General features: G+C 33.3%; 5 protein-coding genes across 7 annotated transcripts; 2 read left to right on the top strand and 3 right to left on the bottom strand.

The window, feature by feature from the left end:
- Positions 1-13,175: 13,175 nt before the first annotated feature.
- LOC126750212 (protein phosphatase inhibitor 2-like) lies at positions 13,176-19,945 on the bottom strand. Its single transcript, XM_050459756.1, has 4 exons — positions 19,799-19,945; positions 18,991-19,158; positions 13,557-13,676; positions 13,176-13,386 (listed from the first exon to the last, which is right to left on the bottom strand). Exons 1-4 carry the CDS (start codon positions 19,885-19,887, stop codon positions 13,263-13,265), a joined length of 501 nt encoding a protein of 166 aa, XP_050315713.1. The 5' UTR covers positions 19,888-19,945; the 3' UTR covers positions 13,176-13,262.
- Positions 19,946-23,000: 3,055 nt separating this feature from the next.
- On the top strand, positions 23,001-156,667 carry LOC126750068 (uncharacterized). Of its 3 annotated transcripts, XM_050459565.1 has the most exons (24): positions 23,001-23,135; positions 107,468-107,575; positions 108,045-109,508; positions 111,491-111,601; positions 111,767-111,826; positions 115,289-115,357; positions 115,422-115,511; positions 122,899-122,964; positions 123,162-123,254; positions 133,340-133,473; positions 133,527-133,621; positions 133,691-133,762; positions 133,919-134,081; positions 140,317-140,445; positions 140,507-140,654; positions 140,706-140,904; positions 140,958-141,070; positions 141,120-141,299; positions 141,500-141,662; positions 150,037-150,188; positions 150,245-150,384; positions 150,679-150,760; positions 154,657-154,790; positions 156,430-156,667. In XM_050459565.1, exons 2-24 carry the CDS (start codon positions 107,468-107,470, stop codon positions 156,572-156,574), a joined length of 4,110 nt encoding a protein of 1,369 aa, XP_050315522.1. In that variant the 5' UTR covers positions 23,001-23,135; the 3' UTR covers positions 156,575-156,667. The 3 variants fall into 3 exon arrangements, with proteins under 3 accessions (XP_050315522.1, XP_050315523.1, XP_050315524.1); XM_050459566.1 differs by lacking the exon at positions 133,691-133,762; XM_050459567.1 differs by lacking the exon at positions 141,120-141,299.
- A 14,184-nt stretch (positions 156,668-170,851) lies between these two features.
- LOC126750700 (arrestin domain-containing protein 3-like) lies at positions 170,852-207,775 on the bottom strand. Its single transcript, XM_050460391.1, has 11 exons — positions 207,570-207,775; positions 207,047-207,226; positions 193,944-194,014; positions 193,770-193,879; positions 187,626-187,794; positions 187,400-187,569; positions 187,258-187,341; positions 187,082-187,205; positions 186,869-186,983; positions 171,368-171,458; positions 170,852-171,225 (listed from the first exon to the last, which is right to left on the bottom strand). The coding sequence occupies exons 2-11, from the start codon at positions 207,156-207,158 to the stop codon at positions 171,156-171,158; spliced, it is 1,116 nt and encodes a 371-aa protein (XP_050316348.1). The 5' UTR covers positions 207,159-207,226; positions 207,570-207,775; the 3' UTR covers positions 170,852-171,155.
- A 9,817-nt stretch (positions 207,776-217,592) lies between these two features.
- LOC126750458 (2-methoxy-6-polyprenyl-1,4-benzoquinol methylase, mitochondrial-like) lies at positions 217,593-218,961 on the top strand. Its single transcript, XM_050460083.1, has 6 exons — positions 217,593-217,845; positions 217,895-218,044; positions 218,098-218,253; positions 218,367-218,544; positions 218,601-218,712; positions 218,767-218,961. The coding sequence occupies exons 1-6, from the start codon at positions 217,662-217,664 to the stop codon at positions 218,866-218,868; spliced, it is 882 nt and encodes a 293-aa protein (XP_050316040.1). The 5' UTR covers positions 217,593-217,661; the 3' UTR covers positions 218,869-218,961.
- Positions 218,962-219,630: 669 nt separating this feature from the next.
- LOC126750459 (vacuolar protein sorting-associated protein 29) lies at positions 219,631-226,485 on the bottom strand. The gene is made up of 5 exons (XM_050460084.1): positions 226,374-226,485; positions 226,130-226,321; positions 225,972-226,074; positions 225,785-225,917; positions 219,631-225,729 (listed from the first exon to the last, which is right to left on the bottom strand). Exons 1-5 carry the CDS (start codon positions 226,374-226,376, stop codon positions 225,612-225,614), a joined length of 549 nt encoding a protein of 182 aa, XP_050316041.1. The 5' UTR covers positions 226,377-226,485; the 3' UTR covers positions 219,631-225,611.
- Positions 226,486-231,740: the final 5,255 nt, after the last annotated feature.

The raw sequence follows: 231,740 nt of genomic DNA, 5'->3' as shown, positions 1-231,740 counted from the left end.
GCTCGGTTTTGGATGTCCTAAAAGAAATTCGTATGGGTAGTTGTGAGCAGCGTAAAGCACCGCGTCGCAATAAGCTTACTGTAGAAGCAGGAAAAAGTGTTTCTACATCTGATTTGTACCCGTTTACTAGTAGAACTGTTTCTGAAATAAGTTCGTGCGAATCATCAGATGATGAAGAAGACCAGCTACAAAATATTGACGATGAAGACCTTCCCTGTTTTAATTTGAAAAAACCTGATACAGAAATCCAACCAGAAGAACATGATGATGAAAATCAGCAAGAAATAAGTGACGATGATGACCATCCTCTTATAAACTTTAGTAATCTTAAGGTCAATGATTGGGTAGTTGTTCGATACACGGCAACAATTTCAAGCCAATGTTATATAGGACAAATAAAATCCGTTACCCTGCTAAACGGGGAACGGGTTTTCAAAACATCGTTTTTAAAAAAATCCTCCAAAACGGAAAGATTTTTATCTCCTCCTAAGTTAGATGAAGACGAGGTAACAACCGAAATGATTATCATGATACTTAGCCCTCCTAAGATTGAAGGTTCAGGGACCAGGCAATTTTTTACCTTTTCGGATAATCTTTCAGAACTAAACATAAAATAAACATATAGTTACCACTATTTGTAACCTTCAAGAAACCTTTGTTACCTTCAAACCAGAGTTATTTTTAAGTTGTTTTTTTTTTTGTTTGATCATTTTTTAGAGTTATCTACTTTATGTTTTTTTGTGTACATATTTTAATTGTAATTTGCAATGTTGCAAGAAATGTATTTTTTAAAAATGTTTTTTTGGTTTTCCAAATATCCCCTTCAGTGGATAAATGATGATTTATGCAATTTTAAGCCATATTCTCAAAAAGCCCCACCCTATGGGGCAATTTGAGAAGGCCCTAAAAAAATTTTTTTACGGCTCCCAGAAGAGGAAGCCGTTAGTCAAATATAAGAAATAGATACCTCTATCATAGGTCTTTCCAACGCCATTACAAAATTGATCAAGCTTACTTTTGTCTTATAGATATCGCTCAAAAACCTCAAAAAAATTCTCAAATAGCCCCATTTTACGGTATATTTGATTGTTCTTTTAAAGAATGTTTTTTGGCCCTATTGGTTACACAAGTTTTTTAACTTAAATTTTATTTGAAAATTTTTAAACTTTTTTAAAATTAAATTTTAGATTTATACGATTATTATATTATGTTTGGTTAAAACTGGCTTTAGAACTTAAGAGAAATAAATTACGACAGTCATCGTCGTCACATCGGTACTAATATCGGTATATATCGGAATATTATAATAAAATCGGTGTATTTAATCAAACAAAATTAAATGTACTTATATTAAATATTTAGACATTCCTTGTCACCTATCTCTTTTCCTACCAACAATTGTAATAATTTGCTTTAATCTGAAAAAAACAACAAAAAAACAAATTTTTTTTTAATCACACCATATAAAATAATGCCAAAAGGGCCCAAATTCCTGTTCCGCTGAATTCCGATCATAAAGCTTACTCTCTTCAGTTAACTTGCTAAAAATACGAAACATCCGTAAATAGTGGAAAATTGGAGCATCTCGCCGTTCAGTCCATAGAGAAATGAATATTAAACATACATTTAATTACTCTATGGTTCAGTCACAGTCGCAGGTCGCGCATCGCTGTTTTGTTAATCTAACCAAAATCGGCTAGTCCCCATGATTATTTTCCTATTACAGCTGCTACAAAAATAGCAGCTTTTTTTTGGACTCATAGCAGTTACAATTATTTCAAACAAGATAGCAGTTATAAAATAGCAGGTCGCTATTTAGCAACTCACCTCTAATTCATGCGACATATCGTCGTTGTCACGGCAATATCCACATAACACATAAGATGTGACATCTTATGTGTTATGTGGCAATATCTGCTATGTGAAAAAACTTGTTTTTGTAGTAGAAAGGGAAAACTAGACCGTTGTGACAATTATAAGTTTAAAATTTTATAAAGGTAATGGAATTTTGGCAGAACAATTTCAGAATATATTGTGATAGTAAAAAACAGAAAATATAGTAGGGTTTTTTGATAGTTAGTAAAAATTGAACTTTGAATTACACATAGCAGGTATTGATTGTCATTACTATATACATAGCAGATGTTGGCAGTTGACTTTTTAAACATGTCATATTTTGCGTTTTTACCAAGATGCACATCTGGCACATCTCAGCTGGTATTTCTCAATAAAAATTAAAAGAAAGCAATAAAAAGAGTTTAGAAACCAGTTTATTATTTCAAAATTACGTTGTAATTATTAGAGGTATGATGTAATACATACATAGATAGTATTTAAAGATGCGGCAGAGAATCATAAAAGGCATGATAATCATGTTCGATTACTTTTTTTAGTTCTTGTAAGTGTTCAAATTTTTGCTTTGTTATTTTTATTGGAGCTAAATGTAGTTGCTGCGGTTCAGACGGAAGCTCTGTAAATTATAGTTTATTGCGACTTTGACGAGGTTTTTCGAATTCAATCCAATCATTGCTGTGCTTCAATTTGAGGAGCAATCAGACAAAAACCGATAAATCAATTTAAAACAATTTTGAGATATTCGCGAAAAACCGATGGTGCTAAATCCGAACTGTTTTTTTGGTAATTTAAATTTGCTTTGGGTAGGTGCTATAATAAACATTTTATAATAGAAAATTTTAAGTTTTTCAGTTTATTTATAAAAAAGTTATTGCAATTAAAAAAAATGGATTTATCGGTTTTTGCTTGAATGAAACAGATTTGTCTACTTTTGCTTGCCCAGTACTAACCAAAATAACTCTAATCAAACGTAGATTTTTTATATTATCTTCTAAAAATTATTAAAAAAAAAAGAAACACATTGCGCAGTCAAACAAATTTAATGAAAATGTTTTTTACCTAAAAGTTTTTCCGTAATTTTAGAAAATTTTAAATAAACAAAAATAAATGCTACTACCCTGATAATGTTTAACAAAGAAAAGGCTCGCTAATAAGTTTAGGTACCAGGTCAGGTCTGCTTCTTCTTTCCATACAGCACCAAACTTAAACGAATTAAACTTTTTTTCTTCTTGTCAGGAAATGGACGACCCAGCGAAAGTTCATTTAAATTAAATGGATCTGTCTTTCGCGCTTTTAATAAAAGTTGAGGAGTTTCATTTAAAAGCACTACTTTGTAATTTTGATGGCATTGAACTTTTACAATATTCTCTGCCTTTTTTTAGTTTTCTGTAAGTGTATCCTTTTAAAGTCGGTGATGCCTGTAACTTTTTTCAAACTTCCCTGCAGCTCTTTAATATTATACAACTTCCAATCAATTCCTAGTTGTTTTACACTACCAAACTGGAAATATATCTCACAATATTCTCCTTTTTTCACCACTGTCCTATTTTTTCGCACTCTTTTCCACGCGGCCAAAGACCCTATCGGCTGGAAGGAAACTGTGACCTCTGACAGGAAACGTCATCCATATTTCTTTAAGTCCCGGGGGGGATTTAACTTTCAGCCAATAGTAAAGGGCATGAACGATGTGGGATCTTATTCTGTCCCCCACATCCGTCGCAGAATAATCTTAATACTTCAATATTCTCAAGGTTTAGAGTATCTAGGTGTTTCAAAAGTGCAGAACCAATTTCAACTAAACCTCGTCCAGCCTGATCTTCTGTCCAGATATAGAACGTAGGATCCTTAGAAGCCATTCCAACGCAGCAGAATACGTAATAGCTAACTTGATGTGAGTAGAAGGCGTACGAAATGGGGGTCCGGGGTAAAGGTTGCACCTGCTGCATATCGAAGCAAAGGCTAAGAGAATTTTCTGGTTTTTTTTTATGAATACGGCGTTCAATCATAAGGTCGGACTTTTTCTTAGAGTCCTTTTCTTTTCTGATATTATGTTTAAGGCGTACACAAAGGGAACAGACATCTGCAGCAGGCGAAGATAATCCGATGTTAAATTCTCTAGAGAAGATTCTAGCAAACATGGATAAACTTGATTGGTACACTTCGTCATGTTTTGAGTTGTATGTCTTATGTAGTTTTGCAATACTTAAATTGGATGATAAATAAATCCTTTGGGATTTCTTTCTGTTGTAATGACTTTCGGTCCCCTTTAGATTACCGATAAATTCCCTTATTTTGGTTTTCTTCTCTTCTGATTTTTGCGACACTTTATCACCACCGCGTTTTTCTTTGGGTACTTCTCCCTGGTGCATAACTTTTGCGTCAGTGTTAATTCGGTCTTTTGTAACACTTAGGCTCGATGTAAACATTTTTTGGCACACTCTGACTGCTTTTTGTTCTCTAGTTTTTAAATAATACGCAATATTAAGCAGACGATTTTTAGGTACATCTTTCTTAGGACGCTTTCTTGTTGCACAAGAAACAGCAAGCATATGACAAAATTTAACGTCTTGCACCGATTTGTCCGGAATATCATAAACATTTTTGCGAATTAATTTAATATCAATTAACTTAACACTGTTGCACTTAAAACTTGGCGTATTATGATTGCATGGCCTTTTAAACCTTAGTCATTCCGGATCTTTATCTATGTACTTCTGGCATTTCTGTAATCTTCTTTTTATCGGCGTTTTTGCAACCTTGATGCGGCTACCTATATTGCCTAACAGAAAACAAAACATGTACATGCATGTGTTAAATAATATTTAACAGATTTTTACCTTCCTTGACAGGTATATCCATCTCCCTTTCTTCATCTTCCATATTTTTTTCAAGAAGCTGCTAAATTTTAAATTTAACTAGTAAACTACTAAAACTAACTACCGAACCTAACAACCACCCAAGTAAATACTTTATTAAACGCCCGCCCTATTAAACAAGCAACGAAGACTAAACTTATGCGACAATACTGATACCAAAATCAGTAATGTTGCTACCACAACGTTCCTTGAAATACTGACGATGTGACGAACAAACTGATCTTAGGTAAAAAAAAGTTCTCCCCGCTAAACTAGTCTTGACAAGAAACCTAATGTAACCCGTGAATAATATTTATTATTCGAGCCAAGAATAGAAAACTACCTTTTAAAAATAAAAATATGCTGGACATGGATTTATCGTATTTTGCATGAAACAGAGTAAAAATATCTTTTTTCATGGATTTAACCTGTTTTGCTTGATTTGGTTGCCATTGGCGCCGATTTTAAATAGGATATATCGGGTTTTCGTTGAATCTGATATGGCCAGTCGATGTATCGGACCGAATGTAATAAGATTCAATGGTAAACTCGTTTTAGCCAAAAAATGGATTTATCGGTTTTTGTCTGATTGCTCCTCATTTGTACTTCATGATGCCGGACGGCAAATATAATAGTCCATGTATATCTGTTACTTTTGCGTCTCTTCTAGGTTTTATTGAACCAAAACTGCCTTTAACATTATCGTATTTTTCAAAAAAAGTAAAGTTTAAGTTATGTACCCTGTATGGATGATGGTCTCTTGCCTGCCTCATTCGACTGATATAGTCACATGGCGCATAAATTGGGGGCTTAAAGTATGCCTCAAGCGAGGAATGAACTGAGTCAGCCTCCATCATTGTATGCCCACGTTCTAAGATGAGCTGCTCTATGGTAATATTTAAATTTTTGCTAAATTATTAAGGGCACTAGAAAGAATCTTATTGCGGTTCTGATACCCGCAACCATCGGATATCAGAACAACATGCTTGTAAGTTTTCTGTTGAATAGCATTTTCGATGTAATGAACAAGGCACGTTGTAAATTCGTTTGAAGTCACACCGCCATTGCTTTCGTGCCAAACGTAAAGATCCACACTTTTGTCGTTAAGTGCGTAAACTGTAAAATTATGGATTTGCAATTTCTGTTTGTAATATACTGCAGACGCTTCCAACTTTGGCGCCAAAAGGACACTTTGCAAGTCCATTGTTACAATTAGCTTTTCATTCGAGGCAGATTCTTTTGCGCTTTTTTTAGCTTGCTCAGCCTCGTTTTTCTTCCTTAAGTGGTCATTGTATACATTTTGGGACATTACCTGTATTCCACGAGCAACATAGATCACATTGATCCTTCCTAGGTTTGTGAATAGCAATTTTCTCAGATTTTAAGATATTTGTATATAGTGTACGTGATACTGGTTTTGTGTTCTTTTCTGTGCAAAAATTAACGTACACTTTATAAATATGGAGGGTTGATCTAAATACAGATTCAAGGTACATTTTTGTAGAAGAGCTCCGACAATAATGGCTCGGGACCTTTGGTAAGTCTTTCAACCACTGACGGGCTTGCATTTTCATACATGTGATTTAGCCTGATTTGCAACATAATTTTCATCCGAGTTTTCTTCACTGTCTATATCTTCTCGGTTATTGCTTGAGTCTTCGGTTTGATGAAAATTGCTGGTCCATCGTTCAAACATATTTCGTCCCAAATTGAAAGCATGAAGTAGCATTGTTCTGCATACTAACACTTTTTCACCTGAAACAACAGAACGAATAAGAAATGGTCATTTTACTAAAATAAACAAGATGTTACCAGTTTCTAGTGGGAGATAACAAGAATGAGACTGTTTTTTGCGATTGTCTGTTTTATTGCTATTTTCCTTTCTCCTTCTTTTTATATCTGTGGTCGAAACTAAACCTCTAAGGTAAGATTTTCTTGAAACCCAGCTTGGCAAACTCCAAAAATAATCGAATGCTTTTTTTCTTAGTTCTTCCGTTATTTGATGACACAGAAAACTCTTGCTTGTCTTTTTTCTAGATGTTTCACTATGACAGCATCTACATTTCATAAAATCTCTCATTTCATGTAGTACATCAGGAGACAACATAAAATTTTCATTAACTGGGACCTCAAATAATACAGTCGGTTGAGCATCTGCATTGACTACCTCAGAAGTTGTTTCATGTACATCTATAACATAAAAACATAATGACAATGTACTAATGTAAAGTTAATAATTATCTTTAATTTGACAATAACGTAGGAAAATAGCAGATACATAATTTTTAAATTTGTTGCCTTTTATATTGCAATTTATATCCACAAAAACACCAACAAAATACTACTTACGGATAGTTAATTCTTCAGGGTTAGATTTATTAAGGTTCTTTGATAATAGTTGCGTAATGGTTCATTGTCATCCGATAAATTTTTATGAGCAGCTGCTTGAGACTTGCAACTACTCTCATTGTTAGGGCCCTTGATTCTTAATAATTTGCTTAGAGGTTCACTATCATCTTCTGAATCCGATAAAACGTCATAAGCAGTTCGAAAAGCCTTACTAGTTGATGCTTTAAAGAGAAGACCCAAAAACCAAATTATTTAAAAGTAACAAAATAACTAAACATCCAACTTAACAGAATTGCGGTAATTATCTTTTAAAGCCATTTTTACCATCAATTTTTCACGAGAACACATTTTTTATTTGTTTAATCGCGAAACACAACAACACAAATTAAACCCCAACTTAAATATTGTTATTAAACTAAATAAAATAATGAACTTGCCTTTTTGAGGTTATGTAATATCTGCTGTGACAATTTTTTTCCAGTCATGTGGTAAATTCTTGGCAGAAATTTATGTCATGTGTTAGTCTTAGCACATAGCATTAATTACATATTTATATAAAATTACTAAACTCCTGGACAAAATTATCGCCACTTGATTTTTAGAGATTTTTTTTAATAAAGATAAAAAAATAAGCAAACTTATAAGCATTGTTAACTATGTATTATTAATTAACAAAAACAATTATATTCTATTTAACAAAACGAGATTTAAGTAACTAAATTCAATACAAGGAAAAGCATCGATTTTGACTAACTTCAATTTTGATACAAAAATAAAACAACTTAATAACGTGTATTGCCACCTCTAGCTGCAATGACCGCTTGAAGTCTTCGCAGCATTCCTCGTATCAAATTATGAAAACTTTCCTGCGGATGTATTCTCACTTCTCACGAGCAGCATGTTCCATGATAAAGCATAAACATAGTTTTTGTCCAGTTCTGCTTTTTATACGAGAAAAGATATTATAACTGTTTTAACTGATATTTATTTTTATTTAAATTTTCTTGACAAAATAATTAGTGGTGCGATAATTTTGTCCAGGAGTTTATATTTGCCGGTCTTCTGTAGAGAAATATGCACATGGCATAGTTTCGTTCTATAGAAAACATAGCGTATATTTCTGTGTGGCAAATAGGTCAAATTGGCCAAAAATTCACATAGCAGATATTGCAGTGGCAACGACGATATGTTAAACCGATTTCCACTAAACCACTTTAAGGTGCTCGTAGCAACTTGCTAATAGTTTAAGGTTTATGGAAGTATAAATTGTAAAAAAAGGGGTATACTACATAAGAACTTTTAAAAAACAACGGAATTAGTGAAAATTATCCATTTCGTATAAGATCATTGCAATTTTTTTTTTTTTTTTCAAGTACTTTATTGTCGAAAGTTTGGTACATGTACACGAATTTTATTGACAAAGCTTCAGAAAATAAATACAATCAAATCAGATTTTACAAAACAAATATAAAAAATTTATACAACATATAAAATGCCTAAAAAAAAAATGCAAGAGAAAATGTTACAAACAAAATCTTTATAAAATAAAATACATGCATGTAGACAAAGGTAGCAGAGATAAAGGGACACATAAAGGTATGTTCAAAATTAAAATTAACAGATTAAAAGCTTAGCATCTACTACACAACATCCTCAGCCTTAAAAAAGTCTTCAATCGAATAAAAGGCTTTTAGAAGCAAATATGACTTCAGTTTACAACGAAACTGGCGCAAAGACTGAACACTTCTTAATTCCACGCTAATGTGATTATAAATCATTAAACCGCGATATATAAATGAATCTTTGATAGATGTAAAATGAGGAATAGGAAGGGGAATATTATTAATCTGTCTGGTATGATAACTGTGATGTCGGATTGGAAAACTGTTCTTATTTTTGAATATTAAACATGCAGTTTCCAAAATAAATAATGATGGTAGGGTCAAAATACGGCTCTCTTTGAAAAGATTACCACAATGCATTCTAGAATGGGCCCTAAATAAACTTCTGACAGCCCTCTTTTGCAGCACAAAAACAGACTGAAACAGATAATTTGAACATGCACCCCAAAATGGAAGAGCATACCTTAAATGCGACTCGAACAAAGCAAAGTACACATCACGAGCAACATCTCTCCCCAGTTCATGAACGGTTGCCCTAACAGAGAAGCAGCCAGAAGCAAGTTTTTTATTTAACTTTATTATATGGTCAGAAAACTTTAAATCTTGATCAATGACTAAACCAAGAAATGCAGAATTGTCTACCATGTCCAATGCGTTCTCACCAAAATCAAGACTCTCAGCTTGAAAATTGAAACCAATAATGTGGGACTTTGACATATTTAAGCAAAGTTGATTGGAATCACACCATTGCTTTAATTTCAGGAGATCGGCTGCAACATCTCTGACAAGCTGCTTGGGATCTTTATTCGACCATAAAACCGTTGTGTCGTCAGCAAACAATGTAAAATGTCCACATATGCTAAGAGTAATAAGATCATTAATGTATACAAGAAATAGAAGGGGACCAAGAACTGACCCCTGTGGAACACCACAATCCACAGACTCCCTACCAGAAAAGTCACCATTAAGGTACACAGACTGCTCGCGACCAGACAAATAGCACTCAAACCACTTCAGTGCAACACCCCTAACTCCATAAGCAGAAAGCTTCTGAAGCAGTATCCTATGACTCACACAATCAAAAGCTTTGGACAAGTCACAGAACACCGCCGCAGTCGCCTCTCTTCCATTAACACCCTGGAGAAGTTTGGACAAGAAATCAAACATAGCGTCAGAGGTGCTTTTCCCTGATAGAAAACCAAATTGTTCATCTCGAAGAACCCCTTCCCCCAGAAAAAACCTTAAAAGACGATCCTTCATAAGTCTTTCAATTAACTTAGATAAAGTAGACAAAATTGAAATCGGCCTATAGTTGGATGGACTAGAACGATCACCACCCTTATAAAGAGGCAAAATTTTTGCTAATTTTAGGCAAAGAGGAAATGTGCCCAACTGAAATGAAATATTAATAGCATCAGAAAGAGCCTGAATAGCACTCAAAGGAAGTTTTCCCAATAAATTCACTGAAATACCATCGTCACTAGATGCCCTTTTCTTTTTCATCGATCCTATAGTGCAAAAAATCTCCCTGGGAATAGTGGGGCTGAGGTAAAATGAGTTTCCACTAGTGGTAGGTAAAAATTTGAGAGGGTCATAAGTGGAAGAGAGACCCTTTGTGAGGATATCAGCAACCGAACAAAAGTACTTATTTAATATGTCAGAATCAATCCGCACTTCTTGAGAGCCATTACTCTTGGACACAACCTCATTAACAATTGACCACGCTTCGCGTTGCTCATTGGAGGAATATTTCAAACGTTTGGAATAATAGAGTCTTTTCGCTTCACACACAACTTTTCGGTAAACTTTTCGATATCTCGAGAATAGCGACAATACAAAATTATTTATCGGGTAGAACTTTTTTAAAATACCAAAAAATCTAAGATTACGACCGGAAATGCGAATACCAGGAGTTAACCATCTTTTCCGGTCCCTAAATCGATTTTTTAATGGGTGAACGGGAAAGTATCTATCAACTAACTTTGAAAGAGATGCGTGAAATGAAGCAAGAGCATCCTGCTCACAAAATATTGAGTCCCAAATAAAAGATCGACATCCTGCGTCAAAAGACCGGAAGTTCCTTGTGCTGTAAATTCTACCCAAACCTCTGGATTTGTATCTTTTTCTGAATGGCACCTGAGCCAGGATGGCATTATGATCAGACAAAGCTGGATCAAATACATTACAAATTACATTCTCCTGTATATTGGAGGCAACATAGTCAATGGTTGTTGATGTGGTACCTGTTACACGCGTAGGGCTGTTAACATGCATAGAAATATTAAAAGAAGAAAGCAAATTAATTAAATCCAATGTAGCCCTATTCTCCCCATCTTCAAAATCTATATTAAGATCGCCAGTAAGAATTATAGTATTTTTAGGAGAAAATTTTAAAAGGAATTGTTCAAGCCTATCTAAAAAAGTACTTATACTACTATTTGGGGAACGATGCATACACACAATATAATAATTGGCTTTACCAGAATAAACAATTGAGAATTCAAACTCCTTTTGTACACTAAGATCATCAAAATCGCCAAAACCAACAAAGCCGTCGCAAAAACATTGATGCACAAGAGCCACAGTGCCACCATATCCAAGGCCAGCCCTACAGAATTTGGAAGCTACAGAGTAGCCAGGAAGGGAAATTGGTTCCTCATTTCTCAACCAGTGCTCAGTAAGTAAGACAATGTTTGGAAAATTTAAACTGTCTAAAAGTATATACAAATCATCAGATTTACCGCGCAGTGATTGAATATTCAAAAGCATAATAGAAATGCATGCGTCAAAGTTGCCTACCCTAAAAAAGAAGAATTAACCAACGTATCAGCTGAAGTAGAGTTAAGACTAAGAGGAGAACTATCAGAGTTAGAGCCACTGGAATGCTTATCAAAATTAATATTAGATAATGGAACGGGGGAGAGTACAAAATTTCTTTTTAACGCATAACTTACAGTAACAAACAAAACCAGACGAACACAAAGAGCACTCTTACTGATTCTAAATTTATTATTTTGAGAATTATTGCTGAAAATTCTTACTGAAGCCCTTTGGGACTTAAGAAATCTCTTACAAATAGATACCACATGAAAATAATTAAATTTATTTGTATCATCGTAAGTTAAGCTTAAAGTTAAATTAGTGAATTTACCCAAACAAAGTAAACCATAAAAGGAGTGACAGTCAAAATAAGTTGATCCTACATCTAAGCAAACAATAATATTATCCGTACTAACATAGTCAGTGGTTAATTCAAATATACGGTTTGCCATCTGGGATAAAGTATAGTTGGAGTGAACTTCACCGTTAATAGAATAGATCTTAGAGTCCAAAGAATGTGTCATCCCAGAGGCTACACCTCTTGCAGTCTGATCACCAAACACCAGGACCTGCTTTCTGCATACATTGACATCAGGATTACTTGTCACAAAAAACTCTTTAACATCAGGTACTGTTAAATTCTTGGTACTAGAAGGATTGTCAAGTTCTGATTGAATTTGACCCTTAATGTCCAGTATCAAATTGTTTGAAAGTGAGCCTGAACAAAAATTCTAAATGAAAGTTATACAATTTTTAATTAATTCATTATTATTTGTTTATTTTGATATATTGGGAGACTAATAATAATATTAAGACAAAGGTTGAGTAAAAAAAACAAATATTTCTTTTAAATTAACTATATATTCATTCTGTTACAATAAACTGTTTATTAAAATTATTGTACTTTTTATTAAAAATTGCCTATTAAACTTATTATAAAAAAAAAGAAAATTATATAATAAATAAAATATAATAAGCTAAATATACAGATGGTGGGATTTCAACTGGCTGTTATAAAAAGAAAATATTTTATTTTTGCCAATTACTTTTTAAAAAAAGGATCAGCCAAACCGGAAAATCTTATCAACAGAAACGAATAAATGTTGAATTAAAATTACCACAATCTACGTCCATAAATAATACATTTCAATGCTCTTAAATTAATAAATAATTCTCACGTAAAAATGTATAATAATAGCTAAATGTATGCACAGCCAAATATGTTATTACAAATATTTGTTAAGACTGCATGAAAATGATTTAGCAAATTTATTACACTTAATAATAATCTAATTTTACATCTAAAAGCCAAAAATCTCTGAATGACTAATAATTTATAAATTTTAGGCTGTTATAGACTTAATAAAAAGGCACCCATTAGCAGCCCTTTACTGTTGTTGACAACTTAACAATAGCCACCAACATAAAACTTTATTACTGGGATGCTAAGACTTCCTAATAAATTATCATCCAATAAAATTGACTCATTATTCATTTTAATTTAGTATAAGACACTACAAACTTCGACTTTGTAATTCATAGTTCTACCAACACGCCGCTCATTTAACCCTAACTACCATTCAAAATAATTAAAAAGTTGACATATTTTTTTTTATTTTCGGATTCCTTAATAATTTAAATGCATGCCTTCTCATAAGAAATAAAAACCAAGATATTAGTCTGAAACCCAAGCATTTAATGCTTGTATAACCGTCCATACAACATATTTTGGTGAATGTCTAATTTACGTACTTAACTTTAATTAGACTTTATCACTTTTGTTACTTTTGTCTGAACTGCCTCCCTCCACCTCGTCGTCCTCTTCCTCCTCTTCAAGGAGTTTTTTGGCCAACTGCAGTGCATGGAATTCATTGTAGTGTTTTTTTCTAAAATTTATTATTTTATTAGTCCCTATATAATAAAAAAAACTTTTGCTTGGGGGTCTAAACCTCTATAAAAAGATTTAGTTATTCATCTTCCATAGCAACTTCCATTAAAATGCTTTGAGAGCCACTTGAATATCTAACTTTAAGATTTTATTTAAATAACTAGGTACCTTTTTAGTTCAAACTCTCGCCGTTTCGTTTTTTCCTCCTCCGTTAGTTGTTCTTCTTCATCTGAACTATCTGATTCAGGTTCTAGGACCTTTGGTGGCTTTTCTGCTGCTATTTGCATCCTGGAGAGCCAATTCAATTAATGTGGATTTATTAAAAGTTTTCAGCAACAAATTGCTCACATTGAAATTTAAAATATTATATATATATTTATTTATTTACCGAATTCATTTACAAAAGTGTTACATAGCATACCCATACAAACATAATATATATTCAGATACAAAACTATCTATAAATCAATGAAAGGTGTAGATGAGTTAATTAATCAAAGCCCCTATAAAATAATATTCTTTAACTGCCCCTTAAAAGATGTAATCCCAGAGTCAAAAAAGCCTATCTGTCCTAACAGACCATTAGCACTTCGAGCCATTCGTGTAATTGGCTCATTAATACCATAATTGGTATGGTGGAATGGAACTGAAAATATTTCTGATTGTCTATTCAATCTGGAAGGCACCCTAAGTTTAAAAAGAGACAATAACTCGGGACAATCTATAGTAGCATTTAAAACATGTAATGTTCTTCATGACTCTAAACTCTCACTGATAGTAATACTCCTGTCTCCTGTAATACTGCAGCCACCCTTAAAAATTTATTTTGAAATTTTTCAATCTGCTCAATGTAGCAGTTATATGACGGGGACCTAACAATGTGCCATTGCCAGCAATTTAGATTGAGGGCAATATTAGAAGCAATATTGCCTTAAAGTGCAACTTAGGGCAATTTAATATGTGAGGCTCAAATTCGCTTACTTAAATACTATGTTAAAAACAAGACCAAAAAAATTAATGATTTATTCAAAAATTATTTATTATACGTAAAACAAATGAACAAAAACTTATAAAAAAAATATTAAACAAACTGCATATTCTATTCCTATAAATGTTATGTAACTTAAAACATTTATTCTCTCCCAAAAATAGTCCTAACTGTATAAAATCACGGTGTTGAGGTATTTGCTGCATCGAAACCATAAAAGTCAATATCCGATTCTGCTTCAAACTCAGACTCTGATATGTAGGAGCATGATGATGGAGAGGTAGTAGAATAACTATTTGTAATTGTATCACTGTCACTGTGATCGTCAACTTCTTCACTTACATGAATAGTGCCTATGGTTCTAGAAGAAGATGGAGTTGCTATATTTTTCACCAAATCTGATTAAGTGTTACCAGTTGTATTTTTGAGTAACTCGGTCTTCTTGGTTGTGGGCGCCTTCAATCTGTGCATAAGTTTCCAATTATGGGCTATATAACATAATTTTCCCGCTCTGTTGGTATTTAATTTATGCCTTTTTTTATCATGAATAAACGAAAACGTAGAAAATGACCTTTCCATAGAGGCAGATGTAGAAGTTACACTCAAAATTCCTATTGCAAGTTTTCCCAACTCAGTATTTTGATAAAAGGTTTTCCACCATACCAAAGCACTGAGCTTTTTTTTTTCAACAGTTTTCCAAACAAACTCTTTTCCCCAAAGTCTGTACATACCAAATTCTACATTTTGATCATCGATGGTGTTCATATTTTGACCTATTCATAAACCCTCAATTTGTTCTTTTGTGCTGACATTATTAATCCTTGGCTCCTGGGATCCAACAGGCAAGCTGCTAAATGAATAGGTTTTAAAGCGGGTAGTCTTCTATCTTTGAATTTTTGCGTAATTAAACCAGCTTCAGTGGTACGGAATGTCAAAGGTAAAAACTGTTCCAGGTTTTTTCTATTTCTAAAAATGCCGAATGGACTACGTGAATGGTGTTGTAGTCACCTTCTAAATACGTAATCCAATGTACAATTGGTTTCAAAAGACTGCGAAAGTTTTCTAAATCTGACCAAAACTGATCATCGAGTAAAGTTTGTTTATGATTTGTGAAAGTCTTTATGGCATCTTCGTTTATTGCCATTGTTTGTAATATACATTTTGTAATGACTAAACTATTTAGACACTCCAAGTAACTTCCCCAGCGCGTTTTCACTGGCAAATGTAAAGAGGATTGTATACTTTTTTCAATGTTTAGTTGTTTAAATTCCGCTGTAAACAACTGTAAATTTCTTATGGTTTTTATGATTTCCACACAACAATTAAACAATTTTTTAGCCGTTTCACATTGTAAAATGTCGTTAATTATCAAGTGGAGAGTGTGAGCCATACAACCTATCCATATTATGTGAGAGTACTTTTTATTGAGAAGTCTTCCACATTTTAACATATTGGAAGCATTGTCTGAAATAAGCACTAGAAATTTTTCAGGCCCTAGTTTTTCTATAATCTCAACTATTTCGGACAGTAAATATTTAGAAGTATGTCTGTTCCTCTTAGTTTCAACAAAAGAATAAAAATATGGATTGGGTGTATACACAATAAAATTTAAGATCCCTTCATTCCTAATGTTAGACCATTCATCCAATGCTAAATTCAGATTAACGGGTGATTCTATGTTTTTCTCGACTTGTTCTTTAACTAACAAAAATTCTTTCTCCAAAAGAGTTGTCGACAAAACTTTTCTGGTTGGTAGCTTATATGCAGGTCGTAATTTATGAAATAGTGCTTCCCATAATGGGTGTTCAAAAAGTGAGAAAGATAAGCCTGTTGCATAGAGGGCCCTTGCCAATAGTGTGTCAGTTTGTGCCTGAAACAATTAGAGACAAAAATATTAAACATCAGATATTTTAAATCTATAAATCATATCAGACATAAAACCGTTTCGGGACAACCTGTATATATATATATATTTATAAAAATACCTGTTCTTTAGTATTCATGGTGTCAAAGAATTTTGAAACAGACATGGACAATGGACATCTTCGCAGACTTAGACTCAAGCATTGCTATTGAAGCGGAACCTGCGGAACTGGCGCAACTTAAACTGTTACTTTCCTCATTTACTTCAATCATAGGCATATCAAGGTCGATGCTTTCTGGTTCTTGTTCTGAACATCCAACATTAACACTTGCGCCAGCTGAAGAATAATTCAATTTGGCCAATCCCACCATTCCCACCGAGTTTGAGTTAGATTTCTCAGACAGTTTATTCTTCAGCATAATAGGGCCCTTAATGCATTTCTTAATATGCCTTGTAAATTTGGTGGCATTTTTATATGTATAAATCTTGCCACAATATTTACATTCGTACACAGGCTTATTATTGCATGTTTTTTCTAAAAAAAACTTCCAAAAATCACTTTTTGGCTTCATAATTAACCCTTATTATATTTTTCTACACAAATTTAGCACACCTTAGCGTACAAAACAAATAAATAACTTATAAACTAGCAGTCAGTGGCACTAGAGCCAATCCCGATCCGAAACCAATCTATTTCATGGGGATGACGACGCCGACGACGCACGTCCGCGACACGATTCCTTTCGATTGGTCCGACATAATCACGATTCACGTTCCCGCCACGCGAATGCACAAATAAAATGTGGGCAATATTGCCAATAATATTCCCAGAATTGTGGTAACATTCCCATCATTTTGGCAATATTGTCGCTATGGAAATTCCCGGTTTTGGAAAGTTAAATAGATCCTGGGCAGTTTTCTGGGAATATTCCCATAATGGAAATATTGCCATCAGGCAATATTGCCGACGGCATATTGTTACGAGGACCACACAATTGAGCCATACTCCTAGATGGGCCTAACAAGAGAGCAATAAAATAATCTAAAAGTAAACAAAGACAAATCAGTTGTAGACCGTTGGATAAAACCCAGCATTTTCATTGCCCTACCAGTCACCTGATTGATGTGACTTTTAAAAGACAACCTGGAGTCAATAAATATTCCTAAGTCAGAAACCTCTGTTTTGACACCAATTGCTAGATTATTTATTTTATAAAGAACAGCAATAAGGTTTCTTTGCTTAGAAAAAGTAATCTTATGGCACTTATTGATATTAAAGGACATTCTATTCAAGTGGCACCAATCAAAGGTCTTTTTTCAGGAGCACAGCATCGGAAAGGGATGTGATAGCTTCACATCATCAGCAAACATTAGCACACGACAATTTTCGAGTTTTCAACTAAATCAATCAAAAAGAGGCAAAACAAAACAGGGCCTGAGTGAGAGCCCTGTGGCACCCCATAAGGCACCAACATTTCAGAGGAATATATACCTCCAAGATTAACAATCTGGCTTCCACCTCTGATGAATCCCGAGGTCCACTGAAGAAGAGGTCCCACACTACCTAAAGCCCTAAGCTTCTGCAAGAGCACCCCATGGTTAACCCTATCAAAAGCCTTGAAAAAATCTGTATATATTGAGTCAACCTGAAGTCCCTTCTCCAAGCTGCGGTAGAGGTAGTTGACATACAGCACCAAATAAGCATCAGTAGATCTGCCTTTTATAAATCCAAATTGCTCAGGATTAAATAAAGATTTAAAACTCACAAGTTAAATAACATGTTCCAAAAGTAAGTGTAAGTAAAGCTTATCCTGTATGGTTCAATAAAACTACAATTATCAATATTAATATTTTTCTTACTTAAATCTTGGGCAAGTAAATAGGATTCCTAATAGACACAATATATTTTGTTCTCCAGTTTCCTTGACTTGTGTTCTCCAATGTCATCATATTTCATATAACCTTAATGTAAATGTTAATTTGGATTAGGTATCCTTTAAAATTTGATATTCAATATTATAACTTTAGAAATGCTAACTATGTAGAGTTAAGTTAAATGACTTTTTTGCATATCAGAATTGGAATGGAATTCTTAACATAGATAGCATAAACATCACTTGTGAACGGTTTTATAAATTTAGTTTATACTGGGTATGATACTTTTCTTCCAATTAAATCATATAAACATAACAATTTTCTTACCTGGTATAATCATAAACTTGTAGTCCTTATAAATGTAAATTACAATTAAAAAGAATTTAGGGGCAACTTAGTAGTCACAAGCTAAATTTCCAACCTTTCATAAGTGTCCCACACCACCTCTCAATAATCATATATTCCTCATAAAAGTAGATGGTGGTATCATCACAGAGGATTAATTCTACATAATCTACTTCATCACTAGTTGCATTGTTACAGCTAAATTGCATTGTTACAGAGATAAATTATGTAAGTAGATGCCAAAGAAAGTGCAAACTTGGAGTGGAATTTTTGTATATAAATGTTTTCTAAAATAAACTGATTGATCTCAGTAATTTGTTTTAGAAATTTAGAAGAAAAAATGCATAAAAAAGTTTGATAATATGCTTCACATTATAAAGAAGTCTTTTAATGTCCGTCCTAGAAAAAATGTTTAAGGGTTTACAGTCTATGGCTATACACAAGTCATGTTTTTAGAAACCTGTACTAGAAAACATGATGAGAAAATATACAAAAAAATAGTGTCTGTTCAGATTGAAATATTCATTTACCTTTTAGCCAAATCTTCTGGATTTAGTCCGTCAACATTATCTAGCATATCTACATCATAATTGTAAGGGGTTTTCGGTTCATCAATTTTCATGTGTCCATAGTCTTTTCCCGGAGGATGGTATGTGGCGATAATGTTCATTTCATCCCATTTTGTTTCTTTTGTTCTTCTACAAATATTCAGATAGTTAAGTCCAATCAAGTTTCTCAATATTTGTGCAATTTAGATAATTAAAAATGGATAATGAGCATTTAAGTTTACTGCAACTGATTATGGTATCTCTTAAGTTTTTTAATGATTTTTCAATGGAAACTTAATTAATGAGTTATTGTTGTTGATAAAATAATTATATTTTCAAACAAAACATGTTTTTTTCTAAAATGTACATAAAAGATACAAGGGTGTGAGTGACCTATTGCATTCAAGGAATCATTTATTGTATTTAATCCTAATAAAATGGAGCTATAAACATTAGATTAAGCAATATAACACATATGTAATGAATATGAGATCCAGCATAGGAATGCTGGGTTCTATAATTGAAATAGGTCACACACTGTAGGTGTCACCTTAAAAACAAACTTAAAAAAAAAGAATGTCTCAGAAGTTACTCACTGACTTAAATAGCGGCTTATTAAAGCGTTTCAATCACATAAAAAGAGTGATCTAACCAATCTGACTCATTATTTTGGTGGTGTTTCCCAAATAAAATTTTAGATCAAAATATTTATTATTGGAAGTCCAGTCAAGTAAAGGGGAGTGGAAACCCTTGTTTTATAAATGGACGCGGGCGTTTTAACGGGACTTACTTGGCCGACGGCGCTTGTTCCTGCTTATCGAAACTACTGGAATTTTTTAAAATGCCCTTTGCGGGCCTTTTTTGTAAATTTTCTGACATACTCTCTTGTGAAAAAAAAAATTCTATAGTCAATTAACGAACTGTCAATAACTGTCAATCGGAGGTCATAACCCGTTTAACGTCAATGTCAATTATTAGTTGGGAGTGGTTAAAGTAACGTTTCTTTTGTAGAGAATTACAGTGCTTCTAACGTAAAAATTGTTATAACGTTATTTTTAACGGATACCGTTGATTGATTATTATTTGAGTAATAGATACTATATTTACGTGAGGTTGCTTTCGTATTGAACAATTTTCGATTTTTCGAACCAATAGGTAAAATGTTTTATTAGTTTATTTTAATATATATATATATTAATATTTATTTTAAGTCGATGATACTTTAAGTAAACAAGACGTTTAAAAGCATGGATAACGTATTCTCGGCCCGTCATCATTAATGTTTGATTGTTATAGTTAGAGTGCCTTTTCGTTCGCAAAACCTCTAATAAAACGTTATGCCGTTATTACCATTATATTTAACTTTTTATTATTAAAAAGCCTATTGTCATTGCTTTTTAACTCTGTAGATTTAATTATAATAATGATGTTAACTTAACGGAGCTAACAATCAACAGTATTTTAAAGTTCTCTAATCTATGTCCTGAACGAAGCCTTGGGCACAGCTTAAAAAAAATAACGTTAACGATTAAAATCTGTCTAATGTACCTCCAGTTGGAACCCTTAATAACCACAGAACCCCTTAGCACTCCTGTAATAACCTAAAAACTTCTTTAATTATCAAAATATTCTAAAAATTGTAAATCAAAAGTAATGATTAAGCTAAAACTGTACAAGAATAACGAAACGCTTGTGCAAGGTATACCAGGTTATACAAAATTATACCAGGTCAACGTTAAGGTTAAATATCAGTCTCTTTTGGGAGTGCCTAGAGTCACTTTTTAAGAGTAGGGAGTCACAGTGTGTATAAAGTATAGACTGTCAGTAACGTCATTTTTAACGCTTACTACATTTATAGGATGTTGATTTCCCATTACTAATTTTTTTATTTTTCGAAGCAATGGTTAAACAGTTACACTTTTATTTCGAATTTTAGCTGTTTGGGGCTCAAAATTAAATAACATTTTAAAATACCCTTAGCGGTTAAAAAGAAAGTCAGCGTGAGTTTTAAGAACCTTGCGAAAACTCTGCGCGCTGCTTTTAAACTCTCTCTTACTAATAATAACGTTAACGGTGTCAATGATCTATGGTGTTTTAAAGCTCTCTAACCTATCACCTGATTGGAGCCTTTCGCACAGACCCCAAAACCAATAGAGAGTTTAAGTGCAGCGTCGACGTAGCCAAGATTTACGTACGTTAAACGAGGTTAACGCACGCACGAGTATAACGTTAGGTGTCCTGCGAAATGAGTTTAAGCGAAATATTTTCTGCGTGTTGACGTGACGTGACAGAATTGCAATATAAGAAATAACATAGCCATATCTTACATTGGATGGGATAAATAAACTAGATTTCTTCATCAACTTCTAGGCAACAAAGATGAAAGCATAAACAGCTTAACTGAAAACCTGAAAAGTCATGAGACATAAAAACTAAACTTACCCTTACTGGAAACTATTGAGGGTTACGTTATCAGAGGATCTAATTCATTAGCAGCAAAAACAAATAATCAAACTATAACTAATCAAACAAAATTAACCCAACTAAGCAACCAAAACCCAAAACTAATACAATCAAACTACAAAACTTTTGCACCTTTGTTTTTGTTTGGGATGATCCCCATCATAACATAACCTAAAACCTAATCCGCACTGGAATCGTGGATACTCGGGACGTTCCGCGTATACGTATGTGCAGTAAATTAGTCCCGTAGAGCAACGCAGAATAACGTAGTAACGTACACCCGTAGCCCGAATTTCAAGCGAAACGTGAAAATGAATGAAATGCGCAGGCGCGGGATCCTTACGCAGGTAGAATTTGCTGCACTTAAACTCTCTAATAAATAGACAGCTACGTGTACCGATTATTTTAAAGCCTTGTAAGACGCAATATCTAATAAAATTCTGGTAACGGTAAAAAAATACTTTTTATTTATTTGGCCGCCAGAAACTAAATTAACTACAAAAACTAATGATTACGCTAAAACTCAAGTTAAAATTCAACGCAAGTTATCCTAAGTCTGTCAACGTCATTGTCAAATGTTATATCGTTGCTCGATCATACATACATTAGTAACATTATTTTTAAATGTAAATTAGAACAGAGTAACAATCAAATTTGTAATGGTGAAGTAGCATAAGTAAATTTGTTTTGGACAAGAAATACGCCAAAGAATTGGCAAGATTGCATCAGTATTGCTGACCGTCGATTGCTCTCAATAAAATGTCAAATAACGTTAACGGTTAAAATCAGCAACGTTACCATAATGATCTTTAACCTATTCCGGTAGCACCGTGGGCATGGTTGTTTGTGTTTGTCTTATAAAAACAAAACACACGTGGTTCGGAACCCACGTTAAGCTGTAGATCCCTAATAAACAATAAGATGGGGCGGCCGTCGCAATATGAGGCAAGTCTATTGTAATTACTAATTAAGAAAAGAAACATTATTGCTCTCGTAGTCGGAACCTTAGGCACGCCTTTAATAACCTTTATTAACCCTTAAAATATTTAAAATAATTTGGACAATAGTTATTTATTTGTTTACCGGTAAACTAATCAATTCCAAAATGATTATGAAACGTTAAAAATGTATACGAATAAAGAGCATTTGCGCTTGTTAGTTAGACTTGAACTGTCAATGTCAATGTCATTCAATTATTCGGTGGTGACTAGAGTCACTTTATAGAAAGCTCAATAAGGTTGTTTTTAGCGCCATAAATTAAAAAATTTGATGAACGAACAACATAACCCCAAAAACTGTTTAGGTCGGAACCTTAAGCACGTCCTTAATAACCTAAAAATGCTCAGAAACTATCAAAAAATAATTTGAAAAATGCAATTTGTAATTTATTTACCAACCGTGGGTAACTGAATCGACCCCCAAAAATAATGCTTACGCCCGATGCCCCCGTCCGGCAACCACGCGAAAACTCACGTAAAACAACACGGTAAACCCAGCAATAATCAGAGGGGCGCATGCGCCAGTTATTCTTAGTCCGATCCGGCGATCAAATTTCTTCAAAATATTTCAGCCAGTCCGGTTTCGTTTACGGTGGGGTGTTGAAGTGCGTTTAACGATCGCGCGGTGCCCTTAACTATCGAATAACCGAAAAAACCAGCCTGAAGGTAAGCGAAACCGTTCATTTCTTAAAATAAACTTACCGTCTTGTGGGGAATCACAAAAATTAACGGGGGGAGTTTTGCCCTTAGGGCGACCAGGTGGGGTGCAGTTATACATATATTTTAAGTGGAATCAAAGACGTTGCCTGTGTGTGTGTGTATGTGTAAGCAGGGCCGTCCCACTGGAAAATTACTTATAAGGGATTTGTTACTATTAAAGGGCCTTGGACTATGTAATAATAATTTTTAAATATTATTGTCTGTATGGGCGCGAAATTCTTGTTTCGTTTTATGTTTTATGAGGGAGGTTTTGGAGGTGTCTGTTGTGAGGGCCTTTTATGTCCCTAATTTAAGGTTCAAAAAATGATTTTTGCATTAAGTTTCACGCCGCAAATGCGTCAATTTGGAATGATTCCAAGACAAAAGTCCTCACCTAAATATAATTAATAGTGGTGTCCTCTACATTTTTTATTTTAAAGCCTGATATGCAAAATTAAAAAAAAAGAACTTAACGTAACTTTAATGAAAGCGTTAACGGTAACTCGGCCTTGCAGTTTACCCGATACGCTTTTAGTTACTTACATAAAAATGCAATTTATTTATGGGCATACAGTGCGGTTTTCTTAATGGTGGATGCACTTTGCTGTAGATTTATTTGTATTGTAAATTAACCAGCACAAAAAAATCCATATCTTATTACCATTAAAATGTCCTTCATATATATTTATACACCCTGTGCATTTAACCATATTATCCTTTATATGAAGTCACTTACCATTTTTAAACGCAACCGCTAATGCGCTTTAGCAAAATGCGAATTACGATAAAACGCATGTGTAGACACCCCTAAGCCCTTTTAGCGTTCCTAATTCGCTTTAATTTAAATATGTGGATGATCTTCCTATAATGCGCATTAAGGTTCCGTGTATACGGGAGAAGATTCAAATTCGCATTACCGTAAAACGGGGCTACTTTGTGCAGGTTTTGAGGCATTTTTGATTCTAGACGCTGCATTTATAATCGAATCAACTTGAAAAAAATCAAGAGTAACAATACGGGTCATACTTATAACCTGCCTTAAAATAGGGTTTTTACAAGAAACCATTTGGGTGCCAAAGTAGCCCCGTGTTTGGGGTTACATTGGCACCCAAACGGAAATGTGAATAAACATAATGTAGGCCCATCCTGGGGTTACTTTGGCACCAAATTAGGCTTTTTTTTTTGAGTTTTTAAATAAAACATTCAATATTTTTAATGAGATTTCTATATTCTTAAAAAAAAATAAACAAAACACTTAAAAACTAACAAAAATTATTTTTCTAATATTTGGCACAGTAAAAGAAAGGTAAATCTAAAAAAATTAATAGGTAAATCTAAATCTAAAAAAACTAAATCAAAATAACATAATAATCTTCACATGCCTCACAGGTATAATATTTTTCTTTGGATCCCTCGTTACAAATACCACAGATCCATTTAAAACAACCATTGCATAGAATCCAGTCTGGTCCAGTATAACCAGACCAATAAGCAGTACAAATTCCGCATTCGTCTTCATTGTGGGTACTTGAGGATGATGGTAGATTGACATCTTTTAATGTCGACTTTTTAAAAATTTTTGCTTTTCACTTTTCCCGCAATCATCTTTTTGTCATTATTTTCATTTTTAACTAGTTTTTCCTTGTCTTGCTCCTCTTTAGTTTCTTCACAATCGACTTCTTTGCCGGGAATAATTTTTCGTCCCCGCTTTCGTTTAGGGTTAGTGCTTGATTGTCCACGTGTCTCCTAAGGAAACTCTAATAAACTACCTATCATTCAAAATATCACTCGTAGATGCATAAATTGGAGTTTTTGGCAATTTGGATAAAGGCTGCTGCGGATCATATGGACAAATTCCGGAGTCTTCTACTCTTTCGTGTAGAGATCTCCACAAGCGATCCAGAAGATTCGGAAAGTGTTCTTTAGGCAGAGTGCCTTTTACGCGACTGGTCTTTCTCCAATCGTCTAAAATAGCCCTCCATTTCTTTTTCATGGGAGCAAAGAAAGCCACGTCCAAAGGCTGCATAAAGTTGAATTGGGGGGTAAAGGAGCCATATAAATATTAGTTTCTTTAGCAGCCTGTACCACTGTTGGAGAAAAATGTGAGGCTAAAAGAACAACTGATTCACCATTACAATTTTCTTTGACGTGGGGCAGCAACAGTTTAAAAAACCATACCTCAAAGAGATTCATATCGAACCATCCACTGCTGCTCTTATCGTAAACTGCCCCTAGAGGGCCACCAACAGTCCAATTTTCGTAAATGTTGTTGGCTTTATAGACTACCATATTGGTGGTAGTAGGATTCCATTTGCGGTTCCGCAGACCATTACACTTATTGTTGAACGCGAATATTCTTGAACCCTTTCAACCCTTTTAGCGTATATTGATTTCAACAAGTAGAATCATTTCTTTGATCGCCTCAAAATGCCGCCTTTTTTTATAAGCGGTCGTAAATCACTTGTAAACTACGCCGACCCTCATATGACAAGATACAAGTCCGTTCACAAAGTTCACATTAGAAATGCGTTTACGGGGGGCAATAAGGAAAGTATTAAGTTTAATAATATTATTGGGTAAAATCAAGGTTTTTTTTATTTTAAAATATTTTGATGAGTTTTGACGCTTATTCATTGTGACACATTAAATAAACAACAACTAGGTAATAGGTAATATATTTATGTATGCATCCAGTCGCCATTTTTTCTTTGCTTTTATTTCTTTTTATAATACTAATAAAACGCTTAAATTTGAGTCAAAACCTTAGGAATGTTGTTAAGAAAACTAGAATCCCCTAAAAACCCTTTAATCTTAATAAAGGTGTACCTAATCTAAAGGGTGTAAACCTAAATGTATACCTTAATTGCCGACTAGTTAAGCTGAATTTATACAGACAAATAGAATAAAATAAGGCCTTATTTGACATTTATGCATTTAAACAGCAAAATAAAATAAAAAAAGAAATAAGGAATTACCAATCACATGCCAGGTATATTTCAAGAAATTGACCAATTACCTACATACCAGATAAATTTTATCTCTTTGTCTTTCAATGGGTTTTCTGGCCAAAACACCGTGCGTACTTTCGTTTTCAAATAAAAATAAAATATTAGTTGCATTTTGGTCAACTTCTTATTTTATTTTGCTGTATAAATGCCTTATGGGGGTTTGTGTAAATTGAACTCTTATTTTAGTCTTATTTTATTTCTTATTTTATTCAATCCAGAATTATTATTCTCAATAATAAAAACGTAGGGTTAAACCGGTTATCTTTATTTTTTGATTGACTTGGTTTCTTAAGAGGAATCATTTGGTTCAGACACTTAATTTAGACACCCTTTATTTAATCCTTTACTTATTAGGGGATTTTCCCAAAATCCACGTCCGTAAAACTAGCACTAAATGACAGAATATTAAATTCACAAAAACAAAAAATATTGGCACACTCGGTAAACGTCGAAAATAAACTGAACCGAGTCAACCCTATAACCACATTTCGTCAACGAACCGGTATAAATTCCCCGCATGCGGGGGATCGATAAACTCCGATAGGCGAGAGGGGCGGCGTCGGCAGGTGCGGATTGTTAGTCGATAAGGGTCGAGTGACTTGACTGTGTTACACTGTGCTTTTAGTACCCCTACGAACTAAAACTTTTTTGGCCCCGGGATCGTCTGTGAAATTAGTCTCATCATAGTTAAACACTTGTTTCGGAGAAATCGACTCCAGAACAAGTTTAATGTTATCGAAAAACTCCATTATATCGGCGCGCCAGTTAAAGGACAACAACCAGCATTTGCTTTTTTAAAAAACAAATTTATTGCGAACAGGGACTAACTAACTTACAACTAACTTGATTGATAGATAATGACTACATCGATTACTATATTAATTATTATTGCTCTTGTCTATTACATTATATTTATAGGTTCTAAAAATAATGACAATACAAACTAAGCTATTTCTAAATAAAGTATGCAGGGTCGGCATAAGGTGGCGGGTTGGTACCCGTAACTCCTCCCTCCTAAGAAATGAGCTCAGGGGTGAATTATATGACAATATGGCTCGGATTCTGTAGGGTTTCTTCGTCGTCACTGGTTGTGGTGGTGGTTTGGTTGGGATGTTTTCTTTTGGTCTGGATTAATTTTCTTGTCTTTCTTAGCACCAGGAAGGCGGCTACAGTGGTCATCAGGATTTACAGGATGATGGTCCATACGCTAACATTTGTTATATGGACAGGTCCTTGGCTGGTTTCTTCCATTTTCTTGGCTTGGATGTCCATCATGGTTTGAATGTTCTTAAGTTCATCGAAGTTTAAGCTATTGAGTTCAAAGGGCTGTAAATCAATAGCATTAGGGCGAACATTCAAGTCTAAGCTCAGCTTGGGTAATTCAATGTTGTGAAAATGGGTGTTTGTATCGTGGAAACTTCTAATCTGGAAGTCCTGAATTTTTATGGTGCAGCTAGGGTTTAACTCAAGGACAAGGGTGCCTTGGATTGGGATATTTTCTTTATTATGGCCACATTGTTGGACAGCTACGGTTTTTTGGGGTGAAACAATTATCCATTTTTCTTGTTCCAGCTTCTGGATTTTCAAAGACTTGACCTCGGTTTGAATGGCTCGACAATTTGAGGGATGTTTTGAATACAACATCATTTGTACTTCATATGGCGGATCCTCGGATACGCTCAGAGGACTGTTTTCTTTGCAGAGGTAGATTTCTGTAGCTACCTCTTGACATTTGGCATTGAACAGTACATATGAGTGTTCATTTACGATAAGGTATTGACTTTGAGGGATAATTATTTGGTAAATGAAATTTAAGGGTACGGGCAAAGGGTAGAGGTGATATAGTACATAATTTTCAAGTTCAACTATAGGCACCTCTATTATAAAGAATATTTTGTTCTCCTTTGTATAACCCTTAATTTCGACAATTTTTTCAAATAGTAAAATGTTCTCTAAAGTTGCCGCAAATGGTAACTTAGTTTTACTTAAGTTAGGGCCAATTAATTTTATTTCATTTAGAAGTTCTTTTGGGTCGATTATAGAGCTGTGAAATATATTTAATTTCGAGAATGTAATCGCTATTTCGATGTTATCCAAGATATCGTATATATTTTGATACGCATTTATCACTTGAGAGACAAGTATTTCACTTAAAAAGAAAGAGTATGTATTTGTATTATTCAAATTCATTTGTTTAACCACCAATTCTAGTTTTTTTACACGATTTTCTAAAATACGTTGATTATGTGACAAATTTTTGCTTATGCTTTCGAAATGTTCGACAGATTTTTTAGATACGGTTATTTGCTCTTTTATAAACGTTTTTTGCGAATTTTGGTTATTAGAGATTTCCAAAATAGCTTTGTCATATTTTTCAGCATCTTCTTGTGCGAGATTACCAGTTATGGATTTTATAATGGAACCTAAACCGTTAATAAGTCCACGTTTGTTTCGGTTGTTAAATAAGGGATTTAGTTGTTCAATTTGTAAGTTTACTTTAGCACTTAACGAATTGACTATAGATTATAGGAGTTTAAAAAGGAGTTATTGTCAAAGAATTTATGAATTGATTCTTTTAGTTTTATAAAAGTCTGTTCTAGGTATTTAGTTTCTTGGATTATGTCACTTACGTCAAAAATTTGTACAAAAGACCAATAATCTGCTGTGTTTTGGGCATTGCCGAGTTTAAGTGGTAGTAGTCCAGGGTTCTGGTTGAGGTTATGAAATTGGGGAAGGGCTAGTTCTCTTCCAACGAGGGTGAAGATTAGTAAGGTTCTTGCCAAAATTTCCATTTGTCTCTTAGCCTAATTTCCTAAAGGAATCGATTTTTGTATTCCCAGGACCTAAACTATAGCTGTTCTCAATCCGGTGCTGAATGGGTTGCTTCAATTAGATCGCTGCAGGTACTTCCGACGATTCTTGTTCTTTGAAGGTTTCTGCAGGTCTTCTTTCAGCTTCCAGGGATTGTAGCGGTCTTCAAACCGTAGAAACGGACCCAAATATGGCGATTTTTGTCCAATATTGGAAAGACTGAACTACCGACTGCGCCAGTTAAAGGACAACAACCAGCATTTGCTTTTTTAAAAAACAAATTTATTGAGAACAGGGACTAACTAACTTACAACTAACTTGATTGATAGATAACGACTACATCGATTACTATATTAATTATTATTGCTTTTATCTATTACATTATATTTATAGGTTCTAAAAATGATGACAATACAAACTAAGCTATTTCTAAATAAAGTATGCAGGGTCGGCATAAGGTGGGTTGGTACCGTAACTCGCCCAACCGAAGCACGTGCACGCTTAATATTAGATGCCAATCGAATGCTGATATTATTTCTGGTAATAAATTTTTCAATAAAGTCGGGTCCTGGTCTATTGTTGGGCCATCCAGAAATATTTCTGCCTTGTTTTGTAACATATTTAACAGATTTCTCTGGCGTCACTAACAGTAACGGGAAAACTCCAATCTGCTACCTGGTTGATGGTCTCTGAAATTAGCCTCTCCTCCTGTTGGGTAAGGATGGTGGGGTGACCTACACGACCCTCATGTTTCGCAAACAGCTTATTCTGAAGAGTGCCTCTAGGCATTTTCCATGTTTTGGAAGCTCGTACTTGTGACATCCTCCCTTCCCTAACAGCTTGCAATGCATTCGCTAAATCTTGTTCCGTGTAGTTTGTAATAGGGCCTCGATCCAGGCAACCTACTATAATTTCGCACCATATTTCGCGCCGCGGAACATACCGTCCTGTCTGAACAACTCTCGGACACTGAATATTAAAACTAAAACTAGACAAACAAGCCTGATATAGGAATTACCATTGATGGTCGCCTTCGGTTTGAAGATCATATTTTACATTTAGCTAGGAAATTATCTTCTGGATGTTTTGCAGTAAGAATGGCAAAACAAGAGCTGGGAGGGGTGGTTCCACGTTCAGTGTACTTTTCACTTATTGAATCTCATATTCGGTATTTATGGCTTGCCTTTTTGGAGTTTAACCAATAAGGGGCTACTTAACATTGTCTTTGTTATTCAACAAGAAGCAGTTAGATACCTGATGTGTTCTGCTAAGTTAGAGATTCTTGCAAACTCCTCTTCATTTCTGAAAAAATCTCTGTTTTTCACTCTTTATCTTAGAAACAGCTGCTCTTATTTACAAAATTCCCAAACTACCCTCTGACACTGGTCATTTGGCTCGTCGTGTAAATGATGTTCCCCTACCTATTCCTACGTCTTCCCTTACCAAAAACTCATTAATTTACATAAGTAAAAAAATTTACAATCATGTTCCTCTATGTGTTAGACATAATTATATCGGATGTTAAGAAATTTAAAAGAGAATTAAAGACGCTTTTATTGGGTAAGGCATATTATAACCTGGATGACTTTTTTAATGATAGGTTTTAACCTTGGACATGTTGGAAAGTTTTTTTTTCCTTTTTTCTTCTCTAGTTTTGTCAACAAGTTTACCTTTATTTAGTTATTGATTGTTATATTTAGTTATCTTTAATTCAAGTATGTTCAAAAAGTTTTGTCTTCTTGTGTTTAATTTTGTTTATTGTTTTGTCAATTTTTGAAATTGTATTTTTGTTTGCTTGTACACAAGATTATTCTTACATAATATAGCACATTTTCTTCCTTTCTTTCTTTCTATAAACAAAGGCGCGTACGCTCTGCCAAAGTTACCCCGTGTGCCAAAGTAGCCCCGTTTTACGGTAACTTTCAGTACAGCCAACTAACAAAAATTTGAAAACGGACATAGGGAGAAAAAATGTTCACTTTAATTTTGTTGTGGTGTGCCTTATCGTGTTTTCACAAAATTTAGAGAATTATATCCTTTTATTAGATATATTTTTACTCAATCTTCTAAGTAAATAAATGATTTAGGTTGGCAATAAAAACAGCTGGTTAACATCAACGTTAAAACCCCTTCTTAAAACCGTTGTGTAAACACATGCCAAAGCGTTTTTGCTCTAATTCGCATTAGCCGCTAATACGCATTAATGTTACGTCTAAACTTAGTAATTGATTTTCAATTCATAGAGAGCTATGAGTGCAAGGGAGAGGGCTGTTTGCTCCCATTCGCCATGATTGTTCCACTTACAATTAAATAACCTTAAAAGTTTAACTAAAGAACGTTAAAAGTAATTAGAAGTGCTTAGTGGTATACAAATTTGAAGTGAAATAAAACTATTAAAAAAAAAATATTGACATGGTATTGGTTTTATTTAAAAGATATTGTTATGCCATTAGTGCTTAAAAATTATTTCAGGCATATGCATGAGTGCCACGGCTGGTTCGAATGTAGTGTAATCGGGAAGTCCAATTTTCGACCACTTTTTCAAGTATCTGGGGCCGTATCTCGGCAATAACGCGGCGAATGTTTGCTTCCAAGTGATCCAACGTCTGTGGTTTATCTTTGAAGACATGTTACTTCACATATCGCCAAAGAAAGTAATCCAGGGGTTTGAGATCACACGATCGTGGAGGCCAGTTCACAGGTCCATTGCGTGAAATTATGCGATCACGGAATGTTTCCCGCAATAAATTGATAGTGTCACGCGCTGTGTGGCATGTTGCACGATCTTCTTGAAACCAAAGCTCTGCCACATCAAGTCGGTTCAACTGAGGAACAAAAAAGTCGGCAATCATGGCTCTATAACGTTCTCCATTGACTGTAACATTCTGGTCGTTATCATCTTTAAAAAAATATGGGCCAATTGATTCCTCCTGACCATAAAGCGCACCAAACTTGACTTTTAATTGATGTAAGGGCGTCTCAACAAAAGCTTCTGGATTTTCTCTACTCCAATTCGGCAATTTTGCTTATTGACGAAGCCGTTCAACCAAAAATGAGCCTCATCGCTGAACAAAATTTTGGATTGAAAAAATGGGTCAAGCTGAATACTGTGGTTCACCGAACGTACGGCGCGCATAATGGTCACGCGGTTTCAGTTCTTGCACAAGTTGGATCTTGTAAGCTCGCAAGCCAAGATTTTGCGGCAAAATCTTCCACAAAGTGGATGGGCACAGCCCCAATTGTTGTGCACGATGGCGAATCGACTCATTCGGGTCCTCTTCAACACTGTGCTCCACAGCAGCAATAACTTCTTCTGTGCGCACTGTATGGCGTCTTTGTGGATGCGTATTATCAACTAGAGTATGCGTGGTACGAAAACGATCCATGGTTTTTCGAATAACTTGCTCGGATGGCCGATTATGTCGATCGCGTAAAATGGACGCAGCGCACGTTAAGTTTCGCGAATTGAACTACGATTTTCAAAATATATTTGCACAATTTGAAAGCGTTGTTCTGGAGTAAGTCTATTCATTGCGAAATGGCAAACTGTACTGACCACGAATACACCACCAACTGTCAAATTGACAATCACCAGAAACAGTTTTGGCAACTTAAAATCCAAACCTCTAAAAAAAACACCCTTTATAAGAGCAATCGTCCTAGGAACGAAACTTTAATCACGGCTGTTTTTAAGCTGTCACTTGTCATCTGTAATAAAAGTTAGGTTAGGATTTCCTCGGATAGGGAAATTTATTTGGCAACGCTGTGACCAGATAACTACACTCTGTTCCTCCGTAGTGTCGTAATTGGTCAATGCAATTGGAAAACATGAAATCAGTACTGCCAGGGCTTGTGTATCTTTGAATTTACACATTATAGAATAATTTTTCCTTGGTAATAATTATTTCTGTAACCTAGTCATAAAAATAAATATAAACCAGTGGTGTAGCTAGATATTTTGGCGCCGATTGGCAAAAGTAACTGAGGCGCTTTTGCTGAGCTCGCAGAGGCTGCAAGGAGGCGAAAAATTATCGGGATGCCACGCCCAATTTTTGCCCAAAAGTCATTAAAATCGTTAAAAAAACAAAAAGGGCCTATCAAGCGTATCCACCACATTCCCAAAAATACCGGCAAGAATTATGCGTTGTCCGTATGGTCCGGTTCAGATGTAGTCTACAGGCTGTGCTACGACTTTCGTAATAGGTATGTGATTTTAGTAATTTAGTATTAATATTATTAGTAAAGTTCAGTAACGTAAGTTAGTACAGTGGGTGTTGGGTGCGGTGTGTGCTGCTACTAGTAATTATTGCAGAGCAATGAACAAATTCTCATATTTACAATGTAGGCTTTTTTCATGAGATTTTTGCCATCATGAGGGCTAGTAAGTTTTTACAATTAATTTCTTTGTGTGGTATGTAAAAATTTACCAATTACTAAAACATCATATATTAAAAACAACATTTATTCTTTAATTTCTATCCTATTATAACAAAATATATTTTAGAGTTGCTTTTTACGGTTCTTAATGCTTGCAAAAACGTCAATAACTTTATCAAAGTTGATTTCTTTTGCGCATTTATTTTCTATGCTTAGAATAGCCAAACTACTTAAACGTTCCTGACTACAACTATTTCTTAAAAAATTTCAGTTTAGAAAACGACCGCTCAGCAGAAGCAGCAAGTTACAGGAAGAGTCAAAAATATTAATAGTGCGGTACACACATTGGGAAAGTTTGATAAGCTGGTGTGAGTTTTACAAAAGATAAAATCAACCATCTCATCAATTATTGAAAATTCTTTTAAATTATCACAAAAAGCTGAGCGAAAACTGAGGATTTCGGTGGCAAAGTTATCAGATAAGTCATCGTCGTATTTATTTTGTAAAATTTCAGCTTGCTTGTGTAACTCCGTGTCAGTAGCTGAGGTCAGAAATGGAGGCTCAAGGAATTGAGATCTATCAACAACATTTTGAAAACCAGAGAGCCTATTTTTTAGTTGAAAGGACGCAATATCCAATATACTATTAAATGTTATTTTTTTAAATTTTTCTTCTGCTGTAAACTTTGTATCGGATGCAAGTTGATCAAAAAATTTTGTCGATATTTTTTGTCGCTTCTGAACGAAAATAGGATCAATACCCCAGTTTGCAGCTAAATCCGAAGATTCTCGGCGAATTTCATCATATTTTTGACGCAGTTTACAAAGTTCTTCATAAGCATTTTTAAATAAATTAGATGCCTGTCCAATATTAGAGTTTTTGCTTTGAAGAAGTTTCGAAACTATATTTATTGAATGAAGCATTTTGGAGAATAATGTTATAAGAAATAAAAACTCAAAATTTTCAATTTTTTTTTAAGTCCGATTGCTTCCGATTTTTCTTCGCTGTTCTTGCTTTTTAAGATTATGTCTATCAGATCCTTTAAAATATCTTTAAAATTAAATCGTATTGCGTCCAATGAATCATTCCTAGAAGACTATCTAGTAGGATTCAATCTTTTTAAAGTAATTTTATTAACTGGAGATTCATTAAGTAACTCCCACCGTTTAACACTGTTCGAAAAAAAAATTGTATATACGTCCAACAACATCGAAAAAAGATTTTACCTCTAAGACTCCATTGACAGCATCATTTAGAACTAAATTTAGGTTATGGGCAGCGCAGTGAATGTATTGAGCATTTTTTTCTTACCCGACAATTTTGGATTGCAATCCTTTGTAAGCGCCGCTCATAACAGCAGCACCGTCACATCCCTGCCCTCTACACTTTTTAATAGAGATGTTTTTTCTTTTAAAAGATTGGTAATAAAATTTTGTAGACCTTCAGTACTTCTGTCATTTGTTATTGGGTAAAATCCAACAAAAGATTCTTTACATTCATTCTGTATGACTTCGTTGTTTTCATTTTTATTAAAAACAACGTAGCGGAAAACAACACTCAACTGTTCAATTTTGCATATATCTTGTGTAGTATCCAAAATTATTGTATAAAATGGAGCTGCGCGAATATCTTCAAAGATTTTATTTTCTGCTTCGGTTGCCAACATTTGAATAAACTCGTTTTGTATGGTTGGACTTAAATATTTTGTTGAACCTTTTGGAAGTTCCAGTATCTTTTTTAAAACATCATCATAACGCGATAATAGGTGTATTATAGCCAAAAAATTGCCCAGTTTTGAGTCATCATTATTGTATTCGGAATGGCCTCTAAATGGTAGATTACATAAAGACAAGGTCAATGTAACATCTAAAACCCTGTGTAAAACTTGTCGCCAAAAATTATAGCCTTCTTTGTAATTTTTTTCAAAATTTTTATCAAGTAGATTTTTATTATATTTCCAGGCATCGTAAGTTACACAAGCAGCAATGTGTGTACCGCTAGTTTCATGTTTTAAAATTTTTTGGCTTAAAGTTTTCCACTGACATATTCCACTGACCCAACTCACCTTAAAATAGTGACTATTTCTATGAGCAAATAGCCAATAAGGTTCACAATAACAACAGTCTAATTTAATAGAATAACACAACCATATACGATCAACAATTAACCTGCATTTGGATTTAGAACAATAATAAACAGCAGAAAATTACCTACCATTGGTTTTTGGAAAATCAATATCTGTTGGTCCGCAAGACCCATAACTTAAAATAAACTTTTTTATTGCGTCACTTTTAGTAATGTTTTCATCATAAAAACCTCTGTCTGTGGAGTATTTTTGTTTTATTAATGTCTTTAGAATTTTCTCTTCAGCAGCAGTAATAAAACTTACCAGTTGTGAAGAAATTTCAAAAGCTTTTAAATTTACCTCATCGTCATCCTTAACTTCGACTAAATTATCTGGAACTGACACTTCTTCTGTTGGTGGCATTGATATTGAAATTTTCGAACAGGACGCCTCCGATTCCGTTGCTCCCAAATCTGATTGCGAGGACGTGAAAAAATAGGCACTAACTTTGGCTTTTTTAGTTCTTGCTCTTGTTTTCTTCTTAAGTTAGCTCAATTGCTTAATTTCTTTTTCTTTCCAATATTTTTTTCCATTTTAGGCTGATTTGATGATTTGAATGATCTAAAACATCAAACATCTCACAAAAAACCACACACTTTCCTAAAAAAAGTAAATGTTGTACATAATAAATATCATACATTATAGGTATATAGGTACTTATCTAGGCTCTTGTATTAAAAAAATCATTAAACTAATCATTAAACTATTCTTAATATTATAGGTATTTAAAAAAAAATTATATATTTTACCTTTACCTTTTAAATCTTCCACAGATGATTTTTCGTTAAATGTATTCAGTTTTAAAAGATTATCACGTTTCAACACGCTTTATTTCAACTCCACGAAATGATTTAAAGAGGAAACTAAATTAAAATACTAATATATTAATTATTATATAAGACTGCCGAATTGTTAAAACATTGTTCTAGGCGGACTAGGCGCAAATAAGTCGATTACTAGAGCAAATCGGGCCAGTCAGCAAATATTCATAAAAACAATATTATTTTCATCCCCGCCTGCTTAGCGGCATATCTCAATGAAAATAGGCGCTAACCGCAAAGTCGTTTTTACTGTTTTATATTTTTATTATTTTTTATATTATTAAAGAGTTTTAAATTGGGCGCCTATTGTATGCTGGCGCCGAGTGGCATTGCCACCCCAGTAGCTACGCCACTGATATAAACATAGATGGAAAAACATGTAGGTATAACGGACAATACATGGATATTTCTTTACACAAGACAAGACTGGAAAATTACTGTTATTGGTTAATGTTTTTTTTCCATCTATGTTTATATTTATTTTTATGACTAGGTTCAAAATTTTAAAATCGCCCTGAGAAAACAAATTTAATTTACAAAGTTTTATTTTGCGAAACGTCGGCTATTTTAAGTTAAACTGGACTTTTATTTCTCCGATCTTGAAACCCGTAATCTTAGCAGACAACTGCCAAAATTTGGATAATTAAACGATAAACTAATAAAAAATAAATCCCTAAAAAAACATTTTTAAAATAATATTATATTTACTTTGAATATTTTGTACAGGTACGGTACACTGTAAAAACGAGTTACGTGAATTTACAACAAATTGGTTATATGATGCCAGTAAAAATTATGATGATTTTACTTTTACTTGTAATTTTAGGTCATTCATGTAAAAATGGATTTACTGGTTATATTTAATTTTACGATAGTTGTTGTGTAGAATTCTTGAATTAATGTTGTAAAAATTCGACAAAAAACCAGGAAATTTACAGCAGATATTGTAAGAATATCGTAAATTTATTGTAAAATTACAATTTTATAAGTTGTAATGTTTTACTAATTAAATGCTTTTTTACTATAAATTTGCTGTAATTTATTTGTGAAAACAATGTAAAATGTTTATAAAAAAAGAAGAAAATTTACTTTAGATGTCGTAAATTCGTTTTAAAAATACAACCCCGTACTTGTAAAGTTTTACTGATTAAATATTTTTTTACTACAACTCTACTGTAAATTTTTCGTTAGATTATTATTAATTAACGTTTAAACATTATATTTAATTTTGTTAATTGTACTCTCATGCCTAACTTTTCAATAAATATACGGGTATGTGGGTACACTTATCCTAAACAAGGTTTATAAATATAAATACTAAAAAACCTTACCTTACAAAACAAAAAAAACAGCAAACAAATAAGATAACCTAAACTTATCTACTGATAGTTATATCTATCATAGCTAGAAAAAATACCTGAGTTTATCACAAAATAAAAATTATCTTAATAAAAGATACTTATAATAATATATAACAGTCCTACAAGAAAATTTAAACATTTATAAAAAGACTCTATGGTATATTCACCTAAGTAATTGAAGTGCGATCAAAATTCTGAGAGAATTAAATTTATCTTGAATTAAATAAAAACTGAAAAAAAACTCTATGACATACATTTTAATTTAAATGTATACAAGTACAGTATGCATAATATGTGCCTATATCGTGATGAATATAGTCAAAGAACTAAAGTTTTTAGTACAATTTTAGGGTTTTCAGGTCAATTAAAGATTTGCTTTTTTGGAAGATTCCGAAATTGCAGCCAAATGTTTTATTAACGCAATTACTTATTTTTTTGACGAAGTAGCCTTTCGCGATTTGGTTCCCATGTCCGGATGATCATTGAGGATGTATCGTTGAATTAGTTCAAAGCTAGTGCTAATTGGTGTGGGGAATTTTACACCAAAAATATAGTAGAGAGAAAAACACAACTCGAAAGTTGAATATCCTACATTGTTATAAAACTCTTTCTCCATAGCGACATAATAAACTTTTTCTTCATTTAGATCTAAAAAATAAAAAATTGGTCTAAGAAATAGATCTTAATATGCCTTTTTCAAAACTGTGAGCTTTAAGAAATAAATTCTGCTAGCAGTTCCTCCTGGATATTAAAACCGCTTTCTTTCAGTTTATTTTTTATAAACCTTAGATTAATACTACTTAAATCTGCTAAAGAAGAAACAAGTTCTTGCAAAGCTGCTTTACTAACAAAATATTTTGTCTTGAATCTTAAACCAAGTTCTTCTGAATCGTCTTGACAGTTTAGTGACATAGTTTGTACTAAACCTTCATCACAAATAACTAAATCAATATTTCCATCGTAATTTTGATCATCATGCATGATTTAAAATCTCATCTTTTTTATTAGACATAACCCCTGAATGTTTTCTTAGAAAATGATTTTGAATATTTGGGATTTTTTTAAAAACAGGATCAGTTTTGCAAATATTTGAAAATGGACATGTCACGTATTCTTTTTTCTTTACATGCTCATAAATATGCTTTTTAAAATCATCATAGGAGTTGTTTTGAAAGGAGCAAAAATCAAAATATAAACATTTAAAGCTTTGAGTGCTATTGAACATCGAGGTTTTTTTATTTTTATGATTTCTTAATAAATGACTTTTAAAGGAATCATAGCTCCTGAATTTCACATAACATTGATTATCTATACACCGAAAAGCATTTTTACCATTATTTCTATGCAGATAAAAATGCGAATTATATTTGTTTACACAATTTAAAGAGTGACCACAAAAATTACATTTGTACATAATTAAATATCAATATTTACTTACCCAGCAAAACAAAAATACAATATATTACATTCACGTAATCACCACCATCAACAGCCACCGAATTTCACCTTTTGATGGTATTAAACAGTAAACACCTACTAAATCCCCTGCGAAAAAACTTCTGTACCTCTTATTGTTGCAATCTGTCGATTGGCTCGAATTCCGCCTTTGTATGGGACCGCATCACGGCACCACATCTTTTTTCGCGTCTTTTGATTACTATTCGTTGGTATATTTACAACAAATCTGTCGTAAAATTACAAATTTTCGTAGTTTGGCTGTATTTTTACGATATTATCGTAGTTTTTGGGTAATTTTATTATTATAGTAGGTAAAGTTTACCTAAAATTACATATCTCGTGGTATTTAGATCCGAATTTTACATAATTCAGAAAAATTAAAAGCCATTTACGTAAATAAGGAAATTTACGTAGCATGGCCAGCAATAAAGAAGTAAATTTACAGAAACTTTGTCCTATTTTTCCAGGAAGTTTTTACAGTGTAGTACTGTATGCATTAGAGCTTAGAGCTGACATCTATTCCTTGACAAGTTACCAACACAGATCAGGATAATTATGAAATGAAATTGTGCTGTTCATGCATTTTTATGGACACATTTCAGGTTTTTGATTTTCCTGATTTGGCAACACCGCATGACATCAAAATGGCGGACGATTACTTTAATAAACGTCAAAGTTAGTCATTTTCCAATGATTTCTTTTTGGTTTCCGGAACACTTAAAACGCACTTTATTTTATGGTCATTTTCAAAACGGGAGGCTCAAGATTAAGGCGACAGCCTTTAACTTTGTAGTCATTAGTGTACTCTTACATGGAAATAGATGCAATTAATAGCTGATATAATTACTATATTACTCGTTTATTGATTGTGAAAATAATATTTAATATTTGCGTCCAGTGCCTAGAATAAAAATGACTCCAAAAAAAATCTTTTGTTCCGGACTTAAAATACCTAAAAGTAAAATAAAATATAACCTAAAAGACTTGAAAACCTTGACGTCTGGATCAACAACTATACTCTATTTCAGAAGTGTATAGAGCAATAAACTGGGGAATTCCGTTCTGTTTGGCTACATTTCGTGGTAGTTCATAGGCGCAGGTACTTATAATATTTATGAATTTAATTTTCACGGATTAAATGCCTTTATTTTGAAAGAGATTAAATACTAAATAAATACTTTTAATCCTTTTGTATAGGTACCTATCTTTTAACGCTTTGTAACATGCAAAAATGGGGTCAGGTAATATATACAGACTATAAATACTTTTAAATCATATTTTAAACGTTAGTAGTCACTGCTACGCTGTAGTGTAATCACAATATTATTATCCCAATATTTAAAAAATGGAGGTATTCAGTCCAACGAAAAGATGTACTAAAAATTCTCCACTATCGCTGAGTGAAAAAGTTATTATTTTAAATGTACATGATTGCATAAAACACGATTACCCTAGTTTTACTGTGCAAGAAATTGTTGAAAAATGTTCTCGAATGAGTGGAATTGGAAAGTCCACCATTTTCAAATTGTTGCGGGAAAGAAAAGTAGCAGGTCAAGTGGAATCTCCCAAGCAAAAGCCAGGACGACCTACAAAAGTCCTTGATGAAAATGCTAAATGTATAATTCTAAGAAAAGTTCACTCTTTTTATTTTAAAAAGGAAATACCCACCCTAGACAAAATTTTAATGGAGCTTGGCCGAGATGACAGTATTCCGTTGATAAGTAGAAAACTTTTATGGAAAACTTTAAAAAATATGGATTTTGCCTGGGAAAAGCATAACCGCAAAGCACTTTTACTGGAGAGCGACGAAATTGTTGGAGACGACAATACTTGAGAAGTATCAAGCAGTACCGCAGGGAGCAAAAGAAAGTTTTTTATCTTGATGAGACGTGGATTAACGAAGGTTATATAGTCCAAAAAATGTGGCAAGACAAAAATATAACCAGTGCTCGCCAAGCTTTCATAGAAAGCCTGTCTACGGGTATTAAAGTACCTTCGGGAAAAGGAAAAAGACTTATAATCACACATATTGGAAGCGAAGAGGGATTTTTAAAAGAAGGTCTGCTAACCTTTGAGTCGACTCGCACAGGAGATTACCATGAAGACATGAACTCAGACGTTTTCGAGGACTATTTTGGTGAAATGATAAAATTTCTTCCGGCTAATTCGGTGGTGGTTATGGATAACGCAAGCTATCATTCACGGCGAATAGAGAAGACGCCAACTTCAAGTTGGAGAAAGCAAGAAATTATCGATTGGCTGACTGCAAAAGGTATTGCGTTTGAAGCAAATTTGATAAAAAAAGAACTGCTGGCAATAGCAAACTTACACAAAACTCGTTTCATGAAATACGCCGTGGAAGATATAGCCGAAAAATATAATATAACTGTACTGCGCTTACCGCCATATCATTGCGAACTAAATCCTATAGAACTGATATGGGCGCAGGTAAAAGGATTTGTAGCAAGACAAAACACGACTTTTAAAATGAAAGATGTTAAGCTACTGTTTGATCAAGCCATTACGGAAGCGACACCAGAGAATTGGCGAAAAGCAGTCCAGCATGTAATTAAGCAAGAGAACAAAATGTGGGATCTTGACAACCTCATCGATCAGACAGTCGATCCTTTAATTATAATGTCAAGAGGTGATGACAGTTCGTCAGATGACGAAGAAGACTACAATCTATTATAATTTAAAATTGTTATACACTGTTCAAAAAGTGCCAGATCCAAAAGTGACATTTTCAACTGTTTTACTCTACATATTATGTTCAATAAATTTGTGAAAAAAATATATTATTCCATTTAAACAAAAGTAACTTTCTAAAATAAAATAGCATTTAAGTACATTCATTATAAGGTAAAAAACAAGTCCCAGTTGCACGCCTTTGGCGAACCGTTTTCAATGTTTATCAGTGAGTAACAATGGGCAAAACTCATAAATTGACCCAAAACCAGGTGGCACTACCTGCAATCAACGAAAAGAAAGAATTTTACATTGAAACTAATACCCAACTAAGGTAGTGGCATAAAATATTGGTGGATCACCAGGTACCACTTTTGCATACCTAATGAGGTTTTATTGCTCTACACACTTCTGAAATAGAGTATAGGTTAGGTACCTAGAAAAACTGAATATTTATCAGAATTTTGGTCTCTTGTTTTGCCTATTATAATAATTTTAAAGTATGTTTTATCGTACAAGAAAGAACGTGCGGAATCACCGCGGTGGTTCTATTCAAAATGGTTCCACCGATGACGATGATGGTGCTGCCTCTGCCCTGCTGATGCTAAAATGAAACCGACCCGAGGAGAGCCTTGAACCCGGTCGGCCGCGTGCGACTCCCAAGTTTCGCAGTACTTTCTTCACTTTTTCGCCATTGTCTGTGTATACGAGAGCGAATAATAAAAAGATGGTACCTTTATACATACTTACGATATATACGCTCTTCGTATATGCACCAAATATTTTTGGAATTTCATTAGTTTAATGGACGTTAAATGTTAATAACCTCGGATTTTTTTAATAAATTAAATTCTTATGGTAGTAGAGCATAATAAAACTTCGTTGACTATAAGAGGTATATCTCCTCTCTGGAGAATTATATTAATCATATATTCCCTTGAGGCTTATTTACCACCTCAAACATGTCCATTTGAACGGATTTCTTTGAGCTGCTCATCTGGTCCACTGTAGTTCACACATTAACCACTTGTGTGAATTGCATTGCATTGTAAACATTCAGCTACTGGGGACATACGGCTTAAGGTTTCCTTTGATCAAAAAGGGTATAAATTACACCATTTTTGGTTTTTTATAACCTTAAAAACCCGTTCAAAAATGCAAGGGCGTCGCCAGAGAGGGGCAGGGGGAGGGGCAGCTGCCCCCCCCCCCTGTAGCTAACGCTAGAGGTCTAGCGTTAACCTCTAGACCTCTAGCGTTAACCTCTAGAGGCCTAGAGGTTAACGCTAAACCAGTCATCCGGCTAATTGAAACTTTACTTTTGAAAACGTATATTTCGTAACTTATCACTTATTAATTTCTAATTTCACTTAATAATTAGGCTATTAGGTAACTTCAATCTAAGATAAGGCTTTACTATACCTATACATATTTACATTTCGAGGGCTCGAAGCGCTCGCAAGTGAAAAGCGAATTGAAATGATTATGCTCACTTTAAGCCAAGAACTTTCGGATACTACAGAAAACGTACGACTTTGCCAAAGACGCCCAGTATCTGAAAAGAAAATTCAATCATTCCTGGTTGGAAATGTACTTCTGTAAATTCTGTACACTATTTCCACCCAATCTGAGCTCCGTTAGAGGTGTTTTAGGTTCGTTCATTATAAGGCCGTTTTGTTCAAAGATGTTCATGAATACTGCAGAAAACACGCAGATACTCACTTTCATAAGACGGCATTGGAAGCAGCTAAATCTTTTCTTGATAATGTGCCAGTAGATGTGCAAATTAACAAATACTCTCAGGAAAGTGTTGAAAAAAACAGGAAAATTATAAGATCGATTATTTCCTGCATTGCGTTTTGCGGATCCCACGACCTAGCATTAAGGGCGGCAAGCTATGGTGATGCAATTCTGGAAGGGCTGTATAAGATGCGAATTGACGCAGGAGACACTATTTTAAAAAACCATCTTGAGCATGGAAAGAAAAACGCAAGTTATCGATCGGTTGACATGCAGAATGAGATTATCAGTATTTGTGGAGATGTTATTAAGGCCGATCGCATCAAAAATGTGAAGATATCGCAAGCATATAGCATTTTAGCAGACGAAACAGCGGATATCTCTGGAAAGGAACAGCTCTCAGTTGGCATAAGGTATTTTGATGAGCAAACCAGCAACATTGAAGAAGTATTCCTCGGATTTGCTGAGCTTACAGCCTTGGACGCTAAATCGATTGCCACGGCAATAAACGAATTCCTGACAAAAAAGGATCTCGATCCAGATAAATGCGTTGGTTTGGGATTCGATGGTTGTTCCACGATGTCTGGAAAAGAAGGTGGCGTTCAGGCTATTTTGCGTAAAAAATACAAGAAAGCACTATTATCAATCAACCTGGTAATCAATGATCTGAATGCTCTGCCGGAGATCCGAAATACTGTTGGGGCGATCAAAGATATAATTACATTTTTTCGTGAATCGGTTCTAAGAAGAAAATTAATACCCAATATTCCCAAGCTGTGCGAAACAAGGTGGAGCGAGAAATACAAGAGCATCAGAGTTTTTAAAGAGAACTTTTGTGATATAATGGAGGCACTAGTCCCTGTCTCGAGATGGCAATATTGCGACAAGGAAACATGCATATCAGCTCCATGCTGCAGCTTCCAAAGTTTCGTTTATTTTTAGCCTTGGATTGATAGCCAAATATTCCGCTCATTTAGAACCAACAGTAAACGTGCTCCAATCAGTCTCCTTGGATGCAGTTCAGGCATCACAGCATATTTTAAAACTGATCAAAAACCACCGTGAGAATCCCGAAAAAATAACAGAAGAAATTTTCAAAGATGCTTCTGTTATTGCGGAAAAAATTGGATTGGATATGAAATCAATACCGCGTACTGCTGAAAGACAACAACACCGTAGCAACCACCCATCAAAAAGCCCCTCAGAATTTTGGCGCATCAGGTCCATAACAATTCCTTATTTGGACTCAATTATAAATTCCCTAGAAATAAGGTTTTCTGAAGAAAATAGACCATCATTTACTTTGTCAAAACTACATCCTGCGCAAATGAAAAACATTTCTTTGGAAGAACTTGAAGAGGCTTGCGAGGAATTTAAAAATTTCTATGGTGTTGAGTGTTGAAGAGTTCAGAATGAGTGTTGTGGACATCCTCAAGGAAACTGATGATTTCTTTCCTGAAATTAAGAAGGCTTTACAGATCCTTGTTGCATTACCTTGTACGACTTGTACAGTTGAAAGGTCATTTAGTAGCCTTAGGAGAATCAAAACCTAGTTGAGGAGCACTATGTCTGAAACTCGACTCAATGGCCTCGCTATGATGAGTGTACACAGGCAACATATTTTTAAAAACTTGGACGATTTTGTTAACAAAGTGACTAACGAATTCGCAAAGAACCCTAGAAGATTATGTTTCAATTGATTTTCATGTAAATATTTTGTTCGGTTTTTATTTTTTTTTTAATTAAAATTTTTGTTTTTTGTCTTTAGTTCTTTCATGCTGCCCCTCCCTAGCTTACCGGCTGGCGACGCCCTTGCAAAAATGCCTAATTTTTGACGCCTATCAATGCAACTGTCCGCCGTTCTTTTTTCTCATTGTAAATATTGAATTTCTGACGAATATTGGCACACCAAATCCGGTAAAAAGTCACTAAATTTCCATTTACTTGTGAAAATACGGCTGTTATCATATTCTTAGAGCTTGCCTTTATGGAAATTTATATAAATTACAGCATTCTGGTCTTTTATAACACCAAAAAGACCCTTTGAAAATGCATAATTTTGACGTTTATCAATGGAAGTGTCGGCCATTTTGTTTTCTCCATTGACAAGTGCGTATACAAGGGAGCCACCATATGAATGAATTTTTAGAACATGGCTTTGGAAATGACATTTCAGGCATTTGATTTCTAACGGATATTGAGACACATCGTGTGTCTTATCACGTAAGGGCTTATCTCAGAAAAATTGAAAATTGAGTTAAGCCCGCCAAAAAATTACTGAAGCCTCATATTTTTATCTCACGAACGGGCATATCAATATTTTATATTTTGGCTGTTCCATTATTTATTTCTTTGGTCGTATCTCAAAAAAGTTCAAATTTTAATCTCACGTATAGGCCTAACTTAAGATAGGCCCATACGTGTGACTTAAAAAGCATGCGAAATTAAAATTTTCAAGGCGTATATTGAGTTACGGCGTTATCTGGGCGATTCACAGATGCTGGCAATCAGTCATAATCGATTTGCTTCGGGAAATCGTACCTACCGCTTATGTATCCTGTTGTTTTTTTGTGAATTTGTGCCTTCTGAGAGTTATTTAAGGTGAGTACGAAACTCTATATAGGTTATACTTATAGCTTTTAGATTTTATCATTGGTATTTTGGTCGAGAAAGAATCAATAAACATTAATAAACTAGAAATTACAGAAAATATTTGAGGTTAGAGTATATACTGTTTTATTAAAGGTACTGACTGACTCTACGTCCATCCGACGGACAGCGCGGCGTATTTTTATTTCCCGTCCGTCCCAATCAATTTTTTCATTTTTTTATTTTTCTTTTCATTTTTTTTTATCAGGCTGGGTTGGAAATATCGTCGATGAATCTATATTTAGTAGAAAAAAGAATTAGACAATAATTATACAAGTTCGTTTAAAAATCATGATTTTTTTTTCTTTGTTTTAGAATAGACAAAGCAGAATCCTTAATATGGATGTTCTTGTGGTTTGGAAAGACAACAGTAAAAATGTTGTGAGTACAAATGATCTCGTTAGCTTGGACAAACAAAAACAATTGGGAGTAGGTGCGAAAATTAACATTTAGTTTTTTCTTAATTAACATAAGATTTTGAAGATGCATACAAATTATGCATCTTCAAAATCTGAGAACGATGTGCCCCAAGAAAAAAAAAGAAAAGAGTCCAGAATGGAATTTATCTGATGATGAACCGCTAATCAATATGAAAAATGTCTCGTTGCAAGGGTCTTCCGCTGAAGAGGACAACTCAGGGATCTGTCAAGTTGCAAATTGTCATAAAGAAGTGTGGGGCGCGTGTCATAGATGTCTTTTTTTAATTTGTTGGGACCACTTTGAATATAATGACAGCTGTAATGAACACAATTTTAACCGAAAATACCCGCAAAATAAAAATAGCGATCACGAAAATAGAATTGAAAATATCAACAGTGTTGTCCAGATAGATAAAAACCCAAGTTTACCAGAGACTTTGCAAAACAACTTTAATACTGAACCAGAAGATTTCATTGTAGAGGGAACTCCAAGAGAGCAAGAAAGAAACAGTCATACAAGAATTAATAAACAAAATGAGGCTAAGAGACTTAGAAACTGTGGAAACACATCAGCTCTGCAACTAAAAAAACTGTTCCAGCTAGAAAACTAAAAGATGGTTGCAATAGAAATACTTGCAATAAGTTTGGAAAGAAATGTATTAAATTTAGCAATGCGGATCGGCTCAAATTGTTCGAAATGTTCAATAATTTAGGCGACTTACATAGCCAAAGGGAGTTTATTGTGCGCCTTGTTAGTATGATGAATACGAAACAAAAGACTACCCAACGAGAACACTCGAGAAGACAAAAGACAATTCAGTATTATGTAACATCAGAAGAAAGTCGTTTGTTGGTCTGCAAGCGTTTTTTCTCAGAAACATTCGGAATCACTGGTAAAATGGTGCGAAGTGCCATTTTAAAAACCAGCGATTCCGGCATTATTGAAGAGGAAATGAGAGGAGGTAGGCAACGTTCTGAAGCCATTAAAGAAAAAGAACGCATGATTCGTGATGCTATAAGCATTCATATTGACCGACTCCCAAAAATTGAGTCTCATTATTGCCGTAAGAATACGTCAAGGCAATATCTGCACCCAGACCTTACCCTACGTAAGATGTATTTGATGTTTTTAGAGATTGGACAACGAAGAATAAAGGAAAGCCTTCCTTCTCGTCTTATCAGAGAGCCTTCAAAACGAGAAACTTATCCTTTTTTCCCTTAAAAAAGATCTTTGTTCGTTGTGCACAATTGCCAAAACTGGAACAGAACAATGGAGCAGTTGAAAGAGAAGTATCAAAAACATGTTTCAGAAAAAAATAAAGTAAGGGAAATTAAGGAAAACAAAAAACAAGAAGCAAAAGTAAACAGCTCTTTGCTATGTGGGTGTTTTGATCTTCAACGGGTGATATATTTACCCACCTGCAACAAAAATGCGTTATTTTATAAAAACAGGCTGGCCAATTTCAATTTAACGTTTTATGATATTGCCAGCAAAGACTGTTTCTGCTGGACGTGGCATGAAGGCATAAGCAAAATAGGGGCATCAGAAATATCGACGGCAATTTATAAATCCCTGCAGTATTAAAATGACAATGGGGTGACCCAAGAATTGGCCCTTTTTTCTGATGGATGTCGAGGCCAAAAAAAAATTCTGTCATGGCTGCAATGCTTCTCTATGCTGTAGCTCACTTAGGGAATTTGAAAGAAGTATCTTTAAAATTCTTCGAATCCTTTCACGGACAGAATGAAGGCGATTCTGCGCACAGTGCTATAGGTTATGCAATCAAACATGCAGCAAATATCTACGTTCCATCTCAGTTACACCCAGTTTTTGCACTGGCAAGACAGAAACACCCATACAAAGTGAGATCTCTGAATACTGAAGACTTTCTCGATTTTAAACAGCTTTCAAAAGATGTAAGGATCTTGACCGTGAGGAAGAGCGATTTAGGAAACCAGATTAAGTGGACAGATATTATGGAAGTGAAAGTTAAGAAAGATTCTCCAGACCAGATCTTTTTTAAAATCAGCCACAATCAACAAAATTATGATAGTTTGTCACTAAAACGAAACCAACAGCATAATATTAGAACGTATGCGCTCAGACGACTGAATGCTGGCCCAAACAATATTAGTAAGGACAAGTACCAGGATTTGGTTTCTCTATGTTTAGGTGTTACTCCTGTGATTGAACAAAAAGAGCATCAGGATTTCTTTAAATCTCTGGCTCATCTTAATGACTAATAATTAGTTTTTTATTAGTAGGTTGTTGTAACTTAATTTTCACGTCTTTTCAACCAAAAATTTTCCAGTTTTATGAGAATTACATTGTTATATTTCAGTTGTTTTTTCAGAATTTCCATTTTTAATTTTATTTCCTAAGAATAATGTGAGTTTTTCATTTCCAGTGGGCTTAATAAATAACGTTATTATGAATCTTTTTGTGTTACTCCAAGGGCGTATCTCAGTTTCGTCTCGCCAAATCGGTCTCACGTAGGGGCGTAACTCTTAAAATGTTTTTTTTCCGCTATTTGTAAATCACTTAACATTGTTTTATTACAACATTCTTCAAGCTATAAAGCGTTAGTTGCTACATACAAAAAATCAACAAGGTATAAAAATTATTACTGGAGTTATTCACAATGAAAGAGCGTAAAATTATTTAAAACCGCATTTCTGAAAAATGAGCAAAACTGAGATACGCCCTTACGTGATAAGACCGACGACATTAAATAAAAAGTCACTACAAATCCATTTATTTGTGAAAATACGGCTGCTACCATAATCTTAAGACTTGTTTTTATGGAAAACAAGTGTGTATACAAAGAAGCCATCCGATGAACGAATTGCAAAGTAGGCTTTGGAACTTACGTTTCAGGAATTGCATTTCTGACGGATATTAAGACACTAAATTAAATAAAAAGTCACTAAAATCCATTTATTTGTGAAAATACTCGTGCTATCATAATCTTAAGACTTCCCTTGATTGAAATATGTATGAATTATAGCATTTATGATCTTTTGTAACTTTAAAAAAGCGGTTTAAAAATGCCCGATTTTGACATCTATCAATGGAATTCTCGGCCATTTTGTTAGCTCCTTTGACAAACGCGTATATTAAGAAGCCGTGCGATGAATAAATTGCAAAGTTGGCTTTGGAAATAATGTTTCAGGCATTGAATTCCTGACGTATTTTGGGACACTCAATTCAATAAAAGTTAACTGAAAATCCGTAGATTTGTGAAAACATAATCTTAGGACTTCCTTTGTTGAAATATGTATGAATTACAGCATTTATGGCCTTTTATAACTTTAAAAAAGCGGTTTAAAAATGCATGCCGGCCATTTTGTTTTTATTTCGTTGACAATTATATATGCAAGGGAGTCATGCGATAAAAGAATTACAAAATTGGCTTTGGGTATGACGTTTTAGACATTCGGGTTCTGACAGATATAGGGACGGACACCAAATTAAAAAAAAACACTAAAATTTATGTATTCATATCATAATCTTGAATGACTTGTCTTAATTGAAATACGTATATTGTAAATACAGTTTTTTTCATCTTTTTTAAGTATGTACATACCATCCTATGACTGAATTGCAAGGTTTGCTTGGGGAAATAATGTTTCAATGTCGACCATTTTGTTTTTTCTGAAGTGAAGTGTTTATGCAAGGGAGCAATCCTATGAAGGAATTGCATTAAAAATTAATCTTAACGTTTGCCTTGGATGAAATATATATGAATTACACCATTTACGGTCTTTTATATCCTCAAAAAACCGTTTACAAACGCTTAATTTTTGACTTTTATCAGTGCAGTTGTCGACCATTTTGTTTTCTCCGTTGACAAGTGCGTATACAAGGGAATCACCCTATTAATGAATTCTAAAGTTGGCTTCGGAAATTAGGTTTCAGCATTGAATTTTTGACAGATATCCGGAGAGTAAATTCAATAAAAATCTATTTATTTGTAAAAATGCAGCTGCTTTCATAATCTTTTAAGTCTTGCCTTAATTAAAATTCAAATAAATTACAGTATTTTTCATCTTATTTTTAACCTAGAAAACCTCTTGAAAATGCCTAATTTTTGACGTCTATCAAACTTATTGTCGGCCATATTGATTTCATTGTTTTTCAAGCGCGTTGACAAATGACAGGCACCGCGATAAGGGAGCTAATTGTACCTGATGAATCAATAGCAAAGTTGTTTTTGGACTATTACTAGTGAAACATGTTATGAGTAAGTTTGAAGTTGGCAACGCTGCAGAGCAATATGCACACAAAACAAATATTGGCAAAGTTCAAACAAATAATGATTTTTCAATAGCAAAGGTATTGGTAACGCCGATATTACGAAACTTATTGGGTGCGCGTGTTGTTAAGCTAACGTAGTCACATTATTTATTTAAAGCATGCCTATAGAAAGAAATTCGAGCAGCGTTTCTGTTTGTTTACAATGGGTGAATGCCTACCGGGTATAAATTGCGAAATAGGCGTCAGAGTGTTTCCCTCCCCCCCTTCGAGCAACAACGAAATTTCGATAAAACGTTAAGAAACCCATCATAATGATGAGAGAAAAGTAAAGAAACATATATAACTTGTGTGTAAAAAATTATCGTTTATAACGTAACCGGAACTATAGCTCGGCAACCCGCTTAACACGAAATACCCAAGGAATCAGCTTTCAATATTTTTTTGTTAAAGGTGTAAAATTTGGGTATTTTTAAAATTAAACTTACGTGGAGTATTGACAATGCAATTCATTCAGCGAACTCCACCATGTATACAGCAAGAGATTGAGAGTACCATGAAACAAAAATTTTACGATTTACTGTACTGACCCATCTAATAAAGATTAAGTTTACTCACCGGCGAACCTCGGTCCTCTTGATTCAGTCATGCCAACAACCATCAATATAGTTACTTTATGTTTGCTTATAATTTACATATACACTTTCTTCGACGACTAGCTAGTGTCCCCTAAAATAGTTAAGGCTACCCCAGACGCTCCACTCCACTGCCGCTTAGCAGTAAGCATCTCAACACTCGGAAACTAAGATAACATATACCGAGATCTTAGAATCCAAATGTGTCAATCAAGAAGACAAGTGAGGGCACTCTATAACTCACAAGACCAACTCGAAGGAACTGCGCGCTCAGAGGGCATCCCTGTCGGTTGCTACACAATCGACCACAACCTGGTAATACCTCGCTAAACAGCGACAAACTCTGGTATACCATAAAACTCTAGCCATGGACTTATACAACAACAATATAAAATATTACTCACATGTCGACATGATTAACCTGTGCACAAAACAATCACAACCATTCTAATATCCACCTAGTGGACAAACACCACCACACCTGGTCAACTATGACCACTCTATATACATGGCTCTTTATAAGCCGAAGTGCTAGCACTCACTGCCTCTTTTACTTTTCTGGGTCTCTCTCAATCTCTGCTTATTTTATTATTTATGTTTAGGGTATAGATTTTCAAGGATGTTAGATAATTCTCGGGCGATTGAGACACTTTTAAACGAGAATACAGGGTGTTTATAAAAATGACGTTTATTAAATATAATTAATTACTTTAGGATATTTTACAAAGGTTTTATCGCCTTTACATTTGTAGCCAATTTGCAACTGCTCATATCTTGATATCTGTTTAAGTAAAGTATGGCTTATGACCATTCAAATCTTTTGGAATTTTATGTAGATTTCACAAATGTACTAATATACACGTGTCGCGTTTGAAATAACGAGATTCAGGGGGTGCTTCAACCGAAATTATAAGAACCGAAAATTTGCTAATTTTGCAATTACATTTAATTGAACAATTCAAGATTCGCTTATTCAAATTTTTTGAATTTTTGCACAAGGGTTTGCCAGATTGATCTCTTCTTCAAAAGTTATCTTACATTTTTTCTATAAAATATACAGGGAAGCCAATAATTGACCCCTTTAAAATTTACATGGTTTTTCCTATGTTCCGCTCGGCGACGCACCACCCGGTATGGGTTCCCTTTGAAATATCGGAATTCAGGTGGTGCTCAAATTAGTGATTTTTACTGACAAAAAAGAAAAAGAAGAGAAAGAAGAAGAACAACAGGAAGAGTAAGATGACTAAAATCGTATATCAACGAAATCAACGTATCAATTAAATAGAAATATCAACGTTTCAAGCATATCAACGTATCAAGAAATATCAACGTAATCAACGTATATCAACGAAATGTATTATTAGGAAAAGAATCATACAAAATCTACAGCATTAGAGTTTGGTTTTCTGCTGACTTATGGTTCTGTTCTAAATATACAGTCGCCATTTACATTTCGCAGACCACATCAACAAAACAAATACAAACATTAGATTTTATACTTGTATACATATATAAAAGTACGATACGTGATTAAAATAAGAGCAGGAGGTGACATCTATGGCTAGTATTGAAGCGTCTTTACCGTTCGTTATTTGGCATTGAATTGACGCACAAAAATAGTCATCTCATTTATTTACACACTTACACTACTAAACTCGATCATTTACGACTACTAGAAATAATTATTTCTACCGTTTTTACTATTTATGTCCGATTTAAGTGTCGTGCCAATATTCCAAAGTTCACTGTACTGAACTGTCAACTGACTCTTAACGACGATGCGGTTCCTTACACAGTATTAAACAAAAATTAAGCGACGCTATAATATCCATAAAAAACTTTGTGACTGCACCTCGTATAATTAGGAACAATTTTGTAGTATCAGTACATACCTTTGTTAATCGTATTTAAACATTCTTTGCCTCTTGCGATAAATAGCAAGAGATTAGTAAATTGTTGTATGTTTTTATGCATTTTTTCATGGACAAAAATAAAGCGACTTGATCGATATTGATCATACCATTAGTAGATAAACATCGGTTTTGGTCGGTATCAAATCTATATTTTGTTTAAAAATGCTTCGTGGTAAAAGTTTTTCTTTTGATCTTAAAGAAAGAATTATTGCATCGTATAAGATGGGAACACCACAATACGTAATAAAACAAGAACTAAGGGTTTAAAAATCTGTTGTGTCGAGGACCATTCAGAACTATCGAATTAGAGGAAAAGTAGTTAACCGAAAACAGACGGGTAGACCGAGAAAAACTTCAAAGAAACTGGATTGAAAAATTAAAAGGATCTCCCAGGCAAATCCTTTTCTGTCAGCAAAGCAAATTCTGGTTGAAGCTGGGGGATCTAATGTTTCCTCTCGAACGATACAGCGCAGACTAGTTGAAGCAGGCTTAAAAGCATGCAAACCTTCCAAAAAACCGCTTCTTAGTAAGAAGAATATTAAAGCACGTCTTCTGTTTGCAGAACAACATGCTCACTGGACACCAGATCAATGGAACAAAGTACTTTTTAGTGATAAGTCAAAGTTTAATTTGTATAAAAGTGATGGTGTTCAATATGTTCGTCGTAATGCAGGTAAAAGACTTGACCCAAAGTATGTCCAAGGTACTGTAAAACATGGAGGTGGCAACGTGTTAGTGTGGGGTTGTTTCTCTGGCTATGAAATGGGACCAATTTACCAAATTGAGGACATTATGGATAGGTTTAAGTGTAAATATATCCTTGAAAATGTCATGCTATACCTTATGTGGAATGGAATATGCCACTACGTTTTATTTTCCAACACGACAATGATCCAAGACATACAGCAAAATGTATAAGAGAATGGTTTAATGAAAATAAAATAACCATTCTTAAATGGCCAGCCCAATCGACCGATCTTAACCCGATCGAAAACCTGTGGGAAATTGTGGATAGGCAACTTAGAAGTAAAACCTATAAAAACAAAGAGAACATTTTTGAAGAATTTGAAAATATATGGAAAAATATTGATCAAGATATAATTGATAATTTAATATCTTCCATGCCTCAAAGGTACCGCCAGGTAATCGCAAATAAAGGCTTGTAGACTAAATATTAAAGACGCAATCTGAGAATGTTTTCTTTTATTTTTATTGTAAGCGACGCTTAATTTTTGTCATATAGAAATATTTAACTTTTCTTTTTATGATCTTGTTTATACGGTAGAATTTTGGTATGTTATGTAATAAATATATGTTTATTAATGAGTGTATTTGTTTTATTGAATTTTAGGTAATTCTTCTTGCGTTTTTGCTTTTTTAATAAAAGAAAAAAACTGTATCGTCGCTCTATTTTTGTCCGATACTGTATATTCGGCTGACCATGATTCCGGCAGATTCGCTAGCCCGCCAATGCCTCTATATTATTATATATTTGGATTTTACGTGCAATTTCATGAAATTTGATGCATCACATGTCATACTTCGGGCCAATAGTTTTTGAGGTATATAAATCTAAAAATTGGTTGAAAACTCTTATTTTTTTTTAAATTACAGTAAATAGGTTTTGAAAATGTACGACAATAAAATAATAGCCATATCTCTCTATATAACTTGCTCAATGTAATTCTTTGCTCAATCACATCTAAACGGAAAAAAACACTTCATTTGCGTATATCTTAATAACCGTTCGACGATGACGTCATATCTCTTTTTTGTTCCACCCTGTATACAAAAATTTATGTGAAATAATGCGCAACTTAAAATAAAAATCGACGGGTCCGAGCGTTTTCTTAAAAAATCATGTCTCTAATTTTTATCGAATTTATGCGGAACTTTAGGCGGTCACTGTATATTCTAACATATTTGGATTCTACGTGAAATTTTACGAAATTCGAGGGGTCACATGCCATACTTTGAATCGATAGTTATTATTATAATAATTATTATAATAAATAGATTCTGAAAAGTTACCATAAAAAAGTAAACACGATTTCTCTCCATTTAATTAATAAACGTAAAAAAAAATATTATTTTACGCCAACGGTTAAAATGACAAACTGTGAAATATCAATTTTTTTTTATTCAAAAAAACATTTTAATAAAGATTTATTAAACACTAAAGTGAAAATCTGCATTTCAGTTATTATTTCTGAATTCATTTAACGTTGTAAATGGTCACACTCTCACTGTATTAAGCATAATCTCTATTATTATTATAGCGAACTAGTTTAACTGTATACAATTACGATAATATACAGGATGTCGAGATACGGCAGCTAAAAAGAGAACGAAGATCTTTTTTTTTAAGGGGAAAAACGAGAAAGTGATATTGATAATATGTGAGAAGAAAATCATATTTTTATGGTCGCTCAGATTAATCTTGTTGGCAACATTTACAATTGTTGACCAATTTTAGTGTAAAAAATTGATCCACCCTTAATAACTTTCTTAAAAAAAAAAAAAAAACGTCAAATTAGATGTACAGGGGGACGTTTAATTATGCATTTACTGTCCTCTCAATCACCTCCAGCTTACCTCACTTTAATATGTCAAATGGGAACCCCCATCGTGTGATACATCATAGTAAGCAGCGTAAAATTCTCTATTCAACGGTACCAAAAAAAATGAAATCGGTAAATGTGTAAGCAAATAGTTAGCGAAAATGTCTAGAAATAATGAATATTTTATTTACGCCAAACTTTGGTATGTCAAATGGCTACCCATGGTGTGATACATTATTTTAAAGGGCATTCATTATGCTATCAATGGTTGTAAAAAAAATAATATTGATTGACCAAGAAGCAATTAAAGTGTAAATCGGTAGGGTAGAAAAACAAATTTAATTAGTTTAACAAATTTATTTTATTAAATGTTCAAAATGCGCGCCGTTATTAGCAAGACAATAAAAAAGCCTATTTTCAAACTCCTTACGAATATTGGCAAGGGTCTGTCCGCTAATTTCTCTGCATTCTTGAAATATTCTATTTTTTAAATTCTCAATACTCTCAGGTGGGATTTTATAAACTTTGCTTTTTAAGTAGTCCCAAAGAAAAAAGTCTAGTGGGGTTAAGTCCGGAGACCGCGCAGGCCATTTGATTGCACCACGTCTGCCAATCCACTTTTCTCGAAAATTTTTATCAAGCCACTCTCGAACTACCAAAGTGTAGTGCGCGGGAACTCCATCCTAACTCCATTTTAACTTCTAAATTGTTTGTATTTTTTTTTTGATGATCTATTATAAAAAATGTAAGAATTTTAAAATGATGTAGGTACCACACTAAAAGTATTCATTTAAAATACCAAAGTTTGGCGTAAATAAAATATTCATTATTTCTAGACATTTTCGCTAACTATTTGCTTACACATTTACCGATTTCATTTTTTTTAGTACCGTTGAATAGAGAATTTTACGCTGCTTACTATGATGTATCACATGATGGGGGTTCCCATTTGACATATTAAAGTGAGGTTAGCTGGAGGTGAGGAGGTGATTGACAGAACTTCAGTTAATGCATAATTAAACGTCCCCCTGTATACCTAATTTGACGTGTTTTTTTTTTTTTTTAAAGAAAGTTATTAAGGGTGGATCGTTTTGAAATGAAAGCACTGTATAAGATATCGACAATCACATGAACCGGAGAGAAATTTATAACGGACAAGTGACAAATCCGATAAAATATAGCGCATATTGTATATAGTGGCCATTTCAACAGGATATTAGTACGAGGATGTGTAGCATTAAGCCTATGCACCATGAAACGTACACCAGATAGAAGTACAGAATTATCAATGAATCCATTCAGTAACCCATGCAGGAATTTTACAGAGAAGATTATTCTTCTGAGATGTAATGGATGTAGATTGAAGCGTTCCAATAGTTGCCGATGATCAAACCCTCTAACTGGATATCCATCCTGCCTGAAGGCCAAAAACTTAGCAAATCTACGCTGAACAGATTCAAGAAGATCAACATGATTCTAAAAGAGTTTCTCTCCAGTTTTGATATCACAAAGATACAGAAAAGCAGTCTTAATGTAGATCCCAAAGTAAAACTCTGAGAATTTCTAATTATGAACCCAAGCCCTCTCAGGGCTGACTTGACTATGTTGTTGAAGTGTGGAACGAATGTAAATTCAGAGTCAAAGGTGATACCACCAAGATCAGTATTTTGCTTTAATCTACTCAAAATAGTGTCATTAATAAAGTAATCAAAATTTAAGGGTGTTTTTGATCTAGAGTAACTGACCACACTACATTTAGCCGCATTCAAGCCTAACCTGTTAACAGCGCACCATACAATATGTAGAAGAGATGGACGATTGCCAAAGCTAATACCGCGAAAAAAATTCCAAAATGTTGTAATGGAGGCTGTCGCGGCCAATTTAACGTTCCCGAAGTTTATTAACTCATATTGTGGCCTACCTTAAGTAAATAGCGAAAATAACTCGCGTCCTCTCCAGAGCTTTACGACAATGTTAACATCAAAGAGACCGCTTCCGCATTATGCCAGAAATAATCGCGTGAACGAGGTATTTGCCGAATGCGATTTTGTTTTTACGGCAAAATGGGGCAAAAGTGAGAAATTTACGTAAATCCGAATTTAACGGCGTATTAAACGGTAATGCGACATTTAAGCGTGCCATCACGTATGAATTGCATCCACGTCATTTTTATCAATTATACATTTTATTCTTTTTTTTGTGTACCGTTCGATGATGGTTAATCGTATTACAGGAGAAGATCGTAGGCAGATCACGTATAAATATCGTTTGTTTTTTTTTCACTTTTAGCATGTATTGAGGAACGGGGTCAGGTAGAAAAATCCGAGGATTTCTACGGATTCGATCGAGAAATTAGCCTCGCCGTCGGTTTACATGGGTATTAGTTACATTTACAGATTTAATTGATTATACATGTCATAACACAAAACACAAAAATATAGATGCATACAAATTGATAGAAATTCTTCTGACAAATCCGCTAGCGTCCCCTCATTTGGCAACGAAAACTGCTGTAACTAACTTGACAGTTTGGTGTACTTAATTGGGACCAATTAAAATGGTAGATAACCAAATTAAGGCGGGAAAATTAAAATTTAATTTAGTAAGAAATGTTATTATTTAACTTAATCAAAAAGATTACTGATAGAAAATAGGACCTTTTTAATAAATGCTAGATCAGGATAAGCTATTGATCAGGATAAAATAAACATTTTTTTCTGCTTTATTTTACATATCTTAATGATGAAGAAATAGTCCATACTTAAAGTGGAGTCGTAGATTAAGGTAAAACGAAAATTCCTTGAAATGAACTTTAAAAAACTGAACCATGTTTAATAAATAAGTGGAGGGAGACTACAGGATTCTCATTTTCTAAATGAGTTAATATACGCCAATAATTAGTTAACAATATTATCATACATACATATGTTTTTAAAACATGCATAATGTTTTTCTTTAATAGAATTATTATTTAATTTTATATACATGATATAAAATAATCTATGTATTATAACAGAGAATATATCAATTAGAATACCCTTACCTAAATAGATTAGAAAAGGTTGTGTTTCTGTGCTATTTTATTATGGTATATCTAAGGATCCTAAATATCCTTATTTCACTAACATAAAAATAGAATCAGTAGGGTTCTTATTTTCAAAAATACAATACATAAAATATTTTTAAGTGAAATATAAAACTATATATGCAAATAAAAGGCGAACAAATTCAGATTCTGGGCTTCAACATTGTGACTCGAAAAAAAAGAACATTTTATAAAGTATATGTTTCAACTAGCAAACAATTAAGGTAATGTTTTCGGATCATATTTAAAACTAACGACATAAATACTAAACATACACCCAGCAAAATGGTCTAGGGAACACATACAAATATGTTAATATTTCTGAGAAGATTGGAAAAAAGTTAATTATTGCAATTTTTTTACATTATTCGAATAAAATAACAATATAATTATTAACTTTTTTTTGTAGATTATAATTTACTCATAATTTAGGGCCCAAATAAAAATAAAGAACAAAATCCCATTTATTACCATTTATTAAAGAAAATTATTAAAATAAAAATTTACCAAATACAAATTAAACTAGTAGTCAGATGGTCCACCTCTATTATTAATAACACTTTGGCATCGCCTAGGCATACTTAAAATTAAATTCTTAATTAATTCTTGGGGCAACTCCTCACAAACATGTGTCACAGCAAGACGAAGCTCCAGAGCGCTTTGAAAAAAGTCAAATCGTTGAAGAACTTGGCTTTTTAACCAATCCCAAACATGCTCAATTGGATTAAGGTCCGGTGAGGTAGAGGGCCAGGGTAGAAGATTGATTTGATTTTCCTCAATAGCGATTCGTACAAGCCGTGCTCGATGTGGTGGGGCATTATTTTTATTTTATTTTATTTACGCCATTCAACAGAAATACATCCAATTACTGAATGGGAAAAAAAAATACATTTACAATCAATAACAATAAGGAAATGCTTAAAAAGAAAAACAATGAGAAAAGTAAAGAAAAAAAAACAAAGTTTTACTAAGAATAGTGTACTTTTTTGATATCTGCTGTGCTACAGTTAAATAAGTCACATTGACCCTGAACAGAATTGTATGTGTTACAGGCTCTGCGTAGTGGAGAAAATTTGTTAATGTTAGTCCTTGGTCTAGGTAGGTAAAATGTTTGTGAGTTTCTGGCTGATATGCGAGGTATGTGAAAGTTCAGTCCTTGTAATAATTCTGGCAAGTCGATTAAGTTGTTCACTAATTTATATAGAAACTGCAAATCAGCAGATTTTCTTCTATCTTCTAAAGAATGAAAGAAAAATCTTTCCAGTAACCGTGCATGTGGAAAACCGATTTCTGGGTACACTCCATCGCATTTATAGCAAAGAAATTTTAGAAATTTTCTCTGTATACCCTCAATCTCATTTTTATGGTTTTGGTAATAGGGGGACCAAACTTGAGACATACTCAAGTATGGATCTGACATATGAGAAGAATAAGATTTTTAGGCTGAGGATATTATTAAAATTATGAGAGTTACGTATTACAAAACCTAGAATTCTGTAGCTACGTTTGACAATATCTGTAATATGTCGCTGAAAAGAGAGAGAGCTATCAAATGTTACACCTAAGTCATTCAAAACTGTTGATCTAGGGACTGTGACATTGTCTAGGGTATAGTCATAAATAATTATTTTTTTCTTTAAACTGAAAGAAACAACATTACATTTAGCAGCATTTAGAGGCAGGTTATTATTTTTATACCATGCATTAAGTTTGTTTAAGTCACTTTGAAGTAAAATACAGTCCAAAATGCTGTTAATTCTATAAAAAACTTTATTATCGTCCGCGTATAATAGACTATTTACAGAAAGTTCATCAGATGTTTTATTAATAAATGAGTTGAAAAAATAATTATCTTGTTGCAACAACGAATTTGGGCCCATTTCGCGTAAATATGGAACAATTACAGGCAGTAGTATATTATCCCTATAACTTATTCCAGTCATTTTATTTTCCACAAAAATGAGGTTCGTTTTTCCGTCAAGTCTAATGCCACCCCAAAACATTAGTGATCCACCAGGTTGCCTTACTACTTCCCGGGCATGACGCAAACGACTTTCATTTCCTTCCTCTCTCCAGACACGAATTCTAGCAGAATCGGGATAAAATGGAAATCGAGACTCATCCGTAAAAAGAACTGTGGCCCATCTTTCTTGATTCCAATTAACATGTTCTTGGCACCACGTTAATCTTGCATCTCGATTTCCTAAAGTTAACCGAGGAACCCTTAGGGGTCTTCTGGCATGAAGTCCTCTCTCATGCAAACGGTTTCTAATAGTTTGACCTGAAACCTCGACGTTATGCACTCGTGAGAGCTGCTGAACCAAAACAGAGGCTGTTACCGTGGGATTTCTTTGAGCTTGCCAAGTTATAAAACTCGCGACGGGCCTTGATGCCGTTCTCTAACATCATTTGTCTCTCTATATCTTGTCCACAAACGGTTAATTACACTGGGAGATGTATCCAAAGCTCTTGCAACCTCTCTTTGACTTGTTCCTGCCTCAAGCGTTCCGACTGCTCTTAGCATTTCCTCTCGAGTTAAATGTCGTCCATCCATTTTTATTGAATAAAAACTAAATCACAATTGTTCGGTTGGAACCACAGAAAATGCGATATTGCGTTAGAATTTAAAAATTATAATCTGCGTTATTTCGACAAAATGTGCAAGTAGCAAAAAACGCTGTTCTGGCATGATTTTTTGTACCCAAATATTTATTTTACTTCGTTGGTATCTTAATATTAAAGGTAGTATCTATTCCGTATGAAAATATAAATATATAAAAATTTATAAGTCGAAAAAAACTATTTTTCTAAGTGTTCCTTAGACCATTTTAATGTGTATATATGTACTAAACCTACACAAGTTAAAAGAATACATAATCTATGTTACTAAAAATTATTTAAAAACAAAACATGCCAGATCCAGATACAAAGAGCAAAAGAAGTAAAAGTAGCATATTAAAATCTAACCACTCCTAAATTAAATATTCTATAAAAACCTAATAATAATATTTTGATGTGAATAAAATCTAAATGTCACTGTTGAATGATATATCTTATTAAAAATTCGATAATATAATATTGTCTAAAAAACAATATATCTAAATGAACTCTTTGACAATGTAGTGCAGTCAATCTGGCATCGATAAATGCCTGTTTTTGTAAAAAATGTCTTAGTCGCTGAATTTTTGAGAGTCGACAGTAGTGGCTCATAAAAAAAGCTTAAATTAAAAAAGTTGAGAACCTACTCCCTTTTTTTGGGAAACTGAAAAAAGGTTTTTGAATCAATTTTCTGGCTAAACCGTAATTCTGGCAGAAAACAATTATTATATAACATAAAAAGTAAAGAATTTAATTTTCTACATTTTTTTCTCGCGGGCACAAAACTGTAAAACGAAAATCAAAAAAGTTAGAGGGCGCCAAAGTCACCAAAAATTACTTTTTTACATTTTTCGTTGTGAAATGTTTGTTTTTTACGATCGCAAGGATTGCAAAATTGTAAATGACGTAAAAACCTACGAAATTATTCACTTAAATTTTTACGTTATGCCATTTTCAAGATATAACAAAAACATTCACTTTGATCCATTTTGGGTGCTTAGCTCTCTTAGACTCTAAACCTCTGTCTCGTCTCAGTAAACACAGGAAGTGTAAGATCGGAGCATGAAATACAGCTTAAATGTTTAATAATGACAAAATAAATGTTTAAAAAAAATATGTATTATAGTGTAGAGCCAACAGTATCAGCGTTTTCAAAATTTGTTGAAGAGAAGTGATCAGAAAAAATGTTATCGCTCCAAGTTTTAATACAATTTACATTGCATATCTCACTTCACGTTTTTCTTGTAATGGGGTCTGAAGCATATCGAAAAAATATTTTATTACTGTTTATCAGAACCATTTAGGATGTACATACATCTTACAGGTCAGACATTTCGGAAATCTATTTATAATGATCAAGTTAAAAATTAGATATTCGAAAGGTGAAACGTCTTGATTGAAACTAACTGAATTTCATTTTATTAAAGATTAAAAATTGACAGTACAAGACGACAACAGGAACAAATAAAATCACATTTGTTTACCGGAAACCTGGAATTGCTGCAAATAAATTAAACCATTACGAAAAAGTCATTAATTTAAAATAGTATCCTTAAAACAAACCCAACCCGTGTTTACGGCATACATTGAAAAACAAACTCAAAGTTTCAAATGATATGACAAAATGATGTTCTATCAGTCAATGTCAACAATGTCATTTCTGTCAATTTTGCCAAGCAAGATGGCCGACATAAACTTTATACATGTGGTCATTATCATAAAATACGTGACAACTAAAATTACGTCTCTCAATTACGTGTGCTGTCTACAAGCACTTTGGCACCTGTCAACGTCAGAACCGTCGACACCACAACGGGTCTGGATCGTCGCGGCCAACATAAATAAAATTAAGCAGTAAAAACATGCAACGATGTGCCCATAGAACAAACAAACTGAATAATGAACCTTCTATTCACTCGTTATTTAGTCAATTAACAAAAAAAAAACACTTATTTACAGCACATGTGTCGTTAAATGGAAAATCAAAGCGGCCCTTGACCGTTTTCTGGTCAAGTACGACCAGATAAATATACGCGAGCAAATGTGAACAATTGACCGTAACCGATTTGACGTTTCAATGCGGTCGGTCGCGGGTACCTTGTTTCGAACAAATAAAATAGAAGCTAAGGGGTGGTCTGGTTTTTAATGACATTTGACGTTGACACGTGTCATCTGTCAGACTGTATTGTCAGTCATATACGTTTTAAGGACTGAATAGCGAAGAAAATCGTTATGATCGAGTTAGGTTAGTGAATATAACAGTTTTTTGGCGTTGACAAGATGGTAATACTAAGGCGCTAAAACTGCTCTTAGTTTGTCTGGTTGGTATGCAAACACAAATAGCTGCTAGCACGTTGTTTAATGAGCCCCACGTATTTCAGTACAAATTATGGCGAAACACGTAATGACAGTGTAAAATTTTATTATCACGGCAAAACTTAAACCCTCGACGAGTGCACCACACGATCATAAAAACCATCTTTCACTTGTAGGTGAAATAACATTATGCTCCTTGTCTATTTTTAGACCAGAAGGTTTTTTTTCCCATTCTAACAGTATCAGTTTATTTTTACATCTGCTATGTGCATATTTTCTTCATTTTTCACTTGGTAACAACGTGGAGAGATCCAGATATCCAATTTCGTTGTTAAAGAGCGGGACAGGTTTGTTTATACAGGTTGTCCCATTAATAATGGTAAATAATTTAACAGCAGATTCCGTTTAAAAAAAGAATGAGGTTGAGTCACATTTTTCTAGTATAAAAGTCAAAGACAAGCAAGATACAGGGTGATAAATTTAATGAATTTTGGTCATAAATTTAGCATTTATTATTCGTTTTTAACGAAGTTTGGACAATGCGACAGACAAATTTTGACAAACAATTCACGAATAATAAATTAAAAGTAGAAATTGCTTATTTTGTTTAAGTTGCTCCTAAGTGATTTATAATTTTAGTATTAAAATAGGCAAGTGCGAGATCGGTAATTAATTAACGCGTTACTGTATTTGGTTTTTGTGTTTTATCGTGATAAAAATGTTCATCAAATGAAAATTCTGTGACACCCAATAAAACTGCGTGCGATTTTCAAGTTATTTTGTGTGCGTAACTAAATGGAATCGATTCAGAGTAGGCAGGTATTTTTCCACAAATAACGTTTCTATTTTTTTAGATAAAAATATGCAATTTGAATAAAATGAAATGACATATCGTCGTTATCTTTCAAACTGACGTATCTCATAAAAATGCGAATTTGTGATTTTTACAGCAACTTGCTTCTAAATAAGTAAACTTTTATCTCACAAAGTAGCGTAACTCAATTCGCATTGGTTCGTTGGTAAAATGAAAGACATTTTGTCGTATATCAAAATATTTTACATTTTAATTCTCTCAAACAGACGTAGGTCGAGATACGTCAGTTTGTGAGGTATTTATTTTTTTAAACATATCCAACCACTTCAGGCGTAACTTAGTTTACGAGTTCTGACAGGAATAATAATCCAAGTGCGTAATTATTGCAGCCAATAAGTGGTATAGTGGAAAAATAATAGATACTGATGCCGACTTTCCTGTAAAAATTAAAAAATGTTCAGGTAAGACAGTGTGTAATATTTTGGTATTGTGGAACTTCACTTTAAATTTTATTTACAGTAATGCCTGACAGATATAGAATTATTTTTTTCAGAAACACTACAAGGCAAGTCAGTAGACACACCTCGGTAGACACCGAGTGTACAATGTCTAATTCATCTGATGACGATATTCCTTAAAGTGCAATATTTAAAAAACGTTCAGGTAAGAATATGAATGATATTTTCGGAATTATTTAAACTTTAGTTTTGGAATTTTATTTTAAACTAATGACTGATATAAAATTACCTCTGGGGATCGAGCTCTGGTGATAAAATAATAGATACAGAGTGTGTAATGTCACATTCATTTTATGACGATACTTCTTTGGGTGTAATTCAAAAAAGTTCAGGTAAGGAAACAAAATTTTTGGAATTTCGAACTCATCATTTTGGCTGCTGATTTCTGATATAGAAATATTTTTTTAAGAAAAACAACGGTCCGAAGAAGACTTGGTCCTGGGACAGGTTAATAGAAACTCTGTTGTAGAAACTATAAACGAATTATCTTCAAGAGACGAAGAACAATTAAACGCTGATGATTACGAGGATTTTGAGGAAGATTGCTATGATTCTGACGCTGATCCTCCATACAAAGCTACGTGTGAAGTAAGAAGATGTAAAGTTGAAGTATTTAGTTCATGCGAGCGTTGCTTAATTTTGCTATGCTGGGACCATTTTATCGACAATCCAGATTGCGGTAGACACGATAAAAGTTATAGAGAAAAGAAAGCTAAAAGAATATTTATAGTTCGAATACAAACCTTCAACCAGAACATCACACTGTAGAAGGGACAGAAAAAGAAGAGGTACAAAATAAAAAAAATCGTATTAATAAACAAAAACTGGCCAAACATCTACGAAATTCAGGTAAAGAATACTTAACAGTCAAAGGGTTAAAAGTGATTTCAGCTAGGGTTATTAAGCCGAGATGCGGAGGTGAAAGTTGCCAAAAATTAGGTCGGCGTTGCTCTACAATCGATGAATCTCAGCGTTTGCAAATTTTTGCTGCATACGTCAACGTGAATTTATAGTGCGTCATACGGAAAAAATCGATACCAAACAAAAAACAATAAAAACGGAACAATCACGCAGACAAAACAGTGTAAGATATTTTATTTTCTGTAAAAAACGGCCCTGTTCGTGTCTGCAAAAAATTTTTCTTGAACACCTTGAGTATCTCAGAAAGAGTGGTAAGAACTGCTTTAGAAAAATTAGATTCACTGGGCGTGGGAGTTTAGATAAAAGAGGTGGCCGAAAATCTGAACAAATTATTGCTAGAGACTACGCAGTAAGACTTAACATTGAGGAACACATAGCGAGATTTCCTCGCATGGAATCCCACTACTGTAGATCCAGTATAAGCCGAGAATACTTGCATCCAGATCTCTCAGTTTCCAAAATGTATTACTTATATACCCAGTCACTTTCAGAAGATGAGCGTAAACCAAGTTTTGCAACTAAGAGTCTTCAAGTCGAAAAAATTATCATTCCACTCTCCTAAAAAAGACCAGTGCTCACTGTGCATGACGTACAAAACAGCAGATCCGGAGACAAAATCTGCATTAGAAGACAAGTACAAGAAACACGAACAAGAAAAAATTGCTGTAAGACAGCAAAAAAATGATGCAAGTTAAAGGCTACCAACGATCCAATATTTCTATGTGCATCTTTTGATTTGCAGCAGGTGATTTATTTACCAAAAACTAAGGAGACACAGCACGTGTATTACAAAAGACGCTTAGCAGTTTTTAATTGCACCTTCTATAATATCTCGAGCAAAGTCTGCTTTTGCTATTGTTGGGACGAATGTGCTAGCAAAAGGGGCTCATCCGAAATAGCAACTTGCGTAAATAAAGCATTGCAAAGTTACGATGATCAAGGAGTGAAACTAGTATCTATGTATTGCGATGGCTGTAGCGGCCAGAATAAAAATAGCATAATGGCTACAATGTTACTCTATACAGTTTTGCATAGTAAAAATCTAGAAGAAATAACCCTAAGATATTTTGAGTCGTGTCATGGCCAGAACGAGGGAGACTCTGCGCATAGTACTATTTCACATGCTATGTCCCATGCTGGTAACATTTTCGTGCCCTCTCAGCTATATCCAGTCTTCAGACAACATCCTTACCAAGTTAACCCCCTTGAATTTACTGATTTTTTGGACTTTAAAGGCCTTGCAAGAGATTTAAGACTTCTATCGGTAAAAACAGCAACTGCTGAAGAGCAGATAAAATGGACGGAGTTTATGGTAATTAAGGTGAGTAAAAATTCTCTTCAGGAGATATTTTTCAAAACAAGCCATCTTGAAGAAAAAATTACAAATCATTGTCACTTAAACGCCTTAAAGTCAACCTTAACAACGTACATCCTGGAAAGGTGAATTCAGAACCTATTAAAGTATCCAAGGAGAAGTTCTCCGATTTTCAAACATTCTGTATTGGTCAAACTCCCATAAGAAGACTGGAAGAGCACAATAACTTCTATCGTTCACTTCCACATTAAATAGGTTGCAACTGTGTTATTTGTTTGTTTTTCGTTCTTGACAGTAGGCAGTGGTTTTAAGAGTGACCTTTTTGTTTTTTGTTACCTACAGTATTATTCTTAGGATGACGTTTATCTATTTTAAAAAAAAATCTTTGTTCAGTTTGTTTTTTACTACTTTTTTATGAAGAATTTTTTATGCGCGTTTCTTTGTTTGATTTTGAATTGCAATAAAAAACTTTTTAATACAAAAAAATGTTTTTTAATTTCGTTTTATTTGCCTGAAGCGACGTATTATCTAAAGAAAAAATGGGCGTAAATGATTTTAATTTAGATATTTTGGTCTCACAAATAGTCGTATCTGAAATTTTTCAAAAAATTTAAGAAACCGAAAGTTTTTAATCTTAACGCTCTTAGACAGTTTAAAGTAAACATATTTTTCCTTTATATAAATTAAAAATATGTTCATTTAACTAAATTATTAGTTCCCAATTTTACAGCCTAATAATCAATAAAACTTAAATTCGCTCTCCTGAACAATTAGGAAAAATGAGATAAGTCAGTTTGGAAGAATAACGACGATATGTCAATTAAATTTTTAATGTTAGTCTAGGTCGATATGACTATGTTGAAAGGCTGAATATTTAGTCAAGGAGACCTGGCAAGTAGACTTTAATTTTTAGGGAATATTATTTACAATTATTGACTGGTGATAAAAATTCAAACTCACATTTTAGTACCGTTATTTATTACCTTTTATTGCGCTCTTCTTTCTGTTCGTTATTGTTATTTATCGTTACTCACTGCGTATGACGTGGTAGTCGAAGACTTTGGCCCGCATGAAGTCCAGACTTTAACCCATTAGATTTTTACATATGGGGATACATGAAACCAATATTAACTGCTGTTGAATCATTTCGAACAGAGGAATAATTTTTGTAGGAAATGGAGGTCATGTCGATAATTTACTGGCAAATATTCATAAGTTTTATGTATGGAATGTCATTTTTTGAGTGCATAAGTGAAAACTTTAAATGTCAATATCTCGAAAAATGGAGTGAGATTTTTGAACTGTACGTTTTTAGCAAAACTGCTTGAACAATGCATATTTGAAATAAAAAATTAAATTATGCTAACCTAAAAAAGTCATGAAATTTAAAAAAAAAAAAGAAAATGTTGCTGGGTGGCGCGCTATATGTCATTGTCCAAATTTTGTTTCAAACGAAGAATAAATGCCAAATTTATGGCCAAAAGTAAAAAAAAAAACATTAAATTTATCACCCTATATCTTGGTTGTCTATGACTTTTGGACTAGAAATCTTAAATTCATTCTTGTTTTAAAAACAATGTGCTGTTAAATTATTTACCAATATTTATAAGACACCCGGTATATAGACGTTGCGACGTAATTCAAAATGGCGGAGGGCAGCCATTTTGAAAAAGAAATTCATTCGGACGTGGCTAGAAGGTATTTCTATTGATATTTATTGAAAAATTTCAATAAAAAATCAAATTCAATTTAAAAAGTTTTTTTGTTTATAATAAGAAAATAGAGTGGTGGAATGGGAAGTTATCTTCATTTACAAAAAAAATTAATATCTTAAACAACGCCTATATTCTGTGGCGTAATTCAAAATGGCCGATGGGAACCATGTGGGCGTGGCTGTGTTTGACACAATGAAAAATTGCGGATGGAAACCGTCTTGGACATCAAATGATGTTGAATTATTTGGGCGTGGCTTAGAGGTACCTCAAAATGGCGGCAGAAATTTTTTTTTTTCATTTTGGCGGGGCTACGACTGCTGGTGTTACAAAAAATTTAATGAAAACAATTTTTTTTAATTATAATTGGACGTCGCTTGTATCATGCGACGTACTACAAAAGAGGGCAAGGAAGACATCTTGAAAAACGATTTTTTTTATTTGGATGTGACCTTGAGACGCAATGGGAGCGATCTTAGAAAACATTTCAAATAGAAACATATCATCCATCCTCTTTCCAAGAGACCAAATGTACCAAGAAATAAAACAAAAGTTAAAACTCCAAGTCAGGGTCTTATTGAACATATATATAATTTTTTAAAAGCTACACGTGTTCCATTATCAGGCCTAGACCTATAACAAAAATTATATATTGCTTAGTGGGCGTGGGCGTGGCTTATAAATGTTGACGCAATTCAAAATGGCGGCTGGGAATGGGATAGGCGTGGCTTCCTATTGACACAATGAAACAATCAAAAATCGCTTATGAGAATTGGATAGCCAATGTTAAAATGTTTACTTCAAAATGGCAGAAGGAAACCATTTTGAAAAGCAACATTGGGCGTGTCTTCGTTCCCCTTTTAATATAATTGAAAATAAACGTAGCCGTATTTGAGATTTTCTTTTAAAAATTTTGGCGTATCCTATAGCTCTATGGAAGCCATCTTGGAAAAAATATCAATTAAGAATTAAATATTGTTTATCTATGGGCGTGGCTTAGATACTTTAACATACATTTTCAAGATAGCGGAAGAAACCCTTATGAAAAAAACATTGGGCATAGCCTTATAATGTAATTGTAATAAGTGTATATAAAAGCTACCTTGGAAACCTGCTTTTAGATTTTTGCATGGCTCTGGAATCATGTTATGGCCGATGAAAGATACCTTAAGAAAAATGTCAATGAAAATTTCATTTGGCTTATATAAGTGTTAATTGAATTCAAAGTCAAGAGCCGTAAAGGCGTAGCCTCTTTTAAAAACATCCTTTTTTAGGCCAATGAAACTCCATTGGATAAAAATAATTTAAAATCCATTGAATGGTCAATTAATTCATGGACATTTTGACCTTTAGTTTGGACAAATACGAGGCATCCATTGGAGGATGTGTGTTATTGGGTATTATAGCGAATAGGACAAAATTTCAATAAAAATTAAGTTCATTGGTGGTTTATATCATTTGACTTAACTGAAAAGTTATGTTTTTCTTTAAATCGCATGTTATCCTCAATCAAAGCTCAATCCAATGAAAGTTAATAATTTTCTTGAGCATTAAAGGGGATTAGGATGGATACGGTGGGAACCATTGGGTTCCTTTAATGATTCCCATAATTAGTACTCAACGGAGTATGAAAGTTTGCACACTCGGCTACTCGATGTAACTATTATTGGGTGGAAGTGGCGTGCTATGGGATATTAAAACAAACATGTAATTTTTTTCCTTAGTTAAGTCGCTTGTGCGGATATTAAACCTCTATCTTATAAAAGGCAATAGAGACCCTTTTGTGAGAGAAACTTCAAAACCACTATCTGAAAACAAAAATAAAACATCCAGAGTCACGGACCAAACGAGTCTATTTTTACCGTACGGTAACATAAATACAGACATTTCGTTTTTAATGGGACTCAAAAGCAATTAATGTTGTGTGACAAATTTCGAATATTTCCTTATTTATCGTATATTTTTCTTTTTACAACCAGATGTCACACGGAGGCCATATGTATAGGGTTGGATGCACCCTGTCATTATTAACCGTAAGTGGGTTAAAACGCACTTGTTTAGCCACCACGTATATTTAGAAGATGCTGTAATTCGCTTCTCGTCTTCCGCGTGTAAAAAGGTGACTTTAGAACACGCGAAACTGCATAAAATTAGAATTTGGTTTATATTTTCTTGACTTTTACGAGTCGCTTTTCCGTTCTCGTTTATCTATTACCGAGGTCGAGAGAAGTTAATAATAAGTCGGCTTGCGAGCAGAAATGTGAGGTTATTTAGTGAGGTTAAACTGGAGGTACATTTAGCAATGAGTTATTATAATAATTTCTCTCAGTTTCTCAGACGGAAAACTTCATCACTCACTTAGGTATCTCATTTAGTGATTTTGATTTAAAGGCTCTCTGTTTTAGTCCTTAGTGTATATATGCTTCATTTAAATTGGGAGGTTCCCCATATTACGAGATTCTACGTAAAATTTCAAGGAATTCAAAGTTTTACATGACTTACTTTGGTCGGCTAGTTTCAAAGATATAAGATTTGAAAATCACATTTCACCACCTTAAAATCCCGATACGACTGATGATGGATTTTCTTCTACATAAAAAAAAGTTTATCACAAGAGCTTGGACTACTATAAAGCCACGCCTCATAATATGAACGCTGTGTCAACTGAACAATAACACAATGTAGTTAAATGTCCGAAAATTGTAAATATCTTGGCAACGCCGCCATATCGTAGAAGCACTTCTGTTTTTTGTACCGATAAATTAATTATTAAATTAAATATTCAAACACAATATTATTACCATGAAAAATTCATTAAAACACCTGGACTAAAATCCTCCTATCACATCGATGTGTTAGAGCGAGAGGGCAAGTATTGTTCGATGGTGTCAAACGTAATAGTAGGCGCGGCTTAATAGTCCTAGAGCCTATGGCGAAATCATCATAAGATACTTGGACATTACTAGTATATTGGCAACGTTGCAATTTATGAGAGAAAATATTATTCAATCTAACTATTTCTGACTAATGTTCGAAAAAATCAAAATATTGAACTAATTATCCCGTTAAAGGATTAAAAAGCAAAAAAATCTATATACAAAAAAATAATACTAAGTGCGTTAGAATGAGAAGGCAAATAATATTAAAAAATATCATGGTAGGCGGGGCTTTATAGTTCAAGCGCCTGTGGCAAATTCTGCTGCAATAGATGCATTACCAATGTCGCAATATCGTAGAAAAAATTGGGTTTTAGTCGTATGTTTTGCGAAAAATTAGTAATTAAAGTAAAAATTTAAATATTTTTGACTGTTTTCTCAATAAACCAAAAATATTCGATCCCACTAAAGCGTTAACAGCCAAAATATCCATACACCAAAATTATATCCTAAAAAATCCATTAAAACCCCCGGACTAAAATCCTCTAATATAGTCATGGCAGTGCGCTAGTGCGAGAGGGCGAGTATTGTTCTACATCACGGAAGCGTTGTAGTAGGCGTAGCTTAATCATTAATTTTTTCAAGATGTTTGGAAATTTTGCGTATATTGGCAACGTTGTTAAGTTATATGATCAGTAATTCATTCAAAAAAATCTAATTATTTAAAAAAAACCAAATTGTGGGAAAAATCACCTGGACTATTGTGTTAGAATGAGAGGCAAATAAAATTTCAAAATGTCACGGTTCGTAGGTTCGTTTTGTATCAAATTCATTAATATTTTCGAAAATTGTAGATACCCTGGCAACGTCGTAATCTCGTCGTGAAATTTGCATTGTTTCTAAATATTTTTTTTTAAATATTTATTAAAACGCTCGATCTGAAAACTTTAAAAACGCCCGGACTAAAGTACTCGTATAGAGTCACACCAATACGATAGAGCGAGCGGGCAATTGTTCCCTGGTGCGAAATGTCACAGTAGGCGTGGCTTTATAATAGTCCGCGCCTATAAGATGCGTAAAAAGTATATCCTGAAAAATTTATTAATACATCTAAAAAAAAGTCATCTTATAGTCCAAACGCCTAGTTTAAAATTCACTAACGTTTTCGATGCATTTAAGTTATTCTTTGCCCATTTTTTTGAATATTTCACAAAAAATTTGTCATTGCACCCGGACTAAAAAGCGCCTATAGAGTAAGAGGATGAGTGTTTCATTTCATGATGTGAAATTCATTTACGGCGCCATACGTCAGGATCGACGGGGTTTTAGAGTACAAGCGCTTATGATAAAAAATCAATATAAAAATATCAGTATCAGTTTTTTGATCACACTTTATAATTGTATCATTAATTATTTCACTTAATTCTATTGTAGTATATAATTATGATTCTAAAATTCTGCTGTTATATGAAAAAAACAAAAAAATATATCTTAATATGCGCCTGGACTATTAAACCACGCCTTCTGTAATATACGACGCAGGTAATAGAGGCGTGACTTTATAGTCCAAGTCCCTGTGATAAAAGTTACCATTTATAAATGGTTAATTGGATTCATCTATAAATGACTAATGCTATAAAACACTGTTTTGGTCAATTGTCATTATATGATGCTAAAATTGTACATAAAAACACAAAAAAAAATTTTTTTGTTCATTTACGTATGAACTATAAAACTCTGCGTTCTATAACATTTGTAAGAAGAGTTTCTTTATTAGACTATAAGGATAATTTTTATTTGTATCATTGAATATTGTATTGTTTTCTATTTTACTATTTCAAATGCTAAAGTTGTACCATCATAATTTTTCAAATAAGTACTTCAGAAAAATTAGATTTTTTATTAAAGAAGCCTGGACTATCAAGCTAAGAGACGCATGTTTATAGACCAAGCGCCTATGATTAAAATTGACATTTTTAACGCTTAATTGGTTTTTAACTCAATTTGGTATTATATTATTAAATATTGTATTCTCTATTGTACTAATATACAGGGTGATTCAAAATTGAGTGCAAAGACTTCAAGGGCGTATTTACCAGCCAAAAATAAGAACTTTTTTTCGTATAAACGTATGTCCTAACTTGCTTCGTTTCCTAGATACAGAGTGTAAACGTTTTTTAATAAAATCGGTTTTTTATCAATTATTCAAAATCCTTTCAGCCGATTTAAATGAAATTTGGAAGGGCTTATTTCTCGTCATAAAGGCCCTCCCTTGGTGGAAATAAAATAAATTTATTAATTCCAGAGGTGTTTCAGAAGGCTACCTATTTGATGCTTATAGGTAAAATTATGGTACGCCACCGCTTTTTTGACAATTTGATTTTTTTTTAGATTAAGCGGTCAATTATGTAACTTTCTTGCCTCTTGAGCCTTACTGGTAAAGTCCAGTGCAACGCTATATTAAAATGGTCACCCCTCAAAACACCAGCATTCCACCTGCCAAACAATGTCATCCACCTTCTATTCACATTGTTTGAGAAGTAAAATGCTGGTGTTTTGACGGGTGACCATTCTAATATATCGTTGCACTGGACTTTATCTAGCTTTGTTTTCAGGAAAAAAATTAAAATCTGTGCCTAATTAAACAAATAATAAATTCGCATCGATTATTGAGATGAAATTTTTGCATTGAAAATTTAAACTTAGCCTAAGTATAACATTTACATACAAAAACAGATTTGGATAACCAAAAAAAAAAATTTAATCATTTTATCAAAAAAACTTCTTATTTTTGGCTGGTAAATACGCCCTTGAAATCTTTGCACTCAATTTTGAATCACCCTGTATACAATTATTTATGGAAAATATGATTTTTTTTATTAGAGGTTCCTGGACTATTAAGCCGCGGTTTGTGTAAACTTGGGTTTTTAAAAGGTGTCTTTTTATAGTCCTCATTATAGAAATAAAAGACTGTTTCCGCCAATTTCTAATCATTAAATTTTTTTATCATACTATACATGATGTACTATCATTGAACTATAATAATTATTCCAATACTTAATTCTTCTGTAACCTATGTACAAAGCGTGGTTGTATAGTCCAAGCGTCTATGATAAAAATTGACATTTATTAACGCTTAATTGGGTTAGATTAACGAAATAAAAGACTGTTTTGACAAAAATCACTTATGCCTTATCTGGCCATCGCCATATAGGATTTAATTGGTATAATTACTGATTCCTTGTATCATCATTTAAATGATAAACACATGTTTGACCCCGGTCAATTAAAAAGTACCCGAAATAATTAACCGTATTGAGATTTATAATGTCGCCGAGCCCATATGTATCTGTCTGATTAGCCTGGAGTTTATTTTTATTAATTTGTATTTTTTTCTTTTCAGGTACGTATCATCTTGAACTCCTATCAGGTAACTCAACTTTACCATCACATGTAACTTATGGGGTCACCACCACAATCACCCTGTATAAAAATTCTTACGAAACGGGGTCTGCTGTGCATTCCAGACGGACTATTTATAATATCGAATCCGATTTAGAATAAGGTGTCTCAAAAGTTCAGCGTACCTGACGCAGGGGAGGGGGGCTTCCAAGCACATACTTTATATACAGTGGACTTTGGGTGTGGGTGGAGGATTACATGGATTTGCATAAGAACATTGTTCATTTATTAGAATTATGATAAGATATGACCGCCTTCAATAGTGACAGATCACTGGTGTGATCAGTGAGAGTGAGAAAAGTTCATTATTTTAAACCTCCTGATTACTGTCTCGACCAATTTATTTATCAACGACACACGGTGTCCCAACAAAGACCCCCCTGTGAGCAGCCTCTCTATGGCAAAAACTAAATAAGAGGTCGTTACACCGACCGATGATCGCTTTTAAGCGGAAATTCTCGACATGTGTTCGAAAACAGGAATTTATTTTACTATTTAGATTCACTTTCGTAATTTAAGATGAACGTTTTTAATTGCTACGCGCTTTGCCCCTCCCTCTTTCCCTTAACTCCCCAATGACGGGGTGCAATCCAGAAAATTAAATGAAACTCCAGTTATATCGACCAGATTTTCAAAGCCAACCGGATTTACGCGACGGCATAAACCTGAAAATATCCGGTTAGGAAGAACTTTTACGGTCCCAGTCCAGATATCGGATTTATAGTGGATTTTTCGTTGTTTGACATCAAGTTTACATTGGGTTTGTACGTCAGTACGAAATTATATTTTTATGAATTATTATTACATACAGTGTAATAATATTTTCGGACGAATCTACTTTGAACATATGGTGTAATTTCATCTCAAAATTTTCCAAAAAAGACGCCAAATTTTCTAATCCATATTTTCAAAAAGTCAACGTATGGTCCGCCATATCTTTTAGGTATTCTTGTTCTACATTTCTTCTATTCTTTTTTCTATATAGGTCTTTATTAAAAGATCCCTTAATAAAGAAACGTATTTTCAAATTTTTGAAGAATACTTATCAGCTACCAACAACATTTACCAGTTGATAAATAAATCATTATTTCAACACGACGGTTGTCCAGCGCACTCCACTATTATTCGAGTCTAGCAGAATGCTTGAATAGAACTTTTCCGAATCAATGGATTGGAAGACACGCCCTAATTGAGTCGCCGCCAAGCTCACCTGATTTAACCATATCTGATTCCTGTTTATGGAGCCGGCTCAAGCAAATTGGTTATTCCGAGCCATTACCAAATGACAGGGAATTACTAAAACAAAGAATTAGGGATGCTTGTAAATTCAGTGGCGGCTCGTGAGTTTTTGGAAAGGAGAGGCTAAAGGATAAGTGTAGACAGAAAGCCCGTATATATTATTTTTGAAATATTTTTTAAAAAAACAAGAAATATAATAAACTCTTCTCAGTCAACAATTCATACTTTTTTAGGGTCATACAAAATTAGCAGATTTCAAAAAAATAGTTATATGTAATATTGGACCTAAAAGTATATTTTATTGTCCAGCAAGAACTAGCGCGGAGGTGAGAGTTAGTCTTGCCAGGAATAGGAAGGGATAAGGAAATAGGGATATGGTTTAGAAAAATAAGGTATACATTATATGGGACTAGAAAAATAGGATAATAAATAAAAAGAAGAATTCTATCATCAACTGAAACCATATAATGGTTTTATATACAAAATATAACAAAAACGTAAAAATATTTTCCTTGTTAAAAACTTTGGTTAAGTAGCTTATAATGTAAATAGTATAAATAGGCTTTAAAATAATATATTATATACATACATATTTATGTACAAAAAATATTTTATAAATAAAAAACTCTGTTCTAGCCAAAACCATGTTATGGTTTTATATGCTGAATAGAACAAAAGAAAAACATATTTTCTTTGGAAAAAACTTTGGTTATTGCTTTATATCACAAACAAATACTTAGTAGGAATAGGTTTTAAAACTCTAAAATAAAAATATAATATACATGTTTATGTCCAAGCGAATAAGATAATACTTTATTATGTACAATGTACATACATATATGTATCTTTTTCTGTGGACTCTACTCTGATTTGAAAATTAAGGGAATTCTTCGGTTTTTCATATTAGCAAAGAAGTCTATAACTTCGTCATAAAATTTGTCATTTTTTGTCTTTTCTTTTAAATACTCTTTTTCGATTGAAAAAAGAGATATATTACTTAGTCGCATTTGGGTCATGGAAATACGGCTATAACTTTTAATTCTTTTGAGTGCTGAAAAATTTCTTTCTACAGATGCCGATGTTATAGGTATAGTCACAGCAGTGTTAATACATTTATACAGCTCTGGCATGCACTCATTTAAATTATTTTCAAACATAAAACTTAATAATTCAGATGGAGACTTACAACTGTGAAACATCTGAGGGTCACTGTAGGTTACAATTAATTCATTTTTTAATTGAATGGGATCAAAAAACGGATACTGGTTTACTAAATTATCCAGTAATTTTTGGGGAAAATCTTTGGAGTAGGATGGACATTTTTCGAACATTAATAGATCAAAGTAATTTAATTTACTAAGATCGCTAAATCTAACCTTAATTTGTTCAGTTATTGTGTCCATTATTTCAATATAGATTTGTCTATAATTTTGTCGCAAATCGGGTAAGTCAAAATTAGATTTTCGTTTTTTTACTGGCGGCTCAACATTAACATCAAGTTTTTCAAAAATGCTATTAAAATACTGCTCATCATTTCTAAATTTTTGCAAAATTTCAGTCAAATTATTTAATCGATTTTTTGAAAAATTAATGTCTGAAGATTTATTTTGAAGAATTGAGAAAACCACATCAGTTTGCTCAAAAACTAGTTTAAATGTTTCAAGCAAAAAATAAAATTTATGGTCTGTTAAAATATACTTGAAACCCTTTGCCTCCCTGATACTTTCGTCGTCATTTTTAAAATCCTCACTGTTTAGAATAAAATTAAAAACATCTATTAATTTTTCCTTATGTGTATGCACTGAAAACACAGATCTTGATGTAGAATTCCACCGTGTAGCAGCAAAAGTAGGCATTCGGCTACAGCAAATTTCATTTAGGATGTGACTTCTCTTGGTGAACTTGGAGAAAAAGGCAGAAAATCCTGACAAGTTGGAGAAAAAAATACGACAGTCTTTAATATTATTGCATGCCTTGCTTAAAACTAAGTTTAGTGCATGGGCATGGCAATGCGTAAAAAGTGCATAGGGCGCTATCGATTTAATTTTAGCTCGCAAGCCATTTAAATGTCCCGCCATGACTGCCGCCCCATCATATGTTTGCGCAATTAGCTTACGCCTGAAATTAAATTTGTCGCATTTATTAACCAGGAGATTAAATAAATCGTCTGCAGTCCGCCCAGATGAAACATCATGAAACCCCATAAAGGTTGGGGCACACATATCCGTACCGAGACCGCACCGTGCCCGCAGCGTAGCTCGGCCGTGTCTCGGTGCGTTATCTCCCAAAACACACATCTCCGACACACGGCCACATCCCGCATCGCATTGGACGGTCACGACGCACTTCAAAGTATTCAGTTTGGATCGAAAGTTAATTGGGTTGGTACATTAAATTTATTTCAAAGAAAAATGTTCTCGAAATTTGGTAATAGTGAATTAGCAATGCTAGCTATTGCATTGGATGAAGAGGAAGAAAACAAAGTCAGAAATAAAAAGAAAAATTCGAGAAGAAAATTGATACACGGTGCTTGGAAAGCAAGAACTACAGAAGGAGAATTCAGCACACTATTTCCTCATCTGATGAATGACGAGACAAAAATCTATCAGTACTTTAGAATGACACAATCCACGTTTCATAAGCTACTAAAAAAATTGGAAAAAAAATCTTTTATGTTCAATTCCAAAGAAATTTTATTCCACACCCTGTCCTTATAATCATCTGTATTCCTATATTTTTCATTTTTTTGATCATACAGTGATGGAAACTTCAATTTCCATTTTGAATAGCTATATTTTATTGCTCGTTCGAGATCGTACAATGCACCGTCACCGTTGAAAATTAAACAAAACTATTCCCACTCGTCACGGATGCGGTGCGTGCTACATGCTCGGGCACGGTGCGGTCTCGGTACGGATATGTGTGCCCCAACCTTTATGGGGTTTCATGATGTTTCATCTGGGCGGACTGCAGACGATTTATTTAATCTCCTGGTTAATAAACGCGACAAATTTGATTTCAGGCGTAAGCTAATTGCGCAAACATATGATGGGGCGGCAGTCATGGCGGGACATTTAAATGGCTTGCAAGCTAAAATTAAATCGATAGCGCCCTATGCACTTTTTACGCATTGCCATGCCCATGCACTAAACTTAGTTTTAAGCAAGGCATGCAATAATATTAAAGACTGTCGTATTTTTTTCTGTATTATTTCGTATGTTAAGACTTCGCCATATGATTACTATAGTGTTGTTGACAACCGAGGCACGGCCGAGCTGCGCTGCGGGCACGGTGCGTCCTCGGTACGGATTTGTGTGCCCCGACCTTTAACCGTTCTACTACCTTGCCGTCTTTGACATACCTAAAAACAATCGAAAGTTAGGAATTACAAGTAATATCCGTACTCTCGTCTATTTCCCATGCAAAAAAAGGGACTGCTTGAATTTCTTGGAAAATATGCTCATCGTGACAAGTGACAAACTTTCAATGATTTCATTTTGAATCGTTTTTGATGTGCCCGAAAAAACATTACCTTTTAAAAATTCGTCAAATTTTGAATCGTATTTACCCCACAACGTCAAAAGTTCTTTATAGTTGTCACGATTAATCGACTCTTCGGTCTCATCATGTCCGCGAAAAGCTAGTTCTTGTGAAGCTAAATAAAGAGTAATGTCAACAAGCCGCTTTAAATTTGATCGGTTTTCACGTACTTGATTGTTAAAAGAAATAATGGCTTCTTTTTGAGCATTATCTAAAGCAGAAGCAATATTTTGTTTTCCAAAAAGCCTTAATTTACAAGACTAAGAAATGTACTCCTTTGATTTTAAATGTCTTTCAATGGAACCAGGCAAATTTTTTAAATCAGAATATCCAGTTTTCGACCACGTAGAATATTCAGTTTGGACAGAAAATAACAGATAAGCCCAGCAAAAAAGCTTTTCTCTTTTAATCGATCCGGTCAACCAATCAATTATTTGCTGTACCAAGTCAAATTAAACCCGCGATTTCGTCGATTGTCTGCAGATCGCAATGAAATTAAATGGGGCTGAGGCCTGCCCAAAGTCTTAATAACATAATATTTAGCATCAAAACTTAATGAACTAAAATTGTTTAATAGCAGTCAGTCTATTAAATCTTCAGCTTGTTTGATTTCATTTCATTTGTCCATCTTTCAGCAAACAAACATTAGAAATGATATGATGATTAATAAAAGAAGCCATTAAATAAAAATATCTTACCTTGCGTCACACAAATACACATAATAATAAATTATTAAACACGATAAATACCTTAAATTAAGTACCAAACACTAACATAGAGGGAAATCCGGTCGCACAATTAAATCGATGAATCGACAAAATCAAAACTAATCAATAAAACCGTTAGCCAAAACCACCTACCTTGTCAAAATTCGCGGGCAAAAGACACGACAATCACCTAAATCAAAACGACTGAAAACTGCTGAAAATTCAAAACAAAACAAAAATCAGGTTAATCAGATGATCGGAGGCTAGCCTCCCTTGGCGCCTTATTTCGCGCGATGAAAACGGCGTTTGTCGGCGCCAAAACGAGTGCACAGCCCGTTGGATTTTGGCCGCTGGAGGAGGCTTGCCTCCCTTGCTACGTATGGCTTTTCTTATTTCGTAATGTATCGCGTTCTCGCACGCGTTCTGTGTCGATGTGGATGAAGCCGGTTAGCTTTCTCTCTTTTATTACAACTGTTTAAAAAAGGATGCGAGTCGCGGCGAATTAACAGTATGACGTATGGCAGGTTCGCGCTATATTGGTGTATTAGAAGTTATAGCGATCTTAGAAGTTAGAGTCGGTACTTATTATTTGGAAAAACAAATTTTCTTTTTTTATTTTTGTTAAACGTTTTTATTATTTCATTACAATGGGGAGGCTAAGCCTCCCTTGCCTCCCCTGACGAGCCGCCACTGCTTGTAATTCAGTTTCCATTAAAGCAATTAGAAATTCTTTTAAAATGGTTAGGAGAGATATTGAAAAATGTTTCGATAATGGAGGTAGCTACATTGAATAAATTTAAGATAAGTAAATAAAATACATTTTCTTGCTAAATTAGACGTACTATATACATTTTATTACAAACATATTTTTGAGGATAAGTACACAAATCGTAAAAATCAAAGTAGGCCTATGGTTATAAAATTCGGTATCCCTGCATAATTTTGCATTCCAAAACACGTTTTCTTATAAACTTCTTTTATATCTTGCCTAGAAATACTACTTTACTATTATATTATATATTACTTTACTTTTCATAAAATTTAAAAATTACTCGTATCAAGGCATGCTTGATTTTTAAAAAATAAAAATATGCTAAATTTTATTTTTTAACCAAACAGGGCTGGATGCCAAACGGTCAAATTTCAACTACAATTTTTTTGTCATTTTTACGTATAAATTCGCTCATTCTGGACACACTGTATAAAGAATATGAGGTACCATGAAACAAAGATTTAATGAATTTGCGTTTTTTTTTAATTGTAAAAAATTGAAATTCATTTTAGGGAATGAAACGGAAACCACTGAATAACAAGTAGGCGAAAAATTGGATTTTTATTTTTATATCCTCAACTCAGTGTAACATATAGAACATTATAGGAATAAAGTGATGTTTTTCTCTTATAATTTAACAAACCACAAAAAACACTATTTCCAGGCGATCCAAACCGTATTAAGGAGACAAAATGAAGTTCAATTTTCATTGTGATATCTCAGTCGGAAGTATCATGAACAATGGTAATAAATCGTAATTAAATAAACCACGCTAGAAAGACACAATTTGAAAACGGCTATGAGCGAAAAAACTCTGATTTTCAAACTCTCATTTAACTGATGAAATCCACTCTTGAATTACCCGCGCTTGACTATTCAAACAACAATTTAACCTCAATTTTATTGCGTTAATTGACCTAATCTACATATAAATGTTATTATTAACGTTAATGCCAACAAAACGATAATCGACTGTTTCGTACTTTCGATCTTTCTTCCGTGTCGCAATTCTTTCTTTACACCTCGTCCGATTTCAAATTAAACAATAACAATAAATTGCAAAAAAAAAGCCAACGCTCGGCGAAACGAATTAGCGGTTAATTTTGTTGTATTGTTTGCAATTTAAAATTAACGTTTTTAAATGCAATGGGAATATGCTGCTAAGCCTATAAAGGCGCCATCTCGCGGAAATCGTAAAAGTTCAATTATATATTTGACACGAAAGTTTTTGGGCATACAATGTTAAATGCCTCCTCTTACCTTACCGAAGAAAACCATGCTATTTAATAAATCTCACTTACATGGTGCACATGCTTTCGCGCTTATCATCCAACGTTTCGACTCTCAACGATCATCACCATCATCAAGTTTTATTTTCATAAACGCCATTCATCCTCCGTTCGTCCGAACAACATTTCACAGCAATGATTCACGTTCTTGTAAAATGATGAACTCCTTAATGAATTTATGTTAATTGACTCGGGTCCATCGCTTCCTCTTTACAATCTCCCTCTCTGTTCGTTGCCCCGACCGTGTTATTTTTTCTCCTTTCGAGATTTCTATCTTGCTTCCGCTCTTTTAAAATTTATACGGTTCGCCGTCTAATTTTGTGGAAATTCATGGTCTGTAATGGGCAACGACCAGCGTGGATTTATGAATTTTTATAGATAAACCTAACGGCAACCATTTCAACCTTTTAAACCTCTTTGCGCATGCGTGAATAATTGTCAACAGAAAAAAGGAATTCTGTTTTAACAACCGATACAGCGCTATAGCCTTACGCCACTTATGAATCCGGCTTAATATGTGCGTTCGGATCAATTGACATTGACGTTTGAGATCTGACATAAATGGTCTCTTGACAGTTGACGGCTTATGTGTCGAGGGTAATTTAGCAACACTGAGACTTAGCAACAGTGTAATTAAATGTGAATGTCAAAATTGTAATGAAAGTGCCTTTTCGGTAATAGTTTTTCGAGATATTAAAAATCTTATTACCTACTATGTTGTTAAAAATGTCTAAGATAATCAGTACAAATCGGATTAAGTATTTTTTTGACAATAATTAATCACATTTCAGGAAAATTCAATATCACTAGATATAGTGAAAATGTATGACGCAATGTTGCCAACTGCAATCAAACATCGATGTCACTTGTCAAAAACTATAACAAGTAGTGCGCTTTTCAGATAATGGTCACAACACGTCCATTAACAATAATTAATTATTGATTACCACCGAAAATTCAATATCAATGGCTGTAATTAAACGCCAATGTCATTGGTTAAAGTTGAACTAAAAGTGCCGTTTTGATGAGATTTGTACAAGATCTCAAAAATCTTATTAAGAATCTTATCTCTTACTCTTATTGAACACTTGTTACAAATTGTAATAAAAAGCGCTTCTCGTATAATCGTTTAAGATTTAAAAAATCATATTGACCAAGGCTCACTAGGTTCCTTAAAGCATGTTTTGCCAAAATAACCAATTTTCATTAGATCTAGTAAAGTTTTGTAACATTTGGCAACACTATAATCCAATGTCATTAGTCAAAATTGTACTAAAAGTGCCCTTTTAGTACAATCTTAAAGAGTTTTACAAGATTTAAAAAAAATGAAAATTGAACCAAGTGTGTTTTGACAAATCAAAGTGCCCTTTTGGTAATAGCTTTACGAGATTTTAAAAATCTTAGTAGGAGATGCGTACTATGTTCTTAAAAATATCTGAGACCGTCAGTACAATTAAGTGTTTTTTCTTGACAATAAATCTTATTGTCAAAAAAGAATTAATCACATACTAGGAAAATTCAATATCACTAGGTATAGTGAAAATGTCTGACTCAGTGTTGCCAACTGCAATTAAACATCGATGTCAATTCTCAAAAACTATACTAAGAAGTGCGGTTTGATGGAGTGGTATAAGAAAATAAAAATATCATTGGCCATTAAATATCGAAGATAGCGAATACAAATTCGATTAACAATAATTAACTGATTACCAAAAAAAATTCAATATCACTGGTAACTTTATCTGGTAACACCACTGACAACACTAATCAAACGCTTTATTGCTAATTGATTTACCAGATTTACTGAGAACTGATAACACTGTAATGAAACGTCAATGTCATTAATCAGAATTGTACGACAAGTGCCCTTTTGATAATAGGTGTACGAGATTTTGAAAATGTTATTAGGGAGGCCTATTATGTTCCTTAAAATGTTCGATACATTCAATATAAATTGGATTAGTTGTCTTTTGATAATAATGAATTATAAATACTATAGGAAAAATTTAACATCACTAGATCTAGTAAAAATTCTTCTTAACCCCTGGGAAAGCTATAATCGAACATCAATGTCACTTGGCAAAATTGTACTGAGAAGTGCGTTTTTTTATATAGTGGTACAAGATTTCAGAAATTTTAATGAGCAACTACGTTCCTTAAAATGTCTGATACAGTCTGTAAAAATTCATTACAAGTAAGACTTTAATATCACAAATTCTAGTGAAGTTTTATTGGTTATTAACCCTCTAATGGAACGTCACTGCCGCTTGTCAAAATTAAACTAAAAAGTGCGCTTTTAATAACAGCTGTATAATATCCTAAAAGTCTCGGTAAAATTTTTTACACAAAAAAATAATTTAATTAGGGTTTTTAGGTTCGCTTAAATCCCATTCCTGAAATCGATTTGTAGAACTAAAGCGTTATAATTTCCAGTCGGACCGCATTAATGGCGCGTTAATCAATTGGGCATGCGGTCGTCGCCTCTCAACTATTTCTAATAAATAATAACAAGGATCAATGAGATTTCTTTTAATTAATTTATATAGAGCACCCTTAAAAGTGCAGTTTTCCATACAAAAATCGTAGAATTCGTTGCCAAAGCAACACCGTAATTAAATGCCAATGTGACTTGTTAAAACATATAAGTAAGAGTTGAACGAGGATTTAAAAACTTTTTAAATCAGATCAATTAAGCTTTTTAATACCACCAATTGAGAAAAAAATCTACTTTATCTGGTAATATTGTACTTACACGTCACTTGTCATACTTGTCCTAAAAATGCGCTTTTAATAATACATGAATTAAAAAATCTTATTGCGCCCAGCCTACTCTTTTAAAGACCAAGGATTTTTTTAACCAAGGTTTTTGTGACATCACGTTGGGCCTAGGGAGGGGGGTCATTCAACTTTGGAAAATTATAATGATAAGCTTTGACAAAAATTATTCCAAAAGTGCGCTTTTAACGGTAACTTTATGAGATTCAACAAATCTTACAATTTTTCTTTGTTGGTTCGCCTTAAACCCTATATCAGTATGATTTAATTGATCTACTCACTTCTCAAAAATATGGAATAATCTTTCACAATTACGTCTGTATGCATGCATGTCTTAGTCATCAGCAAACATTTTACAAACCGGTTGAGTCACCGATTCGCCTGAAACGTGTGCGCCAAATAATAAAAAAAAAAATTCATTTAAGTTTGTTTATATTCTTTAAGCAGCAGTGCGTGCTTATGTGAGTAAGACGTACGTCCATATGTAATTCCAATTTAAAAAAGGAATTTATGTTTTGTGAGAAAAACATGCAGAATTACAAAAAGAATAGTTTATTCAAATAAAATATGCTTTGTATCAGAACCATCTTATTGGTCATATGATTCCCTATATTTAGCTGAATTTCTTATTTTATTCGAGGCATTCAAAGTGTCGACTATTACATGTTCAAGATTTTTTCTTAATAAAGCTGAAGTTCTTTTAGACATCTCAGGTCATTGTCCGGAATTATTACTCAATATCATGAATGGAAATAGTGAGTTTTCTTCTTTTTCGTTTTCTTCCAGACAGTTGCACAAGAAATTAAAAAGACTACTTGAAATGAATTTAAGGCCTGAAAAAGTGTGAAAAGCTGTATTTTGTATCATCGTAATTATTTGTGACAAGCGAGAAATAGAGAAGTATCCTTAAATGCCTGGAAGACGTAAAAAAATATGTTGATGTATTGTGAATTTCTTTCACGCAGCTCAAGAAGTTATCAAATTAAAGTCTTGACTATCTGGAGTGAATCTAAGGCCGTCGACTGCTTGTAGTAGTGTGAAAAATTTGATTTTTATTATATATTTCATACAGTTAGTTGAACGTGAAATAGAGAAATGTCCTCAAATCCTAAAAACAAAACGATGTTGATTAATTTTGAATTTCGTCAAGGTAGTTAAAGAAGAAATTTAATGAAAGTTCTCTAATGTCTGAATTTAAGATCAATTACCTGGAATAGTGTAAAAACTGCATCTTTTGTCATCGTAATATTATTTCTTAACAGACAGTTGAAAGAGAAATAAACGACCACCGTCCTCAATTGCCTGGAAGCGATAAAAACGATGTTGATTTATTGTGAATTTATCGTCAACTGCTTAAGAAAAGTGTAATAACTGCATTTGTTTAAATAATTTATTGTAAGAAATAAATTATTGAGCAGTTGAATGAAAGAAATAAAACACGAAGTTGATTAATTTTCAATAACATCAAATGTCTTCAAAACTAAAAACTGCAGTTTTGTCATTGAGATATACAATGACAAAAATGCAGTTTAAAAACAACTTACAAGCAGTTGAAAAATACAATACACTTATACGTAAGTAATGAAGGCATAAATGTTATATATACCACTTTTGACCAGGCTTTCAATATTCTGCCAATTTATACCATTAATGAATATAAAACTTTGAGAATTTGATTTTAGACTTTAAAATATCTAAAATGCCATTGTCACGACAACGTGTAACTCAAGAAAAACAAATCGCTATTTTACAGAAAATGTGATGCTCTTCCTTAAAAATATTAGATTATAGTTTAATTAGAGTGATCTTGAGCGGCACAAGTACATTAATTGGTTACAAAAGATAATACGGCTTCTGTAGAGGGCATAGAACTGGTACTAAAATATGTTGCATTGCTAGGTTATCGTGAATTGCTCTGGAATATAACCGAGTTCAGCCATAAAAATTATCACCAAAAAAGGGCAACATTGAGCCCGTATTCGTATCTTATGGTACCAAAATTTTAAGTCATATTCGAAGCTTTTCTGTATTTTTTTTTATTTTAATACAAAATTTTTAAGCACCAAAATGCGTACTTTGCTACCATTTAATCTTGTTGGTATCTTTTATGTTTACCGAGATCTTAATGGTATGCACCGAAGTTGTTATACCCTCTATACGAGGCGAAATGACTATTCATACCCACCCACAGTTCTCTATTCTCAAAATGTGATGTATTGAATAATTATCTTCTTACAGCGCGTGTGCCAATAAAACATTGTTGATGTCGTGAAAAATAATATAATAAATAATGATTATCATAACTGACAAAATTTATTTATTAAATGCGAATTTCCAAGCTTATCTGCCATTCGTATATTGAACCAAGGAAGTGATTTTTTAGGTTTTACATAACATAGAACTTGAATAATCTTTATGTATACAGGGTGATTTTCAACCTATGCGCATAAACTTGGGAAATGGTAGATGAAGATCAGTAATGAGTAATAATGAGAAAAAAATGTAGTAAAATATTTTTGGTTTCCGAAGTAAAGTTAAACAAATGTCAACAGAACGTGTATCAGACGAACTTATTTTGTTTATTAATAATTGATAGTAAACAAGTCATAATGTTTGGAATCTTTTGCAGTACTTAGTTTGTTAATGGCTGTAATCGTTTTCGATCTTTCGTTCTCACACGAACAAAATAAAAGCGCCAAATGTAATGGCGCACATTTTTACAAACGAAGAACTTGTCGACATGGTTTTGGTTTACGGAGAAACGCATCAGAATGCAGTGGCAGCAGCTGATCTGTATGCCCAAAGATTTCCCCGAAGTTATCACCCGAGACGTGGGGCTTTCTTACGTGTTATTCAGCGGGGTAGAGAAGCGGGGAATTTGCGGCCGCGGCCTGGACAAGATGGAGGAGCTATTAGACCTAGGCACATTCTAAATCTGGAGGAGGATATTTTAGAAGTTATCGAAGAACAACCTGGAATTAGCACTAGGACAATTGCAGCGCGATTTGGAATATCGCAATCTACAAGTTGGCAAATTTTAAGGCACGAGTTGCTGTACCCGTTTCATGTGCAGAGGGTACAAGCCCTACTTCAAAGAGATTTGCCGCTTCGAGTACACTTTTGTGAGTGGTTGTTACATCACCAGCAGTTAAGCCCAAACTTTACCCAAACTTTGGAAAATCCGCATATTACACGGAGAACATACTTTCAACAACGTTTTTCTGTAAATGTATGGGCTGGAATTCTGAACAAGATGCTGATCGGACCTTTTATTCAGGAAAATCGTTTGACTGGTGCTCGGTATTTAGAATTTTTGCGCAACAATTTACCAGTGCTCCTTGAAAATGTGAATCTCAACGTTAGGCAGAACATGTGGTTTCTTCATGATGGTGCTCCACCACATTTTTCACGACCAGTGCGACAACATTTAGATCGTGTGTTTCCCGGATGATGGTCCAGTTGGGTGGCCCCCTCGCTCGCCTGACCTTAATCCATTAGACTTTTATTTGTGGGGTCATATGTAAACAATGGTGTATGTAAACGAAGTTGATACTGAGTAAGAGCTACGACATCGCATAAGCGCTACCAGTGACGCAATTCGCCTACAGCCTGTTTTGGCCCGTGCATATATGTCTTCATGGATTCGACGAGCTCAAGTCTGTATCGAAAATAATGAAAACAACTTCGAACAGTTGCTTTAAATTAGTTTAAATTAAACACGTTAAAAAATATACGTTTTTTATTTAAAAAAATATGGATATCTCCAAGACTAAAAATATTTTACTACAGTTTTTTTTCATTACTACTCATTATTACTCATCAGCTATCATTTCCCAAGTTTATGCGCATAGGTTGAAAATCACCCTGTATACTAGTAGAGACGATAAAAGGATATAGATTGATTTACTTCCAATGAAATTACTGCAGTAATCATCAATGAAATATAGTTTCATACAACCCGTAGATGGTATGAACATTTATGTACTTACAACATGTTCCTCCCCGCAAAAAGTTTCGAATTCTTCTTTCCATCTACTTTTGATGACACAAGCCTTTTGGTAGCACTCTCTGTGATATCCATCATTTTCCCTTGATTTCTCGGAAAATTGTAGACCACCGTATTTAATTTTTTTTTTCTCACGAAATGCTATTGCGTTACGACACCTTTCAAATGAAATATCCGTGAATGCTATGACATTTGTGGATTTTCCGCAAATAAAACACTACATGGCTCGAAGAAAATATTTTATTTCCGACTGCCAACGATAAACAATTTCTTCTCCTGTACATTTGGCACACATAATTATTCTTGATGTGCACATTCTAAGCTTCAATTAAAAAAAAAATGTCAAAATTCTTGATGATCTATCTAAGCACAATAATAGTTGCAAGCAACCCCTTTGCGCTCGGTCAACAGGGGTTCGGCACACATATATTTCCTTAAAGTGCCACCTGTCCCCTTCAATGTCACGCACTTATTTATTTCATTCCTAAATACGTTACGAATAAAGATTTTCGCATTTTTCATTAATTAATTACACTAATTGGCACAGGATTTGCCCGGTCGACAAGGGTGTTCCATACTCGCCCGTGTCCAATCTGTGCACTGTTATTATTCATATCACAATTCCCGATGACGTAGGGTCGAGTGTCGCTGGCTCTCCTACTATACAGTATTGGCCATAATAGTTGGAACTTTTGAAAATGTATTATATTTTGTGTGCCTTTTAATTAGCATTTTATTTTCTTTTATAAAATTGTTGTACACGAAAAACTAGTGTTAATTAATTTAAATGTTGACAAAAATTCAGCACTAGTAGCAGTTCGGAATAAAAATTTAAAAAAAGCTGGACAAAATACTTGGAACTAAATGATTTTTATTCAAAAACGACATAAAACATAACTTACTGAAACCATAATATTATAATTAATATTTGCTATGGTAGTAGGTCTTAGCATTAATTATTGCCTGCATTCTTCTGGGCATTGATTCAGTCAAATTTTTAATTATTTGTCTGTCAATGTGAGTCCAGGCTTCAACAAGCTTATGAAATAGTTCGTCAGCATTTTTGACTGTTCCAGATGCCCGAATTTTGCGATCCAGATGTTCCCATAAATTTTCAATCGGGTTTAAGTCTGGACTCTGGGCCGGCCACTTTAAAACTGTGATCTTTTCTTGGTCCAACCATTCTTTTACCAATTTTGACGAATGTTTTGGTTCGTTATCATGCTGGAATACAAAATTTACTGACATAGACTCAAATGTGTAAGGCTCCATTATATTTCGCAAAATATCTCGATACATAAATAGATCCATTTTCCCCACAATTTTATGTATTGGTCCAGTACCATACCAAGAAAAGCATCCCCATACTATCACATTACCACCTCCATGTTTAACCGTAGGTCGGATAGTCGTCACTGAATAGCACTTTTTTCCAATCTTGTACAGTCCAGTTAAGATGATCCATTGCAAATTGTAGGCGTAACTTGAAATTTTTCTTCCGCAGCAAAGGGGCAGCAGGTCTGTAGCTGTTAAGTCCACCAGAACACAATCGCCTTCTTACCGTTCTTGCAGAGATATTGGAAGGCTCACCTTCAACCATTATTAATTTTTGTAAAATTTTGGAGGATGACAAAAATGGGTCATTCTGGGAAATATTTAAAATTCGCCTATCTACACGGGCAGTCGTGGCTTTAGGGCTTCCAGTGCTTTTACCTGGTACCACATTTCCAAATATACGATATTTCTTAATTAGCCGTGACACGGTGTTCTTAGGAACGTTTAGTGTTTGAGCAATATTACGCTGCCTAACACCCTGATTGTAAAAATCTAAAATTCTTTGGCGAATGTCGCTGGAATAGGTCTTGCCTTTTCTCATGGTAACACAAAATAAAATAAATAAAAAGAACCCACTTGCACACTAGCAAAGCAAAAATCATTTTATATTAAAACAAATATTTACTATGCCCTCTTAAAGTGGAACAAAAATCGTTTTCAACTATCTAATTTAAAAACTGCTTGATTAGATTGTAAAATGCATACATCAAATCTTAGAATTTTTTGAAAAAAACTAAAAATAATGTAAACAGTGCTCTGTGAACTTATGCGTAAAACAGCCTGTATAATATAAAACCTACTATATATAATTGTATCTAAAAAATAAGCCTCTAATAATTTCATTCGTTTTTTTAAAGATTTTTTTTACGTTTAATTTTTATTGGATTATTACCGAACAGGACTAAGAGTTCAAAAATGTGGCTACAATTTTTTGGCCTTTGGGCCCTTAAAAACCGCGTATAATCGTGAGTGATTATTTTTTAAAGGCTCGAAATTATTAAAAAATTGATGAGACAGATATTGCTGAATTATTTAAAAAAAGCATACAATAAAACAGCTACAATAGAAAAAACAATAGAAATTAATCAAAACCACTTCCCTCTTCCACAATAGAAAAAGGTGTAAAAGGACTTGAGACCACAGGAATATTCCCAATGAATCGAGAGGTAATAAATGAAGAAGAATTTGTTGTCATTGAAGAAGAGGGAGGAAACGAAACAAGACAAGAAAAAGTAAAAACAAAACATTAGGCAAGAAACATATTGATATAACACATATAACAATATTGACAAAGAAAAAAAAACATATGCCCATCAACTACTGATATGAACGAACCTCAACCAGGGCCATCTGGATTATGTCAGTTCAAGAAGCCACAGCAAAATAAAAGTGATAGTGATTCCAGCGATTCGGAAGCAAGTCTAATCTCTTTTACCGATGAGGACACCGATAATGAACCAGACAGGACCATTGGTACAACTATCTCATTTGAAGATATTCAACCAATGCCACGCTCTTTAAGATCGGTAGAAAATAACCGAAAGAAAGCGCACTCTTAATTCTTTACTTCAGCTCCCAACAAAGAAGAATTGGAAATGAAAGCTAGAAAGAAAGAAGTAGAAGCTAAAGGAACAAAAAAAAATAAGCAGTGGTAATCAGAACGAAGAAAAAACGAATACAAAGAAAGTACAAAAATTGGAAGAAGCGACTGAACCATGCATCATATGTACGGAATTTGGAAAAGATAATGGATGGTGGGTGACCTGTCCTTGTGGAAAATCTTCGCACGCTGAATGTGCCGGGGTGGAAATCACACAGGTGTATATATACATGTCATTTTTGCCAACCCTAAAGTGGTAATTTTTCAGTGTTTATTTGAGTATATTATATTTAAGTTTATTTAGTTTATAAGGTAATTTGTTTTCCAGAATTATGTTTATTTTATACCTATTAAACGTTATAAGCCAACAAAGGCGTTTTTACTGTTTTTCTCGTTTTATATTGCACGGTCAATATTACCCAACGCATATGGTTAATATTGGCCAGATATGGTAACACTATTTTTTTCAATAAAACTTAAACTTTTTTAAAACATGTTTTGCTACTTACGCATTATTTTCCTATTCCTAAAACTAATATTTTTTTGAAAAAATTAGGACCCAATACCTAATATATTATGAATAGAAATTATTTTTTCTTAAGTGGTCGATATTCCCCGTACTCCCCCTAGGAATATTGACTTCTTCAGCCACTGTTTCAGTTTCCACAAAATTTATTAAATTGCCAATTATGTCACGACTTTGATCGATTAATTTTTTTTTTCTATTTTAATTACTTAAAAGACATTTTGAATTTAATAAGTTATGAAAATGCAAAAAAAAAACATTACTTAATTGATCTCGATTATAATACTGCGATGTAAACTAACATGCCTCTACGACCGGAGCTCTTTAAATGAGCCTACTAGTAGGTCATCCATCGTCAAAGGGTTTTTCGGTCACTTGGATATGGTTCATTAGTAAATAAATAATAAATTATTTCTCTGAATAAAAAAAAAATTGAAAAGGCCAATATCAGGCGTTTCCTATTCATAACATTCACTTATCTTCAATAACATCATCAAAGATAAAATAAATAAGAAATTAATTGACGCGCCTTAACGTTATTTGAAGACGGTCATTACGATCAACAACTATTTGACCGAGCTAACGGTCAAGCGAAACGAGATAAATCCCCATAAACGCTATTATTTGTTACGAACGGCCGATCACCAAATTTGATAATGATAATTTTAAATGGGCATGAAGTACTTTTTTTTTTTTAAATTCTGTGGGGATCTCGGGGCGTCGTTCCAGTTCGTTTATGTTGCGAGAATGAGAATGCGAATTCGATTTGATTGATTTATCAAGTTTTTTTTTTGATTGGAAGAGATTAAAAAGGATTATTATTGGTGATAATTTTAGTGAGTAATGATTTTTTTACAGGCAGCCTGGAAGAAAATCAAAATTATTAAACATACAAACAACAATTTCTCCCAAATTAACTGCCTTTCAGAAATAAACGATAATAAGAATGCCGTTTTTCACGTTGTTTCCAGACATTTTTTTGTTCCGGCACCATCGAAGGGAGCGGTACTGCCTCAAAGTCACAAAATTAGTAAAAAAATGGGTCAAATTCTTTTCGTTCACGAAAACTCAAATTTAAAGCCTTTAAACGACTTAAAAAAAAAAAGAAAGTTAGTACAAAAAAATCAATAGTCAAATTGCTCCAGAGGGTATAGTGGTTCGGCGAAAATTCTTAGTTTTACAGGAAAAAGGACACATTTAAAGTTTTTTTTTGGAATTTTTTGCCAACCCGTACCTATTTCGGAAAAAAAAGTTTTTTTATGAAAATAACATTGCTCTTTCAAATGCCAAATACACGAAATTTTGGTGAACCATACATTGCGAGCAATAATTAACATTTCTCATGAAGGTCCGACCCATAAATCATAGTATATTTAATAACTTTCTAGTGGCACCACCTGGACCATTGATATTTTCAGATATTAAATACTACAATAAGCCGTTTTTTTACGTGTAATTAGAATTCTTATGACGTTAGTAGTTTTTGATATATTTGAATTTTCAGTATTGGAAAATGAAAATCCCTATACGTTATTAAAAAATGAAAGATCTATAAGATCGTAAATTTTGTTTTACAACACATTCTAAAATTTTATTGACCGCTTAAAACCTGATTTTTTTTAATAGAGCAAAAAAAATTTTTGATAGAAATTAATGCTTAAAGGGAGCTCAAAAGTGATAATATATACAATATATTTTTTTTTAATCATTTAAACAAAAAAAAGTGTGTGCATAATTGTGCACAGGGGGCTTGTACCACAATGTAATAATACCTTTGCAAAGTAAATAAATAGATATTCATATACTTGCATAACATATTTATTGATGAAATTATACATTTTTATTAAAAAAAAATGTGTTAAGAAAAATCTGACATTAGAATGGAATACATGTGGTATAAGCATAGTATAACAAAACAAAATTACTTTCTATGATACAATAAAAAACAGTTTCTTTCTTTTTTTATACAAATGTGCACATTACATTTTTCACAAAAAAAAATGAGTCTTCTTATTGCAATTTGAGTACTTGCATCGTTTTCCTTTTTTGGCTCCATCAAGTTGAGGCAACACTATCATACCGAATTGCAGGAATAGTTTGGTTCTGGTTTCTTCATGTCCTAATCTTTGTTTTTTTCGCGGTATTGGTGGTGTCTCGCTGCCACTATTTTATTACCTTGAACTGTCTTATTTGCCTTGATTAAACTTTCACCAAGCCGCATTTTGAATTCCAAAAGTGATAATTGATCTTTTCTTGGAATATTGAGGATCTTACAATCTTGTCGATATTCAAACCAACTATTTACTGCAGGAAAATCCACTGCATGAAAAATCATTCTTAGGGTCCATTTTCTTGAACGAATATAAATTCTATACAAACTTATCATCTGATCCAGAAGATCAACACCGCCCATCGAATGATTATAAAGTTTTACGATTTTTGGTCTTGGTACATCTATATAGATTTTTTTATTCTTATCCCATCTAACAACAGTATCTTCATTCCCAACACCGACAAAATTTAAAGCCAAAACTACACTACGATTGTCCATCCATTTTACCAAAACATCATCATTATCCTTACTCTTTAGTTGTTCGTAAGTGCCTCTTCCTTGCCTTTTCATATCTTTGTCGCTGTTCAATGGTGGGTTGCTAAATCGATTGACTCTAACGGTTCCCGCCGCTGATATTTTTTTTGACTTGAGAACTTGAAGGGTAGCATAGGAAGAAAAATAGTTGTCAAAGTATAGTTTGTAGTAAACTTTGTGTAGTAATCTTGGGAATGTCTGAGTTGTTTACACCATGCAAGTTAGAACGAAGTTGAAAAAAACGATCTCTTGACATAGTTTCCCCAAAAATGTTGATACGCAAAGTTTTATTCCAATATAAACGTACTTGCGGAAACTTTAAGCATCCTGCTATAATGTGTAGACCAAACAAGCTTTTTATTTCATCTGAAGTAGTTTTGAATCTAGTTTTATCATTTTGAAAAGCGTACATGTTGGTACATTCAGCCATTTCTTGAAATTGAACATCGTCTATATATTTACCGAAGTATTGTAATGGATCTTGAACCTCAGACTCAACAGACGTATTGATATCCGTTTCTTCTTTCCATACAAAGTCGGGGGGCAAAAAATCATCTTTAGTCCATTTTATAGATTCTTTCGACGTGACAATTTTGCTGAATTCGTACTGTTGTGATGTAGGGGGACCAGCAAAAATTGACAGGGGCAAGTCATCCTCGTCATCCCAGTGCAACTCCGGTATTTCCACTGTAGTGGGCCCTTCTTTGTCAGCACCCAGGCGGACGATATTTTGCGCACTGGGTTGAGATTCTTCAAATTTATATAAATTATTACACTCCCATTTTCCCTATAAATAAATACGTCTTAAAAAAATACATCTTGTATCTACTAACGTCAAAATAAAATAAACACTAATAAGATATAAAAAAAATGATTTTATTATTCTTATGCCAAACATGTATATAAATCGAATAATAAGTATAAAAAATATAACGTAGAGATCGGGTGTGCATATATATACAAACAAAAACAGATTATGTTTTTTATGCTTATAAAGACATATTTTTATCAAAATACTCTAGAAACTAAATTTGTCTATCCCTGTGCTAAATATCTGTGCAAAAAAAATGCAAAAAACATTTTAGATTTCATTGATTATTATGGATTTATTTATTTTTCAACATAATCTCCTTTCAGCTCTATACACTTTTAACACCGATGTTTTATAAGTTCGATACCCTTTTTATAATAAGCACTGTCTTGCGCCTCGAAATAGCCATTAACTGCAGATATCACTTTTTCATCGTTGAAAAATCTTTGACCACTGAGCCAGTTTTTTATGTTTGGAAACAGAAAATAATCTGAGGGGGCTAAATCTGACGAATAAGGTGCATGAGGTAGCAATTCAAACTTTAATTCGTTAATTTTGGCCATTGCAATAACGGATTTGTGAGCTGGTGCATTGTCTTGATGAAACAACACTTTCTCTTTAACCAAATGCGGCTGTTTTAGCTGATTGATTTCTTCGCTCAAACGTTGCAATAAGTTCGCATAATACTCGCCGTTGATAGTTTTACCTTTTTCAAGATAGTCAATGAAAATTATCCCTCGCGCATCCCAAAAAAAGCGACGCCATGACCTTGGCTGCAGATGAAACGGTTTTCGCCTTCTTTGGAGCCGGTTCTCCCTTTTGAGTCCATTGTTTTGATTGTTCTTTTGTCTCAGGTGTGAAGATGGACCCATGTTTCATCCATGGCTATGAAACGACGCAAAAATTCTGCTTTGTTGCTATTAAATTTCGCTAAACAAACAATCAATTATGAAACATCTTCACGACACTGTTTTTGCTCGAGTGTGAGCAAACGCAGCACCCATCCTGCGCACACAGCTTTCTCATGTCAAAATTTTCAGTTAATATGCGATGTACCGCACTTTTTGAAATGCCTACTATGTCCGCTAGCTCGCGCACTTTCAGTCGACGATCATCCAGTGCCACTTTGTGAATTTTTTTTTAAATTTCTGGAGTCGTCTGCTCATTTGGTCGACCACTGCGATGCTCGTCTTGGCAGCTCGTACGGCCTCGTTTAAACTCTGCTACCCAATATTTTACTGTTGTTAACGAAGGAGCAGACTCACCCAGAATAAAATCCAGTTCAGCTTTTATATTGATATATCACATAACGATGACCAATTTTCTCCATTTTTACAAATTCACTGAAAACGTTCACTATTGATGGCTGCAAAACAAATACTAATCAACGTGGCGTCTTCAAACTTCAAACATGTGCTTTATAGATTGTATACTTTCTAATACACTGATATTTTTCAAACTACTACCGACAACTCTAGGTCAGGCCGGGTACTTCTGGGACCACCCTCGTACAAGTACTGAAAAAATGCGTTTTTCTCAAACAAGTAAATTTGCCTTGTCATCACAAGGGTGAAATAATCCAATATGGCCGCCAACAGCAGATACCTTGGCATGTTTTTTTTTTGTTGGAAGGGTGTCACAGATTTCTTAAATTTTTAATAAAATTTATCCGGAAGCTGTCGATTAGAGGTACCGTCTAATTAGAAAAACTCTGGATTTTCCGAATATGTGCATATCAATTGGGGAAATTGTGTATTGCGGCCAGGAAAATTCGGCAAAGTTTTGACGTTTTGAAAAAATGTGTTTTTTTCAACGAAATCAAGGTTAATCCGGTTGGTTCAAATATAAATTACCACTTTTTAAGCATTTAAAAATAAACGGATTTATACACCGTGGATCGTACCGATCTATTTAAATTAAAATATGAATTTTGGTATTAAGTTAGTCTTAGGATATGGAACAAAATTATATAAGATTGAAAGGCTAGAATTAGTAAACAACAACTTTGTTTGAGTTCACCTTGTGCACAGGGGCAAGAGGAGTGTTTTGTTTACAAACATGTTCATCGATTCCCTGTTGTCAAGTTTGCACGCATTTTCAAAAGAGGAAATTTTCATCTATATATCAACACCTAAGCGCACAAAAAAACATTTTCAACGCAAAAAAATATTATTAATCTTCTTCTATTAGGAATCTTCTGTTTTAACAATTGAAATAAGTATTAAATAACACAATAGTTTAGTTTAATTTATTTTAATATTGTTTTTAACCATTTTATACCATGTCTTTGAATTTCTTTAGCTTTGTTTATAATTGCTTTTTTTACTATATATTTTTTTAATTTGACTTTGTCTTTCACTTACCTCTGCCTCTGATGTATTTTGCTCATCCATGTCCAAATTTCCTTCTTTCTCATTTTGGGATGTTATTGTAGAACGTCCCTCCACAGGGATTTCTTGGTATTGTAAAAAATTTAATTCCTTGAAGTACCATAAAGAAGGTACATAAATATCATCAGTGCTAGTTCCAGATCTGTAGGATGCTTTTACCTTTTTAAGCTCTTTTTTGTAATTAGTTCTTAAACTGTTTATCTTCTTTTTTACAATTTCTTTGTCCGCTTCTGGGTCAACTTCTTTATATTTTTCAACTAATACTTTATAAGCATTATTTTTTAGGTTTCTGTCACTGTATTCTGTACTTTTAATTTTCCAGAAAGCTGGATATTCACGATATAGTTGTGAAAACTTAATGATAAATTCACGGTTTTCATTACGCTTCGCCATGGTGCCGTTAACTCAAATGAACTGACCAAAATAAATAATTGTACAATCTCCCTAGACGCACAAATGACGCAACATCGCGCAATTAATTTCAAACACGTTTAATCTTTTTTCAATACTTGAGACGCTTCAACTCTTCAGACGCACAATAATATTGGGCAAACCCCAATATTGTGCAATATAATTGAGCGTCTAGAGGGGCCTTAAAACCTACTACGTTAAAACCGAGAAACAACGAGACGCTCGCATAATAACCCGAGGAAACAACAAAGCATTAAGAGACCATCGTCGTAAATAATAGCAAAAGAGAGACAGTAAATTGTTGCTAAGGTAAATGGGAGCGAGACAGAAGAGGAATCAAGGGTGTCGTCCACCACGTAAGAGGCATAAAAAATACAAAAATAATGAAGTGAACTCGGAAAGAGAGAAGAAACCTGTTTTCACTTCTTTCTGGTGCGTTGCGTTCGATTAATATACTTGATGCTTTGTTTATAGACTCGCCCTCGCTTGCGTATACCAGTTTTACTTTTACGTATTATTGCGTCGAATAATGAATTATGATTCCAATTATTGACTTTTAGTAAAAAGAGTAGGATATTAAAATAGGTTCCAAAAGTAAGAAACATTTAATCTTCTAAATGCGTCTACCCAATTATGGACATAATCGACCAATTAAGGTGTGCCATCTCCTTCCCTTCTCAGGGTCTACACGAGACACACCTAAAGACATGCGATGATGTCTGACGTCTAGCCAGAACATCAGGTGGAAAAAGCGGGGAAAACGCTCTTCCCGAATTTGTGTGAAAATCCCGAGAAAACGCATTTCCCATCACAAGCGTTCACGTTGCGCCGGCCAGGGTGCGCCCTTTTATCGCCTCTACTTTACGTCTATTGAGTGCATATTAATGAGCACTTTGTCGTCAAGGGTTCGTTCTCTAATTCATTTAATTTGTAACTCTATAGTAGCGAAGCAAAAGGGGGGGTCAAAGGGCCATAATAGAATATTAATTATCTTTTTTGATAAAGTTGTTCTAGGAATTGCTTTGAGTTCTTTAATGGACGTTCAAAAAAAAACGAAAACTGTTAAAGATTTTTGAGCAAATTTTTTATAATTAAATATTCAAACTTTGTCAAAATACAGAATTTTCCTATCAATGTGGTACCCGTTTTCAGCTACTTTGATCTGGAGAATCTTATGCTGGAATCCTATTTTTGGTACCATCTACCGAATGACACAGGAAAAAGGGAACACTTAATAACTATTTTACTCTTCAATCTAAACAAATGGAATTTGGTACACTGGTGGAATTGTTACAAAAGCATCTTTTGACCTATTTAGTTATCCGTCATTTCCTGTTTAACCAGAAGTGATACTTTCTTAATAGATAAAACACACTACTTGTACGTATAATAAATTGAAAATTGCTGCCTAGCGCTTTCGGCCGTAGGTCATCATCAGGACTTAAGACATTGTCAAAGCAACAACACTATTCAAAAAACCGGTACACAACATATTTGCCTATGGTTCCTTAAGTACTAAACAAGACGAAGTCAATAATTATCAGGTATGTGCCACTGTGTAGCGTACGATATACTAATACACGTATATATTTTATAGTGTAATAATAGAACATCATACACAGGGAAATCTAGAAAATTGGAGGAAATATATTAACTTGTATGAAACTAAACTTGAAAAAAATCAAAACTAAACAAGGATTTAAAAAATAAAATTTATTTTATAAAAATGTAGTGGTTTACTTTTCTTTTATTAAAAAATATTTACGGTAAGGTCCCTAGTAAAAATATTGTTTTCTCTTGTACTTCGAAAAATGCTTCCTGATGAAACAAACACATCTGCAAATTTAAAAAAAAAACACAAATATCTACATTTTGAAGTTATTTAAAAAAAAATAATTTTTACCCTCTGTAGATCGGAAAGTAAGGCGTTTAGAACATACCCAAGCAACATAGGGTAGTTGCATTTTTGGTTTACACCAGGTAAACATTTTTGGGTGACCTTTAACTATAAATATCGGATAAAATGTCCGCGTGATATATATTAATGAATTTAACTTCACTTTTAACAACAAGGTTTATTACATGTTAATTAAGTTTAAACGTTTAAGTCTGGTATATTGTATACTATTTAAAGACGTTTGCAAAATGGATTAAGCGTCTACGCAACTATACTTACCATCAACAAAACGTTGAATTTTCAGTTATAGCAGACAAGTTTCCAACTTTTGTTTTAATCCTTAAATAATTGTTCATATGGCATTTATAATAAAGGTATATTTAAATTTAAGCTTTAATTGTGGTATATTTTATTGGTTATCCAGGAAGTCTACTAAAAAACTTTAAATTTAAAAAAAAATAAAAAAAAGACAACAATGCATTTATTAAAAATATTTTATTTTTTAATTCTTGTTTAGTTTTAAGCTAATTTGTATTCTTAAATTTCAATTTGTATATCTTATTTGGTATAATTAATGTGTTTCATACGCCTTTCAAACACGAAATTAGTAATGCATTTTCTACTATGTTCTAGATTTCTCTGTGTATGATATTCTTCTATTATTACACTATAAGATATAGACATATATGAAAAGTATATCCTATGCTACAACGTAGCATATACAGTATTGTGCATAAATATAGCAACAAGCGATGTTTTCAAAAATATTATTTGCTCCTTTATTTATTTCATATTATTTCTTTACTTTTAAGTACACGCCTCTGTATTATTTATAAATATACCGAGATATCATAAGAATGGCAATGCAGAGTAAGGAACTTCATGTTTGTTTATTTAGACAATATGCATAAATATAGCAACATTCTTGTTTCGCATTTATTTTACAGTTAAATATCGATTAACCTGCTGTAAAGTTGTTATTTTTGAATCTCAGAATTAACTTAAAATGGGTCGCTCAAAAACCGTCTCTGGTAATGTAAGAAAAATTATTGTGGAGCATTACGAAAATGGTGTTAGGCAGAATGACATTGCAAGAAGCTTCAATCGTATCCAGAGTTTGCAAAAAATTTCGCCTTACTGGAACAGCTGCAACGGCGCCCATTCCTGGTAGACCCAGAAAAACAAACTTGAGGATGGATAGGCAGCTGCTACGAGTTTCCAAAGAAAATCCTTTTTTGTCTACTTCCCAAATTTTGGTAAAATTAAAAGAGGGTGGAGGAGTAAACCTCAGTTCCAGTACCGTAAGGAGAAGATTACTTGATGTCAACTTACCTGCTCGTCGCCCCGCCAAAAAACCGTTACTCTCAAAGAAGAACGTCAAGGCTCGTTTTCACTTTGCCCAATCTCATGTCCACTGGTCTGTATCTGATTGGAAGAAAGTCGTATTTAGTAATGAATCTAAATATAATTTATTCAGGACTGATGGAGTGATGTACGTCAGACGCCCCAGTGAACAAAAATTAAACAAAAAGTACATTTGCCCCACAGTTAAACAGGGAGGGGGAAATATTCTTGTATGGGGATGTTTCTCGGCTCGTGGCATGGAACCCATAGTAAGAATAGTGGGCAAAATGGATCGTTTCATGCACAAAGACATTCTGCAAATACATTTAGTGCCATATATGGATGAAGTCATGCCAGTAACAGCCATATTTCAGCATGAAAACGATCCAAAACAAGCTTCTCAATTTGTTAAGAGGTGGCTATCCGATGAAAAAATAAATGTAATGGTCTGGCCATCTCAATCGCCAGACCTAAACCCTATAGAAAATTTATGGCATTACATTGACACCAAAATCAGGCACCTAACATGCTCTAATACAAATAGTCTCTTTGAAATAGTGGAAAAGGCTTGGAAAGAAGTGAACAATGACTATATTATGAAATTAATTGAGTCCATGCCAAGACGATGTGCAGATGTTATAAAGGAGAAGGGGTACTACACGAAATATTGAATTGATTTTAATTTAGTTGGGTTATATTTTTTTTAGAATCAAAACTATTTTTTGTTGTTATATTTTTGAATAATAAATTTGCATAAAACAATTTGGTGTTTTATTTATTATGATACAAGACATATGAAAATATAAACAGGCTCTAACTATTCTTGTAAATAATATATAAACCTTACTTATAAAATAGATACTAAAAGATATATAACAAGAAAGTTCAATGTTGCTATCTTTTTGCATAATACTGTATGTATAATAATTTTTAAAAGTTACCTTTCTTTTGTTTTTAAGCAACGGGCATATTGACAATATTAATTATTTGGAAAATAAAAGTTTTTCAAAAAAATATTTTTTTCCCAAGTTCCTGTACATTTTTCAAAAAAACCTGAATTAGGTGGAAAATCAATTTTAATCAGCAATAATTGTACAAACTTTAAAAAGTCTAACTGGTTTTGTTTTAAAGTTATGAGCAATATTTATTTGGGAAGAAAAGTTTTTCAAAAAACTCTGGAACAGGTGTCTAATCAATTTAAATGAGCACTTTGTTTAATTTCTTGTACATTTTTCAAAAAAAAAACATTATTTAAGATTTTTTTTTATAGAAATATTTTTTATTTTTATATTTTTATACAGGGTGTTTTATAAAGTTGATATTCCAAAAAAATTTTTTTTTATGGAACACATTATTTTTTTATAAATTCTTAAAGCCCTTGAAATCCTCTTTTCAAAAATATATAACACCATACATCTCATTTTAGCTGTTTCCGATATTTCCGATATTACATTGTATTTTTCCATTTTCCAAGTCTTTTAATTTTTATAGAAGTAGGCTATGGAAAAATTTACTTCACTTAGATTATAAACTTAATATTTTTCGACATATTATAAAAAAATAAAGCAATTAACAATAATTTCTAGGCATATTTACAGAGTTTAATAATAATAATTATAAATTAATATTACAAACTAGAACCATTTTTTTTTTAAGTAGGTGTTCAAACTGAACAGCTACAAGTTTATAAGCTCAAGAGGTCTAAAAGCACGAAAAGCTTGCCTAGTCGCTACTTGCAACTCTTCCCGTGTTTTGATAGTTCTTCCTTTAAAAACTAAATCCTTCAATCTCCCCCATAAAAAAAAATGGTCTAACGCCGTTAGGTCGCAAGACCTAGCAGGCCACAATATAGGTCCCCTAGTACCAATCCAATGATCCCGAAATTCCTGATTTAAAAAATCAGTCGTAATTCGTGCGTTGTGCGAAGGACAACCGTCTTGCTGATAATACGTGTTTCGAACTCTCGCTAATGGTAAATTTTCCAAAAATGGTGCAACATATGTTTGTAAAATATTTACATAATCTTGGGCAGTCAAAATTTCACTTAAAAAATGAGGACCCAAAAATCTACCTCGAAAAATTCCAACCCAAATATTGAAGCCCAGCCGTCCCTGTCTGTTGGCGCGTACTACAACATGTGGGTTTTCTGTAGTCCAGTAATAGGAATTATACCTATTATATATTCCTGAAGTGTCTATTCGGCTTTCATCTGTCCAAATAATGTTATTATGGAAGTTCTCGTCCAATCTGCACTTATTGACATACCAATCACAAAATGCAATTCTTCTCTGAAAGTCGCCATCCTGAAGGTGATGAACTTTCCTAACCCTGTAGGGTTTAAATTTGTCCTTTTTAAGCGTTTTTAAAACTCTGGTTTTCTCAACACCTATTTCCTCTGCTACTGTTCGATGAAACTTGTTAGGATAATCCAAAACCTCACCTATTATATAAGTTCCTGAATTTCAGCTTCAACATCAACAGCATAAGTTTTGGGCCTTGGCTTTTTAAAACTTCCGTGCTTCACAAGATTTAATTTTAACACTGGAAATATTCTTTTATCTGGTTGACAACGTTCAGGAAAGATATTTAAATATAATTCACTGGCTGCTTCAGAATTTTCATTAGACAGAAAATAACACTTTAACATGTAAACTTTTTCGTAATTTTCTTACATTTTTTTTTAAATTCCCTAAATATTTGAGCACTATATAGCTCTAAATACAGCAAATTCAAATATGTTACTGACAGGAGAAATAAACAGTTTTCTATCTGGCTGTCACATATGACATGTGCTGTTTTTTACCAAAGCCTACTTCTATAAAAATTAAAAGACTTGGAAAATGGAAAAATAACAATGTAATATCGGAAACAGCTAAAATGAGATATATGGTGTTATATATTTTTGAAAAGAGGATTTCAAGGGCTTTAAGAATTTATAAAAAAATAATGTGTTCCATAAGAAAAAATTATTTTTTTTGGAATATCAACTTTATGAAACACCCTGTATGAAAAGATATAACATTAAAATATTTATCATTAAAAAGTACTTTAAGAAAGTGTTTTCAAGAGTCAATTATCTTTAATAGCAAAAAAGTTATGGCTAATTACCGAAATCGACCAAATTCAAGAAACGCCCCCTAGTATAGCGGCCAAACAGTTTGACATAGTAAAATTTTGATAACTTAAAATTTTTGTTTACATAATTTGAGCTGATGACATATAAGTCAATTTTTTTCTATCTGTTCGGAAAATACGAGTTCTCTGTTAAAACAGTCGAAATCGCACCACCCTGTACAATTATTTGCAAAATAAAATAAAATTACCTTAGGACCTACACATACACTGTAAAACTAACAACAATAATAAACATTTGCATAAGCATTTGCTTAACCTTAGTGAAAAAAGAGTTTGTAGGATCTTTATTAATTTTAACAAACTCACCCGAATCCAGAAAATCCAACACCATATTTATATAGTTTTTCCTTTTAAGAATTACTAAACAGTTGCCCTTGTCCGCTTTAGTTAAAATTAAGTCAATACTTTTTATTTAATTTTTAAGAGAAATGAAAACTTTACTATTAAAGGAAGATTTATTTAAATCAGAGTTATTGGAATTCCCGTTTAACAAGAAGTTTATTACATGTTAATAATATACAATTATAATTTCATAAATAGTTGAACGTTTAATTATGGTGTATTTTTATTATTTAAACACGTTTACAAAATGCATTTAATAAACAAATAATATACTTACCTTCAACAAAACGTTGAATATTTAATTATAGCAAATCAGTATAAAATCTCAAACCTAAACTCGAAAACTTTGAGGTTACATAAGAAAAGTATAGATACAAAAGTTAATCAAAATTTTTTATTGGCTATAAGTAGAAAAACGATTTTTTATTAAAACTACCCTTCTTCTTTTGCAAAATCATTGTTTTTCAGAGCCTTTACAAAAAATAAATATAAATTCCATTAATAAAATTTGTGTAGACAGTTGTTAAAATGTCCAAATACTACTTCAACTGCTTAAAGTGTCTTAGAATGCATCAAAAACTACTGCACTAAATAATTGAAAATTTCTTATACACTTCCAGAAAATTGAAGGAGGTGCAACGTTCAGTCTTACCTTCGACTCAATTAAATTATTATAAGAAAATTACCATTTTTAGTCTTATTTTCGGAAATTGTGTCGTATGTATATCAACCCGAAAATAGTATAATCTATACAGGAAAGCTTTAAAACCAATTAAATGCCCATTAAAAATACCATATACATAATACTGTTTTTAACACTTATGTGGTGCAACTTCCAAGAAATTTTATCTCGTAAACTTTTTATCGTCAACTAGGAATGAGTTAAATACGGTCACAATCGTCTCGGTTTGACTCATCAAACATTGATAATCGAAAGAGACCAATGCTTTATCGTTTACTGAACTTCCCGGAATTTTTGAATTGTTGTTTGATTCCATTCATTGCATTAAACAATATATCAATGACCAATTATTCAAACAGTATGTGGCAAAATGTCGGCTCACTATTGCGTTTGTTTCTGTCAATTTTGTAAGGTATATACAATGTTTTTGTCGCTTGTAATATTGTCGTTAATTTGTATTGTTTCATTTGTTTCAGATGACCGACACAGTGAAAAAATCAAGAATAGTAAGTGAGGAGGAGAAGGACCTCGAGGAATCACTACTCGAAGAGTTTAACCTCAGACTAAAAAACTGCATGAGCCAAGTGTGTGGTATTTTTTTTTGCTTTTTTTTTTTGTTTTCTTTGAAGCTTCAAGGTAAATTGTTAAGAAGTTCAATTGTTTACTCGGAAAAACTTACTTTCTGAAAGTCAAAATAAGTTTGTCGAGTTACCCCTCATTTTTTCGCTGGTTTCCCAAAAAATCCAACTATCAAAAAACTCAAAATAAATGAATCAAGTGACCTCTCATTTCTTACTACTTTTTTCCAAAAAATCGATTGATGTCATCAAAATTTTAATATCTGCAACAGATTTTCCAAAAATCCAACTTTCTTAAAACTCAGCATAAATGAATTGAGTGACCTCTCATTTCTTGCTATTTTTTTCCAAATTTTCTAGTTTTTCAAGTCTTCTTTCCAAAATCACTTTCCGACCTCAAAACAACCTCGAAGCTTCAACGTTCATTTCTAACCATCGCTTCGACGTTTTGTGTGCTCACTAACCTCGATTACAGGACGACCTTCAGAAAGAAGCGGAACCACCCGAACCAGATGCCATCTACCAAAATATAACGTCACCAACAAAAACCTCACCGAAGAAACACATCGTCGACACCGACAACTTTATCCTTAACGAAATACGAGCAGAAAACCACTACGATGTGCCAAAACCATTAAACGGTACGAACCAAAACGGACACCACGATGAAGTAGAAGAAGAAGAAGAAGAAATTTACGAATGTATTCCAGAAAAGACTGATTACTCGGACCAAAATTACACGCGAATGATAGATAATAGTAAGGAAGACGTAGATTTAAGTGCGATGACAACCGTTGAGGAGTATATTAACATGTCAGTACAGGAAACGTCAAACATTTATGAAACTGTTGAAATTACTACGACGAAGAAGTTGACTCCCACCCTAAACCTCCCCACCACCCTTTTCACCGACTGCTCGGAAGAGAAATCGCCTGACAAGGATCAGAAATGTTCCGCGAAAGACCGCATGCTTCTGAGCTGCGACGAGACCTCGACGCTCTTGTTTACTCAAACGGTCACTTCGCCCATGCTCACTCCCAGTGAGGAAAACATCGATTTCCTCAAAGGGTTCCAAAGGGAGAACACCATTTCCGAGAGTACCACCTCCAACGTGAGTCCTCCCAAGGAGGAAGCGACTGAGACCAGCCCGGAGGTCTCGGAACCCTTGGAGGAAGAGAAGAACACTTCTTCGGAGAACTTTTATGAAAACGTGCAATTCTTCAAGAACACCACGCCTCCCAATCAGTATGAGAACGTGGTGATTGTCAATAGGGATGTCGAAATTGTTGAGGAGGATAATTGTGATAGTACCAATGAGGATGTTTATCAAAATATTGAGGAGGTTTTGGGTGAGGAGATACTTCGTAAAGATGATACGGACGAGGGAAGCTTAGAAGAGTTTATACAGCACGAGAGAGCTGTCTCTGAAAGCTTTATAGTCCGAAAGGAGTCACCTAAAGTTGATGATCAAGTTGATCATATTAATATAGAAGAAGAACCTATAGTGGAGGAATCATGTCTAATGGAAACTCAAACTTTTGCAGCATTAGAAGATGATCCTGTTATAACCAATGGGCATAAAACCATCACAGAATCCTCTAGCAAAGAGAAACTAACCACAGAATGCTATAAAGAACTGATTTACCATCATAAGTCGGAGACAACGTCGAACTATTATGAGAAATACACGGAGGGGTTGTCCAAGAGTTCCAAAAGTGACTCGGGAATCAACAGGGAAAAAGATACGGAAACCGTTCCGGCGGAGATCGTGAAGAATTTAAAAAGTCAATTTTTGACTAAAGCGGCGGTCGAAGTGGTGGGGGTGGTGCACAAGGAGGGCGGTAAAAAGGAGGCGGAGACGAAAAGCGGGGCGAACATGATCGATCAGATCAAGACGAGGTTCGAGAGCTCGACCGACGGAGGGAAAATTGCTGATGAAGTGAGTGGATCTTTTTTTTTAATATTTTCAATAAATACATAAATAAATATTTTTATGACAGAAATGGTCTAAATAAATACTGCCAAATCGGTAACGTATTTCGTGCGTTTTTCTGAATAGTATTGCATGCGCTGTGTAGCTTTTTTTTTATAGTTTTTTTCGCTTTTAATATTCACTCATAACTTACTCGTATCAGATGCCTTTCTGAGCCTTCGAGTTTTTTAATTCACAACCTTTATATCCAATGGTAGCTCAGTGAAATATAGATCATTGATATAGAGAAACACAAAGTGATTTCTGGTTGGATCAGAAGAGCAGGACCGAAGTTTTGGAAAAGCAGAACTGATATTATGGCTTTTAACGGGCATTTACTCAGAAATAACTTTATAATGATCAGACCTTATTTACTCATTTGTGATGAATTAACTAAAAAGAAAATCATTAATAAATTTGCTTAGATATAAATTATGGGAAATCACATAATTTATATCTGTAGCCATTTTCCTAAAAAATGCAATTTTCTCAAAAATCAAGTGTTAATTGACTGCTTTTTCCTAAAAAATCGATAGCATAATCAAAAGCTTGATATATTTAATCGTTTTCACAAAAAAAAAAATCTTATAGGTGAAAGTAAACTAGCCGAGTGACAATTCATTTCTTGCTATTTTTTTCCAAAAAAGTCATTGGGGAAGTCAAAATGTTGATATTGTCAATCATTTTGCCAAAAAAAACAACTTTCTTAAAAATCAAAATAGGTGACTCCTCCTCATTTCTTGTTAGTTTTTTCCGAAAATTCGATTGGTGAAATCAAAATTTTAATATCTTTAACCGGTTTCCAAAAAATCAAATTTTCTTAAAAGCCAAAATAAATTAGTCGAATGATCTCTCAATTCTTGCAATTTTTTCCAAAAAATCGAATAATGAAATCAAAATGTTGTTATCTGTAGCCGTTTTCCCAAAAATCCCAACTTTCTTCAAAATCCCCTCATTTCTTGCTACTTTTTTCCACAAAATCCGTTGTTGAAATCAAAATTTTGATACCTTCAATCATTTTCCAAAAAAATCCAAATTAAAATAAATTAGTCGTCTAACCCATCATTCTTTGCTACTTTTTTTTCAAAAAATCGATTTATGAAATCAAAAGCTTTTTATCTGCAAGCGTTTTCCCAAAAAATCCAATTTCTTAAAAATTAAAATACATTAGTCGAGTGACATCTCATTATTTTGATAGTTTTTTCCAAAAAATCGTTTAATAAAATAGAAATTTTAATATCTGCAACCTTTTTCCCAAAAAATCCAATTTTCTTCAGAAAATGTCAAAATAAATTCAGAAATCGATATTAAAATTGAACTGGAAATTTTCATCATAAGTGTCTGTAAATAAATCAGAATTTACTACCCAGTCACAATTTTTTAAACATTACTCAGAAACTGCTCAGAGTAGATGGATGAATCAAAAGTGATATTGCAGATCCAGAAAATGTCTAAAACTTTTCCAAATGGTTCTGAAAAATTTTAGTTACATTTTCCGAAGCATAGGTGATCCAGAGAGTATATTGTTAAAAAAAACCCTACTGCCTGGACTAAATTAAACATTAAATTACTCAGAAACCACTCTTAGTACATGGATCAAACCAGATATTTTGTGAAGCAAGAAAATGCTTTTAACTTTTTCAAATGGCTCATAAAGCTTTTAACGGAAATTTCTGAGCTACAGGTGATTCAGAACCTCACGTTAGTTTCGACTGCCCGGACTACTTATGAAAAGATTAGAAGCTCAGAATTTTACCCACTTTTTGCAATCTCCTTTAAATAAAATTAAGTCTCTGAAACAGATCATTGAAATATAGAATTATTCGTGTGTGTGCGTTTGCGGATAGATCACAGAAGGCCAGAATTTTAAAAAAAAAACCTTTTGAGCTTCATCCGCCTTTTTTTCGTTCTTTTATTTATGTTTTTTTTTTGTTTTTTCTTTACCCTAGAGTACAGAATACTCAGAAACTATCGTAGAAACCAACGCCCCCGGCGAGAAATGCATCAAAAAGAAAAAAGTGAAAAAAACCAGGAAGGAGGAAAAAGAGAATATTTCTGTTGTAAGTTTTATTTTTGTTTTTTTTTTTCGTTTGTTTGATTTTGCTAGTTAGTGATGGCTTTAGTAAGGATTTGACGTTTTCTCCGTCAGTTTTGGCATTTTGTTACGTCCACGTCGTGTGTCGCTTTTGTTGTGTGTTTTATGTTGTGCATTTTGCTTATTTTAGACCCAAAATGGGGGCAGCCTGGATGGGGAAAAGTTTTACAACGTTAATGTGAAAAACTTGGTAAGAAATCCTGATTTATCATTTATCACCTTTAACCCAAAAAACCACACATTTTGCCTAATAATAATAAATAATTTTTTTTAACGAGAATTTACGTAGTGGGCGAACAGATCGACGCCATCTTGAACAGTAAGCAACATTTCTTTTCAAGATAGCGCTATATTGAAAACTTTGCAACTGTCACATCAAAAGTTTTAGGCTAGCCACGCCCAATTTCCAAAAAACCCTTAAACGTAATCATTAATTCGCTAAAACTCTCTAATTAATAACGCAAAAATTACCTGTTAATGTGATTAATTATAGAAATTTAATTGGAGGTGTTTATGTTTATTATTAGGGAGTTGACGTAGAAGGTACTTTTTTATTACTAATGAATTGAATGTCTGTGGACGGTTAACGTAGAAAAGATGTATGCAATTTTTACGTTTAAAGTTAGCGTAGCATAAATATTATCAGAGGCTTTTAGCAAGTTCTTTATGACTTTATCCCAGTTTACGTTTTACGTACGGAATGACTCTAATAAATTAACGTAGCATAAGATTTACGTAAATGAAGAGATTAACGGAGATTTTTAAATTCTGAGATAAGGGTGGGTGGGAATCAAGTTAGATCCCTAACTCTTCTGGCACGATCTGTCTGTCTCCTAAGATCCTCCACTGGATCTACTCGCGCATTGTGAGACCCGTTCTCACATATGGGGCTATCGTTTGGTGGCCATGTACGGAGAAAGCGAAAATTCGGGCTCAAGTGGACAGAGTCCAACGTCTTGCATGTCTTAGCATAACGGGTTCCATGCGGACGGTGCCAACTAGAGCGCTTGAGACTCTGCTGAGCCTTCCGCCTCTGGACCTCGTTGACCTCGTCTGATGGGCAGTGACATGGCTCCAGTGACTGTGGACTGCGAGGGATTCGTGACGCACATTGCAGGCAAAGAGGAGTGGCAGCATTCCAACAGACCTGCATTGCTAAATAGGAGGACCATCTGGTACACAGATGGCTCCAAAACGAATAACAGAGCTGGATCGATCAGGGCTTTGTGGTGGGATCCCACATACCAGTAGGGCATACTCGCTGGGGGAGCACGCCACTGTCTTCCAGGCCGAAGTATTCGTTGTATTAAAATGCGGACAGAAAATCCTAAGCTGCGGACACCGCAATACAGTCGTATCAATATGCTCGGACAGCAGAGCTGCCATTAAGGCTATCACGGCCGCAAATGTAAGCTCCAAGCTTGTACTAGAGTGCATAAAACTCCTGAAAAAACTGTACAGGTTGGCTGCAGGGTCCAGCTCGTCTGGATACCTGGCCACGCAGGTCATGTAGGTAATGAGGAAGCGGACTCTCTTGCCAGATTGGGATCCGCGAATGTGCCGATGGGGCCGGAACTCATAGTTGAGTTCTGGGACTGAGTCCCTTGGTATGAGACAGGCCAAAGCGCACATAGGTGGGCCCTCTGCCTGTCTCACCAAAAATCTACTACGCCTAAAAAGACGCTAAATTCGGCTAGTGACAGGTCTTTTAACCGGTCACTGGCACTTAAGAAGCCATCTCCATACTATCGGTATTGCGGACAACCCGGAATGCCGATGGTGCTGTGAGGAGGATGAAACCGTTGACCATGTAGCCGGGGAGTGCCCAGCACTCCCGCGCGCCAGGTTCAAATACTTGGCTAACACTTTCTGTGTACCGAGAGACTTTAAGTCCTTCAGACCAGAGAGGTTTCTCTAAGGCCGTTGGGCTCTGGTAAACCCCGGTGGGGCATGACGGGTCCATTAGGAGACCTATATGCACAACTGCCTTGGCAGCCTACTGTTTCGACAATTCAATTCAAGGGTGGGTGGTTAGAAAATACAATCTCGATGGGTTTAATTTGATTTTTAACTGTTTTGAATTTGAGGGAAAGGTTAATGGTATCAAAAAACTGATTTTACCATTCAATTAGTTGGAAAAAACTAGTTAAAAACGAGTACCATGTCCATAGGAACATTTTAATTTTGGAAAAAAGATTGGTGGCAAAAATCTGAATAAACCATTGAATTTGTTAAACAAAATTAGCTGAAAATGAGTACCATGTCCATGGATTTATTTTGATTTTTAGAAAGGTTTGTTCGCTTTTGGAAGAATTACTTGTGGTACCAAAAATCTAATTAAACCATTGAATTTGTTAGATAAAATTGGCTCAAAACGAATACCATGTCGATAGGTTTATTTTGATTTTTAAAAAAGTTTTTTGATTTTGCGACCAGGGTTGGCGGTACCAAAAAACTGAATAAACCACTGAATTTGTTGGACAAAGTTTGCTAAAAATAAGTAACATGTCAATAAGAAAATATTGATTTTGGGAAAACGGTCGGTACCACCGAATATCCGAATAAATCATTGAATCTGTTGGACAAGATTAGCTGAAAATGAATACCATGACGACGGCTTTATTATGATTTTGAGACAAAAGTTAGTGGCATCAAAAACTGACTTTACCATTAACTTAATTGGAAAAAAAAATTAGGTGCAAACGAGTGCCATGGAAAAATTTCGATATTTAAGAAAGTTTTTTGATTATGAGAAAACTGTTGGTGAAAAAAAAATGGTTCCAAAAATCTGATTAATACCATTTAATTTATTGGACAAAGTTTGGTAAAAATGTAAAATGTATGTAAAAGTACCATGTCAATGAAAAAATAGTGATTTTGGGAAAACGGTTGGTGGTACCGAAATTATGAATAAACCATTGAATCTATTGGACAAAATTAACTCAAAACCAGTACATGTCGATAACCTTATTTTGATTTTTTTTTTACGCTGTTTCGATTTTGAGACAAGGGTTGGTGCTATTAAATAACTGATTTTACCATAAAATTAGTTGAGGAAATTAGTTGAAAACGACCGGCATGTCGATAGATTCATTTTGTTTTATTGCAATGTTGCCATATCGACCTTGAAAGAGACAATAAACATGCCAACGTTTTCGTTTAATTGTCACTTGTAGGTCAACATATTTTTCTGCCTTTAATTTAAAAAATGCCCAGATTAAAAAAAAAATCCCTCTAAAACTCCCTAATACATGGAGTATTATCAGGAGGGTATTTAATATTAGAGATTTTCAGCAAATATTTCCGTCAATGACTTAATAATAAATATCGTTAATACTAATTTAATCATCAAATCAGACGTTTACTTAGCGTTAACGTAGTATTTGCCTATTATTAGAGAGTATTTGCTGAACATTTGATTGTTTCAAAATTAACCATTAAGCGCTTATCATAAGCAAATACTCTTAAAAGTCCATTTGTTTATTTATTTGAACTTTAATTCTATTTAGGGCTATAAACGTGACATTATCGCCGTTATCTTTTATCGATTTTTGTCGTGAATAAATCGGCGAAACTCCCGGTTTTTGTTGTTTTTACCTTCGCATGTCGAGTGCATTTTACTAATTCCAGCTTTTTTTTTCTGTTTCATTAGTGTAGATCGTTTGGCGATTTAACAAAATTAGAGAGGCATAGAAATAACAGAAAGAATAGTGACAGAATGGTAAGAATTTACGTTTAAAAAACGATCAAGTCATTTCACTTTTATTTCGCGCTTGTTTTTGTAGCGTACTAAATCACTGACCGACATGGTACCCCATCCTAACCAAAAAAATATTATCGATAACGTTTTTACTGGAGTGTCGGTGCGTACTTTGGTAAGGAATATTAATAATTAACCTTTTTTTTATTGTGTAATTTTGGTGATTTTAAGGTATTTTTTCCCCATATGTGGCCATAAGTTCATTTAGCGCTGACTATCACTCTTTCGCCAAATACATTTTGTTGAGATGAATCATCGCAAAAATCTAATTATAGCATTGAATTAATTGGAAATAATTAGCCAAAAGTTCTTTTCCACTATTGAGAGGATCAGCACATATGTACATACATCAAGAAAAAATTGAAGTTGATGCAACGAGCATTAACTTCAATTTTTTAAATGCTGGAAACACCTATTTTTTATTCCATTATTGGATTCTGCATAGAATTCTAAGTATGTTTTGTATACCATGTCTTATATCTATTACTAACGTTATTAATAAATTTGCAACTGTTTGAGTCATTTGAGCATATTCAAACATGTTTTTTCAGAGTTTTTGAACAAGTATATTTGATTGTTGGCACCTTGCCACCATTTAATCGCATGAAAACAGTATGTATTACTTTACGCAAATGTCAGGAAGTGTCATAAGTGCAGTTGCAAAGTTTGCAAAAGTATGGCGCGTTTAACTGATGCTCGGATAGTAGATAACTGTCGCAAATCCAACGAATTAAATACTAAACTTAAAATTACTAATGATGAAGAAAAAAAGAGCTTGGAAGAACAAAAAGAGCTGCGAAAAGCGAACAGAAATTAAATGAAAATTGATGGAGCAGAAGCGTCGGTAAAAGAAAATGAAACAGAACATTAAGACGCTTAATAAAAAAGAAAGGAAAGTAGATCTTTTTGAACTTCTTCCATATATATATGTTCCACCTATTGTTCATGGTTTTTATAATAATCTGAAGTCTTCTGCTAGAGTCATTGACGAATTGGGGAAAGAAAATTGAAGGGATTTTTATATTTAAATTAATTCTTCTATTTTAGGGTTGGGCTGGGTTGGTCAAGGTATATTTATTAAACTATGTAGAATATATGTATATAATATACCGGGTGGTGCATCTTTTTCTGCATCTTGTGCGCAGTTGGTTTTACAGAAAAGATCCTGATGGAATAAAAATTCTAGGCAATTTAATCGTAAACACTCTTGCCCAAGAGTCACGGCTCTTGCAAGAAATCAATTACAAAAAAATTTTGAGTTTTCCAAGAAAGTACGAGGGAACGGATGGCATTTTTTTTTATTTTTGGGCTTTTGATAAAAAATATCAAGATTTCGCCTATTTTTTCCAAAAAAAAGTTACATTGATTGACTGTACAATTATAGCAAATTGAAATTTGATATAAAAATATCATGTACATACTTTGAATACAAAAGCTGGGTGACCCCATCCAGATAATAATGGCGTGTCGCGTTACCCTCTGTACCCGAAACACCCTCTGGTGTCTATAACTAGGACAAATATAACCTGGACCATCCCACGCTTCCAGAAAACAAACAATTAGATATTCGGCTCGTTACAAGAAAATCCACATAATTCAACTCGACAAGTTGCTACAGATCAGTCGGTTAGTAAATCATGTGTTCTAAAATATTTGCATAGGAATAAATGCCATTCATATAAAATTCATTTAATTAAGGAACTTAATGAAAATTATCACATTCGCAGAATAGAGTTTTGCGAAATAATGATGAATAAATGTAATGCAAACCCACAATTTTTATGTAAGATTCTTTTTTTCAGACGAGAAATTTTTTTTTAAATGGTTCTGTAAATAGGCGAAATTTTCGTTATTGGGCACCAAAAAATCCACACTGGAGTATGGAAAGTCACACACAATTTCCCAAGAAATATAACGTATGGACAGGAATTGTGGGCACGTCAATTGTGGATCCCTATTTTATTGAGGACGCACTTATCTCTGAAAAATATTTAGAATTGCTTCAAAATCAGATAGTACCTAGTTTAATTGCACTTTATCCAAATTGTGAAAACCCATTTATACCGACAGATTCGAAATGGTTCTAACAGGATGAGATTACCTACCACACAGTACGAGATTACCTTCCCAAATAGATGGATTGGAAGGGGAGGTTTCATTGAATGGCCAGCAAGGTCGCCAGACTTAACCTCATTGGATTTATTTTGATAAACCTGATGAAAGTTTAGAAGAATTAAAAAATAGAATTACAGCCGAAATACAACAAATCCGGCCTCAAACAATAAGTAAAGTATTATACAAGAATTTGGATATCGACTTGGTTATTGTCAGGAAGTTAATGGTCGACATTTTCAGAAATTCATGCTTTAACTATAGGACATGGTATACAAAATATACTTAAAATTTTATATTGAATTAAAAAATTAAACAAGAAATGGATGTTTCTAATAGCCTAAGTTTCTAAGCCCATTCTGTATATATGAGTTCATCATCAAAAAAATCGCAACAAAAATAAAAATTAACGTCTCCGAGTGTTTTTTTTTTCGAACACAAAAAAATTAATGAATGAATTTGTTCCCACTTGCGCATCCTCACTGTATAATTCTATTTTTATCGTATATTTTTGTTAAATTAAAGCGCATTTTAATGGTTTAATTTAGTGTCAAAATATGTGTTTTAAAGTCAATGTAGCAAAGTAAAATTCGCCACAATGATGGTGTTTTTAATACGACTTTTCGTCTTTTGCCGACGATCATTTACTTTGTTTTTTCTTAGGGGCGCCATATTGGGTATTTGCATTATTAAAATCTCTGTAAAATTACCTTTTCAAGTAATATTTATTATTTTCAAAAATCCAAATTTTTGGAAGAAACTGAATTTGCCCTAGTAGGCTGTCATAAACTGACAAGACAATATTTAAACTGTTATACATATTTTATCGTATCGTTTAAATAATTATATCTTTTGTTAGTATTGTAGTACAAACCAATAGGTATTTTACTAATAATTTAAGCAATTATGGGTTTTACGAATGAAGAAAAGCGATATTTGATTAAAGTTTATTAAAAATACGATAGAAATAGCACCAGGATGTCAGAAATGTATGTGTTGGTGTATCCAAAGCGATGGCAACCGCATCATACTTTATTTAAAACCTTAGATAAAAATCTTAATAAATTTAATTAATTCTTTTAATAAGCCTTAAAGTAAATACGGAGATAGAATGGATGAAGAAAGTAAAGAAAACTTAAGGAATGGACTGAAAAAAATACTAAATTGTAGGTAAATGTGAACCTGAACAAATCTGCACGGCAAGTTTTTCAAAATATTACTGCCTCTAATACAAGTTTTTGAAGAGAACTTAAAAAAGCAGATTTAGGCCATTTAAAAGTCAATTAGCTCAAAAAAACTGTGGAATTTTTAGCAGAAATAAACGCATTTGCAGCCAAAATAATCACCCACTATTTCGGGAAATTTGGGCTCAAGTGCGATTTACCTTTAAGTTTGGGCAGGTATTAATAAAACTCGACTTTTGGGTCATTGTATTATTAACTCTTAACTGAAATTCTAATTGTTATCGGTTTTCAAGATCGGATTTTGAAGACTATTTGGATAAAATAATTCGTTTAGAAAATTGCCATACAAACTAGTTTCTTCAAGATGATACTCTCCAACACAATACACGACAAGTTTCAAATTATTTTACAGAAAGGTAGAGTAGATTGGAAATAATTAATGGTCCCGTAAGATGATGCCCGTTAAACGATCTTCCACATGTGCAGATATGAGTTAAATTTACATTTTTTGCAGATAATACCACTTTGGAATGACTCAGGTGTTGTTCAAATGGAGGCTAATATCAGAACAGATTTGTTGAAAATAAATGAGTGGTGTGACGCAAATTGTTTGACGTTCAATGTTTCTAAGACTAATATTCTTAATTTCAAATCTAAAACGTAAAGCCACAAATCTCTTGAACTTAAAAACCATATACCAAATGTATGCAAATAGTTCTGTCTGGCTGTTATGCCCTTCGAGTTTTCCATTACAAGGTGTGCATATTTTGCTATTATTGAGTCCCATCTTCGATATGGAATCTGCTTCTGGGATTCATGCTCAAATTACGTCCATGTATAATTAAAACATTTAGATTTGACGACGGAAAGTGTTGTGTTAATGAAAAACAATGTTTTTGCAGAAAATGCATGTTCAATATTTAATTTATTTCAATTTGATATAATTTTACATATAAATATTTAGCATAAAAACAGCGTTATTACATTGGATAAAATGGACGACAAACAGTGATTTTTCAGAAGAATTTCATCAAATATTTGAGGTGTAGTAATCAAATTTAAAAACTAGATATACCGGGTGGTGCGTCGCCGAGCAGAACATAGGAAAACCCATGTAAATTTTAAATGTTTCAATTAAATGTAATTGCAAAATTAGCAAATTTTCGGTTCAGGTAAAATCAAACGGGCATCAGTAAAATGAATATTGTCACTGACGTGAGGAAAAGTGTCAATAAATCAGTGACAGTCGATATTTAAAAACAAGTATGAATTATTCAATCGACAAAAAAATAGATATAAATATTTAATATAACTTCATCGTTATATTAAATAAAAGTTTAGATAAAAAAGTAATGTTAACGTGTCTTACTTTGAATGTATGGTTGTGAGATTGATAAAAGGAACAAAAAAAAATTTCTTGTATTCGGTTGTACGTCAGATTTGACAAAGCCTTATAACAAATTGTTTGCTGGTGGCTGGTGTTTGCAATTACATTTAATTGAATAATTCAAGATTCGCTTATTAAAACTTTTTGAAACTTTGCACAAGGGTTTGCCAGATTGGTCTCTTCAAAAAGTTATCTTACATTTTTTCTGTAAAATGTACAGGGAGGCGAATAATTGACCCTCTTAAAATTTACATGGGATTTTCTATGTTCCGCTCGTCGACGCACCACCCGGTATATACAGTGAGTCCCAGGATGAGCAGGATTTTTTTATATGTTGCTTAGAAATACTACTTTATCTACTCATCAAATTTAAAAAATGCTCATATCAAAGCATGCATGATTAAAAAAAAATAAAAATATGCTAAATTTTATTTTTTTAATCAAGCAGGGCTGGATGCCAAACAGTCAAATTTCAACTCCAAATTTTTTTGTCATTTTTACGTATAAATTCGCTCATCCTGGGACACACTGTATACTTATTATATATATTTAATATATAATATATAGTAAAATCTTCGCACCCTGCAATGTGCGAGAGTCAAAGAACATATACAGTAATGGCCAAAAGTAGATAGACAAATGGTTTTTAAAAAAAATCAAAGGAAATAAAAATTCTATAATAAAGATATTTAACTATATTATGGGCAACATAAACATGTATATAAATAATAAAACATTCTTTAGAAACAATCACCTAATTTGACAAATAATAAGAAATAACTAAATATACGCTGGACAAAAGTAGATAGACAAATTTAAAAAATAACCAATACTCTTTTTTTTCGAAGTATTTTTTTTTAATTACAAACTAAACCATCTACAATATTAATATATTGTAAAATACCTATTATTGTCTATTACAGCCTGACATCTACGTGGCATTGATTCAATAAGGTTGTCTATGAGTTTACAACCAATATTTTTTCATTTCTGTTGCAACCGTTCGAATAATTCACCTTTATTTGAATAGTTTGTATCCCTAATATCACGATCTACAATTTCCCATAAATTTTCGATGGGATTAAGATCGGGTGACTGGGATGGCCATTTTAAAACTGGTATTTTTTTCTTCTTCAAAAAATTGCTTCATAATTTTGGAGGAATGTTTCGGGTCATTATCTTGCTGGAATTAGAATCTCAATGGTAAATTGTCTCCGACATAGGGCAACATAACATCTCTGAGAATATTCCTGTACATAAACCTTAACATTATGCCCTCTATGCGATGTAACGGGCCCATTCCATAACCTGAGAAGCAACCCCAAACCATCACTGATCCACCTTCATGCTTAACTGTGGGTTTTGTGTACTTGGGATTCAAACGCTGTCCAGAAGGACGTCTAACATATTGAATTCCATTGGAATTAAACAAATTCAACTTCGATTCGTCGCTCCAGCAAACACGTTTCCATTCATGCTTTGTCCAGTGTATGTCCAATCGGGCTAAGCGATTCTTTTTTGAAAGCAATGGTTTTTTGCTAGCCTACGTGCAAATAGATTCTCTTCTACCAACCTTCGCCTTACAGTCCTTGAGGACACATCACAAATCCCTAGAGCCTGTCAGTCTATCTGAATTTGACGAGAAGTCATGAAAGGATTATTCTGGCTAATTTGTCTTAATTTGCGTACAGCTTTAATGTCCATTTTTTTTGGTCGACCAGATTTATTTTTTGGCTCTAATGATCCTGTCCTTTTATATCTTTTGATGATTGCCAAAACAGCTTTTCTTTTAACATCAAATCTACGAGCAATATCAATTTGACGATCACCCGCGCGATTTGCATTAATAATGCGTTGGCTTAAATCAAGAGAGAATCTAATTCCACGTGGCATGTTGCACCTTGAGTTAAAGAGAAGCAATACTATACTAATTTTATTTTATAAATATCTAGACAAAAAAATTATTCCAAAATTGTTTTTGTCCATCTACTTTTGACCAGCTTTATTGGTATCTTTTTATAGACCGCTTTACAAATAACAATAATTTAAAATCTAGGGGACCTGTGGGTAAATCTTTAAACAATTATACGAAAATAATACTTTGTCTATCTGCTTTTGGCCACTACTGTATAGTAGACTCATTGAAAAGAATATTAACCCCTTTATAACAAATACCTTTTTCTTTTCTCCTTTTTTTGTTTAAACCCGAAAACACCACAGTCCGATGGTTCTCTCTCACTTGCTCTCAGTAAATCGGCTACTCAGAGGTTGTTCAATTGGTCGTCATTGTAATTGGTGACTGAATGTTTAAATTTTATTGGTAATATTTTGTGAACATAATTAATTTAACAACGTTTTTTAACCTATTTTTAATATATAATTAATATTATAAATAATAATATAATATAAAATATAGAATATTATAAATAATATTTTTTATATAAAGCCACGCCTGGGAAAAAAACTACGTTTCCACCCAAAAGTTTCCAATAATTACACAAATAATCCTGCTTTCAGAACCATTTTACTAGGATAGCTCGTTAAAGTTACTAACTAATAGTTTATAGTGGTCACATTTAGGAAGTCTGGAACGCAGAAGGTATCTATTGCGTTAACTTTTTAGCTACGTTCCCATATACTTTCACGTCCGTTTAATGCAGAATATCAATATAGTCTGTAGATATTGAATTGACAGACATTGCAAAAGAATGATAAATATTGTATATGATATCTATGATACCTTCTGCATTCTTCAATCTTCTTAGTCTCATTTGCATGGTTTCCATTTTTTTTGCATGTACGCCAAATGCATATTGTAGAAAGAAAAGTTTAACACTGATGGAGGGACTAACTTAATTAATTGTCGATTCAAAGATCCTAAAGTGGTAAGTTTTTCCAGTATTTTTTTTTGTTATTATTATTATTATGGTCCAAGATGGGAATGCCGTTGTTTGAGAAAAGCCACTCTTGGGATCTCAATTTCTCTAAAAAAAATTTAGACGCTTGCCATAAGGTTCACATCTTTGACCAATAAAACATATTATAAAATTCAAAAGAAACTCTAATTAATCCCTTTTTATAGAAATCGAGTTTCTCCAAGTTCGACGCCCTCCAAAAGAAGAACGTCCTCCACGTCCGCTCCTCCGACTCCACCAAAGCTCAAGAGAAATTCAATGTGAGTATACAGGTTGTGTAATCAACTGTTTTACGTGTAAATGGGCCATTTTGTAATAAATTATTAAAAGGTAAAAGATGTTGTGGCACCTCGTTTTAAATGTCTCAATATTAGCACTAATAACATACAAATTTACTTTATGCCGTTATTGAAACTCGTAAAGTGTTCTACTAACGAATACAGAGAGAAGCATAATAAGTCCTAGATCTAGGCGATTTTTAAATTAACAAAAACGAAATAAAAGTAACTTACGTGGTCAACGTAAAAACATAGTAATATAAATATAAAGCTAAAGAAATTTGACACTTTCTTGTCTTTATTGTTAGGTATATATTTCTCGTTCTTAGGTTTAATTCGAGATCCGGCATTTTTAGAAATAAATTTCTTACTGTCAATTTGAACTTTTCCACCTCCTGGCTTGTAGCCTGCGTTTTCCAAGGAACCAATCTTGGCTCTGACTGCTTTTTGAAGATGGCGCAGTTCCTACTTGGACTTTGTTCATAGGAAAGAACTTTTGAAATAGATCGATCAGTATCAGCGCTTTCTGTAATAGATTCAGTCCATTGTCTTACAAATACGTTTTTTAGGAGAATTTTATTTCAAAAAGACAAAGGGAAGAATTAGTTGCTTGTCTTTTGGATCTAAAAGATAAAAATTGAGGATAGTAATTCGCAGGATCAGCGGCGATCAGGATGAGCTGTGTCGTTTGGCGACAAAATGTCCCAAAATATTACGCGAAAATCCAGGCATTTTTAAAATATTTATTCTAATGCGGGTTTTACAGACATGTGTAAAGGGCGTCAAATCAGTTCAGCCATAGGACCTCGATTTGCTATCCAATTATTTCCATATTGTTCATTTAGGTAATTAGAAATAATTACAGAATTATATACAGGGGCGCCATCTTGTTGGAACCACATATTGGCTATGTCATAAAGAGGCAACCCTTTTTAATTAAAACCAATCCTGTTAGGTTGTCATTAAAAATACACCACTTTTAAAGGAAATCTAGGAGATTTCTGGCATTTTCTGAGGAATCAGTTGCAAAATACGATCACCGTCTGTCTTAAGTCTCCTTCTCGAAGTACCTGATTAATGTGTTCATGATATATGGGCGGTAATTTTAGATACTTCCATATTATCTTCGATATGCTTGGATTTTTCAGGACACTTTGCAGAACTAATTTTTCATCGCTATTTGTATTTCTGTTGGGCTTTTTAAATGAACCATACTGCAATAAATTATCTCGTAATCTACTGAAAGTCACTAAACCTGATTGTCGTCTTTGTAAAAAGCGCTCATTGTACATTTCCCTCCCTCGTTTATAGCATTTCTGCGGCACAATATGAAGCAGTCATATAAATCTACCTTTTCGCTATTTGTAAATCTCTCCATCTTAAATTTATTGTTGCGTTAACAGAGTTTATCACAAAAACGAAATTGTTAGCAATTATTTTAAATGTCTCTTAAGGATTGGTCATAGTGGATAACCCAAAACTACCAAATTTTATTAAAATCGGATTTAAGATGGCCACGATATTGCAAGTTTTCTGAAAACCGAATTTTTAGATTTAGCCTGATAACTTTAAAACCGATTGGGCTTGGAATATCAGAACTTTTTCCTCATTTAACTGAAACAATATCTCTTACCGTTTAGGAAATCCCCATGTATATTATTTTTCATTCAAGAATTTTTATATCATACTAGAAAAATAATACCTACTAACAATATGCAAGTATTTGTATGTGGGATGACCTGCCTAATCACATAAAAGAATCTTCATCTAGAAGATTTTTATTGAATATAAAGTATCGTGCTTTATATGCACAACTTGCTGCATTTATATGATATTTGGAGGGTTCACCTGTCATAGAACTGCTCAGCTGATTCCTGCTTTAAGCTTATTTAATCTTGTCTCTTTCCTCTCCTATGGTTCTAGCTTGCTCTTGCACTGTTTGCTACACTTTACCTATTATTTATTATGTTATTTTAGGCTATAATGCATACATACTGTTATTTCTAAGATTTTGTCTGAGTCGCATGGTAACGGTTTTAAAAAATCGCAGTACACTCCGATTACCAGAAAATTTTTAAAAGCATATTATTTCTGTATTTTTTTGTATTTCTAAATGATTTAATCTGATTTGAAAAAGGATGAACCATATTATTTTTAAGGAAACAGAAACTGTGGGAGCAATATACATTTAATAATCAGCATTCTGGATTTATCATGTATTACTGCGGGTCTCCTACTATCCTGCTAATTTCTGTATATTATAGAATATAATGAAGATCTGAGTCATTCGGATGTACTTATATAGAACATCTGATCAGCTACCATTCAAGTTTTACCATTACATTTTTGTGTTCAACTGACATTTGTTTTAACACGTGTGCTTACATATGTAAATCTATGTAATATTTAATGTAACAGACTGGAACTAATTTTTTCTTAATGATAATGAATTGATGGTTTTATCACGTTTACTTATCTGGATTGATTCAGTTGACTGACTAACCGCATATCGCATATTCAGGATGTGATGTATTGAGGGGGCTTAGTCTGGTTTCAGTGCTTCATTTTCGGTTGGCAAATGAACCAACTTTTAGGTTTTATTAGAAGTTTTGTATAAAAATGGCTGATGAAAAGTGCTTATGCTTGTTTCGGGTACGTTTTGATTTTTGAGAAGATTTTTTAAAACATTTTTCTGAAAACAATCCATTTTTATCATAGGATTTGTGAAAAAATATTCCTGAAAACGGGTACCATCTCGATCAAATTATTTTCATTTTTAAAAAAGTTCTTTGATTTTGGGAAAAACGTTATTGATACCAAAAAATTGATTTTTCCATTAGATCCTATTAGATTTATATGAAGATACATAAAATTAAAGCTAAAAATACTAAGTGCTTCGTTTCAAAATGATTAATTTTTTTTATATTCGGCATATCGATCATCTACTGGCAAATATTCATTCGTTTTTCAGTTATGTTTAGGTTATATTCACGTTTAGCAAGAAGGTTTATTACATGTTAATAATATAAATTTATTATTTCATAAAAGTTAATCGTATCAGTATGGTATATTGTATACTATTTAAAGACGATTATAAAATGCGTTTAATGGAATGAGATTTTTTTTTTTTGAAATAAAATTATTACCAATTTAGATTTTTTTTTAATTTGCAGTGTTTTGTGTTTTGTTCATCAGAGGGTGAACTTTCGATGTACACAGAAAAAAATTAATTTTTACTAATGACGTCCATAGTCCACAAGTCATTTCTTCATAAGAAAAACTCATTTCTTCGTGTTTTAGTTTTCAAGGCAAATATTAATATATAAATTTAACTTTTATATTAGCTACGGTATTATTACAGCGAGATTTAATGTAGTTCGCCTTAGTGCAAGGAAAGTGGTATCTGAACCAAAATAAATGATTTTTCCATTTGTGAGATTTAAAAAATCGTAGCACACTAGTGTTGTAGAAAACAACACTATGTAAATACAAAACATGCCTATTAACAGAAAGGTTTCACTTATATTAGAAATATTGATTGTACTTAGAATAACAAAATTCTTTTTAATGTGTAGACTGCGGATCTGTATACCATCATCCAAGACGTTAACATCTTGCAGTACGTAGATGATATTTCCATTTATGCAACAAATAGAAAACTTGACAATTGCCCACGTATCTTGAATTATGATACTGATATTCTCAAAGAATACATTTTTAATAACGGACGTAATATTTCACCATCTTAATCTGAGATTACTGTATTTACCAGACATTAAAATAATCATCAATAAGCTCATAGGATATTTCATGGAGACGTTGCTCTTGTAACTATGCGTGATGCTTATGCTTTATCAGAAACCAACTTGGGAAGAGACAATAAATTCCATAAAGCCTCAATCTATTAGAGGTCGCAACCAGGCCAAAATAGAGCGCTGACTTTAACTGATTTTTAACTGATTTTTTGTCAATATTTTATGGCACTACCATAAAATACAACCCGTTTAAACGAACCTGACCGATTTCAATATACGGTATTACGTGTAGTAGTTCGATTATTCTCCTCCATACCAGTGATAATAATGATATAGTTGCCGATATTACGCAAGCTCACATAATAGAATATCTACATATGTTGATGGATCTAAGACACCCTCAGAAGGGGTTCGATGTGCTTATTTTCTTCCCTTTGAAAATATTTCAATGATCTTTAAATTTAATGATAAATTACCGCTGAAATGTACGCAATAGTGCAGGCAGTTGTGTATACAAGGTGCGTCTACTATAAAAAACCGCCAAACTTTAACAGGTGATTAAACAAGTAATTTGCAACAAAAAAGTCATATAACATTTTTTCAAAAAGTTGTTAGTTCTTTTGGTATTTAACATTTTTTGATTTTATCAAAATTCTTTGTTTTTTTTTCTCATATAAACAAGAATATCTCCGTTGTTCTTACCACCACATAAAATTTAGATATACTATTTGAAAGAGAATTAAATTTGCTATAAGATGGGTATATTTAAGTTTTTGAGTAATTTTTTATACCGGGTGTTATCAGAAGTTAAATGTAGGTAACATTTGGGAAATGTGCAATATTAGTGGTATCTTCTTCGTTGTCGTTTTTCTAAAATTTGGTAAATAGGGACATGTTTTTTTTTCAGCAAAAACTACTGCGTTTAATATGTTTTCCAATGATACACTTACTTTTGTGACAGCTATTTGTTTTCGCAGCAATATCATGGGCAAAAGAAAGAAAACCACAAAAATTGAAAATTTTATATCGCTTGATTGACCAAAATAAAAAAATGAAAATTTCACTAAACAAACCTAAAATTATAACAATTGTTTAAAATGTCTTCCCTCTTGTTCAATACATTTGATGCATCTTTTTCTGACACTATTAACAACCCGTTCAAGTTCAACGCGTTTTTGTCGCATTTCATTGCAACACACACTAATTCGATTAATTAGTTCGTCTCGAGTATTAATGTTAATACTATAAACATTAGATTTTAATGTGCTTCAGACATAAAAGTCAAGGGGCGTAAGGTCAGGGCTTCTGGGCGGCCATCTTACCAGACCGTATCTTCCGATCCATTTCTCCCAAAGCATTGAATTCTGCCATTATGGGCTGGTCATCCGTCCATTTGAAACCAAAGTTCCTGTCTAGCGGCTAAGGGAATTTCTTCTAGAAAGTCAACAAGGTCATTGTTGTAATAAAACAATATACAATAAATTTGAAAACTCATTGGAATTGAGCTGATCAGGAAGTATTACAGGCCCGAAAAGGCAACCTCTCATTATATCCATACGTTGACCCTTATCTCATGCTGAAAATGTGAAACAACAGTCGCATAAGGGTTTTCTGTATGCCATATATGGTTATTTCTTAAATTCATTATTCCGGCTCTTGTAAATGTTGCTTCATCTGTCCAAAATATCTGTTCCCCACTCTTGCAACTTATTCAATTACCGCCTACAGAATTGAAGCCTCACCTCACCATCCACTGGCAATAAATCCTGGACTTTTTTCAAATGAAACGAACGGGAAAATTATTTTTTTTTAAGAACCCTATGTACAGTAGAATGGTGAATCCTTAATGCAGCACCAATGCGGCGAGTACTTCTAGATCTATCTTCTGTAACAGCTCTCATGATCGCAGGTTTTTGTCTCCAGTTTCCCCACAGCATCTGAACACTTCTCCAAATGTACTTCTATAGGGTTGTTGTCTATTAAGAAAACGAAGGGCATACTCCCTTGCTGCCTCCCACGAGTTTCCATTCGCGACACCGTAAATAAATAAGATGTCCCGATATTCAATATTTGTGAAACTAGGCATTATTTTTTTAAGCACGTTTAAATCAAATTACTTATTTAACTAGTTTAAGTCGAAGTGAAAACTTAATGACAGTTCTTGTCAAATGGTAAATATCTATGCTTTTGTTTTAAAATCAAGTAATACGTGGTTTGTGAATTTCCTTATTTTGCGGATTCATTGCCATTTACAAAAGAAGGAAAACCTGCCTTTTTTCTTAAAGAATGAATATCACAATATGGTATGTGTTTACGGCTTCTCTTCTTCTTCTTAGTCATATTTTCATTCCTAAACAGTTGTGACGTCATGTCTATGAACACTGATGGGTCGATTGTCTCCACTGTTGTCGATCTTCTGCTACTCTTATATTTGTCTGAAAGGCTTGCCCTGTAATTTCTTTAATTTGGTCTATCCACCGTGATGGAGATCTTCCTCTTGATCTCTTACCTTCTACTTTTCTCTCTATAGTCCCTGCACGATAAGTTATTTTAGATTGTCTTGGTCTCTCCTGGTGATGTGTCCGAAGTAACCCAGAATGCGGCGTCGGCAGCTGGAGGACAATCGATCGGTGATTCCTAATTCGTTTAATATCGACACATTGGTCCGGTGTGCAGTCCAGGGTATACGAAGCATCCTCCACCAGCACCACATTTCAAAAGCATCTATTCGGTGCCTGTCGCTCGACTTTATTGTCCAGGATTCGGAACCATACGAAAATATCGAAAACACTAGGATGTTTACCAGGGCTCTTTTCGTGTTTCTGGTTATGGATCTGTCTTTCCATATCTTGGATAAGTTTGACATTGCTGTCCTCGATAATGCTATCTGCCTTCTTATTTCTGTTTCACACCCTCCCTTGGTATTTATTAGGCACCCGTAGATGAATTCATCTACTACTTCAATTCTATCTTGCAGATTTCTTAACTGTATGGTGTTACTCCTGTCAATGACCATTAACTTGGTCTTGTCTAGATTTATTTCGAGGCCTAGAGCTCGGCTTTCATTAGCGACCTGATCAATAAGTGTAACCATCTCATCTTCATCTCTTGTTATTAGGGTAGTGTCGTCCGCGTATCTGGGATTACATATCTTTCTACCATTGATTGATACCTTCCAAATTTTCCAGGGCTCGTCTCATTATGAATTCACCGTAGGCATTGAAGAGTCTCGGTGATAGGATACATCCTTGACGGACGCCTCTATGTACTTTGAAAATGTTTGATGTTTTATTGTCGAGACTAACTATGGCATTGGTCCCATATTATTTATCTCCTATCTAAATTCTTTGACAGATCTGGATGTTGATGCTGTTACAATATCCTATGCTCTATCCCTATCCTATTTTCTCGGGAGAATGTGAAAACAAAGGCACAGAGGGGATTAATAAAAATAAAACACTGGCTGGATCATCATAAATGAACACTTAATTTAAACAAATCTAATTACATAGCTTTCTCTGCCTCTGCAGCAAATCGCCCTAGACATTCGTGTATCTCGGTATCAAATTTTGAAACTGATATTAAGGAAGTAAATAATACAAAATATTTGGGTATAATAATTGACAAAAGCTTGAAGTGGGAAAGTCATATAATCAAACTAAAAAATAACATCAGGAAATTAATATCTAAATTTTACATTTTAAGAGAAATATTATCTAAAAAGTTATTGATAGTAATATATAAGGCAATAGTTGAGTCACTTATACGGTACGGCATTTTGGTATGGGGAGGTCTCTATAACACCATTTTAAACCAACTGAACGTCATACAGAAATATATCTTAAAAATAATTTATAAAAAGAACAAACGTTATTCAACCCATTTATTTATACTTATAAACAAAGTAATAAAAACTATATTGACCATCAGCAAAATACCAGATCAAAATCTCATAAAAATCTGAAGGTTCCACAAAATCACAAAAATGTCAATAAACGATTTTTAACATAATCTTGGACCTAAAGGTGCCCTTACACGGGCAATTAAAATTGCTTAATTTTAGGCAATATTGGTCAATTTTACTTTCGGAAATAGAAAGCAATTTCGGCAATGGCAACAAGTTTCAATTTTTAAAAATGCTCTGCAGCAACAATATTGAGCGATATGGCGCAACTCCAAGAAACTAGCAATAAATTCATACACGACCAGTTTAGTTGAAAACTATCGCTCGCAATGGACGTTGATTCTCTAGCAGCGGCGGCTTGTAGCGGTTTTGTTATCTTAAGCCAAAAACAAAAGAAAAGAAACAGACGTATTTGGGTGCGATCCTTTTTAGCAAGACGAAAACATTCTTCATTGTGTTATGAATTGGACGATCTTTTATTTAAAAACTTTACTCGAATGTCCCGAAGTGATTTTGAAATTCTTTTAAATAAAGTCAGCCCACTTATTACGAAGCAGACGACCAATATGAGAGACCCAATTTCTGCATCGACGAAACTTGCCTTAACCCTCCGATTTTTGGCTACTGAAGATTCCTACAAAAGTTGAATGTATCTGTTTCGAATTTCTGACTCTTGCACTGCACTATTTGTACCTACGGTATGCAGAGCTATTGCAGATGTTCTTCGTGGATATATAAAGAAAAGTTGGTATACTTTTCATTGTTGTTAACTTTTAAGTAGTCGCGTGCGCGAAGTTACTCTAATCAAATCTATTATGCGACTAGATAAAAAATCGAAAATCAATATAAAATCTTTTTTTAGGCTTTTTTTAATTTTTTATATTACTATATTACCAGTAATTACTAAATAATTAAAACAATATGATATAAAAAATTTAAATAAAAAATACACTTGAAAATACAATAATTATGTTAATGCTACTTAAAGGTTAACTGATATATCATATTGTATTGTTGTTTAAATAAATATAATATTGCTGTCTGAATAATGGATAAAGGGAGAGGGAATTAATTGGACCAGAATTGTTTTTTTTTTAAATTTAAACGGTTATGTACTCCATGGCAGTACTATTGTCGTCCATATTTGTGATTGTTCTAACCATTAAGATATTATTTTGCTGCTGAGACCCAAATAAATTTCCACCTGTTGAAGGAGTAGTTCTGGGTTGGTGAAACTTTTGACCAGAAGAAAGGTTCGAGTCACTATTCTGGTAAACCATATCTGGTCAATCCAATCTACAGCTTTGCGGACGATAGCACACTTATTTCCACATGTAAGTCCGCCAAACCAACGACAGCCGCAAGTTCTCAGAATCTTAGGCAGCAACAAGTAGCTTCAGCAACAACGATATTAGAGCAATCTTGGAGTGGGGCGGTAACAATCTGGTCAATTTTAACGCTAAAAAAACGCAGGCTGCAGTATTTACGATGAAGACTAACCTTGGTGGCCCGGAGCTGGTTATGGCAGGGAAAACATTGCCAATGAAATCATCTTTACATCTTCTAGGAGTCGAAGTCACCAACAGTGTGTCCAGGCATGACCACGTTGCCGAGATCGCCAGGGCAGCTTCCAAAAAACTCGGGAGTGCTTTTCAAAACGAAAAAACTGTATACAACAAGCACCACTCCAAGAGTGACATAGGACTTTCCTCTTGTGCTTGTGTTTATCATCATAAAAAAAAACCGATGCCGATGTAGGACTAGGAGAAGGAATATTTATGTAGGAAAGAGGGAAGATTGTACCAAAAAAAAACCCGCATGCACGCCTGGCACCTCGCTCTCGCAGTGAAAGCGAGACGTTAAGCCAAAAAATAAATATGTGAAAGCGAGATACAAAATAAAATTGACTTAAATTTCCATGTCCAGCGGATATTCGGCAATTCGTCTCGGCGACATTAAGCAATACAGAATATATGGAGCAATATTGCCGAAATAATTGCCGTATTTTAATAAACTTTCTAGATGTTGCTCCATTAATTGCTCCAGATTGATCAATTGAGTGGCCGAGCAATAATTGTACAAAAAATTGCCCGTGTAAATGCGGCTTAAAATATATAACTTGTTACCAGTAGATATTAGAAAAATAAAAAAATTAAAATTTTCTGAATAAAATGTAAATCTTTATAGTGACCAACCATACAATTTTTGAAAATCTGTTTTGAAGAAAAAAAATGAGAAATTTGATGTATACTTATAGAAGGTGTAGATTTAGTGTAGTTCATAATGATACAATTAGAAATTTATTAAAATTGGTATTATTTAAATACACTCTAATATAGATTATAATGTTATTTATTGCTAATAAATTTATTTATATTATTATATAAATACGAAAATTGACCTTACAGGGCTCCCAAATCGAAATGTCTACCAACTGTAAAGTCTGCGGCAAGCAAGTCTTCCAAATGGAACAAATCAAAGCGGAAAGATCGGTCTACCATAAAAACTGCTTCAGATGCTCCGAGTGCAGCAAACAGCTGACGTAAGTTGCACACCCTGTATATTTGAACATTTCTTTGAATTGAATACTTACAGGGTGGACACCTATGAAAGCAACGATGGCTCCTTGTACTGCAAACCCCACTTTAAGGCTCTGTTTGCTCCCAAGGTAGTGGAAGAAGAACCTTCTCGTAAGTATTACTCTGAATCGTTTTATTCTGGGAAACTGGTTTAGTAACAAAATGCCTGAAATATTCCAGAAAAACCTCGAAGACCCGAACTAATAATACGTGAAAGTCAACCGGTAGAATTACCTCCTGACGTAGTTAGAGGTAGAAAATGGGTTTCTGTGTGTCGTGGCCCACTAAAACTATTAATTAATATGTTTTTTTTTTTAATGTGTGTGTAACTCACTAGTTTAACCCCCTATGGCTGTTTGACTATTTATAATTTAATATTAAAATAACGTTCAAATTTTTGATTTTTAGCAAGTGATAAGCCTGACCTGGGTCTGGAAGAGTTGCAAAGCCTGAACGTCAAGGAGCGATTCCAAGTTTTCGAACAGTTTCAGAGCCATCACAGTGAAACTAGCGAGCTGGAGAGGGCTCAGAATGTCAAGAGGTCTCCCAGTATTTTGTCCAAGTTGGCCAAGTAAGTTAAAAATGTCCTATTAAACGTTGTTGATTAATGGGATTGAAAATCCGTGTTTACCGTTAGATCCGTGAGGAAAAGTTATAGCTGAAAATGAATATCATGTTGATGGGTTTATTTTGATTTTTGAACAAGTTTTGCTGGTAGGGTGAAGTGGGGTAATCAAAAAATAGTGGCAATTTAAAATTTCATAACAAAAAAACCAAAAGAGAAATCGGGTTCATTTTTAGTAGGCACAGAGCTTATTTCTTTGTTAAATCAATGTCATTTTATTTATTTTTTGTCTGCTTTTGTTTTTTTTTATAAACCAAAATAAAAAAAACATGTCGGCTGATTACACTTGCCCCAGAGAATGGGGCAAGTATACTCACGGCTCCTAACTGTCATATGCTTACTCTGCCGATGGATCTGGGGCATGTGTACTATAGTATGAAAAATTCTGGGTTAAAAAACAATAGCTTGATACCTATCTATAATTTATAAGGAAGTTATGAACTTTTTTTTCGTGGAGCAATGATAGGGAATAAAACTCCAAAGATTTTCTGACAAGTATATTACGTAGGTAAGTTGAGCAAAACAGGCTGTGACATGTTTTTTTTTTATTTATTTAACGTTATATGAGGTAAAGCATACTGGAAAAGTTAGTTCTCCTCTTCGCCCTAAACTGGGTTCTGGTAAAACTCGCTCTATATCTGATGCAGCTACTAAGTGATGGTCCTCTTGTTCAGACCAGTGAAACACTGAACTATACGCGTTTCGGTTTGATTTTTTTTAAAACTTAATGGTAGGTTGCGATTCTTCATTGACCAGCATGGAAAAATATACTTTTCTTTCCTTTACATGAGACCAAAACCCAGTTTCCAATGTTAAGGTTTTCTACCCCTTTGAGAAACAATTCGTCTTATTTCAATGCTTCTTCATCTTCCTCTAACCTTTTTGCATAAGTCTCAAAGGTGACGTCGTCGGATTCACTGTCACTTAAAATTTGCGGTTCGTCTTCATCTGAAGAGCTCTCATTAATATGTTTTGCTGTTATTTTTTTTTGATTTCTTCTTTGTTTTCTTTGCTAATTCTTTCGCTTTCTTTGCTTTATCTTTCGCTATTCTTTCATCTTCTTTTTCTTGCTCAGCCTTCGCGGTTCTGATGCTAGCTGCTGCGTGGTTGGTTTCTCTCTCGATGGCTCTTCATAGCTGCTTGTACTGGGTTCATTAAGAGGTTGTTCTGTGGCAGGTTGGGGATCTCTCAAACGTTTTTCATATCTTCGTAGAGCTTCTGGATTATATTTAGAGCGGTCGATGACAGATCTATTAAATGGGCATTATTCCTCCTCTACGAATGTCAGTAAAGCTGGATCTGTCTCTTTCCAAATTGTGCTCACGAGTACCGAAAAATCTTTCTTTAGTATTTTAACACCCACATGTTTTCTTTGGTACTCCGCTAATTTGGAATCCCACTGTGACTTAAGGCTCTTAAAGACCGCTAGGTCCATGGGTTGCAATAGGTGGCTGGAGTGTGGGGGTAATTTAAGTACAATTATATCATTTTCGACAGCCGCCTCGATAAGTTTTGGGTCTAAGTGCGTTGAATGTCCATCATACAAAAGCAGGATTGGTCTTTCAGGTACAACGTTGCGAATAAAAGTTTTTGTAAAATAGTTTACAAAGATTTTGGTTTCCATCCAACCATTTGGTGACGCACCATAAGTGGTACCTGAAAAGGTAGATTCCTTGGGAGCCAGCCAGGTACTCCATAGATTTTTTTCCCTTAAAAACAATTAATGGAGGCAATTTATCCCCATTGGCACTGCCACCCATGAGAACTGTCGTACTCTCTCTTCCAGGCCCGGTGGTTATTCTTGAAGCAGGGGCATTTTTCTGACCCACAATTTTAGTTTTACTTGGATCGAGCGTAAAACTAGTTTCGTCGATGTTATAAATCTGAGAAGGCTTATTTTGCAGGTCGTTATTTTCTAAGGTTGCTTTTAACATGTCAAAATATTGTTCAATCACAAATGGATCATTGGCTTTTTTTCGGGCATACTCCAGTCTATGTGGTTTTTTTAAAGATAACATGTGCCTTTTTTTAAAGGATAAGAACTAATCCTCGCCAGGTATTCCATCTTTAAATGGCGTTTTTATATTATTTTTCGTGACATACTTTCCCACCAATTCTAAGATTTCCTTTCTGCTGAGCCCCCAACCCCACTTCTCCATGATTTTTATGGCATTCACTAATTTTTCTTCATCAGCTGCAGGTATTGCGATGGGTCTTCCTTTGGACGTGCTTTTTGATCCTCGGGTTCCTCGTAGGTGTTTTTGAAGAGTGGAAAATGGGACTTGATACCTCTGGGCAGCACCACGAATACTGATACGATTTTCTTGGATGTTTCTGATCGCATCTTTTAAAAGTTCAGCACTGTAAGAAGGGTCTTGTTTCTTTTTTTTATACACTCTCACCATTTTGAAGGAACTCACTAGGAACTGTATAAACTAGTCTTAGATCGGTCCTATTTTAAAGATTTCCACACTGTCTTTACAATTAATTAAAGTCTTTGGTAAGTATTTACATTATTTCTTCGATATTAGTCTTAGCCTGTAACAATAGAGAAAATGATAGGTTATAGCCTAAAAAGTCAAGAAGGAGGAGGCTGGGGTAAATGTAATCGCTGGCATACATTTTTTGTTAAGTATCGAAAATCAAATCTGATAGCAGAATCAACGTCCTTGTCGAAAATTACCTAAGGGAGCAAAATATTACTACTAAATACTAATATTAGCAGTAGTAATAGGGAATTAAAATTCCTAAAAGACACTCACAAAATTATTATAAATGTCAAAGTACAAAAAAGAAAAAGGGAAATCTTTGAAACTGGAACTAAGAGGTTAATAAAAAGTAATATGGGTATAAAAAGGGTCATATTTTCGAATTTCGAAGAAAATATGTTCCAAAACGTTATTAAAAAAAATCATAGGGCTTGATTACATTTGCTCCATGATTACATTTACCCCACTTCACTCTACTAAAAAAAAATCTGATTTCACCATTACAGTTTTTTAGTTTTTGTAAAAGTTTTGTGATTTTTGGGATAACCGTTTCTGGTACCAGAAAATCTGATTTTACCGTTGAATTATTTATTAGATGAAACAGTTGAAAATGAGTACCATGTTCATTTTTGAGAAAGTTACTGGTACCAAAAATGTGATGTCACTATTGAATTCTCTAGAAAAAAGCAGCTAAAAACGAATACCATGTTAATTGAAAATGGTTGATTTTTGGAAAACCTTAAATAGTAGCAAAAATCTGATTCCATCATTAGATTCTCCAGATAAAAAGAACTAAAAACACGTGTAAAGGAATTATTAATAATATTGGGCAAATTCTTTAAAATCAAAGTAGGTTACATTTTATTTATTATAAACATTAATAGCTGGTTGCAATATTTAGTGGACCTAATTTATAGCAGCTATTTGCAAAAAGCTACATCGCGGCTCGTTTCTAATTAAGTAACTGTAACGCTGTTCAATTGCTTTTTGTATGGAAATATTTTTCAATTCATGCAATAAACAGTTTCAGATGGGGAATGTTCTTTGTTTTACTTGCCATAAGTATCCAGCTATTAAACACGCACCATTTCGATGGCAATAAAAAGGGAACATTTAATTTTTTTTTACTTTTCAAGATAAATAAATGAAATTTGGTATATCGATAGAAAGAAGTATCACTAACTTTTTTATTTTAAAATGGGATAATTGGTATATCATTACCTATTTTGATAGAAAATAATATTCTGAGAATAATAATACCGAAGTTGCCACTTTTTGTTTTTTACTTATAGAAAAAATCATTTTTTTTTTTAAATTCTAAAATATGATGGCATGTACACTACCGGCCAAAAGTGAAGAAACATTTACAAATTTAACAATAACATCTTAACATACAAGATATTATTTTGCATTTTTAGTAGAAAATATTTAGCTCTATTATTGCAGCATAAAAAACACATCCTTCTTGTTTGTATTTACCTTATCAGTTGATCAAAAAATTATTTCTGCTATTTTATGCGGACAAAAGTGAATAAACATTCCAAACAGTTGAGTGTTAAACTGTTATATACGATTTGTGTAAAATGCCTCGGGGATTAGATCTGAGTATTAATCTCCGAAAATTAATTGTTTCAAAATTTCAAGCTGGTGTAAAACAAAGTGAAATTGCTAGGCAAATTAATCGTAATAGATCCGTAGTTTCAAAAACTATTGCTGCTTTTAAATAATATAATAGTGTGACTACCCGTCCAAGGTATGGACGGCCAAGGAAAACGAATAAATTTATTGAGAAAAAAATAAAAATGTTGGCAACAGAACATCCCTTTATGCCTGCCACAGAAATTTATAATGAAATACCTGGGGTTTCGGTATCTGTGCGTACTATTCGTCGTCGTTTGACTGAATTTGGACTTTAAAGCCGTCGTCCAGCCGAAAAACCATTCATTTCTAAAAAGAATAGATTGGCTAGACTCCAATTTGCACAGGAACATCTTGATTGGACAACCCAAAAGTGGAAAACGGTTCTATTTTCTGATGAAAGTAAGTTCTGTCTATTCGGATCTAATGGAATGAAATGGGTTCGTCGTCCTGCCAATACTAGACTTAATCCAAAGTACACCAGGGCAACTATGAAACATGGAGGAGGCAATATCATGGTTTGGGGTTGCTTTTCCGGATCAGGAGTAGGACCATTAAGAAAAGTTGAAGGAAAAATGGACAGATTTCAATTTTTAAGAATTCTTCAGGATCATATGCTTCCATACGCAAAAAAATATGCCGCTTCGATGATCGTTTCAGCAGAATAACGATCCGAAGCATACCGCAAAAGTAGTAAAGAAATGGTTTGAAGACAACAATGTGCCCCTTATGAAATGGCCCGCACAAAGTCCGGATTTAAACCCGATAGAAAACCTATGGGACCATTTAGATAGGAAAATCAGAGAAATAAATTAAGATAAATTTAGAGACCAGGATGATTTGTTCACAGCTCTTCAAGAGGAGTGGAATTCCATTTCAGCAGATTATATTGAGAGCCTAATAAACTCTATGCGAAGTCGGTGTGCTGAAGTTATAAAAAATAAGGGTTTTGCGACACATCTTTGTATGTAGAACTAACTAATACATTGTGTATAAAAAATAAATAACAATAGTGTTTCTCCACTTTTGTCCCATGTAAAAACAAGAATAAAATATATTAGTTGTCACTTTTTTTTTTAATTTTTTATTGAGGTACTGAAAAAGACTAGAAACAAAATTAAATAAAAAAAAAAATAAAAAAATAATGATCAAATACACTAATATAAAAATAAATTCAAAAGACACTTTGTTTTTTCACTTTTGTCCGGTAGTGTATGTATTGTGAGTTTTAATTGTTAATCAAGTAATCACGGAAGATTAATATTCATTTTATTTTACTACTTGATTTTTTTACACGCTTATTTAAAATGTCCAAACCAGTATCTTTGACATATTACTTTAAATAGCACGGTATTATGAACAACCCCTTTTGAAATGCAGTTTTTCAGAAATACAGTCAGTAACCATTTAAAATATTAGTAACGACTAAAATTCTTTCAAAAAACTGCGGCAACTTTATTTAAATGGCAAATACTAATTGCACTTGACAAGATGTCATGTATTATGTCACTAGAAAAATAATTGAAGAACGCCTCAAAACGCAGCCTCCTATTCAATAAATCAAAGAGTTTTTTTCATTAAATGTACACCCTAATTTAAAAATTAAATTGAAAAAAAATTATATAAGTATAAAACAAAAAGTAACAAATGCATTATCATTGTTCTCAGAATATTATTTTCTATCGAAATACGTCACCCAAACAGCACGAAATAAACGTTTATTTTATTTTAATTTTTTCTGTTCTTTTTTTTCGGTTTACACCAGGTGTGTATTTTTGGTTTAACTTCAACGATAGATATCAGACAAAATGTCCTCGTGATATTCCATTGAAAAATGTAATATTATGTTTGTTATTCAGGTTTAACAAAAAGATTTATCACATATTAATAATATCGAATTATTATTTCTTAAAAGTTAAATTTAAGTATATTGGTATATGGTATACTATTTATAGGCGTTTACAAAATAAGCTTCTGAACAAACATACAGGATAAGAAAAGGATATAATACATTTTTTATTCTTTCCTAAAAGCCACTTTTTATTCCTTCAAAGGTTCCAAAAACACGGCATGGACATCGGCGTATCCAACGAAGCTCTGGACGGCATCCCCATCGAAGAGTCCGAATCAGACGAGGAGGAAGAGGAAGAGATTCCCGAGGGCGAGGATCCTGATTTAGTAAGGTTAGCATGACTTTGAATTTCCCTGTAATAAAAAGGGATTTGTAAAAAAAAATTCGTTTAGAGCCAAAAGGGTTCAAAAAGAGAAACCCTTCCATTTCACCGGCATGTCCGACGTGAAAAAGCGATGGGAGCAAGGAGACCACGCCAGGGAAGAAAGGAGAGAAGAGACTAAACAAGAAATTCAGAATATTAGGACCAAATTATTTATGGTAAGTCTCGTAACTTACTTTCGAACAATATTTTCTGAATGATTGATTTAGGGTAAGCAAGAAAAGATGAAGGAAGCTTACCAGCAAGCAGTGATGGAGAGCGAATCCAGCACCAACGTGAGGAAGAATATAACCGACAAAATTGAGGCCTGTGATACCAAATCCCTTAAAGAACGTTTCGAGAAGGGTGAAGTTGTCAACGAAAAAACCGGAAAAGAAAGAAACGAGGAGGAAGAAGTCTTCGAGAGCGGTAAGCAGTAGATTTTAATTACAAACCAAATCCATTAAATCGTTAAATTTCAGAGATCAGCAAGAAATCGAGATCGTTGTTCCTGGAACTGGACGCGAGCGCCTCCAAGCCTCCCCAACTCTCCCCGGTGACTCCCCCAAAGCTGGAAGTGAAAAAAGCCAGAGAGGTGAGTCCTAATTCACTCCCAATCAGTCTCCTTAATCGAAATAATTTAGGCCTACATAGAAAAAACCTCGAAAGAAGATACGGTGAAATCCACGCAGTTGATCGAAGAAGTGGAGGTTAAAACCGCCGATATTCAGGAGCGATTTAAATTCTTCGAAACCTATAAGGAGCCGGAGAAGCAAAAGAAACAATTCAGAATAACCCCGCCCAGGGATCCTTCTCAAGTTAAGGTTAATACTGAGATGTGTTTTGAGTGATTCTCTTGTCTAATACCCACACCATTTAGCCCCCCATTGTACTTTCAATAATAACCCAACTTAAGTGTCCGCCTGTGGAGCTGATGGATAACGCTTTGTTTCATTTTTCTCGTTTAACTTTTATCATGCGTCATTTTTAATGGCATTTTTATATGGATTTTGTTCTTTTTTAGACTGAAACTCCCGAACGTGAAATTTACCGTGATCCAGACGTGATTAGGTCCGAGGAGTACGTGGACGATTCGAAAATCGCCAAGGAGACCCATACGGCATCGAAAATGCTGAATAAGTTTAGGCAAATGGAGGAAAACGGTACCAGGGAGCCAGAAATTCAAGGTATGGAACTCCCTGTATTTCCTTATGTATTTTATACCTAAAGTAGGGAAAAGCTATGGAAATGTTCTTGTTGTTTGGGGTAAAACCGTTGATAGTACAAAAATTCGTTTTATTTACTGAATTCCTGGTACGAAATTAGCTGAAAACGACTTCAAATCCGACCAAGTTTTTTTAATTTTTAGAAAACAATTAGTGATACTAAAAATTCAATTTTTCCATGGAATTTTTGGGATAAAATTAGTTGAAAGCGAATAACTCACCAACCAGAATATATTTTTTTTAAGTTTATTGACTAAAAAAAAACTGTTGGTGGTACCAACAATGCGATCGTAGATGTAAAAAACGAATTGATTAATGTATGTGTTTTTCCCAAAAAATTCCTAATTTAAAGAAATACTAGACCTAATTCTTAAGACAAAAGTAGCTCAAAATGAGAACCGTCTCGACCAGGTTATTCTCTTTTGTAATAAATTGTATGATTTTGGAAAAACAGTGCTATCAAAAATTCAATTTTTTCATTGCATTCTCTATAATAATAATTTCGTTAAAAAATTAAATATTTTATTTATTATTAATCCTGCTAGTTATTAATCTTTTTATTAATAAAATTATTAATCCTGCTAGTTTCGACGTTGTTTATTTATCGTCTTTAACGAGGCTAAAATATATTTTTTTTTACTTTGTTAGTTTCATTAACAATAAATTATTTTACAAATATGGAGTTAGTAAAGACAAAAAAATATAACCATTAAAACATTTATGTAAATTATTTATAAAAAAAAGAGAACAAATACATAAGAACTAAATAGATGCGACGCTCAGGCTAATTTTCAATCATATTTTAGTTTAATTAAATTATAAAATATATAAAGAAAATACATATATATTCCCATATAAAAAAAGATACAAAACAATAGAGCATACTAAAAAACATACAGTGTTACTGTTTATAAGATTATAAGATAGTAAGATAGTATTATAGATATTATAGATTATATATTATAGATTATAAGATAGTATTAAAACTGTACAATTTCTTGTATTATAGTTATGGACATCACGAAATATGACTAATTTATCACAGATATATCTTGGTAAGACGCCCTTTTTTAACTTAAATATAAACCCATAAATAAATAGTCATATATTTTCTACAGGTAGGTCACCCAATTACAGAAAAAATATAACAAAAAAAATAACGGTACAATTGTGTACAATAAGTATTAAACAAATAACAGATATATTTTATTGGCGCTCTAGTTAGCGCCATCAAATTAATGTTTAACACTACCCACTGATGGACGGACAACATAATATTTAAATTATTTAATATTAATTTAATTGGTGCATAACGGTTACATTTTAAAATTGTTCTCACGGCCCTATTTTTGGGTTTTTCCATATAGTAAATTTTATGTTGTGGCAAATTATAACAGCGTTGAAACAAAACTGCAAATGGGGAAGTGCTATGGCATTATACAAAGAAATGTTGGTAGACATCGACAGATCTTGGTCGATTATTGGTATAAATCCCCTTTTCTTTGTAAATTTTCTCATAATATGGTCTACCTGAGATTTGAAAGTTAAGTTACAGTCCAATATTATACCCAAATACCTAATATTTTTATCGTAGCCTATTTTCACACTTGGAATGTCCATAATAGAAGCTATTTTTGATTTTTTTCCAAACACAACATTTTGAACAAAATAACTAAATAGATGAGAGGTTTAGGGTAATTTTCAATCATATTTAGTTTAATTTAATTAAAATAAATAAAGAAGATCCCTATATAAAAAAACAGATGCAAAACAATACAATGTTTAACACTCAAGAACCTATGCGCATACAAAAAAAAATACTTACAAAAAATAAATTATAATAAAATCAGCATAAATAGCCTCACCTGACCACCATTATTAACATTTAGAATTTTAATAATTAACTCACTTAATGAAAAAACAATTAGAGGTTTTCATAAAACTTATCAATACCAGCCTCTATTACACATATACTGATATAGAGCAGGAACATTATTAACACAAGTAAAAATGCATCAATAAAACTGTATATATAGGGCAATATGCATTTTTTTTAAATACAATTATAAAATATTACACGCAGACAGGAACACACGGTGACGAACAAGGTACCTTGATATTAAACAATTTGGGTCTTATCAATAAAAAAAACTACTTAAAGTTCCAAATTACCTGGTATCGTTGAGTACTTTGTCTTATAAATAAAAATAATAAACCCATCAGTTATTCTTATGAAACGGTTTATTTATAACAAAATAATTATAAACAATACATTTTTCAATTAATTAAATTTAAGAAAATCAAATTTTTGATTCATCTACATGTCCGCCTCGATTTTTAATAACAGATTCACAGAGTTTCGGTAGTCTTCTAATTAATTTGTCCAAAGTTTCTTGAGGTATCTTGTGCCACTCTTCTTGGATGATCCTCCACAAGTCTTCTTTTGATGTCATGACTTTTGCACTTGTCTATCAAGTTCATCCCACAGTAATTCGATAGGATTGAGGTTCTGTGATTGTGGGGGCCATACCATAACTTTCAGAAGATGTTGCCTTTGTAATTAACCTAAATATTGCTTGCACAATTTCGACGTGTGCTTGGGGTCATTGTCATGTTGAAAGATTAAGTTTTCCCCAATTATTCGAGTACCAGAAGGAAGTACATTGTCACTTAAAATTGTTTCTTAACCCTCTTTTCGAAGAATTTCCTCTATTCTAATTAGATCGCCCACTGCAGATCCTCCGAAGCAATCCCACACCATTACCGAACCACCACCGTGTTTAACTGAGGCCACCGTACAGTTCTCAGCGACCCTTTCATTGGCATAACGGCGAACAAAAACTCGCCTCTTCGTTTCAAAAACCTCGAATTTCGACTCGTCACTCCAGAGAACTTTCTTCCAGTCATCAATGGTCCATTCTTTGTGTGATTGGGCCCGCTCAAGTCTTTTTTTCTTATTAACATCCTTCAGTACCGGTTTTGATACAGCTAAACGTCTTTTAAGACCAGCATTATAAAGTCGCCGTTTTATTAACGAAACTCTCCTTGTTGATTTTTGCTGTGATTTCAGGGGCGGTAAGGCGTCAATTGCGTTTGCTTGTAAGTCTAATATTTAAATCCTCCTTTGAACTTGTTGCCTTTGGCCTTCCCGATCGAGGTTTGTTGCTATAGTCCCTTCTCTGATGGATTTCCTAACATTATAATCGACAGTCTTGGAAATTCGCATTGGAATTCCCAAATCCGTCGAAATTTGACGGTTAATCTTTCCAGCCTTATGAAGTCCAATGATAATACCTTTTGTTTCTACCGATAACTCTTTTGTTTTAGCCATTTTAAAGAATGTTGAAAAACCAGCAAAGAAACGGTGACAATCGTCAATAAGCAAGGGAAATTATTTACCAATGTTACACAAAATCAATTCCTGAAGACTAAACACCTTTAAATGTTTCAAATTTCATTGGAAACGTGCTGTAAACAGACTGGTTTTTTAGAAGAAGTGAATATTTTCACTACATTGTTTGTTATTTGCAAGACTATTTTTAAATACTCAATGTTTTTCAACGAACCATAGTAGATAGGTATGCTGTTTAAGCATATATGCAATTTACAAAAGAGATACAATATAAATATAGGTATAAAGATAAGATTTTTGTATCTAATTTAAAATATTAAAAAGAATACATGGTGGGCAAATACTTTTGAGCGCTAGTGTATATTTAAAAAATAGTTATATTGTGCACTCAGTCCTTGTGTATCCTGTCTATGATTAATTGGGTCATTTAAATAAATGTGAGTCATCTCACTGATATTACGTTTTAAAAAATGTTGTCCTTGTCCAAAATGCTAGCAGCTTGAAAATGAAAACTGTGGCCGGTGGAAAAATGGTGTTCTGTATTAATTTCGATTACCCTTGCATCATATTCATGTTTATAAAGTCTGCTTGGTAATTCCCACATAACATTTTGGGCAATTACAATATGGAATCTTTGTAAAACCAAATTTGACCTTAATTCCAATGGAATTAGATCCTTAAGCCGGGAAAAGAAACAATTGAAAGTTTTTAAATTGTAAAACTGATATAAACTAAATTGTATAAACTAAATTGTAGCACCTATATAATAAGTTTTTAATGATTGTTTTTTTGTGGGTCATAGCATGCGATGATAAATAGTTAGTTAATCACTCTACCCAAAGAAGTTGGCTTTACATGTCCGAATTACGTTTAACTAGCACAAGAAATGGTAAACGTTGATTGGATTCCATTTCCATGGTAAATTTCAGTTTATTATGACAATTATTAAAGTGGGTTAACAAAATATGTGTTTTATTGGAAGAGCATGCTAGAAAAGTATCATCTACATACAATTTTAAAATGTGGGCCAATTGAAAACTGGAGGTTTGATTTGTTATTCTTAATCCCGTTATTAATATTTTAACCATTTAATTGAAGGACACTATACTCTATCACCCTGCAATAATATTTTGTTTATTTAGCAAATTTGTTACATAAGGTAAGGTGGGGTAAGTGCAAAAAGCGGGAAAATGCAACCATGCAAGCCACACACAAAGCTAGTATATTTCAACCAGTAAAACCAGCGCCATCTGGTTCCTAACGTGAACCTAAAAGTTCATCATAAAGACCGAATCCTTACAGTAATGCATCTATTGTTTATACGTTTTAGTTTCAAGCTAAGCGCGAGACACTGCATTAACGCGAAACACGTGTACTTTTAATTTGCTGGCTTTTGCCGAAAAACTGGAGGTAAGTATTTTATTTTAGGTGAAATATTAGGGTATAAGGGTATTATTTATGAATTGTATTGTTTTAAATAAGTATCGCCAATTATTTTTTGTTTGTTTACATGATTGCACTTGCCTCGTCGAAAATCGACTGTGGAGCAAGTGCAACCACATATTGTAGGGAAAGTGCAATGATTAGGTTGCACTTTCCCGATATACAAATATCATTTGATTGCACTTTCTCGATGGGTGTTTTTGGTTTTAGATGGTTAGAAGCTCTAAAAGAAAGACACAACGAGGAACAGGTTATACAAAAGAAGCTTGCGGCTGCGATTCAGAGCATAAACTCCAACCTATAAGTTTAAGAGCTGTCTCAAAAAGATACTCTATTCTATACAGTACTTTACAGTGCTATCTGTCTGGTCGTCGTGGCAAAAAAAGCCAAACTGGAGGGTGTTGTACAGCGTTAAAAAAAGAGGATGAGGAATTGCTAGTCGAGTATCTAAAAACTTTAGAAAAAAGTGGTTTTGGTCTTTCACGAAAGGAGCTTTTGGATGTCATTCAACAGTATGTGAACCCTGAGTCAAATTCTAATACCCTTTAAAAACGGACGTCCTGGCAAAGACTGGTTTATTCTTTTTAGACGGCGTCATCATCTAGCATTAAAAAAACCGCAGTCGGTTGAATACGTTCGAAAAAAGCAAACCGATCCGTTTATTATAAATGAATATTTCAATTTATTCGAGGGAACCCTTCAACGGTTAAATTTGGCTGACAAACCACATCTCATATGGAATTTGGATGACACGAGTATATTATGTACAGATCCTAGTAAAACGAAAGTTGTAGGAGAAAAGGGAAAACCGTCGTCTAGAATTACTGGAGGTACAGGAAAAGAAAACTTCACATGTTTGGTAGCTGCTAATGCTAGTGGTGAAAAGGCACCACCTTTAGTAATTTTTAAGGGCGTAGACTTATGGTCCAATTGGATTACTGAAAGTACGGATAATAAATGCCCCAACATGACTTTTGCTGCTAGTAAAAATGGCTGGATAAACTGCGAAATCTTTATTAACTTTTTAAAGAATAATTTGGTTGCCACATTCACTGAAGAGAGAGCTGTACTGCTGATATACGACGGACATGCCACTCATATTACCGAAGAAGTTGTACAGTTTGCAAAACCTCAAAATATTGAAATTTTAAAATTACCAGCCCATACAAGTCATTTGTTGCAACCCAGACACTTCTAGACCTTTCTGTTTTTAAATCAGTTAAAGTATCTTGGGATGAAAGTTTGTGTGTTTGGCAACGAAAGAATCCAGGAAGGCGTGTTTCAAAACGGGAGTTTGCACTTCTCTTTGGAAAGATTTGGGCCAATTTGGAAACAAACATTATTAAAAGCGGATTTCGAAAAGGAGGAATTTTACCATTTAATAGGAATGTTATAACCCCTGACACGTATGATCGTGATATATGGTTAAAATACCAACAATTTCAGCATCGAAACAATAATAAGCCATCAGTATCACATAAACCTACAAACATTATAACCGAAAAGACACCGGAGCAAAGTGACCCATGTTTTAAAAATATTATATTGGATACAATACGATTGAATAACTCGGAAAATCCTCAAGCGATTAGACCGCGAATAAAAATTTCAGCAGGTGCTGAAGTTTTAACTGCTACAGTGGCACACACACAATTCTTGAAAGCAAAACTACGAAAGTCGTTAACGAGCAAAACGATGTTCCAAGCACTAGTGGAATGAACAAATGGAAACCTAAAAAAACAGGAAGATAAGTTCAAGTTCTGAATCTTCAGATTACGAAGAGCTAACATATATTGACACCGAGGATGACATATATTTGGATTCAAATAGTTCCAGAGAAAGCCTCTCAAGATTTTGTTATGTACAGAAAATTACTGAAGAATCTGATGGCTCAGAAAACATACCTTTGAGCGAATTAAAAAACCTATCAGATAAGGATCAGCCTAAAGATCTAGCTGTTGGCACATACATAAAGGTGGCATTAAAATCTCGAAGTTGTGAGAAAATATACGTTGGCTTAGTGACCGAAATAATTGAGCCATTTAAAATGTATGACTGGTTATTTATGAAAGCTGCTGTAGGGCAAAAATATCCCAAAAATACTTTTATTTTCCCAGACGTAGAAGACAAATCAGTGGTGTATAAGTATGAAGTTTTGGAAAGTTTAAATAGACCGGTAGTCAGACGGGGGCTTTACACTTTTTCTCCATTTTACGTTTTTACTTAACTAAATTGCGATATGGATTTGGTTTTTTTGTACTTTTTCTCAAATTTCCACTTATTTGTTACATTCCTTTGGTTTAAATAAAAAATATGGTTAAATTTAAAAATATCGTTTCCTTTTTTCTGATGGTACGCATTTTATATTAAAGTTATATCAAAAATATAATTTATTCCGATTTTTTAAGCTTACTAGAAATATGATGCTCTTTCCCGTTTTTTTTTATAATACGATTTAACTTCTTATTTTATGTCCGATTGCACTTTCCCCCTCCGGTTGGGGAAGAGCAATCACCTGCAACTAAAAATATATATTATTATATTTCCAAAGTTTGTAAAAGTCTTTATATTTTTAATACTATATCTTTATAGGAAACTCCTGAACAAGTTCGCAAACAAAAATTAATTCGGCAATGTATATATTTTAAAAAAATATGAAGATGTAAAGAGGCGCTATTAAAATTCTTGGTCGCACTTACCCCACCTTACCTTATAAACTACAATGTATTGATATAATGTATACAAAAATACTTAAAATTATGTAATAAAGCAAAAAACAACAATCTCAAAATTATATAATAATATAATATAGTAAATATTAATTAATAATATAAAACCTAAAACTAGAAGGTTAAAAAGTGTAAAAATTAAAATAAAAGCACATAGCAGAATAATGAAAATATAAAACTCTTACATATGTACAAATATAATTTACAAAGTTTTTGGGATGTAATATACAGGGTGTTTCATAATTTGTGGGACAAACTTGGAAGGATTAGCAGAAACTACCAACTAAAAATTAGTTGGTAGTTTCTAATACTATTTTCTAATACATAATTTACGGCTAGAACCTATAGTTAACTCTTAAAAAGAATGGTACGCCGCTGTTTTTTTTTTTTTCAATTAAAAAATATTTTTGAAATCCTCGTTTGATTTAGAGTAATCTTTGTTTTCTTTTCTCAGACGTACCGTTTTCATATAAAAAATATACAGTAACCGCCTAAAATTCCGCATAAATTCGATAAAAATTAGAGACATGATTTTTTGAGAATACGCTCGGACCCGTCGATTTTTATTTTAAGTTAGCATTATTTCACATAAATGTTTGTATACAGGGTGGAAGAAAAAACAGATATGTTTTTGATACCGAGCGTTTTCTCAAAAAATCTCTCTAATTTTGAAAATGTCTCTAATTTTTATCGAATTTATGCGGAACTTTAGGCGGTCACTGTATAATCCTTTGTTCGAAATTTCTTTCTCGCTAAAATTTAGATTTCTAACTGAAAAACCGAGAAACTTCTATAATACCTTATTCTTCAGGTCCCAAACCATTAAAATGCTTCACCCCACCACCAGAACCCGCACGACCTGAATCCAGAAGTGAGGAGGAAGAATCTTCCGAATACGAAGAAGAAGAGGAGGAGGAGGAAGAGGTCGACACCACCGGAAAATTGCCCGAGGATATCATTGAGGTATGTTTCGATGACACTTGAATATGAACGGTTATTGAAAATTTAAAATTTTTTAGGCTCAAAAAGCGGCCAGAGCAAAACAATTACGTGCGAAATTCGAGAGGTGGGAGGCGAACGAGATCAAAAAGGAGCAACAGAACGTGAATATCGTCGAGGAGTTTGGCGAGGAACAGTCTCAAATCGAATCTACCAGAGTGTAAGTTTGTACTTACAATTTTCATTTTGGGGTCAGTTTTAGTGAAGAATTTGAAAAATTTGGTTGACGCTCTTGTTAGTCCTGAGTATGACAAACTTTTTTGCTAACACATCTATGTAACCCCTCAAAATAACTTTGTGGTCAAATTAGATTATTTAGTAGTAGACTATTGATTCTAACAATTATTTGCCGAAAATCAAAATTTTTTGATCGACATAATCCTCTATTTGAGCTAACTTGACCCGAGGAATTCAACAGTGACATTAGTTTTTTCTTAAAAAAAATATTTTTTAGATTGAGAGCCAGATTCGAGCAAATGAGGGAAGTGAGCACCGAATCGTCAAAATCGCCGCGAGTGAAGCCAAATCGTTTTGTGGTAAGTGTTTTTTTTTTGGAAATTTTCCATTTTCGCTGATTTTTTATCATTTTTTTTAACAATTTTTTTTTCGTTTTTTTTTGCGTTTGAATTTTCTTTTTGTGTTTTCCTACTGTTGTTGTTTTTTTTATTTTTTCGGTTACTAATTCTTCGTTTTTAAGTCCCCCCCTTTATATTCTTTTTTTTTTGCATGTTGCTCCTCATAGTTTTTTTTTTTGAGGAATTATGTCGCATTTGTAATTAAGTAAAAATTATTATATGGATAGTATTTTATGCACGTTATTGTTGAAAAATGGAAGAAAATATAATCCTATAAACTTTATGAAAAAAAAAACTTAAATTCAAAAATATAAGATTTTTAATTAAAAAAAAGGCTATTTCAGAATGTTTATATATACAGTGCCGGCCAAAAGTAGAAATTTTTTTTATTTATTTTCAAATTTAATAATCCATTCAAAATTTTTGTGATACCATGTATTAAAAATGTTTGTCTTAGCCTAAGCCATAAATTCATACCAAAACAGTTTGAAGATTTATCACAGGAATGTAAATAGTAAACAATGTTTTTTTTACTTGAGGAGATAAATAGAGAAACTTTTTGTATAAAATATTTTAAATTAAATAGGTCTCGTTTGAAGCAGTTCGTTTTCGATTGTGGAGAAGCCTTTTTAGTATTAAAATGCCTCGAGGTATAAATTTATCTGAACAAATAAAAAAACTTATAATTAAGAAGCACAGTGAAACAAGTAACAATCGCTAGAGAACTTGATCTTCATAAAAGTGTCACTTGTAAACAAATCAAATTGTGGCAAACTACTGGCACTACTGCCAGCATCTCTAAGCCAGGTAGACCCAAAAAAACAACATCTGCAACTAACAAGCTAATTAGACGATGTTCTATAAGAAATCCATTTTTCTCCGCCGATGATGTAAAAAAGGCATATCCCAGCATTTCCCTTTCAGTTCGATCTATTCGAAGACGTTTATGTGACGCCAACTTAAAAGCCAGGAGATCGGTAAAAAAAACCTTTAATTTCAACGAAAAATAGACAAATTCGTTTAAGATTCGCAAAAGAACACTTACATTGTTCATTGTTTATTGCCACCGTAACTGTTACGAGTGTACCACGTTCTTGTGAGGTAATTGCACCCACTTGTTTCATGCCTCTTTTTGCTACAATTCGATTTGGTTTCTGGACTGTTGTCACACCAGTTTCGTCTACGTTGTAAATATTCTTTGCTTCAAATTTGTCTCGATCCGAAACTTTGGCAAGATTATTAAAAAATACAGAAACATTTGCACAATTGAAACCTGGCTATGCTGGTTGCTTGTGGTGCTCTTATTGATAAGTCACGGTGTCTTGACATAAAACTGTAAAACCAGTCTTCTCCTGCCATGCCGTTTTTAATCCAAGTGTCCGGTTTATCTATATCATATTTAATGGTTAATTCTAACGCAGTTCTCCGAATATCTTTGGTTGACAGACCTTGATAAATGTCTGCAGCTTTTTGTATGTACTTTACCATTTCGGTTTCTTGAAATTCATTAAAAACTTTATTTGCAGGTTTATAGTCCATTGTAACAGGTGGTTGACTTTCAGTACTCCCCGCACCTTCTTTCTTTCGCTTGTACAAAGACACATGAGAGATCCCAAATTGGTCGGCAGCTAAGCGTAGAGAACTTACATTTTTGAGCTCTACATATGCAGATTCATATAAAGATATATCTCGACTTGAACGATCAGTTTTCGGGAGTCTTTTACGGGGCATCTGAAATGAAATAAACTAATTAATTTACTAGATTAATGTCCTAACTAATGAAAGCTGACAAACAAACTAAACATACTACAGACTCAATTACAATTTATTTCATTTTAGAAATGAACGGCGGGGTCAGTTGAAACGTTACAAACGTCCCAGTTACAACTGACCCCAAACGACTTTTTTAAATAAATGACACCATATTTACTACAAACAAAATGAATTTCAATTTTAAACCAAAGAAAAATAAAGCTACTTTAATGGCCTAACTAATGAAAACCGACAAACTAACCAAATACACATACAGACTCGTTTACACATGCATAAGAAATATAGCATACTTACTTTGGATACGTGAAAACACAAAATCTCGCACTAGGTACGTATACTTTGTTTAATGGCCCGCGGCGTACTGCCAGAAAATGGTTGTCGATATTATGGTCTATATTACGCGCGCAATTTGTTTCTATCTTGTAGCGGAAGAAAGTTTTGATTGAAGATTTTGAGTTTTAACATTAAGTTATAGAGTCCAATATTATACCCAAATATTTGCATCAATATTTTAGCAGGTATTTCTGAACAATTAAATTAAGATATTTTAAAAACAGTGCTTTAAATGATAATTTTGAAAGCGTAACTTTTTTTTCCAAATTAAATGGAGAATCTAACAGTTGACTTCTTATAAAAAAATATTTTATCACCTCGCAGATTTGAGGCAAAAAAGGACCAAGTATGTTACGCCGCTGGCAATTTTCTTAAAAATTGGCTTCATCAGTAATTGATAATTCACTACAGTAACCTGCATGCGAAATTTAATTAAAATTGAGCTGGTAGTTTAAAAGTTATTATAAATAAACAATTAATTATTCTTAACTTTAACACCCTAAATCTTTGTTATTAAACATTTCTGAGGAAAATTGTATAATGAAAGTCTATTTCTTTTTAAATTCTCTATCACGTATTAGAATTGATGACGTTTAAACTGGACCACCATGTATAATATTATCTTTATTTATTGTATGTAGTTTAATAATAACAATTAAGTATACACATTTAATAAAATATCTCATCAACTCAATTTCATTTTGAGACTTAAAAAATAAATATATCTACAGAACCATTTAAGAAAAAACACACAGAATTTATCACTTTAGATTCATAATTTCAATACTGACGTGCATAAAAAACAATTTTTTCTTTTTAATACTTAAGAGCAAATTGATGTAATTCCGAACTAAATAATGCAAAAGTTTAACGATTTTCCTCTTTTTTTTTCCAGTGAAACAACTTTAACTTTAAAAAAATGTCGTCCTTCATCACGATTTACTTATTTATTAAATGTCAAAAAAAAATTCGATTTAATCAAAGTTTCTATTCCATTAAACAGCCAAAATTTCCAAAAAAAATATTTTTTCTGTATATATGATTTTTTTTTATATACGGTGTTTTCAATTAGAGATCTCTTGTAGGAAATGTGTACAACGTGTTTTATGGTCAATTTATTTATAATAACTGGAATAGAAGTTAAGGTTTTCTTTCTCACTTTTTGTATAACTCTGAGTATGTATTTAATAAACAGAAAGAAAACACTTTAAATGTTATATTATAGATCGTTCCTTTTCTTTCCCGTTTGTTAATTCATAATAAATGTTAAATTTAGAATTTTTGTTTGTTAAGTTTTATTTTTTTTCTCTCTCTGTTAACCTCTTATAGCTTATATATTTATATTGTTTGTTACGTTAGGTAATAGATATTTTTATATATATTTTATTATTGGATTTCGACGACAGGCTTGCCACTACTACAATTTTTCATGTTTTTAGACATACTATTATTGTGCCAATTTTTTTAAAAATATGTTGAGTGATTTTAATAAAAACTTATTTATCTGCCACCGCCTTTATGGGTTTCAATTGTTTTTCCCTAAGTCAAGTACCTTTTTTTTAAATCAACATTTAGATTTTTTTGGTATTATCAATGGTTTTTCCGTAATCAAAAAACATTTTTCAAATCGAGAATATTCGCATCGACAACGAATTTTTGGTATAACACAAAAAAGAAAATTCAAAAGCGCAACATTTTAATAATATCCATCGGAAAAACCATACCATAGTTTTTTCATTAACTATTTAAAGGAAATTTCGACAACAATAACGGAAACCTGCCAGAGCTGCCAGGAGAAAGTTTACCCATTGGAAAAGATCTCTATTCACGGCAATATTTACCATAAGGGTTGCTTTAAGTGTATGGAATGTTCCTGTGTACTGAGGTAAGTGTTTGAATAGGTAAATTAATTAATAATAGCCCAAGAACATCTGACTATTAGGTAAAACTTGATTTTAATAATGCTTGGTTAGAAAACGTGGCCAGAATGATCCTGTGTACCTGAAATGCTGCTTAACAGTTTATGAAAGACATTCGTTTTTATTATAATCGGGTTATTGATTACGATATTTTTTTTAGAGAAGTTTGCAAATTTCTTCTTAAAATTAACAAATTTTCAAATATATATTTTTTTTCTTTCTTCAGCTAGATTTTTGTCCCCACTACTTTAATAAAAAAATGCATTTAGGAGGGCATTTGGAGATTATTTCAGGAAACTAACGCAGCTTGAGGATTTACTTAAGTTTTAATGAATTTTTACGTTTTAGAAGTTTCTGGATTATTTTTTTAAGAAATTGAGGACAGGTTCAGATTTTTTAACGACTCAATTACATATGAATTTTGATGATTTTCAAGTTTCTTTAATTTTTCTAGGAAATAACGGGCAGTTTGAAGATTTACTGAATCAGTACAACTGAATTTTGATGATTTACCGATTTTTGGAATAATTTTTCATTGCTTCCAGATAATTGAAAGTAATTTAAGAATTTGCTTAATCAGTTTAAGTAAATTATTATGATTTTTAAGTTTCTGGAATAATTTATCAATTTTTCCAGGTAATTGAGACAGTTTCAAGGTTTACTCAATAAGTTTAAGTAAACTTTTAAGATTCTCAAGTTTCTTCATTAGTAATTAACAATTCACTACAATGACCTGCAACTGAACTTTAATTAAAATGAGTTGGCTACCAGCTCAAAAAATTGAGCTGGTAGTTTAAAAGTTATGATAAATAAACAAATAATTATTCATAACTTTAACACCCTGTATCTTTGGTATTAAACATTTCTGAGAAAAATTTTATAATGAATGTCTATTTCTTTTCAAATTCTCAATCACGTAATAAAATTATGACGTTTTAACTGGACCACCCTATAATGAATTATGAGGGTCCAACACAGAGCCCTGGGACACCCCATAAATCCATGTCAATTAGATCTGACTTGTTTTTTTTTATATTTTCATACTGTTTCCACTGACTAAGATAAGAGTCTTTATATTTTTATTTCTTAAATCAAAACCATACGTGTTCATTTTATGTATAAGTAACCTGGATGAGACGCAGTCAAACGCTTTTGTTAAATCATTCTGTTTTTTCAAAGCTTTGATTTATTATTTTTACTAGACTGTGTATAGAGCCAACTGTACTTCTGTAGGACCGAAAACCAAACTGGAATTTATAAATAAATTATTTGTTTCAAAATATTTTGTTATTTGTGATTGTCGTATTGTTTCTAGTACCTTACCAATACTAGGCATAATAGAAACGGGCATATAATTGAAAGGGTCGTTTCTATAGCTCTACTGGAACTACCCTAGAGCACTTCAGACTAATAGGATAAATTGACGGTTTTGCATTCATTAAATAGCAATAATCCAGTTTTTAAGGAAAATATCGACCTTCAGAGCTTGAACCTAAGCTGTGAACCAGATACCACAGATGTAAATAGCTCCGCACTAGCGGAGCTATTTACTTCTGTGCAAATTCCTTTGAAAGTCATGATTCACTTTAAATAATACATTTTCAGAATGGATTCTTACTCGTACAACCAAGGACTGTTGTACTGCACCCCCCACTTTAAAAGGCTCTTCATCTCGAAGGGAAACTATGACTCCGCCTTCGGATTGGATCAGCATAAAGAAAAATGGCAGAACGGCACCACAGTGGCGTAGAGAAATTTTATTTTATGAGAGAAATTACTGTAAATGTGATATGTAAGCCCCCGGACAATTGCCTTTCGAGTTTTAAATAAATAATTCGTTGTAGACGTTTTTATTCGTGCAAAACGATTATAAAGTTGCATATTTTATTTTTTTTTTAAGGAATACAGCCAAGTCTTTTGTGACGCGGTAATTGCAGGTTTGTTTTATATTGGGGTTCGATCATTTTATTGTCATCTTAAGGAGGCTCAAATGGGTTTTTATAATGGGAGTGATATGTTAAGAGTTGACTACGTTGTATTCATGTCTGGTAAAAAAGACAACAAACAACTACTACTATTTCTTCTCTTAAGAATTTTGAAAATTCTCTTCTCTTAATATATTAAGGGTAGGGGAATTATGGACAAAATGACATACAGTTTTCATATTGCTCCATAAAACTTTAATTCAAACAGTGAAGAAGGTCAAAGTATGTAACAAATATCTTTGACACATCAACTTTTCATGTAACAAAATATTTTGCAAATAATTGTAAAGGTATAAAAAGTTAAAAGCTAAACACTAAAATGTAACAGAAAACCATTTTGTCCATACTAAATGGACAAAATGACATGTTCTATGGATAAAATGACGTACACCAAAACTACTTTGAATCAGGAACACATAGTTCGCAAATTAACATTTTTGTCTTTTGAGGCACGTCGGCACAAATAGCATGAGCCCACTGTGAACATACCTTACATCGTAACCAGTTCTCACCAGGTTTCGAACGCGATAACAGGTCGTTGCGATATATACAAGGGCAATCGTCTTCGTCAATTTGCGTATGACTTGTGGATTCATCATCTTTGTCATTCTCATTGTAATCAAATACAGTTCTTGTAACCCTTCTCTTTTTTGTTTCATATTTGGCGTAGAAGTAAGGACTAAATGAGTTTGTTGCTTCTTTGGTCTTCTCTTTCCTTGACCTGCGGCATAGGTGATAAAACGAGCAAAGCATCTTTAGAGGGTCCAGGCTTCTCTTTATCACGGATTATTTCATCTGGTAGGGTAGAAGCAGTTTCATTATTATCAGATCTTGAGCTTGCTAATATCTCTATGGATATCGGTTCAGGAGTCATTATTGAAACATTTGTTGTCTCGGCAGGCTGAAACATGTATTCTGGAAAGATATCGGCCAAAGACCAGTGTTTTTATAAATCCTTGGCAAGCATTTTGCATGGTAGCGGATTTGCCATATGCCTGATTAAATAAATTCCCTATCTGCAGGTGAGTCACTACGCGGCCTGGATCAAGCTTTAACCACTTTGATATTTTCTGATTGAAGTAGGTTTTTAAAGGTCCATAAAAGCATATATCTAAAGGTTGCATCCGATAGGTGCAATGTGGTGGCAGACATAATATGACTATACCATTGTCTTTAGCATAATATGTCGGTGCTTCTAATCCTTTGTGACTAGCATGACCATCGAGGATGAGGAGAACCTTTTCACTAAGATTAGCCTTTGCATAGGTCCGGTGAAAAGTTGTGTGTATCCAACAGTTCTTGATATGCCCTAAAGAATTTCTCAACGTGCGGTTTATTAAACGCCTGAGCCCTAGCCGCTGAAGTCGGTTCTGGTTTGCGTACTGAAATATCTTTATTCCTATTTAAAAATCCGGTTAGCCATTCTTGTCCAGCTCTTTGTTTTTCTACATTGAAAATATGGGCAAATTTATTTTTTTCGGCCAACTGGAAAGCTAAGTTTTGAACGTCTTTACGAGTGAAACCAAAAAGTCGTGTTTCTAGTAATTTTAAATGATTAACTAGCTGTCTTTCAATTTCAGGGGGAAAAGTAGGTTTGAATCTGCCTAATCCTTTATCAGTGGCATTTAATGATTTGTTCTTTCCTAATGCATGCCGTCTAAGGGTCGCCTGAGGAACACCAAACGTCTTGGAGGCTAAAAGCCAACCCATTTTATTTTGCTGAACAGCCTCGATTGCATTTTTCATGGACAAGTCCCTCCAAGATTACCGATTGGTTTTTCTTTTATAGTCGCGCGGCATACTAGCACTGTTACCTGTAAGCGAATAAATATAATGATACTTTTTAGCGTGTTAAATTATAACGGACAAAATTACATACTATGTCATTTTGCCCCGATTACCATTATGTAATTTTGTCCATATTGAAAACGTAACAATTTAATATTGAAATTGTGCAATAAATGTTATGTATTTATCAAAGTAATGGATCCATGTCTTACAATACACAATAGGGCATTGATTTACAACAAAATCAATTGATTAAATAATGAAAACTTCGCCAAAAAATCGAAAAACAAATTCAGACGTGGAAAATTTTCGAACACCATATACGTTCACTATACGACTGCCTCCGCCTAACTAAATTTTGAATATTGCCCTGCCCGACTGCCCGCTTCGCAGGTGATCTTCTTATTCATGGCATTGCATCCGGGCGTACCCTGGCGTGGGTGTTGCCCTTTTCGTGGCTTGCTGTCACATGTCAGCTAATGGACTTTGGGCAGGCATCTTTTTGTTTATGGCTCTGCTTCCTGAGCAAAGGGGGGATAGGGGGAGAGACAGGAATAACAATGGAGAGGGCGGGAGAGGTGTGTGTGTGGAAGGATTGGAGTGCGAAACTGCGAAGGCCGGGTTACTGCCTTCGCAGCTGTTAAAGGGCAAGAGAGTAATACTTTTTATTTTATTTTATTATTATTTTATATTAAATTAAATCGCAGGTGATCGCCAATCGTTTGGAGCACGTGACATACTAGTCGGTAGGGTGGTAAATGGCGCGAATTATGAAATAATGGTGTAATAATAAAATAATATATGTCATTTTGTCCATATATGTTATTTTGTCCGTAGTTCCCCTGAATGTGCCCCAGACAGAGGTTAGACCACGTCCTAAATTAGGCCACGTTGCCGTGTTGTGACATTTTTAATAAATTTTTTTTTGTACTTGCGAATAATGAATATTTTTGAGAAGTATCCATGAATATTATAAATTTCGATCGTTCTGATTCCTGGTTGAAAATCAAATTAAGTTTTTAAAAATTAAAATATGCCTATCGACATAGTACTCGTTTTTAGATATTTTTGTCCAAGTAATCCAAGGATGAAATCAAATTTTTGGTACCACTGATGTTTTTCTAAAACTGAAAATTTTGTTTAAAAATTAAAATTAATACATCGACTTATTTATCGAATATTCATTTTTAAATTATTGTTTCCACAGAATTTAATGAAACACTCAGATTTTTAATATATCTAAACCCTGGGTCTAAAATCAAAACTTTTATACAAGCTTAGATAAACCGATCGACATGGTACTCGTTTTTAGCTATTTTTACCCATGTAATCCAATGTTAATATCAGTTATTTGGTACCACTGATGATTAAAAATGCAAATTAGTCTATTGACTAACATGATACTCATTATCGGCTAATATTTTCCAACTTATCCACGTTCGCTGCCAAAATTTTTTTTAACAACATTCTAAAAAACCGAAGAATTTTTTTTTTTTAAAACGTTCAAGAATCTGTCACGATTCATCTGTCACTTAGACAGATTTGTGACATTGGCAGTGACATGATCCCATGACGCAAGGATTGCGTCATCGGCTTGGTGCAAAAAATTTACCTCGGAAAAGCCGACGTCGCCACACGTGCGTCATGGTTACTTAAAAAAATATTTTTATTTTTTGAATTTTTTTTATTATTGACATATAAGCACTTACTAATATAAAACAAAAGACAGAAATGCTAAAAAATAATAACTAATATAAAAAACACCAAATACTTATTTTTTTAAATTTATTTACGATTGTGAAAATTTTTAAAACAGTCTCCTAAGCAAATTCCAGGGGTATCTGGGCAGGTTGGACAGTATACCGTATCTTTTCTAATTTTGTGAACGTAACACATTCTGCATCTTTTTCTAATTTGCTTTTCATTTCCATTAAGATGTTGCTGGCAACATTGCTTTTAACCTGTTTAATGGTTTTTTTGCTTCAGAAAGAAGTTGTTTTACAAGAGTATTTCGAAAATCATAATAATCGAGTTTTCTTTTAGAAGAATATCTATTATACAAAAGAAAACTATTTAATGTGGCAATTGACAAAAAGTGGACAAACAACTTCTTATACCATCTTAGAGTTTTTCTTTCGGAACAATAATAAGACAGCATTTGGTCTTGACGGTCTATACCTGACATATTTTTATTATATTCTATTATTGCCTTAGGTTTTAGTTTTCTTTCACCTCTTCTATTTTCGACATATTCCAAAAAAATTACCGGCAAACTCCGTTGAAATAAACAAAACTTCTCTTTTATCTAGCCACTTTCCAATCACTATATTTTCAGAACATTTTGTTAGTACTCCCCCTTCTTGAGTTGAGCTTTGCCTCAACTACATCTTTGGGATTTTCTTTCCTATCTTTTCTTAGCGTTCCAGTGACAAAAGCCTTGCATTGTAATAGTTCTTTGGCAAGGGTATAACTATTGTAAAAATTGTCAAGAAACACACTATGCCCCTTGTCTAAATAGTTTTGCATCAATGCCGATACAATATTTGTAGCATATCCTTTCCCTGACATATCATCTTCTGCACCAGTGTATACTCTAACTTTTAAAACTAGCCCGTTAGGTTCGCTCAGGATATATAATTTCATTCCATACTTGTGTCTCTTGTTTTTAATATACTGGCGAAACCGCAATCGTCCTCGCCATGACACCATTGACTCGTCCAGGGATAAATGTTTAGCAGGATAATAAATTTCATCCATTTTGCTATTTAGAAAATCTTGAATATATTTTATTTTATGCAAACGATCCCCAAATTCAGCTTCTCCTCTATTGGGATTTTTTGAAAAATGCAAACAACGCATTATGATCAAAAATCTATTTCGGCTCATATAGTGTGTAAAAAAAAGCAAGTTGTAAAGCTGATCTGTCTTCCAATAGTCCTGGGTTCTCTTTATTTGGATGTGACCCATATGAAGCAGCAAAGCAAAGAAAATGTTGAGTTCGCAAACCGTAAGTGGTTTCCAAGTCGTAATTCGGGATTTTTCACTAGTTTTATCACTTAGAACAAGTTCTTCCGCATATCGATTCGTTTTGTCTACGATATGTAGCAAAAGTTCGTCCGTAAATAATAAATTAAAAAATCCATAAACATAGTCGTCTAGTACATCTACTTGTAGGCCAGAATTACCTGAGAATGGATTTTTATTCAAGCAAAGTGTGTCAGTCCAACCAATAGTCGGCAAATTATCGTCGCTTTGTACTGCAGCAAGAGAGGCAGGCAGTTGAAAATTTACCTCGTCCGGCCCTGAACTTTCGTCATTATTGGAAGGCTCATATTCACTGCCACTATCCATGAATGGTCCTTGCTCACTTTCTGAATCGTTAGCGTACTTCAGCAGTTCATCATACCTTAGAGGTCTCCTTCTTTCCCAATCACTACGTAATTTTTTCGGGCCTGAAGGCCCCGGAATTTCGTTATCCATAACACTCTAACTTGACAAAAATTCCCAAAACCAACAATGCAAAAACACGTGCTTAACGGCGCCAAAATTGCCGACGTGAGCGCAACAGTCTGCCTCAAAAGCCAGAATATTACTGTCTGTCATAGAGTAATTAAAAGTATGTTAAAAAGTTTAATATTCATTTCTCTATGCTGTCTGTTTAAAATTATAATTGCACTGGAGGCAAATGTCTCGTCATCGGGAGTGTGCCATAAGTGTGCATATGCGGTGGGAGAAGGCCATAACGCAACATATGCGTCATTGGCAGCGAACGAGTTAAATCAGATTTTTGGTACCACTGATGCTTTTCCTGAAATGATTATTTTTTTATTAAAACAAAACCATTGACGTGGCACTCGTTTTTAACTATTTTTGTCTACGTAATCCAATGGTGAAGTCCAATGGTTTTCCTGAAATTTAACATTTTGCTTGAATATTTAAATTAACTCATCGATATGGTACTCATTTTCAGTTAATTCTTCCTAATTAATCCATTGATAATACCAATTTTTTGGTACTTTCGATAGTTTTCTTGAAATTGAAAGTTTTGTTCAAAAATTGGAATAAACGGATCGACATGATACTCGTTTCTAGCTAGTTTCGTCCAAGTAATCCAATGGCTAGATCAGATTTTTTAGATGATGTTTTTTCAGTTAAGTATAGTTTTTCTATAATTCTATAACAAAATTTTGTTTAAATATAAAAATTAACTGATCGACGTGTATTCGTTTTCAGTTAATTTTTTCCCAAATCACTGATGATTTTCCTAAAATTGAAAATAATGTTGTTTAAAAATTCAAATTAATATATCGATTTGGTACTCATTTTTTCTTAATATTTCTTTCATAAAAATTAAAATAAAAATAGATAAACCTATCAGCATAATACTCATTTGTAGCTAATTTTTCCCATCTAATCCAATAGTTAAATCAGATTTTTGTACCACTGATAGTTTTCCTGCAATTAAATTTTTTTTATATTTAAATAAATTCATTACCAATGTATTCATTTTCAGGTCACTTTTTCTACAGAATTTAATAGAATACTCAGTTTTTTGGTATCTTTACCCCTTGGCCTAAAACCGAAAAAAAACTTTGTTAACAATTAAATGAAACCCATTGACAACAAAAAAATATCTCTCCTCTTAAGATATTAAGGGTAGATGTATCCCGGGCAAAGTTTAGACCACGCCCTAAAACAAACCACGTTGCCATACTGTGAAACTTTTGTTACTTGTGACTAATGAATAAAATTGTTTTCGGATCACAGGGATTTAAAAGAAAATCGTAAAATTTGGTATCGGTAACTCCTGGCCTAAAAACACTTTTATAATTCCTCGCGAAGAACAACTAGTTTAATGCAACAAAAATCACACTGTATATTTGAACTAAAGATGACAATAAAATGGTCGAAACTTTTTACTGGTAAACTTATTTAACTTACCTTAACCTAAACGTTATATTTATATATGTGTGTGTGATTGTGACAGTTTTTTTTATATAATTTTTTTACCATATTTTATTGTAGCGTGATTTTTATATACATACGAATAAAGCCTTATATTATATACAAATAGTACTTATATACATAGTTTTTCATTTTGTTATAAATAAAACTACGGTAATTGTATAAACGTTGGTTTTTTTTTAAATTTCGTTCGTGTCACAATATAACGACAACAATATTTATCGTTTAACATTAATAATTCGTCATAAATAAGTCTATAAACACGATATTTATTTATTTTTTTTGTAACCTACATGAATTCGTTTAAATGCATTTTTTATTAATAAATAACGTACAGTATGACATTTCTTATGGTGATTTTCGATAATTAAAAGGTAAAAATTACTTTGTTTGAGCTTTTTGTACTGCGGAACTTTGGGGGTGTTATAAATTCAAGGGTCAACATTTAACCAAATTTTGGGGTTAATTTTTAAGAAAGTTGTTGGTATTAGTCTAACAATACCAAATTTTCTAGTCTCCTATTGACTTCTTTGAAAAAAAATATATTGGTTTATTTTCATTTTTTTAATAATCAAAATATTTTTACTTATTACTTACTATACATTATTTTTTTCCGAACCTCAAGGGAAATTTATAGAAACTACCATCCAATTTATAACACCCTCTATATATATATATATTAATAAGAACTCCATAACTATATTTTATCACATACAACACGGAAGTATTACAACATGTATTACAAATTGGCACAAAATAACATTTACAGGGCGGCCAAATAAACTTTCCTTAATAATAATGATAATAACGTTTATTAGGCTAGTAAAACTATGGGTCCAACCCGGAACAAATTTGGGACAAGCTGAAATTGTCAGGATACCTTCTGTAGTGTGTCGACAATGTTTCCTAAGAAATCGCATGGGCCGTACTCGCTCAATAGGGCTTTAAACTAAAAAAAACGTGCTTTTTTATTATTTTTCAAAAATATCTAAGAAACTATTATCTTTTTTAAAAATCTACAAGGAAACAAAATTATTGCCAATAAAAATACCTACAAAATGGTTTTTTGTTTTTTAAAATCGGCCTAAAAACAAAAAAGTTATGGGCTTATAAAAATTGGGCCGATTGGGCTTGGATTCTATTAAACTGCTTTTGGTAAATTCGACTTTATTAACGCTGGCAAATTAATTGGATGTTTTTTATAACAAAAATATGGTAGTGGTCATAAAAAACCAGTGTGGAAATTTGTATACAAATCACTAGGTATGATTTAATATTTTAGGTAAAGCGTTAAATGCAAAAATAGGTAAATAATACTATGCTAAAATGTGCTGCTACTTACTCGTTTAATAATAATCTCAAATAATATTAAAAAAAAAAAACAGAAACATCTATAAAACTAAAGTCTGTATAGCGACTAAATGACACTTTTTAGAGTTAGGCCAGTTGTATTTATTATTAAATTTGATACCAAACACAGTAATCGTGTCATACAGTCATAAACAAAAAGTATACTTACTTTATTTAAACTAATTTTAATAAAAGAAAAAGAAATTATTCTATACATTCATCATTTTCAACAAAAGACACATTTGTTGCATTGTCACAATACTGTCCAATGCAAATTGTACAGCTTGATGAACATTTAATTCCTACCTTTTTGCAGTTACACGTTTTGGAGCATACTGACTTGCATCCACAAAATAATAATTTTATAATAAAATCGGGAGCGATGTCCTTACTGTTTCTTTGTGGGTCTAAGTAACCGTCCTTTTCCACCCAACCCCACTCTCTTGGATCTAAATTATTTCCCAACCATGACTGCACCTGAAGGTAAACCCTTTTAAGATGTAATTGAGCAGCTTCAGTTGTCGGGGGTAAAGAAGCTAGCTCAAAGTTACTACACAGTTTTTGGCGAGCAATTACCTGATTGTATTTTACATACCTAAATGAGTTTAAATTTTGGCGTCTCCTACTGCCGTACCATTTTTGGAATAAAATTTTCTCCTAATTTTAATAAAGTGGCAATATCACTGAATACCCCTTTAAATTGAAGTAAATCTTCGAAAGGTTTTCATTTTTAGACAAAACAATTAAAGCACTTTTTTGCCCTTTTTAAAGAATACCGATGTGGCATCGCAACCCGACATTGCATGAACAAATAATATGTTTTTAACTATTGCAGGATCTAAATTCGAATTTAATGTATGTATATTTGTTATTTTGTCCATTTTGCCTGCAACACCTGGTCTAAAAAAATACAGATTTTGTGTTTTGAAATGTTCAATGAGCAAGACAAATAAATCTGTGTCTTGTCCAACAACAAAAACATTAGATTGACTTTGCTCGGCCTATGTTGCTGCGATCACGGCAATCATATAATCTGCATCTGATTCTGATTGTTTAACTAAAATGCCAGCTTCAGCAAATGGAGGTTCTAAATAATTTACAAGTTTTTCCGTATTTGACGATATAGCTAAGAAATTAGCCTGACTTGGGTTTACCGTATTTTCAGGATTAAACATAATTTCGTGTCCGATATTTTTAGATCTGCGCTGATGTTCAGTATATTTAGTGTTTAGAGGATCACTAGAATATCCATCAAATAATATTATACATCTATTTTTACCCTCACATGTATAATGGTACTTAACGTATATGACGAATTCCAGATAACGTTTCTTAGTAAAAATCCACCGTCAATAACAAAGATCTTTTGCCCCTCTGGAAATTTAGTAATTGGATTGGCTTTGCTGTCAAAATAGGAAATTAGTGAGGATTTGGTATTTTTCCTCATAGAAACCTCGTCAAAAATACTGCTAGGATAATGAGAACTCTCTCATACTATAATTTTTAGATATAATTGCAGCTCAAGCCGTAATGGATTAATATTTAAAGGCCCATAAGTTCTTTGTTTTTAAGGCGATTTTGAAAAACAAAAAGCGGTGTTGTAGCTATTCTTATTGGCAACAAATTTCCTCTCTTATAAAATTTTAAAATAGTTTATAATTTTTGAGATATTTTTAAAGAAATAAAAAAAAAATATGATTTTTTAGTTTAAAGTCCGATTGGGCGAGTACGACCCATGCGATTTAGTACGATTTTTAAGGAAACACTGTCGACCATCTAAAGAAGGTATCCTGAGAGTTTCAGCTTGTCCCAAATTTGTTCCGGGTTACCCCATGTAAACACCTTAGTTTTACTGGCCCATATTATAATTTACAGTTTCAAATTTACTATATTTTTTTTATTGGCCCACCGTGTCTATATATATTTAAACAGTAGCGGCCAATGATCAAATACAGATATTTTGAAATAAAAAAATGTTAGGAATAATTTTCATGTCGTCCAGACGTTGGAAATGTTTTTCAGTTTTATTTTGAGGTAATTTATTGGATTCCAGGAGTTGTTGGGCAATAAACATAACCCGCAAATGCATGCCTGGAATGTAAGGAAAAATGAGAAAGGACACGAAAGACGTCTCCAAATGCCTGGAATATGATAAATAACTTCTTGAGGAGCCTGGAAGACATAAGAAATTATTTTCAATGTCTGGAAAAAACGAAATCAATTGCCAGGGGCATAGATGTAGAAATGACGTCAAAAAAACCTGTGAAAATTACATGAAATCCCTGGAAAAAAAATTACTTGTTTATATTTTTCTGTCCTAAATTTGGCGTAATTTTTGTTGGCCAATACTGCGAACCGCCACTGTTTTCCTATAAATTTTTAGCACTAATATGTACTAATAAACTATTTCTAGAGGTACATTTGACTAGATTTAAAATAGTAAAAATGCATTTTTAAAAAAACCGCAATTTATCAAATTATAATTCTCAAAAATCTGGTACAAATTACTGCATAACATTTTTATTTTTTCTTTCTTTTTGGGTTTTTAGAAAATATTTAAAATATATATATATTTACATATACAGAGTCTGACAAGTCTTTAAGAAGATATGAGGATAATAAATGTTTACTTTTTTTTAGATCAATAATCGACATTTCCTCCTAAATAGCGGAGTTTTATTAAGGCCGCTTTCAGAGGGGTCGGTATGGCAGCGGTACAACAGCCGTGCGGTAGACGTTCGGTATGCAGAGCAAATGTCGCTTCTATATAACCAAATGTTTGACTTCACACGAGTCGACGCAACAAAATCTCGGCACGACATGCTTTCTACATGCTGCTTATCTGCAAGTTTTTAGGCGGTAAATGGCTTATACCGCATGATGTTTGATTGTTTACGTTTGTGTTTGGAAGTTGAAAGTGTTGAGTGTCTATAACTACAAAATCGCAGAATATTCGCGGAAAGATATTACGGATAAAGCATGGGAAAGAGTGGCAAAAAAAACAAACCTCTCAGGTAATAAACATTTTTTATATTAGTCTTATAAACAATAGTTATACTGCCATGGGATGCTACCATTTGGCTTGATAAAATAATTTGTTTAATAATTACGAACAGTAGCTCCAGAAGATGCAGGGTTTATGCGAATAATCTTTTCTAGCAAATTATAGTTTTGAACTGCGATATTCAGTCGATGTTCGGATGTTGGTGTCGAACACCACATCTCGTCTTCATATCGTATAAAATTATGTAAAACACAAACACATTATTATATTTATAATATTAGAGATTTTTGTACACCTTATGGGGTTAGCAATACTTGAAATTTTTGAGCTACCATGCCAAAACTACATTCTATGGTTTTTCGTCCCCTGCTCAACCTATAGTTAAATATACGTTTCTTATTATCCAGTGTTTGTATAGGGAATGGTCTCATTAAATATCGTTTTAAGGGACACGCGTTATCTCCTACGAAGAAACATGGTACTTTTTCCTGGCTCTCATCATGTGGCAAACAAGCCCTAGTGGGTAGATTTAGACCATTTCTTTCCAACCACTGACCTAAATTTGATGCACGAAAAATTCCTCCATCATTATTTCTGCATTCATCTATTTGTTTCTATCATTGTGAATAAGCCATCTGCATCACAAACCGCAAGTAAAACAATTGAATGATAGTGTTTGTAGTTGTAATTTGTTGATCCAGAGTTGGGAATATTTTGTATTCTAACGTGCTTGCCATCAATTGCTCCTAAGCAGTTAGGTAAGTTCCATAATTCGTAAAAGCGATTTGCTATTTCCTTCCATTTTTCATTAGAGGGAATTTTCATATAAACATTGTGAAGAGTATTCCAAATAGCTAATGTTGTTTCATTTACTATATACGATACTGTCGTAACTCCTCTTGCAAAATATAAGGCCAGAGTAGAATAAGTGCATCCCGTGACAAGATACCTAGAATTAATAAGAAGTAATCAAACATATAACTTTTGTATTTCTACAAATTGATTTGTTTTTATTTTATTTCAGTTCAAGAGTGTAAGGAAAAATGGCGCAACATCAGATCTTCATTTCTTCGAAGTATGAAGACCCCTCCAAGTGGTTCTAAACCAAAAAAACCGTATTACCTCAAGGATTATTTGCAATTTATACTGCCTTATGTAAAAGCAGTAAATACTTCAAATGTCCTTGCAATGTCCCAGAACCTATTCCTGATGAAGACCGTAGTTGTAAATATCTAGCAACAAAAGACTCACCTTCAAATGAAAATTTTAATGAAAATTCTCGATATGACGACTTTAATTTAACAGAAGGAACAAATCGACCTGCATCATTAACAAAACAGAAAACAATACAACATTTATCAGCGACGCCAGCATCTACCTCAATGAGTACCGTTCGCTGTCGTAAACGTTACAATACAGAAGGTGAGCAACTACTTAAAAGCAAAAACAAAAAAGGTTCAAGATGTGGGAAACTCTGAAAATAAAGAAAAAATCAGCCACATGCGTCACTTCTTACTAAGCATGCTACCTGACCTGGAAAGTATGACAGAAGAACAACAAAGGAAATTTAAAATCAAACTGATGATCCTTGCTTGTTGATGAAATAAAATCGCAAAATGTTCAACCTACATTCAATCCATCCTCCTCATCTTCATTCGAAAGACCATCTACCAGCCACTCTGTACTAACACCTTTAGTGTCTCCTGATCAACCGATCCACTCTCCAAAAGAAATTTATTACAATGAAATTCCGACAGTGCATTCAGGGTCAGCCGTAGCACCAAATGTTGCTCTTTTTTCTCGAATTTCAGTACAGATAATGTAGAGTAGTGTGTTTTGTTTTATTCATAGTACTTACCGTAAAGTTATTAAAATCCTTTCTCCAGCACTTACACATTCTCTCATGCTCGTATTTTGTCTACGAATAATTAGACTAATAAGTTGTTCAAGTTCTTGGAATGAAGCTTTTCTCATTCTGTACATTGACTGAAATTTTCCATCATTTAAAGTTCATTCTTGAGCGGCAACAATAACCTACAGTTAATGTTTCTTTCAATGTATGGATGCACCCAATATTTTCTTTTTTTTTCTCTGTTGTAATCTCTTAAAATACATATATAACACAATGTCCTCTTCATCACTAGACGACGACATGTTCACTACATTGCTGTGGAATATGTTGCCTCATGTAAATAGATAATGCGGCAGAGCATCGTTACGGTAATTGCTGCGCCGCTACCAGACCGCTGCTACACCGACCCGTGTGAAAGCGGCCTAAGTGACATATCCGACGTTTCGGTTGTGAATGGCTATAATCAGCTAATTGTTTTTTAATACGATCTTGCCTTTTTGTTGATTTTAGCACTCATAAACAATAAATTATGATAACTAATTAGAACAGTTTAATTCCATGAGTCTGTCTCCTTGTATATGAATGTAAAAATCAATTTTATTGTTTTTTGTTTCAATTATTTCAAATAATTCAATGTTTATATTCCTAACAATTAACCTGAATCAAAATTTACTTTCTTAAAAATAAAAATTTCCATCCATCGATATGATACTTATTTTCAGCTGATTTTTTACGACTAACTCAAGGGAAAAGTCATTAGAAAAGACTATTTCTATTATAATTTAACTAAGTCATCAGAAAACTGAAAATTTCCATTTTATTAATAATTGGCCTAAAACTAAGTAAAGCAAATAAGTTCTCTATAAAACGGATCAAAATATTTCCCTTCTGTCTTGTTTTTGACTTAAGTTTCTATTTTTCTTGCATATTATCTTTAAAAAAAAAAAATTAAAATTAACGATACATCATTACTGTAAGGGCGTCAAAAATTTCCAAAAAATTGAGTTAATGGGCACTGAAAGCCGAAACTTTTATTCCAATTACAATTTTACTGTTTTATGAATAATTTCGAAAATATTCTTCGTTTGAACTTGCCACACCCTGTATGAAGCGACGTAATCCATATTTAATATTTGACTGTTGATTTTAATTAAGTTCTTTTTTTTTTGTATTCAGTCTTAAGGGTAAGTAAAAAATTATTTTAATTATTATTCAGGAAAAAAATTGATATATACCCTGTGCGTATAATATAATAATTATAAAAGTGACCATCTTATTATTGCCTTTTGTTGTTTAATTGTTAAGTGTAAATCACCTAAACTAAATTAATTAATTAATTTGGTTTAGGTCATTAATTATTAGTTTATGAGAGAGGTGGGGGGTATCATTACTGCTTGTCAGTTTCCTCGGATTTGTCCACTGTGACGTAAACCGGCTTGTAAAGTACAATCGGCTCCCTACAATTAAAAAAAAATATCTAATTAATTTAAAATACAAATTATTACACTATTTTCTTTGTATTTCTTTGGCCACTTAATAATTATTGACTTTTTAAATGACAAATTAGGTAATTAATTATAACTCTAGTTAATTTACTACCTTAGGTAATGTTCGTTTCCATCATAGACTTGCCCCAGTAAGAAATCCGGCGCCAAATACTGGCCACCCTCGACATGTGAACAGGCGTGTTCTAAAATATTAATTAATTTTTAAAAAAATTGTAATTTAAACAATTTGTTATTATAACTAAAATGTTTTAAGTAAATAAGTTAGGTTAGAATAACATATTTCTTTAATAAAAAATTTGAAGGTAAAAAAAATCTACATCAGGAATTAAGAGCTTGTAGATCAAGCGTAGTTAAAATAAATTATTATTACAATTTTTAACTAGACTTTAATTAATTAAAAGTTTAAGGCATAAAGGTTAATTTTAAGGCATTTTTAATCCTAACTATAATTTTTTTTACGTTCCTAAAAATATGTATACAATACGAAAATTGTGGTAATTAAATATAAAAACAAATATTTAAAACATTTAAAAATATTAAAAAAGTAAATACATATTTTAATCTGTATTAAGAAGATTGTAATTACTTCAATAAAATATCAAGTTTTTCAAAAACTATTTTGATTAAAAATAAGTTTTTTTAAATTAAAATATTATTTATAGGGAACTAATCAAAAAAATGATTTCTTTTTAATTAAATTAAATTAACATTTTAGTCTATACATCTTTTAGTTAAAAATTGATTTTTTGTTTAACTTTAATTACAATTGTTGTAATTAATTAAGAAAATTTAAGGATGCGATATTTGAAATATTTCAGTTTCACAATTTCACAAATTGTCACAATTTTATTCATTTAGATTTTTTTTTTGTAAAAAAAACATATTTTTTTTAAAGTTTTAATAGTTTTTTTAACAAACGAATTAAATATTCAAAAAAAAATTATTAGAAAACTTTAGTAACATAAAGGTTATTTAATAAACCATTGTAATTACAATAATTAATTTATGCAGTGTTTATTGAAAAAGAGAAGATGAACATTGGTTGGAACCGTTGTCCTGTCTTCAACGAATATGGTATATCCGCAGGTGTTTCAAGTGCTGTCGGTATGGTCATTTACTGAAAGAGTGTAAAGAAAATAAAGTGTGTGCAACGTGTAGTGGACCCCATGATGTTGAAGTAAAGAATGTAATGGAAGTAGCGTTAAGTGTATCAATTGTGTAGTATTTAATGAAAAGTATGGTCTTGGGCTAAACGTCAATCACGTTTGTTGGAATGTAACTAGTTGTGATTCCTATAAGCGAATTGAAGAGTTACAAAGGAATAAATAAAGTCCAGTGCAACGATATATTATAGTCACCCGTCAAAACACCAGCATTTTACTTCTCAAACAATGTAAATAGAAGGTAGATGACATTGTTTGGCAGGTGGAATGCTGCTGTTTTGACGGGTGACCATTCTAATATATCGTTGCACTGGACTTTATATTAAGTAGCAATTAGACCTAAATATTGCCCTTAACACCAACATTGTTTATTTTAATTGCCAAGGTTATCTAAACAACAAAGATAACATTATTTTACTAGTAAATGACTGGAGGCCTAAGATCTTGCTTTTGAGTGAGAATCACGTAATGCCGGTTATTGAACCATATGAATTGATTATTGATGGGTACAATTTGGAGCAATGCACTAGTAACAACAGTAGAACAGGTGGGGTCTTGGCCCTTATTAGAAATGATATTAGATATAAGGTGGGGTCTGTATTGTCTATTGATGATTAATGATTATGTCGGGTTGTTGTCTTTTGAGCTATCTATGGGTGGAGGTAAATATTTGTGCTCTGTTTTGTACCATTCGCCTCAGAAACAAGATGCCAAATTTATAGAGTTTTTTGGGGGATATTTAGAGCAAGTTAGTGGATTTAATGGCACCAACATTATTCTTGGGGATTTTAATTTTGATTTATTAAAAACCAGTTTTTTAAGTAATAAATTATTAAGTATCATTTATACCAATGATGGGTTTAGTCAAATAATTAGGACTCCAACTAGAATAGTCCAAAAAGTCAGACTCTGATTGATTATTTCATTTCAAATGACAAATCTCTTTTGCATAAAGTCCATCAAACTCCTAAAATTAGTGACCATTCTGTTATTTTAATTCCTATGGATCAATCGAAGGAACAGCCAATGGATATAGTAAGATATACTAGGTCTTTTAAAATCTACAAATGCCATAAACTTCAGGAAGAACTGCTTACATGCAATTGGTATAGAAATAGTTCGGATGTTGACTTACTAGCTAATACTTTTGTAACAGATATTAGAACAATTCTTGACAATATTTGCCCAAGGATCAAAATTATGCAAAAACTGAAATATTCCGATAAAAAATGGATAACTCAAGATATAAGGGAGCAAATGCAGGAAAGGGATCGATTATATAAAAGGGCTGCCATAGAAAATAACGACAACATTTGGAATGAATATAAGGCTATAAGAAATAACATAGTAAGCAAGAGTTATGTGATGCAACCAGGCCAAGAACCTCAGTTGACCCCATACATAATTATTATTATTATAAATATTCCTGAATTAACAAAATAAGCATTTTAATATTATTAGGCTCCATAAAAATTGCATTATATAAAATCACTCATCTATTAATTTTCAACGAATAAAGTTTTAGTTAATCGATGGTCGAATTTGTGTAGAATTTATTTTGAATTAAATTTATTCCTTTCTTAAAAAGTAGATGTTCAATAATAATTCCATCACTGATCCTACCGACTGCGCCAGTGATGGAATTATTACTGAACATCTACTTTTTAAAAAAGGAATAAATTTAATTCAAAATAAATTCTACACAAATTTGACCATCGATTAACTAAAACTTTATTCGTTGAAAATTAATAGATGAGTGATTTTATATAATGCAATTTTTATGGAGCCTAATAATATTAAAATGCTTATTTTGTTAATTCAGGAATATTTATAATAATAATAATTATGTATGGGGTCAACTGAGGTTCTTGGCCTGGTTGCATCACATAACTGAAGATAAGAGTAGAAAAGGACAGATTTTTGCGAATACCATAGATCTAAATAAAAATAATCCAAAAGAACTCTGGAAAAATCTGAAGACGCTTTTGCCAGGAAAAAAACCAAAACATGCCTAATGAAATAAAGTTTGAAAATGAAATCATTACGCAGAAGGATGATATTGCACATAGATTTAATAATTATTTCGTGAATAGTATTGATCTTATTCTTGCAGATATTCCACCAGCAGCAAATGGTCAAACATATTTCATTGAACCACCTTCAGTCCAGAATACCTTGACACAATTTAATAAAGTTTCGATGACTAAAATGAAGGAAATACTTCTAAAATCTAAAAAAACGTTGGTGGTGTGGAGAGTGGCATCTCTAAGCAGGTTCTTATGCGTATGTTCTCTAAGCGATGTTGCTTATGTTGTGGGTGATCGTCTTTTTTATATTATCAATACATCCTTAAGTACTGTGGTTTTTCCGCAAGCCTGGAAACTTTCTACTGTTGTTCCTGTTTCAAAAGTGCAAAACACTAAATTGTGTAATGAATTTCGACCAATTAACACCGTACCTTGAAGTATGTGTTAAGGAACAGCTACTCGAACATGGTAATATAAATAAAATAGTTGTACCTAACCAATCGGCGTTCCGTGAGAATCATTCATGTGAGTCTGTCATTATTAATATAGTTGATAATTTTCTCAGGGCCCTTGACTCTAGTACTTGCTGTGTTTTTGGATTTTAAGAGAGCATTTGAAACCGTGAGTAGAGAAATGTTAATTAGGAAATTAGAGCGGTTAGGCAGGCCTTAAAAATAATGTATTGAAGTGGTTTCAATCTTATCTAAGTGGTAGAGTTCAGCGAGTCATGTACAAAAATAGTTCATCTGAAAGTGTTAATGTAAAGCATGGTGTGCCGCAGGGAACGGTTTTGGGCCCCGTGCTATTTTTATTGTATGTCAACGATATGGTGGAGGTAGTGCGGGGGTGTAATGTGGTGTTGTTTGCGGACGATACAATGTTATATGTGGTGCATAAAGACATTCATCAACTTCAACAGGTCATGAACGTTGAACTCAATAACTTATTCATCTGGCTTTGTAGAAATAAACTAAGTTTAAATGCAAGTAAATCTAAGTTTTGTATATATTTGGCAATAGATCTAGATTAAGTTCTATAGACTTGAGCAATATACAGATTTCTGTGAATGGGGAAAGTATTTTGTATGCCAAAGAAATTAAATATTTGGGAACAATTTTCGATGCCAATCTGAATTTCCATGCTCATGCAGATTATGTAATGAGAAAATTTTCAAAAAAAGTTGGATTTATCACAAGAGTTGGGAAAAATTTGTCAATGTACATCAAATTAAAACTCTACAACGCGATTGCTCTTCCTCATTTACAGTTCTGTTCAACATTATTGTTTAACTAGCCACAGTATAGAATTGACCAACTGGAAAGAATTCAAAATAGAGACTGATTCTAAATTGTAATCGTTACACGCCTGTTGTCTCTATGTTGGGTGTCCTAGATGTTGTCTGTACATCAAAGAATTTTGTATAACGTTTATTTGTTTATTTTTAAATTAAAACCTCAGATGCTTCCCGATTATATTTGTAATAAATTAAGAGTTTTTGGAGATTTACATAACTATAATATGAAAAATCGTATAGACTTCATACTGGTCGACAGGTGTAACACAACCCAAATGAATAATTCAGTTCTGTACAAAGGTTTAATTCTATTTAACAACTTGCCTGCTAACATCAAAAATTGTATTACTTTGAATCAATTCAGAGGGCTCTTGAGAAAATTTATCATGAATAAATAATATTGTGTATGTTATTTTAATTATGTAGTTCATTAAGTTTTACTATAGTATGCATTGTTTCCGCTCCAATCATCATCTTGATTGTGGGTTTATCTGTTGACTGGGTATTTTTGGGCCAACCGGGATAGTGGTTACAGCTTCTTGTGTGGCACCTCATAAATATGGATTTAAAAATAATATTCAAAAGACATTTATAGCATTTAAGTTTGTTTAATCTAGAATATGTGAATAAGCAGTTTCTTATTTATAAGTATGTAACTAAATATCTGTGTGTCCAGAAAAGTCATAAATAAATACTTAAGTGCCCTATTTAGTTGACAGATGTAGGGCCCCGGCACTGAATAATAGTTGTTTGGGACTGAAGAGAGTTTAGTTTTAAGTTGAGACTCGGAAAGTAATTGTATTAAGATTGTGCGAACCATTTTTGAGTTTTAATTAAAACAGTTAATTCAATAATCAGTGTTTTATTTTGCCCATAACACTTGGAACTACCGAAGCATTTCTAAGTGTTACCGTTGATTGAATATTTGGGGTATAACCATATCCGATCCCAAATATTCAATCAACGGTGTTACTGTTCTAATTTTTAGTAACATAATAAACCATTTTAATTGCAGTAATTAATTAGAATATAAAAATTAGAAGATGTGAATTTTAAATAATTTTATTATAAATTTTGAGAATTAGAATTAAAATTTGTTAATTAAAAAGTATACAAATTTGTATTTTAATGACAATTAAATAAAAGAAAATTAATTAAGTATTTATATATATATATATATATATATATATATATATATATATAATATATATATATTAAATATTTATAATTTTTTTATCATTTACAACTAAATTAAAAAATATAATCTAATTTAATTAATAAATTAGACAAAATGTCGATCTTCATGTTAAAACTAAATTGAAATTAATATGAAAATGCATTTAAAAATAGTTTTAAATAACAATTAGAATATTTAAATAAAAGTAAATTTATTAAAAATTAAGGAATTAATTATAAAATGTATTAAATACAAAATTCATTTAGATACATTTAATACAATAAATTTTAATTATAAATAAGATATTATTTATGATTAACAAAATACTATTAAACTTTATTTGATTTTTTGTTAAACTGTTTAACCGATTTACGGCCAAGGATAGAAATAAAACTTAAAATTTTTAAATTATATATTTTAATTATGAAAACACATTACAGAAACACATATGTGAAATCAAAAAAGAAATAAATCTGCTACTTTCTGATATAAGTGGTGTTGCGTGTGTTTGCGTTAAGTGATATTGCCGAAAAGTCAGCGTGTAAATAAATAGTGCAACGCTCATTGTAACGTTCACGTGTATCAACACATACACGACATCTTCTTCGGGAGTCAGACCTACTGATTACATGTCCAGTAAGAGTGATCAACCCTCACTTAACTGGGTGGTTCTAATGGAAGTGGTCTAGCGACAAAGTTCTTTGTTTTTAATAAGCGTACGGCGATGAATGATTTAAAATTATCAGTTGTGACATTTTATTGTGATTCACCGTGTTGTAGAGTTTCCAGGAATTGACAAAAGTACTGTCTATTGTATTTTTAAATAGTGGCCACCACCATTTCTTACCCATCATATCGATTCTATAATTTGCCACGCCATTATCATGCAAATCTACTCCTCCGATGTATTTATTATATCTTGAAATTACAGCTGGTTGTGGGATTGACACTTCTTTTTTCGATATTCTATTATACCTTTTAGCAGAAGTAAGAGGTTCTACATGATAATGAGTACTAATTGCCGTGACAATAGAATTATCGTTCCATTTTACCAATGAAATTTGTGTGGATTCATCAAATTGGCAATCATAGGTGCCTCTTTCTTTTTTTGAAATGACTTTATTATCAACCAAAGGACAATGACTGGTTCTGTTTTCGTGAATCGTTCCTGAGGCAAAATAGCCTTTGGTTTTCAAAAGAGATAAGAGCTTGTAGGATGAAAAAAAGTTATCAAAAAAGACGTTATGATTTTGCGGATTTTTCACAATTGACAAAAGTTCAACAACTACAGTCGCACCAAGTCCAATATCACTGTTCTTCTCTGCTGCTCCCGCATAAGGAATGAACTTGTAGAGGCATCCACTCGAAGAACAAATGCACCAAAGTTTGAAACCAAAACGCACAGGCTTGCCTTTTATAAACATCTTACAAGAATGGCGTCCAAAATAAGGAACCGTTTGCTCATCAATAGATAAGTTGAATGAAAAAATGCCAAACTGTAAGGATTTTTCATTCATTGTATCAAAAAATAAGGGCGGAGTTTTGTGTACTTGTCTCCTTTATCCAGATTATTATTATCACTCAAGTGTAGATTTCGCTTTATCGATCTGAACTTATTCCTATTCATGCAGTCTCTGACAATATGCATAGTTTTGTCCTCATCTAAAGACCAATACATATCTGTCTGGGGTAAGCTGTGATATCCAGACAAAATTAGGTTCCCAAGAAAATTCAGCAGTTCTTCTCGTGATAGATGAAACTCGTGTCTGTTATTGTCCTGTGCGTATTTTTCTGAAAACTGGATAATCAAATCCATAAGATTCTCATCGACAAATTTGAAAAAAATGTCCAACGGTGACAAACCCTCCAATTCGCCCCTCAGTTCTTGAATGTGTTCCTCTTCTTTGGATAAAGGTAAATTCTTGTGTATGAATGATCCAGATCTCCAAGTCGGGTTGTAACTTACCGACTTTTTTTTAGGATTTTTCTGCGTTTTGTTGCCAAATCTTCTTCGTCAGATTCATCGTAAATCTCGTCTCGAACGGTGGGGATCTCGAAAGTTCCCGCTATATCTCCATTCTGGCTATTTTCGATATTTTCCGGGTCCTCTGAAAATTCTTCCTCGTCTGTGAGTTGTTCTACCTCGGGTGGAATGTAGACTGCGTCGACTTATTCTAAAAATCACACATTATTGTTGTGTGTGTAATATTGTATGTATAATTAAAAAATAGACGAAAAAAAGGTACAAGAAATACTTACCAATGTGGTCATATCACACAAGAACCATTATTAATATATCAATCTTTCCGACTCCGACGATTAAGAGACCGCCACAGTAATTATTTTCTTTATCCCAATGCCGATAATGTAAACACTCTCGGCTGAGGGTCCAGCGTATTTAATATTCAGCACTTCTTTTATTTTTGTATAATACAGTGATTTCTTTGTTCTATAGTTTTTGTAAAATGATCTTTAAAAAAGTATAATGGCAGTTCCCTTCTAATCTTCGTTAGAAACAGTCGTTTTAAAATATATTTCGTATTTTATTGAAAGGGGTGTTTTATTTAAATAATAGCACCTCAACCTACGACGGTCTACATCAGAAGTGGATGAATAAACATTGAGCCGGTGTTTTGTTCGGGCAAGTGACCAAGAACTTTAATAAAATGGGCAAAAAACAGTCCAGACGAGATCGGTCTTCGTCGTCGTCTACTAGTTCAGTGTGTAGTAGTTCAAGTGATAGAAAGCATAAGAGAAAAGTGCACGAAAAGAAACACAAAAAGGTCCATACCAGCCAAAAAACTGTAAGTTATACACCCCCACGTCAATATTTTGAACAGCTATCCACAGAAACAAGTTTAACTTCAAAAATATCGACAATTATACCTGATTTGACCCTAAATCTATCAATATTATTGATTGGATAGAAATTGTCCAATATAATGCCAAAACATATAAGTGGTCCGACAGTATTACGATCTTCCAAGCCTTAAACAAACTAAAAGGCACTGCAAAACTATGGTACGATAGTTACATAGAAAATGAGCTGGGATGGTCTCGGTTTACTTAGGCAAAATGAAAGATATTTTAATTTCTAGTTTTCAGTCAAAAAGAGATGCTTTTGTACTTTTAACGAACATTTTTAACCATAAACCTACTGAGGGCTGCTCATTATATGATTTTTACTTTAAACATTTATCTATAATTAATAAATTAAAAGTAAATTTTACGGATTCTGATAAAATTTCTTTAATTTGTGCAGCAATCGGGGATGATAATATAACCTCAGCTTTTGAAGCTCTAATATGTCCGCTCTTAATACATTAGGTGCATATCTTAAAAACAAATTGTCTGTCAGACAGACAGAAACATAACAGAAAAACCAGTAACCGATAGGCCTTATCGTTGCAGTGAGCAAGATAAAATAATATTGAGAAATATTATTAGAGAATTACTTGATGCTGGTATTATTAGAGACAGTAAATCACCTTACTCAAGTCCGGCATTACTAGTAAATAAGAAAAATAGATTGGTTGTAGATTATAGATCTTTAAATAAAATCACAGTTAAAAATTATGGTTTAACTATCAAATTAAAAAAGTATTTTTTTTGTTAGAAAAACTTAATTATTTAGGTTATGAAACAAATTTTAATAAAATATCACCCTCTGATTCAAAAATACTTTCGGTTTCAAACTTTCCTTATCCCAAAAGTCAACATCAATTAAGACAATTTCCAGGCTTGGTGGGATACTTTCGCAAATTTATTAAAGACTTTGCTCGTATATCAGCACCTTTAACAAAGTTGTTAAAAAAAAAATCAAAATGGTCTTGGACTCAAAAATTGTAGATAGATTAAAAGAACAAATAACTTCAAAACCGATCTTGGCACTTTTTAATCCGCAATTACCCATAATAGTTTATACAGATGCTAGTAGGGATGGACTTGCTGGTATCCTCGTGCAAAAAGAAAATGGCCTTGAACACCCTGTAGCATTTTTCAGTAAGCAAACAATTGACTCAGAAAAAAACTATCATTCCTTTGAGCTAGAGCTATTAGCAATCGTTAAAACTCTTGAAAATTTTCGATTTTATCTAACGGAAAATGAATTTACTATTTTTACGGACTGCAACGCAGTTAAAAATGCCTGGAATAAACAAACAATTATTCCACGCATTGCGCGTTGGTTTCTTTTTCTTCAAGACTTTAATTTTCAAATGTGTCATAAATCAGGTTCTCAAATGCAACATGTCGATGCATTAAGCCGTAACTTTCAAAATAATATAGAAGTTAATACAAAACAAGTACAGCTTATAACAGAAAATGATTATTTACGAGAGGCACAACACTCTGATAATGACATAAAAGAAATTAAAGAAATTTTATCAAGCGGTGACAATGAAAATAAAAAAGAAATTTTTGATCATTTTGATCTCCGAGGAAACAAGTTATTCCGAATAACTTCATTCGGTCTCAGAATAGTAGTCCCCAAACTATGTGGGTGGCAAATCGTTAAGGCTAATCATGACGATATTGGTCATCTTTCTTTTCATAAAACCATTAATAGACTCAAACGTTCATACTGGTTTCCCAAAATGAACTGATTTGTTAAGAAATATATCGGTGCTTGTCTACACTGTTTCTATCATAAGGAACATAGAGGTAAACGACCAGGTTATCTTCATTCCATACCCAAGTATGCTAGGCCACACCACACTCTTCACATAGACCACTTAGGTCCGTTTATAGAAACAGAAAATGGCAATAAATACCTTCTGGTGATTGTGGACGGATTCTCCAAGTTCACCTACATATATCCAGTTCCAAATACCTCTTCAAAGGAAGTAATAGAAAAGTTGCAAACACTTTTCTCAATCTTGGGTAACCCTAGACGCATAATCACTGATGCTGGATCTGCATTCACATCTAGTGAATTTAAAACATACATAGACAGAATAGGAATTCGATTGTTCACAACAGCTGTGGGTACACCAAGAGGGAATGGACAGGTTGAACGGGTCAACAAAGTAATCTTAGATGCTCTTGCTGCTACAGGTGCGGATCTTAACAAGAATCAATGGGATTTAAAAATCGATCAAGTTCAACATGGACTTAACAGTACAAAACACCGAATTACTCAATACACGCCCTCAGAACTTTTGTTTAGGTTTAATCTCAAAACTGACTGTGATCTACATGCCATATCTGACGAAGAACCTTTAGATGTCACTAAAAGTCGAAAAATAGCCGCCAAAAATCTGGATGAAAATCGAATGATACAAAATCTAACATTCAACAAGGAAAGATCTCCACCTCAGTTCGTCTCAGTTGGGGATTTAGTGATGACAAAAGTTACTAATTTTTCGGCCAATAACGAAAGTAAAAAGCTACTTCCAAAATTTAGAGGACCCCTTCGAATTATCGAGGTATTGCCGAATGATAGGCATCGTGTCAAAGAGGACATTCACACATAAAGATCACAAAGACCTTACGAGGGAACAGTTTGCTTGGAAAATATCAAGCCGTTTGAAATTCAAAAAAGTTAAGGTAAATCCATAGTCATTCTTAATCGTATCTTGTTTAACACATCTTAGGCAAAACTCATCGCCATCTCAGGCAAAATTGATCGCCATCTTAGGCAAAACTGATCGCCATCTTAGGCAAAATTGATCGCCATCTTAGGCAAAATTGATCACCATCTTAGGCAAAACTGATCGCCATCTCAGGCAAAATTGATCGCCATCTTAGGCAAAATTGATCGCCATCTTAGGCAAAACTGATCGCCATCTCAGCCAAAATTGATCGCCATCTTAGGCAAAATTGATCGCCATCTTAGGCAAAATTGATCGCCATCTTAGGCAAAACTGATCGCCATCTCAGCCAAAATTGATCGCCATCTCAAGTAAAATCGATTGCTTTCTCAAGTAAAGTTTATCGTTATCTCAGACAAAAGTGATCGCCACCTCTGGTAAAAATTCTGGCAACCTCTTCTATTTATGTATATAATTCCAGAATCCGTTCGAGGACGTAAGGGCTGCAGGATGGCCGTGTGGTCATATCACCCAAGAACCATTATCAATACATCAATCTTTCCGACTCCGACGATTAAGAGACACAGTAATTATTTTCTTTATCCCAATGCCGATAATGTAAACACTCTCGGCTGAGAATGATCTTTAAAAAAGTATAATGGCAGTTCCCTTCTAATCTTTGTTAGAAACAGTCGTTTTAAAATATATTTCGTGTTTTATTGAAATGGGTGTTTTATTTAAATAATAGCATCTCGACCTACGACGGTCTACACCAACTTCATTTTCAAGCTCATTTACAACCTCCTCCAAGGCCAACTCTAACTCCTTTTGCGTAAGAAACTTTCTCATTTTTTTTTAACATAACAACTTTTATTACAACACGCACTCGATTAGATGCAGACTTAATTGCAGATTAATGCACTTAATGCAGATTAGACTAAATATTGTATAAATAAAACATAGTAGTCGACTGCCCTAAAAAACTTGTCTAGACACACTTGTGACAGGCAATTTTCGTTATTCGGCCGGTGATGCGAGAACGCAACAGCATAATTGACCTAATTAGGAAAACCCTGGTTCAACTAGGCCTGGATTTTCAATTTTATGGTGTAGTTTGGAATGTAATTAGTGTTAAAAAAATACAAAACTTTGAAAATAAAAACATTAAATATGTTATCACCACTTGACGACAAGAACCAGGCAAAATCTTTAAAACCATTAGGAACCCATAAATAAGATGACTATTTCTTTGGGTATCGGGTTACACAAATGGATCTATAGGGCAACTTGAACCCAAATGAGGGACACTTGGGTTTTGGCCTGAAAAGGGTGCACTTGTCGGATACAGAACCCTATTTTAGCTTAATTTAGTCGTTTGCGTTTATATTAATATTTTTATTCTTTTATTCTCTTCTGTCTTAATCTGATTTGTAATAAAATCCGTGTGTTATTTAGAAATCGTTTTAATTATTTTTGAGTTTTACATCAGAAGTAGGATTAGTAAATCCAGTGACCTATTAAACTCGAAGTATTGTTTATTAGACCTAATTTCATGTAAAGATGCCCCGAAACTCGGAACGCGGCTACGTACACTCCACGTGTTCCACAAGTGGGGAAAGAAGATCTGGTGATCATGAGTTATCTCGTTATCGCTCCAGTAGAGATCAGGAAAGAAGCTATACGCCGCCTCCTCAAATGTCCACTGAGCAGAATGAAAAACCCGGATTTTTGAATCCTATCCCGAAAATAGCAAGACCTTTTCATACTATTCATATAGACCATCTAGGACCATTTATTAAAACAGGCCAAAGAGAATACTCAGATTTTTGTTATCATTGATGCATTTACCAAATTTATTTTAATTTATTCCGTTAAAAATACAAAAACGCGCTATGTTTTAGACTCTTTAATAGATATGATAAAAGTTTTTGGAGTGCCCAGGCGAACTATCAGCGATAGGGGTACTGCGTTTACATCCAATAAATTTAAATCGTTTTGTAATTCTCGGGGAATAACTCACTACCTGAATGCTGTGGGGTCGCCAGGGGGCAATGGACAGGTTGAAAGGTATAATCGGACTATCTTGGATTTCTTGTCATCCATGGCAGCTGACTTAGAAGACGACAACTGAGACAAAAATGTCCTTAATATTCAATTAGGGCTTAACGGGACAGTGAATAAGGCACCAGGGGCGGCTCCGAGTGAAGTTCTGATGGGCTATCGCGTAACGGGACAACTTGCATTTGTACCCGAGGAAGTTGCGAAGAACATTGACGTTACCGCGTTACGGCAAAGGGTGTGTGATAATTATCCGGCTTATCAGGCACGCCAAAAAGAACATTTTGATGCGCGGCGTCGGGCTCCTGATAAATATCAAGTTGAAGAGTTGGTGTTGATACGAATAGCATCCTCACAGGCTACAGGGTCCAGTAGGAAATTGTTGCCGAAATGGCGGGGACCTTTTAGGATCTCCAAGGTGCTGGGAAATGACCGGTATGAGGTCAGGGACGTCCCGGGAATGACCAGATCGCAGACTCCGTATGTAGGAGTAGCTGGTATCGACAATATTAATTCCTTGGATCCGGTTGTAAGGGTAGCAAAAGGTGAGAGGTATCTGAAAATGGTCCAAGAACTTATGTTAAGCATATTTCATCTTGGGAGCCGAGTATATTTGGTACCTTGGTATACTCGTGTACATTTTCAGAGATAAGATAGGTAAAGGTATGCTGGAAATGGCCCGGTGAACTAGTACAAGGTATGGTATGATGTTCTGTGGCGGTCAAGTTGAGGTTGAGCCAGGAATAGGGTATAGTCGCGGTATTCCGGATTGGTTCTGGAGCCTCTGGTATAGCTCGTACATTTCCAGGGGCTAGATTATTAGTCTAGCGCGGGCCCATATAGCTATAGCGTGTTATATGTGTACGTACATTTTACCCATTTTTATGTTACTCTTGATGTTATTTTTCTTTGATTGTAGTATTATTTATCCCTGAATATTTATTTTATTATGGCACATTTTTCTACGGTTACAGATTGAACACAACAACATATTATTTAGATATTTACAGATATATATAAGCTTATAAAGTCCTTTTCAGGAAATTATAAAGACAAGTACAGGACGAAAGCTGCTTCCCGTAACATAATAAAAATTATTTAGATTATTTGATCTACATAAATGCATATCGTTATAAAATTTTATTACTGCCCCCGAATCTATAATTTTCTTATATCCCGTTTTTCTGTTATACTCAGGTCAAGCTATGGTACTGTGACAAGTGAGGTCACTCTAAAGTCAGGATGGCCGAATGTTATCACCACTTGACGACAACAACCAGGCAAAATCTTTAAAATCATTAGAAATCCATAAATAAGATGACTATTTCTTTGGGTATCCGGTTACACAAATGGATCTAGGGCAACTTGAACATTAACAAATATTCTCCACTACGCAGAGCCTGTAACACATATAATTCTGTTCAGGGTCAATGTGACTTATTTAACTGTAGCATAGCAGATATCAAAAAAGTACACTATTCTCAGTAAAACTTTGTTTTTTTTTTTTTTTCTTTACTTTTCTCATTGTTTTTCTTTTTAAGCATTTCCTTATTGTTATTGATTGTAAATGTATTTTTTTTTCCCATTCAGTAATTGGATGTATTTCTGTTGAATGGCGTAAATAAATAAATAAATAAATAAACTTGAACCCAAATGAGGGACACTTGGGTTTTGGCCTGAAAAGGGTGCACTTGTCGGATACAGAACCCTATTTTAGCTTAATTTAGTCGTTTGCGTTTATATTAATATTTTTATTCTTTTATTCTCTTCTGTCTTAATTTGATTTCATTGTAATAAAATCCGTGCGTTATTTAGAAATCGTTTTAATTATTTTTGAGTTTTACAAATAGGAGCATATGATTTTTAAAAATGTGCGGCCATATATAAGAAAAAATCCGGCTTTTTAAAAAAATCGTACAAGAAAGCAAATGAAAAAAATGGTTCAAATTTAATTCTCTCACTTTTGTTCAACCTTGCGTCAATGGTACCAGCCCATATTTCAGGCGAAAAAAGCACTATTTTTTTGTAAATAAATAATTAGTGCAGTGTTGCGTATACGCATCACTGGCCATAAATGGGTTAATGAAAAATTAAATTTATAATATTAATTAAGAAATGTTTGTTTGGGGTTTTCTAAATAAAAAATTTAAGAAAATCATTTTTTTTTGCTAACTTAATAAGAAATTAATATTTAAAAAGTTACCCAATTTTTTTCTTAAGAAAACTAAAATATAAAATTAAAATTTTTAATTAAAAGATATAGTAAATTGTTAAATTATATTAGGAAAAACTTATACATACACATTTAAAATATAAATAAAATTAGAAAAAAAATTAATTACCATATTTTATTGCGGGGCTTTTATCACTATTTGGTATCCTGAATGGCACCGTACCGATGATCAGTGGCATATTAACCGACACCAGATCCGGCTCTTTTTCTGTATCTAAACTGACCTAAAAAATAAAATGAAATTTGACCTTGACTTTGTTAACGTTAGGCATTGAATTTGAATTAATTTAAAATTAATTATACATAAAATAAGAACACTTACAGTTAACACATAAAAAACTTGTATTAATCGACAAATATTAACCAAAGTGGTGGGCACAGGTGGTATAACCAACACCGTCCCACTGTCCCACTTAATCCTTTTATGGGGTTTTACGGGGTTGCCCCTGTAAGTTTAAATTTACATTAAAAATTAATTAAAATGAAAAACATACATACTTGTACTCTAGGACCACATTTTTCAGATCCTTAGACACCCCAAGGACCCCCCGGTCGATAAAAAACTCGCAAATTTGCTCTAACCTTCAAGATAAAAACAGCTCTTTAGAAAAAGAAATGGTGTTTTTCGAATTCACTCTACCTCACTCTCAGTTTGACCTCCTCCTCACCCTGATTGTCTATGGTGGCTTTGATTTTAATACTTTCCCTACAAACGTACGCGGATCGTTCCAGTACGCACCTGAGGGACACCGTGCCTTTTTTGCAACACCAGCAGCACGTCGACCTACGATCCTCCAATACGGTGGGCTTCTACAATGTCATAAATGTATTATTTATTTTATTATTTTTATTTATTTTAATTATACTAAATAATGTTCGTCCATGCAGTCGATGTGTGGCCCTATGACGGTGAAATATTTCATCCCTTGGGGCGGGCTGGCGTAGGGAATGTCGATGGTCACTTTAAAGAAATACCGGATTTGGGCCGCTTTACTCTCGAACGAACATGGAAGGGACGATTCCGGCAAGGTGAATCTAAAAATAATAAAAGAGTTTCTTCCAGGCACTTAAAATGACTGGATTAAATGAAATGTTTGGATTAAAGTTTCAAACTTCAGGATCTGTCTAAATAATTCTGGAAGAGGTTTAGAAGTACTAGAAGATTTCTTTCAAGGACTCAAGTACCTTAAAGACCTAAGAATTAGATAAAGGAATATTACAAGTAATAAGACTAAAGCACTGTTCAGAGTGGGAGCGACCAGCATCGCGGTTAGTAATTCAGAGTGACGAAGCGTTGAAAATTTATAATAAAATTACAAATTTATTTTCATCAGTTCATAAAAAGGCTCCAACAAAAGCAGTTCGTTTGTTTCTGTTAGTGGACTATTATAAGTTTAAACGGTTAAACAAAAAAGTAGGAATTCACCCCATAAATAGGGAAAGATATAGGTTTGGTGAATTTCATCATCTGTACCCTAAATTAAGAAAATATCCAGACCGATTTTGGAACTACCTGAGAATGTCCATCGAATCGTTTGATAATTTGCTGAAAAACGTTGGTCCTTATCTGGAGAAGAGACAAACAAACTTCGTCAGAAGCCGCTACATATCACCTGCAGAACGACTTGTCATTACTATAAGGTAAGTGAGAAAAACATTTAAATGTACATACTCGTATATAAAAATATATTTAACAAAAAAAAACATGAATTCTTATTAAGTAATAAAAGAAACAACTTAAACAAAATATACACAATATACATGTATTACCTACATAGATACATATATCGGGAACTTACTTATTGATTATGTATATGGGTAATTAGAAAATCCCGGTGGAAATGCTGATGTGGTACTCTCTTGAATAATGCTATTATTAGGATATAGTGGCTGCAGTGGTGTTAAATTGTTGGCAGAATGGGTTTGTAGTGGTTCAGGTCTCCAGGTTTCAATGCCCGACATTTCGTCTATAATGACTTGCTGGATTGTATTTCTTGTTTTCAGTTTTTGAATCGGTTAAAATTTGTTCATATATGGTATTAGACTTTTAAAAAAAATTAAATCATCACATTCTGGAGCTGCTACAGGTGGATCTTGAACCAAGGTTTGGGATAAGAGCTGCAGCTTCTTGTTTTCAAGTTCAAAAAAACGGTCTTCTTTGGTGTCAAGCAGTCTTTTTCTGTTCGTCTTGGTCTGGTCATAGGTTGCGACGCTGATAATTCTGATACCGGATCCGGAGATCTTGGATCAAAATTGCATTGGGTTTCTGAGTCCTCCTCAACTTCAGAATTATCCTTATCTTCATGCTGGGAAGAAGATAAGTTCCCATATTTGGTGGACGGAGTCATAATATCTTTTAAAAACGACATCATATGAAAATATGGCCAAGAAGATGAAAAGTTGCTGGCTCCATCTCCAGAACGAGATTTTGGAATTTTTTTCAACTCACGGCGATACGTGTCCTTTTTATTCTTCCAACGAGCGGCTACAGTTTTCTCTAAAATAATTTTACATCCAATAGTTCTTAAGCATTACCATTCTATAGTAAATGAAATAATGGGAATTCGGACAGCAAAATAAATAGAAGTTCTCATTTGTTTTGCGATGTTTTTATTAGATCTTTCTTAGACTGAAAACGTACGAAACAAAGAGTATTAAAACATTTTATCGATATAGGACATAAAAAGAAATTGGGTGAAAAAATAGATAAAATTGTAGATACATAAAAGAAAAATGCTTTCTTTAAACAACAAGAATAAATAAAACTAAGAGAAAAAAATAAAAACATATAAGCATCTTTGTCGCATATTAACTAGGCGCTAGTATAAAAATATAATTTGCATCTCACTCAGCTTTAATTTTTTATTACAGATTTCTTGCCACGGGAACCACCTATAAACATTCGGGACACGAATTCAGAGTTGGATATTCCACAGTTTCTGAGATCGTAAAGGAAACAAGTGCCATTATTTGGGGAAAATTATAAGGAGATTACATGCCATTTCCTGGTCAAGAGCAGTTGGAAGTAATAATCGAAGAATACAATGCATTGTGGAATTTTCCAAACTGTTTTGGATCTATTGACGGAAAGCACTGCCAAATAAAATGTCCTCCCAAAAGTGGAACGACATATTTTAATTACTTGAAATATTATTCTCTCGGACTACAAGCGGTTGCCGATGCTAACAAAAAATTTATCACTATAGAAGGGGGTGCAAAAGGATCTGAAAGTGACGGTGGTATTGGTCTTCGACACTTTACAATTTGTTAGAGATAAATGGACTAAATGTACCTCCAGACCGAGCATTACCAAATTCTAATATTATTATGCCAAATGTCCTGATAGGTGATGAGGCATATCCGCTAAAAACCTATCTAATGAGGCCGTATCCAAGACCAAGAAATAGAATTTTAGATAATGAAAAGCAACGTTTCTATGACCGTCTTTCATGTGCACGAAAATGCTTTGAAAATGTATTTGGTATATTATATCAAAAATTTAGAATTTTTCATACAAGTATTTTACTTAAAGAACAAACCGCTATTAATGTTATTAAATGCGCATGTATACTTCACAATTTCATTAGACACTATGATGAAGGTCGCGATTTGGATTACTTAAATGTTCTAGAGAAAAAAACAAAACAGTATAAACTTAAACCCAAGAATGACAGTTCGAAATAATAGAGCAGCTAATACGGCGATAAACATTCGAAATTCATTTAAACAGTATTTTGCAGAGGATAATTTATAAGTTTTGTAACTTAAAATTAATAAAATAATTTCTAAGTTATACTAGTGTTTTTTTACTTACTTGATAATCCCAAAATCTCTCCCACCTCTATATAAACTTTGTCCCTTAAATATATATTTTTATGTGACGCCAGTTTTGTGTTCCAAAGTGCAGGTCTTGCCTGAATTTCTGCAATTAAAACCTCAGAAACGTCCTCCTCTGTTGAAGCCATATTGACGACTAATCGCGCCAAATCGCAATAGAAAAACAAATCCGTTTGTTTTCGTCGCGGTCGCGTCGCGTCACGTCGCCGCGCTAATCGCTCTCACTCTGAATGCTTCTATTTAGTAACGCAGTGTCCTACGTGAGCGATCAGTTGCGACGAAGCTAACGACGCGATGCGATGCGTCTATAATGCGATGAGGGGCGAAGCGATGCGATTCGATGCCGCTGTCCTATGTGGGAATCGCGTCGCTCACATCAGTCATGCCACAGCGTTTCTCGGTGGTTTCACTATGAACAAACGCATTTCTTTTTTGCTCGAAAACTCTTACTTGAAATACAAATTCGTAAAAAAATTTCAACGCAAAAGAAGTAAAACCAATATTATATACTTGGAAAGGCATTTACATGGTGAATTCCATCATCTGTATGAACAGTTGAGAAGTCAACCCACCAAATTTAAGGAGTATGCACGAATGTTACCAACAACATTTGATTACATTTTAAAGGCCATAAAACCTGCAATACTATTAAGTTCTACAAACTTCCAACGGCCTATATCTGTCGAAGAAAGATTAATGCTGACCGTGAGATAAGTAAAAAAAAAAGTTCACAAAAAAATCTAATGAAATTCTGAATAATATAGTTAATATCTCAATACAGTGGTTATTACTTATGATCTACTCTAACATGTTTGTAGGAGTAACCTTAGAGGAGGGCAAAGCTGAATCATTTTTTTCCAGTTCTTTTATTAATATTTGTTGCATATGTGTCCTAAACTTCAGTTTATTTAATGCTGGGAATTGTTTCATCAAAGGTAATAAAAACTTGAACCAGCATATGTCATCATCGTCCTCGTTGATTTGTTCCTTACGCAATAAGTTTATTTTCTCTCTTTCAATTTCAAGGAAAGCCTCATGAAATTCTTCGCCAACTTTTTTTTTCTTACAAGAGCGATTTTGTGTTACTGGAGCTGCGCGCTTTGAAGGCATGGAACGTGACGGCGTCTGCTGAATAATGGAACTAGAGGGCATCTGTTGGAGAATGATGCAGTCTTGTGTGTCTAGCCCAGATGTGGAAATCGTAGTCCCTGGTTGCAGAGTGATGTGATCATTGCTTTCCGTGCATGCTGTTTCTGCTGTAGAACTGGTGTCCTCTGCCATAGACATCCACGACTCAAGTTCACTAATTTCTTCAACAATTATATTATGTTCATCTGTGTTTTGTGATTCATCATCCATAGTTGCCGATTCCGATAGAATTATACTATTGCTTTCTTCGTTAGAGAATTCTTGTAAATTTTCTGATTGTCGGATGTTACCAGTAGTTTTTCAAGGCTTTATTATTATTCTTAAAAATGACATGCATTCAAAATAAGGCCATGTGCCTTTATATTTTGGTTCGCTATCAGCATCAGCTCCTGAACGGGGTTTTGGAATTTTTTTCAATTCCCTACAATAAGTATTTCGCAGATGTTTCCATTTTTTCTTGACGGTATCATCTAAAACAAAAAATTTGTGAATTAAACCTGCTTTTATTCCATACTCGAGTTGTACTGTAATGGAAACATTTTTTTTTCAAGGGCTGTTCCTCGAGTTGTTCTGAATGTTTTACTCTGTTACATCAAATAATTTTTAGAGCTTGTATAAATAAATAACGTTTTGATTTCAGATACTTGGCTACTGGGGTACAATTTCGCCAAATCGCTTTCTCATTCAGAATTTCGAAATCATCTGTTTCCAAGATTGTCATAGAAGTTTGTATAGCCATATGGAAAACATACTTACCAGTTCACATGGCTAAACCCACTGTAAAAGACTTCAAACTAATAGCGCAAAGCTTTTGCGACAGATGGCAATATCCTCACTGCATTGGAAGTATCGACGGGAAACACATCCGCATAAAAAAACCGAGAAACTCTGGTTCTATGTATTATAACTACAAGGGTTACTTTTCAATCGGATTACTGGCTCTAACTGATGCAAATTATAAGTTTGTAATGGTTGATGTAGGCTCCTATGGTAAAGATAACGACGCAGGAGTGTTTGACAATTGTTCCCTTAAACAGGCTCTTAAACTGGGAAGACTGCAACTATCCAAAGAAGAAAATTTGCCAGGGTCTAATATAGAAGCACCATACGTTTTAGTGGGAGATGCTGCATTCCCTCTGAAAGAATATCTAATGAGACCTTTTCCAGAAAAGACGACAAAAGAAGGTGACCCTAAAGACAACTATAACTATCGCCTATCTCGGGCAAGAATGGTAGTGGAATGCTCTCTTTCGGCTCAATAGTATCCAAATTTAGAATTTTACAGAAAGCTGTCGAAACCAATGTAGAAAATGCTGAGCATATAGTGAAAGTAATCACTTTGCTTCACAATATAATTCGCGATTTGGAATCCATCACTGAAGCCGAAACCACATCTTTTCGTGAGACCTACCGGTATTTGCCAAAAACACCGCACCACAATTTAGGAAAAAAGTTTAATGCTTCATCCCGGGCAGCTATTACAGTAATAGAGAAATTCAAACAATTTTTTGAACAACACCCTATAAATAGGAATGAATAAATTTGATTTTATTGTTAATATTTTTGTACTTACATGTCGTTCCCATGACTTCACCGACCTTTTCCCATTCTCTGTGCGTTAATAGTCTGTCGTGGTAACTCTTATTTCTCTTGTCCCACAAAACAGGACGTTCCTGTATTAAATTGATTGAAATTTCTAGATCCATGCTTTGATTTAGTTCCGACAATCACGTGCGAATCGCCCGAAATTATCAACCCAACTGATTATGTCGCATCGCTTTGTATCGTATGTACGCCGCTCGTCGCATGCAATCGCTCACGTAGGCCATGCCATATGATCGACAGCCGTTTGATTTTGACGCATCGCATCGCAACTGATCGCTCACGTAGGAGACTGCGTAACATTAGATTGTTTTACTTTCGTCGCGTCGCTCGACGCAACGCTATCGCGACGCGACGCTCGTCGCTCCCACTCTGAACAGTGCTTAACAATAATAAAATATAAGAGATGATTTTTTTCTTACTTAAAAGGGAATTTGTGTACCCCCCTGGGTAAAATCGGGATGGTCGTTTCCAAGTTCTTCTCTCCCCATATGGTTTGCCTCTGGTCCATAAAGTACTGGTCACCTTTCACCTTAAATAAGGGTTAAAATTCAATTATTTTTACTGAAAAAAAATATCGAAATTTATAAATTTACCGTGCGTCTATCTCCGGAAAGCATCACTTTCCATTCCGCGTGTGCTCTCCCTCTTAATACTACCCTTATGGCTGGAAAAAAGGGAATTTTATCAATCCTTTGTATGCAAAAAAAAGAGATGAATTTGAGATATTGGCGTCTTAATATGCAAATTAAAGGGTGTTCTTGACCCCTTTTTTTTAACATTTAAATGCTCTTAAGGGTCGACATATTGGGAGTAATAATTTTTGCTTCAAGAGCCAGACTTACCCTTGAAATGTATAGTTCCGTTAATTAGTTCTATATCGAGAAATAATGATTTTAATTTTTAATTTATTGCTTAAATATTTAATTTAATTTTTTTTTTAATATTTATTAACTTAATTTTTAAAACGTTATTTTTTATTAATTTACTTCTGGTTTAATTTTCATAATTCTAATTAAAAATGTATTTGATTTTAAATAAATTTGCCTATTTATCGTATTAAAAAAATCATAAAAAAATTAAAAAATTTATTTGAAAAAATTGTATTTCGTCCTTGAGAGAAAATTGGTAAAAAAAATTTAAGAAATTCATAATTAATAATAAAAACCTCACAATTAAAATTAATTTAAAAAGTTATTTGGCTAATTCAATAATCAATTTTAAAAATAATTAAAATTAGACTTAAGAAATTACTCCTAATTAAAAAACTAAGTAAATTACACATTCTTCATTTATCAAAATGTAAATTATATAAAAAGCATTTTTAAAATTAAAAAGTGAGTGAATTAATTCTTTAAAATTAATTCTAAAAATTTCTTAATTAAAAAATCAGGTTAATTATGAATGCTTAGAATCAATTAAAAAAATACTCTTAATTAAAACAAAATGTATTAACTCCTCAAGATTAATCATAAAAATTAAAAATTCTTTAATAAAAAGGTTAGTTTTAAAACCGGAAGTAAATGAAAATAATAAAAAGATTCTAATCTACTTAGCATTGTTTTCCAAAATTCCTCAGACCGATAGATTTTAAAAATGCGTATGTCCTTGCCGGTATATAAAACCAAATCACACCAATTACGGTTGGTCACCTCTAATATTCCTCGAATTTGAAAAATATAATCATGTTCTTTGCTTACTTCGCCATTTTTTAATAAAAATTCTAAATTCTTGTTTTCAAGATACACACAACCGCAATGTCTAGGGATATTTTGAATAAATTTGTATATATATTTTTTAATATGATCTTTTTTTTTAAATTTATTTGCAAGTTTAAGAGTAGTTTATAAGGTAATAAAAAAACCCAAAAAATTTTAAATAATTTATATTTTTTCTAAAAAAATGCAAAAAAATTAAAGTTGTTGAGAAACTAGGTTTTACAAAAATTTAATTCTTAATTTTAAATTAACAAAAAATAAACAAAAACAATATTCAATAACTTGTATGACCTCCACGACTGTTCACAACTGCTTGACATCGTCTGGGCATGCTTAGAATTAAATGATCAATATCATCTTGGGGTATCTCATTCCAGGCTTCTTGAAGTGTCAGAAACAAAGTTCTTCTATTGTCTCTTGGTCTTTCCATACGAAGAACTCTTCTTTGAAGCATATCCCACATGTGTTCAATGGGGTTTAGGTCCGGGGATTGAGGTGGCCATGGTAAGACATCGATATTATTCATTTCTAGAAACTCTCTAGCAACCCTTGAAGTGTGTGGTCTGGCATTGTCGTGCATGTAAACAAAGGTTTGGCCAATTGCTGCTGCATACGGAATAACAACAGGTGCCAGTATCTGATCCACGTATAATCTGCCAGTTAAAAAGTTTTCTAATAAAATGAGGTCTGTTCTTCCTCCAATACTAATGCCTCCCCAAACCATGATGGTTCCGCCACGAAAAGAATGCACTTCCTGGACATTGCACAGGCGGTTTGCGTTTCCAGGCTCTCTCCACATGCGAACTCTTCTTGAGTCGGGGTAAATTCCAAACCGAGACTCATCAGTAAACAGCACATTTGCCCAACTTTCATTTTGCCACAACAAATGTTCTTCCGCCCACAAAAGTCGTACTCCTCGATTACCCCAGGACAACGGTTGCACCCTTAAAGGCCGACGACTACGTAGGTTGTTTTCGTGCAAACGTCGGCGTACAGTATCGGCTGAAACCTCAACGTTATGCACTTGCTGTAGCATGATTTGCAATTCTGGTGCTGTTACAGTGGGGCGTCTTCGAGCATTTAAGTGTAAAAAGCGGTCCTGTAGAGGGGTTGTAATACGTAAGCGACCTCTATGCCTTTCCGCCACATCGCCTTCTTCTCGATACCGTGCATATAAGCGTGAAATTACGCTTTGAGTAGTGCCCATGTTCACTGCAACCTGTGCTTGCGTCATACCACCATCTAAAAGGCCCACCGCTCGTATCATTTCTTCTCTCGTTAAATGTCTGCGCTGCATGCTTAGCAAGAACTATACTGAGCTCTATGAACAAACTTTTTTCCAAAAAAACGCAAACACTTTTTTTTGGTAAAAGAATTCAAGACAATAAATAACGATATGTGTATTTGTTTATTTATTTGAGATAAATAAATTAAGTAGAAAAATGTACAGTGTGGTTTAAGCAGTCTAAAATAAGGATAAAGTCTAGATATTTTTATATTTATAGCAAGTAAATAAAATTTTAACAAATTAAAAAAAAAATTAAGAAAATTCTAAATTATCCCTAGACATTGCGGTTGTGTGTATTTTTCTCTTATTTTGTACTAGCATTTAATCTCTATTACTCCATCATCGCCCACAAGTCCAGCTGGTGAAGCAGCGATGAATGGATAATTCTGGTGTATTACTAACCCGGTCTTAGTTACCTTAACATTTTTTAATTTAGAGTATGCTTTTCTTGCTTTATCTTCATTAAAAATTCCATAATCGGTTGCAGGGGTGCGAAATTGTTTTTTTATTGTTATACTTTGAATTATTGAGTTAAATGAATTAGCTTCTTTTGCTTTGCAAGTTTTTGCAAAAAATGAAGCTGTCACACGAACTGATCGTTCGTTTCTCCAAGGATCGCATTCTCTTTGAAGCCTGGTTTTTTGTTCTAAATCCTTTCTTTCCGACTTCGAGAGACACAGATTTTTTAGAAAAGCGTTACATTTTAGGCGCAAATCCCTGGTGTTCTCTTCAGTATTCTCCTGTATTTTGATTGTTACTTTTGCGATGTTTTTTTGTGTTAGCATTTTGCTGTTAGTTTGTAAATAGTGTCCTTCAAAATGGGTCACATATGTCTTTTTTGTTTTTTTACTCCACATTTTTTGGGACATTTTTTTGTCTTGGTCGGGTCTTGTTAGTTTTTTTTTTTGGTATTCCTAAATCGGATTCCACTTTTGATGCCAAAATATCTTCCCGAAGTTTCCTTATAAACCGCGAGCATTTAATATTTCTTTCCCCCTGTAATGAACAATTTTTCAATTGAGATTTTCAACTGAATTGCTTATGCTTACCCTTTTTCTTAATAAATAAATTAAAAATATCTTTATTAAAAAATAGATTGTCATCTCCGGAATCAATTTTGAGTGGATTAATAGTTTCTATAGTCCATTTCTTAATCCGTAGGAGCACACGAAAGGGTCGATAGCCATAAAACGGTCGTAAACCATTGGCGTCCCACTTTTCAAGTACATTAAGACCTGAATGTTTTCATTTGTTGGGTTTATTTAATAGTGCAAGAAACAGGCCAATTTTAGCCATGAATTCTTTGAATTACTTAAGTACCTAATGAGCAAGTTCTTTTTAACCCTTATAAGTAGATATTGTCTAGGTAGGTAAATATGGAGGTATAAGTATTATAGGTACCTAAATTGTGCAATCTTAAATGCAAACAGGTAGTTATATTTTATGGTATATAATGTAGATATATCCTAAAAACTTAATTTATTTTTCAGTATTGTTGCGCATTTGTTTTAAGAATGTCAAAGTTTAGCCCCGTAGTGTGTAAAGGTGTTTTAGATTTTAAAGCAAGGACTATAGTACTAAACGTACATGATGCACTTGTGCATCAAATGCCTCTAAGTACTGTTAGAAATCTAGTTTCTACATGTGCCAATATGACAGGCATAAGTAAAGCAACAATTTACAGATACACCGTGAGCAAGTGCTGGCAGGATAAAAATGTTGGAAGCTCCCGTCAGGCTTTTTTAAAAGGTTTATCGACTGGCTTGAAGTCTCCTTCTGGTAAGGGCCACAGATTAATAATTACACATATTGGGAGCTATAAAGGATTTTTAAATGGCGGTCTGTTTGAATTCGAATCGAAGTCAACTAAGGATTACCACGAAGAAATGAACGCTGATGTTTTTGAAGATTATTTTTCCGAAATGATCAAGTCAATTCCCGAAAATTCAATTATTGTTTTGGACAATACCAGACTACCATTCAAGATTAAAAGAAAAATTACCATCATCCTGCTGGCGTAAAAAAGGAAAATAAAAAACTGGCTTACCGAAAAAGAAATACCTTTTGGAGATGACGCAGTAAAAGCAGAGCTTCTGACAATAGCTACAGAAAATAAATCAAAATATAAAAGACACGTTGTTGGCGAAATGGCAAAACAACACAATATAACTGTACTTCGTTTGCCACCTTACCATTGTGAATTAAATCCTATAGAGTTAATTTGGGCTCAAGTAAAAGGATTTGTGGCTATACTCTATTTCAGAAGTGTGTAGAGCAATAAAACCTCATTAGGTATGCAAAAGTGGTACCTGGTGATCCACCAATATTTTATGCCACTACCTTAGTTGGGTATTAGTTTCAATGTAAAATTCTTTATTTTCGTTGATTGCAGGTAGTGCCACCCGGTTTTGGGTCAATTTATGAGTTTTGCCCATTGTTACCCACTGATAAACATTGAAAACGGTTCGCCAAAGGCGTGCAACTGAGACTTGTTTTTTACCTTATAATTAATGTACTTAAATGCTATTTTATTTTAGAAAGTTACTTTTGTTTAAATGGAATAATATATTTTTTTTACAAATTTATTGAACATAATATGTAGAGAAAAACAGTTGAAAATGTCACTTTTGGATCTGGCACTTCTTGAACAGTGTATAACAATTTTAAATTATAATAGATTGTAGTCTTCTTCGTCATCTGACGAACTGTCATCACCTCTTGACATTATAATTAAAGGATCGACTGTCTGATCGATGAGGTTGTCAAGATCCCACATTTTGTCCTCTTGCTTAATTACATGCTGGACTGCTTTTCGCCAATTCTCTGGTGTCGCTTCCGTAATGGCTTGATCAAACAGTAGCTTAACATCTTTCATTTTAAAAGTCGTGTTTTGTCTTGCTACAAATCCTTTTACCTGCGCCCATATCAGTTCTATAGGATTTAGTTCGCAATGATATGGCGGTAAGCGCAGTACAGTTATATTATATTTTTCGGCTATATCTTCCACGGCGTATTTCATGAAACGAGTTTTGTGTAAGTTTGCTATTGCCCGCAGTTCTTTTTTTATCAAATTTGCTTCAAACGCAATACCTTTTGCAGTCAGCCAATCGATAATTTCTTGCTTTCTCCAACTTGAAGTTGGCGTCTTCTCTATTCGCCGTGAATGATAGCTTGCGTTATCCATAACCACCACCGAATTAGCCGGAAGAAATTTTATCATTTCACCAAAATAGTCCTCGAAAACGTCTGAGTTCATGTCTTCATGGTAATCTCCTGTGCGAGTCGACCCAAAGGTTAGCAGACCTTCTTTTAAAAATCCCTCTTCGCTTCCAATATGTGTGATTATAAGTCTCTTTCCTTTTCCCGAAGGTACTTTAATACCCGTAGACAGGCCTTCTATGAAAGCTTGGCGAGCACTGGTTATATTTTTGTCTTGCCACATTTTTTGGACTATATAACCTTCGTTAATCCACGTCTCATCAAGATAAAAAACTTTCTTTTGCTCCCTGCGGTACTGCTTGATACTTCTCAAGTATTGTCGTCTCCAACAAACAATTTCGTCGCTCTCCAGTAAAAGTGCTTTGCGGTTATGCTTTTCCCAGGCAAAATCCATATTTTTTAAAGTTTTCCATAAAAGTTTTCTACTTATCAACGGAATACTGTCATCTCGGCCAAGCTCCATTAAAATTTTGTCTAGGGTGGGTATTTCCTTTTTAAAATAAAAAGAGTGAACTTTTCTTCGAATTATACATTTAGCATTTTCATCAAGGACTTTTGTAGGTCGTCCTGGCTTTTGCTTGGGAGATTCCACTTGACCTGCTACTTTTCTTTCCCGCAACAATTTGAAAATGGTGGACTTTCCAATTCCACTCATTCGAGAACATTTTTCAACAATTTCTTGCACAGTAAAACTAGGGTAATCGTGTTTTATGCAATCATGTACATTTAAAATAATAACTTTTTCACTCAGCGATAGTGGAGAATTTTTAGTACATCTTTTCGTTGGACTGAATACCTCCATTTTTTAAATATTGGGATAATAATATTGTGATTACACTACAGCGTAGCAGTGACTACTAACGTTTAAAATATGATTTAAAAGTATTTATAGTCTGTATATATTACCTGACCCCATTTTTGCATGTTACAAAGCGTTAAAAGATAGGTACCTATACAAAAGGATTAAAAGTATTTATTTAGTATTTAATCTCTTTCAAAATAAAGGCATTTAATCCGTGAAAATTAAATTCATAAATATTATAAGTACCTGCGCCTATGAACTACCACGAAATGTAGCCAAACAGAACGGAATTCCCCAGTTTATTGCTCTATACACTTCTGAAATAGAGTATAGAAATAATAAAACCTTTAAACTGAAAGATGTGAGAGAACTTCTGAAAGCAGCAGTGGATAACGTTACCCAAGAAAATTGGAGCAATGCTGTGAATCATGCTATAAAAGAAGAAGAAAAGATGTGGACCCTCAATAATCTTCTAGAAGAAACTGTCCAACCCTTAGTTATAACAGTGAGAATGTCTGAGTCGGATGAAAGCGATGAGAGTAATGAAATGTGTGATTTATAAATTGATTTTTTTTTTTTGTATATTTCGTAAATATTTTTATTGTAATATATGTAAATATGGTTAATAAATTAAAAGATCCTTATATTTATGTACCTTTCTTATAAATGACAAGATATGTTTGGAGAGTTGCATTTTTTATTGGTTGGTATTAAAAAAATGAAATTTTATTTTATTTTTTAAACATTTAAAAAACAATCAAATTGCGGTATTAATCAAATTTTTGTATTTCATTTTATTTGCCCTAGTTTTATAATGAGGCTTTTCCGTTTTTAAGAAATGTTTCTTGTTAATTTAATAAATATAGGTTATACCTACCAACCATACTTTTTCTAAAAATCTTTATCTAACAGATAATAGATAAAATCCAACATTATTTATAAATTTTTCATAACAGATAATTATTTAACTTAAAAATTAAAATCAATATCCATAGTCGGGACGACACTGGCAACCCGTTTGTCATAAAAATGAACTCGAAACCATTGTTCTAAATTTTACGACCTATTGTATTTGAGACCATACAGGACTTGTCCACTTAAAATAGGTAAAAACAGCCTGGTTTATCATTTTGTTACATGTAGAAAAATGGAAGACTCACCCTAGGGGTAATTTATGCTACTTCTGCATGAATAATGAGGCACTGTGCTCTCACCAAAAAGGAAATAGAGTATAGGATGTTAAAATACCTCTTGTAAAATGGACTCGCCTTGTATATACCTTGATCTTCCGCTGTTTCTGAGTTTTCTGGAAACTCAAGTGACTCGGAAATAGAATCTTCCAAACAGTTATTGTTGTTGCTAGAGTTTCATTACAGCTTTAGAAAGTATGTGTGCTAAATCTTATTTTGCAACTCGATTTCCTTCTGATAGGAATAAAATATTATTTATAAATTCATAAGGGTGAACCACCCTTCTGATGGACGGTAAGGGGTAATGGATGGGATATGAAAATTTGTTATTAATTAGGGAGTATGTGTACTTAATATTATTGTACAACTCGATCTATTCCTGATAATTTAGTAGATGCGTTATTAATTAAAATGCATTTATGCATAAGATACCCGCCAAACGGGTGCGAAGTGGTTGGGGTTAAAATACCGCAAATCCGTAAAAGATAAAAAGACATTGTATTTTACCTCAGGCAGTAGGTTTGTACATAAAATGTTGGCTGCCAAAAATTGGCTGCTAACTTCACACTGGTAGAAATTCCTAGTTAAAACTGAATTTATCAATTTCTGAAAATAATAGTTAACTTTATAATATATTTCTAATTAAAAAACAAAAAAAAATTAAGTTATTGATCATTTCGAAATTAAAATTATTATAATTCATTAGAAAACTAGGAGTTTAATTTATTGTTCCAAACTAATTTTTAAAAAATCCTCCTAACTAAGACATTCCTAATTAAAAGTTAAATAGTATCCTTAAACTCAATATTCTCAAAATCGTTTTCTTCATTTTTTCATTTAATATGCAAAATCCAAAATTAAAAAAATAACTCAAATTAATACAATAAGTTTGTCCAAAAAATTGAAATTAAATATTTTACTCCTGTAAAAGTTTTAAAATTTCTATAATGTAAATTTAGGCAAACAAAAACAAAATCTTATACAGAGTGTGTGTCCAAAAAATGTAAGTAACATTTGTCCCCTCCTCTCTGAACCTTTTTCTACTATACAGTGCTTTCATTTCAAAACGATCCACCCTTAATAACTTTCTTAAAAAAAAAAATTAAAATAAAAAAACACGTCAAATTAGATATACAGGGAGACTTAATTATGCATTTACTGAATTTCTGTCAATCACCTCCTCACCTCCAGCTAACCTCACTTTAATATGTCAAATGGGAACCCCCATCGTGGTAAGGAGATACAGCATAGTATAGTATACGTGATACATATATAGTATAAGATACATCATAGTAAGGAGCGTAAAATTCTCTATTCAACGGTACCAAAAAAATTAAATCGGTAAATGTGTAAGCAAATTGTTAGCGAAAATGTCTAGAAATAATGAATATTTTATTTACGCCAAACTTTGGTATGTCAAATGGCTACCCCATGGTGTGATACATTATTTTAAAGGGCATTCATTATGCTATCAATGGTTCTAAAAAAAAATTAAATTGATTGACCAAGAAGCAATTAAAGTGTAAATCGGTAGGGTAGAAAAACAAATTTAATTAGTTTAACAAATTTATTTTATTAAATGTTCAAAATGCGCGCCGTTATTAGCAAGACAATAAAAAAGCCTATTTTCAAACTCCTTACGAACATTGGCAAGGGTCTGCCCGCTAATTTCTCTGCATTTTTGAAATATTCTATTTTTTAAATTCTCAATACTCTCAGGTGGGGTTTTATAAACTTTGTTTTTTAAGGAGCTACAAAGAAAAAGTCTAGTGGGGTTAGGTCCGGAGACCGCGCAGGCCATTCGATTGCACCACGTCTGCCAATCCACTTTTCTCGAAAATTTTCATCAAGCCACTCTCGAACTACCAAAGTGCTGAAAATGTATATTATTTTCATTCAATAATATAGCACCATGTTGATTTACTTGATTTTCCATAAATTGGATGATGGAAGGGTATATTGCATTTTCTAAAAGGTTTAAATAAATTTCGCCACTCAAATTTTCTTCCAAAAAAAATGGCCCCATTATTTCATTCCCATAAATTCCTGCCCAAACATTAATTTTTTGTGGATATTGGGTATGGCCTTCCCGAAAAACATGTCTGTTAAACAGTTATGTCTGTTCACCAGGCCATTTAAAAAAAAGGTCGATTCGTCACTGAAGCAAATGTTCTTCAATAAATGGGGATCGTCGTCAATTCGCTGGCACATCACTTCACAAAATTGAATTCTCCTATCAAAATCATCTTCTCCGAGTTCATGAAGAATATGAATTTTATAAGGAAAGAACTTTTTGTTTTTTAAACTTTATGTACGGAACCAGTGGAAATATTTGTTAGTTTTGCGGCCTTTGGTATAGACAAAGTTGGATCCATATCAATTCTAATACGTATTTATGGCTCACGTTTTTATCTTGATATCTTTCATTAAATGCTCTCGCGGTTCTGCAAGCACGCCGATCTTGAGCTCTGCTCTGAGTAAATAAGGTAATAAGGCCTGTCGGGTAATAAGGCCTATATTCAGAAAAACCGCTTTAAATTAATCGCAAATCGATTGCGTTGGGTCCGCGTCTCCTATTGGCCCATTTACAAACGACATTCGAACGGAGTACCCGCGTTCCTCGCTTTCGGGCGTCAGTAAGTTCCAACAACTTGTGTTGACGGGTCGCCGCGTGTGATATTATAAGGATAAAACGAACAAAAACGTAAGTATTTTTAGTATTTATAACTGCAGATATTTTGGTTAGACTTTATATTTTGTGATTTCAATAGTTTATTAGATTAAATTTAGCCGAAATAAATTTACATAATATTTTGTCATGGATGGGTAATAAGGCCTATAAAAATAAGCTATAGGCCTTATTATCCTCATGACAAATTAATGTTTTTATTAACATATTATTAAACTTCTAAACTATTCTCGTTTTATTTTCAGTGATTTTTAACATCATGGATTTAATATCAGCAGTTCGATGTGTTCAACGCGGTACTCTGAGTACATATGGGGCTGCGGCAAGGTTTAATATTCCCAGAAGAACCATTAGAAATCATGTTCAGAATGGAATCCTAATAAAAAGACTAGGTCGTAAATCTATTTTAAAAGAAGAACAAGAAGCTGATCTCGTTAAAAGAATAATAAGATTTAGTGAAATAGGTCTACTTGTGACTCCACGGATTCTTCGTCGATTGGTATTCAGATTCTGCGAAGATAATAAAATTGCTCATCAATTTAATACAACTTCAAAACTTGCTGGTAAAGACTGGTTAAAGGCTTTTATGAAGAGAAATCGTGTAATTTCTAAAAGAAAAGCACAGTTTATGAATCCAGCTATATAGGGCTCAAAAACTTAATAAATTTATAGTTGATGATCATTTTTTAAAAATAGGTATGATGTATGATGATCTTGATATAATTAATCACCCTGAAAGACTTTATAATATGGATGAAAAAGGATGCCGCTTGACTATTCACCACTAGCCAACCGTTTTAGTTAAGAAAGGGGTAAAACGTGTTCACTTTCAATCGTCAGAACATGCAGAGAGTGTGACAATTGCAGGATGTGTCAATGCCCTTGGAATACCAATACCTCCTATGATTATTTTTAAAGGAAAGAGGCTAAAGCCAGAATTACATGATAATTTGCCATCAGGAACTCTACTGGAAAAATCAAGTAAAGGCTACCTGACTAACGAACTTTTTAAAGAATTCCTCAAGCACTTAGCCTGATACAAAAGTCCAGGAAGGTGCCTCTTAGTTTTTGATGGTGCAGCTTGTCATCTTGATTTGTTAATTGTTGATGTTGGAGACTCACTTGATATAGATCTCAACTGTTTACCATCGAATACAACACATGAGCTTCAACCCCTCGACAAATCTGTATATCGTTCATTTGAGCATCATTGGGATAATGAGGTTTTATTATTCTTGGATCAGAATCCTAACAAAAAGCTGACCAAATCACGTTTTAACATCATACTTTCAAATGTTTGGTCTAAATGCATGACACATAGTAACATGATAAACGGTTTTAAGGCTAGGTCTGTTTCCATTAAATCCCGAGGCAATTCCAGAAACAGCATTTGCTACTTCAATTCTCTCAGACGTACCGGCACCGAATGATACCAACAAAGAAAATAGGCGTCCACCTGAATCTCCTCAACCTGGTCCGGCTGGAATGGCATCCAACAAGTCTGGCGAATTTTCCTATTCCAATGTTTACTCTTCTGACTCGGTTTCGACTGATGACCATATCCCTCTTGCTGAATTAAAGAGACGAACAACAAAAGTCACTTCTTTTAATGAGCTTTTGCCCACACCAGTAAAAACTAATGAAAAACCTAAAAAAAATCGAAAAAAGCTCTAAACTACAAAGGAACTCCAGTCACTAGAGATCTTTTTACCGAGGAGAACAAAAGTCGTGCCAAATTGAATAAAGCATATTGAAAGCTCCAGGGAAAAGTTAAGTACCGAATGGTATTGCCATGGATGTGAGGAAGACAGTCAGGCCGATATGAGGCAGTGCAGCAAATGCCTTAAATGGTACCATGAGGAATGTGTTGGCTTAACAGTCAATGACTGAGTGATTTTGAGTGTCCCGATGGCTGCTAAACTTCGCCCAATTAACGAGTTGTGCCATTTTTATGTATAGGCTTTATTAAACCTCCATCGGATAATAAGGCCGATTTGCGTTATTTTTCTTAATATTTATTTTTTGTTTTCTAGTTTTTTTAGAGATTATTTTTTTAAGTTTGTTAAAATTAATATAACCTTATAAGCACTTTGGTGTATTAAACTAAATATGAACATTACATCAGTCTTTCACTTTATTCAATTTTTTTCTTAGCTAGGCCTTATTCCCCTCAAGTACCTTACACATACAAAGTTATAAGACTGCAAAGATTTTTGCAATAAATTTGAAGACACTCTTTTTTCTCGCAAATAACGGTACACATTCTTTACTTAAAAAAATAAATAATTTGCTTGAACTAAATGTACTGTTTGTTACCACACATTTTAACTTCTAAATTGCTTGTATTTTTTTTTTTTTGATGATCTATTATAAAAAATGTAAGAATTTTAAAATGATGTAGGTACCACACTAAAAGTATTCATTTAAAATACCAAAGTTTGGCGTAAATAAAATATTCATTATTTTTAGACATTTTCGCTAACTATTTGCTTACACATTTACCGATTTCATTTTTTTTGGTACCGTTGAACAGAGAATTTTACGCAATTTACTATGATGTATCACACGATGGGGGTTCTCATTTGACATATTAAAGTGAGGTTAGCTGGAGGTGAGGAGGTGATTGACAGAACTTCAGTAAATGCATAATTAAACGTCCCCCTGTATATCTAATTTGACGTGTTTTTTTTTTTTTTTTTTTTTTTAAGAAAGTTATTAAGGGTGGATTGTTTTGAAAAGAAAGCACTGTATATACTTACTTATATACTATACTTTATACTATAAAAGACTCACTTCTTAATTTGAAATTTTCCACAGTATCCAAAATCACATTTCCAGAAATAATTTCACCTGCATAGTAGTATTCCCTTTCCAGCTGGATATCGAATTCACGAATGTAATCCATTATATTTCACTAAAATTCGTTGAAAATCCTCGTTTTAGGCCATCGAAGGTTTTTCATAACAGTTTAATCTGAAAATCCCTTTTAAGATCATAAATTACAAAAAAATATACTAATTTTAGAAGTTTTTTGTCTTTTGATACTGTAATAAAAGAAAACATTATCAAAACAAACTAACTATGAACGTTGAAATCCTTTTGGGACACTCTAGAAATATCTCTGAAAAGGTCTAAGTATTTTATCATATCTATTTAGGGTAATAATTAAATTGACCCACTTATAGGTGCACCCTATTTTTCATATACATAGAAGTAACCCCTAAGCAAAAAAATTTTTTTGAACATCTAAATTTTAACAAATCCTAAAACTTCTGATTCGATTTAATTAAAATTTAATTGGAAAAAAAATGTTTACCTTAAATCCTGAGACGCCATATAACAGGTGAACGTACACCCACACACAACATTTCCACGATTCAATTTACATGATTTTGTGCCTGAAAAACTGGAAATACAGGAATCAGTAACTTTTCCGAAGTTTCTTGGCACTTCCTGGTCACATATGAGACTATTATGAGACGTGTCTGGACGTATATTCGGAGCCTACGACTCAATCGTGTTTACACGTTCGCCTATAAATCGGCATTCTGGAAAATCTCTGCTGGAAAATTAAACTTTCGCATGAGTGTGTGTGTGTTTGTCAGCTGTTTTCCGGCGGATTTATTGATCGCTGAAAAATCGCAGGTCTTCGAGGGTGGAGGTAAGTGAGGCAAATGGAAATTGCTCTTCCTTTAATTAAATTTAGTTAGAAACCAAGGCGACCGGTCCTTGTGCTTGGGGTATAGTAAATCAGGGCTTATTAAAAAAAAAAATTTGTACAAAAATATTTTATAACGTTATCAGCAGTTCCCGTGGCCAACACCTCTCTAATTCCATGCAGACATGCACACAGCATTTGGCGCCACTAAGCCGACAATTAGCAAGTTTATACGAGCACCATAAAGTGGTTTAGTGGAAATCTGTTTAACACAATTCGCATGCATAAAAACTCGTAAACAGGTTTAGCTTTAATCGATTTAAATATGTGGATGATCCGGCTTTAAACAGCTTTAAACTACCTGTTACCACTTAACCCATTTACCTTCCAGTGCTACCAACACAAATGGGTTAATGCTAATAATAAACTAACTAGTCAACTTAACAATTTTTTTTAATTCCTAGGCTGCCCATGGTAAACAGCTGTTTAATCTTAAGGTGGAACTCCTTTCTTAATGCTGTTGAATTGTTTTGCAAGCAAATGTTCACAGCTTTTTTCTTTACGTAAATTCGGAATGTTTGACCTTAAAAGAGAGTGCTGCAAGTTGTTTATAGTGTGCCTCGTGCTGTCTACAAGCTTTTCGGTTAACAACTGATATACGTACAAATTCTAACCTTAGTAAATTCACAGTTTACTAAAAAAAAATTGTTTTTGTATAATAATATTTTGTAACGATAACGGCAGCTTACGAGTGGGCCAACACCACTCTAATTTTATGAAGGCATGCACACAGCATTCTGTACCACTAAGCAATCATAAAGTGGTTTAGTGGAAATCGGTTTAACATAATTCGCATATATAGACACTCATAAACCGCTTTATGAATCGTAAACCGGTTTAGCTTAAATCGATTTAAATAAGTGAATGATCCGGTTTTAACCCGCTGTAAACCACCGTGTAAACACCTGGTGACTCAACCGATTTAACTCCCAGTGCTACCAATACAATACTTACTTTAGAAAAATAGATAAACCGATATTTTAAACCGATATTTTTAAACCTGTCTTTGTTCCTGAGTGCTACTGAAGATTGTATTACGTAAAATTAACAAAATACAAAAATATATGCGACACTACAAAAATAAACACACAAGGTACCCATTGTTCAAATACAAAACATTGGAATTTCTTTTGTACTGACGAAATACTTTAATACTACGATATTCTAGTCCGATTAAATATTAGTGGAGCGGATTTTGCTCACTATTTTAAAGACTTTTTGTCCTTTTTCCTGCAATGGCAGATGTTTTCAAATGTTGTAGGAAATATAATGCCAATTGGATATGCATAGTTTGCAACAATATCTGCCATCCTAGTTGCATAAAAAGAACTAAACACTACGAAATTTTAAATGACAACTTAATCTACTGTTCCACTGAGTGCAGAGATCTGGCATCTAGAACTAGTGACGAAGATTATGACTCTAGAACCTTTCTGGGAATGGTACAAAATCTACAAGCTGAACTGGAGCATAAAAACAATTACATTACGCGGTTAAAGCGCAACTCTGCCGTATTGGAAGATGAGTCAACTGAGATGGAGTCAAAGTTTCGGAATGACCTTGAATCTTTAAAAGCTAAAGTTCCGGAATTACAAAACCAATTAGAAGAAAAAGATGTGTTAATTAAAAAGTACAAGGATAAAACTTATGCGGAGTGCGAAACCCAAACGTTAGCAAACAGTAATTCCACTTCAACTCAAACATTAATTGTGGGTAAAATTTCAAAAAGTTCCCAATCGGAGAAAGTTAGAGCATGTTCTTTGGGAACTCAGACCGTTTTTAAGTCATACACAGAAACAGAAGTTCAAACTGATGATCCTGATACTCCCCCACTAACACTCGCAGACGAACTTAGCTTCAAAAGGCCTGTATTATCCAACTCAAATCATCATAATAACGATAATAAAAACACAAATGAGAAATTATACAACGAAATTTCACTTCTTAAGTCTCAGAAGTAGAGCTAAAGGACAAACTTCAAAGTTTTAAAGTGACGGAAAAAAACCTAAAAAAATCGATACAAGAAATGACTGAAATAAATAGAAAGATGATTACTACCACTAAAGTTTTAGAAAAGAACAATGAATCTTATGTAAGAGAGGTCTCACAGTTACGTCAGCGTTTCTGGAACCTCAACAATATCTGTCAAGTCTCTAAACTGGACGCCTCGAAACCATCAGGCAAAGACACAATTACTGACAAAGCTTCCAGCAGGAACTTGGTGGGATCTCTGGTGGGAAAGAAGATACTTGTTATGGGTTCGTATGTTCAGGGTTATCTTCCACTTTTAAAACGGCTCACCAAGGGTAAATACGATATAAACAGCCAAAATATCGAAAAAATCACTATTGAAGACATGCTAGACAGCAGTTTACCCTATTGCCGTCGATATACCAAAGACGACTATGTATTTTTGTTTACTTGTTCACAAGCTTCTATAAGCTGCAAAGAGCTAGATGAATGCGGTATTAAAGAAAAAATAAGACTATTTGACCATAAGAATCTTGCATTGATTGGCCCAATGCCATTACCTAATCGTCCTACATTTAATAACATTATTGCATCCCATAACCTGACACTCCACAAATGCACCTACAGCCATCTTCATACCTCTGCTCTCACCTTCTCCTAAACAGCTGGTGGCTGAATACCTAGTAAACTGTCTTGCTCTTAATGACGGTAGGATCCACTCACTGGAGGTCCCTCTTAATCCCAACATCCAGCTATCATCAAGCAGAAATCCGTCAGGCGTGGAGTCAATGCAGGTTCCCAACACAGATGAAATTTTTTTATTGGCCCTTCAGATTCCAAAGGAGTCAAGGTAGCCCCAAATTCTAAGTTCTCGTTAATGTTACTAAATGTACAATCTCTCCGTAATAAAACAGGTGAACTTTCTCTACTTTTAAATGAATTAAAGGAACCTAATATTATCCTCCTCACAGAATATTGGCTTAAAGTGAACGAAATGATGTACATTAGTAACTATGTAGTGATTTCTAGCTTTTGTAGAACTGAATTATCTCATGGAGGATGTATGATTAGCTGGCAAAAGCTTTTTAACGGAAAGCACTTTTCAAAAGATTGATAAATTTAACCATCTTCTAAAGGAATCTGTTTTTGAATTTGCTGCATCTTTTTGTAAGGATTTAAACCTATACATTATTTGTATTTATCGGTCACCATTATCTGATAGCTCTGAATTCTGCTTATGCTTGGAAAGTCTCCTGCTTATGATCCCATGTTCATCCTCCATACTGTTGGCGGGTGATTTCAATGTGAATTATAATGAGAAATCTATTGCAACACTGACCCTCCGTAATTTACTCAGTTCATTTAACCTTCAAATGCATGTTAGGTCTCACACTCGCATCACACGGTTCTCGTCCAGCACCATTGACTATGTTTGCACTAATTATCCCGAACATATGGTGGATTGCACTGTTGTGAATTCTGGCATGTCGGACCAAGGGGCAGTGATCTGTGAAATCAGTGAACGGAAATGCCCCAAAACTGCTGAGTGCTCCTACGGTCGAATTTTCAGCAGGCGGTACTACGACAGATTCCATGACTCGTGTGTGGCTGCTGGATGGGAAAGCGTGTTGAATTCGACGGATCCATTGTCGTGTTTCCACCGGAAATTGATATAAACCTCTTTGATATCTCTTTCCCATGGCGGAAATTAGACCAAAAAAGAACAAGAAGTCATGGTTAACTAGGGGACTTAAAACTTCATGTAGAAATTTGAGATCCCTTCACACATTAAGAAAGTTTAGGAATTGCCCGGCTTTTCATCAATATTTTAACTCTTATAGGTCTTTGTATCGGCGACTAATAAAAATCGCCAAAAGATCCTTCTACTCAAATTGCCTAAATAAGGCCATAAACAAGTCTAAAGAATGCTAGAAGATTGTTAATGATATCCGTCAATCATACAGCAATTATTCCATGGCAGTCCCTGAATGTTCTGCTAGTCATATAAATGACTTTTTTATTGGAATTGCTGATAAAATCCATAAAGATTTGGGTTTCCCAACAACAGATCCACTTACTTATTTATCAAGCACCAGTATTCAAGGATCATTTTTCTTTATACCTACAGACTTGGTTGAGCTTAAGGAGGTATTAACTTCTATAAAAAACAAAAACTCAGACGGGGAGGATGGCCTATCTGCCAAAATACTCCTGAACATGCCGGACATCTCTCCGAGTGTTCTTGTTGAAGCTATAAATGCATCATGGGCACCTTTCCCGCTTGCCTAAAATCTGCTAAGGTTATCCCAATTCATAAGACGGGCAGCCTCGCTGAACCATCAAACTTTAGACCAATATCCCTTCTGTCCACACTTTCAAAGATTATTGAAAAATTGGTTAAAAAACGTGTGATGTCTTATTTAAAATCAAAGATTATTCTTAGTGGTTCTCAGTTTGGCTTTCAAGAAAATAAAAACAAAAATGACGCAATGTTTAACTTTATGAGTGATGCCTGCTGTCAGATTAACGGTGGTGGAGTTTCCGCTGCTGTGTTTTGTGACTTGTCGAAAGCCTTCGACTGCGTCAGTCACGAGGTTCTGCTGCGGAAGCTCTTCCACTATGGTTTTAGGTGCTTGGCGGCGAGTTGGTTTTGTTCATATCTAAAGGGTCGTCGTCAGAGAGTGTGTGTGGGGTCGGAGTATTCTGAATATCAATCTGTTGCCTGGGGAGTACCTCAGGGGTCGGTACTGGGACCAATACTTTTTCTCCTATATATTATTATGACCTCATCCGACTTAATATCCAGGGAAAATTCACGGTCTTTGCTGACGACACCACCGTTCTCTGGCATGGGTATGATACCGACTCTTTGAGAATAGCCATGTTGGCTGATCTTCAACTTATATATGAGTGGTGCAGGGCAAATTTACATCATTAAATCCAGAGAAGACCAAACTAATTTGTTTTACAAATAACCGTAGTGTTGATAATATTCTTATTGCTAACTGCCCTGTCCCGCCTTATTCTAACAATAAGTTTTTGGGTCTGGTGACTGACAAAGAACTTAAGTTTGAGGACCATATACGGAGTCTCAGCAATAGGGTTTCTGCGGGTTGTTTTGCTGTTAGGGTGGCCTGTCGGGAGCTTGGCATGTGGATTGGGAGAGCCGTGTACTCTTAGAACATTGAAAGGCTAGAATTAGTAAACAACAACTTTGTTTGAGTCCAACATGTGCACAGGGGCAAGAGGGGTGTTTTGTTTACAAACATATTTGCCGATTCTCTGTTGACAAGTCGACGCAAATTTCCAACGGAGGAAATTTTTAGCTATATTTTAACAACCATTATAGCATTAATTTAACTTATTTGTGTTGTATTTTATAGGAAAATTTAAAATAAAAAGTATAAATACTACAATTAACCTATTTTAGCAATAAATATAATATCCTTAAGCAAAAAATAAACAAAATTATTAACATTCTTATCCCTAAAACTGCTTCTAAAAAATTTGAAGCGACAACACCGGAGCTTTAGCGCCTGAGCCATACGCGTAGTGTCATCTGTCAAACGGCTTTTTGTTTATTTTGGGGATTCGTGTATTTTCTTTAATTTTTAGTTTAAAAGGGAAAAAGGCCACATTTTAGTGTTTTTTTAAATTGCTAGGATGGCAAAAACTTGTGTCGTTTGTGCCGCATCATGATAAAAAGGTAATTCAAGCCGATCCTCTCACAAGTAAGTACCGATACTTTCATAACATCACATCATGGGGTAACCATCATCATAAACGTAGAATAGGGGATCTTATAGATAAGACATAAACCTAATAAAAACTTGAATGTGAAAGTGTGCGTAAAATACCAAAATATTTATATTTTTAAATCTAAATATTTTTTTGAACATATTCATCTATCAATAGGCTATAAAAAAATATAAAACTAGAATTTTGTCCCTGGTTTTATTACAGGATTTTATGTTTTTTTTGTTGTTTTGGCAGAAAGAAGGCATAATACCCATGTACCTATCTATATATAGTTATGTTTTTTTAATATAGACATTAGGTAAATAGATGAAATTACTAATTTTTATTGCCTTTAAAGAATTTTGAAATTTATTTAGATATTGATATCTATGTATAAAGTTAATTTTGTCTTTACCTAAAATTTGGTCGATAATTTTTTTTTGTTTTACCATATTGCAACTTACAATAATATATATAGTAATTGGCACCACATATTAATTTATTACTGTAATTTTTTTGCTTTTTGATTAAATATCAAATACTTATTATAGATTGCCTAATATATGCCCAAAGGGAACAATGGATTTCATTAATGGAAATCAACACAATTAAAAAGAACATATTTGTTTGTTCAGATCACATCCTTAGAAGTGATTGCTTATATAAGGGAGATAATATTATCAGTAGCCAGACTTTATTAAAAAAAATCAGCTCTACCTTAAAGGTAATTTTTTTTTAAATATATTTTCCTAGTATAAAAAATTGTCACAAAAAGTATTAGTGTTACTCATATAAGCTTTATTTATACCTAATACTTATTAAATTAGGTATGTGTGTAAAATTTTTATATTTTATATTTTTTTACTAGGATTTCTGATGCACTGGTTAAAAACACAGCAGCCGATAATTCAGTTAATTTACCAAGTGATTTACCCTTCAAAGCTGCAGGGGTAGTTTTCTTGAAGAGTGCAAAAACTTCTTCTTTAGATTCCAAAATGGTATATAGTACAAATAGTGAAGCTAATATACACAAGTATGGATAATTAAAATAGATTAATATTCTTGATACACCAAATTTTGTATAATTACAGATCTGATCATTCATCAACAATAACTGCATCTGAGATTAATTGTTACTGTCTAGGTCTAGGTCAACAATTACTATTTCTCATCCAAGCCGTTTTTGTTTAACTGCTACACATTCCCTGACTATGCCAAGGAAAAGGTAAAAATACACTCAAAATAGACTACTAGTTTTATGCCATGTATCATCCTATTCTATATATCTTATTTAAAAGTGATATAGTATTTTATTGTGTTATATTTGTTTAATTAAATGGAATTCATCAAATGTATATTACAAAGATTCTTTATAATAACATACATTTTATTGATCAATTGGATTATCATAATACATTTTTTAATTTTTTTCTTTTTAATTTTGGTAATACTATATTTTTATGTATATTATTCCAGGGTAAAATCAAAATGATATCCTGAGGACCTAAGCACTGATGATTCCACCGTTTCAAAAGCTAAATCACTTGTCACCAAATTATGGAAAAAAAAAAGAACAAAAAATTAAAATTCGATGATTGCAACAAATTTGCGCCAAAGAAATTGAATTAGATGTCTCAAGTCATTATTAAAATACTTAAGAAATAATAACATGATTTTCGAAAAAGCCCAACATACTACATATTTTATTTGACTTGTAAAAGTACTTGTTTGTATATTACTACTAATAAACTATCAAATCTAATCTATTGTACATAGTCTTTATTCTTAGGTAAGCTTTGTTTTTTAGTATAAATTAATATGATATAATAATTGGTATTAGGTATTATATAGGTCACTGTTAAATGTCTCAAAACCATTGTACAGGCTAAATACTCATAATAAAAATCTTATAACCTATAAAGAACCTGCAACTCCTTCACAATTTGAACATCCTTGTAGTTTTAACTCTTTCCGCTGAAGCAATACTGTCCCTTTGAAAAAGTCAGCACCATAGAAGTATATATTATGTGATATAAAGTAAGTGATGTAAAACTGAGTTTTGTTCAATATAACAATAACAATGAAATTTTGCAAAATGTTAAAAATGTACGTCTTAAAACATGATTTATTAAGAAATCTATAATATTATATTAATTAAATATTTAATTTCCATAAAAATGCTTTGACAAAAATACTGCCTTTTATTAGGACTTTCCTCTAACGAAGTCCGTTAAAAAAATACATAAATAGCTCATAAATGGTAATATTACTTATACTCAAACTCTATAATAATAAAAATTTAACAGGTAAATATTTGTTGACGACGTCACTGGTAGAGAGTGCTTGTATCCGTGGCATAAACAATGGGATCGAGCGGCGTTGCGATGGCATTACCGTTTTCTCGTTTCTTCGTACTTTATTTTCATTTATTTATCGTATATTGACTTCGATATAGAGTATCTTATCAAATTTATTTTAAAAAAATGCTTGATATTTTATTAAAGGAGAGCAATAGTATTGTTTTGAGCCTTCGGAAACAACTGAAAATTTTTATGATATTATAAAGTGATTTTTGCCATTTCTCTATAAGCATTTGGCATCATTGTATCAGAGATGTTGCAAGCAAACAAACCTGCCCATAGTTCCACGGCATGCTACTTCTAGCCTTTCAATATTCTAAGCGTGTACTTTTCCCTGATTGAGTCCCATCTCAGGTATGATGTCTGCTTTTGGGGTAGTGCAAGCAACTATCTTCTACAGATGTTGTATGTTCTACAGAAACGTGCTGTGGGTTATATATGGGGGATATCACCTAGGGAATCATGCCGACCATATTTTATCAGAGAGGGCATTCTTACAATCTACTGCCTATCCATACAGGAGGTGGCATGCCTTATTTTCTCCTATCAATACAGGTTTGTCCTACAGAATCCACGATATGTCACTCGCCAGCGGAATAATTTGCGGCTTCCCATTCCAACATCTGCCTTGGTAAAGTGATCAATTTTTTATGAAGGTATAAAAATCTTTAACCACCTACCAGAGGACATTAGAGGGGCAAAATCTCTCATCAAATTTAAGTTTCTCTTGTGGAGATTTCTGAGTGGTCGAGCTTATTACTTTGTGGCTGAATATTTCAACGACAATCAGATTTTAACTAATTAAGGGAGACCTAGCTCTTTTCCTAACCTGTTTGTTTTAAATGTTTTTCTTTTTTTCATCCCTAAATGTTGAATTGTACTTAGTTAAGAAAAGTTAGATATAGTTGATTTTATTAATTCAAAAAAAAAAAAATGTAAATTTTAACTGTTTAACTTTGATTCGTCATTGTAACTTGTATTTTTAAATATAATTTTAACCTTGTAACTCTGTCTCTTTAGGATTAGGTGAAGCTTTGTTTATAGCAATATTTTGTTCAAACAATAAAGCATATTTGAATTTGAATTCAATTTGATAACTAATGAACTCAACCAATTTTTTTTTAATTCCTAGTTTGGCAATAGTAATCAGCTGTATAATTTTAAGGTGGAACTTTTTTCTTAATCCTTTGATGTAAGCACTAGCCAAACTGAATTATCTCTAAACTTTTAGCCGTTAATTTGGTTTAATGGCCCATATAAACTTGGTAAATAGATGAGGTGATGTTTAACTAAAAATGACAGGCGTGCAGTCAGCATCTCGTGCAAAAGTTCGCGAGTTTAGAGTGGATTTACGCCCAATATCACGCTGAATTGGTTGAAGCCTAATTAAAACAAAATTTGCAAGCAAATTTCGCAGTTTCTTCTTCACGTAAATTCGTAATTCTTTACCGTAAAATAAAGTGCAGACAGCATCGCGTACCGCAATTTGTTTATTGGGTGTGCCTCGTGCTCTCTACAAGCCATTCTGTTGACAGCTGATGTACGTGCAAATCTTAACCTTACTAAACTCAAACCTAACCAAACAAAAGCTCATCAACACGGATAACAAAATAAGAACAAAATGTCCCTTCGAAATTTAAGGATTCTACGCTTTTCAAACTCACCATTTTGCAACCGGTTGCTGAAAAACAACCATCGAACTTTCACCTCGGTATCGACGACCCATAAAAATGAGCAGGAAACTACCGAAAAAAACACCCATTTCGGCTTTGAAACCGTTAAAGAAAGCGAAAAACAAGAGAAGGGTTTGTATAATTTACACCCTCTTATACTGAATAAAAACTCCATTTTTAGTTGCTAAGGTATTCGAGGATGTCGCCAAGGATTATGACATCATGAACGATGCAATGTCCTTGGGAATTCATAGAGTTTGGAAGGATTATTTCATGTGTCAACTCGGTCCTACTAAGAACACAAAGCTCTTAGATGTGGCCGGAGGAACCGGTATAAAACAGCTAATTTCTATTGTCCTATAAGATTAATAATTACCTTCGTAGGGGATATTGCTTTTAGGTTTTTAAATTATGTGAATGAGTACAAAATTGAGGGCTGTCATATTACAATAACTGATATAAACCCTCATATGTTGGAAGTTGGTAAAAAAAGGAGTCAGGAGTTGAAGCATAATCCTGATTTAATTTCTTGGCAGGAAGGTAATGTATTTTTTATTTCCCACCACCCTGAATCAGATAATTGGTATTGTTGTAAATACTTACTACTCCAAAGTAAGTTTTGTTACTACTCTTACCTTCTATTTGTCAAAAAGGTAATGCTGAAGAGCTTCCTTTCAAGGACAATAAGTTTAATGCATACACAATTGCATTTGGGATTAGAAATTGCACTCATATTGACAAAGTGTTGAGTGAAGCTTACAGGGTATTAAAACCTGGAGGCAGATTTATGTGTTTGGAGTTTAGCCAGCTCGAAAATTCTACTGCACAATGGTATGAACTTTAAATGATAATTATACTCTTAGCTTATAAATATTTGGAATTTTTAGGCTCTACGATCAATACAGTTTTCAAGTAATACCTGTTATGGGACAACTTATTGCAGGCCAGTGGAAACCTTATCAGTACTTAGTGGAAAGTATCAGGCAGTTTCCAAGTCAAGTAAGTAAAATATTTCAGTAAAACTGCTTAACATTTTATTTGTTGTGGTTTAAGGAAACTTTTAAAACTATGATCGAAGAAGCTGGTTTCCGACAAGTGAGTTATGAAAATGTTACTTTAGGAGTGGTGGCAATCCATTCAGGATTTAAGTTGTGAATACATAAATAAAACTCATTCATTGTGTTCCTTATTTTATATTTTCGAGAAATAATATTTCATTTAAATTACAATAAATTCATTAACAATATATTTCTTATATTATGTTTTATTAAAATACCTAACTATAATAATATCGTGCGTGCGGAAGAAGACTGTTACAACTCAAAATTTGCACTTTTTAAGATTTCTGCAAAATACGACCTAAAAATTAATTTTCTTTAATCTAGAATAGTGTTACATGTTTAGTTCAACTACTTCTCGAGAGATGGTGAGATGTCACACCGGCATATTTAAAAAAAACATTGCGCTGCTCAACAAAACCGTTGCAGTTCAGTTTAACACTAGCTCTCAACAGGAAAGGACGGTCCGCTTTGAGCAAAACTGTAACATTTCTATTTGGTGCAAATTGTTAAGTGTTTTTCCTGTTAAAGAGTGTTACAATTTGAGTTATAACGTTGATTTTTTTTTGGTAAGTAAAAATTATATTAATTTTATCTAAAAGAGAGGGTTACATTTTGAAATATAACTTTTTGGCATTAAAAAATATTAAATAGTGTTGATAAGTTATAAGAAAAAAAGAAACATTTTGACTTGTAATCTCTTTGACTAGCAATGTTAATTTAATTTTGTTTTATTCCAAAATGTAACGTTTTTCTTAACATATTTTGTCTTAATTCCGTGTATACAGTAAGTTGTTTTAATACGCAACATAGGGTTTAACGCATCAAAATTTAAATTTGTTTCAATTGAAAAATGGTGAATAGCCAAAATAACATACAAAGTGAAATAAAAGGGATAATTTTTCAATTGTTACTTTTTTTACAAGATTTTACTATTTCTGCTACTCAAACATAACAGCTTACGGCGTTGTTATGTATATCTTTAGGCGGTTTCGAAGTTTTTTGTCTTTGTTAATCCATCAAATGAGTTTAAATTCTTTTACGCAAAACCCTTTGCCTCAATTAAGAAAATATACTGCATGTTTGTAAGTAAGGTATATTATTTAATTGGATCGTTGAAACAGTTACGTCACATCCTTAGTGTTTGCTATGACGTAACATTGCGATCAGCTTAAGCAAATCTTAATTAAATACGTTCGATAATAATACGTCATTGCAGTGTATAGTATACAGTTGTAGTATACATCTTTTTAGCACGTATTCGTGCTGTCTGAATACTGTTTTTCGCGTTTTTGTTTACCCCTATAAAAATAATTTATGTTGTAATTTATTTGCAGATTAAAATGACTGGAACGTATGAAAATCGAAGCTTGCGCATTTTAAAAATGGTAACAAATATTCAAGAAGATGAAATACAACAAATACTTCAAAAGAAAATCAGCTCATATCGGCGGACTTCGAAGGTAGAATAGTAAATAGGCAATAGCCGTAAAGCTTAATTAGATAAATTTCTATTTTTAAGAAAAAGAAAACTGTCAATCTGAAGAAACATCACAAATCTATAAACAGGGTCAGCAGTTCAGCTCTTTTTAAAAATCTGTTCCCTTGCAAGGTAACAAAAAAAAAAAATTAATTTAGACTATATAGGTGTTTCTATTTAATTTATCTTCTAGAATCTTTACTGTCCTGCTTATCAATACCATCTGCGAGCAGTTCATCATCGTGTGTTTATCAAGATAAAACAATCATATCAAATATTTCAGAAGAAGATACAATCACAGCAACTGATTTTGAAGGTATAGAATATGCAAATACTTAATAACTATAAAACTAAATTTTACTATTTCCAAATTCTTAGAAAATATAGATTTTCATTTTAAAGAAATTCAGAACCAGGATAGTAGTGATGTTGGCACTCAAAATCAAAACTAATACGTTTTTCCAAGGTAAAAAAATAAAGATTAAATATTTTGGTTTTAATTATTTCTTTTAGGAACCTCAGTGCGACGCTCGTCAACCTCTTCAAGCAGTTCATCATCGAATTCATCTGACTCATCATCGACATCATCTTCATCAGAATCTGATGAGGAACATGATCCATTTGGATCAGATGATAGTGTAAAGGATTCATTATACGAGAATACAAACTCGCCAAATAATTCTGATACATCGGAAGAAGAGAATATCCATCAACCAAAAAAACGAAAACTTATAAATGAGACTGAAATAAAACAAATGGGCAAAAGAAAAATGTATTATTATGGAAAAAAAAATCAAACAAAAATATTAAGGAATACAGGAAAAGCTTAAGTTTCCACACAAATAAAAAAAAATGAAGATGGAACAAAAATTAAAATGCAAAGAGAACATCCGCAAAAATCCATTCAGTTACCTTGCAATGAGAAATGTCGTTTGAAATGCTATATTAAAATTTTGGAGGAACAACGATTACATATTTTTAATGAATATTATAGTCTCGGAGATATTAATAAGCAACGAAAATACATTTTATCTAACATGACGTCAATAAATCCAAAATATAAGTATAGCAATACTGAACAGCCTAGAAACCCGAATAATGCATTCCATTTTATATCAAGCACAAAGGTACGTGTTTGTAAAAAATTTTTTATGGCAACGTTAGCCATAAACAACAGAACAATTCAGACGGTACTAAAAAAACAAAAAAGCTGCAAAAGTGGGACAGTGATTGAGACAGACAAAAGAGGGAGGCACCAAAATCATAAAAAGATAAGCGATGAAATTAAAACCCAAATAAGAAACCATATTAATTCAATACCTAGAATTGACAGTCATTACTGTCGAAGCAGAACAACCAAAGAGTATATAGAAGGAGGAAAAAGTTTAATGGATATTCACAGGGACTATGTAAGTCTGAGCAAAGAAAAAATCAAGATTTTGGAAACTACCAGCTTTATAGCAAAATATTTAATGAAGAATATAATATTGCATTCCATTTGCCAAAAAAAGATCAGTGCCGAGCTCTGTATTGAATATCAAAATGCAACAGATGAAGAAAGGAAGATATTAGAAGAAAAGTATAATCGGGATATACAAGAGAAAGAGCTAAGCAGATTAGAGAAGCAGAATATGGACGGTAATGTAAAAGTGTTAGTGTACGATCTCTAAAAAGTTTTACCATGTCCAACGGGACAAGCAAATTCTTTTTACTATGTTTCTAAACTAAATGTATTCAATTTGACCATTTTTGATATAAAAGAAACCGAAGGTACTTGTTATGTATGGCATGAAGGCCAATGCTTAAGAGGAGCCAATGATATTGGGACTTGCATTTTGAAATATTTAGAAGGCTTAACTCAAGAACACTCAGAAAATCTAGATGTAATATTTTACTCGGATAATTGTCCGGGACAAAATAAAAACAAATTTATTTTAGCTCTTTACATCTTTGCAGTAAATAAATTGAATATTAATTCCATAAGACATAAATTTTTAATTAAGGGACACAGTCAAAGTGAAGGTGATAGTGTTCATGCTAGAATTGAGTCAGAAATTACAAAATTTAAAAAAGCCAACCCTATTTATGTACCCGAACAATACATAAGTATAAGAAATGCTAAAAAAACAAAAAAATCTTATAAGGTTAATGAACTTTGTTTTAAGGACATGCTTGATATAAAAAAACTTTCTGCCGATCTGTTTGCAAATCCCCAAAATGTTAGGTTTAATGATTTAAAAATTATACGGAAAGTGAAACGATATACGATAAGTGAAAGGAAAATCATAAATTTTGATAACATTAAACTGCAAAACGCATATTCTAGAAAACCAGGAATTTCTGATGCCAAGAAAAAAGGATTATTAGGCCTACAATAAAACTCCTCTAATTCGAGCTTCTTTATCTCGAAATATTCCCTAATTCGAATATTTTATACTACCAAAAAAGGTATCATCAAGTTTATATGATATTTTATCTCTATAAGTCGAATTTCTCTATCTCGAATTTTTCTATAAGTCGAAATAACGTTTAACGCATTGCCGATGGCTAACTCGAATTTTGCGGGAAAGTACAGACATTTTTCTAGGAAAAAATCTGTTTGTTACATGGATTTGCTATTGTATCATTTTTCTTTTTGTTAGTTCAAACGGAAAAAGGCTCTCATCGCGACGTGGCGGTTTTGTGGTTATAGTTTTTTGGTGCGTATGCGAATTAAGACAATGTGTTTTTATTAAAAATAATTATGGCTAAGAGAAATTTAAAGTGCTTACCATTATGTGAGAAATTGAAATTAATTGCTGAAGTGGAAAAAGGTGAAAAGAAAAAGAAGGATATTGCCGAACAGTTTGGGATACCACCCAATACTCTGTCAACGATCCTAAAAAACAAGGATAGACTTTTAGAGAAAAAAGATGATTACGCTTCAAACTGTAAGAGGAGAAGGCTTACACCTTGTGTGAATGAAGATATTGATGAAGCAATGCTTAAGTGGGTTACTACGGCACGAAATAAAAATCTCCCTCTATCTGGAACTCTTATAAGAGAAAAAGCTAAGGAGTTTGCAACTGCTTTGGGGCGGGACGATTTTGCAGCTAGCATAGGATGGTTAGATAAGTTTAAAACTAGGCATAACATCGTTCAAATGTCTTTATGTGGTGAAAGTGCTTCTGCAGATTTGGCGTCTTGTGAAGAATGGCAAAAGAATGTATTGCCCACTCTGATCGGTCAATATGATAAGGATGACATTTTTAATGCTGATGAAACAGGAGTTTTCTTTAAATGTTTACCCAACAAAACACTAGCATTTAAAGGACAAAAATGCCATGGTGGCAAAAACAGCAAGGAACGAAATTACAGTTATGGTTGGAAGTAATATGAGTGGGACTAAAAAGCTTAGGTTGCTAATCATTGGTAAGTCAAAGAATCCACGTTGTTTTAAGGGCATTAAATCATTTGCAGTGGACTATGAGTTTAATAAAAAAGCATGGATGACAAGTGAGATTTATGAAAAATGGCTATTAAAGCTTGATAAGAAATTTGCAGCCCAAAGAAGAAAAGTTTTACTATTCGTTGATAATTGTCCTGCACATCCCAAGTCTGTTGAATCTAAGTTAAAAAATATTAAACTTGAATATTTTCCGCCTAACCTTACGTCAATCTTACAACCCATGGATCAAGGAATTATAAAAAATTTGAAGCAACATTATAGGAAGCGGATTGTTATGAAAGTTTTAGCCCATATGGAAGTGGCAACTCCTACAACTGTGACGTTACTTGACGCAATTCAAGATCTTAATAAAACGTGGACTCTGGACGTAAAAGAACAAACCATTGCTAATTGCTTTAGAAAAGCAGGATTTGTTAAAGATAAAGTTCAACAAGATGCTGATAACTGAGACGAGGATGACCTTGTTCCATTATCTGAATTAAAAACCCTGTGGACCTCATACAGAAGGGCTATAAACATGAGTGATGTTTCATTTGAAGACTATGTGACAATTGATGATAATGTACAAACAACAGGTTTTCCAACTGATAAAGAGATCCTAGAAAGCATAATAGAAAATCTTGTTCCAAATAAAAAAGGTAGGCTAGATTATGCCTTTTTAGATTGTAAGAATTGTTTTGTATTGTTTCAGACCCTGAAGGAAATGAAGATGATGGCCAAAGCGAAGGTGAGACTGTTCCGACACCTACAATTGACGAGACGATTTCTGCTATTGAAAAGATAAGATGTTTTATTTTATCCAGAGAAAATATTCCATATGAAATACACAATTCTTTAAATTTATTAGAAGATTTTATAGATAAGGAAAAATGGACCAATTTCATACAAAAAAAAAATAACTGACTTCTTTAAAAAAAAATTATAAACATATTGATATGCATACATATTATGTAACACATACAACATACAAAATTTTAGTTTTATATGAAGAAAATACTTTTTTTGGTACTAATAAACAATAACCCCTTAATTAGCCGTTTTTTTCTGTAAGTCGATTTTTCCATAAGTCGAATTTTTTAGTCTGTCCCTTGAAGATTCGAGTTAAAGAAGTTTCACTGTAATTGAGAAAAAAAAGTGTATGACAATGTACTATTTGGATTTTTTTCAAAACTTGTAGAAGCTGTATAGCTAAGGTATAAACAGAAACCTTTTTGACTTTTATGTTTTTTTTTTAATTTTTATGTTCTGTTAAGTTGTCTCTAGATTTTTTTAAACATAAAATCTACCTAGGTTAGTGTTTGCTTAACTTTGAGTTAATTGATAAGCGGCAATTTGTTTTTTTTTAGATTCTATGTTTATATTTAGGTTGGAAGTTAATACTAAGCCAAAGTTATGTTTTAAAGTGACTTAAGAATTTTTTAATGTTTTAATTTAGCTTTGATATTGTATTTGTTTATTTTTTTACTAGATAATAAACTGATACAAAACTTACCTTTGTGTATATTTTCTGTAAAAGAGAGTTACATAAGCATTTTTGGGGATATTTTGATGTCTTACCGTTTGATTGTTATCTGTTAAATATTTAACTATAAAAGAAAGTTTTAATTGTATATTCTTTAAAAAAAAAAACATTAGCTATATTTTTAAATTTCATTGAAAAAAATATTCAAGAGAGTTACATATTCCTGTTTTTACCAAAATAAAAAAACTAAATAATAATAATCTTAATGTAACATCTAAATGCCATACTTTAACATAATTTTTGTGATTGACTATAAAGAACATTTAATGATAAAATAATATTCTTTAAGTAGCTCTCCTGAACAGTTACACATTTTGAGATGTAACAGTCTTCTTCTGCACACACGATATGAATGCTTATTTTAATAAAGTTCAATAGAAATGCAATAAATTAGTTTTTCTTATATTCTATCCTTTCCACTTTGACATCATCTCCTACTAACTGGTAAACATATGTTACCACTGTAGTGTTTTGAATATCCATTAGCACAAAAGATGGAGTTATTGACCTAATAATACCCTTGCCAACATAATCATATCTGAACCTATTTTAGCAGTACTTACGTGTCTAAGGCATTATAACTTCCTGTTGCACTACCTGGATTAATGTAAAACTTGTTTTCATGCTCGTAGGCCTCAAATTTATGTGTGTGCCCTGAGATCAGAATATCCACATCTAACTGTCGCTGAATAAGTGCTAAAACGTATCAAGTCCCTTCATAAAATTTAAGACATAAAAAATTATTCATACCCAAAGCTTCAGGGTCTCCCCAAGGCACCACTTGGTGCCCATGTGACAAACCAATTCTAAACTGGCCCACTGTAACCACTTTTTGTTCTGGATAGTTTAAATTCTAAAAAAAGAGTTGTTAGTGGTCTGGGATGTTTAATGGTTTCATTTAAGTTTACATCATCAAAATCCCCCCTGACCACATGTACATCAGAAGCTAAAGTTTTTAAGTAATCGTAAGACTCTTTGGTACATAAGTTTCCGGTACATAAAATGTGCTGAATCCGGCCGGGAACCAGTAATTTTTTGAATTTAGCAGGTAAACTGCTGCATCTGTGTGGAATGTGCAGATCTCCTAACACCAAAACAAGCTGGAAAAGTGAGATTTTGTACCGCGGTGACATTAGTACTTTATGTGCTTACCATTATAAAGTATTTTTTCAACAGGAAAAATAATAGAAAACAGCAATTTGGAAATGGGAGTTTTGTTTTGAATAATTTTACAGCTGTTAACTGCCAACATTGACAGACATTATGACATTATGTCATAGAGGACCAGGTCCGGTGTTGCCACAGTTTTTTGTGTTAAGTAATATAATGCCTTAGTCAAAATAAAAACTTCACTTTAAAAAAATTCAAGGGATATTCTAAGCACATTCTGGAAACAGCAAAGCGAATAAACAAATGAGAAAGTATTTCTCTACTAAACGGGCAATAATATTGCTCCGGTATCGAATGCTGTCTATATCCCTTATTATGGATCTAGAATGTTGCTGTCTACAGGCTTTGCTAAGTAATTAACGTTACATCCTTACATTAGAGGTGTGTTGAAAACAGATCTCTGTTAAGCCGGCCTCACACGACTGGTGTACTTGACAAGTACACCAATACTGGTATACTTGGCAAGTATCTCTGCTCAACACACCAATACACAAGCCATGGCTTTCACACGACGTGTGCATTGTTTGTTGATGTTGCTGTTAAATGTTGGTGGTAGTTGATGTGGGTGTGATATGAGTGTCGGCCATCATGAATAGAGTTTATTCTGAAAATGTCGTAGCTGCTGCAGCGTTTGTAAATATGAGTGGGTGTTATTTAAAATTAAAAAAAAAAAAAAAAATTAAGAAAAAAAAAGAGAAGATGGTGGATGGTATCTTTAAATGGAAGTCGAGAAAGGTAAGTAGTTACGTAAAAGGTACCACTTTATTAAAAAAGTTTTATTTAACTGCTTTGACCGCCTGACTGTTGTCAGCATATACGAGTACACATATACAGGGTGACAATTTGAAAAGGCCATATCTTAGGAAGGAACAAAAAACTAAATAAAAAAAGGCTGAAAACACTTTCTGTAAAATAAAGGGGGAACAAAAATAAGCATATTATCTCGTCCCTATCTACAGCACCTTAGACAGAGAGTACGGTGTACAGTACAGGTGAGATACACCCCTAAAATCTTAAACAGAAAGAGGGTCGAGTGATACATCATATTAAAGGTCTTTCAATTTTCTTTCCAAAAATACCATCAAATTTCAAATCCGTCTTGCCATTCCCAAAAGAACAGCTGTTAAACATAGCCCATTTTTAATCTTTTAGAGATCATAGAGCAAAATGGATTTCACATTCATGTCTTAACTTTTCACTATCTATCTGGTGACGCTAATTGGACAACTTTTGACAGGTTGTCAAATTAGCGTCACCAGATAGATATTAAGAAGTTAAGATAGGTTAAATTAGGTTAAATTAACCTAAAAAATTTCCCCCTGAAAAATAAATTTGACGTGTTTTTTGTAAAATTTTTTAAATTTTATATGCGGTCTGGAAATTTTCAAATTGACACCCTGTATGTGTATATGTGTCGTTGCCAGTCAACAATATTATTGTTTTAATTTGTTTTGTTGCAGATATAGTGCCACAGACATGCTACAGGACCTAAAACTAAGAATGTTTTACGTACTATATGACGGATTCGTTTTCATATAAATCCAGAAACTCTAATACTACTTCGTTTGACAACTCCATTTTCAAATGTCAAACGCAAAAAAGAACCCAGTTTCTAGACCTACAGACCTACTCCCTACAACATTAGAATACACACTATTTAGTATGACGACGCCGAAAGGCACAGGCATACTACACCCAAGTAACATTTTCTCAAGCAGTTGGTTTTTAAAGTTGCCTTTTAGCCGCACCAAGGTTCTGCAATAGTCATTGGCTTGCTTGATGGAACTATTTAGGTTAAATTTTGTGCTAATAGGAACTAGGAACATTAGGTAAATTAAAAAACTAAGTAGTAGTTCTAGTCAAGTGTCAACAATAACGTTGTTATGGCCATAAACGAGGGCTTGATGGTTTTGAGATAATAAGGTTTAGGAGAGGTTATATTTCAGCATTAATTTGGTAATTAAAATTCCAATATAGAACGATTTTAGCATTAAAATTACCTATTCAGAACCATATGGTCTTGAATCAATTGCCTAACTATATGGCACTTTATGCGGCCTATTCCGGAAAATATAGCATTTTTTAACACCTAAAGGACTTGCTAAAAGTCATATGGATAATAAGATAGCTTTATGGGATAAGGTTTAACCAACTAGTCACAATAAGACACAGTTTGCGGACGGTCGCGACTATTAAATCTTACGTGATTTATTCTTAGAATACAGGGATGTCTTGGCACAAAATTGTAAGAAGTGGTAATTTTAAAATAAAAGTGAAGCGAAATTTCCAACGAATTACAACTGGTCAGGTAAATATGACAAATAAAATATTGACAATTTTGGTAGATTATAACATACAAAAAAATTTAGTTTGCAATAGATACACCGGAAGAAGATAATTCTCGTAATTTAACTGATGGCGGTCTTGGCATTGAACCTGATGCTCTAGAATCAGATATTCACGATGCCAGTACCAGTAGCTTAATAGAAAAACTGGCTTCAGAACAACCAAGTTCATCAATGGATTGGAATGAAGATGATGAAATTGATGATAAGAAATGTGATTTTAGTCAAGATTTAAAAGATTGGGCACTGAAATATAACATTAGACACGTTGTCATTAAAGATATTTTAAATAAAAATACAGAGGTCAAGTTTCCTAAGGACCCTAGAACTTTTTTGGCTACTCATTGTAAAATAAATTTACGGGATATTGCAGGAGGTCAAGTGTCAATTGGCATAATGGATTAACTAAGTGCTTGCAAGAAATATATCATAACATAGAAAAAAACCAAAATATATTTTTTAAATATGGTTATCTTCCTCTGATGCCGTCTTGAACTGTCTTTTTACAATACAGGAGAATGTTTTCCATTTATCTTTTGGAGCGGATCTTTCATCCAATAACACTTTTATTTTCACAGTAACTAGAACCACCAAAACCAAACGCAAACTGAATTGCAATAAAGAAAACTCAAGAAATCCCGCGTAGTAATAAATAATGCCAATATAGATCCTACTAAATGCCTAAAAGCCATTTATTGAAATTCGCCCAGACTTTGCCAGCTAATTGGTTATTAAAAGTGGCCTATAAGTCCTGGAAGATGCTAGTTAGCCCTGTTTTAGCTTTTTTTAAAACCCACTGGCATTTTTTTAAGCCTTTTGTCCTACGACATAGCTTTTGATACTTAAGTTATTGTAGCAGCTTAAAAGCATACCCTGCTAGGCGTCCATTTTGAAGAAAAAATGTAATTCTTCCATTTTTATAAGCTATTCAAATACAGGCAAAAATAATGTATTATGTAAACAATTTAGATAATATATAAAGACACTGGAGCATTTAAGTACATATTATCACTAAAGCATCTCAGAAATAAAAATATATTAATTTTTTGTTGGCACTGAATAATGTTTAATTCGTAAGATATCAAAGGCGCGCGTTTTATAGTTAAATTACACCTAACTTTTTCAAGAAACTGGTGTGCGCAATGAAAATCGGTCATCTATTCCAGTATAATATTTTTTTTTCTAAAATAAAGTCATACTTACTGAAAATGTCGCCATTGCTTTTTATTTTGGCGTTGTCTTATTTTTACCCTGGCTGTATCATATTTAAAACTAAAAAAACTATAAATCAGATTTTTATACTTTGGTATCTCTGAAATACCATATTTAAAACTAAATGGCAAAATTTTAGTACATCAATATGTATCAGAAATGCCAAAAGCCGGCGAACAGGCCAAACTATATAACCACCTAAAAGTCTAAAAGGACTTTGCTAAAGGGTTGTAAACAGGTAGGCGTAAAAGCTTTCAGGTTCTACACAGGTTACTTTTGGGCATCTTCGGGTTCGATAAAGGTTATTTCTATTAGCTATATAGGTTCTGTGATATGCGATCTGGTTTCAAATTGGCCAGCGACAACCTCTTTAGGGCTGGGCCTTTTTTTACTACAGGAGGTTATGCGGGCTAATAAATAATGTTGTTTGTGTTTAATGGCATAATCAATAATTTTTCTTAAACTTTTTCTATTTATAACCTTTTTAGAACCTAAATTGTTACTTGGGCAGCTCGTGTGAGCGCAACCACAAGTATAGAAATGCATGGACTGGTCAAGTGTACCAATAATGGTAATCCCTTTAACTGGCGATAATTTTACCGACAGACGTAGACGGCGGGACTCTGACCAGTACTCATCAGTCACCAATAATTGTACAAGTAAACCACTCACACGACATGGAAAGTATTCGCCAGTGACAAATATTGGCCAAGTATACCAGTCGTGTGAGGCCGGCTTTAACGTTAAATTAATTGGCTCTCCAGATATCACAACTCTGCAGATAAGGCGAAAAGTTAAAATTTCTTTCATTTCCTCTCATGAGAGACTTACAGATGTATTTTCTTAAAAGAAAAAAAAAACAGGAATCACCATTAAAAATTTACCACACAACAAACCCAAGAAGTTGCTAAAAAAATTAATATGCGACACGCTGCGGCACGTGATGCTCTCTACACGATTTGTCAAGTAATTAACGTCACGCCAGTTCTTCCTGGATGTTGTACATTAGAGATGTGTTGATAACATGAGGTATTTCTTGTGAGGAAAATTTCGTACATTAGAGATATGTTGAAAAGATGGGCTTCCTTAAAAGTTAAATTAATTTACTCTGCAGATAACAGTGTATTAAGACCGAATATATTTTTTCGATTTTCTCGTGATATTGACTAATTTTCTTAAGTATCCGAAAAATTTAATATGTCAACACTGACAACACCGGTGAGTGATGCTTTCTACATCACCAAAAGATTCCAAGCGGTCTATCGGTACTTACCGTTCCTAAATGGTATTAACCAAACACGTTCAAACGGTTATAACTATAACCGCTGATACGTGACGTCACCAATTAGCCCTTTATACGTCATCAATTTGCAACAGTAATTACCCACGTCCGGAACTGTTTAAGTTACTTCAACCAAACTCGTCCAAGCGGACACGATTGGTTATGTTATAAAGGGACTGTTCAAGGTGAACCAATGGCTTAACCGCGGTTAAAACCGCTAGATCGCTTGGAATCGGTTCAAATAATTAACGTCACGCCATCTCTTGGCGGTTCGATTTCGTATATTGAGATGTGTTAAGAGTATGAGGTCGCGTTATGGTTAAATTAATTGGCTTTGCAGATAACGGTCTTCTGTGTTGCAGTCGGAAACGACTTGAGTCCACTCGTGGTTCAGAGTCCACGTTAAATTGTAAGTCCATAAGAAGCAAACAAGGTAACGGTCTTTTAAGGCGGGAAGTTTGAATTTTGTACCCTTTTTGCATATTAAAGACCAATTTTCTTAACCGCCAT

The sequence above is a fragment of the Anthonomus grandis genome, chromosome 2 (genome assembly GCF_022605725.1).
Source record: "Anthonomus grandis grandis chromosome 2, icAntGran1.3, whole genome shotgun sequence".
In the NCBI taxonomy this organism is placed as follows: Eukaryota; Metazoa; Arthropoda; class Insecta; order Coleoptera; family Curculionidae; genus Anthonomus; species Anthonomus grandis.
This window is presented reverse-complemented; position numbering and strand designations above follow the sequence as displayed.

Coding starts and splice junctions, on each gene's coding strand:
- LOC126750212 (XM_050459756.1), bottom strand. CDS start 19,887: ATGTCAGAAAATTTACAAAAAAGGCCCGCAAAGGGCATTTTAAAAAAT. Junction 19,159..19,798: donor GAACAAGCGCCGTCGGCCAA/GTAAGTCCCGTT, acceptor GAATATTTGTAG/AAGAACAAAAGAAACAAAAT. Junction 13,387..13,556: donor CGAGAGTTTGAACTAAAAAG/GTACCTAGTTAT, acceptor AATAAATTTTAG/AAAAAAACACTACAATGAAT.
- LOC126750068 (XM_050459565.1), top strand. CDS start 107,468: ATGACCGACACAGTGAAAAAATCAAGAATAGTAAGTGAGGAGGAGAAG. Junction 111,602..111,766: donor AAAAAGAGAATATTTCTGTT/GTAAGTTTTATT, acceptor TGCTTATTTTAG/ACCCAAAATGGGGGCAGCCT. Junction 141,300..141,499: donor GGGATCCTTCTCAAGTTAAG/GTTAATACTGAG, acceptor GTTCTTTTTTAG/ACTGAAACTCCCGAACGTGA.
- LOC126750700 (XM_050460391.1), bottom strand. CDS start 207,158: ATGGATTACATTCGTGAATTCGATATCCAGCTGGAAAGGGAATACTAC. Junction 186,984..187,081: donor AAGTTTTTTATGTGTTAACT/GTAAGTGTTCTT, acceptor TTTATTTTTTAG/GTCAGTTTAGATACAGAAAA. Junction 171,459..186,868: donor AAGCCCCGCAATAAAATATG/GTAATTAATTTT, acceptor TTAATATTTTAG/AACACGCCTGTTCACATGTC.
- LOC126750458 (XM_050460083.1), top strand. CDS start 217,662: ATGTCCCTTCGAAATTTAAGGATTCTACGCTTTTCAAACTCACCATTT. Junction 218,545..218,600: donor GAAAATTCTACTGCACAATG/GTATGAACTTTA, acceptor TGGAATTTTTAG/GCTCTACGATCAATACAGTT. Junction 218,713..218,766: donor TCAGGCAGTTTCCAAGTCAA/GTAAGTAAAATA, acceptor TTGTGGTTTAAG/GAAACTTTTAAAACTATGAT.
- LOC126750459 (XM_050460084.1), bottom strand. Junction 226,075..226,129: donor TCAGGGGGGATTTTGATGAT/GTAAACTTAAAT, acceptor CTCTTTTTTTAG/AATTTAAACTATCCAGAACA. Junction 225,918..225,971: donor GGGAGACCCTGAAGCTTTGG/GTATGAATAATT, acceptor GATACGTTTTAG/CACTTATTCAGCGACAGTTA.